The sequence below is a fragment of the Geotrypetes seraphini genome, chromosome 3, assembly GCF_902459505.1.
Source record: "Geotrypetes seraphini chromosome 3, aGeoSer1.1, whole genome shotgun sequence".
In the NCBI taxonomy this organism is placed as follows: Eukaryota; Metazoa; Chordata; class Amphibia; order Gymnophiona; family Dermophiidae; genus Geotrypetes; species Geotrypetes seraphini.
Genome location: NC_047086.1, coordinates 367324004 through 367539447, shown reverse-complemented (window position 1 = coordinate 367539447; position 215444 = coordinate 367324004). Strand labels below are relative to the sequence as shown.

The 215444-nt window shown below is 42.6% G+C and overlaps 2 protein-coding genes across 4 annotated transcripts; one reads left to right on the top strand and one right to left on the bottom strand.

The window, feature by feature from the left end:
• Positions 1-4825: 4825 nt before the first annotated feature.
• MRPS5 (mitochondrial ribosomal protein S5) lies at positions 4826-79217 on the top strand. Of its 2 annotated transcripts, none has more exons than XM_033936850.1 (11): positions 4826-4941; positions 13831-13962; positions 21719-21844; positions 38900-39133; positions 41743-41777; positions 49483-49573; positions 63023-63069; positions 66633-66690; positions 74921-74983; positions 77763-77899; positions 78721-79217. In XM_033936850.1, the coding sequence occupies exons 2-11, from the start codon at positions 13902-13904 to the stop codon at positions 78943-78945; spliced, it is 1077 nt and encodes a 358-aa protein (XP_033792741.1). In that variant the 5' UTR covers positions 4826-4941; positions 13831-13901; the 3' UTR covers positions 78946-79217. The 2 variants fall into 2 exon arrangements, with proteins under 2 accessions (XP_033792741.1, XP_033792739.1); XM_033936848.1 differs by lacking the exon at positions 4826-4941 and adding an exon at positions 5071-5241.
• A 10813-nt stretch (positions 79218-90030) lies between these two features.
• Positions 90031-161071, bottom strand: MAL (mal, T cell differentiation protein). 2 transcript variants are annotated; one of them, XM_033935522.1, is made up of 4 exons: positions 160892-161071; positions 102498-102680; positions 91695-91829; positions 90031-90558 (listed from the first exon to the last, which is right to left on the bottom strand). In XM_033935522.1, the coding sequence occupies exons 1-4, from the start codon at positions 160976-160978 to the stop codon at positions 90481-90483; spliced, it is 483 nt and encodes a 160-aa protein (XP_033791413.1). In that variant the 5' UTR covers positions 160979-161071; the 3' UTR covers positions 90031-90480. The 2 variants fall into 2 exon arrangements, with proteins under 2 accessions (XP_033791413.1, XP_033791412.1); XM_033935521.1 differs by lacking the exon at positions 160892-161071 and adding an exon at positions 114460-114661.
• Between the last annotated feature and the right edge of the window lie 54373 nt (positions 161072-215444).

The window sequence follows — 215444 nt, the reverse complement described above, 5'->3', positions numbered from 1 at the left end:
TCCCTATCTGTCCCAACAGGCTCACAATTTAACTGTGATAACTTGGGCAACGGACTGTTAAGTGACTTGCCCAGAGTCATGGTATATGGGCTTGTCATGGCACCGGGGGTTGCGTGCATCTGTGAAGCTGAAAGCTATGCTGTCGGTAGTTTCACTACCAGCAGGGCCTCCCAAAGCAGACACGTTTCAGCAGAGATGTCAGATTAACGATGTGCCACCCATCTGGGCAGCAGCAGATGGGCAGTGTTTGGAGGCGGAGGATTGCATCACATTTGATTCGACAATGGTGACCACGTTGAATTTATACTGCGCAGAAGAAAGGCCCGGCAATCTACTTCTGCATTCTGCCAAAAAAACTTTTTTTATAAAAATTATTTATTATGAACTTTTTAAACATACATACCATAAAACAAACAGACCAACGTTATCACTCTTATATAAACATTCTAAAAAACTATACTAAAAATGTACACTTTACAATTAGTCCTGGGATGTTGCAATTGTCTCTGATCACATTAATCATCATATCTAAATACAAATTCCCATATCTTATTAAGTTCTCCTTTTACAAAAAAAAGTGCGCTAGCATTTTTAGCGCACGCTAACCAAAAAACTACCACCTGCTCAAGAGGAGGCGATAGTGGCTAGCGTGCACAGCATTTTAGTGTGCGCTTTTCCGCGCGTTAATGCGCCTTTGTAAAAGGAGCCCTAAATTTCACTAACTTACCACTCTTAACAGCAAACATCTAACTCAGTATCCAAATCAAGAGCCCTAAAATAATTATTTTTATGTTAAGGGTTCTGATATAGAAAGTATCATAGATATATTTGACCATATTTTTACCCAAAATGTGTTAACATAAGGACACATGTGTGTACCACCTATAAATACGAGAGAATGAATGCGGAAGGTTTGGGGTTTAGTAATTCATTTAATAAAGTGTGGAGCCCATTGACTACATTTGTTACTTCGCAATAATGGTCATGTATCTCTCCTTTTATTAGATTTCCTTACACATCCAAGGGGGGGTGGGGGTGGGGAGGGAAATGTATTTCGAAGATTAAAATTACTTAATTATAATATTGTAATCACATATCATAATAACATGATGTCTTATGGTATTAATAATTGGGAGGAGGGTGGGAGAAAATGATTGTTTTATGTATTATTTGTGTAATTAATAGTGCATTTTATGCAGTGTTTTATGTTTAATTAATTGTATTGCACTGTCAAAGTTTGAAAATCAATAAAGATTTTTTTTTTTTTAAACAAAAAAAAAGGACACGAAAACTTGATATCATTATCAAGTTGCTAGGATTTGAACATGAGTTGATTGGATCTAACAACCTAAGGCAATGAAGTATTAAGTGACTTGCCCAGAGTCACAAGGAGCAGGCTGGGATCAAACTCTCAACCTCATGAGACTGAGGCAGCAGCTCTAACCACTAGGCCACCCTTCCATTTATTATGCAACCTTATTTATTTTTTGCACAGTTACCTGTATATAGATATGCAAGTTTTGCAAGGAGGTACTGTTATAGGATCAGTAAGTGCATCTACGCCTTCCTCTCTCCTGTTATCGCCGGGTAGTAGACCGCCACCTCCTCAACCTGGTTTTAATCAGGGATTGCATCCGAGCCAGATTGGCGGCAGCTCTGTTCTTCGGATAGGGGACGTTTCCACTATAGAAGATCTCCCTGATATTTCTGTAGAGGCTAGGAATATATTGTCTCTTCTAGTTCCAGTGAAACATTCAGACATTTCAGTGACTTCTGTTAATTCTACACAAGGTGACAATCAGGAGGAACTTACGCTGAAGGACTTAGGTTCAGCTATTTTCAGAATAGAGAAAATTCTTCAAGATAATTTAACCCCCCTCCCCCCCCTTTTACAAAACCATAGAATTGTTTTTAGTACCGTCCATGGCAGTAACAACTCCAAAGCTCATACGAATTCTATGAGCATCAGAGCTGTTACCGCCGTGGCCAGTGCTAAAAACTGTGATACGTTTTTATAAAAAGGGGGGGGGGGGTTTAATTAAATTGTCTAGGTTTTCTGAAGAAACTATCCAAAGGTTGGAGGAACATGATAAGCTATGTTAGCTCAGTGGAACAAAGGGTTCCTTTTACTAAGGTGCGCTAGCGTTTTTAGTGCGGGCTAACCCCACGCTACGCGCCAAGAACTAACATGCAGCTTAGTAAAAGGAGCCCAAAAACTTTCTAAGACTGAATCTCAGCTGAAATCCACTCAGACAGCCCTTATGCATATTCAGACGCAAGTGTAGGAAAATGCAGCAAGTGCATTATCTTTCTTAGCGAGTTAAAGTAATATCAGAGGAGGGTGGGAAAGATAGTACTTCTCCTGCCAGCTAAGATGTTTCACAGTTTTGGGCGTCATCTAAAGATATTATCACCAAAAAAAGCAACATTGTGAGTAATGTTGCAGTCAGAAGCTTAGGAAATTATTATTTTTAAGGGAAACATGGTATTTACCCTTGACACTTGCCATGTTTTACTTATCCCTCCCATCCCTTTGTGCACCGGAACACCACCAACATCACTGATGACATCATCAGTGACGCAGCAAAGGGAAGGCCCCGGCGGGGAAGGCCGTGAAGCAGCCTGTTCAGAGCGCTGCCACCGGTTTTGAGGCTTCAGAGGTATGTAAGGCAGTCGTTGATGTCCGGTGCACAAAAGGATGGGAGGGAGGAATCTTAACTAGGGCTTATTTTGGGGGTAGGGCTTATATTAGGACCTACCCCGAAAATCATGCTAGGGCTTATTTTTGGGGTAGGTCTTATTTTCAGGGAAACAGGGTATGAAAGCTTATTATCTTAAGACAGCATCACTATTTTGTGGTCAAGTTATCCAGATTTTTCCTGATGTGTCTAGATCAACCCAAAAAAGAAGACAAGAGTTCATTTTAAGGCAAGGATTTTGGAAATAGGGTCCTCATATTTTCTTAAATTCCAATGCAAATGCTTGATTCATTATGAACATAACCGCTCACGTATTCCTAGATCTCTTACAATTGGAGTCCTTCCTTGTTGGGAAACCAACTTAGGGAGAATTACCTGTGAAATGATTTAAAATGTAGAGATTTTTCTTAAGTTTTCTGCAATTTCAGGATAGAGAAAAAGTTCTTATATAGGGGCCCTTTTACTAAGGCACGCTAGCCGTCTTAGCGCACGCTAAACACTAACGTGTCCATAGACTATAGCACGTCTTAGTAAAAGGACCCTATAATATTTAATTTGCCTGTATTTTCTTGAATATTTTGTAATTGATATCTGGTAGGGTTAGAGAACACTTTTGTGATGTGAACTAGTAGAATTTGATGTGATATGTTGCCGTACAGTGAGAGATTAGAGAAACTGGGCCTCTTCTCCCTTGAAAAGAGGAGACTGAGAGGGGACATGATCGAAACGTTCAAGATAATGAAGGGAATAGACTTGGTAGATAAAGACAGGTTGTTTACTCTCTCCAAGGTAGAGAGAACGAGAGGGCACTCTCTAAAGTTAAAAGAGGATAGATTCCGTACAAACATACGGAAGTTCTTCACCCAGAGAGTGGTAGAAATCTGGAACGCTCTTCCAGAAGCTGTTATAGGGAAAAACACCCTCCAGGGATTCAAGACAAAGTTAGACAAGTTCTTGCTGAACCAGAATGTACGCAGGTAGGGCTAGTCTGTTAGGGCACTGGTCTTTGACCAGAGGGCTGCCGCGTGAGCGGACTGCTCAGCACGATGGACCACTGGACTGACCCAGCAGTGGTAATACTTATGTTCTTAAATATTTTCCTTTGTTTATTACTTTTCTTTTTATCTTTAGCCCCTTTTCATCAAGCTGCATTAGGGTTTTGTATCGCAGGTCACAGCAGTCAAAGCTCCGACGCTTACTGAATTCCTCTGCGTGTTGGAGCTTTTACCGCTGCGGTCTGCAATAAAAATCCCTAATGCAGCTTGATAAAAGGGGGCCTTTATTTGAGAAAAAAGGGGAGGGGATTCTATACATGGCAGCGAACATTAGGCACTACTGTCACACCAAATTTTCATTGTGAATAAAGCATTCTAACAGAAGCAAGTTGCTGAAACAGGGAAGAAATGGCAGATCCCATTTATAGAATCAATAGTCACCTTGTAAAATATAAATCACCATAAATACATGATTTGTGAGGATTGTAGTGAAAAGCTCAGACCCACAACCAAACTTCTAGTGAAGAAAACACAGAGCTGGTTGCTGATGAGACCAGTGCTGATCACAGTCTCTTACCACCTATAAATTAATTATGCATTACTTGATTTTGACCTAACATAACATAATTTCAATTTATTTGAATTGCAAGGTGGCAATGGCTCATCAGCCCAACCACTCCGGGCCCGTGTATTATGTCATAACTAGTGCTTCTAAAATACTGCTGTCACAGAAAAATTCCTCCCCTCCTCCCCCCCCCCCCCCCCAACTCGAGTTCCACGAATTGGAGCTATGTCTGGAGAATGATTTGGGAAGGAGGGGACTGAGGATTCGTTTGATGGATTGAGTTGTGTTATTGTAAGTCACTCCATGATGTTTTGGAAGTAGGAACTGCTAACTGTAATAAAGCACATGAAATAAAAGGACTATAAACAATCGGAGTGTGGAGAATCCTACCGAACCTGACTGAATCTAAAAAGCAACTAAATTGGTTATTTGATGGAGAGAGAATCTCTAGTACCAAAACCGTCGATCTTACAGATTCTAATCACTAATTCCTAAATTGGACACTATTTAGATTCTGATCACTAATTGGACAATATTTAAAGCCCCTAACTCTGCGGGTAAAACAGCTTAGACTTCAGAGAGAACTTCTCTTATTTTGCCATCGCATGCGAGATTGTCATCTCAATAAAGTTATGCGAGGCTGGAGAGCTTTGGGAACTAAGACCCGGATTCTCATAACAGAGTGAGTAAGGACACAGTGAAATCTGGAAAATTGATAGAGGATTTGGGCCAGTCCGGGTTTTACCTCGACTGTACCTTGGTTGGCAGCCGAAAAGCGAAGCTGCAGCCAAGCATTTCCGGGTTAAAGGCGGCTGGGTTTTCTTTTTGTGCCCTTTAACCTTGCGTCGGGTTGCTGCACCTTCGGCGAAGTCCGCTGCGAGGCTCCCCGTGCTGGTAGCTCACGGGAGCCCGGCTATGGCAGCGACGGCGTCCGCGGTGTTGCGGGGGAGCCTGGCCCTGGGGGCAGCAGCGCTATGGAGATGTAAGTGGCATGGATCCGCGATAGGGAGCTGTGTCGCGATAACGCAGGAGGACCCGCGCCCTATAAAACGTGTCACGTTGTCCCGAGGTGGCAAGCAGGGGATGCGGGGCCTCATTTGCATAAGTCGGAAGGTGATGAGCAGGAGTTGTGTGATACTGGCAGGATCCACCTGAAATCACTAAATGTGACAAAAATGGCTCTTAAAAGTAATTTTCTAACGGCACACTAAACACCTAGAGGCAGGTCGGTTCTTTGGGCAAGCTGAGGACATGATCGGTCTCCCCTTCAATGTCTAACATTTCTAATGCCTCACGAGAGTAGGAGTAGGATCGTGCCTGTTTTCCATTGCCTAGACCAGGGGTGTCAAAGTCCCTCCTCGAGGGCGGCAATCCAGTCGGGTTTTCAGGATTTCCCCAATGAATATGCATGAGATCTATTTGCATGCACTGCTTTCATTGTATGCTAATAGATCTCATGCATATTCATTGGGGAAATCCTGAAAACCCGACTGGATTGAGGCCCTCGAGGAGGGACTTTGACACCCCTGGCCTAGACCTTGAGTGAGACGCTTCTAACGAATGGGAAATTATGCTATATCTGGGGAGGACATATTCTTTGGACTGGTTTTGGATAGGAAGAGCTTGCCCACCCACAAACATACTTACATGCTGTAAATACAATGGAACACATGCTTAATTCAGTGTTCCTCAACACCCGGTATACATTTCCCTAAGGGTATGTGAGCCGCTTGGGGGGGGGGGGAGGTAATTGGCACTGCCTAAGTCTCCTGCCCCACTTCCTCCTCAGTTGCCGCTGGAGATCCCATGCCCTACACTGCCCTCCAGCTGCATCATTGAAGCCGACTTAGAAGGCTTCCCTCTGATGTCAGAGCTGGTGTCAGAGGGAAGCCTTCCGAATCAGCTGGGGATCTCAGTTATCCTAACATTCCTTCCTGCCTTCAGTCGCTTTTGTTTGCAGGGACACGGGCAGTGGTCAGAACTGACGTCAGAGGGAAGGCTTGCAGGTCAGCCACGTGCAGCATGCAAGAGCCGCTACCTGCATCCATGCAAACAAATGAAGGCAGGAAGGAGCAATCCAGCTGGACAGCCCTGAAGGGAGTGAGTGTGGCCCTGGAGTGAGCAAGTAAGGAAGAGAGGGGATATCCAATGTGGGACAAAGGAAGAATTCCCTTTAGAATTATGTATTTTAGATAATTTAACTGGAGTCTAAAATGCCTTATGCGTTAGAAAGAATGATGATTGCATTAGACTTGCTGAATGTAATGACATAGCTGATTGCCAAACAACTTTCCACTGGGTTTCATCCAGTTTAATATTTAAGTCAAATTCCCAAGTCCCTTTAGGTCGCCCACACACATTTAAACTTTAAAGATTAGAGTTTAAGTCTCTGATGAAAAAATGAACAGAAGTCAGACGGAATAACACAATATCTAGGATATTTTTAGAAAAAGCAGCCACAAAGTCAATGGGTTGAAGGTTGCTACTGGGTGGTTGCATCTGAGAAGAATCAGCGACTGAGCGAAGAATTTTATGTAGCCATGAGTAGTTAGAATCCTAGAGGAAAGAAGGATAGTATTAACATGCAGCTCCATGTGCTTCTTTAACCCAGTTCAGATCATGATGCCACTAGTTGTTAAAAAAAATGAGGGGCATAATAAAAAAATACATCCAAGTCCGTTTTGGGCCTAAATTGCTAGTCGCCCAAAGTCAGATATGTCAGATATGTTCTTGAAAAATACATCCAAAATAAATTTTGGGGGGAGAATCGTTTACTTGTACGTCCAGCCGTTTGATTGTCCAGACCGCTATCTTTATACCCCATTCTCATCCAAAAATTTGTCCAAGTCAAAAACACCTAGAACAAGATCTTTTGGACGTGGGAGGGGGCCAGCAAAGTCGTGAACTGGCCACCCAGAAATGGCAAAAGAGTAGTGGGGCACCTTACAGGGCATTGCTGCGAACTTCACAAAAAGGGTACCATATAAACATCTCACCACAGCTCCCTTACAGGTCATGGTGAGCCCCCCAAAACACCCCAAAACTACTAGACCCACCTGTCTATCACCCCAATAACCCTTATGGCTGCCAGTGCCACCTATATGGCAGTACAGTAGGGTTTGGGTTTTTTTTTGGTGGGTGCACATGTTTCACCATGAATGCAGTGGTTAGAGTGACTTATGGGCCTGGGTCCTCCTCTCTATGGTTCACTAGCCTACCCCAAGAGCATTTAATCCACCTCTATGCGGCTCTACTAGGCCTTCTTATACCAGGTGCTGATGTTCTGGAGGCAGGTATGTACGTTTTTATTTGATTTTTATTGCAGTGGTGGGAGTCAGTGATTACTTGGGGAGTGTGTGGGGGTCTATACTTTGTGTCTGCAGTGGTTATCTGGTTACCTTCTGGGCATTTAGACCTGTTTTTAGATCGCCTAAGTCACTACATATAAGTTCTGTCTAGGAAGTCTCGTTAAACTTTCGGTTATACTTGCAGTATGACTAAGGGCTCCTTTTACAAAGATGCGTTAGGGCCTTAACGCGTGGAATAGTGCGCGCTAGCCGTTACCGCCTCCTCTTGAGCAGGCGGTAGTTTTTCCGGTACGTGTGCTAAAAACGCTAGCGCACCTTTATAAAAGGAGCCCTAAGTCTAGGTCAACCCTCACCACTCCTAAAACGCTCCTTTCAACTCTGGGTTTACAGCAGCACTGAAAAGGCCTAAGCTGTTTTTAGATACGTCTAAATTTCGTTTCGATTATTGGCACTTGGATGACTTGTCTTTAAGGTCGTCCAAATGCTGATTTGAGCAGGATTTTAGACGTATTTCTGTTTCGATTTTGAGCCCCAATCTGTTTAAGATGATACATTTCTTTTTATTGGATTAAATGATTAATAGACTTTTTTTTATGTGTGTGCCCATAAGCGGGTAATATGAAGTACATTATCAGTTTCATATTAATTACTTGGACAATAAGGTTGATGCTTTGGTTTCCTTTGAGGAAAATAAACTCACAAATAAGCCTAAGAAAATAGATATGTTTGACTTTGTGGCAGCATTTTTAGATACTCGGATTAGACTTCTTACTTATAGCAAATAATTCTATATAGGGTACCACAATTATGGCAACCAAAATGTGAGTGCTAAGCCAGTATTCTATAACAGTCAAATTGTTTGTTTGCCAAAGCAATTATAGAATACTAGTAAGTTGGCAAAGATGCGGCTAAATATAGGTGCAACCATTTACGCCTAAGCTATATTCCATGTCAAGTAGTCTAGGCCTCACCACTTGACCATCTCAGAAGTTGAAGGCATTTTTATTGGAAGTACAATAGGACATGCAGTGAATATGTGCAAAGTCTTAGAACAGGATCTCAACTTCTTCCAAAGTTAGGGGCCTTGTTATTGGGGCCACTTTTTTTGTTCTATGGAAAATAGTGAAAAAACATCAACTTTTGGTTCAGGTTGTGGAAAGAATAGTTGCTTGACCTAGGTAAAAGTCGCATTTTTAGTACAACTTTTTATGCTGAATCTAAATATGCCATTCAGATCATTGGTGCATGCTTTGGTGTATCACTGGGGGACCACAAAGTTATTGAAAAAATTTGTCATGGAATGCACAAGCAAATATTTGACACAACATAACTCCTGAACAGAAAGCACAATAGGGCTCAGATTTTAAGAACTGGAAGAGATTATAGCCAATTACTTCCCCATAAATCTTTAGGCGCACAGTGCTTTTCTTTTTTTTTTAGATAAATCTTTATTAAGATTGTTGAAAATAATTTTATGCAAATTTTATCTATATTTAATGTCATATATCAATCTGTACATCGCCAATCTTTCTTTCTTGCACCTTTTGTGTATGGAATGTAACCCCTTAAAGGGTTCTAAGAAGAGAGAATCGGACTGGAGGGAAGAGGTATTAAGGGGCGAGGAAAAGGAGAAAAGTGGCTAGGAAGGAGTGAGTGGCTAGGAAGAAAAAGAATCAAGATTTAAGGGGGCATGGTTCAAAAATAAACCAGTACCAGTTACCCCAACAACATCGAAGACTTCAACACCACAGTCGAATAGATACACAAGAGAACCCAAACAACATTCCCATCATAATCACTCAGCCCACTTTCCCGAGCAAAGTTCATTCTTCCAGGTACTAACATTTAAATGACCAGTAGGGAGAGTTATACAGTAATACACATAGCACAAGTACCTACATAGAAATATATAACAAAATAAAGTTGGGAGAATGCTAGGTAGTGAGCATGCCTGATTTTTGGTTCAAGCAAGATCCTTTTTAAACAGCTGGAATGAGTGGGTACGGAAAAGCAAATCATGAGCTATCACTAGTTAGTCGAGAGTTGAAGGGAAGGGTGAAGTGAAGCGTTTTGTCTGGTCTTCAATTTTTCCAGGATTACAGTGGACAGAAATTTCATAAGAAAATTCACACAACAATCTGCATCATCAGCAAGAGCAGAAAAGTTGCAATTAAGAACTTGAAATGTTAATTTTGAATCATATTATTTTGACCATATTAACTTGTAAACCAAAGCACATTGATATCTAATTAGATGGCCAGTTAGGTTTTGGAAGACAAAAATGGCAAACAAAACTCCACAAACTGTAATCAGTAGATAAACACCAAAAGTGGAGCAGAGGAAATCTTAATCTTCAATGATAATATCAAAAACATTCATAATATCAATAAACAGCATATGCTGGCTATAAAGTCCACAAAAAGGGGGGGGGGAGATCTCAGACTCCCCTCAACTCATTTTAAACAACCAATGCTGATTAATTGAATGGGATATCTCTTTAATCATCGGTCTTAAACAGAAATTCCTAGGGTTTTCTTTTTTGTTTTTACTATCAACATACTTTACAAACTCAAAGAAGAAAAAAGACTTACTCCCCCTTCTATTAAACTGCGCTAGCAGTTTTTAGCGCGTTAAGCCGCACTGAATAGCCTGTGTTGCTTCCGACGCACATACAGTTCCTATGAGCGTTGGGAGCAGCACGGGACATTCTACGCGGCTCTCTGTGCTAAAAACTGTTAGCACAGTTTAATAGAAGAGGGGTTAGCTTTATTGCAGAAATCCTTTTCGGCCAAGGGCTACTATGTCATTATATTTTATTAAATTTAGAGATGTGCAGCTTAGGAACCTTTATTGAACTTGCAATGAATCGCCAACAATTTAAATGTCCATTTTGATGGACCATTTTAAAAAGTATGTGCAAGCAGTGGATGTTGTAACCTGAGTTGGCATGGCAAGCCCAACAAGCTTAGTTGCACCGTGCAATTTCACACTTTTAGCTCATTTGCATATTACACAATAGGATGCCAAAGAGGCCCATTTTTTCCACTGCATGTATAGGCATGTGACTAATGCATGCATTTGAGACCTAACTTCTGACCAAAGGTCAGATCAAATATGAAACAGAATGACTTTTGTAGTAAAAAAAAAGACGCTCTTTCAAGTGATATTAAAAAAAATGAATGATGTACAGTTGAGATATTTGTACCCAAAAAATGGCCACAATTTTTATAAAGCACTGATATAATCGCTTTGTGTAATTACAGTACAAGCAGTCCCCGGGTTAAGAACGTTATGTTTTTAAAGCTGTTCTTAAGTCAGATTTGTATATAACTCAGAACATGTAGATTTTAAGATTCTTGCTGCTTACCTCTGCTCCCAGCTGACAAAAGGGACAACTGTCCCTACCAGTGTTCCCTCTAAGGTACAGCATTCACAACCACACACTGTTCAAGGTGGTCATGCAACATTCCTGAATCTGCTACAGGAGAAGTGTAGGAGTCTATGCCATTGGAAATACTGCTCAGTGAAATCAAATGAAGCCACAACCATGTTCTTTAGTACGAGTTGTACTTAAGTTGGGCGTCTATAGCTCAGGGGACTGCCTGCATATCTTTGCTTCCAATTGGCTGCAAAGCCTCATAAAACAAATCCTATGTGTGTCATGTGCCATGACTGCTGGTACATTTATGACTTGAACCGAAATACAGGAGTCAAAAGTAGGCATTAAGGGCGTGATTCTCAAAACGGCGTCCTGATTGTAGGTGACAATAAGCGTCCTACCGCTGTCTAACGGACCAATTGTGATGCACATTTAAAAAAAAAAAAAAATCAATGCAGGAAACAGCGCCTACAAAGTAGGTGTCATTTGTGCATGTACTGGGGTGTCTAAGCACGCCTACAGATGCCTAAGGCCGGTGTAGGTATGGCTTATGCCGGAAGTGGCCTTAGGTGTCCATAGGCGTGCCTAAGCACTTCTGTAGGCCCAAGTCAGACACCTTAAATGTAGACCTGTAAAATGCTGGCCTACATTTAAGGCGTCTGTACAAAAAATAGATGGGATTCTGGATGCGGCGCCTACCAGTGAATATTTGGTAGGTGCCCGTTTTGCAGACGCCTAACCGCGGCAGGTGCCATTTCCAGCATGTGGCCCTAAATTTCTTTTATAACATTTTATGCCTACTGTGCCGACTCAAAAGGGAAGGTAAACTAATGTTACATTCCAAATTTTGCACATGAAGTTAGTGCCGGGGGTTGTATTAATCCACAAAATTCCAGTTCTCTTGAAGGCTTTGTTGGGCTTTAGTGGCTGGACAGCGTTGCCATTTTGTGTTACTCAGCACACTACTCTTGAGGGTGACCTATATTCAACAGCCTCAGGATCTCAAATCAATAGAGATCCAGCTGGAAATTTTTTACATGGTTTCATGTGAGGCTATAAAGAACATCACACAATTTTATTCAATTTGGAGGAGGTCGAATGGGGATGATTTTCAATATTGGACCACTTGACATGGAATGACCCATCTGTTCTATGACAGGTCTAGCTCCTCTTCCATAAATGTGGCAGTTATATATGTAACTGGTATTGTGCAAAGTGCGTGTTAATAGTCTGTATGCCCTCATTGCAGTTCCACATGGGTGAGTTAGTCTATAAAGTACATGCACACTTTTGCGTGCAAATGCGCTGGTCATTTATAGAATTAAGGGGATAGTGACACTTGAAATTTGTCAAAGCCCAAGCTGAGATGACTTGATCTCTAAAATGCTAGTGTTGCAGCAGCAGGAGATGCCTCTTAATAATAATAACAGTTTATATACCGCAGGACTGTGAAGTTCTGTGCGGTTTACAATGATTAGAAAGATGCTACAAATTGAGTGGAACTTACATAGTTGAAAATTAGTGGCTAACAGTTTAACCCTTTCAGGACCAAGGGACATATTTGTCCCCATAACTTTAAAATCCTATAAATTTTGATTGGGATAGTCTACAGTTCTAAATTTGATATGTACGGATTCCATATGATACTGCCTTTATGTAAACAAACAGGTTCCGACATTCATTCATTAGCGTCGTTGCCAGATTGACGAGAAGATTCACTTGCCACACTGTCCATAAGCCAGAAGTGTGATTAAAAAAAAATAAAATAATGATATTTCACAAAAAAAATCAATATTTTGGCATCTGCAAGCCCTTTATACCATAAAAATGTTGTCAAAACCACAAAAATTGGCCTACGATCCTTATGGTCCTGAAAGGGTTAAGGGATCATTTGTTATGGGAGAGATTGTGATAGGAGAGATTGTGCAGATCCGCTACCTAGGTACTTAGAGCAGGGAGTACCCCCTTGCCAGTCAAATTTTCAGGATATCTGCAATGAATATGCATGAAAGTGATTTGCATACATTACCTCCATTCTAAACTAAATCTTAGGCTTGTGTATCGCATCTTCCCTATAACAGTAGAGCTCGACACGGTTTACAAGAAATTAGAAAAGAGAACAAATACAACGTGGATTTGGAATAATATGGAGAGGAGTGGAATTTACAACTTTGAAAATAGCCAAGTTTTCAGATGTTTTTGAAATGGTTAGAAAGAGCCCAGATCACGCAGTTGAGCAGGAAAATAATTCCACAACTCAGTAATTTTGAAAAGTAGAGACTTCCCTAATTTGCCAATGTAGATAACGCCTTTCGACGTAGGAAAGAATTTAAATTTTTGAGTAGATTGTATACAAATCTATTCATATTTATTGTGGATATCCTAAAAACCTGGCTGGCAAGGGGTTACTTGAGGACCGACGTGGGAAACACCTATAGAAGCACTAGGGGTCACTCGGAGAAATTGAAAGGGGACAGGTTTAGAACAAATGCTAGAAAATTCTTTTTTACGCAGAGGGTGGTGGACACATGGAACGCGCTTCCGGAGGAAGTGATAGGCCAAAACTCTGTACAGGGGTTCAAGAAGGGTTTGGATAGGTTCCTGGAGGATAAAGGGATAGAGGGGTACAGATAGAACTTGAGGTAGGTTATAAAAGTGGTCAGAAACCACTTCACAGGTCGCAGACCTGATGGGCCGCCGCGGGAGCGGACCGCTGGGCGAGATGGACCTCGGTCTGACCCAGTGGAGGCAACTTCTTATGTTCTTATGTTCTTATAATGATTAACTATTGAACACGCCTTTTATTGTCCTTTTAGTATATTACTGATACGTTCATTGCTTCTCTTTATTAACTCTAAAAATATTTGATTTATATTTTTTCTAGGCAGCATCTCCATCCCAGTTGGTAGCAGCAGGTATACTTACCTATCCCAAATTCTACAGGGCCACTTATTCATGTCTGCGCCTTGCGGTATCATGATACAGCAATGCAGACAAGGCAGTTTCTTCAATAAATGTGAGTATAATTGTTGATGCAATACAAGCTATATAAAAACTAATGTGAAATATATTAATAGATTTCCTTTCTAAACTTTCTAGCTAATTATTTGAAATCAATTCTAATTAAGAAATTGAAACAAATTTTAAGTCCATTTGGAAAATTTTATGTACAACTATTGGACAGATGTATATACCAGCATAACTATAGGTTCTCAGAAGAGCTTACAATCTAATTTGTACAGACAGGACATCTTAGGGTTGGGGAGTTTCTAGCAGCAGAAATGATATGATGGGTGTAGGTATCTGACGGTAAGTAGGAGTTAGAGTTGAAAACAGCTTCAAGAAAGTGGGCTTTTAATTTGGATTTGAATACTGCTAGAGACAGAGCATGACATATTGACTTTGGCAGCCTGTTCCAGGCATGCAGCACAGCAAGAAAGAAGGGACGGAGTCTGGAGTTGGTGATGAAGAAGGGTACAGATAAGAGGGACTTTACCCAACAGAGTTCATGGGTGGGGGTGGGGGGGAGCATAGAGGGAGATAAGTGATAGAAACAGTAAGATGACAGCAAATAAAGGCCAAATGGCCCATCCAGTCTGCCCTTCCACACCATCCATTATCTCCTCTTCTCTCTAAGAGATCCGACATGCCTGTCCCATGCTATCTTGAATTCAGATACAGTCTTCCTCTCCACTACCTCCACCGGAATACTATTCCATGCATCAACCACCTTTTCTGTAAAGAAGTATTTTCTTACATTTATTCCTGAGCCTATCACCTCTTAACTTCATCTTATGCCCTCTCCATCTGGAGTTTTCTTTCATTTGAAAAAGACTCGCCTCCTGTACATTAATGCCACAGAGATATTTAAATGTCTCTATCATATCCCATCTTTCCTCCAAAATATGCATATTAAGTTTTCTAAGTCTGTCTCTATACTATTTATGAAAAGGCCTCTAACCAATTTTGTAGTGACTCCATCATATTTATATCTTTTTGAAGGTGCGGTCTCCAAAATTGCACACAGTATTCCAAATGGAGCCTCACCAGAGACTTATACAACAGCATTATACCTCCCTTTTCCTACTGGCCATTCCTTTCCTTATGCACCCAAGATATTGAGGGGCTACAAAGTGAATACGCTTGTAAGTCAATAAGAGGAGTTTGAGCTGTATTCGGAAACGGAAGGGGAACGAGTGAAGTGACTTGAGGAGAGGGTAATGTGAGTGTGGCGGCTCTTATGAAATATGAGTCATGCAGCAGCATTTTGAACAGATTTAAGAGGAGAGAGATGGTTGAGTGGAAGACCTGAGAGAAGTACGTTGGAGTAGTCTAAGTGAGAGGTGATAAGAGCGTGGATGAGGGTTTTGGTAGTGTGCTCAGAGAGGTGAGGTTGGATTTTGGTAATATTGTAGAGGAGGAAGTGACATGTTTTAGTGGTTTGTTGGATCTGAACGGAGAAGGAGAGAGAGGAGTCAGATTACTCCGAGGTTGCGAGCTGACAAGACGGGGAGGAGGAGCGTGTTATTCACAGAAACAGAGAACGTCAGGAGGGGGGAGAAGGGTTTAGGCAGAAAGATAAGGAGTTCGGTTTTAGCTATATTCAGTTTTAGATGGTGGTGTGCTAGGTAGAGAGTTATAGTCTCCAAACCATAATATTCTTGTGTTTGATTTGTTTAGTTTGAAGAAGTTTCTCATGGTCCATGCTCTTAGGTGGTCAATAGTATTTTTCAGGTAATTTAGGGTATATCAAAGGATTCTTTGGCTATGCAAAGAATGAAGATATCATCTGCTTAAGAGAGGATGTGATCCTGGTTCGAGGGTAAATTATTTTCCAGAGCTCTCAAATAGATGTTAAACAGGCTATGAAATCCCCACTACCAGTTGGACATTTTCTACTTTGGTCAGGTTGAGGTTTATGGCTTTGGGTATAGGTGTTAATGTTGCGCTATAGCTGCTATTGTTTGGGGATAGTCTGTTTTCTAAGCACTTTGTCAACCAAAGTTAGGGCGGACATGAGTTTACAGGCTAGATGGGCATATATCTAAGTAACAATGCTTTTTGGATATTTTCTTCAGCCACCTCATGATCTCGAGTGTGTTGACTGATGAGTTTTGACCAGCATCTATCAGCTGGCATCCCTTCATTCTCATTCTACTTGGCAGGTTATAGGTCTGTGGTATCTTCTGGGTCGTATGTGAATGATGTCCTCACGGCTCCAATATTTTCTTGGAAATAATGTGCCAGATTGTCTGTGTCTGGTTGTTATGAGACTGGACCTTCTGTTAGATCTTTGGTGGAGATCAGTGAGTAGATGCTAAAGAGACATGTGGTGGAGTTTTTAGTTTGGGCAATCAGGTTATCTTAGTATGATTGATTTTTTTTTTTTTGCTTCGGTTACTGCAAGTTTGTATTAGTTTATTTCCTTTCTCCAGTTAATGTAGTGTTCTAGCTTTTTGTTCTTTTCTCCAGATCATTTCTGCTCTCCTTACCTCTGTTCTGTGAACCATGGGTTATTTTGATGATTCAATTTTCTTGTTTTTAATAGTGCAATTGTATCTAGAACCATGTTTGCCAGGCTATAATGCCTTCATCTATGTCTTAGTTCATTGGCTCTAGTTTTTCAGTAATTTCCTTCCAGAATTCCTCTGTGGGAATTTTACTACGTTTTTTAAAAATATATTTTGTTTCTTTCATTGTGTGCCATTGTTCTGGGTATTTTAGACAGAAGTTCAGGAGATGATGGTCTGCCCAGATAATGGCTCCCACTGTACATGGTCAATCAGCTTGTGGTTTGGTCTATTTGTTGAGTGTGAGATTAACTCTAGATTGTGTCCACCTTTGTGAGTAGGGACTTGTGGGGAAGTGGCGAGTTCTAGCTGTTCCATTAAGCTTTGGAAGGTGCACATTTTTGGATGATTTTGTACTTCTAAATGAAGGTTTAGGTCTCCTCCTATGACTCCCAGATTAGGGTTGTTATCAGTGTAGTGAGAGATCAGGTTATTGATTTTATCTTCTACCATGTTCCAGGTACCTGGTGGTCTATATATTAATTTGAAGATTAGCACTATATCTTTATGTAATCGCTTTTGTGCAAGTAAATGTGAAACGGATGTCGCCTCCACACCCCTTTCTATAGACTTACACTTGTCAAAAATTTCTTCAATATTCACCCACCCTCAGAAGTGCCACCACGATACTCAAAACATTTCACTGTATCCTGCTTCACGCACTGTATCTTCACTGGGTCCAACTTTACTAACTATCTTAGTTGAATTGTTTTTAAAGTTATTTTTAAGCATTTTGTCAACAACCATTTTTTAACAAGGTACTTAGCTTTTAGCTTTTTTGCCTTCAGGTGGTCAGTAAGTAGGGACATCTATGCTATATAGTAATAGCAGTTTTTTGGTTTCCCCTCCTGCTTGGATTTTTAGGTTGCAGACTATGTATTCCAGTCGATGGTCATTGCAGCTGTCTAGTTTTTGTAAAGAATAAATATACTTATAGTGCCAATATCTTTTCAATTCGTGAGGTATGTAGTGCAAAACCAAACAAAAAGAAATAAATAATTCAATGAAGTTACAGCAAAAACCAGCACTTATCTTAATGCTGTTCATGCGCCGGTCATTAACTGCTGACACCAAAGATAGCCCAACGGGAGCCTCGTTTCACCTTATTGAGGCTTCATCAGGGGTTTGTGGCATTTTGTGCAGCTAGATTCTACTTTGAATCAAAAATGGCGTCATTGAATTATTTATTTCTTTTTGTTTGGTTTTGCACTACATACCTCACGAATTGAAAAGATATTGGCACTATAAGTATATTTACTCTTATACCAAAAACAGGCAGTGCTCGATGAAAGATACCACCCCCTGCTAAAACCATATAGAATTCTTTAGTGATTCATTGGTGCAAGCATCTGAGAGCACAGCTTCAGTTTTATTTGATAATCGTTATCACAAGTCCTTATTCATATTTGATTGTGTGATCAGTTTTGACTTGTTTCCATTGTGAAACGTTTAGTAGTTTTTGTAAAGAAAATATAATGATTTGTACATTAGAAGGAGGCCCCCCCTCCTCTTCTGTTTTTTCCGGGTGGATTGGATTATTTTGTACCTGGGCAGGCAAAGATCAGCTAGTACTGGGGAGTCATCGTCCTGTATCTACGTCTCTACTGTACATATTATCTCTATTTGGTTATTTGTTATCAGGCCTTTTATTATTAAGGTCTTGTTGCAGACTGAGCATGCATTCATATACATGCACTCTGTTAGTACCTAGTCGTCTTCTGGTAATGATTCTGCAGTAAATACAATTTGCTTTACGTTCTTACAATCTCTGCTCTTGTATTAGTGGGGTATTATGGGTTTTGTCTTCTATTTCCTACAAATACATCTGGGACCCCTAGTGTATCCAGTCCTGATGGTATCGGTTCTAGCTGAGTTTCTTGATTCAAATGGGTGCTGTTTGTTTTTAAGTCAGTATGCTATATCATATAGTCGGTCCTACTTTAATTAAGATTATGCCTATTAATTAAAGTAGGACCGACTATATGATGTAGCACAATGACTGTGTCCAGTTCATCTTAAATCTTTTTATTTGGGTTATAACTATAGGGTTAAAGGCTTTAAGTGAGCATAATTCTGACATCTCTAGCATGAACTGCAGTACAATAACATCTCAATCAGACATTGAAGCTTTAGGTTAAGGCTTTTAAATTAGCATGCTTCTAGTAACTGTTCTAGTAAGCTCTTAACTACAAGATTACAATCTTTTAAAACAGAATACTGTACTTCAATCATCTCTAGTACTCACTATTGCAGTAAGAGTAAGGTTTTGAATTGGCATCTTATGTCTGTTTTCTTTTATTCACTGTCCTCTTAGGCCACACAAAGGGCCTTTTGGAGTGGCCTTTCAGCGGGGCCCGCCAGCAATACAGGCCAACCTGTCATGTGGCCCTTTTAAAGGGCTGTTGAGGAGGTCTGAAGATGGTGGGCGGGGCCTCAACTCAAGGCTATGTGGTGTCCTACTCCGGTGGGGAGAGGAGGGATGTTCCTCCGGCTCCCTTTCTCATATTTTGCCCTTTCTGGGGGCTGAGTCGAGGTTTATAGATTCAAGCTTCTATGTAGTAGTAGCAGAAACAGCATGCTGTCCCTTTTAATCATTGTAACAAGGGACTACATGCCTCTGCTGCTAACAGAAGTTTGAATCTATCACTTAGGTGACATTGTATTCTTACATCATGTGGTTCTTATAGCCCCTGATGCAGCCCCTGGAAGTGGCGAAACATGGCTGTCTGGCTATTGTTTATTTTAAGTGTAGTTTCTAAATATCTGTTGAAATGACTTTCCCATCTGATTTTGCAGATTAGCTGCCCTGTTGCTTTTTCAGAATGTATTTTATTCAGAAGCAGATGTATCTTTCTGGGGGTACACCATCAGCCCATTGTTTTAAAATGTAGGGAAGCCAAGAATGTGACATTAGGTTGGTTCATAATGTTTTCCCCTTGAGACAAATTGTCCCTTTCCATGCGGGATTTTAATATCCCCATCCTGTTCCTGAGTTCTTTCTCTGTCCCTGTCCCATTCCTACAAGCTGTGCCTTAATAGCACAAGCCTTGCACACTTATGATTTTAAAGTGTTCGAGGCTTGTGCAGATGAAGACAGAGCTTGCAGGAATGAGACAGGGTCAGAGTTTGCGGGGATGGGACAGGGATTAGAGAGATCCCAAAGGGATGTGGACAAATTTGCCCCTGTGTAATTCTCTAGTTGGGTATTCAGTTGGGTTTGGGATGCAGGAAGTAGGGGCCACCAATATCTCCAGAAAGCTAGATATAGTTGGTCTTAAGGTCATACTCCAGTCTTGGACTCGAGTAGAAGTGGCTTCCACTGGTATCTATATAATAAAACCGTAGGCGGCGCATGCGCAGTCTTATCGGCGTGCTTCCATGATTCGTAGGTCCGTGGCCGCCAAGAGTGCAGCATGCCCCGCGCTTACTACGGCCCCACGCGCAGCTGAGTTCGGCACGGCGGTTTCCCCAGATAGGGGAAGTCGAACAACTCACTCCCGACGCGCAGCTGAGTTTGGCACGGCGATTTCCCCGGTTTCCCCAGATAGGGGAAGCCGAACTGCTCACTCCCGCCTCATGGTCCTGCCGCCGCTCCTGTTCACAGCGGCCTGCACGTCAACGACTCCCCACCCCCCCCCGGGGCTGCCTAAAGAAACAAAGTTTCACGGTGCTTAGCCCGCCAAACAATTTCTGCCGTTGCCGAAATTTGCCCCACCGTTCCTTCCCTTCCTCCATCAGGTACAGTTCAGCTCCGCTAAAAGGAGCTGCTTTGAAATTGGAGCCCTGCCGCCACCGTAACATGTTCCCTCTGCCGCGGTCCCATGTGTCAGAGAAGGGGCAGGACCAAGGTAGAGGGGAACGTGCTACGGCAGTGGCAAGCCTCCGATTTCGACGCGGCTCCTTTTAACATTGGTGGATTCACTGCACCTGATGGAGGGAGGGAAGGAAAGGTGGTTGTGCGCTGTTGAGCCCCTCTTTGCCCTCAGACCCTCTCCTAACTGCTCCCTCCTGTCTCAGACCACTGGGGGGAGGTGCCTGTCTTCAGCTGCAGGGATGGAGGGAGGGAAGAAGAAAGAAGGGGCCCTGGCAAGCGAGTTATCAAAAGCCAACCATAGCCTGGGACCCCTACATGGTATGAATAATGACCAGACAACAAAAGGTAAGAAAAATAATTTTATTTTCTGTTTTGTGATTACAATATGTCAGATTTTAAATGTGTCTTGAGGGAGGCTGCCGCAGCGGCTTTGGACAGAGGGGTACCATTTTCGTGGGAGCTGGCCTTCGGAGAGGCTTGGGACGCGGGGACGGATGCAGGAAGGGCTGCCGCTGCGAAGGGCTTTGGTGGGGGAGCCAGCCAGACCGCGAGTGTGGGGCCGTTGTAAGCGCGGATTGGTCAAGGAGCCGCCGTTGCCGAGGCTTTGAAATTGCTCTCCCACCGTCACTCCCTCCCGTCCCAGCTCTGCCTCTGCCCCTGCCCAGGTTCAAAAGCAGGAGAGGTGGTCATCTAGCACCCGTTAATCTAACGGGCTTAAACACTAGTTGACATAATAATAGTCTTATTGATGTTGGAGCCCCACGAAGCTAGTCTTACTCTGAATAGGAAGAAGTCAAGTCACTTATCAGTTTGGGAACAATGTGTACTGGCTTCCCATGATGGGGCCTGTAGCCCAGTTTTGAATCAGCTGGGATGATGCTATACTAACAATTTCTTGAATTTCCCTCCTGAGTGCTTTTATTTATATTTATTGGGGTAGACGAGAAGGATGGAATGGAAGGTTGTTTAGATAATTGGTTATGATGCTAATTGCAGGGAGTCATAAGACACAAGGCTGTCTGCACGGTCTCTTTTCTAATTCTCACTTGGACAGTAAGGGGGTGGGTTGGTGGAACAGGTTTTGCGAATGTATTGTTGAAAAGCATTATGATAAGATGTATTGTACATTCTTGTGGTGACATATTTGTTTTCTTAGAGTTGTTACTTTGCTGTTGTGTTAAACAATTATACTAAAAACCTGTGGATATTTTGACTCATCCTTCAATCCCATTGAACCAGTTGAATATTTTTTTTTTGTTAGAACAGCATGACAAAATATGGGCTTTGCAATTTAACTTAAAGCTATGACTTTCAAGCTTATAGGATCTTGCTTAGAGAACCCTAAGCGATGGAACACATTAGTTTACCCATTCCATTTGTTGTTACAGTGACAGCAGACGAGCTGTGGAGGGGAGTTCTGGCTGAGACTGGTTCTGGAAAAAGGAAAGGAAGAGGCAAGAGGTCCAAGAAGAAATTTAAAAGGGATCTTAACAGAGGACAGGTTATTGGTGAAGGTAAATAGGAAGAGCTAAACACAATTCAAGCAACCAGCAAAACCAAAATCAAAGAAATGCTGTAATACTTTAAATAAAAATGAAAATCAATTTCTAGCAGAAATTTAAGGGTAAACTTGGCACACCACACCCGAGTACACCCACGCTTTGTCTACCACATGTACGGTAGTTTGTCTGGAACAATTTATGGTATGGCATAGTATGGGGTATAGTATTAGTTAGGCCTATTTTGAATAGTAACTCTCAAGCAACCAGAAAATACATTTATCCGGCATCTTAGCAGGCTCTTCACCAATCTACCTATCTGAGCACCTTGAAATTACTGGCCCCTCTCGTTCTCGAAATACCTATCTGTTCTCCTTCCCCTCCCTGAAGGGCTGCCTCTACAAAAAAATTCCTTGACCGATCACTAGCATTTCAAGCGGGCAAATGGAGCAAATGCCTCTCTACTCTCATCTCCAATTCCCCCCACTATCAAACATTCAGGAAGTTAACTAAAACCTACCTTTTTGACAAATTCCTCTAATTTATCCTCCCTCCTCCTCCCTCCTCCCTCCTCTTCTGACCTCTCTCCCCTAGACCCTTACCGCCTCATGTAACACCGACATCTATAACGCCGCTGTATCGAGCTTATAGCAAATGTAACTACTCCGAACATATAACCTAGCTGCCAAAATAACTTCACCGTATATTTATTGTCTAGAATGTAAAGGTAACTTGACCGAATATGTATCGTCTAAAATTGTAAATGTAACATTAATGAAATTGTAACTTCGCTGTAAATGTACAGTCTCTTCATTTGTTAACCGCATAGAACTTCCATGGTATTGCGGTATACAAGAATAAAGTTATTATTATTATTATTATCTTATCAATTCCCTTAGGTTCTGGTTAACTGAGTCTACTGTATTATGTTCTCTCTTCAACTGACTAATAGTACATATATGCTATTATATGGCACCCAAGGGGATTGATGGATACCAGATAACTCTGGTTAATTAAGAGTGTGTTAGAAATCTTGTCTGACACAGTCTGAATTCTCCCCTCTGCCCCAAAGCACCAGCAGTCCTGAGCTGCAAAGCCCTCATCCCTCCCTCCCACAAGCCCCTTAGTGGCAGAAGTCGGCGGCGGTCCTGAACCATGAACCCCCTCGCTCTCTCCCTCCCTCTCTTCTTTACCCAACGGTCAGCAGGAGGCAGCCTCAAAACAGGCTGTTCGCGGCCAGCCCTGACAGCCTGTTTTGAGACTGCCTCCTGCTGACCGCTGCGCTTTGGGTAAGGAAGAGAAAGAGGGAGTTTGTGGCTCAGGACCACCGCCTGCTTCTGCCACTAAGGAGCTTGAGAGAGGTAGGGAGTAGGGCTTTGCAGCTTAGAACTGCTGCTGTGCTGTGCTGGTGCTTTGGGGCGGGAAGGAAGGGGGTTCATAGCTACTTTGGGGGCTTAAGAGATGATTTGTGGCTCAGGACACTGCCGTGCTGGTGCTCCAGCTCAGGAGGGAGGTGGTGTTCGCGGCTCAGGACTGCTGCCACTTCTTCGGGGCTTGAGGCAGGGAGGAGAGTTTTCATGTCAGGACCGCTGCCGCTTCAGGAGACACTCCCCCCCCCGTCCTCCCCTCCCCACCACCATTGGGTGAGAGTCCCAGTTAACTGAGACTACTGTACACAAAGCATTTCACTGAACAAACATTGCACTTAATTTCTTACCATGCTGTTATTATTGTAAACTGAGAATAAAAGGTAATTGGACTAACAACGCAGTTCTTAGATTTGCTTGAGAGTTAGGATTTGCTTTCTCATATTGAACAAAATTAGAATTGCTAAAAATATATTCCTAAGGGAATTCAGTGCAACGATGCATTGGAGAATTTGCACAGAATTTCTACAGGGCATAGACTAATTCTTCCTGTGCAATATTTACTTTAAGCTGAGGAAGCGGAGCCAGTGGCGTAGTAAGGGCGGGCAGTCCGCCCTAGACGCCATCTTGTTGTTGGTGCTGGCACCCGTCATCTCTGACTCCCCCACCGTGCATATGCGTCCCTTCCCTTGTACCTCTTTAATTTTCGCCATGCGAGCAGCATCACCAACCTGCTGCCCGTGACGGTGTTGGCTCTCTGAAATTGTCAGTATAGCATCATCCCAGCTGATTCAAAACTGGGCTATAGGCCCCATCATGGGAAACCAGTACACATTGTTCCCAAAATGATAAGTGACTTGACTTCTTCCAGGTTCTGCGCATAGGAAGTGACATAAGAGGAAGAGCCAAAACGATGCAGACAGGAAGTTCGTGAAGCTGCTTGTGCCGTGAAAATTAAAGAGGTTCAAGGGACGGGGGGTGGGGGTGGAGAAGAAGGTGGGGGGCACCACTCGCCCTCGCTACACTACTGATTGGAGTTGTGGTTTAGGTGCAGCTGCTGTTGCTGTTTCCCTGCAGCGTGATTCTTCCAGCATGTGATCAGCTCAGTATTGAAGCCCTGTGCTGTTCTTGTAATACTTTGTCTTCAAAACCCTGTGCTGTTCTTCATGTTGACTGCACACTTCAAAAGTTGTATGATGCAGGAAGACCATGGTAGTAGCTGGGTTTAAATCAGGGAGAGCTGTATTTTCCATCAATTGCGCAGCGAGAGAAAATGTGGGGGAAGAGAAGCTGAAGATGCTCTTCCAGAAAGTAAAGGGTTAGTATAAACAGAGCAGAGATGAGCTAGAGGAGGCGAGGACTAGAGAGAAGATCTTGACATATGTTTATGACCTGGGGCTGTAGAAGAACTGAAGGAATTAGCGCAATATGGGACTCATTCTCAAAGAGGTGCATCTGGATGGGAGACGGCAGTAGACGTCCTACCACCATTGGGCAACCAATCGGGATGCATTTAAAAAAAAAAAAACAACAACCTGAGGCAGGTATTTTAGGCCTCCAGAGCATATTTACAGAGGTGCGTAATAATGCTTAAGCATGTCCAAGGTGAGAATAGGTGTGGCTTCACCCAGAAGTGGCCTTTGGCGGGTTTGAGTGTTGGTATGTGTCTCCGTAGATGGCCTACATTTCAGGCATATCTCCGGGAGTATAGGCCCAATTCTGCATAGGACACCGTGCGTGATTGACACATGATCGGCGGCCGCCTATACCGGTATCCTATACAGAATTGGGCCCTATGTGTGTGTTTTGTAAGGTGAGTATGGGCTAAAGGAGAGAATATTGAGGGGAGGTGATCTAGTGTAAGAGAGAGTGTTGAAGGAAATTGATGTGAGTGTGTATGCTCTAAACACAAATTTTATAACGATGACAATTATATCATGCAATCATCACTCAACTCGCATAAGAGTTTTCAATAGCAAATTTTAAATCTATTCTGGAATCTCAGCGAAGCCATTCATTGTGATTCAAACTTTCATAATCGCTAGGGATTTGCATACCCATTTCATCACTGATCCCCTTCTACTTTTAAATTTTTAAATACTCTTTCATAATTTAGCATTTAAATACTCTTCACTTGTCTCCGGTACGACAAAAGCTAAGTAATTTTAAGTAGTTGCTGAATGCATCGGATTTGAAGTTTATGAAGTCTGTTTCAAATATTTACAGTGAAGAGTATTAAATGCTAAATTATGAGAGAGTCTTTTTCCCCCTCCCCCACAAAGATCACGTGACAGGGGTTTCGTGGTTCACATAAGAGATCAAGTCTAAGCTGACAGGGGAGGAGGAAGTGACCCGATATGCAAGCGGTTCAGTTCATCCTCTTTCTCCTCCTTTTGTACGATTTTTGTAGGGGAGGGCGGAGTCTAGCTCTAGGCATACAATGAAGGGGGGGGGGGGTTGCAGAGAAAAGTGATTGGAAATAGAATATTTTGGGCCTTGGGATAAGGAAATTCATTACAAAAATGCTACAAATAAATGGAGCCAAATTTTGCATAATTTTCAAAAATTTTGCACAGAATTCCCCAAGGAGTAATAAAGATGTTTATATGTAGCCATTATTGTCAGAAACTGTGATGTTCAAAAAGTTCACTCTTTCCGTGGAGTAATCCATGTTGAATTGGAGTGTGCTCGGTGTAAAGAGCGCCTAGCATTCAGGGAATGGGTCCGATCTCTTGAAGCTAGAATAGCAGACTTGGAGTTGCTGAGGGAGACAGAAGTTGATAGAGAACACCTACAGCAGTGGTCTCAAACTCAAACCCTTTGCAGGGCCACATTTTGGATTTGTCAGTACTTAGAGGGCCTCAGAAAAAAATAATGTCTTATTAAAGAAATGACAATTTTGCATGAGGTAAAACTCTTTATAGGTTATAAATCTTTCCTTTTGGCTAAGTCTTAATAATAATATTGTCATTTATAGCTAAAAAGACACATGATCAAGAAACTGTTTTATTTTACTTTTCTGATTATGATAAACATACCGAGGGCCTCAAAATAGTACCTGGCGAGCCGCATGTGGCCCCCGGGCCGCATGTTTGAGACCACTGACCTACAGGAATGTTGTAGAAAGTCCCACCTCTAGTCTGGCAGCTTCTGTGCTGCTCGGAGGAGGGAGGTCTTCTTAAAGGAGAGCATCACCCTGGTGAAGTAGGAGGCAATCCTGTAGCCAGGACCTGCCTACCAGGGGATGCAATGTCTTTCTCACAGTGAGGATGTGTCTCCAGGGGCTTCTGCCCAGGAAGGAAGGGTTAAGACAGCCGTTATAGTGGGACGTTTGATTATTAGGCATATAGATAGCTGGGTGGCTGGTGGATGTGAAGATCACTTGGTCACTTGCCTGCCTGGCGTGTGAAGGTGGTGGACCTTGCTCATCACCTAGATAAGATTTTAGACAATCCTGGGGAGGGAGCCTACTGTCTTGGTACCATATGGAAATGTGGTAGGGAGGTTCTGGAAGCCAAATTTAGACCTCCAGAACCTCCATGGTAGCACTTTCAGAAGTGCTCCCTGTTCCACGCACAGGACCTAAGAGGCAGGCAGAGCTCTGGAGTCTCAATGCATGGATGAGGCGATGGTACAGGTTTTAAGATTAGTTAGGAACTGGGCAATATACTGTGGAAAGGGGATCCTATTCCCCAAATATGGGCTCCACCTTAACCAGGGTGGAACCAGGCTGCCAGCGTCAACATTTTTTTTCCATTATATTTTTATTTTCAAATTTTACAAAAAGTGTACATAATAATAGAATACAATTGATAAATGCATGGTAACACTTTTATATCTAACACAATATATGTCTAAATTTGATTTTCCCCCTCACCCTCCCCCCACCCTTTTATTGCTTTAATATAATATTTTTAATTTTCAAATTTTATAAAAAGTATACAACATATTAGAATACAATTGATAATTATTCAATAACATGTTTATATCTAATACAATATATTCTAGATAAATTTTATCCCTTTTCCCTCCCCCCACCCTTCTATTATTTTTTATTCATATGTTACATTTTGTATCATATATTATAATTTATTATATATAAATTGTTTTCCTTACCCCCCCTATATGTGTGTCATAAAAAAAAAAATCTCTAAAAGAAGAAAAGAAGAAAAAGTATTCTATTATTTATTCATTACAGTATTTTGTCAATGGCCCCCATATTTTTATAAATTTTGTATATGTCCCCCTTTGTATTGCTATTGTTCTTTCCATTTTAAAAATATGACATATTGTGTTCCACCAAAATGTGTAATTTAGGTTGTTGTAATTTTTCCAGTTGTTAGTTATATGTTGAATGGCAACCCCTGTCATAATTAATAAAAGCTTATTATTTTCTGGTGAAATTTGACTTTTTTTTCTCATCATCATTCCAAATAAAATTGTATCATATGATATTGCAATATGATTTTCCATTAATTTGTTAATTTGTGGCCAAATTGAATTCCAAAAAGTTTTAATATAGGGACAATGATATAATAAATGATCTAATGTCCCTGGTTTTATATTACAGTGCCAGCATTTATTTGACTTAGAACTGTCTAATTTTTGCAAACGTGTAGGGGTCCAAAAAGCTCTATGCAATAAAAAGAACCAAGTCTGCCTCATAGATGCTGATACTGTACATCCCATTCTCCAAGACCAAATTAGTGGCCATTGAGATGCATCAATCTGATGTCCAATCTCAATGCTCCAAATGTCTCTCAGACCATTTTTTGGTTTTTTATTTAAATATCCAGATATTAATTTATACCACAATGCGGCTTGGTGTCCTAGGAAGTCTGCTTTAAAGCATAAGAACTTTAAACTATATTGACTGTTCAATGTTTTCCATTCAGGGAACCCTACCTGAATGGCCTGCTTCAATTGCAACCATTTAAAACTTTGTGTTTTATTAAGACCAAATCTATGTTGCAATTGTGAAAAATCCAGCAGTTTACCTTCTGAAATAACATCGTCTAGAGATCTAATGCCTGCAATAATCCAGTTCTTCCAAAGGATTTGAGCTCCGCCAATTTTGATCTTGGAGTTTATCCATACAGATTGATTAGTTGATTTGTATATTGGGATAGGTGTTAATTTATCTATAAATCTCAAAGTTTTCCAAGTATCCATTATTATTTTATTTTCTCTGTATCTTCTGGGTATATTAATACTTGGCAAATGAACTAAATTTAGGGGAAACATAAGGCGCCATTCCAAATATAACCAATCTGGTGCATTATCTATAAGTTCTGGGAGGATCCAATACATACCCTGACGTAGAATATAGGCTTGATGGTACCTATAGAAATTTGGAAAATTTACCCCTCCCTCCTTAATTGATTTTTGTAAAGTTACTAAAGCTATTCTGGGTGTTTTACCAAGCCAAAGAAATTTTGTTAAAATTCTATTAAGCTTTTTATAAAAGGACCCCTGAAAATAAATAGGTATCATACTCATTTGGTAGCAAACTACAGGCAACATCATCATTTTAATAGTTTGAACTCTTCCCCACCAAGAAATATGTAGTGGGTTCCATTGCTCACATAACTCCGTAATTTTTTTTAATACATATTTTTCATTTTCTTTTACAGTATCTTCAATTGTATTTTTAACTTGAATGCCTAGATATTTAAATCCTTCTTCTTTCCATATAAATGGAAAAGTATCAAATAATCCTTTTACACAATAAACATTCAAGGGTATAATTTCAGATTTGTTCCAATTAATTTTATAACCTGAAAATTTACCAAACTTATCAATTAATTCCAATAAAGAAGATAAGGTTGATTCTGGATTTCTCAAATAAAGCAAAATATCATCAGCATAAGCCGAAATTTTATATTCCATATCTGAATATGGAATACCTTGTATCTCCTTTGTTTGTTTTATTGATAATATTAAGGGTTCTAATACAACATCAAATAACAAAGGAGATAAAGGACAGCCTTGTCTAACTCCCCTTTGCAATTGAAAACCATCAGATATTTTATTATTAATATTTAGTCTTGCAATTGGGAAGCTATACAATGTTTTTACCATTTGTATAAATCCAGAACCTATACCAAACCATTCTAAAGCCTGATATATAAAATTCCATTCTACCCTATCAAATGCTTTTTCAGCATCTAATGAAACTGTAAAAGCCGGTTCATCCATTTTTTTTGATAAGTTTAACATGTGAAACAATAATCTAGAGTTATTAGAGGAATGTCTTTTAGCAACGAAACCCGTTTGATGCATATCTATAATATGTGGGAGAGCTTTGGCTAACCTTAAAGCCAAAATTTTCGCCAAAATTTTATTATCAACATTTATCAAAGATATCGGCCTGTAGTTCGAAACCAGATTAGGATCTTTATTTGGCTTAGGCAAAACTATTATTATTGATTCAGCCATAGTACCTTTAATATTACCTTTTATAAGTTGTGTCTGATATAAATTTAGTAAATATGGGGAAAGGATATTTTGGAATGTTTTATAAAATTCTACTGTATAACCATCACCACCTGGAGCGGATCCAACTCTAAGAGATCTCAATGCTGTTTCTAATTCTTTTAATGATATAGGTTCATCTAAACTCCGTTTTATATGATCAGGAACCTTAGGTCCATTAATTGAATCTAAAAAATTTTTCCCATCTTTTTGTCTCTCCAAATAATGCTCGGAAGAATACAGGTCCTTATAAAATTTTAAAAATTGTTTTAGTATTATATTTGTTTGATTTGTTATTATACCATTATCATCTTTTATTCCATTAATATTAGTTCTTCTTTTTTTTGCTTTAAGATAATTTGCCAGTAATCTTCCCGCCTTATTAGAATTTCCATAATACACTGTTTGCTTGGAAAACAAATCTTTTCTTATCATTTTTGAAGTTAATTCATTATATTTACCTTTTGCTTTCAAAAGAGCTTGCAAAATTTCATATTCCCATTTATTTATCAATTTAGCTTCTAATATTTTTATTTCTTTTTCTAATTCTAAATATTGTTTTTTAATCTGTTTCCTAATAAAAGCTGAATATGATATAATATTACCCCTCATAGTTGCTTTAAATGCATCCCATACATTCTCTATAGATGTATCTTCTACTAAATTTATTTGAAAGAAATCATTAATTTGTGTTTTAAATTTTTCCAAAAATTTGTTATCCACAAGCAATGCATTATCAAATCTCCAAAGAGGTCTATCATTCTCTTTTTGATCTAATTGTATTTCTATCCATATTCCCGCATGATCCGAAATAATAATAGGATCTATGGAAGCTTTAATCACCTGTTGTACTTTATTTGTTGAAACAAAAATATAATCTATTCTTGAAAATGATTTATGAACCTGTGAACAAAATGAAAATTCCTGATCATTAAAATGGAGAATACGCCATATATCTTTCAAATCACATGATTGAACCAAATTATCTAAACCTAAAGATTTTATATTTTTACTTGGTTTTTTATCCAGTATTGGATCCATTACAGCATTAAAATCTCCAGCCACCACTAAGTTAGAAGTAGCCAGTGGTAATATCATATTCTGTATTTTTTTAAAGAATTCTGATTGATTCGAATTAGGGGCATATACATTGAACAACGTCAGGGCATCATTTCCCATACTTATATCAATTTGTATCCATCTTCCATGTGGATCTGAATTTTTTATCTTAATATTGGCCATACATTTTTTATTTATAAGAATTGCTACCCCTGCTTTTTTACCCTCTGCTGGAGCAAAGAAACAATCTTTTACCCACCCACCTGATAGTTTCTGTGATTCCTTTTTACTAAGATGGGTCTCTTGCAGACAGTAAATATCCGCTTTTTGCTTTTTTAAAAATGTTAATACTTTTTTCCTTTTTATTACGTGATTTAGGCCATTGACATTAATAGAATATATTTTAAAAGACATTATACATTTTAATATTTCTCATTATAATCTTTCTCATTTCTTCTTTCATATTTAGAATCTTAAAAATGTTTTCTACGACACACATTTTTACCCCTAAAGTATCTAATCTATTATTTATTATTTCCTTAATCTTTATAGCAGATACTCTCTTTTTCCCTCCCTTTCCCACCCAATATATTGGCTGCTTAAGGATACACATTGGAAATGTAACCCAAACATCTTCCTCTCCCCTAGGCATTTAATATTCAATCAGTTTTCCCTTCTTTCTTTTTATATTAATCTTTAATATTTTTAATCATATTTTCATAACATTTCATAAATGTAACTTTATCTATTTAACAATTTTTAATTTATATTTCTTTAGTATTATCATTACTTCATAAAATTTCATCTTAAACTTATATTAAGTATGTTATTAATGTTTTTCTTATATCTTACTCTTCTTTCTTATAAATTTTTATTGTCTTTTCTTAGAATATCATAGGTTCTGGTTTAGAGAGGAAAGCTTTTAGTTTTTCTGGATCTTCAAAGTATAAGGATTTGTCTCCAGATGACACTCTCATTTTCGCTGGATAATATAGACCGTATTTAAAGCCTTTTTCTTTTAGTTGTGGTCTCATGTCCAATAGTCTCTTTCTTTTGTTTGCTGTATTTTTGGCAAAGTCCGGTAAGAACCATATTTTAGATCCTTTATAGTTCAGATTTTTGTCTTTTTTTGCCGCATTTAAAATTTCCAACGCTTGTTGGTATCTAAGCATTTTAAAAATAATTGGTCTTGGCCTGCCTTTATTTTCTGTATTTTTAATTGGAATCCTGTGCGCTCTTTCTATTTCAAGTTGTTGTTTCAAGTCTAGTTGTAAAATTTTTGGAATTAAATTTTCTAGAAAATTTATGGGATTTTTCCCTTCTAGATTTTCTTGTATTCCAAAAAGTTTTATGTTTTTCCTTCTTCCTCTATTCTCGTAATCTTCAAGTTGATCTTTTAATTTATTCAATTCCAAATTATCATTTTTGCATTTATTTGCTTCATGTTCCATGACCTCCATTCTAGATTCCAATTCAGTTGTTCTTTTGTTATTACTTTCCATTTGTCTATGAATGTTTAATATTTCTTCTTTCATTTCCGACATGTTTGTTACAGTTTCCTTGAGCATTTGTTTGATTTGTCTTAGTTCTTCCATGACTTCTGCTTTGCTCAATGTGTCTTGTTCTTCTGCTGGAAGTGGGATCTTGCTTGGTGTTACTTGATCTTGTTTTTGTCTTTTTGCTGACGTGCCTGTTTCATTTTTACTTTGTCTAGTTGTTGCCATGTTGTATGTTTCAATCACAATTTTCAGTATTGAATAAGATTTTTTTCCCTCCAACAATACTGTATATAAATTTATATTCAATGCTTTACTTTGTAAAATTTTTAAATCTTTTCCTTCAGGATACCAGTTTTAAAAGATTTTTTTTTTTTTTTGTAGAAAAGTTTTAATAGATATTTTTTTTTTTTCACACTATATGATAGAAGAAATCAGTTTTTTATCTTCAAGATTTCACATAAATTCTGCAGAGGAAGGCTTTTTTTTTTTTTTTTTTCCCAGTCTTTTCCTTCTTTGATTTAATAGATAGTATTCTTCTTTCCAGAATCAGTTTTTTAATTGAGGATATTTTATCTTTTTCCTTTTCCTTTGACAAGATGTTATCCTTTATCAAAATCAGTAAGAATGATCTCCCAGGTCTTAAACTGATTGTATAGGACTACCTTAAAACCGTCATGTATCAGGAATTTAATTAACAATGGCTTCACATTGTTTTTTTTTTTGTTTTGTTTTTTTTTTAAATTTAAATTTTTAATAAACCAATATCTTCAGTTTTCAACCCTTAGGCTCCAAATCAGTGCTGGCAGGATATAACAAACCGTCACTTTAATCTGTTGATATTACAACAAGATCGTTTTTTTTTTTTTTTTTCACCAAAAAGGTATATCTCTTTTTAAAATATGGCGAGCATAATATTAGGCTGGTTTTATTCACCTTGAGTTAATTCCTCGTCGCTTCAGCAATCCTCTTTTTCAAGTTTTAGTAAAAAAGAAAATTTACTTCAAGTTCTTTGTTCAGCGCGGTCTGCTTCAAACCGCCATTTTCTGTCAGTCACTCGTTTCCAATATCCCGTCGTTTCAGTGCTGTAATCTTTTCTTCTGGCTCTTCTAACATAAGCCCAATCGCAGCTTTGTTAGAGAGCAACGTTTAATATAGTAATTCTCCTTTAGTTTACTTTACTTTAATAGTCTTGAATCAATAGACTTTATCAATTCACAGCGCTTCACTTATCATATACCGGTATTCCTCTCTTTTAGTTTTCTTTCAATTTCGTATAAGGGATGGCAACTTACAACAGCTTTCCTCTCATGAGTTATGGGTTATGTTAAATCATAACGGGACTCAATCTTCTTTTATATTGCCCCAATCAGTTCTATCATTTGTTCCTTCATATGCTCACCGTCTCAGTGCTCCTTCTCATGAACCGTTGAAGAAAAAACGGCACTTTGTTTTCCCAGCTCCTATTACCATAGGCTTCAGTTTAACTTCAATAAAAGAAGATATTTTCTTTTATCATTTGTTCCGATTCTTTAGTAATCATTTTTAAATGAAATTATCTAGAAGGGAATAAATTTTTTTATATTCTATTGCCCAGATGAAGAGGAGCTTCGTGACTACACAACCATTTGCGATCGCGTTAAGCCACGCCCCCCCCAGCGTCAACATTTAAAAAGGAGATGGAGATAGAGCAGCTTTTAAACTAGAAACTAGGGGAAGGCTGACAGTTACTCAAAAGAGCATGGTTCAGAACAAGGTATCTTTAAAAGATATCATAAAAGGGAAGACTGAGCATCCCAATAGTGAGATGGCAATACAGGCCATGGTAGACCAGGTTTTCCTAAATACAAGCAGGCCGATTTTAAAGATTGCAAATTATCCTTGCCAACTGCTGAGCAAATTGTAAATAAATATGACAAACATTGTTTGAAATGTCTGTATGCAATTCCCAGAAGCCTAAGAAACAAGATGGGAAAGTTAGAATATATTGCTCTAAATAAAAAGATTTGAATAGTTTGTGTGTTTGTACAGTTTTTCTGATTTTTCATTTGTATTACACTATCAAAGTTTAAAAATCAATAAGATATAATGGACATTTCTAAGTTATGCTGCTGTGACTTATCAGAATTCAATTGCACATTTCTTCCCTATACAAAAAACACTCTCCTGAAAATTTGATATCTGGTAGAGAAAAAGTTGCTCTATCCAATTCTTTTTGAACCAAATTGATTGTTGGTGTCAAAACTAAAATACAAGGCTTCAAAAATGGATAAAAGTTTTGTTGCTCTGTTTGACTTGCAATATCTTTACAAATAAATGAGAGCAGGCCTTGAAATTTTCATAGATGAATAGTAATCAATAGTTGAGCAGGTATACCAAGCAAGAAGTCACCACTTAAATTTGTTAAAAATCTATGGCACCGAAAGATGAAGCCAAAAATTAGCGAATTGGGTTTTTGGTCAGCTTTGGCATTGAAGCATTAGAAGAGCACTTAGCCTAGACTTTTGAAATTCTAAAAGCTTATTAAGTACAAAATGTTGCACCAGTAGACTAAATTTCAGGCTAATGTTAGCAATGCTTTGTGTACAAGAGGCCCTTGAAGTTGGCCATTTGTTTCGTATGAGACGCACAAAAATTTTTAAGGCCTCTATTTAGGCATCTCTTAGTACATGAATTTCAGGTTTTAGGGGTTGAAACTTTGCATGGCTTAGTGCCATAAGTTAGGGTACCTACATGCCAAGTTTAATTAAAATTGAACATGGTAAGGTGGGGACCACTTGTACAGTTGACGTGGACTGACCTTATCAAATTATATAGTGTGTCTGAATCAGTTTTAAACAGTTAGTGATTATGAATATGAATTTGAAGTGTTCAGTTCACAGATCTCCTGCAAGCGAGCCGTTAAGCAGATGTCAAGGGGACCATCATGACACTTCTATTGTCCCCTACATTCAAAATATAAATATACAGTTGAAGCTGGGCACTTATCTGAATTTGAGCAGGCACTGATGTTGCTTCAACCTGTTGTGTCAATGAATGTGAGAGTAGCGGCTCTGCAAGATATCTTCTTATTGTGATAAAATGCATCCTGTACTCCATTCAGTAAACTCAACCTTAGCAGCTTCCCCTCAACCCAAACCTGAGTTCTGCCAATTCAGCATCTTCAGGAGGGGTGAAATGTGCTATCTGTGCAAACATAACAATACATACAAATGAACAATAAAATTATTTATTTTGAGTTCTATCCCGTTCTCCCAGAAGCTCAGAACGGATTATAAGTAGACATTCATAATCATTTGAAAACAGACTAGTTATGACAACAAATAGGTTACAGTAGACAATAACAGAGCTTATTCTAGAGACCAAACTGGTCATAGCAAAGAGTACTAGGAGAAGTATATGGAGGAAGCAGTTTTTAATGGCCCGATTGGCGGAAGAGGAAGGTCTTTACTGCTCTGCGGAAGGTCATTAGTGAGTCTAGTGACCTGATCTGTGTGGGTAGTCGGTTCCATAGCTGAGGTAGGAAATGGCTGAAGGATCTTTTGTACGCCGTACTCATTTGGAGGGATCTCCCTGCGGGAATGCTGAGTCTTTGTTCTGCTTTGGAGAGGAGGGGGCAGTTAGGGGTGTATAGGCGTAGCTTGGATGCTATGTAAGCTAGGGTTTTTTGCTAGAATCTCTTGTGTGTCATGACCAGAGATTTGAAGATGCATCGCTTTTTGACTGGTAACCAGTGAGCTGCATAGAGCGCTGGAGTAATGGGTATTCTACTTCACATTTTCACTCTATTTCTTGAATTTGCCAAATTCTAATAATAATATTCATCTTAATATATATTTATGTAGCTAGCACACTCCTGCCCGAGTTTATCAAAAAGTCCCCCTGCATCACTCGCTCATAAAACAATACCGCTAGCATTTAACCCAGGGGCTTGGTGTCCGTGCTCCGGTGCTCTTCTCAGTTTAAAGCAATGGCTAATGGCATTAACCAAACACTAATCAATGCTGAGACACCAACGGAGCCCTCCCTCCGACGTCAGTGCTGACATCGGAGAAGACTTCCAGTCGGCTATGTGTGCTGCTGCGGCAGGGCAGGTAGGAAAAGAAGATGAGCCTCGTGGCTCAAGTTGTATTGAACCCCACGGGATCCCTGAGACCATGAGGGGTGTCCCCACAGGATCCCCATGACCCTAGGGGGCGACCCCATGGGATCCCTGTGACCCGAAGGGGGAACCCATGGGATCCCCGCAGGTCCCGCGGGATTCCCGTCGTCCCCGTTCCCGTGCAGCTCTCTATTACAGAGTATCCAAGTGTCAGATATGACTGAATGGATAGTAGTAATATTTGTACTTAATGCCATTTGGCATCTAAAGTGGTTTTAATTGGTGGTAATTGACACTAATTTGTAAGTTACAAGCACAAATGAATTTAGGCACTATTTTATAAACATGGAGGACCATAATCAAAATAAATGTCTAAGTACGATTTTGATATAGGGCACTAGTCGACTAAAGTCAACACCAGTAAAATGTCCATTCTTGAAAAGAACATCTAAACTAGTCTGTTTTTTGAAAATTGTCTGATCATCCAGACCACCACTACGTCTATCTTTTTACCATATTCTCCACTAAAAATTTTTCCAAGTCCCAAATGCCCAGAACAAGATCTTTTGAACGTGGGAGGAGCCAGTATTGTGATGGACTGGCCACCCAGACATGGCAACAGTGGTGCACCTTGCAGTACACCTTGCAGTGGTGCACCTTGCAGGGCACTGCTGTGAACTTCACAATTCAAAAAAAAAAAAAAAAAGAGTGCCATATAAACATATCACCAGAACTCCCATATAGGTTATGGTGAGCCCCCTAAAACATGCAATACCCACTTATCTATAACCCCAATAGTCCTTATGGCTGCAGGTGGCACCTATATGGCAGTACAATAGGGTTTTTTCAGTGGGCTTGCATTTTCCACCATGAATGTAGTAGTAGTTAGAGTGGCTTATGGGCCTGGGTCCTCCTCTCTATGGTTCATGAGGCAGGTATGTACATTTTTATTCTGAACTTTGTGGGGGGTGCAGCGGGGTCAGTTAACACAGGAGGAGTATGAATGGGTCTTTACTTTTGTGGTTATCTGGACACTTTACCTTTTGGACACTTATACCTGTCTTTACATCATCTAACTCACAACATAAGTTTCGCCTAGGCAGTCTCGTCAAACCTTTGATTATCCCTGTAGGACGACTTAAGTCTAGGGCCCAGATTCACCGATCCAGGCAGGTCCGAAGAATTCAGGAACGAAAAATATGCAGATGGGGGTGATCGGAGGAACGCCCCATCTACCTGCACAGATCGCTGTTCTGCGATCCACGCACATGCTCGTCCGAGATGCGACCTTTTTTTAAAAATAAAAAAAAACTTAAAACTTTGTTTTGTTAGTTTTTAGCCCTGTGAGCCCGTGGTTTTAACCCGCTTTAAACCCGAACCACGGGCTCGCAGGGCGGGGAAGGGCAGGAGAACGGCGATGCAGCAGGAGAGATTCGGGGAAGATCGAGGCATAGCAGGGCGGCATGTAGAGCGAGCAGCAGGAGATAAGAAGCAGGGTGGCATTTGGGGAGAGATTGCAGGGCAAAGAGCAGAGCTTCCAGTCGGAAAGACGTTTTCGACTGGTCCCCAGCAGTCACTTCTTCAGGTGATGGTCATCCCAATCGGATCTGAAATTTGGTGTTGTGAATTGCGTCCCAGCCTACTTTACATGTGTTTCACCTCATTTGCATGCATGGATTCAAAGCGGATCGCAGGAGAGGTAAGTGAATCAGGTGAGAGGGAAATTTGATAGTAAAGGGGTCGCAAACCGATCGGTAAATGATCGGTTTGCTTTGTGAATCTAGCCCTAGGTCGGCCCACATCCTGCCCTAACCACTCCTCCAAAAACGTCCCTTTCAACTCTGGGTGCACAGCGGGAATCGGAGGCCTAAAATGTCCCTGGATACATCCAAAATCCCATTTTGATTATTGGTACTTGGGCGACCTGTCTTTTAGATCATCCAAGTGCCGACTTGGGTGGGTTTTTAGATATATTTAAGTTTCGATTATGAGCCCCATAGCACATAAATGCTGTAGCATGCAACTACAAAGGGGGGGGGGGGCGAGTTAGAAGCATGTCTTGCAGTTGTGTGCGTAAGTTACAGAATACTATAACTTACTAGCATAACTGCCAACTTTTTAGGTGCCAGCATTTATACCAGTGTAAGTCCGTTTTCCACGGCTTTTTTCAATTGCTTGATGTTCATGCCCGTGTCATTCTTGATGGTATCCAGTCAAGTGGCCTTTGGTCTCCCCTGCTTCCTTTTACCACTGACCATTCCAAATAGCACCTCCTTTTCTAGTGAATTCGCTGTCATCACATGTCCAAAATAGGTCAGTTTTTGTTAACATGCATGCAGATTTATACCCTATTCTATAATGACAATTTTTTGCATAATTTCTGTTTAAAAAGAAAAGAAAAGTGGGGCTTTGCACTCATATTTCTGACACCTAATTTTTGGTGCTCTGTATAATCTACTCCTGTATGCTCGCCAGATTTTTAAACTGATCATCAGGTACACTATAATGTAGTTTAAGGTATTGATAGCTGATCAAGTGATTTTGTAAAATAATTTTTTGTTTTTACTTGAAGGACGTTCTGGTTTACTTTGGCCTGGACTGAATGCTCCCATTGTGAAAAGTGGAACAATCCAAGCAATTGGTAAACGAGACAAAGCACAACAGGAGGAGATCCGTGCAGAAATTCTTAGGCAGAGGGATGAGTGGGACAAGAAAAGGAAGAAAAAAGTGAAACGAGAAAGAGGATGGACTGGAAACTCCTGGGGTGGTATCGGTCTTGGACCCCCTGATCCTAGTCTTAAGGGAGGTAAGGCTATTAAAGCTCATCTAATTTGTAGTTAATTTGTTATGTTTCTTAATCTTATGGTTGTCTCCTTAGATAATCTTATCACAATAATTTTTTATGGCTTTCATTAAACTACAAAGTATCATTCCATATTTATTCTTTCCAATCCAACAGAAGTTGGAAAGAATTATACAAAAGGGGTTGAGAATGACTGTTTGAGGGTAAAATGTGCATGTTGCCTCTTTGCAAGGAGAGATTCAGAGTATAACTTTTCAGAAATATCACACAAACGTATGCCAGTTTCATCAAAAGCTCTGTCTCTACAAAGTTTTAAAAAATTTGTAAAACCCGAGTTGGTATAGAACAAAAAATAATAGCTAGGAAAACAAGTTCTATAACTTAAATGTTATATCAACTGTGCAGCGTTGCACAAACAATATCAAAATATGTAAAATATTTGTTAATTTTATAAATGTTTAAAGTGAAAGGAAGACCTCAGAGTGGGATTGTATAGTTAAACGCACGCAAAAACATACTATACTACAATCCATGTGTCATCATACACTTTACCATCATAGCGTCTTCCCAATGAGGTAAATAAGTGCCTAAATTAATATGTGAAAGGTCACTGAAACATAAACTACACTAATAAAGCAGCGATAGCACAGTACAGTCAAACCTTGGTTTGTGAGCATAATTTTTTCCAGAAGCATGCTTGTAATCCAAAGCACTTGTATATCGAAGCAAATTTCCCATAGGAAATAATGGAAACTCAGAAGATTCGTTCCACAACCCAAAATTTTAATACAAATTTTAGTACTTGTATTGCAAGACCTTGCTCGTATAGAACAGTCACTACACTCCCACAGTGTCGGAGAGAGAAGAACCATCGGCTCAGTTGTGACGATGTGTCGTGTGTATACTGTATGTACTTGTATTGCAAGACTTGGTTCGTTTAGAACAGTCACTACACTCCCGCAGCGTCAGAGAGAGAAGAACCATCAGCTCAGTTGTGATGTGTGTATATTGTAAGTACTTGTATTGTAAGACATTGCTTGTATATCAAGTTAAAATTTAATAAAATATTTTGCTTGTCTTGCAATCCAAGTTACTTGCAATCCAAGGTTTTACCGTATATAAAACATTGAAAAGACTGCACAGTCAAGAAATACTGAAAAATGGCAAAAAAACTTATCTGTAGAACTACATACAAAATAGCATTACTCACACATAAAATACTTGTAAACAAAGCTCCTGTATTTTTAAAAAGAGATTTAATACCGTATACTCCCGTAAAATCTTTAAGATCTGAAGAAAAATCTTTACTAGTAGTCCCTTCATTAAAATTCATTTATTCAAGGAGAGATATGACCTTTTCTGTTACAGCCCCACAAACTCCCACTCAGTATAAGAGAAGAAAAATTACTCAGCAAGTTTAAAAGTCTCCTAAAAAGCTGGCTGTTTAAGGACGCTTTTTAATGGATTCATTCCAAGTTACAATAGACTAGGAAGACGATCTAGTAAAAATTAAGCAGGTATCCGTTCCCCAACCTTTTGGGTCACTTGACTTTCCATTTTTTATTATTTTTTAAGAATTGTATTTAAGCCAATTGTTGTCTGCCTCCCATTTTTTTAAATGTACCATATTTTCACGCATATAATGCGCGCGTTATACACGTTTTTTACAAACCATGCATAACCTTGCGCGTTATATGCGTGAGCGCGTTTTACAAAATTTTTTTTACATAGTTCCCCCCCCCCCCCCGACGTCCGATTCACCCCCCCCCCACAGGACCGCTCGCACCCCCACCCCGAAGGACTGCTCGCACGCACCCGCACCCCCACCCCAAAGGACCGCTCGCACGCACCCCCACCCGCACCCCCACCCTGAAGGACCGCTCGCATCCCCACAGCCTCCCGACCCCCCCCCCTCATCACGTAGAAGCTCCTACCGATGTCCTGCTGCTTCCTCTGGGCGGTCCTGGCCCTTCTGTGAGCCCTGCGTCTGCGCTGCTTCGTCTTCCGGCGGTCCCGCCCTTTCTCTGACGTCTCTTAATGAAGGGACTACCAGTTACGGTCTCCAAAATTAAACACAATACTCCAAGTGGTGCCTCACCAACGACCTGTACAGAGGCATCAACAACTTTGTTCTTCTACTGGTTATGCCTTTCTTTATACAGCCCAGCATCCTTCTGGCAGCAGCCACCGCCTTGTTGCACTGTTTTTTCGCCTTTAGATCTTCAGACACTATCACCCCAAGGTCCCTCTCCCCAGCCGTGCATATCAGCCTCTCTCCTCCCAGCATATAAGGCTCCAATACACACTAAATTTTCAGCACATGTTGGGGATTCATGAGGTGTATTCTGGCTAATAAGTCACATATTCACTAATATGCATATTAAATTGTCACCTAAATAACCAATTTGGTTTATATCAGAGTGATACCAAATTTTTAAAAGATGATCAGGGGAAAGAGAAAAGATCAAGAAGAGCCACATGGTAATTTTCTGGATTCATATGCATATATATTGCGGATAGGCTGCATTAGTTTTGTGTGGATCTTTTAGTTTTAAATAAATGTGGGTATCTGAAGTGGTCATTGTAATAAGCTATTGCTTTTCTCTCAACAGAAAAATATGAAGATTTTGAATCCAGAGTAATTGAAGTAAGTGTTCAATCAACAGCAAATTTATTTGAGGAGCAGCACTAATATCTTTTCTGTACATGCGTTATTAATATCTATTTTATTTATCATTTACAGTCAAACCTTGGTTCGCGAGTAACGCGGTTTGCGAGTGTTTTGCAAGACAAGCAAAATACTCGAGCAAACTTTAACTCACAAAATGAGTGTTGACTCGATAAGTGAGCGTGGCCCACCCCCAAACCCTTACTCCCAGCGGACACCACCAACCCATGCCGCATCCAGCTCCGCCAGAAACAGGAAGGGCAATCAAAAGGGGGTGGAGCTTGGACGACGGCATGGGCGCAATGGCAGACTGGGTTGCAGAGAGTGATTAGGCCGGGCACTGGTGTCCTCTGCGGGAGAGGTAGTGAACAGCGGCAGAGTCCTCCCCAAGAGAACTGGAGGAGCCACAAGGATAGCTCCGTGGCCGAGGCAGCGGTGGAGGCATCGCTAATGGTAATTAATCTATTAAAGTTTTGGGGTTGTGGAACGAATCGTCTGAGTTTCCATTGCTTGCTATGGGGAAAGTCTCTTTGATATACGTGCGCTTTGGATTATGAGCATGCTTCTGGAACGAATTATGCTCGTAAACCAAGGCACCACTGTATTTTAAAAATTTCTATACCGCCAAAAATCTCAGCGGGTTTCCAGGGTTACATATATAAAAACATAAAATTACACGTACACTAAAGCATTGCAGTTCAAAATCATCACACATCTGGTTAATAATATAAGAAAATACCCTTAGCTATAATTAAGGGAAAGCAAAACAGTTTCAGAGGAAAAATTGTCATATCATAAGTAAGCATCCACAGACAACTTGGTCTTAAGCATTTTTTTAAAGGTGGAGTGTTCCACACATAATCTGATTTGACCAGTCAAGTTATTCCACAAAGACGATTCCCAGGAATCGTAAACATTTTTGTTTTTGTAGACATATATTTTATATTCATTGGTGACTGACATATTAACTTCATACTACCAACTGATCGCAGGGCAAAACTAAAGTAAAATTGTATTTCCAGATCAAATAGAATGATTTGGGCTTTAAGTAATTCCCTCATTTATATAATATAAGGTAAATTACTTTATCCCAGGACAAGCAGGTATCATAGTCTCACATGTGGGTGACGTCATCCATGGAGCCCCGATGCACACAGCCTCACAAGCAGACTTGCTTGTAAAACTTTTAGAAAGTTTGTGACTGCCGCGCACGAGTGCCTTCCTGCCCAACGTAGGGCGCACGTCTCCTCAGTTTTCCGCGGAGCTGAGAAGTCCTCGTTTCGACGCTCTGCGCTAGTCTTAGTTCTACTTGTGCCCCCTCTTCATCGCAGCTTGTGTTTCTTTTTCCTTACAGGGTCACTGTGGTTATTGCGCATTTCATTTTCTTTAAAATAATAATAATAATTTTGGTTTCTTTTTTTCTTCGTGTCACGGCGGGACCTAACCCGTGGCCTCAGCCGGCGGACTTCAATTTAGCCACGGCTGTTTTTCATTCAATGTCCCGGCTGGTCACAGACTTCAATAAGTATAGCTGCTGCCAGTGCGCGATCTCCCTCACTGACCCACACAACTGGTGTGTACAGCGTTTAGGACCCGACCATCATCCGGAGTTGTGTGCCCGCTGTGCTACGCTTCAACTCGAGCCCTTAAATGTCATCGAGTTCAGGTAGAAAAAATATTCGGAGGCATGGATAAGACTTTATCTAAGGCCCTGACCCAATCGAAGAGTGAGACGGGACCAGGCAGGAAGCGCAAAGGTCGCGCTCCTGAGTTGTGCATCGCTGTGCAAGGAGAAAGGCAGCCATCCAGCAGGAGACCACTCTGGACCACCGCCACTTAAAAATGGTACCGGGGGGAGGTGTATTCAGTCCATAAGACGCACCCACTTTTTCACCTCCTTTTTGGGGGTGGAAAAAGTGTGTTTCATGGACCGAAAAATATGGTAAATGTATTTTTTGTTTGATCAAAAGATCCCATCAACAAATCACAGGTGTGGCAATGAGTGTGTCTCTTGCCCTTTCAAGTGCCAATCTTTCTATGGCATCGTTTTGAAGAAGAATGATTTATCCATATGTATGGCACCGCCACATGGTGTGTTGTTGACAGTTCATTGAAGACATTTTCCCAATTTGGAAAGACACTGAAGACCAATTTGCTGCAATTTGTTTCTTGTTTGAATTCTTGTCACGCATCCATTAAATTTGATTTTCAATTTCATGCTTCATAAATTGAATGTGAAAATTAAATATGAGGGTAGGATGTTTTTCACCATTGCATTAATGAAAGCTACTGACCGGAGTACTTTATTACATTATAACGTTATGCATCCAATTCTCTCTAAATCCAGCCTACCTTTTTCTCCAGTTTTTGAGGTTTCATAGAATTTGTGATTCTAATGCTGAATTTATTCAAGCTTTTGAGAAATTGAGCATTGGGGATTATACTCAGAAATTTCATGAATACCCTTTGCATTGTGATGATATAGTTTATAAACAAGCTTTTCAGAATTTATATTCTCTCCAGTTTGTATATATGTTTATTATATAAATTTCAATAAAAAAAATTTTGTAACTGAAAAAAATAAAATAAATGAAATATATGTGCCTTATGTTGATGGTCAGAGCTTTATTAATTAATGCTATAACATTATAGGTGCTCAAACCTTGGCCTGTCCGTCTACCACCATCTTTAAAGTACTTAAGATAGAGACCACACCAGAGTAGTGTGAATATAAACATTTAACAATCATATTTATACAGGAGTGGTTTCTTTTGTCCTAGCTATCCATGTAGCTTCAGGGCCTGGGCCTGCCTTGAGTTGTAGGGCCCCAGTTTTGACAAAAGTGTTGCTGGAAGACATACCTTGAATTGCAAGGCCTTGCCATTAATCAGAAACCAGTCATAGAAACATAGAAGATGACGGCAGAAAAGGGCTACAGCCCATCAAGTCTGCCCACTCTGCTTACCCACCCCCCTGTCTATGCCCTAATGACCCAATTTCTTTATCTTGACCCTCGTAGGGATCCCTCATGGGTATCCCATTTATTCTTAAAGTCTGGCACGCTGTCTGCCTCGATCACCTGCACTGGAAGCTTGTTCCAATGATCAACACTCTCTCCTCCTCTCCCTATTGGCTAAGGCTCTTAACATTTGCATCTCCTCTTCCTATAGGCTAAGGCTCTTTACACCTGCATTGTGATGTCATAGAACTTTCTGATTATAGAAACATGATGGCAGATAAAGGCCAAATGACCCATCATAGAAACATGAAATTTTCCGCCCCTGAGTTTGAGCGGGTGCCCTCTTGTGGCCGAGGGTCCCTTGAGAAAGAAAATATCATCTTCCACTTCGACACGTCCCGTGAGGTACTTAAATGTTTCGATCATGTCTCCCCTCTCCCTACGTTCCTCGAGAGTGTAGAGCTGCAATTTGTTCAGTCTCTCTTCGTACGAGAGACCCTTGAGCCCCGAGATCATCCTGGTGGCCGTCCGCTGAACCGATTCAATTCTGCGCACATCTTTACTGTAATGTGGCCTCCAGAATTGCACACAGTACTCCAGATGAGGTCTCACCATGGCCCTGTACAACGGCATTATGACTTCAGGCTTTCGGCTGACGAAACTTCTATTGATACAACCCAATATCTGCCTTGCCTTAGATGAAGCCTTATCCACTTGATTGGCAGTTTTCATGTCTGCACTGATGATTACTCCTAAATCTCGTTCTGCTGAAGTCCTAGTTAAAGTTTCTCTGTTCAAGAAGTACGTCCTGCATGGATTTCCGCTTCCGAGGTGCATGACCTTACATTTCTTAGCATGGTTCTAACAAAGATTCCCACTTTCTTTCAGGCTTGAACACTTGCTGTGACAGTTAACAGTTAGAAAATAGTATGTATTACAAATTGGAATATTAAATTATAAATATTGGACTCATGAGGCTGCTCCTTCGTTTTGGCACTGGCACAATCGTATTTATAAGCTGTTACTCTGGGAACTTAGTCTGACCTTCAAGAAAACAAAGTTTTTTTAATGTCATATGGGGCCCTACATACAATCTCTGCCTCATCGTTTACGTAGTTCTCTCTTAAATCGCTTGGCAGATGCAGCCATTCCTCCTCTTGGAGGGTTTTGACTACTGCATGCACACACACTTCCACCATTCTTTCTCTGCATGAATGGGGGGGGATTCAGGGTAGGTGGGAGGGTGTTAGGGAGGATTGGGACTAGGGGATTGGTGGGCTTGCGGGAGGGATTTTGCTGGGGCTCATAAGAGTCTAGGGCCCTGGCACGTTATGTGGTTGCTTTCTCTCCTCTGTTGTTTGTTTTTTGAGGGGGGTTCAGGATGGGTTGGGAAATGTTATTACTCTTATTGATACTTGTAGAGCAGTGGTCTCAAACTCATGGCCCGCCAGCTACTATTTTGAGGCCTTCAGTATGTTTATTATAATCACAAAAGTCAAATAAAACCGTTTCTTGATCATATGTTTCTTTAGCTATAAATTATAATATTATTATTAAGACTTAGCCAAAAGGAAAGATTTATAAACTATAAAGAGTTTTACCTCATGCAAAATTGTCATTTCTTTAATAAGACATTAACTAATTTTTCTGCTGCCCTCCAAGTACCTACAAATCAAAAATGTGGCCCTGCAAAGGGTTTGAGTTTTGAGACCACTGTTGTAGAGGCTGGTCTCCCTGTAAGGCTGTGATTCCTTTCTCATTTGAGCTTGATAGAAATTTCATTATTTTTATTTTTTGCATAGTCTGGGTTCAATAATAATAATAACTTTATTTTTATATACTGCCATACCACAAATAGTTCTAAGCGGTTTACAAGAGAAGAGACTGTATACAGACAGCGACATTTCACAGAACTTTCAAAATTACATTGGCATGTTAAGTTTATTCAGGTTTATGTGGAAGTGTTTTAGAAGTACATCAGGTTGAAGTGGGGTCAGAGAAATTTGTCAAAGAGATAAGTTTTTATTGACTTCCTAAACATTTGGTACGAAAGTGCATTTGAGATGAAGTTGGTTAAATATTTGTTCCATTTGCCTGCTTGGAATGATAGTGTTCTATCGAGGTATCTCTTTTTTTTTATTTTCTTTTTTTTTTTTTTTTTAATTCTTTATTCATTTTACATCTTATATCAAGTGTATAAATAATTGACATATTGAAATTGTATACATAATTTGAATTTCTTATCAATTTAACATTAATAAATAAGATTTAATCCCTTCCCTCCCATACTATATGCCATCAAGTAAACCTTATAAGTATTCTTATTTAATGAACTAAATATTTAATCAAATTCAGAAACCTCCCCCCATCCTTCATCTGTTTTAGTATCTCTTGTAGGTGCAGCCCTTTAGGGATGGAAATCGAGCAAGTAGGTACTGTGTGTATTAGTTGTGCCTGGGAATTCGAATTGCTGAGACAGATAGGTTGGGGATGAACCTGTCATGGTTTTGAAGCAAAGGCAAGCAAACTTAAAAATAACCCTTGCTTCCACAGGCAGCCAGTGTAGTTCTTTGTAATATGGGCTTACATGGTCTGATTTCTTGAGGCCATAAATGAGACGGACTGCAGCATTTTGGATGACTTTCAGTTGTTTCATGGTTTTCTTGAGAGATCCCAAGTATATAATATTGCAGTAGTCTAAGGTACTTAAGATCAGGGATTGATATATCTCTAGCTCATTTCGACTTGAATCTACTGGGGTTACGGGGCTGGGTGTGTGTGTAGGGGTTGTTGGGTTGGTTTACTTTGATGTTCCCCTGCCTGTTGAGCTCCTCCTTTTGTACTTGTCGAAGTGTCATTTTCATCATATTCTGCTTTTCCTTTGTATTCTACAGTGGAACCTTGGTTTATGAGCATAATTCGTTCCAGAAGTATGCTCGTAAATCAAAGTGCTCGTATATCGAAGCGAGTTTCCCCATAGGAATGAATGGAAACTCGCTTGATTCGTCGTCCCCAACTCCTCCAGGCCACCGGCGCTGCTCCATACCCCTCCCAAGAACCGCCATCACCCCCCCCCCAGCCAACGCCCCTCCCCCCCCCGTGATCCAGCATCCCCCACCCTGCTTGCGTTGCGCCCCCCCCCCCCGGCGATCCAGCATACCCCACCGAGCACCCAAATGGCATCCCTTACCCCAATTTGGCACCAGCACCAATGCACAGGACATGCCGGTGCCCGAAGATCCTCCCTCTTAGCTGGGCTGAGCTGGGCATCGAAGATCCTCCCTCTTAGCTGGGCTGAGCTGGGCATCGAAGATCCTCCCTCTTAGCTGGGCTGAGCTGGGCATCGAAGATCCTCCCTCTTGGCTGGGCTGGGCTGGACCTTGAGCATCTGTGCATGCTCAAGGCCTTCTGGTCTCTGGAGAGAGCGAAACCAGAAGACCTTGAGCATGCGCAGATGCTCAAGGCCCAGCCCAGCCAAGCGGAGGATCTTCGATGCCCAGCCAAGAGGGAGGATCTTCAGGCACCGGCATCAGCATGTCCTGTTCATTGGTGCTGGTGCCAGGCCAAATCGGGGTAAGGGATGCTGTTTGGGTGCTCAGCGGGGAATGCCGGATCACCGGGGTGGGTACGACGCAGGTGGGAGATGCCGGATCACAGGGGGGGGCGCTTGTAAATCGAGTCAAGCTTGGTTTCCGATGCGCCGATTTTGCGAAAGTTTTGCTCATCTTGCAAAACACTCGTAAACCGAGGTTTGACTGTACAGCATTTGAAAATTTGGTGCTGGACTTTATCTGGTTTTTTTGTATTAGTTACATTCTTGCTTGTTATCATTGGTGATTGTATGTGCTCAGATTACATTAATGAAAAATTGTTTGACTATAAATTTCAAATAGCTTCACAAGTACTTTTAATTGGTGTGAGGGTGGACCAGTGTTTCTCAAATTGCTTGAGATATAGTAACTAAAAAGGAAGCTGGAAGCATTGTGCTTCTAATTTGAATTGGTGCTGCTCGCATCCCTGTTAGCCACCAGTGGATGTGGCTAATGTTGGGATGTCCTGGCCTGATGTTTGCTGCGCAGTTATTCCCACCCCGTCCCAGAAGCACCCTGGGCAGCCACATGGAGCTGCACCTTAATGCCATTACTACTAGAATAACAGGGAAGGCCCTTCAAGGTGAGTTGCCACAGGGGTGGGTTGCACTTGTACTCCGTTTCAGTGAATATTCTCCCTCAGGCTGCTGCAAACTGCTGTCTTGTTAAAATGAAATTTTAGTATTTTTATGAATGTAACTGTAGCTTGAGCTCTGCTTAATCTAGGTAATGCATTACTATAGGAGATAAACCTAAACTTTGTAGTGGTTGTCTTAGAATTTAAGATTGTGTAGATGAGTTATTGCAAAAAAGGGAAACAGTTGAACTATATAAGCCACAGGTGCCTTTATAAATTGCCTAATTAATGAATGGGTTTTATTTATTTATTTATTCAATTTTCTGTACCGTTCTCCCAAGGGAGCTCAGAACGGAATACATTAATTTATTCAGGTACTCAAACATTTTTCCCTGTCTGTCCCAGTGGGCTCACAATCTACCTAATGTACCTGGGGCAATGGGGTGGGGGGGGGTTAAGTGACTTGCCCAGAGTCACAAGGAGCAGCGTGGGTTTGGAACCCACAACCAAAGGGTGCTGAGGCTGTAGCTTTAACCACTACTTTTTTTTTTTCCTTAGTTGAAAAATGTAGCCAGTATGACAGCAAAGGAAGGAAGGAAAAAGTCAGTGAGCGCCCTGGTAGTTGTCGGAAATAAAAATGGTGCTGCAGGTAAGTCTGGAAGAAAGTTAGATTTTTGAACTCTTCTTTTATGTATTAAGCCATCCTCTCTTGGAATTCCCTGCCAATGGCTAGTAGAGCATTAGCTATCAATTGTTTCGTAAAGCACTTAAAACTTTTCTTTTTGGAAAATGTATACGATATAAGGAATAATTGTTGTTTTGACTCCTTTTAGATTCTATCCGATTTGTTTAGTAATTTCTTTTGGTTTTATTATGTTGTAGCTCCTGGTTGTAATTAATTGTTGGTCGTTACGGAATATAAGTATGGAATGTTCAGGTAATATTCAACTGGTGACAATAAGTAGTTTTTTTAAACCCAGACTGCTGCTGCCAGAATTATGCCCTATAGTCAATGCTGAACCATGTCCAGGTACCAGCATTAAATATCCAGGTATATGCAGATGATATTCAACCCTTAACCAAATAAGTTCAACTGGGCAAAGATAGGACAGATATTTCTGCAATATTATTTGCCCAATTAAGGGCTGAATATCAGCACTTATCCAGTTCAGTGTTGATTCCACCCCCAGCCCACCCTGATAATAGCTGGTTTTGACTTTAGCAGTTAGAGGGGCTATTTAACAAAGCATGATTTAATTGAATAAGAGCCTCTCTTAACCTGTTAATACACTTTGAATATTAACCCTTCAAATTTTATCAGCTTCTCCCTCTCCCTATGCTTGCTTTCTAGTACTTTAATTTTTATTTCTAGTGCAATGTAGTAGTCCTGAACCATAAGGTCATACATCTGAACCCGCAAGTTGCTTGCAGAATGCAGTCCATCATCTTTGAACTCTGTCTCTTTCCCTGCCCCTCAGGGGTTTTTTTTTTCCTGCAAGCAAGTTGCTCAAAATGGTTTCTGCTCTGCAGTTTTATTTCTGGGTATTTTTTCTCAGTGTTCAGTTGGAGGCTCAGTACCCAGATTTCCCACTTTTTGGGACCTCTGCCTGGAAGAAGACACAGATTCGCACTGCAGAAGTCTGCTGCTAGCAGGATCAGCCCTCAGGGACACCTAGCTAGCCACCTGCTTTTGTATTTTTTTGCAGTTCAGTCCCTTGCATAGCTGCTCAAATCACTGCTTTATCAGGAGCTTGAGCACAGGCTGTTTGGCTCCTTCCTGGCTTGGCTGGGATTAATAGTCAGCCTACTGCATGGTCCTCTTCCCCCTTCGCAGCATGAGGTTTTCCAGAGGTTGAGGCTCAGTCAGACGTCAGTCAGACTGGCAGCCCGAAGCCCAAGTTCGTTCTCAAACCTGTGAGGCAGAGTTCTCCATTTGTCCCAGCTGTACCCCTAAGCTGAAGCAGGCAGGCACATGGCACAGTGATTAAGGCTAAACTAAACTAAACTAAACCTTAAGTTTATATACCGCATCATCTCCACAGAAGTGGAGCTCGACACGGTTTACAGGAATTAAAAAAGAAAGGAACTCCAATGGAAAGAAGAAGGGCTTGGTAAACAGGAAGGAAAGAGGGGACTTAGAATAATGGAGAGGGAGGGAGTAGTTACATTTTGGAGAAAAGCCAAGTTTTCAAATGTTTTCTGAAGCGTTGGAGGGAGGTCGAACTCCGAAGATGGGCAGTAAAGCTGTTCCACAGATCGGTGATCCTGAAGAGGAGGGATGTTCCAAGTTTTCCTGTATGGGATATGCCTTTTAAAGAGGGGAAGTACAAACAGATGATCCGATTTATGAAATGAACTAGTGACCTCTAGATAATGAATGTTCTACGAACATCCAGTTTATGCAGAATAATACTGACAGGATCCTGGCTACACAGTGATGTCATTACAATCCTCAGGCTATTATAGCCTATGGGAAAAAAATCAGGGGAGTCTCCAAAAGTGAAATTTGAAGGTTTCTGCAGCCAGAGCCAAGGTCCCCCACCTCTAAAACCCCTTTATCTACATTGTTTGTACTTTGGGGGATTCCCCATGGGCTGTTTTTGGCACGATTTTGTTGGCGATAGTCATCTTGGATTTTAAACAGTCTTTTTTTTTTCTAAAGCCTCCATCTGCCTCAAACCCCTTGATTTTACTTAAAATAAATAGGGATGGACCTCCTCAGGTCTTCCTACCCTTGTATCATGCCAGGTTTGTGTTGCATGGCTAGCTGAGGAGCATCCATGTCCCATGTGTGGCAGAGTAGGGGGGGAGGGGCAGGAGCCTTGGGCTCAGCTTCCTCTGAGTACCTTCAGGACTGGGGATCCACAGAGGTGTGATTCCCAAAGGAAGAGACCCTTTAGAGAGCCCTCCAAAGATGCATTGGCTAAGCATAAATGCATGGTTGCCACAGAGCCCAGGAGGACCTGCAGGAAAGAGTTCCCTGCTGGGGTCCTCAAAACCCCCAGTACAAGGCTTTACCCTGGAGTTTGTGAGCCTTATGTGGAATGCTTATATGAACCACTAAGGGTCCTCAGCATCTGCGTTAAACGTGACAAGAGACAGTGGAGCATGAGATCTCCCTCTAGCATGTGCTCTGACCAGATGAGGACACAGAGCTGGACCGGATATTCAATATGATTTAGGCTGGGAGGATGGAAAGTCCGATTCAAAGCTATTATTGTCCCATGATAAAGTTTCTATGACAGACTCTGGTTCTCTGCATGAGAACAGCAGTCCAAAAGTAGTAGTAGGCCTGGACCAGGTGGAAGACCCCATGGTGCGCCGGCTGTTTAAAGCCTCTAAGGCATTATTTCTACCCCACTGTGTGAATTGAAGCTGGAAGTTCCTCCAGTCCCCTTGTCACAGTGCTCAGTTTTTCTTCCAGAGCCACGCAGACTGAAGCCCCAGAAGCAGATTTCAAACCTGCTACAGGGTCAGACTCCCACAGTGTGGCATTATCTGCTGGTCCTGGAGTCGATAGCGGCAGCCATAGGAGTAGACCTTTGCACAAGAGAGCACATGAGACCTCTGTAAGATTCTCTCCTCTTTTGCTGGTGTCCTCAGATGGACTTACTTTAGCAGCTGCTTCCATGTTTACTGGAAGCAAGGTATAGCCTGTAGTGGTGACTGCAGACAGCTTCCTTCTCATGGGACATGCCCTTCGCTTTCCTCCAGGGAGACACTTAACGACCTATGTCAGCCTTTGCGATTGGGGGGAAGTCTTTGCAATGGACACCCAGTTCAGGGTTGTTGGTCACTGGTTCAGCAAAAGTAGTTCATAATGTGCCTAGAACTTGGAACAATTTGGCTAGTGTTGCAGGCCCTGGAGAAGTCTCTGGAAGGCAAGGCAGAATCTTCTCAGACAATGCGACAGCCTTCCGTCTTTCCTCCAAAGAATACATCTTGAGATCCTTAAGTCTACTTTATGATGACCATGCACCATTTTAGTAGCCTTCCTCTGGACCAACTCCATCCTTTTTATATCTTTTTGAAGGTGCGGTCTCCAGAATTGCAAACAATATTCTAAATGAGGCCTCACCAGAGTCTTATACAGGGGCATCAGTACCTCCTTTTTTTCTACTGGCCGTACCTCTCCCTATGCACCTTAGCATCCGTCACATTTTCAACCTGTTTGTCCACCTTAAGATCCTCACATACAATCATACCCAAGTCCTGCTCTTCTGTTTTTCACATAAGTTCTTCACCCCCTAAACTGTACCATTCCCTTGGGTTTTTGCAGCCCAAATGCATGACCCTGCATTTCTTAGCATTAACTTTTAGCTGCCAAATTTCAGACCATTCTTCAAGCTTTGCTAGATCTTTCTTCATGTTTTTCACACCATCCAGGGTGTCTACTCTATTACAGATTTTGGTATCATCCACAAAGAGGCAAATCTTACCTGACAGCCCTTCAGCAGTATCGCTTATAAAAATGTTAAAAAAAGAACAGGCCTGAGAACAGAACTTTGAGGCACACAACTGGTAACATCCCTTTCCTCAGAGCGATCTACATTGACCACTATCCTCTGTCACCTTCCACTCAACCAGTTCCTGACCCAGTCCATCACTTTGGGGCACATCCTGAAGGCACTCAGTATATTTATTAGATGCCTGTATGAAACATGGTCAAAGGCTCACTCCCTCTAACCAATTCTCTGGTCACCCAGTCAAAGAAATTGATCAGATTTGTCTTACAAAACCTACTTCTAGTGAATCCATGTTGCCTCAGGTCCTGTAATCCACCAGATTCCAGAAACTTCAGCATTCTCTGTTTTAAAAGTGTTTCCATTAATTTGCTTACCATAGAAGTCAGACTTATTGGCCTGTAATTACCTACTTCTTCCTTACTTCCACTTTTGTGGAGGAGGACCACATTTGCCCATCAGTCCTCTGGTATCACTCCCGACTCAAGAGAAGTATTGAAAAGGTTAGTCAGCAGAGCCACCAGAACTTAGCTGCGCTCCTTCAGCACCCTCGGATGTTCACCATCTGGCCCCATCGCATTGCCTACCTGTAATGTAGCTAGCTCCTCACGAGCACAACCCTCTGAAAATCAAACGGGGTTTACCACTCCTCCATCCCTTTTCGCGTTTGTCCCCTGAGGTCCCGCTCCCACCGCTTTAACCGTGAACACAGAACAGAAGTATTTGTTAAAGCAATTCAGCCTTTTCTTTATCCTCCCCTTCACCTTTTGAGTCTCACAATGCCACTTTTGCACTTCTTCCTATCACTGATAGATCTAAAACAGTCTTGTCTCCCCATTTTACCGTGTCAGCTATTTTTTTCTTCCATTTGCATCTTTGCTTTCCTAACTACACGACCAACCTTTCTTAACTTTTCCAGATATTTTTACTTGTCTTCCTCTTGCTACGATATTTTGAGTTTATGAAAGCTGCTACTTTTGAGAACCAAAGCAATCTTCTTTTCCTCTTACTTTTACGTAATTGCCTCACAAATAGGTTTGTCGCTCTTACAATAACTCCTTTCAGCTTTGCCCACTGCATTAGAGAATGACACGGTGGTTGTTACCCACGGCTAGCCTGCCAAAATGGAGAAAGAAAAAATAGTGGTCTCTGCGGGGACGGGGACAAGGCCATTCACCGCCCCGTGAGCGGTGTATAGTCTTGTCTCCGCAGTGAGGCAATCAAGGATCGTGCGGTCCAGCAGCCCCTACCCGCCCGATCGCAGTGTTCCGCCATCTCCCTCCCTCCACCTCACCTTAGATGCAGAGTTTGCCGGCTTTCTTTTTCGCCCAGCCACATGCTTTCAAAAAGCCGCGCACGTGCGGCTGCTCGAGTTGCTCTGCTGCAACTTCCTGTTTCCGGTTGCATCAGAGGAGAAGATTGAACAACTGAGCAGCCGTGCGTGCGCTACTTTTTGAACGCGTGCAGCTGGGCGAAAAAGAAAGCCGGCAAACTCGGCATCTAAGGTGAGGTGGAGGGAGGGAGCTGACGGAACGCTGCGATCGGGCGGGAGGGGGATGCTAGACAGCGCAATCGCACGTGTTCCCGGCTCACACTAGGAAGGAGGGAGTGAAAGGGAAAGAGATTCTGGGCCAAGGGGATGAAGAGGGAGAGAAAGAAACCCACAGCAGGAAAGAAAAGGGAGGACAGGCAGGTGAGCCAGATGCTGGAGGGGGGGGAGGGAGAAAGAGGGAAAGAAGCTAGATGGGGTTGAAGAGAATAGACACATTGGTGTGGAAGAGGAAGAGAGGGGAAATCTGGACACAGGAAGGTAATAGAAACAGAGGGGAAATTATGTGCATGGGGGCATAGGGACAGAGACATAATGGGGACATACATGCCATGGGGATGGTATATGGACACGGGGGGGGGGGCGGGCGGGCAATGGCAGATACATAGGGGAGATATTAGAAATGGGGAAAATAGGAACACAGAAGCGGCTTGCACAAATTACATTGTAATGTGGCACAAAAGTAAGAGGGAGGGAGATCGCGCGAGAGGAGCTTAAGGGTGGTAGAAAGGAATAGATGGTGAAGGAGGGAGGGAAGGGTGGTGGTGGAAAGGAATAGAACAGACATTCAAGGAGGGTGGAGAGGAGCAGACCCTGAAGGGAAATGTGGAAGACAGAGTGGGGAGAAGACGCTGGAAGGGAAGAAGACTATGGGGGAGTGGAGGGAAGAAGATGGGTGCCAGACCAATTGGGGAGAGGTGAAGGGAGAGGCACAGTAACAGAGCAAATGGAAGACGCAGAGAAAGACACACAGTGGATGGAAGGAATTGAATGAGAAGATGAGGAAAGCAGAAACCAGACAACAAAGGTAGAAAAAAAATTCTATTTATTTTCTTTTTCTTTTTTTTTTTTTGCTTTAGGATAAAGTAGTATATTAGTTGTGTTGATAAAAATTTATAAACAAAGCCCTGCCAGCTGAACATCTCTTTTTCTAGTTCAGCAGCCAGAACTTTGATTTATAAGGAAGGAATAAGCTAAATTATTGCAGTACTGAGGCTTATATGGATGCTGCGGGGTTGGTGACGGGGCGGTGAATGGTATGGCAGTGGCGGTGAAGGGGATGGCGGTGACGGTGACAGGGCGGTGAAGGGAATGGCAGTGACGGGGTGGTGAAGGGGACGGTGGGCCGGGGACGGGGCAGTGACAGGGACAGAATTTTTCCCCTTGTCATTCTCTACACTGCATTTCTACTCCTTCCAGACGTTCCCATCCAGACAACAATTCCTTGACATAATCCCCCATCCGAACAAAGTTAGTTTTTTAAAGTATTGAACCTTTGCTTTTGAATGAGCCCTCTCTATACCCATCTTAATATTAAACCGTGCCATGCAGTGATCACTGGATGCCAGATGATCACCCACTGTAACATCAGAAACGCTTTCCCTGTTTGTAAGCACTAAGTCTAGTATGACCCCCCCCCCATCCCGCATGGGTTCCATTACCAACTGCTGGAACACTTCTCCTTGTAGGAAATCCAGGATCTCCCTACTTCTAGAAGACCCCGCAATAGGGATACCCCAATCAACATCCAGCATGTTAAAATCACCTATTAGTAAAACTTCCCCGTTTTTAGATATATTTTGAATATCTACTGTTAAATCTCTGTCCACTTTTTCCGTCTGAAGGCCGCCTGTATATCACACCAATGTAAATATATTTACAATTCCCTCTTTCCAGATTGATCTACAGTGCCTCTTCCTTGCCCTGCAGATCTGGCAATTGTGTGGCTTTAATATAATCTTTAACATAACGCTACTTCCCCCTCCTTTTCTTCCTAACCTATCTTTCCTGAACAGATTATAGTCCGGTTTAACTACATCGCTGTCATGGGTCTCTGTGAACAACGTGTCTGGGATCACCATTATATCCAACTCATCTTCTTCCATCACAGCTTATAGATCCAGAATCTTGTTTTCCATACTTCGAGCATTAGTATATACTGTTTTCCAGACATTGCACCCTTTTCCCATCCTTGTAGGGGTATTCAATTATTTATTTACCTGAGCACCTGGGGACTTTGATCGCCCTGCCCCATCTCTTTTAGTTTAAAGCCCTCTTCAGTAGATTAGCCAGCCTGCTGCCAAAGTCACTTCTTCCCTTCTTAGAACATAAGAAGTTGCCTCCGCTGGGGCAGACCAGAGGTCCATCCTGCCCAGCGGTCCGCTCCCACGGCGGCCCATCAGACCCACTGCCTGAACAGTGGTCTCTGACTAATTTTGTAATTTACCTCTAATCCTGTTCCTATAACCTTACCTCTACTCCTATCTGTACCCCTCAATCCTTTTGTCCTCTTTGATAAATGCATACCATCCCTGCTCAGCAGCCCTTGGAAAATCATCCCATGATCCAGGAAGACAGAACGCTCTTGACAACACCATCCACGTAACCATGCATTCATCTCCAGGATGCCTGCTTCTCTGCCCTGGTCTTTACCCTCGACAGGGAGGATGGACAAGAATACCACCTGCACACCTGACTGCTTCATCTTCTCTCCCAGAGCAACAAATTCATATCTTTAGTGCACCAAGTTTTGTATAGATTGGCACCAGCCTGTTTTCAAACCTTACTGGAAGGTCTATAGACCTAGGAGGTCAGAGGGAGGAATAAAATTAATAGCAAGCATGGAAATGGGAGTGTGTTATGCAGCTACAAAAGCAAAAATGTTTGCGGTAGCTGATGTGTATCTGTGGAATGCTGTGCCTGGACACTTAAGACTATATATTGACTGTTCTACTTTTAAGAAACTATTAAAAAACAAGCTGTTTGTTGATTGCCTACATGTAGAAGGTAGTAGATAAAAATTCCAATGCTGTATTAGAGATTCAGACATGATCGAAACATTTAAGTACCTCACGGGACGTGTCGAAGTGGAAGATGATATTTTCTTTCTCAAGGAACCCTCGGCCACAAGAGGACACCCGCTCAAACTCAGGGGCGGAAAATTTCATGGCGACACCAGAAAGTATTTCTTCACAGAGAGAGTGGTTGATCATTGGAACAAGCTTCCAGTGCAGGTGATCGAGGCAGACAGCGTGCCAGACTTTAAGAATAAATGGGATACCCATGTGGGATCCCTACGAGGGTCAAGATAAGGAAATTGGGTCATTAGGGCATAGACAGGGGGTGGGTAAGCAGAGTGGGTAGACTTGATGGGCTGTAGCCCTTTTCTGCCGTCATCTTCTATATTTCATGTCCAGTATGATTAGATAGAGAATGTTCATTAAGGTTTATGTCTTAAGGTCTTGTTTTATGAATGTTTGCTACTGGAAACCACTTGGATCTTAGGCAGTATAGAAATTTTTAAATGAATAAAAAAGTCACTTTTGATACATTTGCAGGGGTACCTGGCAATATCATTAGTGCCAGTGTGGATGAGCAGCGTCGGATAATGGTCATCAGGCTTGATGAGTCTTGGCAAGCTCTCCATAATGTCTGGTCTGCAGATGGACACTTCTGTACCTCAGAAGGGAATCGCCAACCACTACTACCTTATGCCTCCTAGTGGTTACAGGTCCAGTAATTTTGGGGATTTTAAGTTTTGCTCGTTCCTCTCCCTGAGATATTCCCATCTCTTTCAGTTCCAGGGCTGTATAACGGTTCTTCAGTTCCAGGGCGGGTGGAGTTGCTACTAATCTTTCAGAGTTCCATAATCCGAGTCCAGCTGTCTTCACTCAGCACAACCTCTTCTTCCCCACTGCTGGAAATCTTTGATGTCTCATGAACGATTTCATTGATGCACCTCTTATTCTTATGGATGCTTCTCACTCTTGCCATCTCCTCTCTCAGTTCGTTTTCTTCCTTCATGAGGAATTCAAGCTGAAGACAGCTTGCACATGGAACCACTCCCTCTGCTTGGGTGACATTTTCTATCTGCACAGAGACAGAAGCTGCAACCTGAGCAGCAGCTTTGGTGTCGTGATGTTTTCCAGCCATACTGTAGTTGCAGAAGTGCTTGCACCTGGAAGAAAAAAGAGAGCAGAAAAATCCTACCAAAGCAATGCCCTGTTCCTGGTTGACTGAAGAGTCTATAAATCAAAAAGCTCTGCCATGGGGTTGGCGGGAGGGAATTAACACCAAACAGAGACTTTTCTCAACTGCTATTTGTGCCCTAATTTGATCTTATGCCCTGCAATGCCCTGATCTACTTCACAGGTTGCTGTGAAAACTATCTTTAATGCTGAGCTTTTACAACCTCTCTCTTAGAATCAGGCTTACTGAGGGTTAGGCACTAGGCCAGCATTCCTCCCTTCAAGGGTCAACTGTGGAGTCTGATCTCTAAGAAAGTCCTCAGAGTTCACCTCCAATCAGCCTTCACATGCTGAGGAAAGTTAGATCCTGCTTCCATCAAAACATTTTACCCTCCTTGTCCAATCCATCATCCTCTCCAGATTGGACTATTGCAACTCTATCTACTTAAGCCTAAATAAGAAAAACCTCCACATACTCCAACGGATTCAGAATGCCGTGGCCAAGCTCATCTTCGCTAAAAGTAAATTTGACCATGTCTCCCCGCTCCTGTCCAAGCTCCACTGGCTTCCGATAATTGCCAGGGTCCACTATAAATGCGCCTGTTTAACTTTCAAAATCTTATATGGTATCCTCCCTCCCTTTATCCCTCTTTCTTGGAATTCCTCAAACCCTAATACCACCAGATCCTCCCACAAATTAAAACTATCCTTCCCCTCGCTAAAAGGCATTTCCCACACAGGAAAGCTAGGGACCTCCCTCCACTTCAAAATCACTGAGCTCTGGAACAACCTTACCTCCCCTCTTCGGAACTTGAGCTCTCTCCAAGTTTTCCGCAAACATCTGAAAACCTGGCTTTTCTCAAAAAATGTAAGTCTCCCTCCAACTTAGGAATCAAGGAAACTCTTATATCTTGGCATCCCAAGTCCTCTAAATTTTTTTCACATTTCTACCTCTAACCCTCTGTTGTAGTTCCTTCCTATTTCTCCTGCTGTAAACCGTGTCGAGCTCCTACGAACGTGGAGATGATGCGGTATACAAACCTAAGGATTAGATTACCGTATTTTCGCGGATATAACGCGCACCTGTGTAAAACGCGCACAGGGGTATAGCGCGCAGAAATCACGATGATATGTACCAAAACTTTTCTATACCGCGCTCAGGCATATAACGCGCATGATGCCCGACGCTCCTTTCGCCCGCCCTGACTTTCCGTGCGCTGTCCCGACGCCCCTGACTTCCGTGCACTGCCCTGACTTTCCGTGCGCTGTCCCGACTCTCCGTTCACCCCCCCTGACTTTCCGTGCACTGTCCCCCCTTGAAGTCCTGTCCCCCCTTGAAGGTCTGTCCCCATCCTGAAAGCCTGATGCCCCCCCTCCGACGTCCGATACATCCTCCCCCCCCGGCAGGACCACTCGCACCCTCACCCCGAAGGACCGCCGACTCCCCAACAATATCGGGCCAGGAGGGAGCCCAAACCCTCCTGGCCACGGCGACCCCCTAACCCCACCCCGCACTACATTACGGGCAGGAGGGATCCCAGGCCCTCCTGCCCTCGACGCAAACCCCCTCCCCCCAACGACCGCCCCCCCCAAGAACCTCCGCCCGTCCCCCAGCCGACCCGCGACCCCCCTGGCCGACCCCCACGATACCCCCACCCGCCTTCCCCGTACCTTTGTGTAGTTGGGCCAGAAGGGAGCCCAAACCCTCCTGGCCACGGCGACCCCCTAACCCCACCCCGCACTACATTACGGGCAGGAGGGATCCCAGGCCCTCCTGCCCTCGACGCAAACCCCCCTCCCTCCAACGACCGCCCCCCCCAAGAACCTCCGCCCGTCCCCCAGCCGACCCGCGACCCCCCTGGCCGACCCCCACGACCCCCCCACCCCCCTTCCCCGTACCTTTGGAAGTTGGCCGGACAGACGGGAGCCAAACCCGCCTGTCCGGCAGGCAGCCAACGAAGAAATGAGGCCGGATTGGCCCATCCGTCCTAAAGCTCCGCCTACTGGTGGGGCCTAAGGCGCGTGGGCCAATCAGAATAGGCCCTGGAGCCTTAGGTCCCACCTGGGGGCGCGGCCTGAGACACATGGTCGGGTTTGGCCCATGTGCCTCAGGCCGCGCCCCCAGGTGGGACCTAAGGCTCCAGGGCCTATTCTGATTGGCCCACGCGCCTTAGGCCCCACCAGTAGGCGGAGCTTTAGGACGGATGGGCCAATCCGGCCTCATTTCTTCGTTGGCTGCCTGCCGGACAGGCGGGTTTGGCTCCCGTCTGTCCGGCCAACTTCCAAAGGTACGGGGAAGGGGGGTGGGGGGGTCGTGGGGGTCGGCCAGGGGGGGCGCGGGTCGGCTGGGGGACGGGCGGAGGTGCTTGGGGGGGGCGGTCGTTGGAGGGAGGGGGGTTTGCGTCGAGGGCAGGAGGGCCTGGGATCCCTCCTGCCCGTAATGTAGTGCGGGGTGGGGTTAGGGGGTCGCCGTGGCCAGGAGGGTTTGGGCTCCCTTCTGGCCCAACTACACAAAGGTACGGGGAAGGCGGGTGGGGGTGTCGTGGGGGTCGGCCAGGGGGGTCGCGGGTCGGCTGGGGGACGGGCGGAGGTTCTTGGGGGGGGGCGGTCGTTGGAGGGAGGGGGGGTTGCGTCGAGGGCAGGAGGGCCTGGGATCCCTCCTGCCCGTAATGTAGTGCGGGGTGGGGGTAGGGGGTCGCCGTGGCCAGGAGGGTTTGGGCTCCCTCCTGGCCCGATATTGTCGGGAAGTCGGCGGTCCTTCGGGGTGGGGGTGCGAGTGGTCCTGCCGGGGGGGGGGATGTATCGGACGTCGGGGAGTCGGCCGGGCAAGAGGGCTTGGGCTCCCTCTTGCTCCGATCGTGGATGCGGGTGCGGGTGGGAGCGCGTGCGAGCGGTCGTTCGGGGTGGGGGTGCGAGCGGTCCTGCTGGGGGGGTGAATCGGGCGTCGGGCGGGGTGGGAACTATGTTTAAAAACTTTTCTATACCGCGCTCAGGCATATAACGCGCGAGGGGTATGCGCGGTACGTAAAATCACGTATAACGCGCGCGTTATATCCGCGAAAATACGGTAGATTAGATTAGATTGTTACAGAGCAGAACAGAATTTTAGTATTGGGGATTTTTCCCCGCTTCCCTCCTTCCCGTTATATCTGTCATTACAATGCTCCTTGATTGCTTTTGTACAAACTGAGGGGACAGGAGCAGCTGCCTGGGAAGGAGGTGGCATTCAAAGATAATTGACAGCATTCTGCAAGCAACGTGCAAGATAAGATGCAGAACCCTATGGTTTAGAACTACTAAGACACATCTACAAGGAATATGATTATCAAGGTAGGAACCTAATCTTTCTTCACTTTTAGAGCAAATTTTTAAAACACATTGCCTTACTTTGTAAATATTTAGGGCTAGATTTACTAAAGTGTGCTGCTCATTAATGTGCTTTACGAGGTAAATAGATCCCATTGCATAAAATGGTACCTGTGGTATCTATAGCAAAATTTTGTCCTGCACCAGAGCTTTATGACTGTTTAGTTTTGAAAAAGAGATGGCTGAGGGGAGATATGATTGAAGTATACAAAATCCTGAGTTTAGTAGAATGGGTACAAGTGGATCGATTTTTCACTCCCTCAAAAATGACAAAGACTAGGGGACCTTTGATGAAGTTACAGGGAAATACTTTTAAAACCAATAGGAGTAAATATTTTTTTCATTCAGAGAATAGTTAAGCTCTGGAATGCATTGCCAGAGGTTGTGGTAAGAGTAGATGGTGTAGCTGGTTTTAAGAAGGGTTTGGACAAGTTCCTGGAGGAAAAGTCCATAGTCTTGTTATTGAGAAAGACACGGGGGAAGCCACTGCTTGCCCTGTATCGGTAGCATGGAATATTGCTACACCTTGGGTTTTGGCCAGGTACTAGTGACCTGGATTGGCCACCGTGAGAACAGGCTACTGGGCTTGATGGACGTTTGGTTTGACCCAGTAAGGCTATTCTTATGTTCTTAATTATCCAATAGCAACTGTAGACCAGGTTCCTAGTCAGCCTGATGCTAACACCATTACATGCTTGATGACATTGTACAGTTTGTATCTTACTTATAATGAATCTTTGTTCTTTTTTCAGGTTTTGCTTTAGGAAAAGCATCCGACAGAACAATTGCCCTTAGGAAAGTATGTACCTTCGTATTAATATAGATATTTATATTTTAAAACATAATGTTCCTCCAGTTATCACAACAGGTTTTGCCAGTTTTGAATGGTAAATTATGAAGACATTGTACAAATTCAAAATCAAAATGAGCAGCTTGTCTCTCTATTTTCAAGGTATGATTTATTTTTGAAGTAGATATTTATAGCATAAATAGATTAAACAACAATGTACTCAGGAACACACTGATACTTGAAGGAATTTTGAAGCGTCTAGCTCGAGCTTTAGTTCATTCCCCTGACGAAGCGTGTCGCAGCGAAACAGGGGCCCTGTCAGGAAATTATTGAAATATTGGAAGGGGTCCGTTGGATAAACATCATTGTAGATGGAATAAATTCCAGACCTTCCATTCCTTTTGCTTACATACTATACTAAGATTTTTGCAGCAGATAAGTCTTTCAATTCATTTCTTTGTTTTGAGTTTTGTATGCTTTTGCTTATCAGCTAATTTGAAAAATAGTTGATCAATGTAATACTTTTACTCAAACATTGAATGAATTACTGTGGAGATTTTTAGACCAAGGATGTGTTCACACCTTCAGATTATTATTTGAAGATGTGTTATGTCCGGAGGATTTTGAATTTTGATCCAAGGTGACACTGAGGTCTTTTCTCCACTGGTTATTGAAAACTGCAATTTATTCCTTCAAATAGTGGTGTGTTCCTGAATACATTGTTTAATCTATTTTAAGGAGTATTCAACTTGATTGCTGTTACTATTTTTGTGATATTTATAGCATGTCATGTTACTAACATATGAAGTGTACGATGAGTTTTCATCATTGAAGGGTAAGCAGTTTCTCTATCAACAAGCAGGAAGATCAGGCACAAAGTAAGCAAAGTCATCTGACAGTGTCAAAGCAGAAAAGCTTGGATGGTTTCTCTGAGCATATACAAGGAGAAACCAGTGAACAGAGGATACAATATAGTTAGGGGATCCACAAAGCTCAGGGGATCCACAAAGTTGCAAATACGCATCCAAGTTTTCAAAATTTGTTTAAATGTCATACATTTTGGAACAGGAAAAAAACCCTGCACCTCAGAGGCACATGTTCTATACATCCCCACCCATCCTACCAGGCTCCCCCTAGCCCTGCTCATACACTTCCCATCTCCTGACAGGAAGTCCAGTTCTCCTTACCTACTGCCCCCCTCCCCCCCCAAATTGCCTATGAGCTGCTTCTCCATGGGTGACCCAACCCGGGCCATCCAGCCCATTGCTATAGTCGCCCATAGAGATGAGCTCTCAGGCTCTTTTGAATTTCTTCAAATGCATTACATTTTTCTACAACAGTAGATTTATATGTATATATTGAACATGGAGAGTTTCACCCGAAATATGCATTTAAATGCTTGCTATTTTTCCAATGTTTTATGATGTTTGAAGAGTGACTGCCAGCATGAGATGGAATAAGTCTTCCAAACTAAACTAAACCTTAAGCTTATACCGCATCTTCTCTATAAAAATAGAGCTCGGCACAGTTTACAGAAAATTAAAGAAAAAAAAATACAATAGGGATAATTATAGAGGGAAGCGAAGATCACAATTTTGAAAAAAGCCAAGTTTTCAGATGTTTTTGGAATAATTGGTACGAGAATGTCAGAGAAAATAGAATCACTCATTATGACAGAGAGGTCCATATATACAGTGTCACATATTCTTTGCCAGACTTGGACAGGAAAGGAGCAGGTGATCTAGAGCCCCAATATGTTTTTGTTTTTTTTTTCCTTTTCTTCTATTTTCTTCCCCTCCCTTTGTTTTTTTTTTCCCTAATATATGTTTTTTCCTCCACCAAGAGAAAAATTTGTAACTTTTCCCCCCTTTCCCTCTTTTCATGTTTGTTCTTAACATTATGTATAGAGATCTTTTCTGTTTTAAGTAATTATTTAACAGATTTTTATTTTTATTTTGCTGTTATTAATGTATTACTAATATGATTGTATGTTTTCTTATAATCTGTTTTTAATTGTACATCGCTTAGAATGTTTTAAATAGGCGATTCATCAAAAATAAAGTGAACTTGAACTTGAACACATGACCAACTTTGATGTTATATAGTTTGTCTTGGGTCGAGAGCACTCTGTTATGGGCCATAAAGATAAGTGATTGTAAGAGAGTCCTTGATGATGAATAGAGAATGACACAGGGACAATTTTTCCCCCTCCCTGCAGGAACTCAATTTTCCCGTCCCTGCGAGTTTTGTTGTTGTTCCTGCTCTATTCCTGTAAGTTCTGCCTTAACCGCACAAGCCTCGGACATTTATGATTTTAAAATGTTTGAGGCTTCTGCAGATGAGGATAGACAGAGCTTGCAGGAATGGGGCAGGGACTGGAAAAGAACTCTCTGGGACAGGATGGGAAAATGAAATACAAAGTAGCCTCTCCACCTAACAAAATTCTGTAACCCCAGATGTATTAAATGGAGCATGTAAGTCTCTTGTACCAAGCTGTAATTTATATGACTTAGTAGCACCTATTTGAAAACACTGGGAAAAAAAAAAGATCATATTTATATCTGACTTCTTAAAATGATGGAGCAATTAGGGGTTTTGGAGAGGGTTGTCAAGTTTCAAGTTTATTAGGTTTTTATATACCGCCTATCAAGATTAAGCGGTTTTACAATCAGGTACTCGAGCATTTTCCCTATCTGTCCCGGTGGGCTCACAATCTATCTAACATACCTGGGATATGGGGGAGTGAGTGACTTGCCCAGGGCCACAAGGAGCAGCACGGGGTTTGAACCCATAACCCCAGGGTGCTGAGGCTGTAGCTCCAACCACTGCGCCACACATTCCTCCTGACGCAGAGACCCGCAAAATGATGTTAAAGAATCGGGAATGCACAGAGGTTTAGATGGTGAAAATGATTGTGGGAAGCAATATCAAATAACGGATGAATAATAGAACAAACAAAAAGAAAAAAGAGCAAATCATTTTTTTCTGCCTATGACGTGAGCAGGAGCAAAGTGAGTCATCACGATTAAAACTCAAATTGGCTATAACAGCTCCATATTATGAGGCTTTTTTCCCCCATCAGCACTTGCGTATACAACTTTAGTCTCTGTGCTTCTCACTGAATTATAATTTTAAAGGGTAAAAGAAAACAAATAATGATAAGGCCTCAAGGCATCACAGTTCCATAGTGTGGTGTGTTTTATTCTATCGTATAATGTTACACATTCATCCCTAGCACATTTTCAATTTATCAGCATCTCACAGTTATGAGCATATATCCTTTGAATCCTATGTTAACGTGATATTAATTTTTTATAGTGTCTAAAATGAGTTTTCTCTAACTTTCTGTTAAGGGTCTTTAACATTTTAAATATTTTGTAAATTTCTTGTATGATGGGTTCCCCCCCCCCCCTTGCATTCCTTTGAATCCTACTTTTAACATGACATTAATTTTTTATAGTGTCTCAAATGAGTTTTCTCTGACTTTCTGTTAAGGTTCTTTAATATTTTAAAGATTTTGTAAATTTCTTGTATGATGGGTTTTTTTTTTTTTTTTTCCCCTTGCATTGAAGGCAAAGAACCAGGCCATTAATTATTTGCATTTCATAGAGAGATACAATAACCACACAAGTAAGTATTATCTGGAAATTCTTTTAAAAGTAACTGAGGAAATTATGCACCAAAATTTTCAAAAATATATGCCAAATCATCTGCATTAAGTTATATAAAAGTACATACTTTTATTTTTCACACAAATAGATTAAATAATGATATAGACATGGGTATTTTTTATAACAGTTAAAAGAATATATATTCCTGTATTACTGAGTATGTGACTGGATGCATAGCTTGCCTGAGTGCAACGTGTTAGGTAGGGAATTAGTTGCCATGTGTTTGTATGTGACTGAATAGTGAATGATTACACTGACCGACTGCTATGTGTGATTGTTGCAAAATGTGGAATGAGTGAATGGGGTGTGTTTGTGAGAGTAAGCAGCTGGTTATGTATAAGTGGGTAACTGTTACCATAAGGACCTACGTCCCCTTATTGATGTCTGAGTGAGAATAGATAGAATGTATTGATGGACAGTATGTTGCAGGTTGGGGCTGTTGATTGGGGAGGATGGGCGCCTACAAGAATGTGGTCCAGGTCTGTGTATGTGTATTTTTAAAGTATAAGAATTCCAGCACAATTGTACACACAGGCAGGAACATGAAAGGAGATATCCATGGGATTTTTCTCCCCCTCCCCTCACTTCCCTTTCCAAATGCCAGGCTGGAAACTGACCACAGTGAAACATTGGGATATTACCTCGTTACATCTCTAAGGGCGCTGGCAGAAGCAATTATGTGCCTACACATAACCAGTTATGTGCTGGCTTTGAATCTGTCGATATGATATACATCCATTTTCCTAAGATGTATTCTTATGCTGCACACACCAGGAGAAATGGACATTTCTGTACCAGTAGTTTAGAATAGGCTCTACATTAACTGATTCTTTTCTAAAATACTGGTGAAATGAGACACTAATCTGTATGTCTGAATCCATATTTCTACAACCTGTCTAAAATGTGGCTGTTTGGCCAGGTTTATATAATCTAGAGCAGTGGTTCCCAACCCTGTCCTGGAGGAACACCAGGCCAATTGGGTTTTCAGGCTAGCCCTAATGAATATGCATGAAGCAAATTTGCATGCCTATCACTTCCATCATATGCAAATCTCTCTCATGCATATTCATTAGGGCTAGCCTGAAAACCCGATTGGCCTGGTGTTCCTCCAGGACAGGGTTGGGAATCACTGATCTAGAGTTCAACAATGAAAAATGTATATCGCTCTATAATAATATTTAGCTCATTACGGCTACTTAAGAAATTGTCGAACCACGGGGTGGGAGGGGATGTACACAGATGGATCAGGCACTGGTTGGCCGACAGAAAACAAAGGGTTGGAGTGAAGGGCCAATACTCCGACTGGCAGAGGGTCACAAGCGGTGTTCCGCAGGGGTCGGTGCTGGGACCACTGCTGTTCAATATATTTATCAATGACTTGGAAATGGGGACGAGGTGTGAAGTTATAAAATTTGCTGATGACACCAAACTGCAGCAGTTAGGAACACAAAGGAGTGCGAAGACCTGCAAAGGGACCTAAGCAAACTAGAAGAGTGGGCAAACAAATGGCAAATGTGCTTTAACATATAAAAATGTAAGGTCATGCATATAGGGAAAAGGAACCCGAGGTACAGCTACAAAATGGGGGGAACATTGCTGGGGGAGAGTAATCTTGAAAAAGACTTGGGTGTGCTAGTGGATACAACCATGAAATCATCAGTGCAATGTGCAGCGGCCTCGAAGAAAGCTAACAGAATGCTGGGCATCATTAAGAAGGGAATTACAACCAGGACGAAGGAAGTCATCATGCCACTGTATCGTGCAATGGTACGCCCGCATCTAGAGTACTGCGTCCAATATTGGTTGCCGTACCTCAAGAAAGACATGGCGATACTTGAGAAGGTCCAGAGAAAAGCTACGAAAATGATAAATGGAATGGAGGACTGTTCATACGCTGACAGGCTGGACAAGCTGGGGCTCTTCTCCCTGGAAAAGAGGAGGCTTAGGGGGGACATGACATGATAGAAACTTTCAAGATCATGAAGGGCATGGAGAAGGTAGACAAGGATAGATTCTTCAAACTACAGGGAACCACAGGCACAAGAGGGCACTCTGAGAAACTGGAAGGGGAGAAGTTTAGAACAAATGCCAGGAGGTTCTTCTTCACACAGAGGGTTGTGGACACATGGAACGCGCTCCCGGAGGAAGTGGTTGGGCAGAGTACGCTACGGGGATTCAAAGAGGGATTGGATGGATTCCTGAAGGATAGGGGGATTGAGGGATTCAGATAAGGGTAGATAAGAGTATGGAAAGAGTATAGATAAAAACAAGGGGGCTATAGGGCTAAATCAAGATAACATGACAGGTCATGGACCTGATGGGCCGCCGCGGGTGCAGACTGCTGGGCGCGATGGACCTCTGGTCTGACCCAGCGGAGGCAAATTCTTATGTTCTTATGTTCTTATTAATCAAATTCAAATAAAATGATGCTGAACAATAGTAATTTAGATATGAGCCACCACGAGTTTTACGCGCAGGCCAAGATTTTTTATTGGAAATTCCTTCCTTTAAAGACATTAAATATTAAGTATTAGAGTAAGAATGATGGCACCAGTGTGGTGGAAAGCCTTGCCTGAGGAACTAAGAGTGGATTTGGATATATGTAAATTCAAAAGAAAACTGACAGCACAGCTTTTTATGGACTATTTTTACTAATATTATGCTGCTAGCCCCTTCTAGGCTTTATGGCAGAGGAATACTGTGACATTTTTACTTTGTGAGTGTGATGTTTGGAATTTTGAATGTATTTTGTAAACCACCTTGAATTGACTATATGCCAAGGTTAAAACACTTAAATGTCAAAACCTTGCATCACAATATTAGTCCATATTTATGTGCCATTTGCCCACCATGATTCATACTTCATATATCTTCCACAAATGTTTTCATAATAAGTCTGTTTCTTTCTTACACACATCACAATGTGAAAATATGGTGGAAACTTATTAAAAAGTCTCCCATTCAACATGATCAAGTTTCAGATCCTGCATTAGGAAATAAAGAATTATCAAAATTCAGTATCCATTCATCTCTAACAGCAAGCTGAAAAAAAATGGCAACAGCATCTCTTATCACATGAACATCTTGCGTTGCTATTGCTCCCACTAATTGCTACAAAGTCATCCATTCACCAGCAGCACTTAAGCCATTTGGATGGAACAGCATTTAAGCTATAAATTCACCACTGTTCTCTAAAACCTAAGCTCTGCTGATGCTCTTTTGTAACATGCTTGGGAATATGTTCAGTAATAGTCCACTGGACAGGCCCTGAATTATGATGCTGATGAAACCAATGATCCATTAATGGATCTATTTGATTTTCCATTCTAATGCTATTCCTGTGCGCTGTCAATCACAGCTTCATATTTCTACTAGTGCACCCTACATAAATAAGGGCATATGGACAGATTATGGTATAAATCACAAAATTAGTTTGTCTGTCTGATGCTGCCTTTGGATAATCATCTCAATCTACTCAAAAAGAAGCACTTTAGTTGCAATTCCCCTGAGGCTGGTATCGTACATTAAACTCTCATTTAATGTCCAACAGTTCTTCTCAATTTCTTCCCCAACAATAGGCAGGTGATGTAAGGAAGTATTTCTTCACAGAAAGGGTTGTAGATCACTGGAACAAGCAGTGATCTACAACCAGAGCAGGTGATCAAGGCCACCAGCGTGCTTGACTTTAAGAATAAATGGGATGTCCTAGTGGGATCCCTACGAGGGTCGAGTTAAGGAACTAGGTCATTAGTACTCAGACGTAATGGGGTGGGTCAGTAGAGTGGGCAGACTTGATGGGCTATAGCCCTTTTCTGCCGTCATCTTTCTATTTTTCTATGTGAAGGTTACTGTGAATGAATGAATCGATATCGCAGAACAAAAATGATGGATAGATTGCACCAACTGTTTTAGATATTGTAGAAAAGGGCAAAAAACATAGGTCAGTGCTTCAGATCTGTTGCATTTTATGTTAAAAGTAAATCTGTATTAATAGAGCACACTTATAGGCTTCAGAATCTTCACGGGACGTCTACTTTGTTGAAAATGAACAAACAAATTTTGAAGTTTTGAATAGAAGAACAAATACCCCTGAGATGGAAAAATTTGACCAACACGAATCCCTGTTTGCAATTTATATGGGTGAAAACTATCAAACTGCGAATCCCTTTATATAGGCGGTTAATAAATCCCAATAAATAAATTAAAATTATTTTGGTCAAAGATTTCCAAAAATTCAATACCTAACTGATCACTATCTCTGTATATCTGTACAACTGGAAAATCAATTCTATTTTGATGAAGTGTTTCCGTAAACTTAGTCTTCATCCATTGAGTTCAGCCATTCAAAATAAACTCCAGCAATGACTCTTCAGAGCCTTACGAAAACTAAAATGTCATTCAGTAATCACTCGCAAAGGGGAACTTGTTTAAACCAATGAAAAGTATACAAAAATAGTTCTTCAAATTGAACAACATATTGTGTGGCTATTGAGGGAGCCACTGCTTCTTCCATTGCAATACCATAACATTGTTCTAAGAAATTAAAGTAGTTTCTTGTTAAAGAAATCTGCATAACATCTAACAGAAATTTGATGTATATCCAGCAAGTCCCTTGTTGATTTCTAAGTGCATTCACAATCACAGTCAAAGCCTTTTCTTGACGAATAGAAGTACCGGGGTACATCTTATGTACCGAATACAATTTTTTTAAAACACCTGCCCCGGTACCTTTATGTAAATGCCGGTGGTCCAACGTGGTCTTGGCAGGAGCTTTCTGTGCTTCTTGCCCCTCCCTCACTGGATGACTGCCCTTTCTTGATGTAGAATGCCTGCCTGGTCCCACGCTGTTCTCTATGGCAGCAGCCGCACACACATTGCTTCCTCGCACTTCGTAGCCCCACCCCTTCCACACAGCCCCACCTCTCCCATCTAGTAACCAGCTCCAATACTTGTTTCTTTGTGCGTGCTCACCGTTCTTCCTGCTCCACCATTAGGCTCTGGTCCAGAGCTCCGTCCCCTACCACGGGTTAAGTTTGCTCCTAAAGCCCGGCCACACCAACCCTCTCCACATCCGTTCCCTCTCTCCACCGCTGACTCGTTGCTCCTCCACTGGCTTCATGGCATGCAGTCAGGACGGAGGGAAGAAGAAGGTATACTCCTACAATGGTGAGTGATGGGGATGCCGTGGCCCCCCCTCCCCGGAGCACGGCTGGGACTCTAGGCTCTGCAGCAGCAGCGGGGATGGGCTGCTTCACTGGGCCCGGTGGGGGGAGTGTCATGGTGCTCGTAGCCCAGGGGGCGAGAAGGTCTGAGGCCCTGAAGCACAGGGACCTTGTTTATAGAGGGAAGCCAGCAGCAAGTAACAAAGACTGCAGAAAGCCCTTCACTCTCTTGAGATACTCAGCTCCAGAGTCACAAACTTCTGCACTTCCAGTGCTCAAATGCTGCCCTGATGCATGCTCCTGCATCACCCACATGTCCCTAAAGCATCCTCAGACCACCAGATGCACTTATGCATAGAGGAGGAAAAAAACCAGGGGAAAAAAATGCGAACCAAATTTTTTTTTCTTGGTTTTTCCTCCTCTACAGGTGGGTGCGTCTTATGGTCCAAAAAATACGGTATATAAATTAGTTACGTATTTCCATTGACATTCACCAAGTATTTGGTATCTTTGGCAAATCATGTGGGATACTTAGTAGATGGCGTTGTGTTTACTATCTGAGCTAAAAGTTTCAAAAAAATATTCAAAGATTGACAGACTACAAATTGAGCACTTCATAGAAACAATTGAGCAATCTGGTATATCATTCACATTCTTACACATCTTTGGTACAGCATCCAGAAGGCTCCCAGATTCAAAAAGCAACAGTTTCCTCACCATTCCATAGCAGTCATATCTTCTCTCAAAAGAATCAGAAGCTCCAAAACTGAACTTGGTACCCTGTAGGTTGAAAGCTTGAATATCTAGGAATGGTGCCACTGGCAGCATTTAGTTACATTACATTCGAGATTTCTATTCCGCCATTACCTTGCGGTTCAAGGCAGGTTACAAAAGAGTTATAGAAGGTGGAGTATAAAAGAAGTTATTGCGAAGAAGGAAGGAATTTGTGGAATTAAGACTTTTTCAGGGATTTCTTGAAAAGTATAGTTTTGTTTTGGGGTTTTTTCTGAACACTTGTAATCTGGGGTTGTTATCAGCAGATTGGAGATTTAGCTGTATAGTTTTGCAACTTGAGTGGCTAGGAGGCCATCATATAGTTTTTTACGTTTAACTTCTTTGATTGGAGGGTATATGAATGGAGTGTGAGTTTTCCTATGCCTGGTTGAAGTGGTTTGGATGAGGGGTTATTCAGATAAGTTGGGCTGTCTCCATTTATAGTTTTAAATAGTAGGCAGTAGAATTTAAATTGTATTCTTGCTGGAGTTTGTTAGTTTTCTGTCCTGTTTTCCCCAAAGAGCTCAGAAAGGGGGTAACAGGATAAACATACATAATATGTTAACAGGTTACAATTTTCCATAGTTATAGTACAAGTTTGTATCCTAACTTGACACATACTAGGGATCTAATACCAATATACATAATATACAGTTTATCTGGATAAAGGTAGCTTTTTACCAGCTAAATGCTGCTGACCATCAAACCTGTCCTTTGGAGTCTATTCTTTAGCACAGGGGTGCCCACACTTTTTGGGCTTGCGAGCTACTTTTAAAATGACCAAGTCAAAATGATCTACCAACAATAAAATTTTTAAAAAAAACAACACAAAGCACACTGTACGCATAGAAAATGTTAATCATCATTCCTATTCCAGGGTTTTTCAAAGAGGTCAAAGCAGATGACTCTATGCACTATCACCTCAGTAACAACCATACAAAAATAGACAAATATACCCCCCTCCCTTTTTACTAAACCACGATAGCAGTTTTTAGCGCAGGGAGCTGCGCTGAATGCCCAGCGCTGCTCTCGACACTCATAGGCTCCCTGCGCTAAAAACCTCTATTGCGGTTTAGTAAAAGGGGACCTTAGTGTAAAATATAGACAGCAGATATAAATTCAGACACATTTTGATCACTAAATTTAAAATAAAATCATTTTTCCTACTTTGGTGATTTCATGAGTCTCTGGTTGCACTTTCTTCTTCTGACTGTGCATCCAATCTTTCTTCCCTTCTTTTAGCCTGTATGCTTCCTCTCCTCATTCCCCTCCCCCCCCCCAATGTTTTCTTCCTCTCTCCCTGCCCGCTCTTTCTCTCTTCATGCCCTCTTTCTTTTTTTCTGTTTCTCTTCGTTCCTTCTGTCTCCCTGCCTGCCCTCTTTCTCCCTCCCTGCCCTCCCCCAAGCCACTGCCATCGGATAACAGGCTGCCGGCCAAGCTCTCCCTGCTTCAGGCCCACCAGCATTCCTCTCCCCGATGTCAATTCTGCTGTAGGAGAGGAAGTTCCGCTGGCTAGAACTTCCTCTCCGACGGCAGAATTGACATCGGGGAGAGGAAGGCTGATCGGCCCAAGATCGACCTATTGTGAGAAATGCTGCCGGGTCCTGCCTTTGAGGAAACAGAAAGTAGGCAGGACTTGGCAGCAAGAAGAGCAAATCGCAAGCTTCACTGACCTGTCTCCTGCTTTAGCCCACGAACGGGGCTCTAACATGTGCGTGCCGGCTTCCCTTCTCCTCCCCCCCCCCCCCCCCGACATAACTTCCGGTTTCAGAGGGAAGAGAAGGGAAGCCGGTACAAGCACACGTTAGCCCCCGGAGCATAAGTTCTTCAAGCCGTTTTTTTTTTTTTTTTAATGTCGAGCAGCGGCGGCAGCAGCAGAATTCAGGAGCGGACTAGTCAGGAGGGGAAAAAAAGAGAAGGGAAGGGAACCCGCTCTGCGATCGACTGGGGTCACCTGAGCGAGCGACCTGTCGATCGCGATCGACGTATTGGGCACCCCTGCTTTAGCATATCCTTAGATGATTTGTCCAAGTAATTAAGCAGTTACCTAGGTAAATTAACCTAGGCTGAAATTGCCCTCCTCTCATTGGTTAAACATATATGCACTGAAAAATATGTGTAGTTTTAGACATGAACAAAAGAGCAAGATGAGAACATTAGAAACAAAATCTGTGCCATTTTAAATCCCTGCTCATACTTTGCATTATTTTTCTCATATTGTATTGCACTAAGCAAATGTTTCCTTTCTTCTAGTTTATGAAGATATTTCATCTACCTTTAATAAAACTACCATTCGGATGAAGAAACAAAACAGAGGTAATAGAAAAAAATACATTGTCATGGATGAATTAAGCATTGACTAAATATTTATTTGTTTTTAGTGCTTTATGATGTGATGCTTTCTAAATGTAATCATTAGGAAGTGTCATCTATCTATATATTTCAGGAGCAATTCTTGAGACAATTGTAATCCCCCAACTCCAACATCATCTGTACTTTGCGATGGAATTTACCAGAGAATCCTTCGAGTTTAGAAGGTCCAGCTGACTTTGGAGTTGGGGGTTTACAATTGTGCTAAGGGAATGCTCCAGCGTTCAAGTACAATGTTATGACTGGAGCAAGAAGACAAGTTATAGTGTTTAGTGTTGTGACCTTTTATCTACATCAGTGGTTCCCAAACCTGTCCTGGAAGACCCCCAGGCCAGTCGGGTTTTCAGGCTAGCCCTAATGAATATGCATGGAGCAGGTTTGCATGCCTGGCACCTCCATTATATGCAGATCTCTCTCATGCATATTCATAAGGGCTAGCCTGAAAACCCGACTGGCCTGGGGGTCCTCCAGGACAGGTTTGGGAACCACTGATCTACATCAAACAAATAGTTACGCTTTGGTTTACAAAGGCTCTTGAGGCAGGCCGAAACATGTGCGTGTCAAGCCATCGCACAAGACTTTGTGATTTGATGAATAAAAATTGCACACCAACAATATTCTGGACTTTCGCTGCTGTTTGTTGATGCATGCATAATTATCAATAATCTGGCTACGTGCATATCTTTAACAGCAGGTTGTTTGCAGCTGGCCTTTCTCATGGGTGGAGCTTAAGCATGTGACATATGCCCATAATTAATAGTATTCTATATGTCCACAACCTAGGTGGAAGCATTTACACCAGCTCTTTGGCTGCCATAACTGTTTGCAATTAACCACATAATGCATATATATATACATAGTTACGCTAGTACTCTATAAAGGAGTACTCTATATAAAGCTCCACATAGATGCCCAAGTATAGGTGCCTCTGCATAGAATTGTTAATGACCCAGCACATGGCCAGCCCAGCAGTTAAATCCCCCAGCTCTCTGAGCTGGACCCAGTAGGACAAATCAGAAGCAAGGCAGGAGCACAGATGCCCCCATTCAGCAAAATCAGCGGATTAAATTTCTAGTAATTAATGGCCTGCAATTTCCTTGATGCAGCAGTCTAAGCACCGCAAAACACTGGCCTTCATTGGTAGAGAAGTAACAGCATGAAATAATATGAGCTAGAACCAAACCGACCACGGAAGCTAAGTTTTTTGATAAATAAATAATTCTCACTGCATTATGAGGAAGGTTTTTATGCCGATGATTGAAAGCTTGTGTGTGTTAGCTTCTGAGGCTTTTTCTTCCTAAACACCTTAAATAGTTGATTTTTTTTTTTTGTTAACCAAATAAATTTCTTCAGAATGTTTGGTTGAAGATCACATTTTTGGTGAAGTGAAAGGGTTTTTTTGTATCTATTAATGGAGGCACCATTTCTCTCCTCTATCCCTCTTCCCCATGCTGACCATGTCTTTCCTCCACCCCTCCCCAAGATGGCCACCATTTTTCTTGTCCACCTGCCCCCTGTGGTAACTGGCATTGCTCTCCTCCTCCCTCCAAAACACCCCTGCAAAGACCAGATCTCTCTTCTTGCCTCATCTCATGATGCTGGACTAGTGTGGGCCCTGGAGAATGTGCAGATGCCCAGGGACCTGCACCAGCTCAGCACAATAGCCTTAAGACAAGTTAAGAATAGAGACTCGGTCCTCAGGGGTCAAGGGGGGAGATGGCAGTGCTGGTAGAGGGGTGGGCAATTATTGAGGAAATTCTCATTTGGTTTTCTGGGGGGTTTGGGTCCTGAATCAAAAATGTAAATCTCGCTACCCTCTTTATAATCACTAATTCTTATCTTGTTTTTCCTTCCTTATACTGTATTAAAGTTCCTGTAAACCGTGCTGAACTCTACTTTATGGAGAGGATGCAGTATATAAACTTAAGGCTTAGCTTAGTTTATTAGAAACAATACAGTATTTATTCAATAAGACCCTTACAATTTAATTTTTGCTATGAAAGTTCACTACAGTATGAAATCTTTGGTTTTAATTATCTCGTATGTATGAGTATATATGTAACTTATATGTGTGGTGTGTTTTTTGTATTGAGCATACAGTAGACTCTCAGTTAACTGGCACCTATGGGGATTGGTAGATGTCAGATAACTGTAGTTTCTGGCTGCTTGAGAGTTACTATTAAAAATAAGCCTAACACTATACCAAACAAACTACCGGATGTGTGGTAGGCAAAGCGTAGGCATACTCAGGTGTGGCATGCCAAGTTTACACTTAAATTTATGTTAGAAATTGATTTTATTTTCATTTTTATTTAAAGTATTACAGTATTTCTATGGTTGTGTCTTTTTTTTTTCTGGCTGCTTGAGAGCTCTGGTTGCTTGAGTTCTGGTTAACAGAGAGTCTACTATATATGCATACATATGTGCAGGAATAACGTTTTACATAGCTCTTAATATTGCACCATTATCTGTATTATATCCAGTTCCATTAAACATTGTCTTTCAGTCGTTTTTTGTTTTTTTATTAAATATATACTATGGTTGCTTAGAAGCTGCAAGGCTTTTAATTATCTAGTGTCTACTCTAAATATGATCATTATTTTCTCATTCAGTATTGTTTGACTGTGTTTTTAACGATGATCAACTGTTACAGTTTGAACAAATTCTCTAGTTAGAAGATCCTTATTTCTGGGATGAGATTTGTAATACTGCCATTATTTTTTAGGTTATGGTCTTCGTTGCCACCGGGCTATTATTACCATTTGCAAATTAATTGGGATTACAGACATGTATGCCAAAGTTTCTGGGTCCATAAATTTGCTTAACATCACTAGAGCTCTTTTTCAGGGATTGACAAGACAGGTATTGTAATCCTTTATATTCTTGATGTGTGGAGTGTGGGTGCTATTTTTATTTTTAACAGAATTCATATGCGAATAGGCTATATTTTATAGAAGCAACATAGACACTTCTCTGCTTTTATAAAATAAGCTCCAGAACCACCTCCAAAGGAGGTTTAAATCTGTACTTATTCTATGTTTATTCATAAACTACAAATGTACAGGGTAAGACAGCTGATGAGAAAACATCCCCCCCAAAACTCTAGGGTGTTACTTTTTTTTGCCTCCCTCTGTACATCACAACTGTATTACCTTGTTCCTGCCTCTGCTCCCCCATTCTGTACTCTGAGAGCGCCTACCAGCATTTCAGATAAAAGCATGAAATGTTTTCTGGCACACCTTCTTTGTGTGCAGTTTTTATAAGAGCTCCTTTCTGCATGTAAAAACCAGCTTTACATGGGAAAATGCTTTCTAAAATCGCCCTCAAATTATTTTGTCATACAGGTAAGAAGCTTTTTACTGATGTTTAATAATCCGTAATTCTAAAAGTCATATTAATGAAACAATACAGTAAGGGGCTCATAATCAAATAATAAATATGTCTAAAAACCCGCCTAAATCGGTACTTGGATGATCTAAAAGACAAGTCATCCAAGTGCCGATAACCGAAACGGATTTTAGACGTACATAAAAACGACTTAGGCCTTGCCAGTTCTGCTGTACGACCAGCGCTAAAAGGAGCATTTTAGGAGGAGTGGTGAGGGTGGGATTTGTATTGTATAAAGTGTTTTCTTAACAGCATCAGTATAGAAAACTCACTCCAGGCTTTTGTTGTTCACATAGGAAACCCATCAGACACTAGCAGACAAAAAAGGTCTTCACGTAGTAGAATTTCGAGATGAGTGTGGTATCTTGCCCCTGGTTGTTGCTTCACCTCGGGAAGCAGTGAGGAAAGATCCAGAGCCTGAAGAAGAAGTTCCTGACACCAAACTGGAATGGGATGATGTAAAGGAAGCTCAAGGAATGAAACGTTCTTTCTGGGCAAATGTCAAAAGGACAGTATACTAATCGAACAATGCCTGATACTAGGAATTTATACTTCAACTGTCATTCTGCGGAGTTCCACCAAATTGTGGGCTCCTTTTCACAAAGCAGTGCAACTGATTAGAGGTGTGCTGAATGTGAAGAAGCCCATTCAATTCCCATGGGCTTCTTTGCATTCAGTGTACACTAACTGATAACACCACTTTGTAAAAGGAGTCCTGTATTTGCTATAAAAGAAACACAATTAGAAGTATTCAGTTTTGTAAATGTGAATAAAGGAAATTATGTGGAATCAATGTACAAAGTGGTGGTAACTATGTTGCAGGTTTTAATAATAGCAAATACAGATTTGTGTGTGTGGGGGGGGGTTATCTGTTTTCTGGCTTTTTTTTTAACTTGATTAAAATAATGCATTTCATTTAGATGTGCTTGTCCTTTACACAGTCCAACAAAAAATCTGTTCATGAAAATCTAAGTAAAGATTCGTAAGACTAGAAACAGTATATGTCTTTTTTTTTTTTTAATCTTTATTCATTTTTAAACTTTCAACAAATACATAATAATATCATCATATATGCTTTAATATCACTTATTAATCTTACATATATTGAAATCATACTATTTCTCCCTCCCTCCATTATATTCTTATAATTTCAGATGTAGTCAAACCTCGGTTTGCGAGTAACCCGGTTTGCGAGTGTTTTGCAAGACGAGCAAAACATTCTCGCAAAACTTGTCTCGCAAACCAAGTGTTGACTCGATTTGTGAGCACCCCCGCTCCAACCGGCATCCCCCGCCCAAACAACTTGAACTTATTCCCCCCCCTGTCTGGCACCGGCACGCAGCCCACAGGATGTGCCGGTGCCGCTTGAAGATCTTCCTGCCTCTGCCGGGCCTTGAGAGGGAGAATTAGAAGGACTTGAGCATGCGCAGATGCATGCAAAGGCAGGAAGATCTTCAAGCGGCACCGCACATCCTGTGGGCTGCGTGCCGGTGCCAGACGGGGGTAAGTTCAAGTTATTCGGGTGGGGGGTGCTGGTTCGTGCGGGGGGGTGGAGCAGTGCCGCTGGCCTCAGGGGGGGGGGAATGTATCAAAGCGAGTTTCCATTATTTCCTATGGGGAAACTCGCTTTGATATACGAGTATTTTGGTTTACGAGCATGCTTCTGGAACGAATTATGCTCGTAAACCAAGGTTCCGCTGTAATTTAAAATTAATCCCACCCTTCCCCCACCCTATGCTTCAATAAATAAAGGGGAAGAAATAAATTATTAATCATAAACAATCCTTACAATAATTTGTTAATGGCTCCCAAACATCAATGAATTTTTTTATAGCGTCTCTGCTGAATATCTAATATCCTCTCCATTTTAAAGATATGATATAGTGAATTCCACCAAAAACTATAACTTAATCTATCATAATTTTTCCAATTTCTTGTAATTTGTTGAATGGCATCTCCTGTCATTATGAGTAAAAGTTTATTATTTTTGGAGGAAATTTGACTCTTTTTCCTCATTTAATGTACCAAATAATATTGTATCATATGAAAGTGCTACTGGGTTCTCAAGTAATTTATTAATTTGACTCCAAATAGATTTCCCAAAATTATAAATTAGAGGACAAAAAAACAATAAATGATCCAATGTACCAGCTTCAAGCTTCATTTTTTTTTTTTTTAAACCTTACAACTATATTTTTTTATTTGGGGAAAATAAAAAAGTCTAAAAAATTAATTTGCAGTATGTTATTACAGCATACTAAAAATTATTTAAATACAAAATGGTGTATATTGTTTTCTTTTAAAGTATGAACAGAGATTAACTTGGGCCAACTTTCTGAGCAGACTAGATGGGTCATGTTGGTCTTTATCTGGGGGGTTTTTTCCAGGTACTTGTGACCTGGATTGGTCACTGCGAAGACAGGATATTGACTAGATGGACCATTGGTCTGACCCAATATGGTTATTCTTATGTACTATGTTATTGTATTACACATTGCTCCTTAATTCAGAGTACATTAGGATGGTCCATAAGACTGTGGTAAAAATACAACCTTATCAGAACATGCCACCAGAAGTCTGAATAAGTTCTATCGCATGTAGATAAGTTATGGTCAAAATCTGAAGTAGTTTGAGACAAATTTAGAGGTCGCTCATGGTCCTGTAATATCCTCATAATAAAAAATTTGTAATGTGGTTAGTACTGTTACTTAGTTAAATAGCTATCCTTTGAAGCTGTTGCTGACAACACTTTCATTGTTATTTGAATAATAACTAAACTTAGTACTGCTGCAAAGTAGAAAGTTAGTTTAGTTATAAATAGGCAATTGAAAACTGAGTTGATGTAACATTTTAGGATAAAAAATTAAGAAATAAGAATATCAAATTCTAGAAGCAATGCTGAAGTATGGTTGCTAGGGAAGGGCATTAATGAGCTTTCCAGTTCACATTTTCCAACCAATAGGGATGTTCTTTGATCAATGATGTACTTACACACTGACAAAAAGGGTGCTTTGAAAGAGGCAGCTCATTTGGCCCTATTCAAGGTCTTGGAAATTTGGCAGCATGCAAGAATACCACAACAGCGAATAGACTCAGGGATTTGCATATTGATGAAGCTTTATGATGAATATGAGAAGTTAAAAAAAGAACTGGAACAGATGCAAGGAATGTGATCTGGTGAATCAAGAAGACTTCAAAGAGCTTCTCATCCATCTTTTTTATGTTGCTACCATTATGCGATAGTCACAATGAAAATCGAAGAAGACGGTTTCTAATCATGCAGAGACAATGAGATGAATGATTTAGCAATTTTGCAGCCAAAGTAGAGGCAGAAAATGTCAGTTAGTTCTACACAGCCAACTACTACTTCTCTCCCTCTGACTAGTGGATTATCTGACTCCAAAAATATTTCTGAAGTTGACTCTGACAGTTCAGATTCAGAAGCTGATTTTGAAGTCAGCAGAACCTCTTGTTCCAGTTCTCAGTCAAATTGGCCAAAAGGTGAACATCTTTGCACATCCTGAAGTTGCTGGAGCGTTAGATTTTGCCAGAAAGGGGTGCCACATTTGTCATTGGTGCTGTTGCCAAAGCACTTGCCCATGACATTGTGAGGAAACTCACTCTGACATTCACGGTGCAGGAACCATGAGAAGACAGCCATCCTGAAGGCAGTATTCCTTGACAAAACAACAGAAACTCCATTACTGCTGCATTGGGATGGAAAACTCTTCCTTGGCATTACTGAAAGTAAAGAAATGGTCAACAGAATTGCAATACTTGTCACTGGCAATGGAGAAGAGAGGTTGCTCAGAGTTCCAATAATTGGCTGTGGAACAAGCAAACAGCAACCTGAAACTTGTCTCAGTACTGAATGAGTGGAGTTGTCGGAGACAAGTTTGGGGGCTGCTGTTTTGATACCACTGCGAGTGACACAGGCCTGCAGAATTTTGCATGCACCTTCATTGAGTTATTAGTAGGAAAATAGTATGGCTTACCTTTCAACATCATATGATGGAACTGGTGTTTGGACGTGTCTTCATCCAACTGTTTGGAGTTAGTGGAAGATTAGATGTTGCCGTGTTCAAATGATTTCAGCAAAATTTGCTGTACATAGTCCAGGATTCAAATGAGGTTGCTGTGGACAATATGTTTGGTTCAGACACATCAGTCCTTCAGAAAGAAATTACAACTTTCTGCAGAACAGCCTTGACTGCATGACATTCAAGGGAAGACTACAAGGAGCTTTTTGAACCATGTTTATTTTTTTCTTTGTGGCTGCCAGGATGCAGATAACGTGAAGCCATCATTTCAAGCACCCGGGGCCTTCCATGGTGCATGGCCAAGGCCAGCTACAGTATCAAGATATTTCTGTTCCAGCAGCAGTTCGGTCTTACTGCCAAAGAAAGGCAGGACATCCACTACTGACATGAAGCACCTCTTTCTGTAAAAGCACCACTCTACTACTTGCTTCTTTCAGAACTCCAGAAATATCTGAACAAGGCTGTTGCCAAGGCTTTGTCAACAACATTCACAAAACATTTTAGTACTTAGAAATTTTGGCTGATCTGGCTTTTTTTGATGATAGACTAAGCAAGAAGTAAAGTCCAAGATGGTGGCAAACCTTCAGCTTCCAGAATCCACATGTTTGGTGAAACGTCTCAACTGTCCTCCCAAATCACTTGATCCCATCTGCCTGGCATCTTGTATAACAAAGAGAACTTATGTCTTCTTTGGTATTCTTGACACAAATGGACAATAAAATGTTCAACAATTTCTGAACAATTTCTGATTAAAGATCCTGCAAACTGGAAAGATCCAAACTACCAGTATTTGAAACAGTCGGCTTCATCAATGACATTAACCAACGACTCCACTCAAAGATCAATTACCTTAATGCAACAGTATAAGCCTAGTCTCACAAAGAATGAGGAGCAAAAGCAGCTCTTCCTTTGCCTTGTTGTTCAGCACAGAAAAACCTATCCAACTTACTCCAAAGCCACACTGATGAATGCTGACTCATTGTAGGACTTCCATTCAGCAGCCAGAGTTCCAATAATTGGCCATGGAATTGGCAAACAGAAAACTGAAGCTTGTCTCAGTACTGAATGAGTGGAATTTTCAGAGACAAGTTAGGGGGCTGCTGTTCGATACTACTGTGAGTAACACAAAATTCTTCAGGCCTGTGTTTCTTGCAGTGGTATCAAACAGCAGCCCCCCAATGTTGAACATTAGACCAATTTCTCAGCTGTAAGTAACCCAGGATGTATTTTAACTTCTTTCCATGTTAAGTTGCTCACAATTCAGGTTTAGATGGAAAATTAATTTAAATTCTGTACTTGTAGTTTACGTATTAAATTAAAAAGCACCGAGCAACCTCTAAGGTCTGGATTCTATAAACAGCACCTTAAGTTAGGGGCTGGTAGGTGCACTACCAGCGCCTAACTTAAGTTGAAAACGCTGTTTAAAAAAAGAAAACAACACATTTAAAAGAGAAAATGTAGGCATCAGAATCATGACGACAGAGTCGTTTTACGATGCCCAACACCACTGTAGGCATGGCTAAAGCCAGACGTGATGATGCATCATAAAGCACCTCTGTTAGCACGATTCACTTGAAAGGTAGGTACGCCATCATTGTAGGCCTTGAAACCCTGGCCTACGTTTCTGGTGCTTACCTTTCCTGAAGGTGTGATTCTATAGACGGTGCCGATGCATGATTGACACATGATTGGTGGCCATTTTTTAAGGCAGATGACAACAGCGCCATATATAGAATCCAGACCTAAATGTTTACCAAAAGGCTTATAATTTAGCATAGTTAATGGTGGCCAGACAAAAGAACAAATATAGACTTGTGGCGGTAATGTCCTATGAACTTGATATTTTTTTTGGACCATGATAGAGTATATACTTTAATTCACAAAAGGTAAACAAGTAAAGTAGTTTAAAAAAAAAAATTTAAGTTAAATCACAGTATTGATGCTTATTACACTCTTTAGAGACTGTGTTCAGCTTGAAATGTTTTAACTCATGGTTCAGCATAGCAGAGCTTGGAAAAACCTCTTTCAAGCATCAAAATTTTATTTTATTAATTCATTAAGAGTTTGTATCTAACTACCACATCAAAAGATGCCAAGAGATAAGCAACCAACTTATCATGATCTTAGCCCTTCCTATATCTTGTTTGTTTGAAATAAAAGCAATGATGTTAATTTATAATGGTTCTATCAATAATATATAGTGCCTATTTTCATTTTCCACAAAAATATATATATATACACACACACACACACACTACAAAAACTATATATACACACACGTCTATATAAAAGTATTATTTATAATAGTGTACTCGGTGCTCTTACTCAAAAGTCATGAATAATAACAAAAATATATAAGTAAGAAAAAAAATAATTTAAAAGACCAGTGGTATTGAGAACCATCATCGCATCATTATGTTCCTGACATACTCCAAAATTTGGTTGTCTAATATTATATTGACTCTGATGACATCAACCAATACATCAATCTAATAATAAATGGCTCCTTTTATCAAGCTGTGCTGTCCTTATTTTGTCTCGAGCAACATGTAACATAAACATTTTCTTGGAATGTGAATAAACTACTAATGAATAAAGACACTTGTAAAATTTATTTATTAGGATTTTATTTACTACCTTTTTGAAGAAATTAATTTGGAGCATTATACTGAAAGAATAAATGTATAAATATTCAAATAACAATACATGGTATGGTATAGTATGCTAGGAATTCTGCAATCAATAGATCAAAATTTTATCCAGAGATAACAATATAACCTGTCAACCACCCACTTATATCCTTTACCATAAGCAGAAAAACTCTTTGCATATGGGCCATCAGAGGCTCACTTTTCACAATATAAAGTTCACATGGGAGCTAAGTCATCATTAGTCCTTTCCTTTTTCACTGCTCTCTTGACTTCATTAATTCAGTATTTTATATCATTGTAGACATTGTCAAACTACTTGATATTACTTATCTTATAGACTAGTGTTTTCCCCTTTGTGATCTTCTATAAGATGTGATACTAAGTAGTTTGACAATGTCTACAACTGAAAATGTCTACAATGATATGAAATAACTGAATTAACGAAGTCTGGTCCATATGTGGAGAGTTTTTCTGCTGGTGCTATATTGGGATATATATAAGTGGGTGATTGACATGGTATAGTATGCAATAACACATTTTAATAGCATACAGTGTAAGCAAAGACAGAACATATACTGTACTGTAGATAGATAAGACAGAGTTAGAAAATAAGCAAACTAGTTTAAAGAAAGTTGCATTTGAAGTTTAAAAAAAAAAAAAAAAGGTGCTTGAATATTATCTCAGCTACGGAATGAGTTTGTGTGTGACTAGTAGTTGGTTACTTCTATTAAAGGCCTGGGTGAAGAGAGAAGCTTTTAGCTGCTTCCTGAAGTAGAGATACTCTTGAATTATAATGAAGCATTTCAGGGAATGCATTCCAGAATGTAGGAGCTACTCCAGAGAAGGCTTACTGGCAGGTATCACATTGTGTGATGTCTGATGGAGAGGGTAGGAGTATTCCTTGGGAGAATCTTACTGACCTTAGAGTGGTGGTCTCAAACTTGCGGCCCGGGGGCCACATGCGGCCCGCCAGGTACTATTTTGAGGCCCTTGGTATGTTTATCATAAAAGTAAAATAAAACAGTTTCTTGATCATATGTCTCTTTAGATATAAATTGCAATATTATTATTAAGACTCAGCCAAAAGGAAAGATTTATAAACTATAAAGAGTTTTACATCCTGCAAAAATTGACATTTCTTTAATAAGACATTAACTATTTTTTCTGAGGCCCTCCAAGTACCTACAAATCCAAAATGTGGCCCTGCAAAGGGTTTGAGTTTGAGACCACTGCCTTAGAGGTATGAAGAGGGCAATCTTCTTTAAGTACTTTGGGCCATTTCCTTTAAAGGACTTGAAAGTTAGACTTAAGAGTTTTAAATGTATCCTTGTACTGGTAGTCGGTGAAGTTTTTGCTAAAATGGTATGATGTAGTACTAACAATCTGCGTGGATAGATTTTCTACTCAGCCCTTTCCTTCCATCTTTGGGGGAGGCCAAAGACTAACAACCAGACAAACTGAAGTTTTAAAACAAAGGCCTTAATGGGAGATTTTACAGGTCTCCTAACTGGCAGAGTCCAACCCAAGAATCTCTTCAAACCACAGGTGACAAGCCATTTTATTAACTTTATGAATCATTTATTATTATTTATATGCAAGTTAGTACATTTTCCAATCACAATTTAATTACTTAAGATCCAATGATAACATTGCATATGACTGCATTTTGCTACTAGGTCCCTATTTGGTTCATTGGTCATATGATTTCTTGTCAATCTTACTTCATTAGTAATTTCCCCTAACATTAGCAACTCCATAATGGTTTAATCATGCACAATTTTAGGGAACAAAAGGAAATAGGCAAGACAATAATTAATGGGGGATAGAAGAGAAAAAGAACATAGAGGGAAGGGGAAGTTGATAAACACTATTAATGGAAAACTCTTACTGGCTATCATGTGGGAGAGGTTGGGTAAGTACAGGAAAGGGAGCATGTGGAGGTTGTGAGCACAATGCAAAGGGGGTTGGAGGAGGGTAAACAAGTGACAGAAGACTGGAAGTAGATAGTGGAGAGGAGTAGGGTTACCAGATTTGTTCAAGAAAAAAGAGAACACGTGACCCTGCCAAGTCTGGGCTGCATATGGAGGCCCTCCAGTCTTGGCTGCAAGCTCAGGGCCTTCCAAAACTTGGACAAACTGCTGGCTTTTGAGAATTCAGCCAGAGCGCCGAACACTCCTCTAAAAAGAGGACATGTCTGGCTTTTCCCCAGTGTCTGGTAATTCTAGATAGGAGTGTTCCTTGGGGTGATGGGATATCAGAGAACTATATACAGTATCTGCACCTCTCTGTTTTCATTTTCCCCCATTATTTTTGATGGTAAATTATAGTGGTCAGTGCAGAATATCCAGATAAATTCTGACCACCTTATCTGAACAGTGGTCCCACGACAACAAGAGGACATCTGTTGAAAATCAGGGGCGGGAAACTACGAGGTGACACCAGGAAATTCTTTTTCACTGAAAGAGTGGTTGATCGCTGGAATAGTCTTCCACTACAGGTGATTGAGGCCAGCAGCGTGCCTGATTTTAAGGCCAAATGGGATCGGCACATGGGATCTCTTCACAGGGCAAAGGTAGGGGAGGGACATTAAGGTGGGCAGACTAGATGGGCCGTGGGCCCTTATCTGCCGTCTATTTCTATGTTTCTATGTGGCAATATATAGTCTGTATCTGGATAACTTAACCAGATATCTCAGGACATTCTCCCATCTGTTCTAAATTATCCAGATATGGTAAGTTAATTGGATGGTATACCGAATATTGGCAATATTCAGATCATTCCTAAGCCCACTCTGGCTCTGCCCCCCACTCTATCCCAGCGCTATCTCCATCCTCTGCACTTGTCCAGTTAACTTTTGCAATGGGTTCTCTTTAAACAGATAAAATGGTTTATTTGTGAAACTAATTGACAAATACATGTATTCATGTCTACAGGTACAGTAGTATGGCAACATATTTGTAATATTTTGATTTAGGAGTGGTTGCCCCACAGGCAGGATGGACGTGATTTAGAGGAGGCTTTTCAAAACCTGGACAAAGTGCCGGGTTTTGAAAAGCTGTCCAGACTCCTGGACAAGTCTGGGGAAATCCGGACGTCTGGTAACCCTATAAGTGTGCCTATGGCGTTGCTTTTCCTGGTACAAGTGCACATGTATGCCCCTTTCCGTAGACTATTCTGCATATGTGCCGATCACTATCACCAGTGACTGTTCTTGGGGAAATTAAGCAACCCTCCATGAACCTCATTTGCATATGAGTTTTCTTGAGAATGACTCATCATTTTGAAATTGGTAGATTTACAGTCACTATAGTGGCCTGCCGGACTGTACCAACATTATTAGAGAATCTGGCTCCGAGTGTGATGATTGAACCCAGGAAAGTAATCCTTCAGCCTGCCCTAACAGATCAAATACAGCCCTGACCTACACCCAGCTCAGAGACAAATAAACTTTTATTTTTGCAAAACCTGGTTGCAGGTTCCTGACCTTAGGAGCTAGCTGGTGCCCAAAGACTGTGTGTAAGGGAGACCAGGGTTACATTTATTTTAACATTAGCACTAGCAGTCTGGTTTCACTAGTTAAGGTGAGGCCCACTCTCAGAAAAAGCATCCTTTTCCATAACAAATCTAACGTCCTTTTCTCTGTAACCATCGTTTCATGAATACATTGAGAATCTGGAACTTGGCCTGCCTCTGGGATCCTGCATGTAAAATAGGTAGTATTTTTGTGAAGGCTTCCTTAGAAGTTCTGGATTTCAATTTTCTACCCAAAATCCTAAATTTGGCTTCCATAACCTTCCCCTCCTGCATCTTCCTATGACACTGGTAACCCACATGTATCTTGATGATAGCCAGCTCCTCTCCTGCACTTTCTTAAACCCTGAATGGACAGGCAGTGGAAAAGAGAAAAGGCAAATGACGGATGTAACAATTTATTTATTGTAATCTTCCAGATAATTCAACAACACGGTCATGTTTTAGCTAGAATACTTGCAGGAGGAGTCTGATAATATGCTGTCCGGGGGAGAGGGGGGGGGAACACATCTACCTTCATTAATAAAGAAATATGTCTAATTATCTCGTACTTCTGAGTTCCAGATGACATTCCAAAGTACAAACCCAACTGGAAACCAACTCTATGGAAAGCATGTTTCCAGTTGGTTTATTTGTAAGCAGTTGGATTTCTGTGTTCATACTGCGGGATGTCATCAAGAGCTCAAAAAGTATGAGATTAGGTGTATTTCTTTATAACAATAGTGGATATGGTTTTCTATTCCTTGGACAGCATATTATCAGACTCCTGAAGCAGGCACTCTAGCCAAAACATGACCGTGTCGAGTTGCGTTTTAGAAGATTTCAATAAAGAAATTGCTACATCCGTCATTGGCCATTTTGTCATCTTCATTGTCTGTTCATCCTGTGATGCTCTCCATGGAGTTGGTGTTGGTGTTGCACGCCTGGCATGAAGGTTGTGAACCTTATGTGTTAGGGTTTAAGAAAGGCAAGTTACCAACTACCCTGCTATGATGCACTATTCTAATGTTCAAATTATTCAAGCAACTGAAGAGAGAAAGGATCACAAATAAAAGCATTCCATTTGGGTAGGGATGTCAGAAAATGAATTAGAACATAAGAGCTGCCCTAATGGGTCAGACCAAAGGTCCATCTAACCCAATATCCTTTTTCTGAGAATGGCCAGTCTGAGTCACAAGTACTTGCTAAAGTCCTAAAAAGTAACAAAATTCTACGCTACTTAAGGAAATATGCTGCTTGTCCATGGGATTAAGTCTATCTATCGTAATGGTTTATGGATCTGTCATCCAGGAATTGGTCCAAACCTTTTTAAAATCCAGCTTTATCAACTGCATGAGGTTCTCTACCAGGAACAGCCAAATATGGACTAATAAAGACACACACATAAAAGAACCAGAAAAAAGCCTGGTATGATTTATTAGATTGAATCAAAATCACATTTCTGAGCAAGGGTCATTGTAGTGTATTTTATGTAGATTAATTGTATTTTGTTGAATAAGCAGTCAACTGCAGCAAAGTCCTTTCAATGACTTGTTTGGGAACAAAACGATGGGGAAAAAAATGTGTGTGACACATTTTCTAATATAAGATATACAAAACAATTTCTTACAGATTTCAAGTCTTAAGTCATACACATAATGTGAACAGTATCAACAGCATGGAAAAAAAAAAAAAAAAATCCCTCACAGCACACAGCCTATACATAATGAATAAAATATATAGCTTTAACAGCTATCCACAATGTGTCATCGTAATATACAACGTTGTATGCACTAATTTTGGCCATATAAAATATTATAGAAAGGATGTACAATGGAAAATAAACAGTTCTGCTTTAGGGAGATTTTTTCCACCTCATTAAACATCCCAAAGCATGGACTACATATGACAAAGTAGCAAGAAATGCGAATACCTAAAACAAAACAAAGATTAGTTAAGAATCAATTGTGATGAAAACAATTGTATAAGCATTGTCCTCTGTGTGGTTCATTTCATTTTTAAATCCTTTTATTAGGATTTTAATACATTAACCCAAACAATAAGAACAAATACATCTGTAATACAATGTTCTATGCATGGAAGCCTGATGTATAAACAGAAATATAAGCATGGAGAGGCATAAACCAGAGAAGAAAATTATGCCTACTTACATGCCCAAGAAAAAACAAAAGTTAACCATTATGCAAAGTCATACTATATAATACAATATACCACAACAGGATCTGAATAGCAAAATTTCAGATGACAGAGCCACTCGTCCTGGTCGCCCCTCCTTTTTGTCCATTCCTTAATTGTTCTTTTCTGTTCAAATATTGTACTTTTTCCCCTCCTTCCTCTTGTTCCAATTAGTCCCTGTCTTTTCGTCTGTCTCCGTCTCATGTTTCTATGTCTTATGAGTTAGTTTCCCCTTTTATTGTTTATTTTTTCAATGCTGTAAACTTGCTATTTTTACTTTGTAAAACCGCTTTGAATTTGGATAAGGCGGGATATCAAATTTTAATAAATTTGAAACTTGATCCCTGCCAGCAAAGATATGGCTTAATGGAGGAGGCAAGGCCGCCCCAATGAAAATATATTATGTGCAAGCTTACAGATTGAAGATTGCCACGGCCCATGGGTAAAATATATCCGCGGACTTGCAGCTTTGTGGGCAGCATGTCAGTTTCCCTGCATGTTAGCAAGTCTTACGCCCACCATTCATAGGGTTACTAGACGTCCGGATTTCCCTGGACATGTCCTCCTTTTGAGGACATGTCTGGACAGCTTATCAAAACCCGGCACGCGTGACATCATCACGTCTCATCTGTGCATGTGCAGATGCCCTCCTGACTGATGAGAGCAGGCAGTGGGGGGTGGGGCTATGGTAGGGGGCGGGACTGGGATGTAATGGGGCGGGGATGGGTGGGCCTGGGAGCGAGTCTAGGGGGTCCAGATTTTCCATTTGGAAAATATGGTAACCCTAACTTCATGTATTACCACACAAAAATATTATGATCCTTATCAAATTAAAATGATGTTTTAATTTGAATCACTTATAATGGCACTTACCACTGCAGCAACGTCTTCTTGGTAAACTTTATAATCAATTTTAGAGATAGACTTAGCAATAATTCTTGTAGCAACAGCTTGCAACACTGCAGCACTCAAGTAGAAGAGAGCAGCGATGCAGTGGTAGGAAACATCCTAGAAGGATTAAAAAAACAATAAATACATTGAACTATAAGCCAACTACACTTGATTAGTCAAGAGTTGTGAAGCCTGAGGAAATGCATGAATCTGCTTTACTCCAATGAGTTTATTCAAAAAAATGACTTACACTGGGGAAAAATAAATGGTCTTAAACCATCAAGAAGACATTTAAAATTGTTTATTGCTCGAAAACAGAAAAATTTTTGTAATTAAAAATAAAACAAAACAACAAAAAGTCCCCACAACACACAAATTCAATGTACTTCCCAAATAAGTCATATCCCTGAATAAAGTCATTTGGAGTCCTTTTTACAAAACTCAGATTTTAAAAAATGGCCTTCATATGTCATTCCCGTACGCTAAGCCCAAAAAAACTCGGATATTGTGAAAAATCAATAATGTTGCAAAAACACTTTCACAAGAAAAATGCACAATGTCTGATGGATAGAAACAGCACAGCTCAGGCTTAATTACAAAGTGCAATTGAAAAACAGGAGGAAAAAGCCTCAGACTAGGGCCCTTCCACCGCCATAAGAGGTGGTTAAAGGTGGTTAGGCGTTAACCTCATCGGCAAAAAACCTCCATTTCAGTGCAAAGGATAAAAACCTTGTGTGGTGCTGTTTTGTGCTAAAAGATAGAAGAAAAGACTTTCAACTTATCTTCTAGTTGATTGGTACACCAACGGTGGCCAGCGTTTCACAAGTCTGCTACCTCAGGGTGTAACGTATCCGATCAAGCTTCAAATAGGACGCCAGAAGATGCAATTCAAGCACCTTTCCAGCGACATTGTACCGCTGCTGTGGCGCCTTGCTGAAGAGCTTATGAGCACATTTAAATATTTAAAATCCTTTAAATGTTATATGAAGATATTATTTGAGAAACTTGCCCAGTATTGATGAGGGGTTTTTTTGTGTTTTGTTCTATACATTCATCTTTAGCATTAACTTTTAACATTCAACTTTCTTCCATTTTTCCACTTTCTTCTCAAACTCTACCTACTTTTCCATGTCTTCCCTTCCCATCTATCCATGTGTACCATCTCCTCCCTCTTTCTTCTCCCCTATTCCCATCTATCCATAAAAAGCATTTCTTCTTATCTCTTCCCTGCTGCACCCATTGCTGTGCACCATCTCCTCCCTTTGTCTCCCCTTCCCCTCCATCCTTGTGCACCATCTCATCCCTCTCCCATGATCAAATGACTCTGTCTTCCCTCTTTCCCCTCATATGGTCTGGCATATTTCTCTTCTCCTTCCCATAGCCTGGAATCTCTCTCCTTTCCCTTGGTCTGGTATCTCTCCTTTCCTCCCTCATCCCAAGGTTTAACATCTCTCTCCTCCCTGCAGTCTGGCATCTCTCTCTTCCCCTCCTTCCCTTCCATTCCAGTGGTTTGACATCTCTCTCTTCCCCATGCATCTCTACCTCACTCCTTTCCCACCACCATGTCCAATAATTCTCTCTCTCTCTCTCTCTCTCCTCCTCTCTCTGCCCAACAATTCTCCTCTTTCTTCATCTCCCCATGTGCACCATCTCTCTCTCCCTCTCTCAGACACCCAATTCTCCCTTTCTATTCCCTCCCTCAGCATCTCTTTCCCTCACACTCTTTATTCTTCCATCCTTTGGCTCATGCTCCCCTCCCTCCTTCCTTTCATTATACAGTATGTCCCAAGTTCATGCCCCTCCCTCCTTTCATCATTTGTCTGAAATTTGTGCTCCCCCCTTCTTGAGTCCCAACACGCCCTCTCCCTTCCTCTATTCTGTGTCTCCCTCCGGTGGGTGTTTACCTTCTGGCAGGCTCCCTCCTCTTCACTGCTGCACTCGTCCCATGGCTGAGCCGGAAGCCATCTCTCTGACATTGCCAGAAAGCAAATATCCAGAGGTGGCAATGAGCAAAACGCTGCATTGCCCTCAAACTGGCTGCCTGCGGCTCTTGATTTGGAAACCCCTGATGTAGTGTAAGGTGCACAGTCACTGCGTGCCGCATAAAATGGCCAGGTGGGCCAGATATGCCCCGCGGGCCTTGGGTTTAACACATGTGCTCTAGAGGATTACAGGAGGCAACATGGATTCACTAGAGGTATGTCTTGTCAGACAAATCTGATCAATTTCTTTGACTTGGAGACCAGAGAATTGGATAGAGGATGTGCACTAGATGTGGTGTATTTAGATTTTAGCAAAACCTTGGCAATGTTCCACACAGACGTCTAATAAATAAACTGAGTGCCCTCGGGGTCACTCGGAGAAATTGAAAGGGGACAGGTTCAGAACAAATGCTAGGAAGTTCTTTTTTACCCAGAGGGTGGTAGACGCATGGAACGCTCTTCCAGAGGTTGTGATAGGCCAGACCACAGTACAGGGGTTCAAGGAAGGTTTGGATAGGTTCCTAAAGGATAAAGGGATTGAGGGGTACAGATAGAAGCAGAGGTAGGATATAAAAATGGTCAAATCACTTCACAGGTCAAAGGTCCTGGTGGGCCACCGCGGGAGCGGACCACTGGGCGGGATGGACCTCTGGTCTGACCCAGTGGAGGCAACTTCTTATGTTCTTATGTTCTTATGAGTCCCAAAGTGATGGGCTGGGTCAAGAACTGGTTGAGTGAAAGGCAACAGAGGGTAGTGATCAATGGAGATCGCTCTGAGGAAAGGGATGATATCAGTGGTGTGCCTCAAGGTTCTGTTCTTGGGCCTGTTCTTTTTAACATTTTTATAAATGATATTGCTGAAGGATTGTGGGGTAAGATTTGCCTCTTTGCAGATGATACCAAAATCTGCAATAGAGTAGACATGCCAGATGGTGTGAATAACATGAAGAAAGACCTGGCGAAGCTTGAAGAATTGTCTGAAATTTGGCAGCTAAGATTTAATGCTAAGAAATACAAGGCCATACATTTGGGCTGCAAAAACCCAAGGGAACAGTACGGTTTAGGAGGTGAAGAACTTTTGGACACGAAAGAGGAGCAGGACTTGGGTGCAATAGTATGTGATGATCATAAGGTGGCCAAACAGGTTGAAAAAGTGACAGCGAAGGCTAGAAGGATGCTAGGGTGCATAGGGAGAAGTATGGTCAGTAGGAAAAAGGAGGTAAGACTCTAGTGAGACCTCATTTAGAATATTGTGTACAATTCTGGAGGTTGAATTTTCAAAAAGATATAAATAGGATAGAGTCGGTCCAGAGCAAGGCTACTAAAATGGTCGGTGGTCTTCATCATAAGGCATATGGGGAGAGACAAAGATTTCAATATGTATACTTTGGAGGAAAGGTGGGAGAGGGGAGATATGATAGAGACATTTAAATACCTACATAGCATGAGGCAAATGTCTTTCATTTGAAAGGAAGCTCCAGAATGAGAGGGCATAGAAAGAAGTTAAGAGGTGATAGGCTAATCTAAGGAAATACTTTGTAATAGGAAAGGTGGAAGATGTATGAAATATTCTCCCGTGGTGGTGGAAACAAAGACTGTCTGAATTCAAGAAAGTATGGTATAGGCATGTGGGATCTCTTAGGGAGAGAAGGAAATTGTGAATGCTGTAGATGGGCAGACTGGATGGGCCATTTGGCCTTTATCTGCCTTCATGTGTCTATGTTTCTGTATAGTTCTCTCCATTCATATATTTATTTTTCAGAAGTTACTGATTACTTTTAACATTACAGCCAGACAGACAACAGCTCAGAGGCAAACAAAAGGTTTATTCATGTACTCAGAAGTTAAAATAAAAATTCTGATATCCTCCTAACAATCTTTTCCATGTAAAAACGGGTCTGGTCTTCTGCTAGCCCAACAAACAGGAACACAGTTATGAACAAGCTACAAAATTTTCTACTGCTTTACCTTGCAGTAGACACAGCTTCAAGCCTCTTTAGGACCTTGCAATCTTTTCCTTATGTCCCTGGCAGTCTTCTCTCTGGTATGGCAGAAACTCCACTTCCTACATTAAAAGGATACCAGCTACAACCCCCTCACTATTCCTAGGATCTGACCCCAAGATTGCAAAAGGGCTCTCTTTCCTCTAGGCCTCCACTCGTTCATCTCTGTTTGGGGATTATCTCTCCACTGACTAAACTACACTATCCATGCTAACCCCTCTATAACTAGGCCTCTTTAAAGGTGGTCCTTTGATGGACTGCACTTAAGAGAGAACAGAACAGGAGTTTCCTATACACTCCATCACACATACATTGAGAACAATGTTTCTGTGCCATATTGAACACAAAAATGAGATTTGCATGTAGCTCATGAGATTTACAAGCAGCTCAAGAGATTTAATTAACACCATCAACTGCTAAAGAACAATTGCCTCCAAAAACTGTAGGCAAAGAGGGCATAAGGCCTGATGGAGATGGTTAGAATTCCCAGCCAGGGTTACAAAAGAATTTGCGTCTTTTCTTTAAATATGCATGCCCTGGGGAATGCTGGGAATTGTAGGCAGCCAATGCTATTTGATTTATTCATTTTTTTAAACTGTTTCTTAATGGGTTTAAACTTTTAAAAAGAAAAGAGGTTTTAAGGTCTTTAGAAGTTGTTTATATGATCCCTGCGGTTAAATTACTCCTAATTTTGTGTATAGTCTCTTTAATCTTGAAGGTCTCATTTTGGAAGTTAGGGGTCTCCAAGAGTGGGATTTTCAGTCTCATTCAAGTTAGCACATATAGAAGATGAGAATGGTAGTATTTTGAGCCAAAATTAAAATTTTTTAATGTCATGTTTGATTAAAATTAGAGATTGGAGTCTCTAAGTATTTAAAACAGGATGTAAGGCTTCTGATTAGCTGGTGCCAGTTGTAGCTGTCTTGAATTTCAGTGTCAGTGGATGGAGACAGTGGCGTAGTAAGAGGGGGGTGGTCCACCCAAAGCACAGTCTTGGTGAGGGCGTTGGCACCCCCCTTCCTCTCCGCCTCCCGCTCCTTCCCACTTCTACCCTCCCCCCCCCCCACTGCATGCGTGCCTTCACTCCCCCCACCCACCCACCGTACCTCTAGCTCTTCGCCGGCATAAGCAGCAACTCCAGCCTGATGCTCACATCAGCATCGGCTCTCCCTCTGACATCACTTCCGGGTCCCGCGCCTAGGAAGTGATGTCAGAAGGAGAGCCGATGCGGGCAGCAAGTTGGTGATGCTGCTCATGCCAAGAAAGTTAAAGAGGTACGGGGGGAAGGGACACATGCATATGGCAGGAGGGGGAGGGGGTCAGCGAAGAGAGTGGGGGGAAGTCTCCACTGCCTTGGGCACCTCTCACCCTCACTACGCTACTGAGTAGAGAGTAACTGATGCTGTGAAGAAGAAGAGAAGTTTATTGTGTGAAAGAAGTTTATAACTGAGAAAGTGAGAATTGTGAGCTGTGTGAGAATTGCTGACTGGGAGCCCAATTCTCTAAAGTCACTGTGCTTTTAACGATGGCACTAAACCATTGTTAAATGCATGTATTTTACTGCCTAATTATGAAAACGGCTCACCATGGTCTTTTCCGTGCTTTCTAGCAGCCTCCAATTGTACTATGTAAATGTAGTACAATAAGATCATTAATATTAAAACTGTAGTATATAACAAGGTCATTAATATTAAAATGAGCTCTCTGGGCAATTCTCCAAAAGAAATGCCCCTCTATTTATGAGGAATCAGGGCTGATATTTACTGGCAGGGCCTGAGCTGTCGTAACCTTACTTTCCTGTCGGTAACTGAGCACTGATTGGCTCAGGCACTGACAGGTAAATAAAGCAGCTCAGACCCGCCACCACGAATGGCCACGATTCTCTATCCCCACTGCAGAGCCCAAAACAAAACTGGTGTCTAGTACCCCCCCCCCTCCACGCCGACATTGCAACCCCCTACCGATGCCTCCCCCAAACCCATGCGGAAGATCAGTAGGAGGAATGCCCACTCCTTCCTGCCGCAGGGTTGGGGAACCCCCTGACAGCAAACTCTTCCCCCTGACAATCCCCCACCACACCTGCCCCCTTCTCAGCTCTCCTTATCCCCATCCTCCTACTTGCCCTGCCCTTCAGAATAATAATAATAATAATAATAATAACTTTATTTTTGTATACCGCCATACCCCGAAGAGTTCTAGGCGGTTCACATTATTTAGACAGAGATTACAAGTGGTTACATATCAAATTGATCATGGAGTAGTTTGACAGAGATTACGAGTGGTTACACAAATTGATCATAGAGTAGCAGACAGCAAGGAGAGAGTATTTACAAGTGATTACATATCAAAATGGTCATAGAGTTGCGAACAGCAAGGAGAGAAGTAGTGGGAAGAGGAGGGAGAACAGGGGGGGCGAGGATCAGAAGGGGGGGGAAGAGGATTGGAAGGGGCATTGAGGGTCTTGGTCTCGGAATAGGTGAGTTTTGAGTAATTTTCTGAAGTCGAGGTAGTTGTGGGCCTTGAGGACCATTTGGGCTAGCCAAGGGTTTAGTTTGGCGGCTTGGAAGGCGTAGGTTTTGTCTATGAATTTTTTTGAGTGGCATAGTTTTAGGGAGGGGAAGGCGAAGAGTTGAATTTTACGGGCGTTCTTGTAGTTGTGGTTAAGGGTGAAGTGAGGGGTGATGTAGCTTGGGGATAAACCAAATAACGTTTTGTAGCAAAAACAGGCGAATTTGAATATGATTCTGGATTCTAGAGGGAGCCAGTGAAGTTTATGGTAGAAAGGGGTGATATGGTCCCATTTTTTCAGGCCAAATATGAGGCGGACTGCGGTGTTCTGGATCATCCTTAGTCTCCTGATGGTTTTCTTTGTGGAGCCTAAGTAGATGATGTTGCAGTAGTCCAGTATGCTGAGTATGGAGGATTGCACTAGGAGGCGGAATGAAGAGTCGTCAAAGTATTTTTTTATGGTGCGGAGTTTCCATAGAGTCGAGATACTTTTCCTGACTGTGATATCAGTGTGTTTCTCGAGGGATAGATGTTTGTCCAGTGTTACTCCCAGAACTTTTAAGGTTTGTTCAAGGGGGAATGTGGATCCTTTCACTTGAATAGTGGTGTCTTTGATTTTGTCATTGGGGGTTGCTAGGAAGAATTTTGTTTTGTCTGGGTTTAGTTTTAGTCTAAAGGTTAGCATCCAGAGTTCTATCTGACTAATTATGCTTGTGAGGGAGTTGAGGAGCTCTTGAGTGAAACTGGTTAGAGGGATGACTATGGTAATGTCGTCTGCGTATATAAAGAATTTTAGCTTGAGGCTTTGCAGGAGGTTTCCTAGGGAGGTGAGGTATATGTTGAACAGGGTGGGGGACAGGGGGGAGCCCTGTGGCACACCACAGGAGTTTTCCCATGGGTAGGAAAGAGAGTCGTTTTTGAAAACCCTGTAGGATCTGTTCCGTAGGAACCCATTGAACCAGTTAAGAACCTGGCCGGAGATGCCAATGTAGGCAAGGCAGTCTAGAAGAATGTCATGGTCGACTAGATCGAATGCACTGCTCAGGTCCAGTTGTATGATCAGGGCACTGGTTCCCCGACTGAAGAGTGTGTGTATGTGGTCTAGGAGGGAGGCTATGATGGTTTCGGTGCTGTGGTTGGAGCGAAAGCCTGATTGGTTGTCATTTAGGATATCAAATTTATCTAGGTATGTGGTAAGTTCGGCGTTTACCACCCCTTCAGTCATTTTGGTGAATAGCGGGATACTAGCAATAGGTCTGTAGTTGGATGGGGAGCTAGATGGTTCTTTCTTGTTTTTTATGATAGGAGTTATTGAAATGTGGCCTTGTTCTGCTGGGAAACTGCCAGTGGTTAGTAATAGGTTAACCCATGCTAACATATTGGTCTTAAAATGGATTGGAGCAGTTTTCATAATGTTGGGGGGGCAGGTATCCAGTCTGCAGAAGGAGTTTGAATATTTGAATGACAGGAGAAGGTGTGTGTGGGGGGGGGGGGTTCTACTGCTGTCACTCCACATGCTCCTCCAAGTCAAAAGAGTAACCAGACTTAGTTAAATCTCTGACTTGGGAGTAGCAAGTAATGCTTGAGGCCAAACACATTTGAGAACAGGCAAAATTGCAGCAGCAAGAAGAAAGGCTCCCGTCACTCAGCAAATGATTCTGAAGTGCAGAGCAAGTAGAAAAGGTGGCATTTGGGGAGGACTGAAGCTAGTAATGTACAAGAGAACATAAATTGCTATGCTGGGACAGACTGAAGGTCCATCAAACCATGTTTCCAACATGACCATCCCAGGTCCCAAGTACCTGTCAGAAACCCAAAGAGTAGCAACATTCCAGCGCTGAGATTGTGATGTCATAATGCCTCATTCCACCAATGACTAAGAGCCAGACTCATCATTGATGTCACAATGGCTTGATTATCCTATACTTGGCTCACATAAGAACATAAGAATTGCCAGACTGGGACAGACCTCAGGTTAAAAGGCGTCATGTATGCAGGTAAATTAGGAAAATCCCTTGTCTTCAAATTCACTAAGCTTTGGAATAACCTCCCTGCCCCGCTGTGGAACCTAGGCTCATTCCAATTATTCTGAAAGCATCTGAAAACTTGGTTTTTCTCTAAAACGTAAAGCTATCTATTTAAAATGTAAAGCTAGCTATCCTCTACATAACCTCTAATTTCTTATTGTATCCTCTCTCATTTATTGAATTACCTGTAAACCGTGTCGAGCTCTATCTTTATGGAGATGATGCGGTATACAAACTTAGGGTTTAGTTTAGTTTAGTCCATCAAGCCCAGCATCCTGTTTCAAACAGTGGCCAACCCAAGTCCCAAGTACCTAGCTAAATCCCAAGTAGTAAAACAGATTTATGTAGGGTCAGTACAACAGGTAAGCAGCAGCAGCTTTTGACACCCTCTTGCCTTGCTTACCCCATTGCGCCAGCCCTGCAACTTAAAAATGAACTAAAGTCTTTTTTTATATATATAAATCTTTATTGATTTTCCATAACTTAATAAAAAGTGCAATACAATATTCATCAGTAATAACAATTAGGCACTTAAATTCAATAAACCCCCCACCCAACCAATATTTACATCAAGGAATTACACTAAAGATATATCCCTCCCCCCCCTCCCCCCCCCCCCCCGGATATGTCTAAATTATATCATCAATAAGAAGGATAAAGAGAACTATAGCAATGTTACAAAAGACATCAATGGACCCCAAACTAGGTTAAAAATCTTAGAATGCCTTAACATGTCAGCATTTATTTTCTCATACCTATAGGTTAAACATAAATTTGCCCACCAAAAAGGAAAATTAAGTCGATCACAATTTTTCCAATTGCAAGTTACCATTTGCATGGCTATCCCTGTCATAATTAAGAAAAGCCAGCATTTATAGCGGTCTATAGGGGGCTTAATATGCAGCAAAGTTCCACATATAACTACCTTGTATGTCAATGGAATGGATGATTCCAGTATGTTATTAAAACAAACTAAAATCTTTACTCTTTACCAGACAGTTTCTTGGATCCAGAAATAAAGAAGGTACCAGGGAAAACTTACAGGTAAAAATATTATCCTGGTCAGCAGTCAAAATGATTTATAGAAGGAAAAGTGTGACTTTTTGCAGATGATATCAAGATTTGTAACAGAGTAGACACCGAAGAGGGAATGGAAAATATGAAAAATGATTTGCAAAAGTTAGTGGAATGGTCTAATGCCTGGCAACTAAAATTCAATGCAAAGAAATGCAGAGTAACGCATTTGGGGATTAATAAATCGGAAGGAACCATATATGCTGGGAGGTGAGAAGTTGATATGCACGGACGGGGAGAGGGACCTTGGGTGATAGTGTCTGAAGATCTAAAGGCAAAAAAACAGTGTACCAAGGCGGTGGCTGCTGGGCTGTATAAAGAGAGGCGTAGCCAGTAGAAGGAAGAAGGTATTGATGCCCCTGTACAGGTCATTGGTGAGGCCCCACTTGGAGTATTATGTTCAGTTTTGGAGACCCTATCTGGCAAAGGACGTAAGAAGTCTTGAAGCGGTCCAGAGGAGGGCGACAAAAATGATAGGAGGCTTGCACCAGAAGACGTATGAGGAGAGACTGGAAGCCCTGAATATGTATACCCTAGAGGAAAGGAGGGACAGGGGAGATATGATTCAGACGTTCAAATACTTGAAGGGTATTAACATAGAACAAAATCTTTTCCAGAGAAAGGAAAATGGTAAAACCAGAGGACATAATTTGAGGTTGAGGGGTGGTAGATTCAAGAGCAATGTTAGGAAATTCTACTTTACGGAGAGGTTGGTGGATACCTGGAAAGCGCTCCTTAGAGAGTTGGTGGAAAGGAAAACGGTGACTGAGTTCAAAGAAGAGTGGGATGAACACAGAGGATCTAGAATCAGAAAATAATATTAAATATTGAACTAAGGCCAGTGCTGGGCAGACTTGCACAGTCTGTGTGTCTGTATATGGCCATTTGGGGGAGGATGGGCTGAAGAGGGCTTCAATGGCTGGGAGGGTGTAGAAGGGCTGGAGTAGGTTTTGACGGAGATTTCGGCAGTTGGAACCCAAGCAAAGTACCAGGTAGTGCTTTGGATTATTGCCCAGAAATAGCTAAGAAGAAAAATTTAAATTAAAAAAAAAAAAAAAAAATTAAATTGAATCAGGTTGGGCAGACTGGATGGACCATTCGGGTCTTTATCTGCCGTCATCTACTATGTTACTATGTAATGTTACTATAAAACAACAACAACAACAACAACAACAAAAAACAACAACTTACCAATATGATCCAGGATGATTTCCCACCATGAATTCCCATAATATACAGGACCATGAAGGCAGTGGTGGCCACAAAGCAAAATATTGAGACAAACATAACCCAACCTTGGGTGTCAGAGATACCTGGATATACAGCATCCATTCTTGTGGAAGCTACGAGAATCCAGACTAGACCACCAAAAATCTATAAATAAAAAATATAGTTGAAATTATTAAAACCCTTGTACATTATATTTGACCCAAACTGGAATAAATGTGCTAAATCTTACACCAGTTGTTTACGTAAGACTAATGTATATGCTTACCGTAATTTATTACATTCGAGTAGAATCTGATTTTATTTTTTATAAGCAATGACTATTAGATGGGTCATTATACATTCAATGTACCTAGCCTGGCATATTTAAATCAGAACCAACCTAGAATTATTGTACAAAGAATTGGAGAAGAGCATTTGTGCAATCCCTCCTCTCTGTACCCTTCTCCTCTACCGCCAACTCCCATCTCCGTCCCTTCTACCTTGCTGCACCGCATGCCTGGAACAACCTGCCTGGCTTGCTCCGTCAGGCTCCGTCTCTCTGGCGGTATTCAAAGCCAGACTAAACACCCACTTATTTGAAGCTGCAGTGTAAGGAACTGTGAATATCATTTTATTAGCATGTTTGGGAATATAGAGAGAATCAAAATGGAGAATAGATAGATGTTTTCTTCTATCTCTGTAACATGATAGATCCTGGCTTATAATTCGATATGGCAGTCCAGCAAGGCTTTTGCTATCTGTCTGATACTTATTGGTAGTTGACCATATGATTGGGTTAGACCGAAGACGGTACCAAACAGAGAACTCGGGGGACGAAGACAGGAGTAACAAGATAAGCCAAGTCATATCCTATTTCCCCCCCCCCCCCCACGCCAGAAGTCTGAGTTGAGGTGATCCAGACCTGTGCAGGACTGTATAGCTATTCTGGGATAGGGATAATGGGAGGTGATGGAAAGCACCCAATCACAGGTGGAGGTGGAAAAGGGTGACCAGTACTAGCTAATAATAATTGGTTAGAATTATGGACCCAATAATCCACCCTCTGTGGACTTGGGCATTTGGACAGAGCTCAGAAGACATGTCTGCAGGAAAGTTTGGGATTTTCCACCCATCACATGGCCTAAATTAATGTATACAAGCTGTTGAAGGGAGGAGGGGGGAGTTCAGTTGGAGAGGCTGAATCCCGATTGGGACCCATTCCTCATCTGCAGGATTCTAAGGGCTCCTTTTATTAAGCCGCGTTAGCAGCTTTAGTGCACGCGGCTTTTAATCACGCGCTAGCCCCTGCGCTAGCCGAAAAATTACCGCCTGCTCAAGAGGAGGCGGTAGCGGCTAGCGCGGCCGGCGGTTTAGCAGGCGCTATTATGCACATTTCGCCGCAAATGCGGCTTAATAAAAGGAGCCCTAAGTTGTTACAGAGAAAGACTTGGGGAAAGTATGAGTTTCCTTTCATTTGATATCGAATGCAGTTGTAGTTGCTTTTTCAATCTTCATACGCTAAGAAAAGTCAGATCCTGCTTCCACCAACAACATTTCGCTGTCCTTGTCCAATCCATCATTCTATCCAGACTCGATTACTGCAACTCCATCTACCTAAGCCTAACAAAGAAAAGTCTTCTCAGACTTCAGCGGATTCAGAACACCGCAGCTAAACTAATCTTCGCAAAAGGCAAATTCGATCACGTCTCCCCGCTTCTGTCTAAGCTTCACTGGCTCCCAGTCTTCCTCAGGGTTCGCTACAAATGCGCCTGTCTTACCTTCAAATCTCTTCACGGCATCCTTCCTCCCCTCTTCCCACTATCTTGGCTCTCAAGTACTCACTCCACCAGATCCACTCAGAAATTCAAACTATCCTTCCCTTCTCTAATCGGCATCTCCCATTCAGGAAAACTTGGTGCATCCCTCCTCTTCAGGATCACCGAGCTGTGGAACAGCTTCACGTCCCATCTTCGGAGTTCGACCTCCCTCCAACATTTCAGAAAACATCTGAAAACCTGGCTTTTCTCCAAAATGTAACTTCGCCCTCCCTCTCCACTATTCTAAGTCCCCTCTTCCCTTCCTGCTCACCAAGCCCTTCTCCCTTCCATTGTAGTTCCTTTCTTTGTTTATAATTCCTGTAAACCGTGTCGAGCTCCACTTCCGTGGAGATGACGCGGTATATAAACTTAAGGTTTAGTTTAGTTTTAGTTAAATGTAGGAATTGATTTACTTAGGAATTAGACAGACACAGAATCAAGAGGTAGGATTGAGAGAGTTGGTTTACTGCAATAGAGATTGCGATTTGTCTATAAACCCTCCAGTGATGCAGATTCTCGATGTGTAAATAATCTTTTTTGTGATTATCATATTTATTCTTCCAATAAACCAATTTAATTATTTAATCTTATTTCTGGTCTTAGCGGTTGTGTTGGAGTGAGTTTCTGGTACTTATATTTCACAAAAATGGACCTCTGGGGAAACATAGCAAAAGAGATAAAGCACACACATTTATTTTGAGGTTTAGAGGGCCTGGACAGGCGATTCTAAGGGCTCCTTTTACGAAGCCGCGTTAGCGGTTTAACACGCATAATAGCGCGCGTTAAACTGCCAGCCGCGCTAGCCGCTACCGCCTCCTCTTGAGCAGGCGGTAGTTTTTTTGGCTAGCGCAGGGGTTAGCGCGTGATAACAAGTCGCGTGCGCTAAAGCCGTTAACAGGGCCGCCATCAGGGCAGTACTACCAGTCCTGCATTCAGGGGCCCGGAGGTGACAGGGGGCCCGGGCTCCCCCAGGGTCCTAGGGCAGTGTTCCCTCTAAGGCAGCGGTCTCAAACACGCGGCCAACGTGTGGCTCTCCAGGTTTTATTTGTGGCCCGCGGTCTGGAGGCCATCATTCTCTTCCTTTTGGAGCAGCAGCCGGCTCGTTCGTTCAAAGCCGCGGGTTGGCGGCTCCTTGCGCTATCCACTCCTGCGTCGGAAGCCTCTCTGATGTCACAACATCAGAGAGGCTTCAGACGCAGGCGCGGATCTCGCAAGGAGCCGCCACCCGCGGTTTTGAACGAACGAGCCGGCCAGACACGCTGCTGCTCCAGTGGCGTACCAAGGGGGGGGGGGGCGGTCCACTGTTCTCCTTAGAGTGCGGCTCGTGGCTCGTCTAGAGCAGTGGTGCCCAACCTGCTTCCCTTCCCTTCTCACTGCTGCCATCGGGGATCAGGCCGGCACCGTGTCTTTGATCTCCCTGCTTCTCTTCCCTGCTGGGCCGACCAACTCTCGCGGCGGCCCGACGTCAATTCTGATGTCGAGAGGACGTTCTGGCTAGCCAATCGCTGCCTGGCTGCCCGGAACGTCCTTTCCGACGTTAGAATTGACGTCGGGTGGCGAGAGTTGATCGGCCCAGTGCAGAAGAGAAGCAGGGAAATTTCGTCCTGTTCCCGATTGCGGCAGCGGCAGCAGCCTATTCCGCGGCGGTGGTGGCATGGGGGAGGCAGGAAGGAAAAAAGAAAGAAGGTGTGGGGGGGGACAGGGAGCCAGAAAAAAAAGCAAAAAATGGGGCACGGAGGAAGGAATGAAGAAAGAAAGAGGGGGGGGACAGGGAACCAGAAACAAAGCAAAAAAATGGGGCACAGAATCAGAGAAAGACAGACATAGAGAAAGAAAGAAAAAGTTGGGGGAGGGAATGAGGTCTGGAGGAGAGGAAGCATACAGGAGGCTGAAAGAAGGGAAGAAATATTGGATGCACAGTCAGAAGAATAAAGTGCAACCAGATGAAATTACCAAACAAAGGTAGGAAAATGATTTTATTTTCAATTTAGTGATCAAAATGTGTCTGAATTTATATATGCTGTCTATATTTTGCACTATGGCCCCCTTTTACTAAATCGCAATAGTGTTTTTTAGTACAGGGAGCCTATGAGCGTCGAGAGCAGCGCTGGGCATTTAGCGCAGTTCCCTGCGCTAAAAACTGCTATTGTGGTTTAATAAAAAGGATGGGGGGTATATTTGTCTATTTTTGTATGGTTGTTACTGAGGTGACAATGCATAGAGTCATCTGCCTTGACCTCATTGAAAAAACCCGGAATAGGAATGATAATTAACATTTTCTCAGCGTATAGTGTTCTTTGTGTTTTTTAGTTTTATTTTTGGTAGATCATTTTGACTTGGTCATTTTAAAGTAGCTCGCAAGCCCAAAAAGTTTGGGCATCTCTGAGCTAGAGCGTTGAAACTGTGTATTTCTATTTTATCCCCCCTTTTACAAAACTGTGGAGCGTTTTTTAGCGCCAGCCGTGGTGGTAGCAGCTCTGATGCTCAGAATTCTATGAGCGTCAGGGCTGTTACCACTGTGGCTAAAATCCACACTACAGTTTTGTAAAAGGGGAAGGGGTTCGTTTGTGATGACATATTCCATACTAGGCGAAGGTGTTTTCTGTGTTCTGTGTGTTTGAAAGACATGGTTTTCTGTTAGGATTGATGATGTAGGATTGATCTGTGCTGGTCTGGCTTGTTTAGTTTTACAATGGGTGTATTGATGTACTACTCACTGCAATATGTAAGATGCTGCCTTTTCCTAAGTACTCATGTGTGACGTGTGGTTTGTTACTAAAAATCATGTTTTTCTTACAGATGGGGGGGTGCCAAAAAATGATGGGCCCCGGGTGTTACATATGTTAGGTACGCCACTGTATGTAGATACCAGAAAGCTGGCGTAGCAAAAACTTTAAGTAAATTGTTATTCTTCTAAGTTTTGAGTATTTAACACTCCCACAATCTCACGGGCACTCGTTTCAAGTTTCAAGTTTATTGAGATTTTGATTTAAACGCAATATCAAATATTTTCAATGCGTATAACAAAAATAAATTTGGGGAAATAAATAAAACCATTTGAACAATAAACATACAAACATATCCATAGATGATTAAAAATACATAAGGAGTACAAGAATAAACTACATTTGTTTAAAAATGCGTCCTCCATGCCTGCTCATAAATTTGTGGAGTATGTAACTTGTCGCTCATGCATATTTTTTTTTGCACACATCTCATCAATCATTAGAGGAAACATTGGTCCTAGGCCACCATAGCACAAATTCCTGTATTATGCTTCTGCTGTGCACAACAATAAACAAACACTGCTGTCATACTTTTTTTTGTCCCCTGCCGATTTCCTGATAGCACCCCCCTGGACAAAAGGGGGGGGGAAGGGGTGCGTGGGGGGGCCCAATAGGATTGCTCAGTAAGGGGCCCAGAAATTTCTGATGGCGGCCCTGGCCGCTAACACGGCTTCGTAAAAGGAGCCCTAAATATCCCAACATTTTGGGTCTGTAACAGTATTTAAACACTGACCCAACCAACACATTTTATTTATTTATTTGTCTGTCTATCATTCCCTTAATAGTCCCCTACCATCTCTTAGCCCCCTCTGTGTGTCTATCATAATTAGATTGTAAGCTCTTCTGGGCAGGGACCCCTATAGAAATAATAAATTGTTGATGTTCCATTAATGCTGAAACAAATAAATTAGAGAATTTATATGAAGATCCTTTTGAGCACCACTGAGGTACAGAACAGCTATCCAATGGGGAGAAATTCTCATTTCATATGGCACCAAATCCACCTTACATTTAGATTATTATCTATAGGGTTAATATCACAGCTAACTGTACAAGATTTAAAACATCTACAACTACAGTGATCAATATAAGTACCTCAGACAACATTAGGATGACTTTTGTCTGGACCAAAAGTCATCCTAATGTTGTCTGAGGTACTTATATTGATACTGTGTTGAAACTTAAAGAAAAGCTGAGTATAACTGCAAATCTCTCAACTGAAGCCTGTGATATAAAATCTTGAACAGGAACTCTTAAGAATCTAGGAGTAGATGAGAAATGAACAGTCCAGCACAGAGTTCTAAGCAAAAATTATTGCAAGAGAATGAAAAAAAAAGTGCTCACAGCCCAGAATAATATACAATCCACCAATCAGCTTGCAATTCCTGAATTATCATACAGTTTTGTAATTGTAAGGTTCTTAAGAGTTCCTGTATCATAAAGATCGTGAAAAAAAAATGGATGTACAAACAAGAAAATCCTTCCACACCCATGGAGTAAATCATAAAGAATCATTGAAGAACAGTCCAGAAATTTGCAACTAAGACGTAATGCTTAAAAAAATGCAGGGTCATGCACTTGGGCTGTAAGAAACCAAGGAGGTCAGGTACTTCTGTGTATGAAAGTGCACTGGGGTATGATCGTATCTGGTAATTTTAAGGTGCAAAAAGGGTGGAAAAAATAACAGTCAAAAGCCAGAAAGATGCTCAGGTGCATAGGGAGTAAGGGAAAACAGGGGGGAAAAAGACAGGAAGTCCCGCCCTCCTGGAGTGCCCCAGTACTTCTCTACAAATTCAAAGTTCCTTGCGGGGCACGTCGTAAAGTGCATGCACAAAAAGCAGGTCATGCTTCTTTGTGCGCACCCTATCTCCAATCAAATGACCCTTCTCTACTCTCTTTGGTGTCTTTCAGAACCAATACCTGTCATATGGGAAGACAACTATCTCAGCAACGTCACCACACCCTGTCTATTGTATTCTGGCTCTCAAGGTAAGATGCTTTATTCCAATTCCACTATCAAATATATCCATTACTACTACAGCTTCCCCTCTCTGTTAGCCTCCTTAATGTTCGTTCCATCCATAATAAATTGGGGAGTATGTGGCGCAGTGGTTAATGAAACATAGAAATATAGAAACATAAATCGAGTCTCTTTCATTTGAAAGGAAGCTCTGGAATGAGATGGCATAGGATGAAGTTAAGAGGTGATAGACTCAGGTGTAATCTAAGGAAATACTTTTTTACAGAAAGGGTAGTAGATGCGTGGAACAGTCTCCCGGAAGAGATGGAGGAGACAGAGACTATGTCTGAATTCAAGAAGACGTGGGATAGACATGTGGGATCTCTTAGAGAGAGGAAGAGATAATGGTTGCTGTGGATGGGCAGACTGGAAGAGCCATTTGGCCTTTATCTGCCATCATGTTTCAGAGGAGAGCGACACGTCTGATAAAAGGGATGGAAAACCTTTCATACGCTGAGAGATTGGAGAAAGTGGGTCTCTTTTCCCTGGAGAAGAGGAGACTTAGAGGGGATATGATAGAGACTTAAAAGATCATGAGGGGCATAGAGAGAGTGGGGAGGGACAGATTCTTCAAACTTTCAAAAAAATATAAGAACAAGAGGGCATTCGGAAAAACTGAAAGGGGACAGATTCAAAACAAATGCTAGGAAGTTCTTCTTTACCCAGCGTGTGGTGGACACCTGGAATGCGCTTCCAGAGGACGTAATAGGGCAGAGTACGGTATTGGGGTTTAAGAAAGGATTGGACAATTTCCTGCTGGAAAGGGGGATAGAAGGGTATAGATAGAGGATTACTGCACAGGTCCTGGACCTGTTGGGCCGCCGCGTGAGCAGGCTACTGGGCACGACGGACCTCAGGTCTGACCCAGCAGAAGCATTGCTTATGTTCTTATGTTATGTTATGTTTAGATAAAGGCCAAATGGTCCATCCAGCCTGCCCATCCGCAGGGAAGGGGCGGGTAGGGATGGGGGAAGGGAAGTGAGTGGGAGAGGGGTGTCACCGCCCTACGTGCCTTTTACCCTCGTTATGCCACTGCATAAACCACATAAAAAAATAGCAGCAAGTACCACAATAATCAAGCAATCTTTTATATCCTCCCTAAATGTCAATAATCTTGTAAATAACACAAGGAATGTCAAGTCAAATGCAAGGTGCTAATAAGGAAGGCAAAGAGAGATCTTGAAAAGAAGATTGCGTTGGAAGCAAAAAAACACACAGTAAAAACTTTTTCAGGTATATTAAAAGCAAGAGGGCGGGAACACAATCGGTTGGACCGCTAGACTGAGGGATAAAAGGGGCTCTCAGGGAAGACAAGGACATAGCGGAGAGATTAAATTAATTCTTTGCCTTGGTCTTCACTGAGGAAGATGTGGGGGAGACACCGGTTGCTTGGAAACAAACAGGAGAAACTGCTTTCATTACATTAGTGACTTCTATTCCGCTCGTACCTTGCAGTTTTAGGCGGATTACAAAGAAGCTAACTGGACATTTCCAGAAGATTTGAAAGTTAGGTAACGGAATACATCGTTGATACTTTGGAGAGAAAAAAAAATAACAAGAGGAGGGGGTGAGACTATTAGGGGGGATTTACAAGGGAGGAGAAGGGGAAGAGATTTCACACCAGTGAACAGCAAACGAGAACAACAAAGGTGACCAACTGGTGCTCAGTCTCTTTTATTATGATGGACTCGACACGATCGTGTTTTGGCCCACAAGGGCCTGCCTCAGGAGTCGAGAGTTGGGTCAGAGACCAGCATTCCTCCTCTCAGGAACCAGGTGACCCTCGAATACTGTGTATAGTTCTGGTCGCCAAAAAAGATACAGTAGAATTAGAAAGTGTACAGAGAAGGGCAACAAAAATGATAAAAGACATGAGACCACTTCCCTGTGAGGAAAGGCTAAAGCAGCTAGGGCTCTTCAGCTTGGAGAAGAGACGGTTCAGGGGTAATATGATAGAGGTCTATAAAATAATGAGTGGAGTGTAAAAGTTAGATGTGAATCACTTCCTCACTCTTTCCAAAAATACTAGGACTAGGGAGCATGCAATGAAGCTACTAAGTAGTAGATTTATAACAAACTGGAGAAAATATTTCTTCACACAACATGTAATTAAATTCTGGAATTCTATGCTAGAGAATGTAGTGAAATCAGTTAGCTTAGCGGGGTTTAAAAAAGGTTTGGATAATTTCTTAAAAGAGAAGTCCTTAGGCCATTATTGAGATGGCTTGGGGAAATTCACTGCTTATTCCTAGGATAGAAACATGACAACAGATAAAGGCCAAATGGCCCATCTAGGATAAGCAGAATAGAATCTGTTTTGCTACTTGGGATCTAGCTAGGTGCTTGGGACCTGGGTTGGCCATTGTTGGAAAAAATATACTGGGCTTGATGGACCTTCGGTCTGTCTCATATGGCAATTCTTATTTCCTACATAAGTTCCCCAAACGGCTCGTTTCCTCATTTTCTCTGGTTTATGAGATGGTCTCCCTCCTTTCTCTAGCCACAGCCTGGCTTCTCCTCTCTGTGTGACAGCACTGCCTTTTGCTGCTGCTCACAAGAGCCCCTCCCCCACTTTTACTTTTTGCCCTTTCCATAGGTCGTTCTCACCCCCACCTCCTCACTTCATTGACTCTTTTCTCCCCCACCTTAGTTTTTGGGGGTCTGGTTAAAAAGCGGATCCTCCGGATCTTTGCCGCTGTTGAATAAGTTCTTTTAAAAAAACCCAAACAAGACAGAAGCTAGCTCTAGATCAGTGGTCTCAAACTCATGGCCCGGGGGCCACATGCGGCCCGCCAGGTACTATTTTGAAGCCCTCGCTTTGTTTATCATAATCATAAAAGTTTCTTGATCATACGTCTCTTTAGCTATAAATGACAATATTATAATTAAGACTAAACCAAAAGGAAAGATTTATAAACTATAAAGAGTTTTACCTCATGCGAAATTGTCATTTCTTTAATAAGACATTAACTAATTTTTCTGCGGCCCTCCAAGTACCTACAAATCCAAAATGTGGCCCTGCAAAGGGTTTGAGCTTGAGACCACTGGCTTAACTGTAACCATGACATCCTGTTTGTTTTTGGGAAGCAGAGCTGAGATTGTGATGTCATAATGACTCATTCCACCAATAAGAGCCAACCTCATCAGTGATGTCACAATGACTTGATTGTCCTGTTCTCCCCTCTGCCCTCCAACCCAGCCAGCAGATTAACTGTTCCCCTTAACTCAGTGGTCTCAAACTCTTTAATAAGATATTAACTATTTTTCTGCGGCCCTCCAAGGACCTACAAATCCAAAAGGTGGCCCTGCAAAGAGTTTGGGTTTGAGACCTCTGCTCTAGATGCAGCTGCTGCTGAATTTTCTCGTGAGCACTCTTCTCTCAGTCTCGGTAAACTGGGACACTAATTATGTTGTGTTAATTTGTTACCGATAGGCTGGAAGACTTCTGAAACATTGCACGCGGAGTTCCCAGTTTTGCTGTACATAAGTCCCCGAGTGATATCTGTAACTTTGATAAAGAAGGAATCTGAAGAAAAGATTCCAAGAGCCATAAGGGACAGACTAAGCACAGTGAACATGCCTTGGGGGGAGGGGGGTCACCTCAAAAAATCGTAGGTGTTTGGTCAACTAGAAAATAAAATGGACCATTGCCTTGGTACTGCCGGACCTTAGATATTAATAAGTGCTTCAAATGTGTACTATTTTTATAAGACCACTAATGTTTCTTCTATAAAACTGCAAAATCCAGCATGTCCATATCTGAAGAGTTATTTCTGCCATACACATAAGAACCAACTTTTCAAGCTTACTGGGATGTTCAGCTCGACAGAAATTACATCTCCCTGGACACAGTCAAGAAGGGGGAGGGGTAAAAGGTGGACCTCACGGACCTCGCGGATCTAAACCCGCACGTCCTTAAAAATCTGAGGTCCGTGCCACTTGTAGTTAGTTTCTGGCTCTGACAGATCTGGATGACAATTTAGCGCTGACGGATCCATCTCAGCCTAGGGAGGGAAAAGTATTAGGATCCGTCAGGGCTAAAATGTCACCGAGGTCTGTCAGAACCAGAGACTAAAACCATTCCCCTTAATGAAGTTTTGCAGAAAATCTCTCCTGCAAAAGATACCAGTGGCGGGGACCCGGCCCAACAGTCTGGGCTCTATAAACATTCAATTATTGCCAGCAAAGTAGCCGCGCCACTTTTAGTCTCTGGCTCTTTTTTTTTTATTTTTTTTTAAATTTATTTATAAATTTAATAGTTAACAATATCAGATGATACCAAGGAAAAAAAGGTTTCTAACACCAAATTTAACAATAATGTACAACACAAAAAATTTTTTTCAAGTCCACAACAATGGGGAGCCATGCTACTTACAGACTAACAAAAATAAGGAAAATTAAGAGATTGTTCTTGATTCATATGAATCTTGCCATTCCCAACTATTTGGGACTCTGACATCCTACCATTTTCTCAGTGGTGAATCATTTAAAGGCAAAAATAAAAACTCATTTCTGTTCTCGAGCTATTAGAAGTTGTTGTAACTGAATGGGATCCCAAAATACATATTCAATGTCTTGTATTTTGACAAGATTCCATAGAAACAGGAACTTCTTCCTTGTTTCAAATAGCAGCCTTTATTAACGATCTTCTTAGACCCTCAGCGTCTAATCGTTAATAAAGGCTGCTATTTGAAACAAGGAAGAAGTTCCTGTTTCTATGAAACCAGTATATAAGAGGTAGCCGTTTGATATTTTCATGCTATATATTTGATTGTATTTTGATAAGACATTTACATGGAAATTTTAAGTAAAAAGATGCCTCAAGTGCTAAGACTCTTGTTCTTAATTTTTAAAAATTCTTTCCTTCTTAGCTGTGTTGCTCTTGAGACATCGGGAAAAATCCTAACAAAATCTCCGCAAAATTTAGTCAGCCTGTTTTTAAAATAAAGTTTCATTATTAGCATCTTATCTATCTCACTCATGCATGTTATTACCATGGTGGACCCACTCTGGATCACATCCTGAGTATCCTCCAAAAACTCTGTCAGATTTATTTCTTCTGTTACCAGATGGTCCACCTCCTGGTCGGATTGCATTTTACCTCAGATTTTTAAGGACGTGCGGGTTTAGATCCGCGAGGACCGTCAGGTCCGCGTTTTACCCCTTCCCGTCAAGAAGTTTGCACTATATTTAGGGTTGCTCGAGCACCCACTGATCTGGCTCCTAAGGCCAGGGATACAATTCAGCTGCATTAGCTACACGTTTGATGACGTCACAGTCGACGTCGAACCCTACTGCACAAAGTACAGCGTCATACTTACAAAGTCGATTATCATGAGAACATCGGGAAAGCTTGTGAACACGCTCAGCCCAGAGGGCAACGTAGCAGTATTTCCATAAACGTGATCTGGGGTTGAGCCAGTAGTTGCCATGTATATTTTCTAGCTTTTGCTTAATGGATTTTTGCCTTGTGCACCTCTAGAAAAAGCCCTTTGCTGGAATGATTGCTCAAGAAAAGCAGGTGCTCGGGCAACGCCTCTACACCGCAGAGCTGCGATTCCCCTCACCTCATTTGTAATCTGAGCTAATAAATCCACCTACCGAGTCAACACATTCCTTTTGCCGAAATACCGTATTACAATGCTGAACACCAGATTCCAATGAGCAAGCATTTTGTTGCTCAATGGAATTTAATAAACCTTTTTTTTTTTCTACTAAACAATATAAGGGTGTGTTCCTCTGGCAAATACTATCAGATCTGGACAGGGCTGTCAGCTCATGTAGGGCAACAGAGGCTGATTTGCTTCAGTGAATGCATGTGAAGAGAGCGCTGTTTCTCTACTGAGAGCCGAATCTATTTTTAAAAAAAACTCTTTTTCTGGAGTTGCAAAGGCAACCAATTCCTGTCCTGGTTTTGAACTTGCATCTCAAAGCAGTGTAGTATTATAGCCCTGATTCTAGTGCAAAATCCAGGAGACTGCTTGAAATCCAGGACTGACTTAAAATCTCATTTCTAGAGTCAGGCAGGAAACTTGGCTGCTGTTTCTTGAGAAATGAAGTGTGCACAGCTCCTGCTTCTGATTTTTTTTTTAAATATGTATACTGTATATACAGTACTCCCCTGCAAATTCGCGATTCAGAGTTCGCAACCTCAGTCATTCACTGGGGGGGGTGTCTTATTCCTCCTGCTGCTTTCGATCCACGCACACACCAACACCATCCTGTCATTTATTGTGAGCACGGCCACTGCGAGGGAGATTGGGGAGGGGGAAGAGAGAGAGAGAGGAGATCGTGGCAGTTGCAACAGTAGAGCAGTGTTTTTCAACCTTTTGACTTCTATGGGCCGGCAGAAATAGAAGAATTATTCTGTGGACCGGCATCGGTCCGTGGACCGGCGGTTGAAGAACACGGGGCTAAGTCGTGGGCCAGACCCCGCCCATCTCTACCCAATCTCCACCCCAGACCCCGCCCCCATAATAGTACTGATTGCACTTTGCATGTCCCATGCCTCATCTGGAAGCCTTCCTTCTGACGTTGCAACGTCAGAGAGAAGGCTTCCGGTTCAAGCGCAGGATGCCCGTAGGAGCCACTGCCCGTGGCTTTGCGCACTGAATCAATTAGGAAGAGGGAGCTGGCTCGAAGATAACGCCGCATCGATCGCACACTGTTTTTGGCCTGATGCAGGTGCTGGCCCTGTTGACCTGCAGGAAATTTCTGTGGACCGGCACTGGTCCATGGACCGGTGGCTGAAGAACACTGCAGTAGAGCACGCACACGCATTGGAGCTTTCCAGCCGATGGCGACCAATGGTAGCAGCTGCTCGGCTAAGAAGGACGTACTGTCACCATGGCAACGAGAAGCCAAAAACAACGCGGGGAGTTGGGCCCTAAAAGAAATTAGGCATTTTTGTACCACATCCATTTTTTGCGGTTTTTCACAATTCGCAGTCACTCCTGGAACGTAACCCCCATGAATTTCGGGGGAGTACTGTATATATGTGTGTGTATATATAAATATAGAAGAAAAAGATTTGCCTGTATTTGTTCTTCATATATTTGTTATGGTAATGAGCAAACACAATGAACCTTAGCAGGGACCAGCCTCACATATAGGAGGAGGTCAAAGACTAGTTTTCGTTGGAAAAGCATCTACAACCTGCCTATCTAACCAAAGAAAGTGAGGTATTTATTTATTCCATTTTCTATACCGTTCTCCCAAGGGAGCTCAGAATGATTTACATTAATTTATTCAGGTACTCAAGCATTTTCCCTGTCTGTCCTGGTGGGCTCACAATCTATCTAATGTACCTGGGGCAATGGGTGGATTAAGGGCTAGATTCACTAAGCAAACCGATCATGCATCGATCGGTTTGCGAGCCCGTTGCAATCCGTTTTCCCTCTGACCTGATTCACTAACCTGTGTACCAATCCGATCCCAACCCGTGCATGCAAATGAGGAGAAACGGCATGCAAAGCAGGGAAGGATGCGATTCACTAAACTTTCTTCTGGCACACTGACTGGCTGGCCGATCCCAAAAAAACAAGCGGCTAGCGAGGACCAGTCGCTTGCGCTAAAACCCCTGCTCTCTGCCCCGAACTCCAGCTCTGGCCACCCTTGCTCTCTGCCGCCCTTCCCCACAGTGCGAGGCCATGGTTTTAACCTGCGGGGAAGGGCAGCAGAAAGCAGGAGAGTCGGGGCTGTACGGACTTCCAAAAGCCTGACGTCGCGCTGGGCCGGTTAACAGTTTCCTCTTGTGCAACAGACTGCAGTACCTTCAGGACTTTTGCTCTTATCTACTGCCAACAGGCTTTGAAGTTTTGAGCTCCTGCCATTCGCTGCAATAGCCTCAGCAAGTTGAAAAACCTAGTCCCCCGCAAGCCCAGTTTTGCTTTAAAAAAAAGTATTTAAAACAGAGGAAGTCAGGGAAGTAACAAAAGTTCCAGCGGAGAGCATGCGCAAACCCTCTACAGGCAAAGAAGATGGTCTGCACATGCGTCGGGATCGCTCAGTAGTGATCTGTGCAGCCGAATGGGGGCGTTCCTCCGATCGCCGCCATTTGAATATTAGCCTGTAGTGAATTAGTCGGCCTGCCACGGACCGGTCACGATCGGGCAGGTTAGTGAATCGGGCCCTAAGTAATTTGCCCAGGGTCACAAGGAACAGCGTATTTGATATGCAGAACTCCTGAGCAGCACATTGTAAGAACAAAGCCTGTACCTATCGGCTCTCAAATGTGCTCAGAGGTATTTGCCTCAAAATCTGATTGGATGCAATATCGCATTTCCTGTGCAATACCAAGTACATCACCTTGTAACATAACATAAAATTTTATTTGTATACCGCAATACAGCATGTAACACTACTTGTAACACTACTAGACACAGCTCGACAGCAAATTAGCAAAGGCAAAAAGATGATGCTAATCCAACTTGACCTCTCTGCAGCATTTGACCTGGTCGACCACTCCATACTGCTACAGATACTTGATGCCATTGGGATCTCAGGCAAGGTCTACAATTGGTTCCAAGGATTCCTCAAATCAAGAACCTACAGGGTAAAGTCCAATAATATCAAATCAGAAACATGGTCTAACCCATGCGGAGTTCCACAAGGATCACCTCTATCACCTATGCTCTTCAGCCTCTTTATTTCCTCCCTTGGAGCCACTGTAGATAACTTAAATGTTACATCCTTCAGCTACGCAGACGACATCACCATACTCCTCCCCTTCGACCCATCAGAGCCCACCATTACAGCAAAATTGTAAATAACCCTAGATGCAGTGGAAAAATGGATGGTAGACCACAAACTGAAACTAAACTCAGATAAAACAAAATTCCTTCTGCTTGAAAAGGCCAAAACTCCCACCATTACAGAACTGAAAATTAAAAACACCAAATACCCAATACAGCCCGAACTTAAACTCCTAGGAGTAACGATAGACAGATGCTGCACAATGCAGTTCCAAATCAATAAAACATCCCAGAAAGCTTTTTTAATTATGAGAAATCTATGTAAAATAAGAAAATTCTTCGACCCAGCACAATTCAGGCTAATTGTCCAATCCCTAGTCTTAGGTCTACTGGACTATTGCAATTCCCTCTATCTACCTTGTCCGGCCAACATGAGAAAACAACTTCAAACTATACAAAACACTGCCCTCAGACTGATCTACTCCCTGAGAAAATATGATTATATTACAACTGCCTTCCTAGACTCTCACTGGCTACCTATGCAAGCACGAATTCAATTCAAATTCTACTTTCTATTATTCAAAGCATTAAACGGCTCCCCCCCCCTATCTAAACAACCGCCTAAACCAGATCCTCACCTCAAGACAAAGAAGAACTCCGAACCCTTTTGCCTTCCCTCCACTCAAGGGCACTCAGTGCAAAAAGATGTTTGATAACCTTCTGGCGACGCAAGCAGCAAAACTTAACCACTCCATCTCCAACCTGTTGACGGCAACGGGCGACTTCAAAACTTTTCGAAAAGAAATCAAAACCCTACTTTTCAAAAAACCCAACCCTTCCCCCTCCTCCTAGATAAATTCTCCCCCAAAACCTCCACTTAAATAATCTCTTCCTCCCCAAAACACCAACCAAGTATTCAGATCTCTGAAATGTAACGTAATCTTATTTGTACTCTAACTGTAATCTATTTGTTATATCACACAGTAACATACAGTCAATTTAATATCCAATTTGCATGTTCTTCCGGAATTAATCCAGCTACCTCTCCTCCCTTGTAATCAAAAAAACCAAAACTGTTGTAACTTCACTGGAAATGTCCAGTCAGCTCTTTTGTAATCCGCCTTGAACTGCAAGGTATAAGCGGAATAGAAGTCCCTAATGTAATGTAATGTAAGTTCAATGTGGTTAACAGGAGTTAAATAGAAGACCATACCTGAGAGGTGAGGATACAAATATAAGTCCCATAAGAACATTTATTTATTTTTTTATTTAGTTAGTTAGTTTTCTATACCATAATAACATAGTAGATGATGGCAGATAAAGACCCGAATGGTCCATCCAGTCTGCCCAACCTGATTCAATTTAAATTTTTTCTTCTTAGCTATTTCTGGGCAAGAATCCAAAGCTCTACCCGGTACTGTGCTTGGGTTCCAACTGCCGAAATCTCCATTAAAACCTACTCCATCCCATCTAAACCCTCCCAGCCATTGAAGCTCTCTCCAGCCCATCCTCCCCCAAACAGCCATATACAGACACAGACCGTGCAAGTCTGCCCAGTACTGGCCTTAGTTCAATATTTACTATTATTTTCTGATTCTAAATCCTCTGTGTTTATCCCACGCTTCTTTGAACTCAGTCACCGTTTTCTTCTCCACCACCTCTCTCGGGAGCACATTCCAGGCATCCACCACCCTCTCCGTAAAGTAGAATTTCCTAACATTGCTCTTGAATCTACCACCCCTCAACCTCAAATTATGTCCTTTGGTTTTACCATTTTCCTTTCTCTGGAAAATATTTTGTTCTACGTTAATACCCTTTAAGTATTTGAACGTCTGAATCATATCTCCCCTGTCTCTCCTTTCCTCTAGGGTATACATATTCAGGGCTTCCAGTCTCTCCTCATACGTCTTCTGGTGCAAGCCTCCTATCATTTTCGTCGCCCTCCTCTGGACCGCCTCAAGTCTTCTTACGTCTTTCGCCAGATACGGTCTCCAAAACTGAATACAATACTCCAAGTTGGGCCTCACCAATGACCTGTACAGGGGCATCAACACCTTCTTCCTTCTACTGGCTACGCTTCTCTTTATACAGCCCAGCATCCTATTGGCAGCAGCCACTGCCTTGTCACACTGTTTTTTCGCCTTTAGGTCTTCGGACACTATCACCCCAAGGTCCCCCAAACCCCTCCGTGCATATCAGCTTCTCACCTCCCAACATATACGGTTCCTTCCGATTATTAATCCCCAAATGCATTACTCTGCATTTCTTTGCATTGAATTTTAGTTGCCAGGCATTTCTCCCAAGGGAGCTCAGAATGGTTTACATTAATTTATTCAGGTACTCAAGCATTTTTACCTGTCTGTCCCCTGGGGCAATGGGAGGTTAAGTGACTTGCCCAGGGTCACAAGGAGCAGCGTGGATTTAAACCTACAACCCCAGAGTGCTGAGGCTGTAGCTTTAACCACTGCGCCACACAAGGTTAGAGTCAAATACGGTTCATAGACAACAGCGCGAAAGACAAAAGCACGCGCCGACAATTGAGCGCAGCGCGGAGCCACGCGCCACACAAAATTACAGTTTTTAGGGGCTCCGACGGGGGGTTTTGTTGGGGAACCCCCCCCCAGTTTACTTAATAGACATCGCGCCGGCGTTATGGGGGGTTTGGGGGGTTGTAACCCTCCACATTTTACTGTAAACTGAACTTTTTCCCTAAAAACAGGGAAAAAGTTAAGTTTTCAGTAAAATGTGGGGGGGTTTACAACCCCCCACAACGCCCCCACAACGCGGCACGCCCCCCCCCGTCAGAGCCCTAAAAACAGTAATTTAGAGCGGCACGCGCCTCCACGCTGCGCTCAATTGTCTGGGCGCGCCTTTGTCGCGGTGCGCTTTTGACCTGACACCGTCAAATACAGCATTACACTAATCCTTGGGCCCTTATGGTACATAAAAAGCAGTTTGTTTATTTATTTATGTTCAATAATTTTTACTGAGTTTTAAAAATAAAATATACATAACAAAAACTTACAAAGAATATCATCTCAACTCAATTAATACATTGTAGATATAGAAATTTTAAAATATCAACAATCAATTATCATCACAATACAGACACGATAAAGTACCTCCCAACACTCCCTCCTCACTTCCCATCCCCCCTTGCCCCCCTCCATCCATCCCATTCCCATATATTACTAATAAATAGTGCTTCACTTTCTGATTACAAATGTAATGAGTTCACTACAAAACTGCGTGCTCTGACTGATAATTGCTGTATATAAGGTTCCCATAATCATAAGAGCATGAAATGCTGCCCTCCAATGCCAAAATGAGGATGGACTTTTTTCCAACCAATGTTGTAAAATACGTTTTTGACCTATAATAAAGGATTTACGAAATAATTCCCTAACCCCTTTCTTAAAAATCCTGTCCCATTGAAGAGATAATACCATCTGGGGGGAAGGAACCACAATTCTAGAAATAATTGATCCAAGAAAAACAGAAACAGCATTTCAAAATTTCTGAATTTTGGGACATAACCAAAAAGCATGACCCAATGTATTATCCTTTTTTTTTTTTTTTTACATTTTATGCATAGTCTTGTCTCTCTCTATAATAAGTGCAAGAAATTGAGGAAATGCCTAATTGAAGAGCCTTTTCTATTATTACCTCACTAATTTCCACTCCCGATTCCTCAGTCCACTTATCTGCAATCCATTTATAGCTCATATGTGGATATACAAAATCAAGGGTTTTTTTAAAGTATGAAATTGAGTTTGTTTATATATTTAAAAAATTTGTAGCTGCTTCAACCTAAGTAGTTCACAAAGTACGTACCCAATCTTCAAAACAATACAAGTCAAATCATTTACATAAATCTAAAAAAATTTGCCAATTTAAATAAATAATTTTTTATTTTTTTTTTTTAAACCTGGACAAATAGAGTCGTCTTTAACATCTTAAATTGCTGGATGTTAGAAAGCAGCCTGAGTGTTCCTGTCAGGTTGTTCTATAACAGAACTCCTGCTACTGAAATGATTTAAGCCTTTATTTTCACATAATGCACGCTTACTATCTGTAGGACAGTGTATCGCAAACTGTGTGTTATGGCACACCAGTGTTCCCCGGCACACTGGGGAAGAGGAGAGATGCCGGCACCGGCTGACTGTCTACAGGACATGCTTCAGCAATCTCCCGACGCTGGCACCTCTTCTCTCTGCTGGCCCTTCTTTCCAGCACAGGTCCTTCTCTCGGCACAAGGTCCATTTGAAGGGCGGCGCGCAGACATCACACATGTGCATGGCATCATCACGCCAATGCCAGCTCCTTTCCGGGTGTCTCGAGCCGGGGACCCTAGGTTTAGTGTGCCCCGCCTCGAAAAACTTTGCGAGACACTGATCCAGGAGGTTGATACACTTTCAGTACTTGAGTCCGATACCAGGGGATCCCAAAATGAATCCCTTTAAAGATCAGTAGGAGAATTTTATAGACAATGCGCTATTGTACCGGTAACCAAGGAAGCTTTTTCAACAATGGGGTCACATGATCAAATCTACTTCCTCCACAGATTAACCGTGCTGCTCCATTTTGAGCAACCTGTAAAGCTCTACATCTCACAGATGCTATTCCCAGATATAACGAGTTCCAGTAATCCAATTTCTGTAACCCCCCCTCTTTTACTAAGGTGCGCTATGCTTTTTAGCACGCAGTAAATATTAGAGTGCACTAAATGCTAATGCGTGCATGTTATCCTATGGACACTTTAGCGGTTAGCGCACGCTTTGATTTAGCGTGCGCTAAACGCGCGCTAAAATGCTTAGCGCACCTTAGTATAAGAGGGCCTAAAATAACAGAACCGCTATTCGAAAGTCATAGCTTGACAACATTGGTTTTAATCTACTTGGCGTCCGCATTTGGAAAAAATGTAGATTTAATCATCGCCAGTATCTTTTCTTTTCATGCTCAGTTGTAGAATCCAACCAAACACCCACGATTTTAAACTGCTTATGTATTGACATCTGTATGTTACTAATTTCAATACATTGAGGCCATTTAGGATCTTCCTCTTTCCCAATTAATTTAATCATGTATAACTGATGGACAGACTGGATGGACCATCATTTACTATGTTACTTCAGTTCTAAATGTCAGTTCTTGCCATCTTGTAGCATGGCCACCAAGTTACCCAGTTCCTGGAGAGAGACTTTATGGCCAGCCCTGGTTTTAAACTTTCAGCCCAAAGCAGTGAGGTATTTGTACCCATGATTCTATCCTTTGAAGTAAGTGCTACGGGTCCCTGCATACACTGGTAGGGGCACTTGGCCCTTTTGTCAGCTGAGAGCAGAGGTAAGCAGCAAGAATCTGAAAATCTACAAGTTCTGTGTTACATACAAATCTGACTTAAGAGCAGTTTATAAAACGTAACTCATTCTTAACCCCGGGGACTGCCTGTAGCAATTTTTTTTAAAAATGGAGCTTTAAGTAATCAGTGACTTTGAGCGACCCCAGGATGGGCTTTAAAACATTCTTATAAATTATTTTCTGATCATGCGCAATCAAATTCATGGGAAAAATTTAAATTCACACAGTTTTTCTGGATTGTGTCAATGTTTCAGTTTTCATGCTTGACGTTTATGGGCAGGCTTAGGTTTGAGGGATTTACACATATTATTTGTAGTTAATGAACTGTATAATTACAATAGTACCCTACTCAAATTACAAATTCCATCTCAACATTGAATTACTTATTAACTTCCTGGTACTAGAAAAACGTAGCACAATTCCATAGGTATCATTTCAATGTGCATGGCCAGTTAGCTATTACCTTTGCAAGTAACCATTTTTTAAATTGTGTGTGTTAATTATGTAACTGACTGGAGTGGGATGGGGGGGCTGCACATCAGGCGTACGATATGAGCAGTTCCTGATTGATCCTTGTTAAGGTTGCCAGATTTTCCATTTGGAAAATTCAGACCCCCCCCCCTAGACACGCCCCCAGGCCCGCCCATCTCCTCCACCCATCTCCTCCTTGTCGGCATCTTGCGGCACACCTGGAAACTGCCACAGCACGCAGTTTGCGATGCACTGAAGTAGGATAATAGTTACTAGGGATGAGCAGCCAGAAATTTCATTTTGCTTTTTGCCTTTTTTTTTTTTATTTTTTTTCATTTCAGAACAAACTAATAATCCCCCTAATGCTATGAAAAGTGTTGAAAACAACGCATGCAGATTTGGGCAGGTACCCGATTTGCATGCACAATTTAATTGAATAGCAAGCTATTTAGCAATTACAAGTTACATGTGTAAATTTAGGCGCTGGGTCCACGCCTAAATTTTACATGTGAGTCAAAAAAGGGGGTGTAGAAATGGGCAGGTCATGGTCAGATCAGGGCCATTGCTTAAACTTTTTATTTTATCTATTTTTAGACCGCCTATTAACAGTCTAAGGGCTCCATTTACTAAGGTGCGCTAGCGTTTTTAGTGCACGCAAAAGATTAGCACGCGCTATAGCGTGCACTAGCTGAAAAATTACCGCCTGCTTAAAAGGAGGCGGTAGTGGCTAGCATAGTAAATGATGGCAGATAAAGACCTGAATGGTCCATCCAGTCTGTCCATAGATTATACTCATTAAAAAATACATGATTAGATTAACTTGTTTCTTCTTTGATATTTCTGGGCCGTAGAATGGTATTGTCCTAGGTTCCAAATGCTGAAATCTCTGTCCAAGCTCACTCCAGCCTATCCAACCATCCCATTGTTTGTAGGATATCTACCATAAAGTCTGGCCAGTAACATCCTCATGTTCCACATTAGTGGAGTTCCCGTTGATGCCCACCCCAGCCCATCCTATACCGAATCACCATATATGGGACACAGACCGTGCAGGTCTGTCCAATATCGGCCTTAGTTCTTTAATTTTCTAATTAGAGATCTTCTATTTTTATCTCACGCTTTTTTAAAATTCCATCACTGTTTTCCTCTCCACAACTTCCCTCCGGAGGGCATTCCAGGCATCTCCGTAAAGAAGAATTTCCTAACATTGCTCCTAAATCTTCCTCCCTATAACTTCAAATTATGCCCTCTAGTTTACCATTTTTTCTTCTCTGGAAAAGATTTGGTTCTATATTAATTACATTACATTACATTACATTAGGGATTTCTATTCCGCCATTACCTTGCGGTTCAAGGCGGATTACAAAAGGTTAGTTTAAAAAAAAACAGAGTTACAATGATTAGCTAGAGAGGTAAGTTGTAGATCTTATAAACATTTAGCAGGTTGTTGAGGGTGAGGTGGTTTGTAAAAGAGTTAATAGGTGGTCATAGTGGGAGTTCTTTTGTTATTATTAGTGCAGTAGTGGGTAGATCAAGTGTCAGTTTTAGAGTTAATAAGCGGTCGTGATGTTATTGCTGCTTCAGGAATTTCTTGAAAAGTGTGGTTTTTATTTCTTTTCTGAACGTCCTATAGTCTGGGGTGGTCATCAAGAGGTTGGAGATCTGGTTGTCCAGCCTTGCGGCTTGGGTGGCTAGGAGGCCGTCGTGTAGTTTTGTTCTTTTTACTTCCTTGATTGGGGGGGGTATGAATGGGGCGTGCGTTTTTCTTTGTCTTGTAGTGGGTGCTTGTATGAGGCGATTGTTCAAGTATGATGGACTGTCTCCGTGTAGTGTTTTGAATAGTATGCAGTAGAATTTGAATTGGATTCTTTCTTGGATTGGAAGCCAATGTGAGTTGATGAAGGCTTCAGTGATGTGGTCATGTTTTTTCAATGAGTAGATGAGTCTCAAAGCTGTATTTTGGATCGTTTGGAGTTGTCTAATCGTAGTTGCAGGGCAAGGAAGGAAGAGGATGTTGCAGTAGTCCAATATCCCTAGTATTAGGGATTGTACTATAAGTTGGAATTGTGTTCTTTCAAAGAATTTTCGGACTTGTCTCAGATTTCTCATGATTGCGAATGATTTCTGAATTGTTTTATTTATTTGCGGTTGCATAGTGCAGCATCTGTCTATGGTCATGCCAAGTAGTTTTATGGTGGTTTGGATGGGATATTTGATTGTGTTTATGTCTAAGTTGGTTGTGGTTTGGATCTTGTCATTTTCGAGAAGGATGAATTTGGTTTTGTCTTGGTTGAGTTTAAGTTTGTGATTTTTCATCCAGTTTGTGACTGTTTCAAGTGTTTGGTGAAGTTTGTCTGTCATGGTAGGTTTAGAGTGATCGTATGGGATGAGGATGGTGATGTCATCAGCATAACTATAGGTGGTTATGCCCATATTGTCCAGATGCGTTCCTAGAGAAGCAGTGTAGAGATTGAAGAGGGTGGGGGATAGTGGAGATCCTTGTGGTACGCCGCAGGGGTTTGACCAGGATTCTGACTTTTCTTTGTTTGATTTTACGCTGTAGGTTCTGAGTTTTAGGAATCCTTCAAACCAAGAGTATACTTTATCTGAGATGCCTATTGCGTCTAAGATCTGTAGAAGGATGTTGTGATCCACTAAGTCGAATGCCGCAGTTAAGTCCAGTTGTATGAGAAGCATTTTTTTCCCTGTGCTAAGGTGTTGTCTGACGGTATCCATAAGGGAGCCTAGTAGTGTCTCTGTACTGAAGTTTGTTCTGAAGCCTGATTGCATGGGGTGGAGTAGGTTGTGGTCCTCTATGTAATTGGTGAGGAGTTTGGCTACTAGGCCTTCTATAATTTTGACATATAGCGGAATTGAGGCTATAGGTCTAAAGTTAGATGGGTGGTTTTGTGGTGCTTTTGGGTCTTTTGCCATTCAAGTATTTAAATGTCTGTATTATATCTCCCCAGAGTATACATATTTAGGTCTTCCAGTCTCTTCTCATATTTCTTTTGTTTCAAACCCCTTACCATTTTTGTCACCTTCCTCTGGACCGCTTCAAGTCTTTTTATATCCTTCACCAGATATGATCTCCAAAACTGAACACAATACTCCAAGTGCGGCCTCACCAACGACCTATACAGGGGCACCAACAACTCCCTTCTTCTGCTGGTTACTCCTCTTTCTATACAGCCTAGCATCCTTCTGGCTACTGCCACCACCTTATCACACTGTTTAGATGCCTTTAGATCCTCAGACACACATACCCCAAGGGCCCTCGCTCCATCAGTGCTTATCAGTCTCACACCTCCCAGCACATACAGTTCCCTCGGATTTCTACCCCCAAATGCATCACTTCTTCACATTGAATTTTAGTTGCCAAACACTAGACCATTCTTCTAACTTTTGCAGATCCTTTATCATGTTTTCCACTCACTCCGGGGTGTCCATTCTGTTACAAATCTTGGCATCATCCACAAAAAGACTAACCTTAGCTTCTAACCTTTCAGCAATGTCGCTCACAAACATATTGAACAGAATCGACCCCAGCAGCAATCCTTGAGGCGCTCCATTACTCACCTGACCCGCCCCTGAGCGAATTCCATTTACCACCACCCTCTGGCGTCTGTCCGTCAACCAGTTTCTAATCCAGTTCACCACTTTGGGCCCTAACTATCTGTGTATCAGTATATCAGAGGGTTTCTGCAACTGGATATGCTTCTCCCATAGAAATACACTGGGATTTTTGGAGGGGGAGGAAGGGGTAACATTTCTGGAATTTCTGGTCTGACCCCATATTTTAACTAAAATGTCTTTTCCCTCCAAAACTCCTCCAAAACCTACTATACCCACGTGTCTACCACCCCAATAGTTCTTATGGCTGCAGGTGGCACCTTTATGGCAGTATAGTAGGATTTTGGTGGGCTCACACTTTCTACCATAAATATAGTGGTTAGAGCCTGGGTCCTCCTCTCTATGGCTCACTAGCCCACCTACCAGGCTATTTAGACACCTGTGTGATACTCTACTAGGATTTTCCATACCAGGTGCTGCTGTTCTTGAGAAAGGTATGTACTGTTTCATTCAGATTTTTTGGGGGGTGGGAGGATGTCAGTGACCACTGGGGGAGTGTGTGTGTGTGGGGGGGGTCATTACTTAATCCTGCCAGTGATCATCTGGTCAGTTTGAGTATCTTTTTAGCACTTAGATGCCTTTAAAACAGGCCTAGCTCTGGATGTCTAAGTTCTGTCCTGAATGTCATGGGAAAAGTTCAATTATTACTACAAGATGTCTGTCAAGTGGTCATTCTGGTAACTTCAGTCTCCTAGTACCCGCTGGTTACCAGACAACTTGGGTTTGAGCTTACTGCGGATTAGGGAGGTAGGTGCCAGTGTGCCCCTGCCCTTGATTTCTAAACCTCTTCCGATAGCCCTCTGGTGACAAGCCTAGACAGTCGTTGATGACTGCCTTCACCTCCTGATAATCCAGAGTCTTGGTCCCATCCAGTGCACGGTAAGCAGCCTGTGCTTCACCAGTCAGATATGGGACTAGATGATTGGCCCATGGTCAGCTGACCAATGGGCTACTGTGGGAAGTCTCTCAAACGTACTTAAGTATGCCTCTGGATCATCTCCGGGACCCATTTTCGTTAGCACAAGGATCTTAGTTCACTCTTTGGATCCAGGCTGTGACAAATCCTGTACCTTGTCTTGTTCAGTTGGTCTGTGAGCTAATGCTTGCTGAACCCTGTCTGCAAGGTGACTCAACTCCTGGACTTTAAGTTCTATAGGATAGGCTTTTGCCACTGACACATTTGGTTGAACATTTGCGCAAAGCACTGTTCCATAGCCTCTTGTTGGCTTTGTAACCACTGTAATCTGACTTCAGAGGCCATGCTGTGTTATCAAGGAGTTCTGTTGTGTTCATCTGTACAGTATATTTAATATATTGGTGGGGGGGAGATGCGTGTGTGTGCAATTTTCAAATAAAATTATGTCAACCACAGACCACGGGGCATGTCTGTGTTGGTCTGTAGGTGGTTTTTCTGATCTCACAAATTCTTGAGTGGTCACACGGTCTCTTTTGGTCACCAACAGACACTTGGGTCCCCACAGACCTGCTGGTCACCAGACAATTTGGGATTAAGCTTACTGGGTGCTAGGCATGTGCCAGCAAGCATTCCTCCAATGGTTGCTGTTTCCAGGAACTTTCCCTTGCTGTTCTTTCTGGACTCCAGGTCTTGTATGCAAGCTCTTATTTCTCTCGGGGTGAGATCTTGACTCAACATGCAAATGAGTTTGCTTTGCTTGGTATGCTGGGAAGAGCCTATACCCAGCAGGTTTTAGCATAGGGCTTTTCTATGCAGCTTTCTCTCAGAGGTGATTGAAATGATAGCAAATTAGCAACTCCACCCCATCACGCCCAAACCCTGCACATACCACACTTCCAACATGCACCCCTTGAATTTTGGAGGCACAGTGACTAGGAAGCCTAGCAAGACATCCAGAAAGTCGGTATTGAAAATCGGCACTTGGATGTTTTGGTGATTAAGATGTCCAAGAGCTGGTTTATGCCCTTTTGTGGACGTCTGCATTTTTTGAAAATGAGCCCCATGTTCTCAAAGAATAAAAAGGGATTACAATCAAAAAGTTTATTGTGGTTGGTCTTTCCATATCCTGTCTTTCACTATTTCACTATTTTCTTGCCTGGCGTTTGACCATAAATAAGGGCAGATGAATGCTGCCCTATGAGTTCTCCCCTTAAGCAAATGAAATAACTCTATATCACAACGTTTATTGTTTCAGTTTGGCTGATGCAATTTAAGGTGGTTAGATACCGCGATCTTGACAATTGTTGAAAAACCAGAAAGTCTGGCAGAGCATGTTTTTTTTGGAGGCTGTGTGCAAACAGTTCTGGGTAAAAGGTATTGTTTCCACATATGATTTGTTCCAGATCTAATCATGTGGAGTTTGCAACCTGACATTTACAAAACAAAAAAAAAAAATGTCGCATAAAGGGTTTTCCACACTGTTGACTGAAATTGCTGCAGTGCTAAAGTGTTTCTTCTCCTAGAATCAAAAACATGCATAAAATATAAGCATACGGGGTAAATGATTTGGACTAATTTTTGTACAGAAGATCCCTTATTCCAGCCTGGCCCATCCTTACCACGCATTCTCTCCCTCTCCTTCACCGCTCCTTTTCCCTTCCTTTCAAGTGCACACTATACATTCTCTTCTCCCAGATCATGTCATTTCTTCCTCACCCTTATTCGTGTAATCTCTTTTTTCCTTTCCCCGCCTTTGTATCCTATTTTACCCTTGCTTTTTACTCCCTATGCATAGCTGGACTTGTGTTTGTGGGTACTGTGCTGGTAACCCCTGCCCCCACCCCATATCTGTTCCACTTCCCATTTTAAATGTCTCCCTTTCCTACTTTGTCCTGACCTGACTTGCTCCTTTCTGTCTCCTACTATTCCCCTCCCCATTAGGTTCTCCCTCACCCCTCCCAAATCAGTGTCCCTCCCCTGCGAAATAGGCTCACCCATTTGTCATCCCTCCATGTTTCGATGACATGTACTTTGCCAGTGGGCACGTGCGTGGTTGGAGATTGGGTGGGGCAAGCAAATACACCCTTAAATTATAGTATTCTCTCATTTATGCATGTTCTGGCTAACATCTAGTGGTGGGCATTTGCACCAGCCCTAGGGTAATTATTCACTCCTTAAATGTAGGCATGTTTTTTTGCACTTGTGTTTTTAGTCTGTAAAAAAAAAAAAAAAAAGTAGGCACCTTTACAACTTTCCTATTTTCTAGTATCTCACCTTCCCCTCCAGTTCTGCCCCATGCCCATCTCTCCCTATTTTTCATTCCCTTTTTCCCCTATTGCCCTTTTTCCCCTATTCTCTCTCCTGCACCCCCACATCCATGTTCAAGTTGGGTAAACATCTCCTCATACAACAACCCTCTACCCCCATGATCTGACAATTATTCCTTGTATCTTTCAATATGATTTTCCCTTCTGGCACACTAACAAAGGCACATTAAACTGCCTGCATCGTCCCCGGAGTAGACTCTGCCTCACCCTACCCCTTTGATGTAACTTCCTGTTTCCACGGGGGTGAAGTAAAGAGAAGAACTCTGGGGCCAATGTAGGCAACTCAATGTGAGAAGCTGCCACTTTTTAGTGCTCTGAAGAGGAAAATTACATTGAAAGGTACACAGGGGCACAGGGAGTCGGGAAGAGAGAGAGAGTAGGTCAGGACAGCTGCCACTGGAGGCTTGCACATGGCTGAACGCTGCTCTGCAGCTTAGCTGCTGCCTTAGTGATTGACACATCAGGGACTGATGGGGAGCAGGTTAAAAAAAAAAGGTGCTGATACGCTATACTGGTGCGTCCCAGCACAAACAAAGCCTTGGATATAGTTATACTAAACTGAACTAAACTAAACCTTAGGTTTATATACCGCATTTTCTCTATAAACACGGCACGGCACGGTTTACAGAAAATTAAAAAGAATACAATAGGAATAGGGAGGGAAGCGAAGATCACAATTTTGAAAAAAGCTAAGTTTTCAGATGTTTTCAGAATAGTTAGAGAGAGCCCAGATCACGCAACTGGACAGGAAAATTATTCCAGAGCTCAGTAATTTTGAAAAGAAGAAACTTCACTAATTTTCCAGTATAGATGACACCTTTCAGCGTAGGAAAAGGAAATTTAAGTTTTTGAGTAGGTCTGGTAATCTCAGATCTTGTAGAATTCCAAAATAGAGGAAGGAAGGAAGGAAAGATGCCATGCAAGATCTTAAACGTAAATCAACTAACAAACACATGGATCATAATCCAAATTATCCAACCCACAAAAATATCATCAATCAAAAAAGAAAAAAAGGGGGTATGAAGGATAATTAATACAAAAAATTATTTTAATTTTTATTTAGTACCTAACTTCCTATCTATAAAAACTATTATTACTAATAACCCACATATGAGAACTTATTCTGAGCACACACTTTTTACCCCAATATAAATAGATTAAACGTTTTAATTTAAATTTAAGAGGCTGGAGTATGATAAAGAATGCATAATTCTCAGTAAAGAGACCTCTTATAACTTAGATGTTATTTCAAGTCTTCATCCTGAATGCATATGATGTAATCGTTTACTTCAAACCTCCTTCCTACCTCAAAAAGATTTATTTGATCTTGGCTGGGAAGCTACTAAGATAAGTGTTGCTGTTCTCTTCTCTCTCTTTTTTTGGCACATTATATTATATACTTTTGATAAATTCATTAAGTTATTTTAGTCAACAGAATCAATCATTGCACCCTTAGTTAAGTTAATTGATAGTTTCTATTTAAATAAATTTATTAATTTAAATAAATAAATAAAATCTTTTTGAGGTAGGAAGGAGGTTTGAAGTAAATGATTACATCATATGCATTCAGGATGAAGACTTGAAATAACATCTAAGTTATAAGAGGTCTCTTTACTGAGAATTATGCATTCTTTATGATACTCTAGCCTCTTAAATTTAAATTAAAACATTTAATCTATTTATATTGGGGTAAAAGTGTGTGCTCAGAATAAGTTCTCATATGTGGGTTATTAGTAATAATAGTTTTTATAAATTTTTTGTATTAATTATCCTTCATACCCCCTTTTTTTCTTTTTTGATAGATCTTAAATGTAAAGCAGGCACATTCGAAATAGACTCTAGAAATAATTGAGAGCCAATGAAGTTTTAGCATAAGTGGAGAAACATGACTGAATTTACTTTTTTCAAAGGTCAGCCTAGCTGCAGTATTCTGGATCAACTGAAGTCTTTGAAGATTTTTCTTAGTCAGGCTTAAGAAGACCGCATTACAATAATCCAACTTCGAAAGAATGATTGATTGTACAAGAACAGAAAAATGTTGTTGGTGGAAGTAGGATCTTATTTTCCTCAACATATGGAGACTAAAAAAAAATTTTTCACCAGAGAATTAAGATGGTCATTGGAAGAAAGTATTGAATCTATACTTGAGAATTCAATCGGTAGTGAAGATCCTGAAGGCAGTAGAATAGACAACCGTAGCTATCTAATTTTGGGCCAAGCCAGAGTAATTCAGAAAGAACAGGGTGCAAGAAAAAGAGATGGAGAATCCTTATCGTATGTTAAATTTAATATTACAGTGACAGAATTGCAGGATTTATAGGGTAAAGAAGTGGGGCTGTGGGTTAATCTGGAAAAAGAGAATGCAAGATCTGTTTAAATTGGAATGATCTACAGGCCTCCTTCACAGGCAGAAAAAGAGGATAGCGATTTTATTGAAAACATTCAGAATATACTGTAGCTAGGAAAGGGAAATAATACTACGGAGAGGGAAGGAGAGGCCGAGGGGAGGAAGGCAGAGCAGGCAGGAGGAACCGGGGTCGCGGCGAGAGGTAGCTCCGCCCACCCCCACCGCATCACAGGTCGCGTCGGCGCCCGGGCTCCCCTTTAAGAAGAAGGGAGCCAACGGCGCCCAGCCGTTCGGCGCGCGGCGAAGGCCAGAAACGCTAAATAATTCAATTATTTTCTCTTTTTCCTTTTCTCTTTCCCTTTCTCTTACCCACAGCAGGAGCACACCAGCACTACACAAGAGCGATGGAAGACCCAGGATCCCAGAGGTACTTTCCGGTATACTGCACAGAATGCAATATGTATGACTACCTCCCTTTGGGAAGGCGGGAGTACATATGCAGTCGGTGTCAGGAACTGGAAAGCCTGAGGATGGAGGTCGGCAGATTGAGGGTCAGGGTACAGGAACTAGAGGGACTGGAGGAACTGCGCACCACAGAGGAGACGAGCTGGTCTACCCAGATCACAGACGGAGAAGGCCCCATTGTGGACCAGGTGAGGGACCTCGAGAGATTCATCGAGGAGGCCTATAGGACGGTGGAGGAACGGGAGCAGCAGCAGCACAGACGGATGTCGGCAGACAAGACCCAGGATCCACAAGGCGACACCGGGGAAGGACCTAGCGGAGGGACCACGCAAGAGGAGGAGACCACAACTCACCAGGACCCAGAGGGAGAGACACCACACTATACCGAGGACACGGACCTGAGGCAGAGGAGGTTGCTGAGGAAAGGGAAGTCTGCTATTGTGGTGGGAGACTCGATCTTGAGAGAGGTAGACAGTCACGTAGCTGGAGGAAGGGAGGACCGGCTAGAGACTTGTCTGCCAGGGGCCAAGACACGAGACATCACTGATAGGATCGAGAGGATCCTGGACGGAGCAGAGACAGAGGAGACTGCGGTAATAATCCACGTCGGAACAAACGATGTGAGCCGGAGGAACTTCAGCATGGACGCACTGACTGACCAGTTCAGGGTCCTGGGACGAAAGCTGAAGCGGAGCACACGGAGGATAGCATTCTCGGAGATCCTGCCTGTACCGAGAGCAGATGCGAAGAGGCAGGCAGACCTCCAAGCTGTAAATGCATGGTTGAGGAGATGGTGCCAGGAGGAGGGTTTCCGCTTTGTGAGGAACTGGACGTCCTTCTGGGGAAAGAGCAAGCTCTACCGGCGGGACGGCCTGCACCTGAGCACAGCGGGAACCAGACTACTGGCAGCCAATGTGAGGAAGGAGATCGAGAGGGCTTTAAACTGAGGAGAGGGGGAAAGCCGACAGCTGATCTGATGTTGACGCTTCGGACAACAGTATCCAGAACAGATGCTGAACGGGCTGACTGCAGGAAGGAAACAGAGGGACCGGAAGACCTCAAAATCAGACAGCGAGGGACACATCAGGTAAAGGGAGCTTGCTGGGAGAAGACTAAGGGGCATGGGGACACAGAGGGACTGAGTGGCATGAAGGCGAAAGCCGAGGGTAACATGGAGGTACCACAAGGCGAGGGGGATCAAACAGAGGCTCAAGGGATGATAGCCCAGGATGGGGCCGGTAGGGCTAGAAATCCCAGAGGAAAAGCGGGAAAGTGGGGTGGCAGAAATGTGGGGGAGCTGAAACCTAAGAGGGTAAAGGCTGAGGGCAAAGCAGAAGCACAGAGAGCGGGAAAACTGCCAGAAATCCAAGGGCAAGTGGCCCAGGTAAATGCAGAGGTGGAAGAAAAACGACGGGACCTGCGGTGCCTATACACAAATGCTAGAAGCTTCACGGCCAAGATGGGTGAACTAGAAGTCATGGCCAAGGGGGAGGACCTGGATATAATTGGAATTGTAGAAACCTGGTGGACAGAGGAAAATCAATGGGATGTAGCGCTGCCAGGGTACAAGCTCTATAGGAGGGACAGGACCCACAAAAAGGGGGGAGGCATAGCACTATATATAAAGGACACTATCCACTCAGTCGGGATGGATATGGCAACGAAGGCAGAGGGGCTGGAATCGCTATGGGTCAAATTACCGGGAAACAAGGACGCGGGCATAAAACTGGGGCTGTACTATCGACCACCTGGTGCGCCAGAGGGAGTCGGACACGACTTGGAAGAGGAATTGAGACAGGAGTGCAGGACTGGAAGTGTAACAGTGATGGGGGACTTCAACTACCCAGGGATAGACTGGAGTACGGGTCACTCCAACTGCACTAGGGAGACAGGATTTGTAGAAGCTGTGAAGGACTGCTTTATGGAGCAACTAGTCAAAGAACCGATGCGAGGGGGTACTACTCTTGACCTCATCCTAAACGGATTAGGGGGGCCTGCAAGAGGGGCAGAAGTGGGAGGACCACTAGGCAACAGTGACCACAACACGATCAGATTCACATTAGAAAGAGGAACACCCATAGTTAGGAGGACCGCAACAACTGCGCTGAACTTCAAGAAAGGGAACTATGTTGCTATGAGGGAAATGGTGGGGAGAAAGCTCAGAAACATCTTTAGGATGGAGACTGTGGAAAACACCTGGACCCTATTCAGGGACACCCTGCAAGAAGCACAGAGAATGTACGTCCCCAATTTCAGGAAAGGCTGCAAGAACAAGCGATCAAAAGACCCGGTTTGGATGTCAATAGAAGTAAAGAGGGCGATAAAGGACAAAAAAGTATCCTTCCGGAGATGGAAAAAGGATCCAACAGAGGAAAATCACCAGGCGCACAGGAAATGCCAAAAGGAATGCCACCGGGAGGTTAGAAAAGCAAAGGGGAAATACGAAGAGGGGCTGGCCAGGGAGGCGAAAAACTTCAAGGCATTCTTCAGTTACGTAAAGGGGAAGCGACCAGCGAGAGAGGAAGTGGGGCCGTTGGACGATGGGGACAGGAAGGGAGTGGTTAAGGAGGATAAAGAGGTAGCTGAGAGGTTGAACACGTTCTTCTCGTCGGTTTTCACGAGCGAAGACACATCTAATATACCGGACTCAGAAGAGCTCATGAGTGGGGAACAGGCTGAGAAACTAGAGCACATAGAGGTAAGTAAGGAGGATGCCCTCAAACAGATAGACAGGTTAAAATGTGGCAAATCACCGGGCCCGGACGGGATCCACCCAAGGGTTCTGAAGGAACTAAGACAGGAAATAGCGGGCACAATCCAGCATGTTTGCAACCTATCCTTGAAAACTGGTGAGGTACCAGAGGACTGGAAATTGGCAAATGTCACACCCATCTTCAAGAAGGGATCGAGGGGTGACCCCGGGAACTACAGGCCGGTGAGCCTAACTTCAATTATAGGGAAGATGGTGGAAGCTATGATCAAGGACGCCATTTGCGAGCACATCGAGAGGAATGGCCTACTGAGAACAAGCCAGCATGGATTCTGCAAGGGAAGGTCGTGCCTAACGAACCTTCTGTACTTCTTTGAGGGAATAAGCAGTCGGGTGGACAATGGGGAGCCCATAGACATCATTTACCTCGATTTTCAGAAGGCTTTCGACAAGGTGCCACATGAAAGGCTACTTAAGAAGCTGTGGAACCACGGGGTGGGAGGGGATGTGCACAGATGGATCAAGCACTGGTTGTCGGGTAGACTGCAGAGGGTTGGAGTAAAGGGTCAATTTTCTGACTGGCGGGGAGTCACAAGCGGTGTGCCACAGGGATCGGTGCTGGGGCCGTTGCTTTTTAACATATTCATAAATGACCTGGAAAAGGAGGCAAAGTGTGAGGTTATAAAATTCGCAGACGATACCAAACTGTGCGGCAGAGTTAGGACCAGGGAGGAGTGTGAGGACCTACAAAGGGACCTGGACAAGCTGGAAGACTGGGCAAACAAATGGCAAATGCGCTTCAACGTGGACAAATGCAAGGTCATGCATATAGGGAAAAAGAACCCGTTGTTCAGCTACAAATTGGGGGGGGTATTGTTGGGAGACAGCAGACTCGAGAGAGACTTGGGTGTGTTGGTGGATGCATCACTGAAGCCATCTGCACAGTGCGCAGCAGCCTCGAAAAAAGCCAACAGGATGCTGGGCATCATAAAGAAGGGCATAACAACCAGAACACGGGAAGTCATCATGCCATTGTATCGAGCGATGGTGCGTCCGCATCTGGAATACTGCGTTCAGTATTGGTCGCCACACCTCAAGAAGGACATGGCGGTACTTGAGAGAGTCCAAAGGAGAGCAACGAGAATGGTAAGAGGGCTGGAACACTGCTCATACGCCGAGAGGCTGGAAAGGCTGGGGCTCTTCTCCCTGGAGAAAAGGAGGCTCAGGGGAGATATGATAGAGACCTTCAAGATCATGAGGGGCATAGAGAGGGTGGATAGGGACAGATTCTTCAGACTAAAGGGGACAGCAAATACAAGGGGGCATTCTGAGAAACTGAAGGGAGATAGGTTCAAAACAAATGCAAGGAAGTTTTTTTTCACCCAGAGGGTCGTGGACACTTGGAATGCACTACCAGAGGAAGTGATCAAGCAGAGTACGGTCCAAGGATTCAAACAGGGATTGGACAGATTCCTGACGGATAAAGGGATCGTGGGATACTGAGGGAGGAGCTGGGATGTAACACAAGTATAGAATGTTAACCAGGTAATGAGTATAAACCAACCAGGTCGTGCATGTGCAAGACTGGAGGGCTAGGACTTCGATAGGAAGGCAGGACTTAAACGAGATACCAAGGTGGCAAGGGAGCCCCTTCTAGTGATTCAGACAGGTCGTGACCTGTTTGGGCCGCCGCGGGAGCGGACTGCTGGGCAGGATGGACCCATGGTCTGACCGGCAGAGGCACTGCTTATGTTCTTATGTTCTTACTACAGTAGGTGGTTTCAATGTGTTTGTTGATGGGGCAGTTGGTAATGTAACCCATGTGGAATGCGGCTAGACTGGACCTGGTGTTTATGAATGGGGAGTGTTTCTGATGTTATGGTGGGTGATCATCTGATTTAGACATGTTTTTGGAAGGAAAGTCCATAAACCATTATGAAGGAAGACATGTAGAAATCACTCTGTCTAATTTTGGGGATCCTGCCAGCTACTCGTGACCTGAAACAAGTGCTGGGTTTGATGGACTTTTGTTCAGAGAGGGAAAGGTATGAATGGAGGTGGTTAGATGGGCTGGGAGTATAAGTGATGGTATGAAAAAGTGATGGTAAGAAAAATGGGATGGTGTGTGGGAAGAGGTTGCGACAGTGTGTGAACAACCTGAAGTACTGGAGAATGAATGAGATCTAATCTAATCTAAACCTTAGGTTTGTATACCGCATCATCTCTACATTCGTAAAGCTCGACACGGTTAACAAGAGTTAGGGTAGAAAGGAACTCCAGAGGGGCAAAAGAGGAGAAGAGAATTAGAGGACTAAAATGATTAGAGAGGGAGGAGGAGTTACATTTTTGAGATGCGTTGAAAAAGGGAAGGGTATAAGAGGGAGTAAGAAAATGGGTCTCTGAAGGGGTTTAGTAAGAGTTTGAAAGTTGGTGAAAGAAGGGCAATAGGAGATAGAATGTTTTTACTGGGTAGCTGAAACTGTCTGGAAGGGAGAGGGTTTCTTATGCATAAAAGGCCATAATGTCTCATGCGGGAATTTCACTTTGGTTCTCCTCCCCCAAACCTAGTTTGCTCCCTGTTGCCACCCTAAATATTTCTGTCGAGAGATGACACTGCTTTGAGCTGAATGTGTTATAAATGTAAACCAACCAGAAAAAAAGAATTATTGAACTAAAAGCGACAGTGTTCTCAAAGTCAACGGATAGAAACCCACTGTTGTCGTTCACATGTATGTATCCCCTGCATCTAAGAAGGAATATTCCTTTTGCTCAGTTCCTTCGATATTGTAGAAATTGTGACACAAACTATGAAAATAAGGAGAAATCTAGGAGTCCACTGAATAAATTTCAAGACAATCCTCCTGATTTACTTTCCAGGGCTTGGAAAAGAGATTTAAGCAATCCACAAGATCAATTGCTACAATATCATGAACATCATTCTTCAGACTAGGATATCCTTCCATTTGTAAATAAGTTTAGCACTTTATCACCACGGATTGAACACTGCATTCAACCACATTTGACGTTATTGAAGTTGCATCCTTGTTTTGATGCAGTTAAGGATTTTGTTTGCTTATGATGATAATAATAATAATATAATCTGAGTGATAGACTATGTCCAAATCAACTGCATTCACCAATGGTGAAATTAAGAATATTGACACAGACAATGTAGCTTTTGCCCTAGGATGTTGGAAACGATTGAATACGGGCACCCTGTCTCAGATGTGTTATCAGTTGTTGTTCATGCTTATCAACTTGTGCGGTATACTTGATTCAGTGCCCCTGTGGGCTGATTTATATTGGACAGACCTCACGATCCTTGAAAGATCGCCTTACTGAGCATCGATCTTGATTTAATACAAGGCGGTTTGAGGAACCCCTGGTGGAGCATTGCTGTCGTCATAAGCATGAGTTTAGCTCCCTATGTTTGTGATTTTGGAGCAACTGGATGAGACTCAGGGCAATTTTAAGCGCCGTCTAAGGCAACATGAGCAAAGGTGGATTTATTATTTTGATACAGTCCAACCTAATGGTTTGAATATTCATGTGGAATGACCTGCTTTTTTCAGACAAGTTCAATGAATACAAAAGTTAAAAAAATAATCTTTTTAATTTCACTGCTGAAGCTGTGCTCATTACGAAGCAAAGGAGGAGCCATAAGGTTTCAAATCCTTGGCGTTCTCTGGGCTCTGCACCATTTTGGAAAGTACAACAGAGCAGTAGTGTTTCTTTGGAGAGCTACCCCTGATGCAGGTATAGGCAAACCGAGGAGTCCCTATCAGCTACTGGCTATCAAGTGGTTATTTGGCTGAAGATCTACAGTGAATTAATGGGATCTATTGATTTCAGCTAAGTTGGAAAATTCTCAAGTTTTGGGTCAGCTAATTGTGCAGTTTTGGATTCTTTTTCAGTGTGTTGTGTTGTATTCCTTGGAGTAGTTGAACACATTTGTGTTTATACACAAGAAGAAATATAGGTTTCTTTATATAGAGAGTGGAGTTTTTCTTTTTGATCTGGGAAGATTTTTTCTGACCAAATGGTGGAGATGTTGTAGCTCTATATCAGTGGTCTCAAACTCAAACCCTTTGCAGGGCCACAGTTTGGATTTGTAGGTACTTGGAGGGCCGCAAAAAAAAAAAAAAATAATAATAATAATATCTTATGAAAGAAATGACAACTTTGCATGAGGTAAGTACCTACAAATCCAAAATGTGGATTATCTGAAATCTGAAATTATCAGAAGCAATTAAGGAAAGATTTATAAACTAAGGTTTATAAATCTTTCCTTAATTGCTTCTGATAATTTCAGCTATACACAGCTGAAAGCTGTGCAACATGCAGAAAGTGAAAAACTATCAAAGTATCAACTGCAAGAGACAAGATTGTGGACCAACTATTTTGAGGCCCTTAGTATTATAAAGAACGATTCTTTATGGAAAACTTGTGCCTTCAGTGTCCGGCGGTCGCGTCCGCAACTGCCTTCAGCTCTCACCTCCTCCAGCATCGGACACATGCACAAGCTGCACTGCCTCCAATGGTTACCTTACGTTCTGGACATGACTTCCAGACACTTAAGGGGCAAGTTTTCCATAAAGAATCATTCTTTATAATACCGAGGGCCTTAAAATCGTACCTGGCAGGCCGCGAGTTTGAGACCACTGCTCTATATCTATCGGGCCGTTGAACTTCTCAGAGGTCTTTTTTCTCCACTGAGTATTTTTGTGCCTACTTGAGAATGATTTTAGAAGTGAAGGATTTATATTTATAAATGTAAACCCGGATGTTAATACTGGGGGGGAGGGGCAATAGCTCTATTACTTTATTACATTGAAACCGCTTCAACTTCATCATATTAAAGGAGTAATCTATGAACTGGAAGGGCTTCCTCCTAGTTCATCAAGGGCGGTTACTAATTTTAAAGCTTTGGAGGCTAATTTTGAGGATGAGATATCTATAATGATCTCTTTGTCTCAGCTGTGGAAGGTTTCACCTAAAGTTACCTCCAGGGTTGTCTCACAATGTTTAGTGACTAAGGGCTGTAGGACTTCATCGCAACAACATAAGGGTTTGAATAAACTGCTTCGATGTTGCTGATAAAACTATAATATAAGGCAATACTAGCCTGCATCATAAAGTGGAAAATTTAGAAAATACGATATAACAACCTGAGGGCTATTTTTTTCCCCTTTTAATAAAACGATTTCAGCTCATGAAAATATGGAAAAATTATTGCTTCGGAATTATGAAACTCCCACTTGAGCCCCTGCTTCAAGTCAGTGACTATAGTATTTATTGTAGATGTTGATAAACTGGCATTTTGGGCACCTTTTACTAAGGTGCGCTAGGGCTTTAACCTGCGGAATAGCGCACGCAACATTGCCCCGCGCGCTAGACCTTAATGCCAGCATTGAGCTGGCGTAAGTTCTAGAAGCGTAGCGCGCGGTAATTTCCTGCGTGCGCTAAAAACGCTAGCGCACCTTTGTAAAAGGAGCCCCTAGATATCAATCCATTCGGTCATTCATTCATTCACTTGCATCGTGCGTCATACCACTGTTTGCCAGAGGACATCATAGTGGTTTATTGAATTCAAGAGGGTTATTATCACGTTGAAAACAGACAAATGTGTTACAGGTTTACCAGATAGGGAGGGGCAAAAAGTAGGAGAACAATGAAATCCAGGACAATGAAACAGCGGCAGTACTGTGTACTCGTACGTAAGGGAGTGAGGGACAGAAGGCTGGCTGAGTCGGGCGTAAATTAGGCGCAATAAAAATCAGAAAATACGTGTGAAGAGAGCCATGTTTTTATGGCTGCCTTAAGGGCTCCTTTTACGAAGCCGCGTTAGCAGCTTTATCGCAGGTGACTTTAACCCCCGCGCTAGCTGAAAAACTACCGCCTGCTCAAGAGGGGCGCGGTAGCGGTTAGCGCGGCCGTCAGTTTAGCGCGTGCTATTACGTGCATTAAACCGCTAACGCGGCTTCGTAAAAGGAGCTCTAAATTTGTGGTAGGGGGCTCTAAACGAAGATTAAGAGGAAGAGTTCCATAAAATTGAGGTGAGTTTTTTTCAATAAGCATATGGGTGGAGTGAAGCTACAGTCGGGACAAGGAGTATATTGGGTGTGGCGCAGTGGTTAAAGCTACAGCCCCAGCACCCTGAGGTTGTGGGTTCAACCCATGCTGCTCCTTGTAACCCTGGGCAAGTCACTTAATCCCCCCCCCCCATTGGCCCGGGTACATTAGATAGATTGTGAACCCACCGGGACAGACAGGGAAAAATGCTTGAGTACCTGAATAAATTCATGTAAACCGTTCTGGGCTCCCTTGGGAGAATGGTATAGGAAAAAGAATAAATAAATAAAATCCTGATTTTACAATCTTGGAATATACACATTTAAAACTCAAAACGGCGCATATGGAAAGGAGCGTGGTTGGATGGAACTGGAGCAGGCCTAAAAAATAAACATGTATTCCCCATTTCGGAAAGGGAATGCATAATCTATGTTCAAAAAGCTCAGCGTCAGAACATAAGATAGCCTTAACGGGTCAGACCAATGGTCCATCTAGCCCAGTAGCCCATCTTCACGGTGTGCGATCCAGGTCGCAAGTACCTGGCAAGAATCCAAATAGTAGTAACATTCCATGCTACCAATCGCAAGGCAAGCAGTGGCTTCCCCCACGTCTCTCTCAACAGCAGACTATGGACTTTTCTTCCAGGAACATATCCAAACCTTTTTTTTTTTTTTTAACCAGCTTTGTTAACTGCTCTTACCACATCCTCTGGCAATGCATTCCAGAAGTTCACTATTCTCTGAGTGAAAAAATATTTCCTCCTATTGGCTTTAAAAGTATTTCCCTTTAACTTAAGCAGGATTTTCACCTGCTTCCCCATCTAGGTTACAGAAAGGTGCTTGTATTGAGTAATACAGCACAATAAGGATTAGGGCCATTGACCCCTTGATTCCTTAATAGTTTATGTTCCTCCTCATAAGCAAAACTGGCAAAGGGATAGTGAGCTCTGTGACAGTTTTAGGAGGAATTCATAGGTAAAATGGCTGACCGTAAACATATACTCATAAACATTACTGTCCAGGGCTTGGAAAAGAGCTTTTTGCAATCCACAAGATCAATTGCTACGTGAACCTCGCATGTATTGTTGCCACATATATGTTTAAATGCCCATCTTGCCCCACTGATATTTAAGACATGCATGGACCTAGAACGGATGCTCCTCCTGTTGAGGGGGCAATGTTTATCCACAATAATGATGGTCATGACGGAGTGCAATCAGCACTGACTCGTACGCTAGCTGTCGCAACCGTCTACTCATCTGCCTGCCTAGGTCAAGCCCATCTCCCATCTCCCTTGTTAGGCCTCCAATGCTGGTATTTTACCACAAAGGCTGTTTTTCTGGTGCAGGGCTCATTAGCATGGGCTCTTGCTATCGTCTACTATGCAGTAAAACCCTCCTTAGCTGCTTACCAAAGCTTTGTAAAAGCATCTCTATATTTCCAGCTCATTGGAGAAAGTTCAAGAGGTGGAAGACAGAGGAACATAAGAACATAAAATTTTCTGCTGCTGGGTCAGACTAGTGGTCCATCGTGCCCTGCAGTCCACTCATGCGACGGCCCTTAGGTCAAAGACCAGTGCCCTATTTGAGTCTAGCCTTTCTTGCGTATGTTCTGTTCCAGTAGGAACTTATCCAACCTTGTCTTGAATCCCTGATGGGCGCTTTCCCCTATAACAGCTTCCGGCGTCTTCTAGTTATACATGTCTCAAATGATCCTTGCAGCATTTTTCAGGAATTATGGGAGTTTTGTCATGGACTGCAGATTAACGCTTTCCTAGAACTCAACTGAAAAGAAAAATCATTTTTATTGCCAATGCCCTATTGCTGTTTCCTTCGGTTTCTTCTTTTTCATAAATTTCCTTGTATGTGTTTAATAAAGGGTCAAAACGTCTTTAATGCATCGGCCTCAGACCCACCACTCCACCGCCTAGCATAAATTTCAAGCGGGAAGAATTACATGGCTCTTCATCACTGGCCTCAACATTTTTGTCATTCTCAATTTTTACATTTTTGGCTTTTAAATATTTGCTTTTCAACATCAATAAATAAGTTTCATTCAATAAAAACTTTTAAGAACTTTTTTCAACTTTCATCAGTTCCTTTTCATAAGTTTTACTTTTATACTTAGCTTATGCGTAACTTCGGGAGGGAATAACCCGACATGTTTCGCTAAATGCGCTTTTTCAAGGGTCCTACTGGAGTCGGATGATAATAGCGGTTGTGGGGGGACCCTTGAAAAAGCGCATTTAGCGAAACATGTCGGGTTATTCCCTCTCGAAGTTATGCATAAGCTAAGTAAAAAAGTAAAACTTATGAAAAGGAAACGATGAAAGTTGAAAAAAGTTTTTAAAGTTTTATTGAATGAAACTTATTTATTGATGTTGAAAAGCAAATATTTAAAAGCCAAAAATTTTAAAAATTTGAGAATGGCAAAAATGTTGAGGCCAATGATGAAGAGCCATGTAATTCTTCCCGCTTGAAATTTATGCTAGGCGGTGGAGTGGTGGGTCTGAGGCCGATGCATTGAAGACTTTTTGATTCAGTACAAGTTTCTGAAGGGTGAGCTAAGGTGGAAGTACTGAAGATATTAGGGTTCTAAACATCAAGTTTTTGGAAGTAATAAAGGGTCAAGGCATAACATATATGTTCAAAGAGCCAAACCAGTTGAATAGTTTCTTCTAAGGAAAATTGTTCCTGTACTAAACAACGTCTGAATAATATGCTCTTGTTATATCTCTGGATATATGGGAGCACCATAAACACAGTAGTTTTCGGATTCATTGATAGGTATTCATTGCTTTAATTTTCTTAAGAGGTCAATATTCAAAGTGATTTAAAAGGGCAAGAAAGTCTTCTGACCGGTTAAATCACTTCTTCCTAATGACAGGATGTTTAAAAAAGAAAAAAAATTAGCTGGTATGTGCCTACCACTTTGATGAAGGCATCTACACCGAGGCATTGACTGGTGCCTACCGGCAAGGAGGCATACTTTGGATTTGGACATGGATTCAGTTAGGCCTTGGCATTTTAGGCCATGAAAACCCTAGCTTAATATACCAGGGCCTGAGGTGTATACTCCTACCGGTGCCTAAGTTGATTTAGGTGCTGGTAGGTGCGATAATACAAACACTGCCTAACCTTGATTGACATGTGGTAGGGACTGCTTTCCAGGCACTTACCAAGATAGGCATCATTTATAGAATCTGGCACTAAGGACCCCCATGCTAACCAATTAGCATGCAGCAATGCCCCAAGCACTTACTGATGAGTGCTGTTGCACACCCACTCTCCGCCTCTAGACACAGTGGCGTTGTAAGGGGAGGGTGAGGGGGGGCGGTCTCCCCTGGGCGCCATGTTGGTGGGGGCGCCGGCACTCCTTCTGCTCTCCACCCACCCCCCTCCGCCTCCTCCTACTTCTCCCCTTGCCGCACGTGCGCCCCCTTCCCTTCTCCTGTAGTTCTAGTTGTTCACCACCACAAGCAACAATGATAACACGTTCCTCGCAACCATATCAGTTTTCCTGCTGACTTCGCTTCTGGGCAACGCACATAGGAAGTGACGTCAGAGGGAGAGCCGCCGGGGTCGCAAGGAACACATTGACGTTATTAGTCGCAGCGAACGCTGGTGAACAACTAGAGGTGCGGGGGAAGGGAAGAGGCATGCACGCGGCAGGGGGGAGGGATCAGGGAAGGGGTGGAGAGATGAGGGCGGGGGAGAGGCGCCTCCGTCCTGGGCGCCTCTCACACTCGCTACACCACTTCCCAGACATGCCCCTCCCCCTTGCAGGAAAGTGCAAAATATTCCTTTTCCCATACACTGTGCGCATACAAAAGTGCCCATTTATCACAGGACATCAGAGCATGTTCCGTGGTAAACGTTTTTAACCTGGCGTGCGCACGCCTACTGCAGTTTAGTGAAAGGATTTCACAGACAGGGCATTTATCTGTAGAGTGCTCTTGGATATCATCCCTTCTGTAACTTGTTCTGGTATAGTTCAATGACCAGGGTTTCAGGAAACAAGGGCATTGGCCATTTGTGAGGAATTTGTGCTGTTCAGTTGTGGATTAGGAATTGGTTAACAAACAGAAAACAGAAGGTACAGTTAAATGGCCATTTTTCCCAATGGAGGACGGTAAATAGTAGAGTGTCGCAAGGATCTGTACTGGGAACGGTGATATTTAACTTATTTATAAATGATCTGGAAATTGGAACGATGAGTGAGGTGATTGAATCTGCAGATGACACTAAACTGTTCGAAGTTGTTAAAATGTTTGCAGACTGTGAAAAATTGCAGGCAGACCTTAGGAAATTGGAAGACTGGGCGTCCAAGTGGCAGATGAAATTTAATGTGGACAAATGCAAAGTGATGCACATTGGGAAGAATAACCCAAATCACAGTTACCAGATACTACGGCCCACTTTAGGGGTTAGTGCCCATGAAAAGGATCTGGGTGTCAATGTGGACAATACGATGAAACCTTCCGCCTAGTGGCATAGTATGGGGGAGGGGGGCGGTCCCGGTAGGGGTGCTGTCACCCATCCTCCTCCCCCCACCCCACGTGTGCACCCCTTCCCTTCCCTCGTACCTCTTTAATTTTCCCTGCATGAGCAGCATTACAAATTTGCTGTCTGTGTTGGTGTCGCCTCTCTCTGATGTCACTTCTGAACTTCACGTCTAGAACGTGACATCAGAGGGATAGCCGACACAATGCAGGCAGCCAGTTCTTGAGGCTGCTTGTGCCAGGAAAATGAAAAGATACGGGGGAAGGGAACGGAGGTGCACGTGCGGCAGGAGGGGTTGAGAAGGAGTAGGGCAGGCGAGGGATGCCACCATCCCAGGCACCACTCGCCCTCGCTACGCCACTGCTTCCTCCCAATGTGTGGCAGCGGCAAAAAAAAGCAAACAAGATGCTAGGAAGGATTAAAAAAGGGTGGTTAACCAGACTAAGAATGTTACAATGCCTCTCTATTGCTTCGTGGTGCAATCTCACCTTGAGTACTCATTCGATTCTGGTCGCCTTATCTCAAGAAAGATATAGCGGAACTAGAAAAGGTTAAAAACAAGAGCACCCAAGATGATAAAAGGGAAGGAACTTCTCTCATATGAGGAAAGAGTGGTTAGGGCTCTTTAGCTTGGGAAAGAGACAGCTGAGAGGAGGTCTATACCATCCTGAGTGGTGTAGAACGGTTACACGTGGATCAATTTTTTACTCCTTAAAAAAATGACAAAGATTAGGGGGACACTCAATGAAGTTACAGGAAAATACTTTTTGAAAGCAATAAGAGGAAATATTTTTTCACTCAGACAATCGTTAAGCTCTGGAACACGCTACCAGAGATTGTGGCATGATGGTGGTTAATGTTGCTAGTTTTAAGAAAGGTTTGGACAATTTCCTGGAGGAAAAGTCCAAAGTCTGCATGGAATGTTGCTACTCTTTCGGGTTCCGGAATCTGGCTTACTCTGAGATAATGGAATGTTGCTACTTCTTGGGTTTTGGCCAGATACTAGTGATCTGGATTGGCCACCGTGATGACGGGCTACTGGCTAGATAGATCATTGGTCTGACCCGGTAAGGCTATTATGTCCTTATGTACATACCGTACAATGGTTGCCTCTTAAATAATATTCAGTATCACTACCAGACAACCTCTTTAATCAGAGTCCTGAACTAACCAAATATTTACACAAATGTTATAAATGGCAGAGAACAATCTTGGTGTAATAATAGAAGTACAGCACTTGTTTTATTTGGCACTAGGGTTCTGCAATACTGACATGAGAGCGATTTCTATAGTTTCCACGTTTACTTATGTGTTTCGCACCTAAATGTCCAGAATACCAGTTCTTGTATGTGGACATATAACCGTGCAATTGCTAGCGGAGCTAAATACCCATTGCACTTTTACAGCATGTACTTGCACGGGAGGGGAGGGGGATGTATAGAGGGGAACACCGGTGGGATATAGGCAGGGTCGCTTCTTAAGTGCGTCATGGAGAGAATGCTGTAAGTTACACACAAATCTCGAACGAATTTATGTACCTCCATTTTTGCCAGATCTACAGCTGTAAACACAGGAGCCTGAATGATAAGCATGCCAATCGGGGGGTGTCAGGTCAAAAGCGCGCCGGGACAAAGGCGCGCGCAGACAATTGAGTGCACCGCAGAAAATTACTGTTTTTATGGCTCCGACAGGGGTGTGTGGGGGGGAACCCCCCCCACTTTACTTAATAGAGATCGCATCGCGTTGTGGGGGCGTTGTGGGTGGTGTGGGGGGTTTGTAACCCCCCACATTTTACTGAAAACTTCAATTTTTCCCTGTTTTTAGGGAAAAAGTTAAGTTTACAGTAAAATGTGGAGGGTTACAACCCCCCAAACCCCCCACAACGCCGGCGCGATCTCTATTAAGTAAACTGGGAGGGCTCCCCAACAAAACCCCCCATCGGAGCCCCTAAAAACTGTAATTTTCTTCAGCGCGCGCCTCCGTCTTGCGCTCAGTTGTCTTTCGCGGGGTTGTCTATGAACCCAATCGGGAGCGCAACAGCAGCCCATTTTGAGAAGGGCTCTGGGGCAGATGGGGGGACCGATCCAATAGTGTATGCAATCCAACAGTATGCGGCATAGAAGGTGAGTACAAGGTGGTGGAGGATCTCAGACGCCGGCTTGGAATTTGGTAAACCATCTTGCACTCACATTCTCTGCCGTATACTGTGGGATTTCACACAAGGTTTCTTTATTTTCGATATACCCTTTATCAGACGGGTATCTAAACGGGTAACAATAAAATGAGATTTAAAAAATAAAATCGTATTTGAGGCTAAAAATAGGGGAGCATTTATGCACTGACGGACATGAAACGAGAGCGAGATAGGGGAAGCAAAATTAGTATATACATCGAGAGAGAAAATAAAAATAAAAGGAGGTAAGTGGAAAAGGGAAATCATGTCGCTGTACCGGGCCATGGTGCGCCCCCACCTGGAGTACTGCGTCCAGCACTGGTCGCCGTGCATGAAGAAGGACACGGTACTACTCGAAAGGGTCCAGAGAAGAGCGACTAAAATGGTTAAGGGGATGGAGGAGTTGCCTTACAGTGAGAGACTGAAGAAACTGGGCCTCTTCTCCCTTGAAAAGAGGAGACTGAGAGAGGACATGATCGAAACATTCAAATTAATGAAGGGAATAGACTTAGTAGATAAAGACAGGTTTTTCACCCTCTCCAAGGTAGAGAGAATGAGAGGGCACTCTCTAAAGTTGAAAGGGGATAGATTCCGTACAAATGTAAGGAAGTTCTTCTTCACCCAGAGAGTGGTAGAAAACTGGAACGCTCTTCCAGAGGCTGTTATAGGGGAAAACACCCTCCAGGGATTTAAGGAAAAGTTAGACAAGTTCCTGCTGAACCGGAACGTACGCAGGTAGGGCTAGTCTGTTAGGGCGCTGGCCTTTGACCAGAGGGCTGCCGCGTGAGCAGACTGCTCAGCACGATGGACCACGGGTCTGACCCAGCAGCGGCAATTCTAATGTTCTTATGCATTAGGGTAGGGCTCGCTTCAAAAGAAGCACTCGATTTTCCAAAATACTTCTGAGAGAGAAAGTGAATTGTCAAAGAGAGCTGGGCTTAAAGAGTATAGGCGTCTTTAAAAAGAAAGGTCTTGAGTTTTGTTTTAAATTTTTCTAAAGAGTTTTCTATGGGAGTTTCACTATTGGATTGTTTCCTTTTGGTTAAACCAGTAGATGGGGGGACCACCCATTCTTCTCTGCCCTCTCCCCATTAAAAAGCTTTACCTTTCCTGGTGGGGCTGCCCAAGCCCTGCCAATCAAAGAGCTCCACGGCCCAAACCTCCCTTGCTGCGTGAACGTCGGCAGCGTGTTTTCCAGCTGCCAATGCCAGCACTTCTTGCACAAGCTTGTGAACTAAGCATGCACGAGGAGTGCCAGCATCGGCAACCTGGAAAGCACGCTGTCGACTTCCTCATACCAGGGGAGGTTTGGGCCACTGAGCTCTTTGGCTGATGGGCATCCCCACCAGTCATGTAGTTTCAAGGGAGAGGGTTAGTTTTCTTGGGTTCCGTAACTAAAGCGCACCAGACATTGGTACGCCAACAAAGATGCACCGACAATTGCACGCAGGACGTATGAGCACCACCGGTCCCATCACTTTAAACCGGTAATGCTACCACTGTGAGAGGGGTATGGGGGGATGTCCCCCAGTACATGTAGAAGTCCTTGCACTCCCGCTGGGAGAGCTTGGAGGGGAGACACCCCCCCCCCAGTACACTTAAAACTTCCATTTTCTGTTCAGTTTTCGGAGGTCGGGAGTGTTTCAGTGTAGTGGAGGGAGGTTCCCCCTTCACACACACATCCTCCCCCAATGGGAGCACAAGGACTCATACATGTAGTGGGGGGGGTTTCCCCCTCTACACACCCCTTCACAGCACTGACATTACAGGTTTAAAGCAGTGGGACTAGCAGCACGCATACATCTTGTGCACGATTGTCGGAGCGCTTTTGTCCTGCGCTCAATTGACGGGTTACCATTATCTTGCGGTAATCTGTGAGCTTAACTGCAGCAAGCTTTTCAGTGATATTAAAAAAAATTAAACAGGAGATTTGAAATGGGCTACTACGGTCATTAAAAGATCAAATTTAAGATTTTAAGCAATGGATGCACTACAGCAGGGCTACTCATTTCCGGTCCTTGATGTTCACAGGCAGGCCAGGTTTTTAGGATATCCACAAAGAATATGTGTGAGAGAGATTTGGATGCATTGCTTCCTTGGCATGCAAATCTCTCTCATGCATATTCTTTGTGGATATCCTAAAAACCTGGCCTGCCTGTGAACCTTGAGAACTGGAATTGGGTGGCCCTACTAGCCTGCTAGCAAGCTTTAATTCAAAATTTAAGGATTCAATAGAAACCATGTGGAAATCAGTATGCAGCAGTGCCTTAAACCGTTAAAGTTAACCAAATAATATATTTAAATTTAACTTGATATCTGGAAACTAATCAGGTTAAGTTGCTTCAGCTGAATGAACCTAGTTCAAGTTAACTGCATATCTTCCCCTTTTACAAAACCACAAATGCGTTTTTTATCACCGGCTGGCATGCTGAATACTCTGCGCAGAGCATTCAGTGCACCAGCCAGCGCTAAAAACCACTTTTGCAGTTTTGTAAAAAAAGAGGGGGGGTTTAAATTATTTAGGCCCTCTTTTACTAAGCCATGGTAGAGGTTTCTACCATGACCTGGAGTACTAAATGTTGCAACGATTCTATGAGCGTCGGAGCAGCGTTGGAGTATTTAACGCTCCGGGCCATGGTAGAAACATCTACTGCGGCTTAGTAAAAATGAGGGTTATATGCTTAACTTTGGGCCAGTTATTCCTGTGTCCCAGCTTAACCAGATAATTTATTCATTTGAAATGGATAACACTTAATATCATAAGAACATAAGAATTGCCGCTGCTGGGTCAGACCAGTGGTCCATCGTGCCCAGCAGTAAGCTCCCGCAGTGGCCCCTAGGTCAAAGACCAGTTCCCTAACTGAGACCAGCCCTACCTGCGTATGCTCCAGTTCAGCAGGAACTTGTCTAACTTTATCTTGAATCCCTGGAGGGTGTTTTCCCCTATAATAGCTTCCAGAAGAGCATTCCAGTTTTCCACCACTCTCTGGGTGAAGAACTTCCTTTAATTTGTACGGAATCTATCCCCTTTTAACTTTAGAGAGTGCCCTCTCGTTCTCCCTGCCTTGGAGAGGGTGAACAACCTGTCTTTATCTACGAAGTCTATACCCTTCAGTATCTTGAATGTTTCGATCATGTCCCCTCTCAGTCTCCTCTTTTCAAGGGAGAAGAGGCCCAGTTTCTCTAATCTCTCACTGTAAGGCAACTTCTCCAGACCCTTAACCACGTTCTGGTTCAGCAGGAACTTGTCCAACTTTGTCTTGAATCCCTGGAGGGTGTTTTCCCCTATAACAGCCTCTGGAAGAGCGTTCCAGATCTCTACCACTCTCTGGGTGAAGAAGAACTTCCTTACGTTTGTACGAAATCTATCCCCTTTTAACTTTAGAGGGTGCCCTCTCTTTCTCTCTACCTTGGAAAGGATGAACAACCTGTCCTTTTCTATTAAGTCTATTCCCTTCATTATCTTGAATGTTTCGATCATGTCTCCTCTCAGTCTCCTCATTTCAAGGGAGAAGAGGTCCAGTTTCTCTAATCTCTCGCTGTACGGCAACTCCTCCAGCCCCTTAACCATTTTAGTTGCTCTTCTCTGGACCCTTTCAAGTAGTACTGTGTCCTTCTTCGTGTACGGCGATCAGTGCTTGACGCAGTATTCCAGGTGGAGGCGTACCATGGCCCGGTACAGCAGCATGATAACCTTCTCCAATCTGTTCATGATCCCCTTCTTAATCATTCCTAGCATCCTATTCGCCCTTTTCACCGCCGCGGAGGCTTCATCGACCTGTCGACCAGAACTCCCAAGTCTCTTTCCAAGCAACGCCCCGGACATCCTGTATTCGTGTATAAGAATTTTATTACTGACATGCATCACCTTACACTTATCCATGTTGAACCTCATTTGCCATGTCTCGGCCCATTTCTCAAGCGTGTTTATGTCACGTTGCAGATCTTCACAATCCTCCTGCGTCTTCACTACTCTGCAAATTTAATCACCTCACTCGTCGTACCAATTTTCAGATCGTTTATAAATATGTTGAAGAGCATGGGTCCAAGCACCGAACCCTGCGGCACTCCACTGGTGACGCTTTTCCAGTCTGAGTATTGTCCATTTACCCCCACTCTCTGTTCTATGGTCAACATTTTCACTAGCTCCCAGCATACCTCTTTCACCTTTTTACATTTAACCAATCTGTGGGCAGGACACCTCAAATCTAATGACTTATCTGGTTAACTCCATAAGTAAATCATATGAATCACTAAGGAATATTGGCTCCAGTCTTTCTGCCTGTTGAATGCAGCTTCATTCTCAAATTCTATTCACAATCTAGTTCGACCAGCAAGTCGGAAATTTGCAAAATACAGCCTCTAGAATTCTTTGCTGGCATTTCAAAGCCAACCTAAGGAAAACCGCCAGTTTGTCTAACGTTTATTTCAGTCATTTTGAAGTGTAAACTTTAAGAATCTAAGGGGGCAATTCTATAACCTAGATGCTAACATTTCTGCATATGTCAAGCACCTAAATGTTTAGAATGCTGGCATTTGTGAATGTATAGGCACAGCTAGGTGTGTAAATGCCATCACACCACCTGAGTGCTATTCTGCAAATTCCAACGTTCACTACATAGCACGAGGGTCATACACAGGACTAGAGCGTGTGGGGGAGTAAGACAGAGACTCCAATTTACATGCATAACAGATACACAAATATAAGTTATGCAAGCAGCTTAGGGTTACTAGATTTTACCCATGTAATATCCGGACCCCCTAACCCCGCCCCCCAAGCCTGCCCCATTCCACCTATTAACCATTATGCTCATGCCATACCCCAGCCTCACCCCTATCCCTGCCTCCTCAGCCTGCTTGTCTCAGTTGGGAGGGCATCCCGCGCATGCGCGGCTGACCCCCCCTCCCCCGACGCAATTTGCTTTTCAAAACCCAGACAAATTGCCAGGTTTTGAAAAGCCATCCGGACGCCTGGACATGCCCTGGCCTGTCTGGGTAAATCCAGGCATCTGGAAACCCTATTTTGGCTGCCATACTTTGGAGCTCAGTTACATTAGCTCTTGGGTGGCATAAAAAATTACTCCTATATGGGCCTCTTCTCCCTTGAAAAGAGGAGACTGCGAGGGGAAATGATCGAAACATTCAAAATACTGAAGGGAATAGACTTAGTAGATAGAGGTAGGGAGAAAAAGAGGGCATTCTCTAAAGTTAAAAGGGGATAGATTACATACATACGTAAAGAAGTTCTTCTTCACCCAGAGAGTGGTAGAAAACTGGAACGCTCTTCTGGAGGCTGTTATAGGGGAAAACACCCTCCAGGGATTCAAAACAACAAAGTTGGACAAGTTCCTGCTGAACCAGAACGTGGTTAAGGGGCTGGAGAAGTTGCCTTACAGTGAGAGATTAGAGAAACTGGGCCTCTTCTCCCTTGAAACGAGGAGACTGAGAGGGGACATGATCGAAACATTCAAGATAATGAAGGGAATAGACTTAGTAGATAAAGACAGGTTGTTCACCCTCTCCAAGGTAGAGAGAACGAGAGGGCACTCACTAAAGTTAAAAGGGGATAGATTCCGTAGGAACGTAAGGAAGTTCTTCTTCACCCAGAGAGTGGTGGAAAACTGGAACGCTCTTCCAGAGGCTGTTATAGGGGAAATCACCCTCCAGGGTTTCAAAACAAAGTTGGACAAGTTCATGCTAAACTGGTGAGACTGGACTCATTTGAAGCACTGGTCTTGACCTTGGGGCCACCGCGTGAGTGGACTGCTGGGCACGATGGACCACTGGTCTGACCCAGCAGCGGCAATTCTTATGTTCTTATGTGTTTGTGAGGAGCTAGCTAAATTAAAGGTAGACAAAGCGATGGGGCCAGATGGTGTACATCTGAGGGTGCTGAAAGAACTTAAGGAAGTTCTGGTGGCTCCGCTGACTGATCTTTTCAATGCTTCACTAGAGTCGGGAATGAGAGGGCATAGGATGAAGTTAAGAGGAAGTACTTTTTTACAGAAAGGGTGGTAGATGCATGGAAGACAGAGACTGTGTCTGAGTTCAAGAAAGTGTGAGACAGGCATGTGGATCTCTTAGAGAGAGGAAGAGACAATGGTGGTTACTGCAGATGGGCAGACTGGATGGGCCATTTGGCCTTTATCTGCCATAGGCATGTTGATACCCGGTTATGCTAGTATTCTATAAGAGAACATACGAGGGTGGTTTGAAAAGTTTGGTTTTAAAAAAAAGCAAGTTAAACAACGTAGTCTCTCCATTGAGGGCTATATACTTTCCCCCTGTTTTACTAAGGTGCGTTATGCGTTTAAATGCGCACACTAACCACTAACGCGTCCATAGACTAGCATGCACGTGTTAGCATTTAGCGTGTGGTTAGCGTGCGCTAAAACGCTTTGCGCACCTTTGTAAAAGGAGCCCTTAGCCTAGCGAGTTGCCATTTTACTCATCCTGTTGGAAAAATAGGTTTTGTCAAACTCTGCAAAATACTCATTGATGGGCTGTGGTGCCATCCCATGGAAATTTACCAAACTTTTCAAACCACCCTCATAGATGCCCACATTCCTTTGCAGAATAGGCTCCTACCTGGAGCACCCTGTCATAGAATTGCCATCACCAAGACTGATTTCTCTGTTCGCTTATCCCAAACCAGTGACATAGTAAGGAGAGGGAGGCGGGCTGCCCCATGTGCAATCTTGGTGAGGGCACCGGCACCTCTCCGCCCCCGCCCCATGCCACGCTCACGCCTTCCCTTTCCCTAACCCCATACCTCTTTAAATCATCACCAGTGTGAGCAACTTCTCAGGCCTGTTGCTCGCACCAGTCTGGCTTCCCTCTGAAATCACTTCCAGGTCACGGGGTCAGGAAGTGATGTCAGAGAGAAAGCCAACGGTGGCACAAGCAGCAGAGCGGAGGAATTGCTCACGCTGGGGAAGGTTTAAAGAGGTATAGGGGGAAAGGAGGGTGTGAATGTGGCTTAGGGTGCAGGGAAGAAGCAGAGGGGCAGAGAGGAGGGCAAGAGGGGGGCACCCCCACCCCTGGCGCCTCCTACCCTTGCTACACCACTGTCTCAAACAGCTTTCTTTCACTTTTATAATCTAATCCAGTGTTCTTCACTGCAGGGCCTAGAAGCCAATGGCACAGGCCTTAATTACAGCTCTCTGAATCTTTCTCTAGCACACAGTCTCCATCTTTCTTTTCTTCAGTCTTGCTGCCGACATACTGTCATATCGGCATACTTCCATATCGGTTATTCTGTTTACTATCTGTACCACATAGCTCTCACTGAGCTATGTGCTGCCCAAAATCCCCCTTTATTCTCACAAGACCTAGAGCACCATGTGCAGTTCAAATTTAATGCAAGATATGTGGCTCTGGAAGAAAACAAAAGAGCTGTTCAAAAGGTGGCATCGGAAACAAGCCTCCAGAGAAAGTATAGGGGAAAATTAAAAATCGAATGGAGGGGGGTGGAGATAGGATGACGGGGTTTGACAGGGGTGTCTGTCATTCTTCCAGCTCTCTCATTAAACTTTTTTTTTTTCCTCTCTCTCTCTTTACAAACTGCCCCTCCCTCTCCCCTCTCTTGAAAAATAGCAAAGGTTTCTGATCTAATCACTCTTTACTCCACCCATGAAAAAGGTTAAAGAAAATATTTTAGCCTTTGAACGAGTTTTGCAAGTTGTGTTGCTCAGCTTGACAAACTGAAAAGAAGAGTTTTTGTTCTGCTAGCCCAGGAGTACCAGATTTACCCATGGCAGTTAACTGCGATATCTGTGCAAGCCGACGCCCACAGTGCCTATTTATTATTTATTTAATTTGTTTTCTATTTCGTTTTCCCCCAAAGAGCTCAGAATGGGTTACAGGTTAAACATATCTAAAATACAGGTTACAATATGACATGACTACAGTACAAGTGTACGATACAAGGCTCTGTCCTAATTCAATACATACTAGGGGTCTAATACAAATAAATATAATATAGGGCTCCTTTTACTAAGGTGCGCTAGGGCTTTAACGCACTGAATAGCACGTGCTACATAGCCTCGTGTGCTAGACCTTAACGCCGGCATTGAGCTGGCGTTAGTTCTAAAAGAGTAGTGCGCGGTAATTTCCTGCGTGCAGCAAAAATGCTAGCGCACCTTAGTAAAAGAAGCCCATAGAGTAGAGAATGACACGGTGACAAAATTCATCACCGTTCCCATCCCCGCGGATAACTGCGGGAAATAATCCCTTGTCATTTTCTAGTGTCTATTTCAACCTCGGTCCTTCTACACCAGAATTCTTCAAAGCAAAGCTTGTGGGTCAGTGGTTGTGGCCATTCATACTCTGATTCTTATGTGAGCCAAGGATAATGAAGCCATTGTGACATCACTGATGTGATTGGCTCTTAGGCACTGGTGGAATGAGGCATTATGACATCACAATATCTGCTCTGGATACCAGAGACTGTCATTCTGTAGTGTCTATCTCAACCTCAGTCCTTCTACACCAGCATTCTTCAAAGCAAAGCTTGTGGGTCAGTGGTTGTGGCCATTCATACTCTGATTCTTCCCTCTCCTTAAAGAATGACATGAAGATGGCTTCCCACGGTTATCCGCGGGGACAGGAACGGTGATGAATTTTGTCACCATGTCATTCTCTACCATAGAGTTCACAGGTTAACTATTTGCCATAGTTATCCTTAACAATGCAAGTTTTTTCAATAAAAGTTTTTATCCTAACTAGACACATACTAGGGAACTAATACCTATATACGTAATGTACAGTTACAGGTTAAATTTACAACAGTTACTGTGGCCCAGTTAAAAGCCCGCCTCTTCGAGAGTGCTTTTGACACCTAACTCCTCTCACCCCCAACCCTATATGTCATGTCTGCCTGTCCAACTTAGATTGTAAGCTCTTCCTAGCAGGGACCGTCTATAAATGTCAAAATGTACAGCGCTGCAGACGCCTTTCAGCATTATCTAAATGATTAGCCGTAGTAGTAGTGGAAGATTTTTCAATGCAAGTTTTTATTCTAACGTGATACATACTAGGATCTAGTACCAATATACATTTCTTTGTAATCCATCGATGATGGGCAGGGGAATTAGGTGAAGAGGTCTGTTTTTATTGCTTTTCTAAAGCTAAGGAGTCCTTCAAGGCATCTGATCTGCGGGGGAAGTTGATTCCTGGGGCTCGGTATGAAGTGGGTGTGGGAACGTCATTTGGTACTGAATGCCAAATAAAGAGATATCTGAGTGGAATGTGCACTGCCAAAGTTCGAGTACAAGAATCTGAGGTATATACAGAAACTTGGCAGGCATTTGAAGAATTTTAAAAAGTAGTTCTGCAATTTAAAATTTTTTTTACTATATCTTTCTCATATAATTCCTAAGGATATTTCTGTACTAATCTCAGTCAGATTTTTTTCTGTTTTCTCAGTATACCATGGTGCTTTATTATTTTTTAAGAGGGGCAGGGTTACAATCTAATTAAACTCTTCCTTTAAGTAATAATGCATTAGTGAAATTCAAGTTTTTAATGTAATTCTAATCTTTGCATAATTTTGTTGAACAGGAAGTAGGAAGGGTAACCGAATAGTTAATGAAGGGGCTTGAGAACCAGAGGAACTGGATTTGATTCCCACTACAACTGTTTGTGACCCTGCAAAATAAGTACCAGGCAGTATATAATATGTAAACCACTTTGTATCTGCATTTTTAAAAAATCGTTCTTAAATGGATGTCAGAGGGAAGGCATCTGGGTCAGCTGCAGACCATCTAAAGGAGATGCTGCCCACGGTTTTGTGAAGAGAAACAAGCGAAGCTGGAAGGAAGGAAGAGGAGGGAGCTGGCCAGAACAAGTGAACACCCGTGGGAGGGAAGCAAGAATTTGGGACACAGAATGGAGGGAGAGGGACGCGTTGGGACACGGAAAGGAGGGAGAGGGGCGCGTTGGGACATGGAAGGGAGAAGCAGACTCCGGTTCATAGCTACAAGTCCAACATAAGTTGGACGTTCGTAATCCGGGGACTGCCTGTACATCAAGTCCCAACCGCTTTATTAATTAAAAAATAAATTTCAGTCAGAGGATGAAGTTATGCACTGAGTCTGTCAAGGTCAGAGGGTGAGAGAGAAGATTTTTCTGTAGTGATTCAGGGCCCCTTTTACAAAGCTGTAGTAGTGATGCTGCCATGGTAAATGTTAAGTTATGTGCAATCTTTTATCCCACCGTATACTCATTGATTAGAAGTTCAGGCAGGTTATAGGCACTGAAGCCTGTAGGAATTGAATGGGCTTTGGCGCATTTATCGTGGCAGCCTCGCTACCTCGGCTTTGTAAAAGACCCCGTAAGTATATTTTCCTACCAAGTAATTTCAATATCAGTTTCTTAAAATATTGTGGTCGATATTCAAAAGCATTTATCTGGGTATCAGTGTTCAGGTAAATACTGCTGAGATTTGCCACAGCACCATTTGGATAATGCTGGAGACCAAGGTTATCGGGCTATTGGCAGTTTTCAGCACTGCAGCCTGGAAAACTATCCAGATATATCTTAGGAGAGCATAACGACTTTGCTAACCCTCTCCAGATAGCAGCTGAATATCACCACTACCCGGATACGCTGTGTCCTCTCTACAGTATCCGGATAATTCAGCCACAACTACTTTCTGGGTACAACCACTGAATATCCAGACTTTTATTTTTTGATTGCCTTAGTCAGTATTTAAAAAAAAACCAATTAAACACTGGGTGGGGGGGGGGGGAGAAATAGCTCTTATTGATGTGCTTGGCATTAATATTTATTGCACTTTTATTACTTAGGAGTGCTTTCACTATGGTGCACTAACGGATTTAGCATGTATTAATGAATCAATGTACGTTAAGGACCATGTACGAGGAGCTGCTGGAAAGTTCTCAGCCCAACCGACGAAGTTGGGGGAAGTCTCCATCGAGGGCCACACCACTTAGTCCAGGAATTTTTCCCCTTTTTTTTTGTTCCGTATTTTTCCCACGGAATGAAAAAAGTGGAAAATCACTGGACTAACCCTCCCTCTTTTACTAAGATCCGCTAACCGAGTAGCGTGCACTAAACGCTAACGCGTCCATAGACTAACATGCACGCGTTAGCGTTTAGCATGCGCTAATTGGTTAACGTACCTTAGTAGAAGAGGGCCTAAGTGTGTAGCCCTTGATGGAGACTGCCCCAACTTTGTCGGCTGGGCTGAGAGCTTTTCATTGGCCCCTCGTGGCATTTAGTGTGTGCTAAATCCGTTAGCGTGCCTTAGGGGTCATGTATTCCCTATGGTTTTATTTTCATTTATTCTTGTCTTTTCATTGTTCCTTTGTAATTCTTTTTAAGGCTAACAGTATCTGTTAGTTGACGTACTTCTTCTCGGAAATACTAAAGAGACTGAGAAGAGTCGCTATGAATGCAAAATGTTATTTCATAAGAACATAAGAATTGCCACTGCTGGGTCAGACCAGTGGTCCATCCTGCCCAGTAGTCCGCTCACGCGGTGGCCCTCAGGTCAAAGACCAGTGCTCTAAATGAGTCCAGCCTCCCCTGCGTACATTCCAGATTAGCAGGAACTTGTCCAACTTTGTTTTGAAACCCTGAAGTGTGTTTTCCCCTATAACAGATTCTGGAAGAGTTCCCCAGCGTTTTGTAAGCCTTATTATGAGGGTACTTTTTCAAACTGCCTGGACTGGGGCAAACTGCAAGGTACTTTTAACCATGGACTTTGCACAGATTTTCAAAGTGCACAGATGGACTTTAACTTTGAAAATGGCCATGGATGCAAAGTGCCCATAGCCGGGTACACCTGCTTTTTCTGTAGAAACATTTTAAATAGAGAATACCTCATATAGGTTTGAAAATACGTTCCTTGTACATTATTTTCCTTTCTTCCAACCTTTGCATATCCCTGCCAATTCCTGATGCTAAAGTGACTCAAAACACACGTGTTGTGGATTCCTGTGTCTATTTGTAGCACGTCTCGGGATAGGACAGCCCTTTTACTGCTAACTGGCATTTAAAAATCGCCTTCCTTATCAGGATATCATCCTTAAATTCATGAAGATACGTAAATATAATACTTACAAAGTCAGTAATAAAAAGGAAATCTGGAAATGTGAAGAAGACTCTTCCACCGCTTGGTAAGCAGTCGCTAGTTTCGGGAGTTGACATCTTTCCTCCCGAGAAATAAAGCAAGACGGCTGCTGGAAATCAGTGCAACTTCTCTGTAGAAGTCGAGCCGGGAGAGGTCACAACCAAGCCCACACGCATGATGTACTTATTTAAAGCAGCAGCCTCCAGTCGACTTAGGAGGGGAGGGATTAATCTTGTAAGTACAGGCAAGCAGGGCAGCATCTTTTTTTTTTTTTTTTTTTTCCCACACACCTTAACTGCATTGGTGACAAGTCTGCTTCAGACTGAGTTAAATATGTAATTCACATTGTATTTACGAGATTACCTCTTTAAATGGAAGAGAGTTAAGGAACAGAAGTTAACATTTATAAAAGAAGGATAATGCTTTTCATTGGGCCTGACCTTAAAACCATGAATGCCTAGTTGAGAATGCAAAAAAAAAAAAAAAAAAAAAGGCACCTCGATTAATATATAAAATAGACATTCAGTAGAATGCAAATGTTGATGGGCACCCTTACATCTGTTTGCAGGCACAAAGGGCCCAATTCTATATATTTTATTTATTAAAATTTCTATATCGTTTTCCCAGGGGAGCTCAGAACAGTTTACATGAATTTATTTGGGTACTCAAGGCTCACAATCTATCTAATATAGCGCCCAAAACATTCAGTGCCGAGTAGAACATAAGAACATAAGAATTGCCGCTGTTGAGTCCTTAGGTCAAAGACCAGTGCCCTGAGTCTAGCCTTACCTGTGTACGTTCTGGTTCAGCAGGAACTTGTCTAACTTTGTCTTGAATCCCTGGAGGGTGTTTTCCCCTATAACAACCTCTGGAAGAACGTTCCAGATTTCTACCACTCTCTGGGTGAAGAAGAACTTCCTTACGTTTGTATGGAATCTGTTCCCTTTTAACTTTAGAGAGTGCCCTCTTGTTCTTTCCACCTTGGAGAGGGTGAACAATCTCTCCACAATAACCTCTTCCTCTCTCTAAGAGATCCCACTTGCCTATCCCAGGCTTTCTTGAATTCAGACGCTGTCAAAAATTACAAAGACTAGGGCACACTCAAAGAAATTGCAGGGAAATACTTTTAAAGCCAATAGGGGGGAAATATTTTTTCCACTCAGAGAATAGTTAAGCTCTGGAACGCATTGCCAGAGGTTGTGGTAAAAGCAGATAGCGTAGCTGGTTTTAAGAAAGGTTTGGACAAATTCCTGGAGGAAAAGTCCATAGTTTGTTATTAAGACATAGGGGAAGCCTCTGCTTGCCCTGGATCGGTAGCATGGAATGTTGCTACTCTTTCGGTTTTGGCCAGATACTAGTGACCTGGATTTGCCACTGTGAGAACAGGCTACTGGGCTTGATGGACCATTGGTCTGATCCAATAAGGCTATTGTTATGTTCTCATGTTCATGCAGCAATGTTGAGAGAGTGACATCTTGCTGCTGGCCCTCTCTGCTGCTCCCCTTCCCAGCATCTAATGCTTTCACCCTTCTCCCCTCAATCGGCATTTTTCCCATTCTCTCCCTTCCCCCCTCCCCCCCTCCCCCCATCTACCTTTCCTTTTGCCCGTTGCTGGCTGATCCGGTCAGGAAGTTGCCGTGAGAAGTGACCCCCTCCTGATGAAGAATACGAAACTCGAGTCGGGGAGGGGGCCATTTTTAAGCATGGCATTTCTTGCACTTTAAACACTGCACTTAAGCACGAGCACTTTTGATGTGGCTGCCTTTCCAGCAGAGCTGTTATCTACCCGCCCAGGAACTGAAGATAAGTCGCCTTATATTCATTTTATGAAAGAGTCAGTTCTAAAGATAGGAGGCCAGAGAGGGACAGTAAAGGCGACGATGGTCCCTAAGGGCAACCACAGTTTGGTATAACACTAAACCCTCAGGTTGTTGGGTCTGAGCACTTTACTTTTAGCATTAATAGAACATAAGAACTGCCATCACCGGATCAGACTCATGGTCCATCAAGTCCGGCGATCCGCACACGCGGAGGCCCTGCCAATCACCCCTATCCCTCTATGCCTCTCGTAAGGAGATGTGCATCTAGTTTGCTTTTAAATCCTAGAATGGTGGATTCCGCAATAACCTCCTCTGGGAGGTGTCCACCACTCGCTGCGTGAAGCAGAACTTCCTGATATTTGTCCTGGATTTGTCCCCCATTAGCTTCAGTCCATGTCCTCTTGTCCGTGTCACATTGGACATTGTAAATAATTTTTTTTTCCTGCTGTATTTTGTCGATTCCTTTTATTATTTTGAAGGTCTCGATCATATCCCCTCACAGTCTCCTCTTCTCAAGGGAGAACAATCCCAGTCTCTTAAGTCGTTCCTCGTATTCCAAGTTCTCCATACCTTTTACTAGCTTCGTTGCTCGTCTCTGCACCCTCTCCAGCAGTTTTATATCCTTCCTTAGGTATACTTCCTAAATAACTTACAAAAAAGAAACCAGTCTGGGGAATTAAAATTAGACCAATTCATGTTTGTTCTTGACCCATCCAACAACAATTGCATCATCTCAACCCTATCCAAATCAGTAAATGACCCAAAATTGGATCTGCTAGTAAGCTCTGTGGAACAAACTCCACAAGTCCCATAACGCTCCAAGAAGACCCCAATTCCTTCCAGCTCCACTAAGAAGGGAGCACTGAGCACCATGTGGGATTAACCATGTTTCAAGCTCTGTATGTGAAAAGCCATGGGTCTTTTGGTGTTAGGTTCTTGCAGGACAGGGGTAATAATTAAAGTATGGACTGTTTTCTTCTTCTCGCCCCTCTTATGATCTGTGAAAGTTGTTATATTTGAAGATATTGAGCAAAGAATTTGGAATTAACTCCCTGGGAGCTGTTTATTTGATAAACATTTATAAAAAGAATATGGAAACATGGTGATCCTTTTATTGGACTAATTTTAATACATTTTTGACTAACTTTCAGAGACCAAAACCCCCTTACTCAGATTAGGACAGGATACCGTAACAACAGTATACTTTACAGAATGGGGAAGCAGGTTTGGGCCTCTGAAAGCGAATTGAAAAATGTATTAGTCTAATAAAAATGGTATTATCTTATTTTCCATTTTTGTTTAATTTATTCCCCTTTTACAAAACCGTAGCGTGGGTTTTAGCACCGGCCGCGGCGGAAACAGCTCCGACACTCATAGAATTCCAATGAGTGTTACAGTTGTTACTACCGTGGCCAGCGCTGTAAACTGCGCTACGGTTTTGTAAAAAAAGGGGGGGTATAGTTGTGAATTTGTAAAGTGATTGTTATTTCTCAGTTTTTTTCAAATTTATATCTGCTATCTTTGGCCCCCTTTTATGGGTGTCCGGTCAAAAGCGCGCCGGGACAAAGGCACCCCCAGACAATTGAGCGCAGCGTGCGCCGCCGCGCCGCTCTAAATTACTGTTTTTAGTGCTCCGACGGGGAGGTGTGGGGGGGAACCCCCCCCACTTTACTTAATAGACATCGCGCCGCGTTGTGGGGGCATTGTGGGGGGTGTGGGGGGTTGTAACCCCCACATTTTACTGAAAACTTCACTTTTTCCCTGTTTTTAGGGGAAAAGTTCAGTTTACAGTAAAATGTGGAGGGTTACAACCCCCCAAACCCCCATAACGCCGGCGCGATGTCTATTAAGTAAACTGGGGGGGTTCCCCAACAAAACCCCCCATCGGAGCACCTAAAACCTGTAATTTAGAGCGGCGCAGCGGCGTGCGCTGCGCTCAATTGTCGGCGCGCGATTTTGTCTTTCGCGCCGTTGTCTATGAACCCCTTTTATGAGGCCGTGTTAGGGTTTGTTTTTTTAAAATCACAGGCCGCTGCAGTAAAAGCTCCGACGCTCATAGAACTCCTATGAACATTGGAGCTTTTACCGCAGCGACCCGCGATAAAAAATCCTACCATGGATTCATAAAAGGGGGCCTTTATATTTTGCACAATAGCAGAGGACAGGTGGAGCTGTATGCAGTCTCGCTTCTTGGAGATTCAGGCCCTCTTTTACTAAGGTGTGCGCGCAAATCGATTTATGCTTGTTAGTCTATGAATGCATTAGCGTTTAGCATGCCTTAGTAAAAGATAGGGGTAAGTTTAATTTTTTGTCTACATATTTCTATTTTTAGTTTGTGATTACTCATTCCATACTGGGTGAGGAGGATATTTCTATGTTCTTTGTGTATGAAAGACATGGTTTTCTATTAGCATTGACTGTGCAGGATCAATCTTACTAATCTGGCTTGTTTAGTTTTACAATGAGTGTGTACTGAAGTTCCAGAGCTCACAGTAGCGTGTAAAATGCTGCCTTTTCCTAGGTACTCTCTTGTTGTGTGAGTTGTGGATTATTACTAAAAACCGTGTTTTTCAGCTAGAGGAGGGGGGATTGTAAAGTGATCAGCCCTAGGTATCACATATGCTAGGTACGCCACTGGAGACATCCTCAGTGCAAGATGATGTTGTATCACCTAGAATGCAGGTTCTAGATACAGGATCATTTCCTGCTGCACCAAATTGATATTCTCCTTCGACATGATCTTTCTCTTCCAAAGCAACACAGAAATGGAGCTCAGATTCTCTATATGTCCTTAAAGGTATCTTCTATATACCTCTGTTTGCCTACTACTCATATCTTCCAGAGATCAGCCTCATTTTCTACGGGCCAGGAGATCGTTGCACTGAATGCACATTTACTCAGTCCCTCAAATTAGTGGGGTGACCAAGAGGTGTTAGACCCAATAAGTTCAGCGTCGGAGGCTATAGCTTTAAAATCTCCTCCATCATTTTCTACCTATGCACACAGATCAAAGATAAAGGGTCCCTGAGTTTCTGAACAGTTTCTGGGCATGAGCAAGTGACCCACACACTAAGGGCAGCTGGTAAGGATTTGTGATAATAAGAAAACAAGAATAACTATTGCAACCTCCCTAGGCAAACAAAAATGTACAAAAGCAGGGCAATGAAAATAGTAAGATATAATATTGATATGGTATTGGAACTCTCCAGTTCTCTTTGCACCTCCTTAGTTGTTTTTCAGTTGATAAGGTCCTCTGGCACCTTCCTACCCCCTCTGTCATTCTCCTGAGATGCTCAGTGCTTTGCCCTGACCTCCACCTCTGCTCCTTCTTCCTTCCTGTGCAGTCCATCACATGTAAGAGCTCATTTGGATAAGAACAGCGGGATGCACTCAGGATTTGGGTTCCACCTCCTCTCACACAACATCATCCAAACGGACGCTCGCTTACACCTTGACTCCAGTGCTTCTCTTCTTCTTGGATGTGGAACTAGCAGCAGTTTCATGCTCATAACTTCATTGGAATCTGCTCTTCTGACCTCCTCTATACTTCTTTGACTGACACACTGTGCCTTGGGATTAATCTGAGGCTCTGACTTCGCTTTTTTGTCTCCCTCACTTATAGGAAACAGGCCCTTCCCCTCTCTTCTCCCTTGGTCTTTAAGGTAGAGGACCAAAGGTCCTTCATGGGCCCCTTGACCGGAAGCCCGCTGCTTCTCCTTCTACATCTTTACTGGATTCCCGTTAGGGAAAGAAGATACTGGACATTTCTCTACAGCCACTTTTCTCCCTCCAATTTCTAAAGAACGCCTACTATCTGAGATTTCCCAGACTAGCCTGCCCCTCCTTATTATGTTGAGTGGACCTACTTCTGGAGCAGGGACCCAGAATGTTCATCCTGGTACTGCAAATAAGGTAAATTTTGGTGCCCTGATATACATACATATGACTTCTCACCAACTGAGAAATAATCATTCTTGTGGCCAGCGCCACTGAGAGAAAATCCGGGCCCCTGTACAAAGAAGGTGTGTGGAACATTATACAAAATTCTACACACATGTATGTGTGTATATTATGAATTATTTCTAACAATCGTAGATTGCATTGATACATTTAGATACGTATGTATACTTATAAATGTAATAATTAAAGTAATATATTTATAATAGTAAAAGACATTTATAATAGCATTTATAGTCTGCCAAACAAAGGTGTTTTCATGGCCTTTTTCTTAGCGAAACTCTGAATTACATAAAGTCTTCTTTGCAGTCCATGATGAATCAACATGGCTCGTGTCCCATTTTCTTTTTCCTCCCGGGACTCAGTGGGAAAGCAAGGAGGAGTAATCTGAGCAATAAGTTTGAAGCCAGGAATGAAATATTGAGAACACTCGTTGATAGTCCCTTTCACAAGTTTTTCTTCATTGAATCTTGAATGCACTGTATTATGCCACTCAAAAGTATTTTATCATTATCACGGCCTTCGATTGCTTTGCGCTCACTCAACGCTTAGCGATCTTCTACAGGGAAATTATCGCGCCGTTCTTTGTCTTAGATTGTAAGGACATCTCCTTCTTAGGACAATGACACATTTCAGTTTTCGTGATGTTTCTTGTGCTTCATTGGGCCCCCTTGAGCTTCATAGGCCCTGGAGTGATGTACCAGCTGCACTCCCCTCTCCTCGGGCCTGCATGTGGCACTGAGAGCAAAAGAATGAATAGCTCCAATCTCACTATTGGACTTCTATCTACATAAGATATCTAATAAACTTATTAGGTAACTTATGCTATTATTTATCACTGTAATGAAAAGGATATTGAGTCAGTCTATTACTAGGGGCTCAAATCATGTGCTAATGCAAATCCCTAATTAAGCCCTGTGGTGAGAGAGGGAGGAGTGGCCTAGTGGTTAGAGCTCCAGCCTCAGCCCCACACCATTCCCTGTGACCCTGGGCAAGTGTCTCAATCCTCCATTTCTCCAGGTACATTAGATAGACTGGGAGCCCACCGGAACAGACAAGGAAAAATGCTTGAGTACCTGAATGTAAACCATTTAGACAATCTCCATTGATAGGCAGTATATATGAACTAATGAACTTAATGGGCATAAAAAAACCCATAAACCAAAGATTAAGCTTGGCATTGGATGGAAATAGAACACAAACAGAAAGCATTTAAACCAGTCTACTCATCTTTTTATGAAAACTTGGGGCCCCTATATTAAAAAAAAACTCACCTAGAGCAAGAAGTTTGATTTTTAATGAATTACATTGAAGCTTTTGTTGCTTTCATGGTATCCCAAAACCCGACTGTCCGTCACCTTCCATCCTGGGAGGGAGGGGGATGGGAAGAAGGGAGGGGGGAAAGGGAAGGTGGGGCGGAAGGGGGGACTAGGGTTTGTCTTATAAAATGTTTGGAGGAATGATAGTATTTAATAGAATATATGGATTCGAATTTTCATAATGTGTGAAATCATTTGTAATTAATATCTCTATGTATTAGATTAATGTATATTACTTTATTCCTTCAATAAAAATGTTTGAACTAGTCTACTAGTTACATGACTTTTAAATACACACAGAATTATCAGTTTAATCCAGAAAAAAAAAGAGTAAGAAAACATACATGAGTAGATTCAAGGTCCTGATTTGCTTGCCTAAGAAATCTTTGGAAATGCAACCTAGAACAGAGTGCCTAGTTAGTAATAAACACTTGAGCAAACACCAGCAATGGAAGGAAGCCATGACTGTGAATTAAGCAAAAGTTTCTGCAGTCCTGGATGTTTTATACACCTTTAGAATTGCAAAACACTGAGCAGTATTACTGATAAACCTGAGAACATGAAGGGTGAGGCTGTTTATTCTCAGTGCAAGAAGGTCTCTGTTATCTCAGGCTCTGCACACACATTGATAACTTTTATGAGAGCAGATGAAACTAATTCAAACATAATGTATTACCTGAGCATTTGAGATCACTAACATTATTTTCTCAACATTCTTTCTTCAAACATTTACGGTATGTCCAAGGCTACAGTTTAATTGTGGTACCAGTTTTTATCATTTCTGCTATTAAAAGACCGTTTAAAAATAACTATTACAATGGGACAAAAATGTTCAAGGTAGTCTGAGACTGGATGCATGAATATTATTCACTGTCTGTTTGGTTCAGAACTGTACGTGGTGGGGGGGGGGGGTATATTCAATAGGACGTTTAAGTCCGACTTTGGAAGACTCCAAGAGACTCTAGTTAAGGACAATATTAATTGAAACAAATTGAAATGCTCGAGAATTATTCTCGTAGTAATAATTTGAGGCTGATTAATTTCCCTAGGCTTGCGATGGTAACCCCCTAGGGAAATGCTTAAGAGATATCTAGTGGAAATTTTAGAAGTCTCAGAAGAAATGTTACCGCCATTTTCACGTGTGTATTATTTACCTGATAAAAGCCGTAATCAACAGCAAAAAAGATCTTCAGATCAGGAACCGTTAAATGTTTCAGAATTATTAGATAAGACTATCTCAAATGGTAGTAAAACTTAACTACCACTTCAATGCCCTTATGTATTAAATTCAGTTCTTCCAAGATCCTCAGCGGCACCAGATACAGTGGTCACGGAGTCTGGCGGTATTATAGTAAGGGGTTATCCTTGATAAAGCTCTACAGCGAAACATGTTGGTGCAATAATCCCTTGCCAGAGACCACATGACTAAGCTAAGCTAAGTAATATGCTTCTAATCTAATATTTAAGTTTCAAACAAGTTTTATACAAATTCACAAAAGTTAAGAAAATTGCAAAAAAAATGCTGATAAATAAGATCCGATGACGAATTGATACGTAAAGCTTGGAGCAATGAAAAAGTATTGAGCTCCAAGTGGTGCCGCTGAGGATCTTGGAAGAACTGAATTTAATACATAAGGGCATTGAAGTGGTAGTTAAATTTTACTACCATTTGAGATAGTCTTATCTGACTGAGTACCCTTGTGAAGTTTAGTGGTTGTGCTACTTCATAATTCAGAATTATTAGAGACATCTGATAAAGACTTAGGGGTCCTTTTAGCAAGCCGTGCTAGCGGGGTTAGCACGTCAGACATTTCATCATGCGCTAACCCCCGCGGCCGGCAAAAAAACTAACGCCTGCTCAATGCAGGCGTTAGTGGCTAGCGCGTCAGGTGCTTTAACGCGCGGTATTACATGCATTAAACCCCTACCGCAGCTTGATAAAAGGACCCCTTAGCATTGCCAGCCACATTGATTATAACTGTAGCTCTTCCGATAGATAAAGCATGGTTGTTAAAACTTTACTTTAACAATAGACAAAAGGTTTTTCTTGGTCATAAAATACAGATATTTCCAGACTTTTCATGGGAGACGCAGAAGCGCCGTCGTTAATTTCTTCTTTTGAAACCTGGGGTTATATCCTTGGGAGCTACTTTTTATTCGAGACATCCTTGTAAGTGTATTGTGTGTTTCCATCAGGGCTGTGGAGTCGGAGTCGAGGAGTCGGAGTCGGAGGAAATTTCGGGTACCTGGAGTCGGAGTCGGAGTCAGAAGTACAAAAAACTGAGGAGTCGGAGTCGGAACATTTATCTACCGACTCTATTTTTGAACTTGGCATACCAATCACGAGCGATTCTTTCAGCTATAGCACCCACTATATACACAGCACAAATGTTGCGAGCAGCTTCTGCAGCCTTAGAACCTTGATTAAAAGCAAAAAGAAGGTGGTGTCGAAAATGCTCATTTCTCTCAACTTGACATTCCATTTTAACGATCTGAAAATTAACCAGTGCTGTGGAGTCGGAGTCGAGGAGTCGGAGTCGGAGGAAATTTCGGGTACCTGGAGTCGGAGTCGGAGTCGGAGGCAGAAGTACAAAAAACTGAGGAGTCGGAGTCGGAACATTTATCTACCAACTCCACAGCCCTGGTTTCCATACTGTTAAATATGTGTTCTTTGAACCATCTCAATTGACAACTTCTGTGGCAATGTCTCGTCTGGATGGAGAAAAATCTTGAGCCCTATAGAATTTGATTTAGATATGGGATCTTGTTTTCAGTGCTATAGCTTTCAGCATTCTTTTAATATATTTTTTGTATTTTTCCTTTCACTTTTTGTATTTATATTTCACTGTCTCCAAAGTCTTGGATCAAAAGAAGGACTCGAGCATAAATAGTTAAATGTTATTTTCTTTATTATTTGTAAAATCAAATTATATTTTACTATTATTGCTTTCTGTACAAGTGCAATACTTGAAACTTAAGTTGAAAATTAATAAAGATATAATTATAAAAAAAAAAGAGACATCCAGGTTTTAATTCCATTGAAAGTAATGGAAGTAAATCCCGGATGTCTCAATCCATCCTCCCTTTTCTGGTGCTATATGGTAACCCTATGTATGGTGAGCCCTCCAAAACCCACCAAATACCTACTGTACACCACACCGATAGCCCTTATGCCTGACCAATATGACGGTACACTAGGTTTTGGTTGGGTTTGGAGGGCAAACACCTTCCACCATAAGTGTAGTAGTTGGAGTGGGATATGGGCCTGAGTCCCCTTTTCTGTTGTCCACTGCACTCACCATCAGATTACTCCAGAGACTTACTACTCCACTAGGACTGTTAATAACATCTGAAGTTGGCATACAGACAGGTACGTACTGTTTAATTTATATCTTTGGGGGCGTCAGTGACCACTGGGGGAGTGTGGGGGAGTCATGCCTACATCCCTTCAGTGGTCATTGTTTAAAAAAAAGTCTAGCCCCAAACATCCAAATTGTATCCTGGACATATTCTAAAATGTTAGATTATGGCTGAAAAATATCCAAATCGTAAGCCCCCCCTCTGGTCCTGCCCAGATCATGCATCTAACACGCACTCCCCCTTGAGATTTAGATGAACAGCGCGGATGTCTATCTAGAAAATAGATTTCGAAAATAGTGAATTGGAAGGGTTTGGCAAAAAAAAAAAAAATCCATCTGTCCCTATAGGCCACTTTTTGGACATTTTTCTTTTTTGGAAATGAGCCACTATAGATCTTCTTTTCCAGTCTTTTTCCCATTTCTTTACAATTTCACTTTCCTCTATTAACCTCCTCCTGCCCTTTCTCACTGTTTTCTTTTTTTTTCCAATTCTTTATTCATTTTCATATCTCATAACAAGTATACAATAATCATTCAATATTCATACAATTCACTTGTATACTTCATATAATATTAAATCTTATATTATCCCCCCTCCCCCCTTCCCTTCCACACATATCAACATTTTATTTGAATCTCACACATTATACCCTCCCAATCCCATATCATATTATTCTTCTATAAAAAAAAAAAAAAGTGTCTAATCATTCGAATATTCAATCAATGGCCCCCAAATTTTTTTAAACTTGTTATAATTTCCTTTTTGCATAGCAAGAATTCGTTCCATTTTATAAATATAACATATAGAATTCCACCAAAAAGTATAGTTAAGTCTTGTATAATCTTTCCAATTTCTAGTTATATTCTGAATGGCAACCCCTGTCATAATCATTAGTAATTTATTATTATTTGCTGAAATTTGACTCTTTGCTCTCATCATTGTTCCAAACAAAATTGTATCATATGACATAGCAACTGAATTTTCTAGAAAATAATTAATTTGAGACCAAATTGACTTCCAGAAGGCGTTACTTCTCACTGTTTTCTAACAAAAAAGATGTCGATACTCAAATACCAGGCCATACTTCAGGAGTGGGCTGATCACCGAGTAGGGTTACCAGACATCTGGAAAAACTCAGACATGTCCTTTTTTTAGAGGACTGTCTGGGTGCTCAGATGGACTTTCCAAAACTGAGCACACATGGGCGCGTGTGACGTCATCGGCGCAGGCTCAGTTTGTCCAGGTTTTGGAAAGTCCCAAGCTCCAGCCGCATCTGAGCATGCCTCTGAGCATGTGCAGATGACATCTCAACCATCCACGCGTGCTCAGAGGCCTTCTGGACATGGCCCGGATGTCAGGAATGAGGAGATGAGGCTTTGTGGGGGCGGGGCTAGGGTAGGGCCATGCATCCGGGATTTTACTTTGCAAAATATGGTAACCCTATCACTAGGGACCCACCCTACTGTAGCCAGCCACAGAATCCATGAAAAGGCAGCACTGAGTGTACAGAACCTGAGTTCTTTTATTAATACTTGGAGATAGGGTTGCCAGATTTTACTGTAGTAAGAGTAATGTAACATAACATAGTAGATGACAGCAGATAAAGACCTGAACGGTTCATCTAGTCTGCCCATTGGTGTTGCTCATTATCAATTCATGATTAAACCAGCAGTGAATGTGGTATAAAATACTTGATCCTGGTCTGTCTTTTTGCCATTTCTGTGAAAAGGCATGACAAAATCTCTACAGGTATCTGCCTTAGAAAGATTGACTTTGACAAATGGGCACCATTCACAGTGATATATAGGCCTCCCAGTTTCTGGGTCAAGTCTATAATTATGTGGGCTGAAATAATGGGTGTCTGTTGCTTTAAAACATGCATGCGTTGGTTACCGGAAAGGTATACGCACTCTTACAAAATAGGTATGTGCCTACATACTCTGTTTAGGGAGACAGCAGCATGTTCCAACATAGAGGCACCACTTTACACAAGAGAGAGCTCAGGCTCCTAGTAAGAGAAATACAGAGATACTATAGTGTGCTTTCTAGAGCCTGCATGAGCCACGGTCAGTTCTAATCACAAATACTCATCCTAATGTAGCGTATGCCAAAGTTTAAAGACCAATCAACATCAAAACAGTGTGGAAGATCTAAAACAAAATGGCAGGATCTTTCTTATACACTTTTACAATGATTTGGAATGGGATTCCCTCTTATGTTTGAACGCTTTTCTCCTTTCAGATTTTTTGTAAATCTATGAAAACACTGTTATTTCAACAGTTCTTAGAAAATTGTTCTAAGGAAAATTAGTTATCTTCTCTCTAGGATGTTGGATGAGGGTCTTCATTAATAAGTTATTTTCTCTCTAATCTAACTTCTTTCACTTCAATTATCGATTTTTATGTGAACTGAGTCGAGCTCCTTTTGGGGAGCTGACATGTATATAAATCCAAGATTTAGATTAGATTAGATTAGATTAGGCTGCACATACTAGAGAAGACCTAGATGCCAGATAACCCTATTGTACAGGTATGGAAGAGGCAAATGGGATCCACAGTCAATGGTTATGATGAAAGAAAGTAGATCACAGCAGATGAACTAAAAATTGCTTTTATTAAAATAGGCCAACGTGGCCCACGTTCCACCTATGGAAGATATTGGAAACCAGTTTCCCTTAGTAAAAGCAAGGATGCTGGCAAACAGCCATGGGACTCCTTCCGAGAAATTCACTTTGTACAGGATATGATAACTGTGGGCATCTCAGATGATGTAGGGTGGACCAGACTCCAGGATAGCCCTCACAGCAGGCTCTGAACCACTGCAGGTGCTTGTAGCCCCCACCCCCAAAGTACAGCCATGCAGGAAGAAGAGAGAAAGCAATGGAGGCATGGGGCACAATGACACAAAGTGTAGGGGTAAGGTTAGGGTAAATGAGGCATATGAAACACTAGGGTTGCCAAATTTCCTCTTTGAAAAGAAGAGGACGTCTGGCCCTGCCCTGTTCTGCCTCCCCCCCCCCCCCCCAATTTCTCCCCATTCCGCCTCAGGCTCTGCCCTGTTTCTCCCCAGTCCCCCCCTCCCCCCCACACACACACAAACCTCCCTGAGTTCAAATACCACATTTGGAAGCCTTCGCGCATGTGCAGACATCAATGCAATGATGTCACACGCATGCGCGTGTGTCTATGACTTCATCACTGTGATGGCCACGCATTTGCAAAGGCTTCCAGACACGGCCTCTGAGCTCAGGATTTCCAAAACCTAGACAAACTGCCGAGTTTTGGAACTCCCTCTGGGCACCCAGACAGTCCTCTAAAAATAGGATATGCCTGGGTTTTCCCGGACGTATGGTAACCATATGAAACACCTATGCGCACTTAACACACATGGAAAAAAGATGTTACTAGAGATACAATGACCACAGCATACTGTGACACATGGGTGTGTATTATTTATCGACTTTAGGGCATTTGGGACTAAAAATCACTTGTTCACAAGAAATGTACCTTTTCCCTTCTTGCTACCACAGCATACTGGTGGATTTGTGGTGTTGGGTCTCAATCAGTGTTCCCGCTAAGCTGCGCTGGCGTGCGCTGGCGCACAAAATATTACATCGCAGCGCACAAGTTTCTCGTCACAGCGCACACACGTGCTTGCAGGCAGGCGAGCTGGCAGTCCATGTAACACGTCGCAAAGGTAAGGGGAGGCTGGGGGAGGAATCGGACGTCGGGGTGGGGGTGCGAGCAGGGAGGGGGGCGATCGGAAGAGGCGTACGGCAGATGGCAGGGCGGCGAGAGGAGAATCGGGCGAGTTGGCTCATAACTTGCTGGCGCCCGATATTTTTAGCTCACAGTGAAAAAAGTTTGCTCACAACACCCGCCCGCTTAGAGGGAGCACTGGAATGTTTCACAGCCTCCCCCTTTCTCATTGCTGTCCATGCTTTGCAACACAGTGCCCTCTGGGTCAGGCATTCTGAGATTGAGGCTAGGTTTCAGAGCATGCAGCAGACCATGAACACATCACGTACTTTGCATATGGTGTAGAAGAGTGGTTCTTTCCCCAACCTCTCCAGGCATCTAAAGTGAGATTTCAAAATGCCATATGTCTTCTCCATGATAGCCTTGGCCTTCCTTTGTACCTTGTTAGAGTTCTCTTCAACATCCCCTTGGGGAGTGGGCTGTGAGGGTCATCAGCCAGGTCTTGAGAAGACAGCCTCTGTCACCTGCAAGGAAAAAGTAGAGAAGATATGTGCAGGGCAGGATTAACCAATAGGCCCAGTAGGCACGTGCCTAGGGCCTGAAATGGTCAGGGGGGCCTGATGAAGGAGGGCATCAACATTGTTTTTTTCCAAACGGTGATGGGCCCCTCCAGCATCGATCGGCACCGCGTGCCCCCCCTGATCAGGAACAAGGCCCCCCCCCCCCCCCATCGACGGAAAGTAAGACAAGCAAGCAACGTGGGTAAGAAAGGCAATGGGAATTGTAATTGTGCAAGCGGTGCTGCTTGTCCAAAGTTTCCCTCTGACGCAGCTTCCTGTTTCCGCCTGGGCGCATGGTGGGGTGGGGTGGAGTGGGGCAGGGGGCCCAGTGTATTTGTGTGCCTAGGGGCCCTCGACGAATTAATCCTGCCCTGGATATGTGTGATTGTGGACTTAACATCTGTAACAATCCAACAATCCACATGTCAATCCTTATGGTTGAACTCCAAGATTCAAATTGGCGAGTCTAAGATCCTCTGGAAGCATTGGCTGCAGGCAGGCATATACGCACGTTAGATGATGTATTATCAAATGGGAAAATGCTTGATTTTTCACGACTGCAACAATCATTCGGTATTTCAAAGTCTCAAGCATATAAGTAGTTGCAGTTGAAGCAGGCCATTCAAAAGGGGTTCCCTGATTGGTGAAATTTAAAAGATCAGTATAGCTTGCCGGGCCCATTCTTCCAGAAAGATTTGCTAGGGCATCAGGCCGCCAAGTGGTACAAATTAATATCGGAATATCTAAATAAAAAAACCAAAAACTAGCCTAAAAGACACTTGGAGCATTGAGATAAAGCAGCAAATTTCTGCTACTCAATGGCCACAAATTTGGACTTGGAGGATGAGATGTACAACGTCAGCATCTATGAGACAAACTTGGGTTTTTCTGTTACATAGAGTTTTTTGGACCTCTGTTCGTTTGCAGAAGTTAGACACTTCAAAATCTAATAGATGCTGGCATTGTCATCTTGAAATAGGGACACTGGATTATTTGTTGTTCTATTGTCCTTTGATACTCAATTTTTGGAAATCGATATGGGGACATATTAATAACATACTGGAATCATCGGTTCCATTAACTTATGATGTAGTAATCTGTGGGACATTGTTGCATACTAAACCCCCATTGGATCGGTATAAAAGCAGGCTTTTCATTATTATGACCGGGATTGCCATGCAAATGGTTACTCAGAATTGGAAAAGCTGTGATCGGCTTAATTTTTCCTTTTGGTGGGTAAATTTATGTTTATGTTATAAATATGAGAAAATGAACTCAGCTATGTTGGGATGTAATAATTTATTCAGATTAATTTGGGGTCCATTAACAACTTTTGTTACTTTGGTATAGTTGTCTCTTACCTTTAATTTCCTGTTGTTTTACTCACACATCCAGGGAAGGGGGGGATATCTCTTTTGTTTGATTCCTTGATTGGATGTACTGGAAGGGAGGGGGGGAATTCATTTTGTATTGTTATTGATTGATTGTAAGTGCTGATTCTGATTATTAATGTATGTGTAATTTTATGCACTTTGTATTAGCATTGAAAATTTAATAAATATTTAAAAATAAAAATGACATATGTCTTCTCCATGATAGCCTTGGCCTTCCTTTGTGCCTTGTTAGAGTTCTCTTCAACATCCCCTTGGGGGTGAGCTGTGAGGGTCATCAGCCAGGTCCTGAGAAGACAGCTCCTGTCACCTGCAAGAAAAAAATAGAGAAGATATGTGTGATTGTGGACTTGATATTGTGGAGGTAAGCACATCATTGTATACATGATCCCAGAGGCTTGCAGGGCTGGTTGTTGCACATAGTGACAGTCAACTGTGGGAAGAAAGAGAGCTAGTTAATCAATGGAAGGATGTGGGTGAGTGTAGCGCACCCACCTAGAAGTATCCATTCAAGATCTGGCCGCTCTGGTTATCCATGGCCAGTTATGATATTTTATGATTAAATCTGTTTATTAGTTTTGAGTGCATAATAATAACAACCAAACATAGTCAGTAAGCACCAACAAAGCCTCCCCCCCAACTCCCCCCCCCCATGGGAACAGTTACACTATAATCCAGCAAGCCAGTATGTCAGTTCAAAAGTCTGCTGCGCACCATTGGCGTTAAAGTAAAGCAAAAGGGTAACCAACACTTGAGGTACAATGCACCACGTCTGGAGTTCATGTCCGTAATGTCCAATCGTTCACACCCTGCAAGTTGGATCATCTGAGTCCGCCAATGCGAAACAGTAGGTGTATGAGGTGAGAGCCAGCGCTGAAGAATAGTTTTGATGCCCATCAAAATGGCCTTTCGAACAAACTCAGCTGCTCCAGGTCGAATCGGTTGCAAAGACAACTTCAAAGTGAAGAGAAAAGTATTCGTAGGTATCCATGTACAGTTCCAGAAAGCTGCAATAGATAGGCAAAGACGTTTCCAAAAGGCCCGAATACCGGGACACAACCAAAACATATGTCCCAAGGACGCTCTAGGAGTCGCGCACTTAGAGCAAGCATCAGAAGTACAAATGTGGGCATGAAATGCTCTAACAGGAGCAAAATAAGCCCGAACTACAAATTTATAATAACGTTCCCGTTCAGTCACAGCAACCAAGGATTTTGTCCCTTGTAAAATACTTCTCTTTATCATATCTGCAGAAATGGAAAACTGTAAGTCTGCTGACCACTTGTCAGCCAGGGTTGTATAATCCAACTCTCCAGCCAGCTCCTGCAAAGAACAATGATGAAAGCGCAAGGGAATGCACACCTGAGCAGTAAGACTTAAGGTTTCAGACAATTTTTCCTGGACATCCTCACGTAAAGCTAAACCAGGAAGCGAATGAACATAGTGTTGCAATTGTCCATATGAAAACCAATCCCCAGCTGCCAAGGCAGAGGAATCACATAGCGTTTGAAAAGGCTGAAGAGTACCATCAGGTTGGAGGACATGAAATAAATAGTGCATGCCCTTCCCCGGCCACCTGGGATAAGCGTCTAGGCCCATACCAGGGAGAAAATCTCCATTACCAGTAATTGGTAAGCATGGTGTCACATCAAACCGAAGAGATAATTGAGAGCAGATCTGTTTCCAAATTTTCCGTAGGGGAAGGAGAAATAAATCCCCATGTAATTGTTTCCGGCGGGGCATGCACTTCACATGGAGCAAGTAACTAAAATGATAAGGAGAAAAAGAGCTGCATTCCACCCCTGTAGCAGAGAAATAAGATGTAGCACAGAACCAATCATTCAAGTGCCTAAGCTGACAAGCCACATTAAATCTACCTATGTGTAACAGTCCAAGACCCCCCTGAGTTATAGGTAAAAATAATGAGTGTAAGGAAATACGAGACCTCCCACCACCCCATAAAAAAGAACGGAGAGAACGATGATGCCGTCGCAAATGACATCTCTGTAAAAGAATAGGTAAAGTTTGTAAAAGATAAAGCCACTGCGGGACCATCATCATATTATATAAGGCAATTTTCCCCAGAAGAGATAGCGGATAGGAATGCCAAGCTCGCAGTCGGCGTTCTGCACCTGTCAACATAGGAAGGACATTGATAGAGTAAAGCGTAGTCAGGTCCCTAGGTATAAGAACACCTAAATATCGAATCGAAGAATCAGCCCACACCAAGGGAAAAGGACCCCTCCAAGTTTCGCGGACAGAAAGTTGTAAAGGGAGCACTAAAGACTTCTGCTTATTTAAAGTCAACCCTGAAAACAAATGAAATTCGTCAAAGAGATCCATAGCTCTTGATAAAGAACGATGTGGATGAGCTAGGGTAAGCAATAAATCATCTGCAAAGGCCAGAACACGTAATTGTGAAGAGCCCTCAGGTAGTCCAACTAGTTCATCATCCCGTTGGATCGTACGCAACAGGGGTTCTAAATAGAGAAGGAAAAGCAACGGGGAGAGAGGGCAACCCTGACGAGTTCCTCGGCCCACAGCAAAAGAATCAGTCAGAATCCCATTAACCAAGACTGAGGCTGTCGGTGCGGCATATAATGCATGTAAAGCAGAACCAAACCAACCCCCCAAACCTACATAGTCTAAAACCTGGAAAAGATACGGCCAACGTACTTGATCAAAAGCCTTGGCTGCATCCAGACTCGCCAAGAGACCAAACGTAGAAGTCGCCTGTGCTCTGGATACAGCCAATAGCACCCTACGAACGTTGACCACAGAGTGTCGGCCCTGTACAAATCCCACCTGCGCCGGGGATATAACATGAGGCAACAGAGGGGTCAGCCGATCCGCCAGCAAACGAGCTAATATTTTCAAATCAACATTGATAAGTGAAATGGGACGATAAGAATCAAGTTCGTCTCGCGATTTGCTCGGTTTCGGCAAGAGAGTGATGGTGGCAGAATTAGCATGTAAAGGAAACTCTCCCCGTTCCAGCGCCCTAGTAAAATATCCTAATAAGGGTCCACACACCTGCAAAGAGAGCATCTTATAAAATTCTGAGGAAAACCCGTCGGGGCCCGGAGCTGTACACGAGCGCAAATGTTTAATCGCTTTCTGAAGTTCCGTGCCCCGAAAGGGTCCACCCAAAACAGATCGCTGCAGATCCGTGAACTTAGGCATACCTGCGTCCTCTAGATAATCAAGAATATCAGGACCACAATGAGGTCCTGGACTAGCATAAAAAGTGGAGAAATGTTGATAAAAGGCATCTGCTATATCTGCTGTCTTGGTAGTATAAGCGCCATTTGATAGCCGAATTTTTGAAATATAACGATCATCTTGCCAGTTCTTAGTCAAGGTAGCTAACATTTTTCCCGTTCGATTACCATACCGATAGAATCGATATTTTCTGTAAAAAAGTGATCGTTTGGTACGGTCATGCAATAAAGCGTTAAGGGCTACCTGAGCCGCATGAAGTTTCTCCCGCAATATACGAGTAGGATGACGAAGATACTGAGCTTTCAAGTGTGAGTATTGTTTTTCTAGCCGAAGAATACCAGAGTAAATACGTTTACGACGAGCGGCAACGTACGAAATAATGTCCCCCCGAAGTACTGCCTTGGCCGTCTCCCAAAAAAGGTCAGGAGTAGATTGATGTTGACCATTAGTAATCAGTAAGTCATCCCAGCGAGTACTAAGATAGGTTATAAAATCAGGGTCATCTTGCAAGTAAGAAGGAAAGCGCCACCGAAAAGATCCGAAGGGAGGAACACCCCAGGCCACATCAATCCACACCGGACAATGATCAGATACTTCTAGGGGCCCAATGGTAGCCTCAGAGACACGAGAGAAAAGATGCTCTGAGACCAAAAGATAATCTAAGCGAGAAAAGGACCCATGCGCTCTGGACTGGTGAGTATAGTCTCTCTCAAAAGGATGGAGAAGACGCCATGGATCAACCAAACCCAGAGACTTACACAGAAACGACACTCCCTTAGTGGAAGCAGTGGCCAGTGAGGGCGAAACAGTAGAGCGATCCAGAGATGGATCCAACACTTGATTGAGGTCCCCAGCTACAATAAGAGGAAAGGAAGAGTCCAAGAGGCCCAACGAAATTAGAGTAGCAAAATAGGTAGAAGAATAGAAGTTAGGCCCATAAGTAATCAGTAATCGAAAGTCCATACCCTGTAAGGATACATGCAACAATAAGTTTCTTATGATATTTTAACAGGGACCTGGGAAACAAGCACTCTCAGCTGTAGAGAATGAAAACATATTAAGAGAATTGGAAGGACCTTTGATTCTTACAGGGCTGCGTTGCCAGCAGGGGTCCTGTGGCTATGTGTGTGCAGTCAACGGTCTTGAGCAAAGCAACTCATAGAATTCTGTCATAGTTTTGTGTTGCTGCTCTTGTTAAGGGAAGAGAATATATTGGGTCACGCTCCTGAGAAAAGCCTGACCCCACCTATTGTTGCTTGGTGTGTTCCATTGTTTTTACTGGTTTATTACTGTTGTCAATAATTCAATCAAGAACAACTATTATTTTATCAAATAGCCAAGAAAAACAATATATAGTAATTGAAACAACTATGACAAAAAGACATCTGCAAAAGAAACAAGTACTGGCACTTCAAAAAAACGTGGAAGCAAAGAGACTACGGAAATTATTGCACCCGTGTCCTGTATCGGGACTAAGCAGAGTCGTTTGTCTCTAAAAAAAAAAAAACCTCCACATCTAATATGTGTCCAATCTTAAAATTTTGATTTGCAGCAAAGTACAGTCTGATCCCGTTATAACGTACTTTAAGGGACCTGGCAAAACAGTCCGTTATATCCAGAGTTGCATTCTAATACTCAACACTAAAGCATTATGACCTCATTGCTTACTGTATCCCTCCAGCTGCCAGCGTCATCTGCCGACGCACAGCGTGCCTGGTGATGAACAGCCACATAGACCAATCAGTGTTTCCTGTTGTTATGCCAGGCCTATTTTTAGTGCGTGACACATCTGCACTGGCTATCACCGGCATGCCACGCGCCTTGTAGGCGGAGCCTGCATGTCCGTTATAGCCAAACAAAACTACAGCTAAAAGCGACTCTGGGGACCAAATTGTTTGGCCGTTATATGCGAAATTCCGTTTTATGCGAGTCCGCTATATGCGCTGCTTTTCTGCATGTTCGTAAAGGCGCAGGGCCGGGACCAGCTGACCTAGTCCGCTATATACGATATTCCATTATAAGCGAGACTATTATAACGGGATTATACTGTACTTATCTTCACCCTCTCTTTTACGAACGCAAATCTGGTAACCCTAAACATGACCCTCCATTGAATATCTGCTGCTAATTCTGCCCACGATGGTCACTGTTTAAGAAAAAAAAAGGCTGATCTTCAGGGACTGAATATTGACTGGATAGTATTTCTGCTTTACTGGAGAATGTTTTGCACAGCACTCTTGAGAACTATTGTACACTACTTTTTTATTTGGGGGGGGCGAGGTTCATAGATCTCCTAGACCAGGGGTAGGCAATTCTGGTCCTTGAGAGCCGGAGCCAGGCCAGGTTTTCAGGATATCCACAATGAATATGTATGAGATGGATTTGCATGCCCTGCCTCCTTGAGATGCAAATCTATCTCATGCATATTTATTGTGGATATCCTGAAAACCTGACCTGGCTCTGGCTCTCGAGGACCGGAATTGCCTACCCTTGTCCTAGACCAGGGGTGTCCAATGTCGGTCCTCGAGGGCCGCAATCCAGTCGGGTTTTCAGGATTTCCCCAATGAATATGCATGAGATCTATTAGCATACAATGAAAGCAGTGCATGCAAATAGACCTCATGTATTGGGGAAATCCTGAAAATCCGACTGGACTGCGGCCCTCGAGGACCGACATTGGACACCCCTGTCCTAGACAAACTCGTCTTTTTATGAAAACTTGGGATCCATATATTCAAAAACTTTCACCTAAATCAAGAAGTTTAATTCTTAATGAATTACATTGAAGCTATGGTTGTGTTAATTGCATTCCAAAACTTGGCTGTTTTTGTCACCTTTCATCTTGGGAGGGAAAGGGAGAATGGGTTGGAGGACAAAAGGGAATGTGTTGGAGGGAGGGGGGAAGGGGAGGGAGGGCGAGGGAGAAGGGAGGGGGTGATAATGGGGGATTATGGTTTATAATATAAAATGTTTGAAGGAATGATAATATTATTTGATAATATATATAGAGAGAGAGATTATATGGAGTGGAATTTTTAAATATGTGAATTTATTTTTAAGTAATATCTTTATATATTATATGAATGCATATTCTTTTTGTTCCTTCAATAAAAATGTTTGAACATAAAACCTTTCATGGAGGATCCCCAAGGAACAGTGCTGGCTTGGCACATTCACTTTTATTTTGCCTTTTCTCCTTATAGGCCTCTTATTTTGCAGATTTGGCTGAGAACATCAACTTCTCAGCTAGTGCATGGTTGATTTTTTTTTTTTGGTTCATAGACAACACTGCGAAAGACAAAGGCTCGCGCCGAAGAAAATTACTGTTTTTAGGGGCTCCGACGGGGGGTTTTGTTGGGGAGCCCCCCCAGTTTACTTAATAGAGATCGCGCCGGCGTTGTGGGGGGTTTGGGGGGTTGTAACCCCCCCACATTTTACTGTAAACTTAACTTTTTCCCTTAAAACAGGGAAAAAGTGAAGTTTTCAGTAAAATGTGGGGGTTACAACCCCCCACACCCCCCACAACGCCCCCACAATGCGGAGCGATCTCTATTAAGTAAAGTGGGGGGTTCCCCCCACACACACCCCCGTCGGAGCCCTAAAACAGTAATTTTCTGCGGCGTGCGCCTCCGCGCTGCACTCAATTGTCTGCGTGCGCCTTTGTCCCGGCGCGCTTTTTTTTCACATATTTTTACCTTAACTCAGACATTCTCAGCTTTTCTTAGAATTTGTAAGTAAGTATTGCAAACTGGTTTTTCATTGAACTTGCGAGGCTGCTGCTCTTCTCTGAAATTGGTCTGCACACGCCGATACCCAGTGTTTTTGCTGATGATAATATAAAAATTCAAATCTAAGCTCAAGACGTTTCTTTTTCAAGATGCTTATACTCTCTAATCCCAGCTTTTTCAATCATTCTCATGTAGCTCTTCGAAGTATTTTGGAAACAACAAAAGTGTTTCTTTTGAAAAGAGCCCTGTGTACGTCAGTCTGTTCAAACTCCCTTTGTATTCATTTTTTATTATCTTTAGATATGTTATAACTTTTATTTTAATTCTTTTCCTTTAGAGCACTGCTTTCATTGTATGCTAATAGATCTCATGCATATTCACTGGAAAAATCCTAAAAACCTGACTGGATTGCGACCCTCGAGGAGGGACTTTGACACTCCTGCTTTAGACCTTATTTTATTGTAAACCGTTCAGATACCTATTTGATAAACGGTATATCAAAAATAAAGAAAATTGGAAGCTATAAACATAACAGCTTTTCTCCCAGCTGTCGGCTACTGCTTCCCTGAATCAGTGACTGCAAATACTTGCTTTGGGATGTAAGTTTTAAATTGGGACTGGCCAAAAACTCTGCCTCCTGGAGCTGGGTGACTTAGTTCTGCAATTCACTATGAAGCCGGCTGTTTGCTTCTGACATCCCCTTAAAGCACAGGTGTCAAAGTCGGTCCTCGAGGGCCACAATCCAGTTGGGTTTTCAGGATTTCACCAATGAATATGTATTGAAATCAGTGCATGCAAATAGATCTCATGCATATTCATTGGGGAAATCCTGAAAACCCGACTGGATTGTGGCCCTCGAGGAGGGACTTTGACACCCCTGCCTTAAAGGAACAGTATGCAGATAATCCTTTCAAGTGGGAGTACAAACCTTTAGGGGCAGTTGCGTACCTAGGGTATGTGATCATTTTTTAACACCACCACCCCACCCCACCCCCACTCCCGAATATAAAAAGGGATCTTCGGAGCACCCCCTAGGAGCTGTACCCAGGGTGGACCATCCCCCCGCTCCTTCCCCTTGGTATGCCACTGCTTGAGGAAGGGGATTTTGGTCCCCAAAAGTTAGTAAAAAATGTATTAAAATTAGTCCAATAAAAAGATTACCTTATTTCCATTATATAGCTACAATACTACTTTACTCTAAAGCAATAAAAATAACGCTCAAACTTTTCAGCACCCCTCATACTATTTGGGTTTCTGCCAGGTACTTGTAACCTGGATTGGTCATGGTTAGAGACAGGATACTGGGCTAGATGGACCATTGGTCTGACCCAGTATGGCTGTTCTTATGTGAGCCGAGTATAGGAGAATCAAGCCATTGTGACGTCACTGATGAGTTTGGCTCTTAGACATTGGTGGAATGAGGCATTATGACATCACAATCTCAGCTCTGTAATGTTGCTTTGAGGGGATGCTAAAAAGTTCTCAGCCCAACCAAGAAGAGAATGATGTGGATATGGTTCAATCAATGATCTGAAACAATGTAAAAAACATAGAATTTTGTTTCTGCAAACTGGCACTTAATGAAATAAGATAACACTCTTTTCAGCTACAGTGGCAAAATAACACTCCGAAATTATGAAGTTGGTTGGCTAGGCTCAGAACTTTTCAGCGTTCTCTCCTATGTTTTATTTCAAATCTATTATATTTCCAGACTAAGACTGCCTCTGCAATACTCGGGATCTACATTTTATTTAATTGGCTTCATTTTACCTGACTCATTGTTAGAAAGACCAGTGCCTTACGGGAGTGGCTACACTGCCTAGAGTTTTGTGAAACAAGTAGAACAAGTTCTGAAGTATATGAAGCTTCCTTTTCAAGAAGGACTACACCAAAAGTCTCCTGGCTAGATATATGAGGGATCTTCAAAAGGTTTCCGCACTTTTATTTTTTTGAAACATTATTTATTAAATATCTCAAAAGCAAATGACACTACCTGCAAGGTGAGCCGGCTTGCCTGACATGACATTCCACGACACGCCCTCTTACCACGTCCTCCCCCCCTAGCCATTTCCTGTGAAAATATGAACATGTGAAAACTTTTTGAAGAACCCTTGTATTTGTGCACCTGAGATTGTTAGACTCTAAGCTGCTTTTTCTACCAGTGTATTATGGTTCACTGCTAAACGCGTTGCTTATCTTGCTTATATCTTTCATGGTTTTTAAAGACATTTTTAAATTTACAACCAAGCATGCAAAGAATATAAAGCAGCACCATAATTGGAGCTACAGCCTAGGTACCCTGAGGTTGGGCGTGCAGGCCCTCGCTGCTCCTTGTGACCCTGGGCGGGTCACCTGCTCCCTCCATTGCCCCAGGTACATTAGATAGACTGTGAAGTCTACCAGGACAGGCAGGGACTTATGCCTCAGTACCTGAATAAATTCATGTAAACCATTCTGAGCTCCTCTGGGAGAACAGTATAGAAAATTAAATAAATAAATTCTTAAGAAGAAATGAAAAAGAAATCATATTGATGATTCAACTTTGCAATTATAGGATCCGATATTTCAAGATGGAAGATTAACAAAGAAAAAAAAAATAAATAAATAAAGAAGAAATGAAAAAGAAATCATATTGATGATTCAACTTTGCAATTATAGGATCCGATATTTCAAGATGGAAGATTAACAAAGAAAAAATAAATAAATAAATAAAATAGTAATAATATTATAATCATCCCAGAAAGAAAAAAGGCCAGTCTATCAAAGTCATAATTGCAATCTAGACTCGAGAACAATAACTTCCTTCCTTCCTTCTATATCTAAGATGAAATAGTGATCCGTCTGGTTGCTTAAAAAAAAGTGGCAAGCAGAGTAGGTTTGAAAAAAAAAACCCATACCTACAGGATTGATATTGAACTACACACTTACAAGAACAGCTTACGAAGAATGTGGTTCCAAGCTGAAGTACCGCCGACCTTCACAAAATGAAGCGGAGTGGAGGCATGGCCTTGTGGTTAGAGCTGCTGCCCCGGTACCCTAAGGTTGTGGGTTTGATCCCGGTGCTGCCCCCTGTGACCCTGGGCAAGCCGTCCAACCTGCCATTGTCCCAGGAACCACAGTTAGATTTTGAGCCTACCAGGACAGACAGGGGGAAATGCTTGATATTTTCCGACCACTTTTTAATATTATAAGTCCATTTATTATGGACCCCTAAGGAAATGAATGAAAATTACAAATGACGAGAGCAAGTGTCTTTTCACGCGCAGGTTCTGCAGAATGGAACAAGTTCCCAGCCTATATAAGGCAGCAGGGGGATTTCTGGACCTTTAAAAGATTGTTGGCACGGCACTTGTTTTGCAAAACAAAATACGGGGATTGAAAAATTAGATATAGAGCAGAGGAAACGACGTTGTTGCCCAAGGATATTGTATTTTGCAATTTGTTTTATATGTTGTGTCTGTTCTTTTTATTATGTATGTGATTATGTGATCCACCTTGTCAAAGGCAGACTATAAATAAAAAACTATAAACTATAAGTCTAATCTGAAATGACTGGCATTGATCAAAAATAACATCAAAATTGCTTACAGATAGGGTTACCAGACGTCTGGATTTCCACGGACATGTCCTCCTTTTGAGGCGGCTCACAATGTAAACATACATAATAAATATATACAATACATATAAAACCCCAAACAAAAGAAGCGGCCAGCGCTTACACAAGTGCAAATGCTTTAACGCCCATATTTCATGTTACAAAATAAATGTCTCTTCGATAACTTCTTAAAAGCATCAAGATTACATTGCTTTCTAATGTACATAGGTAGCCGAATACGTGAGGTATTCGGTCTCAATTCCCTTACAGATGGCACACACAAGTCGCCATGATGGGCAGAGCGCAACTTGGATAAAAGGACATAAGCCTGAATAATACCTGGTATTAGGCGTCTTAAAGCACCTCCGTAGCCGCGATTCACTTGAAAGGCAGGCGCCGGAAATGTAGGCCTTGAAAAGCCTGCCCTACATTTCCGGTGACTACCTTTCACGAAGCTGCAGTTCTATAAATGGTGCCATTGCATGATTGCTCGCGATTGGTGGCTAATTTCTTAGAATCTGGGCCTGATTAGTAATTTCACACCCTCTCTCCACCCTCCCCCCCCCAAGACATGCCCCCTTTCATGAAAAACAGAACATATTTTTTAGCGTGCTGTTTTCGCACGGAAGCAGGCAAATTTACCATGGGACATCAGCGCACATCCCGTGGCAAGCCTTTATAATGTGCAGTAAGCAAGTGCTAGTATTTACCCCAGTTTTGTAAAAGGGCTCCTATAGATCTACTGGGAGACCACACCATGAGTATTATGTTCAATTGTGGTCACCACACCTCCAAAAAGACATGGTTCAAAGACGGGCAACCAAAATGACTTCCTTTTTGAAAAAAATTTTTAAAAACCTAAACTATTAAGGTTGGAAAAGAGACAACTGAGAGTACCGTGTTTCCCCGAAAATAAGACCTACCCCAAAAATAAGCCCTAGTTCCGGGATTCATCAGTAACTCTTCGACCCGGTCCCCCTCCTCCCTGCTGCCGCAGCCCCCCCCCCCATCATGAAGCTGAACCCCTGATGACCCCCCATCCTTCCCTCCCCACTGAACACAAACGAGCCCTACTGCGGTCAGCGGGGAGGGAAGGATGGAGGTTCAGCAGGGGTTTGACTGCATTGTGGGGGCGGTGGGGTGCTCAAGGGTTCTGCTGCACAAGGGATGGGAGGAAAGATGCTGCACATGTGGAGGAGAGAAAGGAAAGAGGAAGAATTGGGGTGAAGGAGAGGGAGGGAGAGATGATCATGTGCATACCCCAAAAATAAGACCTAGTGCCTTTTTGGGCCCCAAATGAATATAAGACACTGCCTTATTTTCAGGGGAAACACGGTAGGTAGGATAGATGTTTATAAAATTATGACTGGCAAGGAACACGTTAATAGGAAATGTGACCTTTCAAAGTAGTGCTAGGATTATGGGACCCACCATGAAACTAACAGGGAGCAGATTTGAAACAAATGTTAACAAGTATTTATTCAGTCAACACACAATTAAACGGTGGAATTTGTTGACAGAGGATGTGGTCCAAAGGTAATAGCATAACCGAGTTACAAAAATTCTTGGACGTGTTTCTTGAGGATGGGAAGACCCACATTCTTGCTCTTCATCATACTGTATTTTACTTGACATTAGCATATCAAATAATCAAAGGAAGCAGCAGCGTAGATTACATGTGGACTAAGCAAAACCAGAAGTGGCATTTCAGGTACTTCCAAGAGATCCAGATCAACCACTTTCAGAGGCAGGGTGCTTAGTGGATCATTATCCCCACACGGCACTTTGTAAGCTTTTAATGGCAAGTTGTGTGACACCCTTGCTGAGCCGCTCTGCTGTTATAGAGGACAATCTCCTCCACTTTTCCTTTAGCTTGTGCGTGAGTACAAACTCCTTGCCTCCCAGTCATTTTAGCACTGGGTCACCCGACTGGGAAAGTCAGAATGAGTGACAATTCAAGCAGCAGCTGAGCCATTTTCAGATGTCTTTCCTCTTTGGAAGAACCCTAAGGGATAGAGGTGTGAACCTCAGATGGGACATTCACACTCATTCTTATTTCCGTGGCATTCAGCTTTTTGATGTATACTTTGCAGTTTGGCTTTTCCACTTATTTTCATCCACTCCAATTATCACAAGTATTTTCTTTTGCTGCAGGGCAGAGTGAAAGCATATAATTAAAGGTCATGCATATAACCTTTTTCTTGTTTTTTTAATGTAAGTTAGCCATACAAGCTTAATTATTATAATAAAAGTAAATGAAAAATACTAACGCAAGCGCTATGGAGGCGTTAGCGTTTAGCACGCGTGGTATTGTAGCATGTACTAAAACCGCGGAAAAAGTGGACGCGCCGAAAGTTAAGCCTTTTGCCAGCGCACGCAACCTTAACCAGTGAAGTTCTCAGCACAACGGCCCCACAACGCGGCGCGATGTGTATAAAGTAAAGTGGGGGGGTCCCCCCCACGCCCCCCCCCCGTCGGAGCACCCAAAAAAGATTATAAAAAAGAGGATATGAAACTTAACATTATAAAAAAATAGGATAAACTGTTGACCATTTTTTTAAGGGCTCCGACGGGGGGGGTGTGGGGGGGAAACCCCCCCCCCCCCCCACTTTACTTTCTACAGATCGCGCCTCTTTTTTATAATTTTTTTTGGGTGGCGGGGGTTAACTTTTTGGCGGGGCTTATCTAGAAAAGATCCAAAACCGCTAGCGCACTTTAGTAAAAGGAGTCCTTGGTGTGTCTTTATTCTGCAGCTCTGATCTCCAGTCACTCCTGTTCTACAGCCACCATTAAACTGCAGAATATGGTGATAGTTTAAACAACAGTAACATTGGGGCAGGGTGACTGGGAATTGTTCTGAGCCAATGGGTGGAAAAAGGTTCAGAGAAGCCAAGGAATTTTTATTGTTCAAGGTTCAGGCTACAATTACAATATTTCCTTGTTAAATGAAAGGAAGACACACGAGATGTTTTTCTTTCAGTTTCTGAATGTAATGCAAAAGCACATTGTTATTATTTACTCAGACCACACATTAATTAATTAATAGTGGCCACATCTGGCAATGAAGAAGCAGCTGGTTCCTGGGAATCTTGGTACTCAAAAAGGTGACCAGATGAAAAGATTCATAAAATATATGTTACGTAGAAACATGAAGGCAGAAAAAGGCCAAATGGCCCACCCAGTCTGCACATCCACAATATCCCCTCTCTCCTCCTCTCCTTAAAGGGGCATGTTAGAGGTGTGTTTTGGGCAGGCTTAGGACTGGCTTAAGCCTGGATTATGCATAATCAAACCTTTAACAAAAGGTCCTGGGCTTTTTTTTAGACGTGTGGAGGGGCATAATCGAAAGGGACATCTAAGTCCATTTACGTCCATTTCGCAAGTCATCCAAAGTCAAAAAGAGCCAAAGTCCCATTTTCGAAAGAGACGTCCAACGTCTTTTGACTTTTGAAAATCGTCCATTTATACGTCCTGAAGATCTGATCGTCCAAGTCGCTAAAACATCGATCTTTAAAGCACATTTTCATCCAACTGTCCATCCAAGTCCAAAACGTCTAGAACAAGCCCTGTTTCAAATGGTCTAAGTCACAACGTCCAAGTTCCGTCGATCGTGGGTTGTATCACTTTTGGTTATACATGTTGTACAACTAAGTCTAAGCCAGCCCACGTCCCGCCCAACTCCCGCCCTTGACTTGCCTCCCGAAACGCCCCATTTAGCTTTGGACGTTGAGCGGCACTATGAAGGCCTAAGTCGTTTAGAAATATGTCCAAAACCCGGTTTTATTATCGGCGCTTGGACGTTTTTGAGAAATGTTCGTCCAAGTGCCGACTTAGGCCGGTTTTTGGACTTTTTTCTCTTTAGATTATGAGCCCCTTAGAGCTAGACCTATTTTAAAAGCGTCTAAATGCTAAAAAGGTGGTCAAACTGACCAGAAGACCACCGGAGGGATTAAAGCATGATCCCCCTAACTCCCCCAGTGATCACTGACCCCTCCCCCCCCCCCCCCCACTATCCAAAGATGTTTAAAAAACAGTGCATTCTAGCCTGTATTAGGAGGGGGGTGCTGAAAAGTTCTCAGCCCAAACAGCTTCATATGTTAACAAAGACATTTGAGTGCAAAGAGTAGTGGGGCACTCTTAAGAGTTACCGCAGTGAATTTCACATTAAAAGTTCCAGAGACAGATGTCACCATACCTTGCATATATTGTTTGGTGAGCCCTCCAAAATTTACTGTACCTACAACAAGATGACATCTGCAGACATAAGGGCTATTGTTGTGGTGTACAGGTGGGTACAGTAAGTTTTGGATGATTCACCATACAATGTAAGCAGCTTATAGTGTCATCATGTATGTGCCTGGGACTTTAAATGTGATAGTCACTACAGTACCCCCTAAAGAGCCCTTTGGCTGTGAACAGAATGCTGGCTGTTTTGAGGTCTGAAAAACTTTCTTTTGTGCGTTCTCGGAGAGAGGTGGGAGCCAGAAGGCCTTGAGCATATGCAGATGCTCAAGGCCCAGTCGGGGGAGAGGCACAATCTTCGGGTACCGACACTGGCACCTCCTGTGGGTTGGTGCTGCGTGCCAGTGCCACGTTGGGGGTAAGCATTCAGTTTGGGCGGGCGGGGGATGCCGGTTCACGAGGGGGGGGACAATGCCAGTTTGCAGGGGGTGGCATTTGTGGGCGGGGGGGGGTGATGCCGGTTCGCGGGTGGGGGGACTCAAATCAAGTCAATGCTCGGTTTGCGAGTAACAATTTGCGAGAATGTTTTGCAAGACGAGCAGAACACTCGCAAACCGCGGTTTCACTGTATTTCTATTTCAATTGTGAGCCCCTTAATGTATACACAAACCAAATTCCACCAATTATTGCCATCTAACTTAGAAGAATGTTTCCAATGGAAAAGAATTTAATAGCTATCATAACTAGATTTTTTTTTTAAAGTTGGGCTTTATAAGTGTCCAATTCCTCTTCTATAACCATAGTACCAAAAATGATTATTCTATAAGATAAAGGTAATGATAATGAGAGCAATTCAGAGTGGAATGTAAATTTTTAAAATAAATGCAATCAACTGAATTCAGCCAGATAGGGGTTAATTTTAGAAAGGGTGTGTAAGCACAAAATGCTGCTTCTATAATGACAGGTGAAGACAAGAATATGGATACTTTTGCACAGGGCTTTTTTTTTTTTTTTAGGGGGGTGGTAATCAGGGGTGCTGAGTACCAGCATCTTTTTTGCTGTCTGCCATAGTCCCCAAGTATTAATGGAAGAGTCCAGGCTCTTCTGATCACCACCAATAATACCTGTTCATAGATTCTGTGGTCAGTTGCAAGGGGCCTGGCTCTTGTGGGACAGGTCCTTCAGTGATCATTACATTACATTGGTGACTTCTATTCCGCCTGTACCTTGCAGTTCTAAGCGGATCACAGTATAAGATAGCTGGACATTTCCAGGAAGTTAGAATTTAGGGGGCGCTTACACAGTTGATGCAGGGGAGTTACAATTTTGGGGGCGTTAACTAGTGGAGGCGAAGGGGAGAAAATTGAGGAAGGGGGAGAATTGAGGATTACTAGAAGGGAAGAAGAAGTTTAGGGTTGGTTATTTGATAGGGTCATTGGGAAAATATTAGTGGAGGGGTAGGAGGTCAGCGGTAGTTTGCGTAGAGGTATTCAAATAGAAGGTCCCTGAAGAATGGCCTTCTATTTGAATACCAGCACCTTTTTTTTTTTTTGCTAGAAAATATGCACTTTCTTGTCACATGAAAAGTGCACTTTGAAAAAATTTGTATATATAACACTTTGGACTATTTTGGAGCAATTTGTGCCGTGATTAGAACATCACAGAGAACCACTAACTAGTCTGTTATTCTCCTGCAAATGTGTTGATCTATGAACACATAAATAATATTTATTGAGTTTATAAACGTTTCTATTGTAAGTGGTTTTTGAATAATATTACCATTGGGTGTTGTGTTGACATTATAATTTCAGACAGTCGCTGTAAGCTTTAGTTTTCCCGTATGTATGTTAGAGATAATATGCACTGCCTGTTCTTCACCCTTGCGTAAGTTTGTTCAGGAAAAGAGTTTGGGCGAAGTCATAATTTTCATGCTTACTTTATGTGTAAACATTTACACCTGCTTCCAAGCAAGCGTAAATGTCTGCAGCTTTATTTTAACCATAATTTCTGCAGCTTTTTAGGATCAATTTTATAAAGCCAAATAGACACCAATATAGGGTAAGCACACCCTTCAGTAAGCTATTTTATGCTGCGGTAATCCCGCATTAGTGCTTATCACAGCTTAATAAAGGACCCCTAAGAGTTCTAATAGTGTATAAATGGCTGCCTTACTTATTCATTTATAGAGATGAAGAATACATTTGCTTTGGGATACGAGACGTCCGGATTTACCCGGACATGTCCTCATTTTAGAGGGCACGTCGGGTGTCCTGACGGCTTTTCAAAACCCAGCACTTTGCCTGGGTTTTGAAAAGCAGATCGCGCCAGGAGAGGACATCCACGCATGCGCGGATACAATGCGGTGACATCACATGCATGCGTGCATGACGTCATCGTGTCGCATGCACGGATGCCCGACCGACCGACGAGAACCGGCTGATGGGGCAGAAAGGGGCAAGGTTGGGGTGTGGTGTGGGGGTAACAGGGCGTGGTTGGGTGGAACTGAGTGAGCCTGGGGGCGGGTCTATGGGTCCAGATTTTACGTAAGTAAAATCTGGTAACCCTACATTTTGCTGCTGTTTGCTATAATTCAGTATTAGTTTGTTAATAGACAATATTATTGCCTCTGTCTGTTAGATGATTTGGGGGCTCATTTTCAAAACACTGAGATACATTACTACTACTATTTATTATTTCTATAGGTTACCAGATGCACAAAGCGCTGTACATTAAACACACATGAGACAGTCCCTGCTTGAAAGAGCTTACAATCTAATTATGACAGACACAGTGGACAAAATGGGGACGCAATGTAAGGTACTCATGTAAAGAACTACAAAGGGATGAAGGAATAAAGAGGATAGAGGACTACGGAGGGAATGATAAATGGAGGAGTAGCTTAATGGTTCGTACAATAGACTGAGATCCTGGGGAACTGGGTTCAGTTCCCACTGCGGTTCCTTCTGACCCTGGGCAAGTCACTTAAACCTCCATTGCCCCCAGGTACATAAACCTAAGATTGTGAGCCCACTAGGGACAGTGCTACATATGTCTGGTGGTGTTACAGAAATGATTAGTAGTAATATGAATTAAATTAAATCCCATTCAAGTGGCAGATTTGAGATCTTGTAGCTTGGAAATGGCTAGCTAAGTTGTGGTGAAAGAAAATACACTTCTCCCTCCGTATTCACGGTTTCGATTATTCACGTTTTTTAGCTTGCTGGCTCCTCCCCCCGAATTACATCAGCTTGCATAGAGAAATCGCTGATTCCAAGCGTTTACAGAGAAAATCACCAATCCCCAGCACTTTCTTCACCGTGTTTTGCCTCTCCTTCAGGAACAGGCCAGGTCTCCCACCATGTTATTCGCGGTTTCACCATATTCACGATGGTTTTTAATAGAAAACAGCGAATAACATATAAAAAAGTTATTCACGGTTTTTCAGTATTTGCGGTTCTGTTAATCCCCTATCACAGCGAATACGGAGGGAGAAGTGTATTACATACTGCACAACTACACCCAAAATGCATACAGTTTCATAGATAATTACCATTGCAAAATAAGCATATCCCACCTTCTTTACTCCCACTTAAAGTGTTAATTATGACATTCCAAATTAAAAAAAAAAAATACAATTATGCTTTTCAGCTTGAAATGAACTGTCAAGTTCCAAAATTAATGTGGGTAGGAACTGGGAGGGACCAGTGTTGATTCCAGTTCGCTCCCAATTTATTTTTCTGTCTGTATAAATTGGGTGTGTCAGTTTTAGAGATGTCATAAGTTAAAAAACACTAGTGAATTCCAATTTCATGTGGAAAATCAACAGATAGCTTTAATTTTTGTGTAATACTGTATATACTCAAATATAAGCTGACCCGAATATAAACCAAGGTAACCTTTTCCCTCCCAAAAAGAGGAAGAATGGTTGACCCAAATATAAACCAGGGAGGTTAGTATTCATATGCCCTGCCCTGCCAGGCTCTGCACCCTGCCCCCCTCCCTCCCTGCCTTTCCTGTGCCCTGTCCCCTCTCCCTCCTTCCCTCCTGATGCCTTGCAGGCCTCCATAGGGCCTGCTGTATGACCTGATGGTCCAAATGTGGGCCAGGACAGGAGGGATCCCTCCCGCCTCCTGTCCCAGCTGACTGTTAAAACTTTTACCTCCCTCCCGCCTCCCCTGTGTACCTTTAAAATCTCCGGTGGTCCAGTGGTGAACTGGAGCAGGTGTGGTCTTCCTGGGGTTCTGCCCCATGCAGAGCCACTAGTGATTGGGTCTCCAAATTTGCACAGAAAATTCCAAATGGAGCCTCGCCAGAAACCTATACAACGGCATTATCACCTCCCTTTTCCTACTGACCATTCCTCTCCTTATGCACTCAAGCATCTTCGTAGCTTTGACCGTTGCCTTTTCTACCTGTTTTGCCACGCTGAGATCATCAGACACAATCACCCCAAATCCCGTTCTTCTTATGGGCATAGTTCTTCATCTCCTATACTGTACCGTTCTCCTAGAGTTTTGCAGCCCAAGTGCATAAACCTGTATTTTTTAGCATTAAATCTTAGTTGCCAGTTACCGGACCATTCTTCAAGCTTCGCCAGATCCTGCCTTACGCTTAACCACTGCGTCACACTCTCCCCTACTGATGCAAATGTTGCCAAGAGTAATTTCAGGTCTTACCACAGACAGCAACACAAATCCTGATGAAACGGAATCCACAGCAATAGGTCTTGAGGGTCTTATGCCTGACATTACAGCAGTGGTTAACCCTTTCAGGACCATAAGGATCGTAGGCCAATTTTTGTGGTTTTGACGACATTTTTATGGTAAAAAGGGCTTGCAGATGCCAAAAAATTGATTTTTTTTGTGAAATATCATTATTTTTATTTAAAAAAAATCACACTTCTGGCTTATGGACAGTGTGGCAAGTGAATCTTCTCGTCAATCTAGCAACGACGCTAATGAATGAATGTCGGAACCAGTTTGTTTACATAAAGGCAGTATCCTATGGAATCCGTACATATCAAATTTAGAACTGTAGACTATCCCAATCAAAATTTATAGGATTTTAAAGTTATGGGACAAATATGTCCCTTGGTCCTGAAAGGGTTAAAGCAATAGCCTCAACACCCAGATCAAATCCCGGTGCTGCTCCTTCTGACCCTGGGCAAGTCACTTAATCCTCCAGTGCCCAACGCCCTGAATGTCAGCTTTGAAATGCCAAAGCGACAAAAAGGCAGTACACAAGTCCCCATTCCATTTCCCTTTCCCCTTAATACCCCCATTGCCCCAGGTACTGTGTGCCTTTCGGGACAGACAGGGGAAAATGCTTGAGTGCCTGAATAAATTCATATGAACCGTTCTGAGCTCACCTGGCAGAGCGGTATAAAAATAAATAGATAAACGCCAAAAGGAGCGTTCTCAAGGCTTTCCACAGTACTGCTTAGCTCTTCCAGCATACTCTGACCCCTTGATCAATCTTCTGCTGACCTTACCTCACGCAGTAAACTCCCCTAAAATGCTTCAGCCTCTACCTGTTGCAGCAAGCCTCCTAAATGTGAAATGGAGCAGGCAGGGAAATCAGCTTACCTGGCAACAAGATGTTTCCAAATCTAAGAGGCCTTTACTTCACATTTGCAGGCAGGGAGATAAGCTATGGGATGTGGTGGAAAACTGGAGTCTGTTATAGGGGGAAAAACACCCTCCAGGGATTCAAGACAAAGTTGGACATGTTCCTGCTAAACTGGAACGTACCGCAGGTGAGGCTGGACTCATTTAGAGCACTGGTCTTTGACCTGGGGGCCGTCGCGTGAGTGGACTGCTGGGCAGGATGGACCACTTGTCTGACCCAGCAGTGGCAATTCCTATGTTCTTATAATGGAATTCAGATGATTCTCAGGGGGAAAGGCTTGAAGCACACTCTTGTTCTTCTCTTTGGTATGCGTCCAGGGGATCTGCAGCTGTGGGAACTCTCCTGCATCATGTCTTTCCTTAATACACCATCGTGGAGCTCCTGTTTAGCCGGAAGCAAAATAACTATCTGAAAATGTAGTATAAACACACTTATTCAGATAACAGCATCTGCTATCCACATAAGTGCAGCCTACTGAGATATTCAGAGGCTCAATCTCCATGGTGTAGCAAGAGAAGGAGATCTCTGGAGCAGTGGCACCTGGCATCGCTGTGCTGTTCCCCCCTTCCCGCCCCCCTGCATTCTTCCCTGCCATGTGACCTCCTGTATGCCTGTTCAAATAGTTGCCAGCAGTAAGCAGCATCTCCTACCTGCTGCTGGCACCAGCCTCATCTCTTCCTCTGATGTCACTTCCTGGTCCCGCAGCCAGGAGGTAACATCAGAAGGAGCGCTCAGGCTGGTTCAAACGGCAGGTAGGAGATGCTGTTTGCTGCCAGCGAAGGTTTGAAAAGCTGGATGGGCAGAGAGGAGGAGAGTTGCCTGCACCCCCCTCCAAGATGGCACCCATTCCAACTCACATTTTAAAAAAATCAAACCATATTGACCATGTGAGCTGAATATTGATCCAATTGAGTTTGAAAATGGGCCAGATTGAATTGGGTATTCCAGTGAAATAAAGTTCACCCAAAATGGGCTAATAAAATTCTTTTTTTTTAAACTATTTATTTATATCACAATAAAATAAACAAACTCTTGAATATAGAAACAAGATAAAACTGTTACAAGAAAAAAAAAACCCCAAAAATAAAGGAAAGATAGAAAATTAATTAATATAGCAGCAAATTGTATAAAGATCAAAGGTGAAATGGGGGGGATGGGGGAGCAAAACCATCAGAATAAAGACAGATGATAGTTCAATTATTTAAGTAGAAAAGAAAAAAAGTAATGAGGACAGCATTATCCCAATATACAAGACTCCCACCAGTTTTTAATCAAAACGGCCACACTTTAATCTCAGATACCTGCTAATTAAAGAAACTTGTTTGGTTTCATAGTCTGACTCCCTTTCTCTAGGTTATTCACCTATCCAGGACCCATGACATTATCCATTCTCTTCACCAGTGAGACCTGAAATTTCACTAAAGACTTCCCAGATTAAAGCCAAATTTACAGTCTCAGGTTTCACTGTCAAATGCTTTCAAAAGTTGGGCCCAAGCAAGCAGTCAGTGAGCAATGCAGTTTGGTTCTAGTTGCCATACTGCCAGCTAGTGGTAGAAACCTGATGGAAAAGTTTGTCTTAAAACTTGAGGGAAAGACTGTGAAGTTAACATACCGGTACATTCTGTATTTATTTTAAATGTAGGTAAAGCTCTCTTACTTTGATTTCCACTCACTCCAGGCTCATTCTTCGACTTACAGGACTTTTTTTTAACTATATTTTTATTGACATTTTTTTTCTTTTTTGTCATCATACTAGACATATGCTTTGTAGGAGAACATCCAAATATATTTTGATACTCCCCCCCCACCCATGTTTCATAAGAACATAACATAAGAACATAAGAAACGCCTTCACCGGATCAGACCTTAGGTCCATCTAGTCCGGCTACCCGCACACGCGGAGGCCAAGCTAGGTGCTCCCAGATGGAGACCTTGATTACCCGTATCCCTCAATGTGATTTGCAAGAAGGTATGCATCCAACTTGCGCTTGAATCCCAAAATGGTAGTCTCCGTCACAACCTCCTCCGGGAGAGCATTCATATATTTAAACAAGTTCATGTAGGGCACATATAAAAGTCAGGGGTCATTTTACTAAGACGTACTAATGGATTTAGTGCATGCTAACAATTAGTGTGCGCTAAGGCCTATATTCTTAGGGTTTCCAGACATCTTTTTAGAGGACTGTCTGGGCATTTGGACGGCTTTTCATAACCCAGCACTTTGGGTTTTGAAAAGCTGTTGAGATCTTGCCCGAGTCTGGAGCGCATCTGCGCATGCGCAGATGTGACGCGGTGACATCACACGTTTGTGTGCATTCAGGTTGGGGGGGACTGGGGCGGGCCCAGGGGGCAGAACAGGGCAGGCCTGGGGGAGAATGGGGGAGGGCCGCACATCCTCTCTTTCCAGATGCAAAATCTGGTAACCCTATATATCCTATAAATGATGCCTAATGTTAGGTGCTTAGATCTGTACACCTGGCCCAAGTGCCTAAATTAATTGTTTAAAAAGCTTAATCGGCGCCAATAATTGGTAATTTACCACTTGTAATTGACTTAATTGGATAGTTGGTGCCTAACTTGGTAAGCACCTACTACTTTGAGGTAGGTGCCTAGTGTATTTTCATATATGTTGCCCTATATTAATCCTCTCTCTATAGGTGTGTGATAGTTTTGTGCTGCAGAGAGAAGAGGTAGTGGGTTATTGTTTGTGCACAGACATGAGTGATTTCCTGGGCACTGGGAGAGGTTCTAGTGGTTGTGGAGGTGAGGTTACCTTAGGGATCATGGGTGTGGCCCCCTGAGGGCCCCTACAAGGCAAGATATGATAGAGACATTGAAATACCTACGTGACATAAATGCACGAAGCCAGTCTTTTTCAGTTGAAAGGAAGCTTCAGAGTGAGAGGGCCTGGGATGAGGTCAAGAGGTGATAGGCTCAGGAGTAATCTAAGGAAATAATTATATACAGAAAGGGTAGTAGATGCGTGGAATAGTTTTCCAATAGAAGTGGTGGAGACAAAGACTGTGTCTGAATTCAAGAAAGCGTGGGATAGGCATATAGGATCTCTTAGGGAGAGGAGGAGATAGCAGATGCTGTGAGTGGGCAAACTAGATGGGACATTTGGCCTTTATCTGTCATTATTGAGATGTCTTATTCTTAGGATAAGCAGCATAAAATCTGTTTTATTACCTGGGATCTTGCTAGATTCTTGGGACCTGGGTTGGCCACTGTTGGGAACAGGATCCTGAGCTTGATGGACCTTCGGTCTGTCCTAGTATGGCAATTCTTATGTTCTTTCCCAATCTACCTGTCGCACCATGTTGAATTTCCAGGAACCACTTCCACATGTAATGCCTATCTGTTTGCCTTCCCCTCCCTGAAGGGCTGTATCTACAAGAGATTCCTTGATAGATCACTGTCATTCCAAGCAGGCAAATGGAATAAATGTCTAACCACCCTCATTTTAAATTCACCCTCCTACCAAACCTTCAGGAAATCAATTAAAACCTATCTCTTTGATAAATTTCTCTGACTCCTTCCTGCCTCATTGTATCTCTGAAATGCTTCCGGATATACCTAACTACTCTCGGCTTGCTAATGTAATTTGAAAGTTTTTTCTGTATCATCGCTGTCTGTGTACAGTCTCTTCCTCTGTAAACAGCTCTGAATTGCTTATGGTATTGCGGTCTACAAAAATAAAGTTATTATTATTATATGGCTATCTGTGCAAGACTGAATTATTTGGGCCAGAGCATTCCTCTGACTCACCAGTATCAGAGCAATCCCTTACTTCAAGGAGGAGCATCTGGAGTCGAGCAAGAGGGATAAAAGAAGGGCCCGACATCCATCCAGGAGTCAATCAAGCTAGGACAGCACCTGTACCCAGAGCACAAAGACTGGTGGGACAAGTGCCAGGGAAGACCTTGCTCTTCAACCGTTGTACTCCTTTCTATTTACACTATTCAAAAACTAGTCAAAAAACCATGGCAGCGTGAACCTGGCAGCACAAAGCATGGCAAGATAAGTCCACTGGTTTTTCCTAATTATTTTTTTCAGTTGCCTGTATAATTGACTTGGGGATACCGTAATGCCTAGCGGGGCTTAAATTAATCAACAGGGGTTTTTTGAGCCTATGAAGTGATTTCACTTTCAAGCATTGCCACAAGAATTGCTCTGGTGGTGTGCAGGGTTCTGAGGCTTTACCCCCTTGTTTGGCAGTGCGCCAGGTTTTCATCAGTCTATCAGTTAACGTTATTTTTAGACTATTTTTTGAACAGTGGTCGACAACTTCAGCATTTGGAACCTAGGACAATGCCAGACTTTACAGTCTACGGCCCAGAAATATCAAAGAAGAGACAACTTCATCTAATCATGTATTTTTTTAATAGGTATAACTTATGGTCAGACTGGATGGACCGTTCAGGTCTTTATCTGCCGTCATTTACTATGTTACTATGTAAATAGAAAGGGGTAGACCAGTTGGATTGATTTTTCCCTTTCATCATGACTTCTGGAGTGGAGGACCTTGCTCTTCCCCTAGAAAGCTCTATTGGGGCCCCAACCAAAAGCATTCTCTTACCTAATGGGGCTGGGGTAAGGTCTAAAGAAGAGACTAAGACAATACAAAGAGGGAGGGGCCAAGGATCCAGATTTGCCAAAGCCATACCGAGCTGGCCAGGCTGACCATTTCACAAGTGAATGTGCGTCAACCACTTTCTGTGTGATCCCCCTGTTGGAAGTGCTACAACACAGGGAGTAAAGAAGTGGCCCTTGACAAGCATGGGCTGCAGCGTAGGCTATTAGCTAATGTCGACCTGGGAAGTCAGTAGCATATAGGGTTTCTGTTTCTACATCATGCATGCATATGGTGAAAAAAAGATTTTGACAACAGCCTCTCAGTGTTGGCCACTTCATTTGTCTACATATCAGGCTATGGGAACTTTACTCAAAAGCTTCTCGTCGGGGTATCAGCAGATTGGAACATGTCTAGCTCCTAGTTGGAGAGGTTAATATCAGAGTACACTCAGTGACCTAAGAGAGGAAAAGAGGGAGATAAAACCAAGCGTCTCAGCCCTGCTGGGTCCTCAGAGGGACTGAGTTGAATGCCATACTCATACCGCCCAAAATGCAGAGAGAAACCCTTGGGTGTAGCTAGGACCAGCAGAGGGGAGGCTCCCCCAACTGGAAAAGAGCAGAGCAACAACAACTAGTGTATGTAAAACTTAGTAGTGATAAGTGTGATGGAACTTAAGAGAGAAGTCAACAACAAAAATAAAACCCAACGGGTCTGCAGTCAAAAGTGGTTAAACCAAACGCAACAGAAGAGGAGGTCTGCGAAGAAGATGTACTTGATGCAGGCTTTTATTCAGTCAATAAAACACTATAATGGCGTACATCCATGGGCAATCCACATCAGTTTTAGAGAAATAGGGACCCAACATGGTCTGTGTTTCAATTTAAGAACATAAGAATAACCTTACTGGGTCAGACCAATAGTCCATCAAGCCCAGTAGCCTGTTCTCACAATGGCCAATCCAGGTCACTGGTACCAGGCCAAAAGCAATATTCCATGCTACCGATCCAGGGCAAGCAGTGGCTTCCCCCATGTTTTCCTCAATAATGGACTATGGACTTTTCCTCCAGGAACTTGTCCAAACCTTTCTTAAAACCAGCTACGCTATCCACTCTTACCACAACCTCTGGCAACATGTTCCAGAGCTTAACTATTCTCTGAGCGAAAAAAAATTTTCTCCTATTGGTTTTAAAAGTATTTCCCTGTAACTTCATCTTCCTCAGGCGTCCCAAGGAACTGGGTTCAAAAATGGAAGCCGATAGTGGATGCAGAATGAGGATGATACCCTCCTCCCCGGCCAGCTGCTGTAATTTAATCTTCACTTTAAGCCACTACTGTGATGACCACTTGTTATTACTTATATTGATCCAGCCTCATGAATAAACAATAGCATCCCCTTCAATATACACAGTCTGGATATTATTTAAAGAATGTAATCTTATGTTGGTGTACAAGACGCCTCAGCCCCACCACTCCACCGCAAAAAGAATTTTTATCTCGCGGGAAGCATAGTGTGGTGCTTCATCATTGGCTTTCTTTTCATACTATAGTGTTGTTACTAACATTAGTTTGCTTTAGCCTTTTTATGCTTTCCTGCAGTGCCTCAGCTTTCTGCTATATTAGTAGATAATAATCAAAAGTGCAAATGGTACTTATCTCAGCCAACCAGGGGAGCCAGACCCGACATGTTTCGCACGTGAATCGTGCTTTCTCAAGGGTCTCCCAAGGTCGCCGCCGTCATCCGACTCCAGAAATTTAGTGAGCAAAAGCAAATTTCTGGAGTCGGATGACGGCGGCAACCTCGGGAGACCCTTGAGAAAGCACGATTCACGTGCGAAACATGTCGGGTCTGGCTCCCCTGGTTGGCTGAGATAAGTACCATTTGCACTTTTGATTATTATCTACTAATATAGCAGAAAGCTGAGGCACTGCAGGAAAGCATAAAAAGGCTAAAGCAAACTAATGTTAGTAACAACACTATAGTATGAAAAGAAAGCCAATGATGAAGCACCACACTATGCTTCCCGCGAGATAAAAATTCTTTTTGCGGTGGAGTGGTGGGGCTGAGGCGTCTTGTACACCAACATAAGATTACATTCTTCAAATAATATCCAGACTGTGTATATTGAAGGGGATGTAATTTAATCTTCAGGCAGCTGGAGGCAGTAGCAACGAGGTGGATTGCCCATGGATGTACGCCATTATATTGTGTTTTATTAATGGAATAAAAACCTGCATCAAGTATATCTTCTCAGCAGTCCTCCTCTTCTATTGTGTTTGGAACTTAAGAGAGATCCATAAGTACAGGAAGAAATTTATGCCTCCAGATCCTACATACATGGCATTCAGCCCAGAATATTCAGTCATCAAAGGGACCACAGAGAGGCAATTTAAGTGGGAAGATTCATCAGAAAGCACACAATCCAGGTTGTTGACTACTCAGTTATCCAGATCTTCCCTGAAGGATACACAGTGGGAAAAAAATCCAAAATGGTATTGATTGTGACCTGAAATACAATCCCTGGTATTATAGTTGCTGTGTGATGAAACCATTGCTTAAATGGAATTTGTGTTGATTTCAAATGTTGCAGTTCCGTGCAGACCCTGGAGATGGCAGCAGTGGACTCCACATCTGTAACTGGGGGAAAAAAAAAAATACCCCACACCCTGTGGAGACTAGAAGTGTACGCCTGGTATGCATAAACTAATAACAGTGAGAATGAGACAGGGGTTAAAAAAATATTATAACATGCAATGAAAGTGTTTACAACTGTTCTAAATAAATTAATGCAATTGGATCTGCTTTCGATCTGGTACACTACCCAAGTTGAATTCTTTTGGAATTAGTGGACACATATTGAATTGGTTCTTTTCATTTTTAGGTAATAAGTCTCCTCACTGCAAAGGGCACCGCTGCTGGCTCTGCTTGTCTCTCTCTTCCTCCTCCCTCCCCATAACAGGAAGTTATAGGAGAGGGAGAACCTAAGAATAGCTATACTGGATCAGACCAATTGTCCATCTAGACCAGTTTCCTATTTCCCACAGTGGTTAATCTAGGTCACAAGTACCTGGCAGAAATCCAAATAGTAGCAATATTCCATGCTATTGATCCAGACTAAGCAGACGCTGCCCCCCCTCCCCCACACACACATACTCCAACTGCCCGTGTCTGTATCAATAGCAGACTATGGGCTTTCCCTCCAGGAACTTGTCCAAACCTTTCTTAAATTCAGCTACGCTAATTGCTGTTACCAAATCCTCTGGCAGCAGTGCACATGATTTCATGTTCTTTGCAGTTTCCAGAGTCAGGGAGACAGCGGCAGGGAAGGAAAATCACCCTTCCTATTTGTTCTTCTTACTGCAGAATCAGTGCTTGGGGCTGGGAAGGTTTAGCATCCCAAAATCATACAAAGCAATGAGAAAGAAACAATCACGTATCCAATCTAATACCCTTCTCAATGTGTTTTTAACTTCTTGAAACTGTCACAAAATCATTGAGGAATATCATCCAGCTCATTTAAAGCATTTTAAACTGTATTAAGGGGAGAGAGCCTCAGATCCCTGTGCATTGCTAGATTGTACACTGCACTGGAAAGGGAATGATTCCTCACCGGCTCTGGATCCCCCTCCTGTCCTGCCATAACACCACTTGATTTCTTAAAAACAAAACAAAACCCTCTGATCTTAATGATTTCAAAACGTTACTGAAAATCAAGCTACTTAGCTGCAGGGCAGGGTTCATTAATGAATGATTCAAGAATGTCACTGCATCCCCACCAGTCCTCGCCGACGTCCAGCTAGCTGCCATTTCATCCTCGAGCTGTGTCAGGGCTCTGAACCAATATCTGCAAAAAAAGGTTTAGCCACCCCAAGCTTCTTATATGGGGCATCTCTGTGTAAGCAGTTCTGGTCCTCAAGAGGACCAAACAAGGTTTTCTGGACGTTTACAACGAAAATTCAATAGACATGACCTGTAACCCGTTCTGTTCTCGTTGGGGAGAACAGAATGGAAAACAAATTAAATAAATAAATAAATATTTGCATAAACCTGATTTTGAAGTCCAGTAGCTACTTCGATGGCTCATCATTCCGAATTCTGGTGCAATCCCTTATACCAAGTCAACTCGACTATTGTAACATCGCCTACTTGGCCCTCCCCCCGAAGTATACGCGGTGATTGCAACTAGTTCAAAATGCAGCGATCAGACTACTCTGCGGACTGAAAAAGTTTGATCACGTAACACCTTCCTATCGACCTTTACACTGGCTGCCTGTGGAGGCACGCGTGAAATTCAAGTTTGGTTATTTCTGCTTCAAGATACTTTACGGCCAGGGCCGGATTTAGATGAAAAGAGGCCCTAGGCTATTCCACTTATGAGGCCCTTTCACCTCCCATTGAACCCCCCCCACCCCCCTCCGATGCCAACCTGCCTGCCTCCAATCCCCCTTCCACTGAAACCCCCCACCCCACCTCATCCCCCGATGCCAGTCTGGGCCGCCCTGTCCTGACGGATCCACGTTTTGCCTCTCTCCCCGCGAGGCTGGGCTTTGCCCAGCTGTTTCCGGACTGACGTCTTTCCCTCCCCGATCCTCCTCCCAGGGCGATAAAAAGAAAGGGAGAAGCCGAATCACCGCCCCATTGCGCCCGGAGCCGGTTCCGATCCCGAAGCGGAACCGAGGTAACCGGGGAGCGGCTAAAACCTGAACCGGAGGCAGGATCGGAACGGGGACCGGTGCACGCCCCCACCCGGGGCTGAGACCGATTCCCCTCCGGAGCCGGGAAAGGGGTGGAGGGGGGGGAGAGAGGAGCAGCGGGATCCGATCCGGAGCTGGAGCACGTGTGCAATTCGGATTCCCCACCCCCGGCTGAATTTTGATGAGTCACTGGCGCAGGCGCCGTGAGGAGTGACACAAAAGCACACCTCACGCCACCAGGACTTACGATATTTCAACAGCGCATGCGCGCTCTAGGATTTTATTATTTATGATATAAATCATGAAAATATAAAATAAAGCACGTAATATACATTTTAAAATATGCAAATTAAAACATATGTTAAGAACTCACTTAGAATTCCGCGAAATGAAGATATTGTCACAAAAAAAATTTTCAATAGTCTAAAAACACTTCACTAAAGTATTGAACCTACTGAACTCAAAGGCGAGAATCAAATGATCATGTACGCAATCCTAAAATAAGAATCTTTTCTAATAACATTAACACGTGTTTCATATTATTGAAGTAACATGAATATAACCGAACGTCGGGATATCAATAGGTCTGTTCGTTTGTCTGTTCCAATCTACACCAATCTGCACTTTATTTATGCAAGAACAAACCAGAGCTTAGTAGCATAAGGCACGTCAATATTTGCCATAGCAATCAGTGAACGTATGAACTATACTTTGGTGCAATCTAGTATATACAAACGAACAGACCCAGTGAGCAGAACGCCTTGATCTTAACCAATACATTTTTATGTTTGTTTATTAGTCATATGTCCAATAGACTAATGAACACTGTTTTTCACTTTTACCACTTCTTTAGGGCTTCAGACATGCCATTGTTTGTTCGCTGATATTTTTAGCGATACAAAACACCTTTTTGGCTATGGCTGTGGCCTCTTCATTTGCCCATATGTTTCTATATGTATTATGTCAATTTGTTGAAAATTTTTTATATATATAAAGTGCTCAATATAAATAGTTATAAAAATTTAACTTATCTTAACGGATTTTCATCTCTTTAATAAGATCGGGTCGGGGTATGTCACATCGACATGTTTCGCCATAAAGGCTTTTTCAAGATACAGACCCCTATGGAAATGAAAGAAGACATTTTAGTTCCCCTATATCCTATATCAACATTAATATCCCTTAAGGGGATCATACAGTAAGAAACTCTACAACCATATGCTCACCCTTTTTTTATTTTCAAAAAACCATCCTGATATCCAACATTTGTTTGATCTACCAAAGATGGCCGCGGCGTCTTTTTTCTCCATTTAAGTACCAACCCCACTTTATGACATCATCTCTCGACTAGCGAATCAAGGAAGACGCATTATAGTAAAGTATTCCACTCCACTTCCTGGTTTAAACCTCCTGGCGTCACTGTGTTTAACTTAAAGATCCACTTCTGTTCTAACCAATTTAGTCTTCGTTTATAGTTTCCACCCTCCCACCCTGTTCTTATATGTGCTATAATACGCCATTTGATATCCGTGCTGTCATGCCCAAGGGATTCCCAATGTTCAACTAAGGGAGCCTCCATTACTTTATTGACAATTCTAGATTTATGTTCATTTAATCTGATGTTCATCTGGCGGCTTGTTTATTAGTCATATGCATAGAATTTCTCCTTATTTTTGGTTCAGTGTTTTAGTGTTCACTGTTTTTAGAATAGTGTAATTTTAATGTTGCTAACAATTTGAATGTAGGCCCCTCTTGATCTTGAGGACCTAGGCTGAAGCCTAGTTAGCCTATAGGAAAATCTGGCCCTGTTTACGGTATAGCCCCTAAATATATAACAGACCTTTTCTCTTTCACAACCAACAGACACAAGCGAAGCTCACACCCGAACTTTGTTTCTCCACCGGTTAGAGGTTGTAAATTTAAAAGTCATCACCAACATCTTTTCACACATCAAGCAGCACTATGGGGTAAAGACCTTGAACAATTGCTCGTTCCTACTACCTTTGGGGAATTCAGGAAACGCCTAAAAACACATCTGTTCCTGAAATACTTAGGAAACCAACCTATACAATCTTAGTCCTCAACAAACGATCTCTAGAACTATCAATCACTAAGTCTGTACTTTGTTTATTCCATTCAATCTGTAACATTTCTAATCATTGGAAACCGCATAGAACTTCACGGTCCTGCGGTATATAAACTGTTATTATTATTATTATTAACTAACCTGAAACCAGCCATGTTTGTAGCCCTCAAGAGCGCACTGCTCTCCTTGGTAAAGCCTGAATTTACTAAGGGCTCCTTTTACTAAGCTGCGCTAGTGGTTTTATTGCGCACTTAGCACGCGCTGCATTGCCGTGCACGCTAGACGCTAACGCCAGCATTGAGCTGGCATTAGTTCTTGGCGCATAGCGCGGGGTTAGCGTGTGCTAAAAATGCTAGCGCACCTTAGTAAAAGGAGACCTAAGAACTTCAATTATTTGGCACAGAAATTGCTTTTTGTTTTGTGACCTGTGACCTGTATGTACACTGGAATGCACGGTTCCTGCCAATTACGGGTTAGCTTCAGATGCGTGCATGACTGATTACACGAAACTATTTTGCTCCTCTCAAAGTATACATTCTCAGGTTTTGAAGTTTAAATAAGGAACAGTAGTGATACAAACTAACTGAAAACAGTTTTACGTTTTCTAAAGAAGACCATTTGTGCCAGAAAGATCAAAAGAAAAGAGTGCCCTTTCCATCGTCTGCGACCTTGCTTCCCCTTTGCACAGTCTCAGCAGAGCTGCTTAAAAATTCCATGCAGTAAAAGTGTTTGCTGAAGGAACCATAAGTCCCGCCCGCCCATTTGCTGCTGTACTTTGAAACTCATAATTATGAACTCAGTAACAACCATACAAAAATAGACAAATATACCCCCCATCCTTTTTATTAAACCACAATAGCAGTTTTTAGCGCAGGGATGCCCAGCGCTGCTCTTGTCGCTCATAGGCTCCCTGCGCTAAAAACCAGAATAGGAATAATAATTAATATTAAAAAAAAAAAGGTTAGCACCACCATTTTGACTCTTGATTTGGACTGGAGGAACTTTTTTGGTCATGGAGAATTGGCTGACTTCCATTGTGCATTTTAACACTTTGTTTCAATGTCATATCGGTACACTTCTCCCTCTGTATTCGCGGGGGATGCGGGCAGAACATAGCCGTGAATATCGAAAAACCACGAATAACTTTTTGCATGTTATTTGTGGTTTTTCGGCAAAATAGACCTGAAAAAGATAATAAACCTTGAGTAACCCGACCTGCGATTTGCTCTGTACAAAGCCGGGAGTAGCGATTTCCTTCAGGAACCACCAGGAGCAGCGATTTCCAACGTGAAACTCCGGGTTTAGTGACGAAAATTAGGGGGTGGAGTCAGCAGCCGAAAAATCACAAATAAGCAAATCCGCAGATACGGAAACCGCGGATACGGCGGGAGAAATGTACATCCATGTTTCATCACCAGTGATAACGCGGCCCAAAACATTGTCTTCCCTCTCCAAAAGGTCTTCGCAAACTTTGACCCTCCTTTGCTTTTCACTCCAGGATTGGCGGCGTTATGTCGTCAGCAGGGGGTGCAAAGCTTTGGAATGTTCTGCCAGGAGTTCTGCGCTTATGTGCAGAGAGATTAGGCTTCAAGAAAATGTTAAAAACGCAATTGTTTGTTACAGCTTTACTAAGATTGTGTAATGTAATTCTCTGTAAATGCTTTAGTACGATAGATATTCTGAATCATATAGAAAAGTGTTTTCTTTTTATTATCAAACTTGTATGTTCTGTCCAATATTTATGCATGTTGTGATGTAATCCGTATATGGCATATAAATTTGTAAAGAAATAAATATATACTGGAAAAATTTCAAGAAAGTCTACCACTGGGGGTTCCAAAGTCCCTCCTCGAGGGCCGAATCCAGTCAGGTTTTCAGGATTTCCCCAATGAATATGCATTGAAAGCGGTTCATAGACAACGGCGCGAAAGACAAAAGCGCGTGCCGACAATTGAGAGCAGCGCGCGCCGCCGCGCCGCTCTAAATTACAGTTTTTAGGGGCTCCGACGGGGGGTTTTGTTGGGGAACCCCCCAGTTTACTTAATAGACATGGCACTGGCGTTATGGGGGGTTTGGGGGGTTGTAACCCTCCACATTTTACTGTAAACTGAACTTTTTCCCTAAAAACAGGGAAAAAGTTAAATTTTCAGTAAAATGTGGGGGGTTACAACCCCCCACACCCCCCACAACGCCCCCACAACGCGGTGCAATGTCTATTAAGTAAAGTGGGGGGTTCCCCCCCCCCGCCCCCCTCCGTCGGAGCACTAAAAACAGAAATTTAGAGCGGCGTGGCGGCGCGCGCTGCGCTCAATTGTCTGGGCGTGCCTTTGTCCCAGCGCGCTTTTGACCTGACACCATTGAAAGCAGTACATGCACATAGATCCCATGTATATTCATTGGGGAAATCCTGAAAACCTGACTGGATTCGGCCCTCGAGGAGGGACTTTGGAACCCCCAGTGGTAGACTTTCTTGAAATTTTTCCAGTATATATTTATTTCTTTACAAATTTATATGCCATATACGGATTACATCACAACATGCATAAATATTGGACAGAACATACAAGTTTGATAATAAAAAGAAAATACTTTTCTATATGATTCAGAATATCTATCGTACTAAAGCATTTACCTCACTTTCTTGGTAGCTATAGCTCAGGAAAGAGGAATCGCTCTGCTAATGATTGATTACTCATATCGTTTGCTAATAACTTATTTGATAGACCTACTTAACATCTTGCCAATACATAAAACAACTCAACTAGGATTCCTGTTGAAGGCATTGATGCCGAAACACAACCTGTTGAGTCCAATTGTCTCACTACAATTTCTCATGCTAATCATAGGTGTACTGTGCACCACTGCTAAATATAGGACATTTGTGATGAATCCCTTGTCTTCATAGGTAAAGAGGTATGAGACCAAAAAGCTTCAAGGTTTGAGATGGAACTATGATCTGCAGTCTCCAAAAGAGCAGGAACTTCCATCTGATGCAGCCATGCTCTGAGAGCTTAAAGAAATGGAAGTTAATACTCCTCAGACAGAGGCAGCTTAAATAGAAGAAATGGACATTGAAGCCAAAGAATGCCTGGTGAAAACTATTCCAGAATTTACTGTTTTGATTGTATGCAGTTTTTGTGGAAGATCAGGCTGTGCATGACAAGAGGTCAGGGCCTTCCCTTTTGCCTAATCTAGACTCCAGGAAGGCAAAGATACAAAAGAGAAAGTGATAGTGAAAGACAACATGTTTTGGAAGTTGTAGCACGGCTGCTGGGATTTTTTTTTTCTCTGCTGTAGTAAAGCAATACAGCTGATTAAGGCAGCCATGGCAGCTGAAAGAGAAACACCTGAGGACAAGCTAGGGCAGGGGTAGGCGATTCCGGTCCTCTAGAGCTGGAGCCAGGTCAGGTTTTCAGGATATCCACAGTGAATGAGATGGGTTTGCATGCACTGCCTCCTTGAGATCAGGGGGGATCTTCATTGGAAGGGGGGATATTTACCAGGAAGGCTTTCATTGGGGGAGGGAATCATGCTTGGGGATATGCTTGTGTGGCAGGCACTGTCTGGGGAAGGGTGCTGATTAGGGGGTAATAGCCAGACCAGTAGCGATCAGATTGGGGCAGTATGTTTGGATGGCATGGGTGATCAAAGGTATCAGAGCAGGGGAGAATGATAATGCCAGAAGTTTGACACCATGGCAGTTTTTGATTTCATGTTTGCACTGGGGACCCCATTACATGCCTCAGTTGATAGTATGAGAATACTTGCACTATCAGCCAGGGTATGTAACATGCGCCTAGTTGGTAGGTTTCTTCCCTGTGCAGTAAATGCGGGATAGATGCTGGCAGTGGCGTACTTAGCATATGTGACACCCAGGGCCCATCATTTTTTGACACACACCCCCCACACACACACACACACACTTGAGTACCTAGGAAAAGGCAGCATCTCACATACTGCAGTGAGCAGTACAACATCAATACACCCATTGTAAAACTAAACAAGCCAGACTAGTACAGATCAATCCTGTAGTCAAGCTTAACAAAAAACACACAGAACACTGAAAACACCTTCGCCTAGTATGGAATATGTAATCACAAACTAACCCCTCCCTCTTTTACAAAACTGTAGTGTGGATTTTAGAATTCTGAGCATCAGAGCTGCTACCACCACGGCTGGCGCTAAAAAACACTCCACAGTTTTGTAAAAGGGGGGATAAAAGAGAAATACATAGACAAAGGTTAAATTGAACCAGTAAGAAGCTGGACTCTGCATACAATGCAACACCACAGAAACAGTGACACATGTCTCCTAAAGCAATAAATAAATAAAAAATTGTTTTCTAACTGTCTTCTGTGGTTTCTGCTTTCCTCATCTTCTTCTAACTCTCTTCCTTCCATCCACTGTCTGCCGTCTCTCTTCCCCTATATGGCATCTTCTCTCCTTCTATGCCCCTTCCAAAACTGTATGCCTCCCCCTTCCATCTCTCCTTTCACCCCCATTGGTCTGGCATCTCTCTCCTCTCCTTCCCTCTCCCATACCTCTCCTCTGCAATCCCTTTCCCTTTTTTCCCTCATTTTCCTTTTCAATTTATTTTCTGCATCTGTATAGATTACGTTCTTACTACCCTCTCATCAATGTCCTTTTTTACTGTCTACCTAAAGCTTGCCACCTCTTTCCCTCACCCCTTCCAGTATCTAACTCTATCCTCGTCCCTCAATCCAGCATGTGCCCTTTTTTCTTTCTCCTCCCCACTTCCTTCCAGCGTCTGCTCCCCCTCTCCATCACACTTCCATTCAGTGGCTGTCCCTCCTCTCTCCCACACTTCCATTCAGTGTCTGTCCCTCTCTCTACCCCTTCCATCTACTGTTCACCTTCTGTCTCGCCCCTTCCAGTCACTGCCCTCTCTGCCCTTTCCATCCAATGTCTGCCTTCTCTCTCTTCCATACAACATCTTCTTTCTTTCTATGCTCCTTTCATAACTATCTATCCTGTGCCCCTTCTCTCCTGTGTGCATGATTGATTTCAGCTCTGTCACCTCTCCATTTTTTCTCTCTGTCACCAACCCATCCCCTATGCTCTGGCAGCTCTCTCTTCTCCTTTCTTTCCTTCGCACCCCACAGTCTGGTATCTGCCCTTTCCTGATTCTCTGGCATTTCTCTCCTTTCCTTCCATCTTTCCCTCCCCCTCCATGCTCTGAGATCACCCCTTCCTTTTCCCTTAGTCTGGCATACCTTCCTCCTTCCCTCCAAGCCCTGGCATCTCCTTTCATTCCCTCCCTCATCTTCCTTCTCCTTCCAGCTGGGAACAGCAACACTCTCCCCTGCAGCTCTGGACTTCCCAACACCTGCTCCCCCCAAATTGCCAGTGCTTCGGTTACTCTTCTTTCTTCCTCCCTCCCCCCCATGCGGGACCCTGCGGCACCATCAGCTTTTAGTCCCTCTAACGCCGGCCCTGCAGCTCCGGACTTCCCCACACCTGCTCCCCCCCTCCCCCCGATCGCTATTATTTTAAATGTTATGGCAGCCACGGCACTGTATCCATTGGAGGAGACTTCTAACCTCGGCCTGCCCCAGAACTCTTCCTGCAACAGCAACTTCCTGTTCCTGCCTAGGCGGGCGGTGGCTGCAGGAAGAGTTCCGGGGCAGGCCGAGGTTAGAAGTCTCCTCCGATGGATACAGCACCGCAGCTGCCATAACATTTAAAATAATAGCGATCGGGGGGGAGTAGGTGTGGGGAAGTCCGGAGCTGCAGGGCCGGCGATAGAGGCAGTGAGAACAGCTGGCTGTGCACCACCCCAAGGCATGCACCCGGTGCGGACCGCCCCCCCCCCCCCTTGGTACACCACTGGATGCTGGGCATACTCCCTCATACTTACTCAAGACCAACCCACGAGGATCTGGCAGCCCAGGAGAACCTTCAGCTATGTGCTTCCCCCATAAAGGGGTGGTTGAAGACCCTCCTTCCATCCCCCATCCCATGTCCAGTATCACTCCTCCCCTCTGGTGTCCACTTCTTCCCTCTCTCTCCCCCTCCCCTCCAGGTATTCAGTGTCTTCCCTTATCTTTTCTTCCTTCTTCTCCTCCTCATATATACACAAGAAATTCAGCAGTTTCCCTCCCTTGTCTATCCTCTCCAGGATAATGCTGGCATGATAGTCACCTTGCCTAATGAAGACTAATCATAGCTGATGTGGGACATTGATTATCCATGCATGCTCAAAGCCCACTGGATCCCACTCCTCTGTAAACTTCCTGTTTCAGAAGGAGTAGGAGCTGACAGGGTTTAAGCATAGAGAGATGCTCAAGGTTCCATGGTGGTAAAGATGAGTCGGCACTCCTCTCCCCCCCTGAAAATTCTGCTACTCTAGGCCCACGCCTAGTCCATCTAGTGGTCAAATCAGCCCTGCACTTAAGGTATGGTAAATGCACCGAAGCCCATAGGGATTGAATGGGCTTTGATGCATTTGCCACACAGCACTTGCTACCATGACTTGATCAAAGAAGCTCCTAAGTTCCAGCACACAGCCTTCTACCACATAAACCAGTGGTCTCCAACGTGCAGCCCTGAAACATTTGGCTGAGATGCTCTTTAAATCTTTGAAATGCGTTCATTTCAATCTTGACCAACTGATATCATAACTGCAAACAATCAAGTGTGTTACTCAGGTGCCTCATTTATGGAATTTTCTACTATTGACAATCCAAAATAAAGTGAGTTTTAAAAATA

Excerpts from the sequence above, each read along its gene's own strand:
- MRPS5 (XM_033936848.1), top strand. The coding sequence starts at position 5,175 with ATGGCAGCGACGGCGTCCGCGGTGTTGCGGGGGAGCCTGGCCCTGGGG. Across the intron at positions 39,134-41,742 it reads TGATCCTAGTCTTAAGGGAG|AAAAATATGAAGATTTTGAA; the intron begins GTAAGGCTATTA and ends TTCTCTCAACAG. Across the intron at positions 74,984-77,762 it reads GATGAAGAAACAAAACAGAG|GTTATGGTCTTCGTTGCCAC; the intron begins GTAATAGAAAAA and ends ATTATTTTTTAG.
- MAL (XM_033935521.1), bottom strand. The coding sequence starts at position 114,570 with ATGGCAACTACTGGCTCAACCCCAGATCACGTTTATGGAAATACTGCT. Across the intron at positions 102,681-114,459 it reads TTCTCATGATAATCGACTTT|ATTTTTGGTGGTCTAGTCTG; the intron begins GTAAGTATGACG and ends TTTTATTTATAG. Across the intron at positions 90,559-91,694 it reads AAGAAGACGTTGCTGCAGTG|GTATTCGCATTTCTTGCTAC; the intron begins GTAAGTGCCATT and ends GTTTTGTTTTAG.